This window comes from Panthera pardus, unplaced genomic scaffold (genome assembly GCF_024362965.1).
Source record: "Panthera pardus isolate Hobbes unplaced genomic scaffold, ASM2436296v1 HiC_scaffold_19, whole genome shotgun sequence".
Lineage (NCBI taxonomy): Eukaryota > Metazoa > Chordata > Mammalia > Carnivora > Felidae > Panthera > Panthera pardus.
The window spans coordinates 11,037,442-11,325,799 of NW_026526754.1; the positions used below are offsets into that span (position 1 = coordinate 11,037,442).

Here is a 288,358-nt window from a genome sequence, read left to right on the forward strand (position 1 = left end):
CTCTTTAACAAATGGTGCTGGGAGAACTGGACAGCAACATGCAGAAGAATGAAACTAGACCACTTTCCTACACCATTCACAAAAACAAACTCAAAATGGATAAAGGACCTGAATGTGAGACAGGAAACCATCAAAACCCTAGAGGAGAAAGCAGGAAAAGACCTCTCTGACCTCAGCCGTAGCAATTTCTTACTTGACACATCCCCAAAGAAGATGTAATATTCAGGTATTTCAAACCTTGATGATGGCTGGGGTATAGAGAGATGGAAACAGTCAGAAACAAAATGTGTATGACCTAGTCACTGTATGAAAAAAAAACCAGTCTAATTGGGAAAACAAGCCTTTAAACTTACGTACAAGGCTCAATAATAGGAGTTAAATAGCAAAAAGTATATAACAGCATAGTAGAGGGAAAAAAAGAGATCAAGCCCAGAGTTAGTAAGATTTACTGGAAGAGTTAAGATTTAAGATTGGTCTAACATCTCCAAAGGCAAGGGAATTAAAAGCAAAAATGAATTATTGGGACCTCATCAGGATAAAAAGCTTCTGCACTGCAAAGGAAACAATTAACAAAACTAAAAGGCAATCGACAGGATGGGACAGGTATTTGCAAACAACATATCGGATAAAGGGCTAGTATCCAAAATCTGTAAAGAATTCACCAAACTCCACACCCGAAAAACAAATAATCCAGTGAAGAAATGGGCAGAAGGCATGAATAGACACTTTTCCAAAGAAGACATCCAGATGGCCAACAGACACATGAAAAGATGCTCAACGTCACTCCTCATCAGGGAAATACAAATCAAAACCACACTCAGATATCACCTTACACCAGTCAGAGTGGCCAAAATGAACAAATCAGGAGACTATAGACTCTGGCGAGGATGTGGAGAAACGGGTACCCTCTAGCACTGTTGGTGGGAATGCAAACTGGTGCAGGTGCTCTGGAAAACAGTGAGGAGGTTCCTCAAAAAAATTAAAAATAGATCTACCCTATGACGCAGAAATAGCACTTCAAGGAATTTACCCAAGGGATACAGAAATGCTGATGCATAGGGGCACTTGTACCCCAATGTTTATAGCAGCACTTTCAACAATAGCCAAATTATGGAAAGAGCCTAAATGTCCATCAACTGATGAATGGATAAAGAAATTGTGGTTTATATACACAATGGAGTACTACGTGGCAATGAGAAAGAATGAAATATGGCCCTTTGTAGCAACATGGATGGAACTGGAGAGTGTTATGCTAAGTGAAATAAGCCATACAGAGAAAGACAGATACCATATGGTTTCACTCTTATGTGGATCCTGAGAAACTTAACAGAAACCCATGGGTAGGGGAAGGAAAAAAAAGAAAAAAAAGGAGGTTAGAGTGGAAGAGAGCCAAAGCATAAAAGACTCTTAAAAACTGAGAACAAACTGAGGGTTGATGGAGGGTGGGAGGGAGGGGAGGGTGGGTGATGGGTATTGAGGAGGGCACCTTTTGGGATGAGCACTGGGTGTGGTATGGAAACCAATTGGACAATAAATTTCATATTTTAAAAAAAACCTATGAATAAATTTAACCTGTATTCTGAACACCGTAAAATAGTGATGAAAGAAATTGAAGATGACACAAACAGAAAGATATTCCATGCACATATAATGGAAGAACAAATATTGTTAAAATGTCCATACTACCTAAGGCAAACTACAGATTTAATGCAACCTTTATCAAAATACCAATAGCATTTTTCACAGAACTAGAACAAGTAATTCTAAAATTTGTATGGAACCACCAAAGACACCAAATAGCCAAAGCAATCTTGAAAAAGAAGAAAAAAACTACAAGTATTGCAATCCTCAATTTCAAGATATTTTACAAAGCTATATTAACCAAAGGAATATGGTAATAGAACAAAAACAGACATAAAGATTGACAGAACAGAATAGAGAGTCCAGAAATAATCCCACAATTACACTGTCAGTTAATCTTTGAGAAAGGAGGCAAGAATATGCAAGGGGAAAAATAAAGTCTCTTCAACAAACTTGTGCTGGGAAAACTGGACAGCTACATGCAAAAGAATGAAACTGGCCACCTTTCTTCACCATACAACAAAAATAAATTCAACATGGATTAAAAGGCCTCAGTGTGAGTTAAGAAACCATTAAAATCCTAGAAAAGAACACATGCAGTCACTTCTCTGACATATACTAGAGCAATCATTTTCTACATATGTCTCCTGACGCAAGGGAAACAAATGCAAAAATAAACTATTGGAACTTTATCAAAATAAAAAGCTTCTACACAACAAAGGAGCAACAAACCAAAAGAAAACCTACTTAGTGAGAGAAGGTATTTGCAAATTATGTACCTGATAAAGGGTTAGAATCCAAAAACTATAAAGAATTATAAAACTGAACACCCAAAAAACAAATAACTCAGTTAAAAAATGGGCAGAAGACATTAACAGACATTTCTCCAAAGAAGACATCCAGATGGCCAACAGAAATATGAAAATGCTCAACATCACTCATCAACAGGGAAATGCAAATTAAAACCACAATGAGATATCATTTCACACCAGTCAGAATGGCTACAATCAAAAACAGAAACAAGTGTTGGCGAGGTTATGGAAAAAAATGAACCCTTTTGCACTGTTGGTAGGAATGCAAACTGGTGCAGTCAATGTGGAAAAGACAATGGTGGTTCCTCAAAAAATTAAAAATAGAATTACCATATGATTCAGGAATTCCACTACTAGGTATTTACCCAAAGAATAGGAAAACAACACTAATTTGAAAAGTTATATGCGCCTCTATGTTTATTGCAGCATTATTTACAATAGCCGAATTATGGAAGCAGCCCCAGTGCCTATCAATGGATGAATGGATAAAGAAGATGTGGTATACACACACACATGCATACATACACACATGTAATGGAATATTACTCAGCCATAAAAATAGAATCAAATCCTTCCATTTGCAACAACATGGATTGACCTAGAGAGTATAATGCTAACTGGAATACATCAGTCTGAGAAAGACAAATACTATATGATTTCCTCATATCTGGAATTTAAGAAACAAAGAAAAAAGAAACAAAAAAATCCCCAGAGTCTTAAGTATAGAGAACTGATGGCATCAGAGGGGAGGTGGATATGGGTATGGGTAAAATTGGTGGAGGGGGTTAAGAGTACACTTATGATGAGCGCTGAGTAATGTACAGAACTGCTGAATCACTATATTGTATACCTGACACTAATATAACATGAATGTTAATTATACAGGAATTAAAATAAAAATCATAAACATTAAAAAAAATAAAATATCTTAAAACAAAAAGGATATCCTCATACATGCTACAACAAAGAAGAACCTTGAGGACACTATGCTAAATGAAATAAGCCAGTCTCTCTCTCTCTCTCACACACACACACATATACACACACACACACAAACACACTAGCATATGGTTCTACTTATATGAGGTACCTATAGCAGTTAAATTCATGGAGACAGAAAGTAGAATGGTGGTTGCCTGGAGCTTGGGGGAAAGGCAAAGGGGAGCTGTTATTTAATTGGTATAGAATTTCAATATTGCAACATGAAAAGAGTTTCAGGAATTCGGTGCACAACAATGTGAATGTACTTAACAATACTCAAGTACACACTTAAAAAGATGATTAAGATGGTAAGTTTTATGTTATTTTACCACAATTTTTTTAGAAGTCAGTTAACTATTTATCTATTTTTTATTTATTTTTGAGAGACAGCATGAGCGGTGAAGGGGCAGAGAGAGAGGGAGACATAGAACATGAAGCAGGCTCCAGGCTCCGAGCTGTCAGCACAGAGCCCGATGCGGGCCTCAAACTCACGAGCCGTGAGATCATGACCTGAGCTGAAGCCGGACGCTCAACCAACTGAGCTACCCAGGCACCCCCAAAAGAGTCAGTTAACTGTTTACAGCAAAATATATGTTGGAGCTTATAAAAAGTGTAGGTGTAAAATATATAACAAAATAGTACAAAGGATGAGAGGGAAATAAATAGAAGACATCACTGTAAGGTTCTTAAATTGTAAGTTAAGTACTATAATACTATTGCAAGGTAGACTGTGATAATTTAAGTACATATATTTAATTTCTAAAGAAACCAATAAAATAACAACACAAGTATATATGACCAAAAGAGTCAAATGAGGAGATAGAATAGAAACCAAAAAATACTTCATTAATCTAAAAGAACACAGGGGAAGAGGAACAAAGGAACACAGAATACAGGGGACATACAGAAAACAAGTACTGGCAGATTTAAATTCAACCAAATCAATAATTTAATATAAATAAACACACCAATTTAAAAATGTTTTTAGAAAAATATTAGCAAATATTAACAGTCCTATTGGAGAATCCTTTCTAAAAATAAGGTTTTAACAACGAAATTTGCCTATAGATAAGATGCCTCACTCTTCATATAATTTTACCATATGGCATGGTTATGAATAAAGGAAGTCTATATTAATACCTGTTCTATTAGTTACTTATGTTACAGATGTTTAAAAAATGCTTCCAATGAGACATACTACAATAGCACTTCTCTATGACAAAAAGAAGATTGTATAAAATCTAGAAAATTTTTAACAAGTGAGTTGTTTTTAGGGGGTTTTTCTTCTTCCATCAATTTCACCCTTCTCCTTCTAAATCATGTCTCACTGTTTTCTTCAATTGTTTCTATGGTCTGTACCTTTTCAATTGTACGGAAATAGAGAGTAAAAAAAAAAAACTATCTCAATTTCTTAAGTTTCTTATGAAAATTATTTACATATCAAGTCAAGTTCATAGTAGCAAACAGTTTATTTAAATGGAGCTATGGAGGAAGGAATCAGGGAAACTAAAAGATTTCTTATACATATTACTAGATAATCACACTCTTCTCTCTTTTTTTTAATTTTTAATTAAGTTTATTTACTTTTGAGAGAAATAGAGCAGCACGAGCAGAGGAAGGACAGAGAGGGACAGAGAGAATCCCAAGCAGGGTCGGGGCTGCCAGCACAGAGCCCGACGCAGAGCTTCAACTCAAAACTGAGATCATGTCCTGAGCTGAAACCAAGAGTCAGACGCTTAACCGACTGAGCCACCCTGGCGTCCCACACCCCTCTCTTTTACAAACTCACTGGGATAATGAAAAATGTTTTCTTTTATTCCTTCACAAAAATATTGTAATATCATAATTCCTTCTCATCTTGGTGTGGCTGATACAGATTACCTAATCCAGATGGAAAGTAAACAGAAAAACTGTCTAATGGATTTTTTTAGCATAGAAAGAAGGTGCAACTATGCTACTTATTTGCTTCCACCCCAAGATAAAATTCACCTTAAGAAAGAAGCTATACAAAAAATAAAAAATAAGAATAAAAATAAATAAAAGAAAGCAAATATAGTTACCATGCCATTTATGTTTTTGAGCCTTTTCAGGAAAACCTGATATTCCTAGGTACTTGCCATTTTTAGCTGTGACAATTTAGTAATCTTCCACAGTAGTAGAAACATAATAGAATGAAACATTTAAAAGAGTGAAAAAAGAATGGAATTGGCATTAGTTGTCTAATAAACCAATGACAATGATGTAACTCATGGATGACACTGGCAAGTAACTGAGCTGTTAGACATCTGAATCTCCATCTGAGGATTAAAAAGAAATAGCAAATATTCTATTATGCAGATAATAGCCATGGTGTACACCTCTTTCCCCCAGTTAAATGACGCCAATTTTGTGTTAGCATCCACTCTTTAAAAAAGTGACACAACCAAAAACTCAGGGATGAATCTCGATTTTTCTTTTTAACTTTTTATTTAAATTCCAGTTAGTTAACATACAGTATATTATTTTCAGTTGTACAATATAATCATTCCACACTTCTATGAAACATCCAATGCTCCTCACAACAATTGCATGCCTTAATCCCCATCACCTATTTAACAATCCCTCCACCAACCTCCCCTCTGGTAACCATCAGTTTGGTCTCTATAGTTAAGAGTCTTTTTTTGGTTTGCCTCTCTCTCTCTCTCTTTTTCCCCCTTTGTTCATTTGTTTCTTAAATTCCACATGTGCGTGAAATCATACGGTATTTTTCTCTGACTCATTTTGCTTAGCGTAATACTCTCTAGCTCCATCCACTTCAGTGCAAATGGCAAGATTTCATTCTTTATATGGCTGAGTAATATTCCACTGTATACAGATATACCACATCTTCTTTATCCACTTGTCAGTTGATGGACATTTGGGTTCTTTCCCTAATTTGGTTATTGTTGATCATGCTGCTATAAACAGCAGGGTGCATGCACGGCTTTGAATTAGTATTTTTGTATTCTTTGGATAAACACCTAGTTGTACAATTGCTGGATCATAGGGTAGTTCTATTTTAACTTTGTGAGGAACCTCCATATGCTTTTCAAGAGTGGTTGTGCCAGTTTGCATTCCCACCAACAGTGCACAAGGATTCCTTTTTCTCTACATCCTTGTCAATTCCTGCTGTTTCTTATGTTGTCGATTTTAGCCAATCTGATATTAATGTGATCTCTCATTGTAGTTTTGATTTGTATTTCCCTAATGATGATGATAAGCATCTTTTCATGTGTCTATGGGCCATCTGATATCTTCTTTGGAAAAACGTGTATTTCATGTCTTCTGCCCATTTTTTTTTTTAAGTTTATTTATTTTGTGAAAGAGAGAGAGCATGAGCAGGGGAGGAACAGAGTGAAGAGAGAATCCCAAGCAGGCTCTGCACTGTCAGCAGGAAGCCGATATAGGGCTCGATCTCACAACCCATGAGATCAAGACCTAAAGCGAAACCAACAGTTGGATGTTTAACCAAATGAGACACCGAGGCACCCCTTCCCATTTTTTAACTGTGAGGTTTGTTTTTTGGGTGTTCAGTTCTTCCTATCTTTTGGATACTAACCCTTTATCAGATAGGTCATTCACAAATACCTTCTCCCACTCAGTAGGTTGTCTTTTAGTTTGTCTGCTTCCTTTGCTGTGCAGAGCTTTTTATTTTGATGAAGTCACAATAGCTTGCTTTTGCTTTTGTTTCCTTTGCCTCAGGAGACATATATAGTAAGAATGTGTTATGGCTGGTGGCGCCTGAGTGGCTCAGTCAGTTAAGCGTCTGACTTCAGCCTCAGATTATGATCTCAGAGTTCCTGAGTTTTAGTCCTACATCAGGCTCTGTACTGACAGCTCAGAGCCTGGAGCCTGTTTCAGATCCTCTGTCTCCCTCTCTCTCTCTCTGCTGCTCCCCCGCTTGTGCTTGCATGCTCTCTTTCTCAAAATTAAACATTAAAAAAGTTTTAAAAACAAACAAAGAAGTTGCTATGGCTGATGTCAAAGAGATGTCTGTGTTCTCCTCTAGTATTTTGATGGTTTCCTATCTCACATTTATGTCTTTAATCCATTTTTAATTCATTTTTGTGCATGGTGTAAGAAAGTGGTCCAGTTTTCCCAACACCATTTGTTGAAAAGACTGTCTTTCTTCTGCTGGATATTCTTTCTTGCTTTGTGAAATCTTGGCTTCTCTAAGCACACCCCTGGGTAATCCATAATCCCTTTCTCCTCACCTGTGTTCATTTAGGAAGTGAGTATCTAACTCAGTAAATGAATACTGGAGGCAAGTGTGTTAGAAGGTTTCCAAAAAAGATTTTCTTGTTCTTAAAAAGAAACCTATGTGGAGAGATGGTGTTTTCTTTGGCTGGATTAATTGAAGACTAAAACTATAGTGGTCACCTGTGACCCTGAGGAAACCTAGTCTGAAGACAAGGACCAACATTTTGAGGATAGCAGAGTACAATAATGAGATCTGAATTCTCATCATGCCACTGAGCACTTGCAATGACCAATGTGGGAGCTGTCCTTTCTTGAAATTTCCTACTTGAGAGTAATTTTTAAGTAATTTTGAGGCCAAAAATGTTATTGCAATTAAAATTACTCTTAATGTGTTTTTAGTAGGTATCTGGTATTGTGCTAAGTGCTGTAAATCGATTATTTCATTTAATACAATAAACCTATGAGATGGCTATTATAATGCCCATAAACCAAAGAAGAAACTTTGTCTTACAAAATTAAACTACATCCCCCACAGTCACATAACTAATAAATAGCACAGTTGAGAATTCAAAACTTTTGTACTTCAAAGTTAGGCTCTTGGCTACTGACTCAATCTCATTTTATCATTAATTCCACATACCACCCCCCCAACACACACACACCCCAACATATTGTAGGGTGTGTACTGTGCTAATTTCCTGAAAATTGTATTTGGATAAAAAAGTTTTTTAGAGGAAACACTATCTGAGATTGTACATGACAGGAAATATTAAGCCAACTCTAAAAATAGACTTGGGTAATAATATTTTCTATTTAGTAAATAATATCCTCATTAAACAAATAATATGCTTTACTTATTTCAGTAGCTTTAGTTTTAGTGTGGCTTGGAAAGCAGGACACACTGCAGAGATCTGTGTTGTTGGCTAGAGGTATGAATCACTTTTGTCAGGTCAGTATCCAGTGGGATATACTTGAAGGTCACCTTCGAGTAATGGGAATTCTCAAGAGCATAGCAGCAGCCACATGTTCAGGGTGACTGTTAATTCTAATTGCAATTATGATATGCTTAAGGGCCTGCTTAGAAAAGACCAATTACTAAAAGTAAACAAATGTTTACCGTGTTTTTCACGCAAGTAACATAGCGCCATGCTATATATAGGAGACTGAAGAGAAACACGAGCTAAGAAACATTAGCTATCCTGAAGCAACATACACGTTCTTGTTTAGGAATTGAGATTAACATCCATAAAATAACAAAACAAAACCAAATGTAAATAAGTATAATATTAAACACTTATTTTATAATAATGAAAATAAAAAGTTCAGAAAAGAGAAAAAGATCTTCAATTGTCAAATGTTTACCTACATACCACCTTACAAATTTTAAAAAGCTTTCATGTTAACTCATCTAATATTCAAAAAATTGCATAAAGGCAGGAAAGGTAAATGATATTTAATCAATAGTGACAACTACCATTAATGATAATTTCCAATGTATTAGATATTGTGTAAAGCACTTTTCATTATTTCTTATTTTATCTTCATATGAATCCCACGTAGTAGGGAATATTGTTCCCATTTCCAGATGCTGACAGTGAGTTAAATGAACTACTTGAGAACACACAATACTTCCCACAGTTGGTACACAACACTAGCACCAAAGTTGATGCCATTACCCAAGTTGAGAGTTCATCTACTGAATTTTGCCAATACTATGAAAACTCAAAAACCTATAAATACCTCAAGTCTATTAAAAAAAAAAAAAAAAAAAAAAACTTTCCCTTAGTTTGAAGCAGAGCGAAGCCTAACTATGGTGAGTCTAACCTTACTTGAAACATCACCTAATTCACTGTGAAGAAATATTTAAAATATAGCTGTTTAAAAGAGCCAAAACTTAAATCATCACACAAAACCTACATTCGCCTTTGGGGTTATTTAGGTTGGGACCAAATGAAAAGGAAAGTTTCTAATCTCTCTTGATGCTGATTGTTAATGAGAAGATGATGCCAAACAAATACAGAGGTTTGTTGCTGTTGCAGTTTATCCTATCCTATCCTATCCAAAAAGGTAACATTAATTATGTTTTTACAACTATTATTTCAGTAATGTTAAAGGTGTAATTTGAATCCCTTTGCCTGTGGAATACAAATTTACTACTGTTTCCCCTAGTCTTCCAGGTTTACTATGACCTAGATATTCCATATTCTAAACTCTCAGCCTCCTGACCCCAGTTCAGCCAAGCCTAAGCATATCCCAAAAAACTATGCCAGTGTCATCAGATTCTTCTGAGAATAATTTGCATTTGAAAAAATCTCATTAATTTATAAAAGTAATACTAAAATATTAGAATATTCCCGATGGATGGTCACATTTTGTTTTCAAAGGAAAAAAATCTATGCAGAAAACCTAAATAAGATTAGACATTAAGTTAAGAATCAAAACAAAGAAAACCAAAGTTTTCTCATTCATTTGTAAGTTAGAACAAGGAGTCTCAAAAACAATAACCACATTAAGGTCTTATTCCTGTACACATACAACATAAAAGTTAACAACCACATCCAGTATGGTTCAGTGGCATTAAGTACATTCACGATGTTGTATAACCATCATCACTATTTCCAGAATTTTTTCATCATCCCAAAAAGAAATTCTGTACCCATATAGTAATAGCACATGTGCCTCTCCCCCATCTTAACCCTGATAACCTCTAATTAACGTCTTTACAAATCATCTAACTTTTAGAATTATATCACCCTTTTATATATGGATTATGTCACTTAATGTTTTCAAGATCTATCCATTTTGTAGCATGTATCAGAACTTTATTCCTTTTTTTGGCCAAGTAATATTCCATTATATGGACATACTAGATTCTGTTTAATGATATACCAAATTTTGTTTATCAGTTACTTTGTTGATGGACAATTGGGTTGTTTCTACCTTTTAGTAACTGTGAATAATGTTTTGAACACTGGTGTATGAGAATCTGTTTAAGTCCCTGTTTCGGTATACACCTGGGAATGGAGTTACTATATTTAATTTTTTGAGGAACCGCCAAACTGTTTTTTTACAGCAACTATACCATTTCACAGTTCTACCAGCAATGTAAGAGGGTTCAAATTTCTCTACATATTTGCCAACACTTGTTATCTCCTTTTTCTTTTCTTCTACTTCCGCTGCCCTCTCTCCCTCCCTCCCCTTTTTTTCTTCTGGTAACAGCCTTCCTACTGGGTATGAAGAGGTATCTTACTGCGGTTTCAATGTAAATTTCCCTAATGAATAGCAGAGCTGAGCATTGTTTCTATGCTTATTGGCCATTTGTATGTCTTCTTAGAGAAATGTCTATTCAAGCTTTAGCCCATTTAAGAATTTTGTTTTTTAAATTGAGTTGAAGCAATTCTTCATATATTCTGAATATTACACCCCTTTCAGATATATGGTTTGCAAATATTTTTTCCTGTTCTGTGCAATCTCTGTTCATTCTATTGATGGTATTTTTTGAAACATACAGGTTTTAAATTTTGATGCAGTCCAATGTATTTTTTTTTATTGCCTATACTTATGGTGTCATATATAAGAAATCACTGCCAAATCCAAGGTCATGAAAATTGGTCCCTATGTTTTCTTCTAAAAGTTACATTCATTTAGTTCTAAAATTCAGGTCTTTAATCCATTTTGAGTTAATTTTTGTATATTGTATAAGGTAAAGGTCCAATTTTGTCCTTTTCCATGTGGATGTCCAGTTTTCCCAGCACCATTTGCTATAGAGACTGTTCTTCCCCCACCATTGAATGATCTTGCCCCCATTGATGAAAATCATTTGACCATAAATGTGATGACATAATTCCGGGCTCTGAATTATATTTCATTTGCCTATATGTCCACCCTTATGCCAATGCCAAACTTTTAATTTTTGTAGCTTTGTACTAAGTTTTAAAATCAGGAACTTTGTATCCACCAAATTTGTTTTTCTTTTCAAGATTGTTTTGACTATCAAGAGTCCCTTGAAATTCTTTTTGAATTTCAGGAAGGGTTTTTCAGTTTTAATTTAAAAAAAAGAAGGCTATTTTTCATAGGGATTCAATATAAACTCCAGATTGCTTTGGGTAGTATTGTCATCTCAACAATATTAAGTCTCAACCCATGTATATGGAATGTCCTATTTATTTAGGTCTTATTTTTTTCAGCAATCTTTTGTCATTTTTGGCACACTAAAGTCTTATGCCTCCTTAAGTTTATTGCTAAGTAAGTCTGTAGTCATCCAGGGGATGTTTCTCTTCCAGTATCCCCACAAGTCAGGCAGAGACCTAACAGAGTCTATGTAAATGCCTGCATCCAAATGAGAAAAAAGAAAGCATCTCTAAATCTTTTGATAGTAGCCACAGCTGTGGAAGCCACTGCAATCCAAGGGGGCTGAAACAAAAGGAAACACCTTTACTGGTCACTCACAGGATAACCAGACTGATCAAAATGCACCGTCTCCAAAACTTGGATGATGAAGTCAAGACTGCCTGCCCTGGCAGTAGCGAGCTACTCTAGAAATGGTGACTACTATCACCACAATCATGGCAAGGCTGAATAAAGGGGGGTTGGTAGCTGTCATGTCACTTTTACTGAATTTAAAAGCCTCTCCTTTCATTAAGCACTTCTCTGGTTGTTTTACTGCCTGATTGGGTTCCAGAGTTCCAAGATGGTTGACTGTGAGAGGTGTTTTTCCCACTTGAATGGCTATTTTGGTGAGGAGAGTAAGCCATAAAACATCCATAATTTTTCACAACGTCATGCACTTCATAAATTTTCCCTTATTCACTGATTTGACATTAAAATCCATGCAAGATATATAACAAGGTTAATTTCCACAAGAAAACGTTTTCAAAGGAAAGGCAGGCAATGGTCATTGAACAACATTTAAAGAAAAAATATGCTATCTAGACACACAGAACCACGTGTGCCAGGGTTTAAAATTTGAGGGTCTTTGCCATTGCTTGTGGTTTTATTCCTCCAGTTCTTCTCTTGCTATTTATAGCCCAAGAACATTGAAAGAGATCTACTCCTCCACTAGATAAAAGGCTTGTGTTTTATTTTTAAAATGATTTTATTTTGAGTGGGGCTGAAGGAAAGATGGCAGCAGAGTAGGAGGACTCTAGGCTCACCTCATCCCATGAATACAACTAGGTAACTATTAAAACATCAAGGGGTACCTGGGTGGCTCAGTCAGTTGGGCATTCAACTTCAGTTCAGGTCATGATCTCACAGTCCATGAGTTCGAGTCCCACATTGTGCTCTGTGCTGACAGCTCAGAGCCTGGAGCCTGCTTCCGATTGTGTCTCCCTCTCTCTGGCCCACCGCGCTCACACTGCCTCACTCTCTCTCTCAAAAAATAAATAAATACTTTAAAAATTTTTAAAAAAACCAAACATCTGAAGTTCCCCAGAAATGGACCTGAACACTGGCACAACAAACTCCACAACTACAGGTAGAGAAGAGGCTACAGTGAAGAAGGTGGCAAGTGCAGAGACATAGCTTGGGAGATAAATGAAGAGTGGGCATGGTGGTGAGGAGGGAGCCATCATTTCAGAGAAGGGAGAGAGAAAAACTAACATATAGGGGAGTCCACAAAGGTAAAATGAATTCCCATAGCAATTGTCTAGCAAAGCAATAGGGGCCGAATTTCATTAGTTCTTGCAACCAGTGTGAATTAAAGCCTGGAGTTTTAAAAGTCAGCAGGCTTGGTTTGAATAGAGCCTGCAGGACACTGAGGATACCTGTGAAGATAAAGCACGGCCAACAGCCTATGGACGTACATGGTAGACACAGCAATCTCAAGAGTGCCTGGGAGGGTTATTTGCTTTTCTCAGAGTGTGCACCAAAAAGGTGCCATTCATAGATCACTCTGTGAACAAAGGAACTGGCAAGCACCATTTCCCTCTCCTGCCTCTCAGTTTAAGCACAGGGCCACATGCAGGAACCAGTGCAGAGCAGACCCTCGCTATGTAACTTGCTTACATCAAGCCTTGCCCTCCAAACTCTGGGGGATCCCCCTTTCTAGTCAACTTACCTCAGTCCAAGCATGGCAGGCCCTCTCCCCAGAAGACTGGCCCAAACCCCTGCCCACACCATGTTTCCCAATCCAGGAGATTTGAAGGGCCTCGGTTCCAGTGGCAGCAGCAACAGGTCTCATTTCACAAGCAGATCAGGGCACACCTAGTTAAAATTTGTCATATTCAGGCCAGGGACCAAACACTGCCCACAACAAGAAAAGAGAGCCTCTGCAGACAACTGGACTAAAGGATAAAACAGCTAGGACACAACAGCAGAACAAATGCAACACACCTTAAACACACTTGCTGAATTGCCAGGCCCTGAGGAACAGGGAACACTACACAGTAGGGCACTATAGGACCTGTTCTTCATAAGGCCATTACCTGAAAGAACAGGAGACGTAGATGACTTTCCTAACATATAGAAGCAGGCACAGAGATTTAGACAAAATGAGAAGACAGAGGAATTCGTCCCCAACTAAAGAACAGGACAAAGCCCTGGCCAGAAACATAAGTTAAACAGATGTAATTAACATGGCTGTTGGAGTATTCAATGTAATACTTAAAGAGAATCACTGGACTTCATAAAACAATGGAAGGCATGAGTGAGACCCTTAACACAGAGATAAGGAATAATTTATTAGAGATAAAGGGCTCAATAAATGAAATGAGAAACATGCTTGATGGAATGAACAGCAGGCCGGAAAAGCAAAGGAAAAAATTTATTACCTAGCATAGAGAGTAACGGAAAGTCACCCAGCTGAACAAAAGATAGAGAAAAGAATTATGCAAAGTAAGAACAGACTTAGGGAATTCACTGATTCCGTCAAACCTAATAATCTTCATATTATAGGAGTCCCAGAAGAAGAGAGACAAAGGGGGGCAGAAAATTTATTTCAAGAAATAATAGCTGAAAACTTCCCTAATCTGGGGAAGGAAACAGATATCCAGATCCAGGAGGCACAAAGAACTCCCAGTAACAACAAAACCACATCAACAGCATGATATATTTTAACTGGCAAAATATGGTGATAAACATTTTAAAACCAGCAAGACGAAAGAAAATAGTAACATACAAGGGAAACCAAATAAGACTATCAGGGAATTTTTCAGCAGAAACTTACCAAGCAAGAAGGAAGTGGCATGATATGTTCAAAGTGCTGAAAGGAAAATATCTGCAGCTGAGAATACTGTCTCCAGCAAGGCTATCATTCAGAATAGGAGTTTCCCAAACAAAGAGATAAAGAGTTTCCCAAACAAAAACTAAAGTTCATGACCACTAAATCAGCCCTGCAAGAAACATTAAAGGAGACCCTTTGAGGGGTACCCAGGTGGCTCAGTTGATTGAGCATCAGACTTTGGCTCAGATCATGATCTCATGGTTCAAGAGTTCAAGCCTCGCATCAGGCTCTGTGCTGACAACTCAGGGCCTGGAGCCTGCTTCGGATTCTGTGTCTCCCTCTGTCTCTGCCCCTCCCCTGCTCGTGCTCTGTCTCTCTCAGTCTCTCAAAAATAAATAAATATTAAAAAAAAAATTAAAAAAAGGGGGGGGGGGGAACTCTTTGAGTGGAAAGTAAAGACCCAAAGTGATATATCAAGGTAGGAACCATAAAAGCAGTAAAAATGAATGTTTCTGTAAAAAATTCAATCAAAAAACTCACAAAATAAAAGGATCTTAAATATGACACCATATGCCTAAAACAGGGTAAGGGGAAGAAAAAAAGAATGGGTTCAAATTTAAATAACCATTAACTAAATAAAGGCAACTATACACAGATGCTATATACAAACCTAATGGTAACCACAAATCAGAAGCCACTAATAAGCAAAGAGTAAAGAGAAAGAAATCCAAATATATCATTAAAGAAAACAAGTAAACCATGAAAGAAAAACAAGGGTCAGAGAAAATCTTCAGAAACAACCCCCAAACAAGTATTAAAATGACAATAAATACATACCTATAAATAATTACTTTAAATGCAAATAGACTAAATACTCCAATCAAAAGACATAGAGGGTGACAGAATGGATTATAAAAACCAAAACCCATCTATATACTGCTTACAAGACTCATTTTAGACCTAAAAACACCTGCAGCTTCAAAGTGAGAGGGTGCAGAAACATCTATCATGCAAATGGATGTCAAAAGAAATCCAGAGTAGCAATACTTACATTGAACAAAGAAGACTTTAAAACAAAGACTGTAACAGGAGACAAAGAAGGACACTACATAATCATAAAAAGGACAATCCAACAAGAACATATAACAAGGCATAAATATTTATGCCCCCAACTTGAAGCACCTAAATATGTAAAACAGTTAAAAAGAAATATCAAGGAACTGATCGATAGTAATACAGTAACAGTAGGGGAATTTAACACCCTGCTTACATCAAGGAACAGATCATCTAAACAGAAAATCAACAAGGAAACAATGGTTTCAAATGGCACAGTGTACCCAATGTATTTAACAGATATATTCAGAACATTCCATCCTAGAACAGCAGGATACACACTTTTCAAGTGCACATGGGACATTCTCTGGAATAGATAACATATTAGGCCACAAAACAAGTCTCAACAAATTCAAGAAAATTGAAGTCATACCATGCATCTTTTCTGAACACAATACTATGAAACTAGCAGTGAACCACAAGAAAAAGTCTGGAAAGACCACAAATACATGAAGGTTAAATAACACACTACTGAACAATGAATGAGTCAGATAGGAAATAAAAGAAATACAAATTACATGGAAACAAATAAAAATGAAAACACAATGGTCCCAAACCTTTAGGATGCAGCAAAGGCGGTTCTAAAAGGGCAGTTTCTAGCAATATGGGCGTACCTCAAGAACAAAGAAAAACCTAAAATAAATAACCTAAAAAGCTAAAAAAAACAGCAAACAAAACCTAAAACCAGCAGAAGGAAATAATACATATAGAGTAGCAAATGATATAGAAACTAAAAATTAAAAAAAAACTTAAAACCCCACAACAGAACAGAAATCAATGAAACCAGGAGCTGGTTATATGGGAAAAAAAAAAAAAAAACTAATAAAATTGATAAATCTCTAGTCAGGCTTGACAAGAAGAGAAAGTACCCAAATAAATAAAATCACAAATGCGAAAGGAGAAATAACAACCAAAACCACAGCAATACAATTACAAGGGAATATTATGGAAGACTCTACGCTGAAAAATTGGACAACTGAAAAGAAATGGATAAATTCCTAGAAATATATAAACTACTAAAACTAAAACAGGAATAGGAAATTTGAACAAACTGTTAGTCAGCAATGAAATAGAATCAGTAATCAAACAACTCCCAACCAACAAAAGACCAGATGAACTCTACTAAAAAATGGAAAAAGAAAAAAATAGAGGCCAACATTACCCTGATACCAAAACTGGATAAAGACACCATAAAAAAAGAGAACTAAAGGCCAGTAACTCTGAAGAACACAGATGCGAGCATCTTCAACAAAATACTAGCAAACTAAATCCAACAACACATTAAAAAAATCATTCACCCTGGAGGTGCCTGGGTGGCTCAGTTGCTTAAGTGTCTAACTTTGGCTCAGGTCATGATCTCACAGTTCATGGGTTTAAGCCCCACATCAGGCTCTGCAATGACACTGCAGAGCCTGCTTGGGATTCTCTCTCTCTCTCTCTCTCTTTGCCCCTCACTTGCCCATGTGCTCGCGCACGTGTACACACACACTCTCTCTCTCTCAAATAAACTTAAAAAGAATTCACCATGATCAAGTGGGAATTATTCCTGGGTTGCAAGGGTGGCTCAATATTTGTACATCAATCAATGTGATATATCACATCATTAAGAGAAAGGATAAAAACCATATGATCGTTTCAATACACGCAGAAAAAGCATTTGACAAAGTACAACATGCATTCATGATAAAAACCCTCGACAAAGTAGGTTTAGAGGGAACATACCTCAACAATAATAAAGGCCATATATTAAAGTCTCACAGCAAACATTATACTTAATGGGAAAACAAAGCTTTTTCTCTAAGGTCAGGAACAAGACAAGAATGTCTACCCACACTACTTTAATCAACATAGTACTGGAAGTCCTAGCCACAGCAATCAGGCAACAAAAATAAATAAAAGGCATCCAAATCAGTAAGGAAGAAATAAAACATTCACTATTTGCAGATGACCAAATACTATATAAAGAAAGCCTGAAAGACTTCACCAAGAAACTGCTAAAACTAAAAAACAAATTCCATATAGTGCCAGGATACAACATCAATGTACAGAAATCTGTTGCACATCTATATACCAACACTGAGGAAGAAGAAAGAAAAATTAAGTAAATAAACCCATTTATAATTACACCAAAAATAGTAAAGTACCTAGGAATAAACCTAGCCAAAAATATGAAAGCCTTGTACTCTGAAAATTATAAAACCGTGATGAAAGAAATTGAAGATGACACCAAGAAATGGAAAATCATTCCATTGCTCATGGACTGGAAGAATATTTTTAGTGTCTATAATATCCAAAGCAATCTACACATTTAAGGCAATCCTATCAAAATACCAATAGACTTTTTCACCAAACTATAACAATCCCAAAATTTGTATGGAACCACCAAAGACCCTGAATAGCCAAAACAATCTTGAAAAAGAACAAAACTAGAGTTAACACAATTCCAGACTTCAAGTTATACTGCAAAGCCGCAGTAATCAAAACAGTATGCTACTGGCACAAAAACAGAAACATAGATCAACAGAACAGAAAATCCAAAAATACACCTACAATTATATGGTCAATTTATTCTCATATATGCTTCGCTAATAAAGGCAAGAATATGCAATGGGTAAAAGCCTCTTCAGGGGTGACTGGGTGGCTCAGTTGGTTAAGTGTCTGACTTTGGCTCAGGTTATGAGCCTACCTTGGATTCTGTGTCTCCCCCTCTCTCTCTCTCTCTGCCTCTCTCTTAAAAATAAATATTTTAAAAAAATTAACTCTTTAACAAAATATGCTGGGAAAACTGGACAGAAATAATGCAAAAGAATGAAACTGGACCACTTTCTTACATCATACACAAAAATAAATTCAAAATGGATTAAAGATCTAAATGTGAGACCTATAACCATAAAAATCCTAGAAGAAAATACAGGCAGTAACTTCTCTGACATGAGCTGTAGCAACTTTTTCTAGGTATTATCTCCCAATGGAAGGGAAACAAAAGCAAAAATAAACTCTTAGGACATCAAAATAAAACTTTTCTGCACAGTGAAGGAAACAATCAACCAAACTAAAAGGCAAACTACAGAATGGAAGAATATATCCGCAAATTACATATCGAACAAAAGGTTAGTATCCGAAATAAATAACTTATAAAACTCAACACCCGAAATATAAATAATCCGATTAAAAAAGTGGGAGAATACATGAATAGACATTTTTCGAAAGAAGACTTAGAGATGGCCAAAAGACACATGAAAAATGCTCACCATCACTTATCGTGAAGGAAATGCAAATCAAAACTACAATGAGGTATCACATCAGTCAGAATGACTATAATCAACAACAAAAGGAACAAGTGTTGGCAAGGATATGGAGAAAAAGGAATGCTTGTGCACTGTTGGTGTGAATGCAAATTGGTGCAGCCAAAGTGGAAAACAGTATGGAGTTCCTCCACAAGTTAAAAATAGAACTACCCTGCAATCCATCAATCACACTACTGGGTATTTACCCAAAGAATACAAGAACACTAAGTCAGAGATATATGTGCACCCCTATGTTTATAGCAGCATTATTTACAATAGCCAAATTACAGAAGCAGCCCAAGTATCCACTGACTGATGAATGGATACAGATGTTGTACATACACACACACACACACACACACACAGGAATATTATTCAGCCATAAAAAAGAATGAAATCTTGCCATTTGCAACGGCATGGATGGAGCTAGAGTATAAGACCAAGCAAAAGAAGTCAGAGAGAGACAAATACCCTATGATTTCACTCATGTAGAATTTAAGAAACAAATGAGCCAAGGGAGAAAAAAAAGACACAAGCAACAGACTCTTAATTACAGAGAATCTGATGATTACCAAAGGGCAGTTGTGTGGGGGGAATGAGTTAAATAGGTGATGGGGATTAAGGAGTACACTTTTTGTGATGAGCACTGGGAGATGTAATGGAATTGTTGAATCACAATATTGTACATGTGAAACTAAGAGAATGCTGTATTTTAACTGGAATTAAAATAAAAACTTAAAAACTGTATTTCTTTTTGATACAATTTACGTGTAAATTTTATTAATAAAATTTATCTCAAGTAGTTACAAGTATTATTCCATTTATGTAACATTCTCAAAGTGACAACACTGTAAACATGTAGACCAGATTAGTGGTTGCTAGGGCATAGTAACTGGGATCTAGGTGGAAAGGCTGTGGCTATCAAAAATGTAGCATAAGAAATCCTGTGGTGAAAATAGTTTTGTACCTTGACTATAATGGTGGTTACACTAATCTACACACAGATAACTGCATAGAATAAATGCACACACGCACACCAATTAGTGTATGTAAACTGGTAAAATCTCAGTAAGGTCATTAGGTAACAATTTCTTGGTTGTGATGTTATACTATAGTTACATAAGATATCATTACCATTGGGGGAAACTGGGTGAAGATGTACAAGGAACCTCTCTGTACTATTACTAGCAACCACACATGAATCTAAAATTTCAAAATATAAAGTTAAAAAAATAACCTTTGTGACTTAGATGACAGATATTGTATGATGGGTAAAAGCACTGGCCTGGGAGTGAGAAGACTTTGCTTCTTTTTGACTCTAAGTTACTCAAACTTTCTCTCATCTGAAAAGGGACTATCTCACAAAACTGTTGAAAAGACTATATGAAGAATGTATTTCAAAGCTCTATGCAACTGAGATAAATAAGTGATATTACTTTTAGATTTTTGACATAACAATACCATTTGCCATTTACTGAGTGTTTTTATGTGCTACGCATTATTACAAGACCCTCTGATTAACTCCCCGTTTTCTAATAACATAATATTCTTGTTAACTCTACCTTGTTCTATGAATGTCCTTAACTATATAACTATTACCATTTGACAGAGAACACTTAAAAATTCAGAGCAATTAGTAACTTGCAAAAGGTCATTCAATTAATAAAAGAGTCACCATTATTTAATTCTTACTATATGGCAAGAACATATTTAACATTCTATCACTTCATTTAATGCTATGAAGTATTAGAAATTTCCATTTCATTTAACATAATCTTATTTTTAAATATTTTATTTATTTTTGAGAGACAGCGCACAAGCAGGGGAGGGGCATAGAGAGAGAGAGAGAGGGAGACACAAAATTCGAAGCAGGCTCCAGCCTCTGAGCTGTCAGCACAGAGCCCAAAGCAGGGCTCGAACTCACGAACTGTGAGATCTTGATCTGAGCCAAAGTTGGATGCCTAAATGAGCCACCCAGGCGCCCCTATTTAACAGGATCTTAATCAAGGTTGTACACACATCTACAAGAGGCAGACTTGAGTTTTGAATACAGACCTCTTATATAAACTATTATACTAATTATGTACTTATGGATAGCTTGTAAGATTGGCATATAAGATATAATGTTTTAAAACCATTGTCTTGGTAAGTCTACAAAGGCTATCACTTGAAAATTTTTCTTCTTTAAAGTCTATATTAAAATAAAACTCTATTCCAGAAACTTTTATTCTTCTGTTTTACTTCTTAAAAAGGGAACTTCTAATTAGGCTTATTATTCATTTCCTTTACTATCCAGGAAAGACCTAAAAAAAAAAAAAAAAAAAAAAAAAACCCAGGTTTTGCTAATGAAGCATGTTTACTCTTTAGTATTACTGTGATCCTTTTATCTTTTTACCTCCATTGATCCTGGTCTTAAAAATTATTTTCTACTATACAAAAAATGGACATCTCTAACAGATTATAAGTATCTTCCTGTGCTACCTTCTTCATATAATGACAATCTCTCATTTTTTCCTCCAGTTTTATTGATATAATTGGTACACATCACTGTACAAGTTCAAGGTATACAGCATAATTGTTTGACTTACATATACTATGAAATTGCCACAGTGTTTAGTTACCATCATATAGATAAAACAAGCCAGAGAGACAAAGTTCTTCCTTATGATGAGAAGTCTTAGGATTTACCCTCTTAACTTTCATATGTATCACACAGCAGTGCAAACTATTGTCATCATAATGCACATTACATCCCTAGTACTTATCTCATAATTAGAAGTTTGTATTTCCCCTACCCCCTGCCTCCAGTAACCTAAAATCTGACCTCTTCTGACTTTTGTTTTCAGATTTCACATATGAGATCATACAATATTAACTTACTTCATATGAGAAAATGCCCTCAAGGTCCATCCCTTTTGTCAGAATGGCACGATTTCCTTGTTTTGTTTTTTATGGCTAACTTATAATTCACTGTATCATATATATAGCATAGCCTTTTTTTTTTTTTAATCCATTAACTCAATGATGGACACTTAGGTTGTTTCCCTGTTTGGTTATTATAAATAATGCTGCTATGAACATGGGGGTGCAGATACTTATTCTCTTCACATGGTAAGTTATGCTTAATAATCCCTAGCTTAGATTTTCTTGCCATCTATTTTTCAACTCACAGCAACCACACAGTTCTGCAAAACTCCTATTAAAGGGTACCAAATAGATGTCAATCTCAGAGGTCTCTCCATGTTCACCCTACAACCCTTGTAGTTCTCATTCACACTAGATGATGTACACATTCTTTACTTAAAACTCTTGGTTTTGGTTTTTTCCAACTTTTCTCCCACCTTCTCTTTCACATGTTGCCTCCTTCATTTCAAAATCTCTCAAAGGAGAAATAATCCCCCCAATTTTCCCCATGACTTTCTTCTTTTTCCTTTATCTCTCTTAGGAATCTTTCCTTTATCTCTCTTGGGAATCTTTATCACAAAGGATCCCAATTTTTTCGTTGCCCTCTACCTCTCTCCCAGGCTCTTAAAGCCCATTTCTTCTTACTTGCCAAAGAGCTTTCATGGATGAACTTTATTTCTCTCTAAACCAAAAACTGATTAATGGCTAATCCTGTTACTCACGATTTAACCTTTAGAACTATTTTTCAATCTTTCCTCTTACTCACAATGGTCAACAGATCACTGTGTTCTTAAACTGAGGTCTTAAATTAGATAAAATAATCTAAATCAAAATCATGTGGAAGGATTGTTAAAAAAATGCACATTCCTGTGCTTTACCCTGGACTAACTGAAAAAAAAATTCATACAAGAGTGTGGCAATCTGCTTTTTAAATAAATACCCCATATAAGTCTTAGGCACACTATGTTTGGGAACTACTGCATTATATCAAGTTTCATCTAATTCTGTAGATTCTACCTTTTCAAAATTTCTTGTTTCTCTCCTTTCCTATGGCCTTTGCCCTAGTTAAGGGTGGTTTAATCTCTTAGTTGGACATCTGTAATAGGACTTCTTTGCCTCTAGGATATTTTCCACTCTAATTTATCCTTATTAATTTTACTAAGTCACAGCTCTGCTCATTTAATGTGATAAGAATTTGAGAGCATACTATATCCTAGGTGTTCTGGGGCAGGAGGTTCCAAAAAGGGCTGATAACCAAAGTCATTAAGTGAGAGAAGCCTCTTCAAAATAGATTCTCTACCACCCCTCCAATCCTATTAAATTAGAATCGCTAGAAATAGAGTTGAGAAACTTATCTTTAAAAAGTTCCCCAGGCAACTCTTGAAACTTTTGGACAATACCAGACTGGAACATATAAAGACTAAGACATTCTTGTGTATTTCAGAGTGCATTGGGAGAGGTGTGAACATACGCAAGTAGGTACCATGTAATACACTGATTAATGCTATATTAGAAGTACCAGGTGCCCTAGGAAAGATTAATTCTAACTGCACTAAATACCTTTAGTAACACACCCTGCTGGAAAAAAGCTTTTCCTCCTCTAATTTCCCACAGCACATCTATTATTTTCTTATCGTCTCACTTTTATCTTGCACTATAATTATTTTTGTATATATCTCATGTCCTCTACAATTGTACTTCAGGGCAAAGGCTTGACCTTTTGAGGGCAAATAATCTGACCAGGAATTCTGAGTTCTATTTACAGGATACAGCTGTACCAAAAAAAAAAAAATCCCCAAATTATGCATAGTTATGCATTCAATTACCTCGAAAATAGGATGTCCCTGTAACTCTTGGATATAAGGCCAAATTTATGGATTTTAATCACAGTAAAGCATTCGGCAAAGTTCCTTCCACATGGGTATTCCACATAAAGTTATGTGTGAACCAATGGGACCTGGGGAAAATGCCTTTGGATATGCAAAAACATACTTAATATGTCCAGTATCTACCATAAAAGGTTATAGATTCCAAATGAAATCATATGATGGTGGTTTTGGCAAACCAATGCCTTGTAAGCCAAAACCAGTCAGCCTGTTTGTTTTGTGTGGATAGCCCAAACAAATCTGAGGTGTGTTTTATTTACAAATTTTAATTTAGGGGCTCCTGGTGGCTCAGGCGGTTAAACGTCCAACTCTTGATGTCAGCTCAGGTTATGACGTCATGTTTGAGCACTGTGAACACTGTGTCAGGCTCCACACTGTCAGTATGGAGCCTGGTTGGGATTCTCTCTCTCCCTCTGTCCCTCCCTTGCTTGCTCGCACGTGCACTCTCAAAATAACAAAAAAAAAAAAAAAAAACACAAATATTAATTTAAATGTCTTGCTTAGGCAAATATTCTCTGATATACCACAGGCTCTACTACTCCCTATTATCTTACACTAATCTGAGTTTACACATTTAAGTTTATATACTTCTAAGAGACTTCTAAGGGTGACAGAACTGCTCCCAACCACTTCTGCTTTTTGAGTGTTGGCTATTATAATGGGCTGAATTGCGTGCAACCCCCACATTCCTATGTCGAAGTCTTACCCTCAGCACCTCAGAATGCAGCTCTATTTGAAAATAAGATCTTTAAAGAGGTAATTAAGATAAAATAAGGTCTTTAGGAAAGACCCTAATCCAGTATGAATGGTGTCCTTTTAAGAAATTTGGGCATAGTTTATGTGCACATACAAAAAAACCATGCAAAGGCAAAGGCAGAACATGGCCATCTACATAAGCCAAAAAGAGAAGTTAACAACTTGATCTTGGACTTTCTACTCTCTAGAATCATAAAGAAATAAAATTCTGTTGTTTAAGCCACCAAGTCTGTAGTATTATGTTAAGGCTGCCTTAGCAAACTAATACAGCTACCAGTTATATTTAACATTAACTCTAACTTAGGCTTTTTTATACCAACATCATGTTTAACATGTTCAAGTCATTCTTCCAGGTACACTGGTGAATACCATTCTAAGCAGCTTAGAATCTAGTAAAGCAGGCAAATTATACAGAAGATACGATTAACAACATAAAAAAGAAACAGTACAGTCCCTAAAGCAAAAATGCCAAAAAAAGACAACATTATAATTCTATAGGTTCTCTGGAGTCAGAGTTGTCTATGGACTACATCTCAAAAGATTCAGAATTTGACCTAGGTCTTAAAAATTAAGATGCAACTAAGCAGAGGGGGAAGAACATGCAGGTAAGAAAAAGTGTACAAAGTCAAATATGTCTATTAGAGAAAACTTTTTTTCCAAGTACAGGTACATCTAACAAGTATCTTTTCTCAACTCTAAAGCCACTATGTATTTTTAAATTAATGACTACGTCCTCATAAAATTTAGGCATCTTTTTTCCTGCCAGATAAATAACATTCCAACTGGCTTTGTTCAGTATAATACTGACATCCAAAGAATGTGGTTCATCTCTAAGGTCTCTTGGGCTTCTGCTGAGATTCAGTTTTATTTTCAAATGGTCTGTGAAGGCAGTTAAGCAGCTCATGGAACATTCTCTTTTGAAATTCTGGCCATTTTTTGATCTCTTGCCTATATATCAAATCTCATCACATTATATGGCTTCACGATGCAGGTAGCCTGTGTTTTCTTAAGTGCCTCCTCTTCTGAAGAACTTATTACACAGTTCATTAATGTTTCATACCTAAGCATTCTAATGTATTTAATTTTTTATTTAATGAAATTTCTAACCTAGAGGCTGAGGAAGTTATTCAAAATGTTTCATCCAAGCTGCTGGAAAAGTGCTCATTAGCAGGTAGTTTTGAAGATGGAATATGAAGAAAGAGGTTGGCAGGAACCTAAACACATACAGATCTAAGCTTTCATTAATGCTTCTGTGCCTTAAGTCTAGAGGAATAAATTCCTGCTGATAAGCAGGTAAGTTTTGCTGAAGTTTTCTTTTAGATTTTGGTGACTGGAATTTAACAATGACTTGTGTGATTTGTTAAAAGATGTGTTTTACAATAGAATACTACTTGGCAATGAGAAAGCATGAAATATGGCCTTTTGTAGCAACGTGGATGGAACTGGAGAGTGTTATGCTAAGTGAAATAAATCACACAGAAAGACAGATACAGTATGTTTTCACTCTTGTGTGGATCCTGAGAAACTAAACAGAAGACCATGGGGGAGGGGAAGGAAGAACAACAAAAAAAAAAAAGTTTGAGAGGGAGGGAGCCAAACCATAAGAGACTCTTAAAAACTGAGAATAACCTGAGGGTTGATGGGAGGGGGGGGGGGAGGGTGGGTGATGGGCATTGAGGACGGCACCTGTTGAGATGAGCACTGGGTGTTGTATGGAAACCAATCTGACAATAAATGTCATATTAAAAAAAAAAAAAGATGTGTTTTAAAGCCACAAGTTTTTTTTTAAAAAATTATCTGTCTGTAGAAAGCCTTCTCTTCTATCATTTCAATGTTTACTTTTATAAGACTTATGTGAGACCAACATCATCAAATGAGACACACGTTGAACCAAAGGCACCATATTTAGCACCTGGTTTCAATTATTTTAGGTTACAATGACTCTCTTAAAGAAAGGAGACTCAGCTGAATTAGTTTGATTCTTGGAATGGTTTAGGCTCAAAGCAACTGTCCATTTTACCCTCTGCCTTCAGATTTATGGGAGATTAAGAATTTAAGGCAGGGGGCGCCTGGGGGGCTAAGTGAGTGAAGCCTTGGCTTGGGCCCAGGTCATGACCTCCAGGTTTGGGAGTTGGAGACACCACTGGGCTCTCTGTCATCAGCACAAAGCGTGGGATCCTCTGTACCACCAACCGCCCTCTCAAATATAAACAAACATTAAAAAAAAAAAAAAAAAAAGAACTTAAGTCAGACAAGCTTTGAGACTGCTACAGAGAACATGAAAATTCTGGTCTTTGTCCATTACTCGGGTAGATGGAATTCTGCAGTCAGGAAGAACCAAAATTTAACTCGAACTGCACTCAGTGTTTTAAAACTACAAAACGCATACAATGTAGTAAAAAATTCGCACTGTAAGAAGTTACTGAATTTTCACTTTTTTCTTTTTTGAGTACCTGTTCCTTGTGTGACACAGTGGACTAGAGTTTCCGTAACCCATTTAACGAGGAGATAGGATTACCCCACGCTTACCTTAGGGAAACAACTTGCACTTTGTAACTGGGCAGGAATATCGTTTGGTTAGAGAGAAGGGTAAAGGAAACGAAGGCCGGTGGTGTGACCCCAGCAGAGGCCCGCCGTTACTCTTGAGGAAACTGCCTCACCCTGACAGCTCCTCGTCCACCTAGCGGGGCAGCTTTTCCCGCGGAGTCTCGTCTTCCGGCCAGAAGTCACCTCGGCCCGCCCACCCGGAAGCCGTCGTCTTAGCAACTCAGTAACCTCCCTCCTGCATGCCTTCGCCACGCCCACCGATTTGGGCATCTGGAGCCGGTCTGGCTTTGATTGGCCCGTCTCTCCTTCACTCTAGGAGACGTTTGGGGCGGCGAGATTCCATACCTCACACTTGAATTTGTGGCGCGTAGAGTCCCTGAGGTGCACAATTGAGCTGGGCGTCTTACTGGAGACAGCAAGCTGTGGTGAGCGACACTGAAGGGAAAATGACAAAAAGGGCGGTCGGAGGTGGAGGGACACTGAGTCAAAGAGGCCGTTTCGATCTGGAGGACTTCAGTCGGGTTGCTTCACTCGCCTGAGGCGGGACCTCTGTTCGCGGACTCTTCAGTCTCTAGGTTCTGACCTGGCGTCGTTTTTCTCTCGATTCAGAGACTGCACGGCTGCCCCCGTTCAGTCGCCCCTTAAGGAAGGCTCCTCCTAAGGCCATCTTCTCTCTTATTTTAGTGCCTCTCCCAGAAACCACTCTCCAGCTCTGACGTGCTTACAACTACCACCAACTACACTTTATTCCCCACTGATGTCTTCCACAGTTCTATCCTCGTCTCCCTCACCAGCAGTATCATAAAGAAACATTACATCTTCCTTTGTCTCTGGAAAAAATGCCTCGGCAGAGATCGGTGAGCGTCCCGCACCTCACAAACTGAATCTAAAACTTTCCTCATCGAGAAAGAGGATGCTGCTGTGCTAATTATCCTAAGTGGGAATGTAGTGAAGGTCACGTGGAGAGCGCACGTGACAGCGCTCTATAAAGCACCACAGAAATGTAAGTTAACTATTGTTGCAGTTGCTGACTCTGAATGATGATGGATTCATATCAAAAACACGGTTATTTTCTTGGTCGGACCCATCGATACATGCATTTCATATATGTGTTGGAGTACAGTTAGACTCTGAGGCTTGATCTCAAACAAAAGCAACCACTGGTTAAAACCTCTTCAGTAAATTTTACCTTCTTTGTCTGGAATGACATGATTTCCCCCCACTCCCCAATGTATTTAATGTCAAAGGGAGATTCGGGACCATTTCAGGAGTTTTATGGTGTAAATGGACAGCTTTCCTTAACATCTCCTGTCTATGACTATGAAAATCCTCGATTTCTAATTTGAAAATTTAACTTGTCGAGTGCCTAGCCTCTAGAACGGAGGTTCTTAACTTTGGTGGGAAGGAGGACGTAGTCCCCTCTAAGAACCAAGAAAAACCTTGGAGGTTTTGTATAGAATATGATTGATGCCCACACAAATTTTATAGCAATGTCAGGGAATTTTAGAGTCCACTTGGAAGTGTGGATGTCGATAGGACTCCAGTTCTAAAAGTTTATTTCTATTTTTTAGTTAAGTAGCAAAAATACATAAGTGTTTTATTTAAAAAAAAAAAGGCATTTAGCTTCTGAGTTGTTTTGAGACTTAAGTTCTGAAGGAAGTGGGAATTGAGAAGTCTGAAGCAGTTGCATTAGTAGCAACACTTTTAAATGAGCATTGGTTTAAGAATTTTAGAGAAGTCACTGAAATGCTTTTTAAAGTGTTAGGAAAGCCCTCCACAGGTGAGGCTAGTATGTGGGTACACAGGTATATGAGAAATAAGTTGACAAGATTTTGATTGTATCCAGAGTCTTGAATTAACGTAAAAAGTAGAAAAATTCTTAACACTTAGAGTTAAAGTAATTTATGTGCCTTAATTTTTTGGATGTTTTATATTGAGATGATTTTTAATGTGAAATTCCACCAACATGTCCATCGTACATTGTCTTCTAAACTATTTCCAGCATTATTTTTTCACATTAGAAGTTTAGTTCACCTGAAAATTAGTTTTGTGTATGATGTAAAGAATGGCTTTAACTAATTTTTTTTTTTACTTCATCGTGAAACTTTATTTTTTTTATTTTTTTTAATATATGAAATTTATTGTCAAATTGGTTTCCATACAACACCCAGTGCTCATCCCAAAAGATGCCCTCTTCAATGCCCATCACCAACCCTCCCCTCTCTCCCACCCCCCATCAACCCTCAGTTCTCAGGTTTTTTTTTGTTTTTGTTTTTTTTAATTTTTTTTTTCAACATTTTTTATTTATTTTTGGGACAGAGAGAGACAGAGCATGAACGGGGGAGGGTCAGAGAGAGAGGGAGACACAGAATCGGAAACAGGCTCCAGGCTCCGAGCCATCAGCCCAGAGCCGGACGCGGGGCTCGAACTCACGGACCGCAAGATCGTGACCTGGCTGAAGTCGGACGCTTAACCGACTGCGCCACCCAGGCGCCCCCAGTTCTCAGTTTTTAAGAGTCTCTTATGCTTTGGCTCTCTCCCTCTCTAACCTCTTTTTTTTGTTTTTCCTTCCCCTCCCCCATGGGTTTCTGTTAAGTTTCTCAGGATCCACATAAGAGTGAAAACACATGGTATCGGTCTTTCTCTGAATGGCTTATTTCACTTAGCATCACACTCTTCCAGTTCTGTGCACGTTGATACAAAAGGCCATATTTCATTCTTTCTCATTGCCACGTAGTACTCCATTGTGTATATAAACCACAATTTCTTTACCCATTCATGAGTTGATGGACATTTAGGCTGTTTCCACAATTTGGCTATTGTTGAGAGTGCTGCTATAAACATTGGGGTACAAGTGCCCCTATGCATCAGTACTCCTGTATCCCTTGGGTAAATTCCTAGCAGTGCTACTGCTGGGTCATAAGGTAGGTCTATTTTTAATTTTGTGAGGAACCTCCACACTGTTTTCCAGAGCGGCTGCACCAATTTGCATTCCCACCAACAGTGCAAGAGGGTTCCCCTTTCTCCACATCCTCTCCAGCATCTATAGTCTCCTGATTTGTTCATTTTGGCCACTCTGACTGGTGTGAGGTGGTATCACAGTGTGGTTCTGATTTGTATTTCCCTGATGTGGAGAGATGTTGAGCCTCTTTTCATGTGCCTGTTGGCCATCCGGATGTCTTCTTTAGAGAAGTGTATATTCATGTTTTCTGCCCATTTCTTCACTGGATTATTTGTTTTTTGGGTGTTGAGTTTGGTGAGCTCTTTATAGATTTTGGAGACTAGCCCTTTGTCCGATATGTCATTTGCAAATATCTTTTCCCATTCCGTGAGTTGCCTTTTAGTTTTGTTGGTTGTTTCCTTTGCTGTGCAGAAGCTTTTTATCTTCATAAGGTCCCAGTAGTTCATTTTTGCTTTTAATTCCCTTGCCTTTGGGGATGTGTCAAGTAAGAAATTGCTGTGGCTGAGGTCAGAGAGGTCTTTTCCTGCTTTCTCCTCTAGGGTTTTGATGGTTTCCGGTCTCACATTCAGGTCCTTTATCTATTTTAAGTTTGTTTTTGTGAATGGTGTAAGAAAGTGGTCTAGTTTCATTCTTCTGCATGTTGCTGTCCAGTTCTCCCAGCACCATTTGTTAAAGAGACTGTCTTTTTTCCATTGGATATTCTTTCCTGCTTTGTCAAAGATTAGTTGGCCATACTTTTGTGGGTCTAGTTCTGGGGTTTCTATTCTATTCCATTGGTCTATGTGTCTGTTTTTTTGGCAATATCATGCTGTCTTGATGATGACAGCTTTGTAGTAGTGACTAAAGTCTGGGATTGTGATGCCTCCTGCTTTGGTCTTCTTCTTCAAAATTACTTTGGCTATTCGGGGCCTTTTGTGGTTCCATATGAATTTTAGGATTGCTTGTTCTAGCTTCGAGAAGAATGCTGGTGCAATTTTGATTGGGATTGCATTGAATGTGTGGATAGCTTTGGGTAATATTGACATTTTAACAATATTTATTCTTCCAACCCATGAGCACAGAATGTTTTTCCATTTCTTTATATCTTCTTCAATTTCCTTCATGAGCTTTCTATAGTTTTCAGCATACAGATCTTTTACATCTTTGGTTAGATTTATTCCTAGGTATTTTATGCTTGTTGGTGCAATTGTGAATGGGATCAGTTTCTTTGTCTTTCTGTTGCTTCATTATTAGTGTATAAGAATGCAACTGATTTCTGTACGTTGATTTTGTACCCTGTGACTTTGCTGAATTCATGTATCAGTTCTAGCAGACTTTTGGTGGAGTCTATTGGATTTTCCATGTATAATATCATGTCATCTGCAAAAAGTGAAAGCTTGACATCATCTTTGCACATTTTGTTGCCTTTGATTTCCTTTTGTTGTCTGATTACTGATGTTAGAACTTCCAACACTATGTTAAACAACAGCGGTGAGAGTGGACATCCCTGTCATGTTCCTGATCTCAGGAGGAAAGCTCTCAGTTTTTCCCCATTGAGGATGATATTAGCTATGGGCTTTTCATAAATGGCTTTATGATATTTATGTATGTTCCTTCTATCCCGACTTTCTCGAGGGTTTTTATTTTGAAAGGATGCTGAATTTTGTCAAATGTTTTTTCTGCATCAATTGACAGGATCATGTGGTTCTTATCTTTTCTTTTATTAATGTGATGTATCACATTGATTGATTTGTGAATGTTGAACCAGCCCTTCAGCCCAGGAATGAATCCCACTTGATCATTGTGAATAATTCTTTTTATAAGCTGTTGAATTCGATTTGCTAGTATCTTATTGAGAATTTTTGCATCCATATTCATCAGGGATATTGGCCTGTAGTTCTCTTTTTTTACTGGGTCTCTGTCTGGTTTACGAATCAAAGTCATACTGGCTTCATAGAATGAGTCTGGAAGTTTTCCTTCCCTTTCTATTTCTTGGAAGAGCTTGAGAAGGATAGGTATTATCTCTGCTTTAAATGTCTGGTAGAATTCCCTAGGGAAGCCATCTGGTCCTGGACTCTTATTTGTTGGGAGATTTTTGATAACCGATTCAATTTCTTCGCTGGTTATGGGTCTGTTCAAGCTTTCTGTTTCCTCCTGATTGAGTTTTGGAAGAGTGTGGGTGTTTAGGAATTTGTCCATTTCTTCCAGGTTGTCCAGTTTGTTGGCATATAATTTTTCATAGTATTCCCTGATAATTGCTTGTATCTCTGAGGGATTGGTTGTAATCATTCCATTTTCATTCATGATTTTATCTATTTGGGTCATCTCCCTTTTCTTTTTGAGAAGCCTGGCTAGAGGTTTATCAATTTTGTTTATTTTTTTAAAAAAACAACTCTTGGTTTCATTGATCTGGTCTACAGTTTTTTTAGATTCTATATTGTTTATTTCCGCTCTGATCTTTATTATTTCTCTTCTTCTGCTGGGTTTGGGGTGTCTTTGCTGCTCTGCTTCTATTTCCTTTAGGTGTGCTGTTAGATTTTGTCTTTGGGATTTTTCTTGTTTCTTGAGATAGGCCTGGATTGCAATGTATTTTCCTCTCAGGACTGCTTTTGCTGCATCCCAAAGCGTTTGGATTGTTGTATTTTCATTTTCCTTTGTTTCCATATATTTTTCAATTTCTTCTCTAATTGCCTGGTTGACCCATTCATTCTTTAGTAGGGTATTCTTTAACCTCCATGCATTTGGAGGTTTTCCAGACTTTTTCCTGTAGGTGATTTCAAGCTTCATAGCATTGTGGTCCGAAAGTATGCATGGTATGATCTCAATTCTTGTATACTTATGAAGGGCTGTTTTGTGACCCAGTATGTGATCTATCTTGGAGAATGTTCCATGTGCACTCGAGAAGAAAGTATATTCTGTTGCTTTGGGATGCAGGGTTCTAAATATATCTGTCAAGTCCATCTGATCCAATGTATCATTCAGGGCCCTTGTTTCTGTATTGACCATGTGTCTAGATGATCTATCCATTGTTATGAGTGGGGTATTAAGTCCCCTGCAATTACCACATTCTTGTCAATAAGGTTTCTTATATTTGTGAGTAATTGTTTTATATATTTGGGGGCTCCTGTATTTGGTGCATAGACATTTATAATTGTTCTTCTTGATGGATAGACCCTGTGATTATTATATAATGCCCTCCTTTATCTCTTGTTACAGCCTTTAATTTAAAGTGTAGTTTGTCTGATATAAGTATGGCTACTCCAGCTTTCTTCTGACTTCCAGTAGCATAATAAATAGTTCTCCATCCCCTCACTTTCAATCTGAAAGTGTCCTCAGATCTAAAATGAGTCTCTTGTAGACAGCAAATAGATGGGTCTTGTTTTTTTATCCATTCTTATATCCTATGTCTTTTGGTTGGTGCATTTAGTCCATTTACATTCAGTGTTATTATAGAAAGATACAGGTTTAGAGTCATTGTGATGTCTGTAGGTTTCATGCTTGTAGCAATGTCTCTGGTACTTTGTTTCACAGGATCCCCCTTAGGATCTCTTGTAGGGCTGGTTTAGTGGTGATGAATTCCTTCAGTTTTTATTTGTTTGGGAAGACCTTTATCTCTTCTTCTATTCTAAATGACAGATTTGCTGGATAAAGGATTCTCAGCTGCGTATTTTTGCTGTTCATCACATTGAAGATTTCCTGCCATTCCTTTCTGGCCTGCCAAATTTCAGTAGAGATGCATCACGAGTCTTATCGGTCTCCCTTTACATGTTAGAGCACGTTTATCCCTAGCTGCTTTCAGAATTTTCTCTTTATCCTTGTATTTTGCCAGTTTCACTATGATGTGTCGTGCCGAAGATCGATTCAAGGTACGTCTGAAGGGAGTTCTCTATGCCTCTTGGATTTCAGTGCAGTTTTCCTTCCACAGATCAGGGAAGTTCTCAGCTATTATTTCTTCAAGTACACCTTCAGCACCTCTCCCTCTCTCTTCCTCCTCTGGAATACCAATTATATGTAGATTATTTCTCTTTAGTGCATCACTTAGTTCTCTCATTTTCCCCTCATATTCCTGGATTTTTTTAATCTCTCTTTCTCTCAGCTTCTTCTTTTTCCATAATTTTATCTTCTAGTTCACCTATTCTCTCCTCTGCCTCTTCAATCCGAGCTGTGGTCGTCTCCATTTTATTTTGTAGCTCATTAATAGCATTTTTTAGCTCCTCCTGGCTGTTCCTTAGGCCCTTGATCTCTGTAGCAATAGATTCTGCTGTCCTTTATACTGTTTTCAAGCCCAGCGATTAATTTTATGACTATTATTCTAAATTCACTTTCTGTTATATTATTTAAATCGTTTTTGATCAGTTTGTTAGCTGTCGTTATTTCCTGGATGTTTTTTTGAGGGGAATTCTTCCGTTTTGTCATTTTGGATAGTCCCTGGAGTGGTGCAGAACTGCACGGCACTTCCCCTGTGCTGTCTTGAATAACTTGTGTTGGTGGGCAGGGCTGCAGTCAGAACTGATGTCTGCCCCAGCCCACTGCTGGGGCCACAGCCAGACTGGTGTGTACCTTGTCTTCCCCTCTCCTAGGGGCGGGATTCACCGTGGGGTGGTGTGGCCCTCTGGGCTACTTGCACATTGCCAGGCTTGTGGTGCTGGGGATCTGGTGTTTTAGCTGGGGTGGATCGGCAAGGTGCACAGGGGCGGGAGAGGCAGGCTCAGCTCGCTTTTCTTTTGGTGATCTGCTTCCGGAGGGGCCCTGCGGCACCAGGAGGGAGTCAGACCGCCGCAGGAGGTGTGGATCGCCAGAAGCACAGCGTTGGGTGTTTGCGTGGTGCAAGCAAGTTCCCTGGTAGGAACTGGTATCCTTTGGGATTTTGGCTGGGGGATGGGCGAGGGAGATGGCGCTGGTGAGTGCCTTTGTTCCCCGCCAAACTGAGCTCTGTTGTCCTGGGGCTCAGCAACTCACCCTCCTGTTGTCCTCCAGCCTTCCCACTCTCTGAGCAGAGCTGTTAACTTATAACCTTCCAGATGTTAAATCCCACTCGCTGTCCGAACACACTCCGCCTGGCCCCTCTGCTTTTGCAAGCCAGACTCGGGGTCTCTGCTTGCCTCGCGGGCCGCCCCTCCGCCCCGGCTCCCTCTCGCCAGTCCGTGTAGCGCGCACCGCCTTGCCGTCCTTCCTACCCTCTTCCGTGGGCCTCTCGTCTGCCCTTGGCTCCGGAGACTCTGTTCTGCTAGTCTTGTGGTGGTTTTCTGGGTTATTTAGGCAGGTGGAGGTGGAATCTAAGTGATCAGCAGGACGCGGTGAGCCCAGCGTTCTCCTTCACTGCCATCTTCAAGTCAAATTACTGTTAATAAAAACTCAGGTGTTGTGGTAGGAAATAAGTCTCATATTACCTAACACAAAAAGAAAATTTTAGGAATTTAAGATTATAATTAAATTTATAATTAAAATGAGATCCTATGGAAGAAAAAATATATCTCAAAATAGCGTAAATCCCAAGTTTTTATTTTTCAGAAAATTTTCATATTTCTTGTTCCTGCATTATGGAAGAAAAGATAACCTAAAATGCTCTCGCTTCCGGGGCGCCTGGGTGGCGCAGTCGGTTAAGCGTCCGACTTCAGCCAGGTCACGATCTCGCGGTCCGCGAGTTCGAGCCCCGCGTCGGGCTCTGGGCTGACGGCTCAGAGCCTGGAGCCTGCTTCCGATTCTGTGTCTCCCTCTCTCTCTGCCCCTCCCCCGTTCATGCTCTGTCTCTCTCTGTCCCAAAAATAAATAAAAAACGTTGAAAAAAAAAAATTTTAAATGCTCTCGCTTCCAAAAAAAAAAAAGTGTGTATGCCATATAAATGGGAAATGTCTAGTGTCCAGAAGCAATTAAGGGGGGTGGGGAGCAGTAAGACCATAGGCTTTATCCATTCACCTACTGTAGGACATCTTGGTTGTTTCCAAATATGGGCAATTATGAATAAAGCTGCAATAAGCATCCGTCTGTAGGTTTTTGTGTGGACCTGATTTTTCAACTCTTTTGGGTAAATACCAAGGAGCATGATTGCTGGATTATATAATAAGGGTATATTTAGTTTTGTAAAAAACCACCAAACTCTCTTCTAAAATGGTTGTATCATTTTGCATTTCTGAGCAATGAAGGAGAGTTCCTCTTGTTCCACAGCCTCACCAGCATTTGGTATTGTCAGTGTTTTCAATTTTTGGTATTCTAATAAGCATGTAGTGGTGTCTCATTGTTTTAATTTGCAATTCCCTAATGCATTATATGATGAGTGGCTAAATGTCATCAACATATAATGTATCATGGCTTATAGCCATGAAATTTAAATGAAGAATTACTATTTAAATAGTAATTAATATGCTCTTCTACCTGAAAGTTTTTGATTTCTGTAATGGCTTTTGATAGAATAGATACATTTGTTTATTTCCCCTAGGTGTTTTAAAAGAAATGTAATATTTAAGACTACTCTCAGCTTTTCATTGGATTTCCTCAGTGTGTAGCAGGGACTTTTCATTTTTTATTACTAGATTTTTTTTTCTCTCTGTCTTGTTGTTGTTGTTTATGGAGTATTATGGGGCAGAAGAAAGGAGGATTGATTTGTGAATGACAGATTGACTTAGCTAGACAAGCCATGTTCAGGTCAAATTGTTTGAGGGTGACCTGATAACATTGTGCAAAGATTTCATTATACTTTCATTTTATTGTGTTTAATTATTCTTGTAGGACAAATGGAAGGTGTAACTGCACTTGGTTTTGTGGCATTTCAATGTGAAGGGCATTAAATATAGTAAGTTCCTATACTGTTAAACATGAGGGAGAAGATTTTTAAATATGTCTACCTTCCATCTATGAATTTTACACAAAAGTACAATGTAGTTAATCACTTAAACCTCTAGATCCATTTTGCCCTACTGTATCTGATTGAGTTATATTTGAGATCCAAAATTAGAATGACAATTTGCTTTTGCTGAAGGATATACTGTAAGTTCCAAAATATGTTTCATAGTTGTAGATTTATATAAATGAAACTGGGGTAATGGGTGGCAGATTGGTATTTGAATAGCTCTTTTCCATTGGTGTTAGGCTTATTGTATTAGCAACTGTGTTAATAGGCAGGATGTAATAAGATGCAGGCCAATCAACTTTTCCAAAGGATAAACTCTTATATGAAACCTAGAGTTTTTTGGTTATTGTCTTTGTTTTTTTAACTATCAATGTTTGATGCAGATTATGTACTAACTTTGTAGCTCTAGGACAAGTGTTGGTTGCTGGTGGCTACATTTAGAAAGCATTACAGGAAGGAAGAGCTTGGAGAGGAACTGTCATTTTTTAAAAACAGGTAATTTAAAGGTAATTAAATTTAAAGGTAATTAAAAGGTAATTTAAAAGGACAATAATTTTGAGAAATGTAATTGTTTTTTAATCTACCTTCTAAAAAAATCAATAAAGGCTTTGAATGACAAATGCCAATTAAACTTTTAGCAAGGTTCAAATCAAGGCCTTGACCTTTACACCCATTGATAAAACCTCAAAATTAAGATGTCACAGAGTGAAGTTCAATTATTGGAGGAATGGTATCTATTCAATTTCTTTCAATTAAACAGAATCTTAGGGAAAAGTCTCTGCCTCTCCATCCTTGATAGGGCGTTCATAATTAAAAAGAAAGATAGAAACTATGGGTCATGAAAAAAGATACCTAAAAACCTAAGCATGTCTAGAAAAGAACTGTGGCTCCTAGACTAGGGACCTGGTTAAAATAAAATAAATAAGCCAAGCAACTTTTTGAGAGAATGTTAAATTTTCGCTTACTAGGTGCATCACAGTTTTCCAAAATGGTTGTACCAGTTTGCCCTCGAACAATAGTGTATTGGTTGATATGGTTGATCAATCAGTCTAATAGTACTTAATCTTGTAACAGTTTAGTAGTAGTTTAATTGACCTTTCCTTGGTATCTAATGGGACTGAATATATTACCTTATGTTTTCAGGCTTTTATTTACTTATTTTTTGAGAGAGAGCATTCCCGTGAGCAGGAGGAAGAGAAAGAAAGTCAGAGAGAGAGAATCTTAAGTGGGCTCCATGCCCAGTGCGGAGCCCAATGTAGGGCTCTGTCTCACAACCCTGAGCCTAAATCAAGAGCCCAATGCTTAAATGACTGAGCCACTCAGGTGCCCTGGAATTGTTTTTTTAATGAAGGGTCTGTTCATAACTGTTCTTGTTGCTTTGGTTGTTTGACATCTAGTGAAGAGTGTCAAGTGCACTAATCTTTAGTGTATAGTTCAGGAAAAAAAAATTTATGGTTTTCTATATAAATATATACATCCAGATCAAGATACAGAACATTCTCAGCATTCTATATTTTCCTGTGTATTCCCAGTCATTACCACCCATCTTCCCAGAGATAACCACAATTCTCATTATCAGCATCAATGAGGTTTTATTCAAAATTTTTTTGTGTAAAATATACATATACACATACATATCCAGAAGTGGAATTTCTGGATTATATGGAAGTTCTATTTTTAATTTTTTGAGGAGCTACCATACTGTTTTCCATAGTTGCTGTACCATTTTACATTTCCACCAACAGTTTTGAGAGTTCTGATTTCTCCACTTCCTCACCAACACTTGTTATTTTCTGGATTTTTCCACCTTGTTCGTTTGTTTTTTGATAGTTGTGCTTTTAATGGGTGTGAGTTGGTATTCTCATAGCTTTGACTTGCATTTCCCTAGTGGTTAGTGATGTTGAGCATCTTTTCATGTGCTTATTGGCCATTTGTGTATCTTCTCTGGAGAAAGGTCTGTTTAAGTCCTTTGCCCATTCTTGAATTGGGTTGTTCTTTGTTGTTGAATTTCAGAAATTCTCTTCACATTCTGAATTTTAATTCCTTATCAGATAAATGGTTTGCAAATATTCCATTCTATGGGTTGCCTTTTTACTTTGTGGATAGTGTCTTTTGTTGCACAAATTTTATAATTTTCATAAAGTTTAATTTGTATGTCTTTTCTTTTGTTACCTGTTTCTTTGGTGTCCTATACAAGAAATCATTGCCCAGTCCAACGTTATGAAGTTTGTGCTCTGTTTTCTTCTAAGTTTTATGTTTTAGGTCTTACATTTAGATCTTTGATCCATTTTGAGTTAATTTTTGTGTATGATTAGGTAAGGATCCAGTTTTATTCTTTTACATGGGGATATCCAATTTTCCCAGCACCATTTATTGAAAGGGCTGTCCTTTCCCCATTGTATGGTCTTGTTACTCTTGTCAGAAGTCATTTGACTAAAGTTATCTGATTTGTTATTATATAATTCTCTATAGTAATATATTAGTGTACTATGTATTTCTGTGGTTACCTGTTGTATTGTTTTCTCTTCCATTTGTCAATTTGGGTTTTGAGTCTTCTCTTTTTTTTTTTTTTTCTTAATGTAGTTAAAGCGTTACCTATTTTGATTATTTCTTTGGAAAAACTGGCCAATACTTTCAATATTATGTTATCATTTATTCTGGTACCTATTTTTCTTTGTTATTTCCTTCCACTACTAAATATCAGCCAAGTTTCTTTTTTTTCCTAGTTCCTTGTGCTATAATGTTGTTTATTTGAACTTTTTTTTTTTTTGACAGAGCAAGAGAATCCCAAGCAGGCTGTGTTCTCTGTGTGGAGCCTGATGTGGGGCTCCATCTCATAAACTGTGAGGTCATGACCTAAGCCTAAATCAAGAGTCAGATGCCACCAGACACCCCTAAACTTTTTTCTTCTTTTTAACAAATTTTTTAATGTTTATTTTACTTTTTGAGAGGGGGAGGGAGAGAGAGACTGAGCACAAGCAGTGAAGGGGTAGAGAGAGAGAGACACCCATAATCTGAATCAGGCTCCAGGCTCTGAGCTGTCTGCTCAGAGCCCCACACAAGGCCCCCCACTCGTGAACTGCGAGATCATGACCTGAGCCAAAGTCAGACGTTTAACCATCTGAACATCCCAGGTGCCCTCAAACTTTTTTAAAAATACAATCATTTTTAGCATAAATTTCATTCTAACATCCGCTTTTGCTGAATTCCATAGTTTTGGGGTGTTGTGTTTTATTTTTCTTTTGTTTTGAGACATTTTGATTTCACATTTGCTTTCTTATTTGGCCCATTGCTTGTGTGGTGGTGTGTTTAATATTTACAAAAAAATAAAAAATAAATTTAAAACAATCATTTGACCATACATACATGTCTGGATTTATTTCTGGGCCCTCTATTCAGTTCCATTGGCCTGTACGTCTGTCTTTATACCATTACCACTCTGTTTTGATTACTGTAGCTTTGTAGTAAGTTTGAAATCAGGAAGTATGAGCCCTCCAGATTTGTTCTCCTTTTTCAAGATTGTTTTGGGTATTTGATGTCTCTTGATAGTCCATATAAATTTTAGGATGAGGTTTTCTCTTTCTGCAAAAAGCATCATTGGAATTTTGATAGGGATTGCACTGAATCTGTACCTCACTTTGGGTAGTATTGACATCGCAACAGTATTAAGTCTTTCAATTCATGAGCATGAGATGTGTTTTCATTTATTTTTATTTTCTTTAATTTCTTTCAGCAATGTTTGTAGTTTTCATTGTACAAGTATTTCACCTTCTTGGTTAATTCCTAAATGTTTTGTTCTTTTTTTGCTATTATAAATGAAATTGTTTTCGTAATTCCCTTTTTAGATTGTTCATTGTTTGTGTGTAGATGTAACTAACTTTTGTGTGTTGACTTTGTATCCAACTTCTTGGCTGAATTCATTTATTCTAAAAATTTTTTGTGGGATCTGTAAGGTTTTCTACGTAAAAGATCACATCAACTGTGAACAGAGATAATTTTATTTATTTTACAATTGGGATGTCTTTTATTTCTGTTTCTTGCCTAAATTCTCTGGCTGACATCAAGTAGTTTTACTTGATTTTGAACTTCATTTAAAAGTATGTGCTATTTTGCAGAGGAAACAATCAATAAAACTAAAAGGCAACCGATGAAATGGGAAAAGATACTTGCAAATGACATATCAGATAAAGGGCTAGTATCCAAAATCTATAAAGAACTTGCCAAACTCAACACCCAAAAAACAAATAATCCAGTGAAGAAACCGGCAGAAGACATGAATAGACACTTTTCCAAAGAAGACATCCAGATGGCCGACAGACACATGAAAAGATGCTCAACGTCACTCCTCATCAAGGAAATACAAATCAAAGCCACACTGAGATACTACGTCACACCTGTCAGCGGGCTAAAATGAACAAATCAGGAAACTACAGATGCTGGTGAGGATGTGGAGAAAGGGGAACCCACTTGCACTGTTGGTGGGCATGCAAACTGGTGCAGTTGCTCTGGAAAACAGTGTGGAGATTCCTCAAAAAATTAAAAATAGATCTACTCTATGATGCAGCAATAGCACTGCTAGGAATTTACCCAAGGGATACAGGAGTACTGATGCATAGGGGCACTTGGACCCCAATGTTTATAGCAGTGCTTTCAACCATAGCCAAATTATGGGAAGAGCCTAAATGTCCATCAACTGACGAATGGATAAAGAAGGTGTGGTTTATATGTATAACGGAATACTAGTTAGCAATGACAAAGAATGAAATCATGCCATTTGCAGCAATGTGGATGGAACTGGAAGGTATTATGCTAAGTGAAATAAGTCATACAGAGAAAGAACTTGAGAACTTGAGAAACTTCACAGAAGGCCATGGGGGAAGGAAAGGGGAAAAAATAGTTACAGAGAGGGAGGGAGGAAAACTACAAGAGACTCTTAAATACAAAGAACAAACTGAGGGTGCATGGAGAGGGTGGGGGAAAGGGGAAAACAGATGCTGGGCATTGAGGAGGGCAGTTGTTGGGATGAGCACTGGGTGTTGTATGTAAGCCAATTTGACGACAAATTATTTAAAAAAAACTATGATTAATAAAAAAATTCTTCAAAAAGTATGTGCTGTTTTGTGTCTAGTTTCTTTTACTTAAAATAACACATGATGTCATTTATGTTTTTCATTGTGTGCATGATTGCACTGTGTGAATATACTATAATAGTTTTCTTGTTTATACACATTGAGTTTGGCTATCAAGCTATAAATATTCCTATACATGTCATTTTAGAGACATATACACTTAGTCTTTTTTATGTGTATATATGTACATATATCTGTATGTGTCTGTCAGTCTGTCTAGGAGAAGAATTGCTGGGTCATACAGCGGGGATCTGTTTAAGTTTAGTAAAGATAGCCAAAGAGTTTTCTAAAGTAGTTGTACCAATTTACAGTTCCCTCTGTATTGTATAAGTTTCAGTTGCTCTACATCTCTTCCCACATTTGGTATTGTCTTCAATTTTTACAGTTTTGTTTAGTGTGTCAAGTTACCTTTCCCCTTTCATTGAGGATTTACTTTGCTGGATAGTTCTAAAACTACCATGTGAAAAGCACTTTTGATTTTGTTTTAATTTTCTACCTCTATGATTGGAGAATACTGCTTATGTTGTTTCTACTTTATGGAACATATTGAAAGTTTCTTTGAGACTTAGAATATTTGGTCAATGTGAATGTTTCATGTACACTTGAAAAGGAAATTATTTGTTATGGGAGTTTAAAGATGTAGATATTGATACAGTTTTGTTTAGTTCATGTCTTCCACGTATTTTTAAAAAATATTTTTTGTTCATTGGTCTTATACTGAGTTTAGGTATATTGATGTCTTCTGTTGGTTTCTCTCTTGCACTTTTATTTTTCCTTGATTCGTGTTATCAAAGTAGTTGCTGTGTTATTTAGCATGTAGATAGTCGTAACTATTATATTTATTTTGAATGTGGCTTTAGGTCATAAAATGTTTTTTTGTTGTTTTTTTTTAAATTTTTTTTTAACGTTTTATTTATTTTTGAGACAGAGAGAGACAAAGCATGAACGGGGAAGGGTCAGAGAGAGGGAGACACAGAATCTGAAACAGGCTCCAGGCTCTGAGCTGTCAGCACAGAGTCCGACGTGGGGCTCGAACTCACGGACCGTGAGATCATGACCTGAGCCGAAGTTGGCCGCTTAACCGACTGAGCCACCCAGGCGCCCCAAATGTTGTTTTTGGCCTTTGTTCTGCCATGTCTAATATCAGAATTACAACACTGACTTTCTTATTCTTTTCATTTGTCTTGAACAAGGAGCTTTGTCTATCCCTTATATTTTTGCTTTTTGAATCACATTATTTTAGATGAGTTTCTGCAATACATTGAAGAGTTGAATTTTGCTCTGTAAATCAATTTGAAAGTATCTTATTTAAAAATAGGTAAGATAAGTCTTTATGTGCTGTTTTTATACTGAAATTGTGTATATATATTTATCATATGTATTACATCTTGTCTCTTATGTAGTATATATTTTACTTCATCCTCTTTTTGTTTTTTCTTTGATATTCTAGAAGGTTTATATTTTTGTTCTAGTGGTTATTTTTATGGTAGTACTTATAATGCCATTAATTTTTTTATCCTCTTTTTGCTTACTTACAATTTCATTGTTTGGTTTGTCAGTTTAAATAGCATATCTTGATTCCTACTCTCCTATCACCTTTCTTTGTATGTTGCTGCTGAGTAGTCTGATACCAGTTTGATTTTGCTTCCTGTGTAAATGATCTCAGAGTTTTTTTCTTACTCTGTAACTAAACCAGATGAGAGTTTATCCACCCAGTGAGCAGCAATCCAGTAAAAACTGACACTGAGTTTTTACAGCAAAGAAAGATGGGCTCTTTATCTTTTAGGACAACAGGGAACTAATTTGAAAAATCTTGAACTTCCTGATGAATTACAAACAGAAGTATTTAAAAGTTGAAAAATCAGGGTAATGGTCTCAGGGCCTTGGATCATGCTGATGGACTAGGTCCTATAATATTTCCTTTCTTGATCATCTTGTTCCTTCTGTCATCTCCCTATCTGGTTTTAATGTGATTGTTATAGTGAGGTTGTCATTCTGCATCAGGAGACTAGTCATTCTGCTTAGAGTCCCGGAACTACAAAATACTCTCTGCGGTTTGCATTAGTAATGTATCTCTAGAGTACTAAGGCAGATGTTCTATATCCTGTAACTATTACTAAGCTGCAAAATATTACTACTTTTCTTGCAAACATGGAACATTATATTTGTTATCTCGAGCAGAACAGCATGCTACAGACTTTTGAGGAGACAATTTTATGTTATTTACTAAGGCGGTTTTACAGGTTTCTTTAATATTAACAATGGGCTATGTGACTCTAGTCAGAAGTAGCTAGGAGTCATATGTCTCAATTGTGGGGGGTGTGGGGATTTGCATCCCCAGTTGCACCTTTCAGATCTAATTATGTATTGCATACATCCCAGAATTCAGTGTTTGTGTCAATTGCCCAGGTTTTTCATAGGCCTTTTTAATGTATAGATTCATGCCTTCTCTTATTTCTAGTTCTTTTTTTGTATTCAAGTTTTAAATACTAGCTCCACAATTTTATGTGTGTTGGATCCTCTTTCTTTTTCTTGTATATTAACACTTTCTCCCTGATTCTTATTACAGTGTTTCTTCATTTTGTTCTTTTGCTGTTTTCATCTAATGTCCCTTACTATATTTTCATTCAAGCCTATTCTCTGTTGAGTAATTTATAATTTATTCTTCATTTCTAAAATGATTTTTGTCTTTTTCTTCTCACTTTCTTTTATAGACCAGTTACCTCTCATTTCACATCTTCCTGATGTGAAGATTTGAGACCCATTTCGGTTCTGAATTATTAAATGTTTTATTTGAAGGTTTTCCCCAATATTTGTAAATACTGTTTAATAACATAAATCAGGTTGAGATATTTTAATAGTTATCTCTACCTTATGACTGCCTTTCTTTTTTTCTTTTTCTTTTTTTTTCTGTTTTAGAGAGAGAGAAGAAGAGGAGACAAGAGGAGAGGGGCAGAGGGAGAGTGAGAGAGTATCCCAAGCATGCTCCACACTCAGTGTGGAACCCAACACAGGGCTCAATCCCGTGACTCTATGATCATGACTTAGCCAACATCAAGAGTCAGATACTCAACCAACTGAGCCACCCAGGCGTGTGTCTGTCTTGTCTTGTCTTGTCTTGTCCTTTCCTTCCTTTCTTGCTTTCTTTCAAGATGTGTTTATCAGCTGAAGAGTTTTCTTTCATTCTTATGTTCCGTATTCTTTTATAAGTCTTTTTACAGTTGTTGCCAGCTGTTTTATGATCAGTTATAAAATCTAATTTTTTCTTTACCAGCAATAATAGTTTATATAGAAAATGGCTAGAGCATTTACCAGGCTTCTTAGTTGAAAAGCACTCTATTCTGTTAGTATAATGAAGTGCGGTATCTTGAATCTACGGTGCATTTGTTTAGGAGGGTGACAGGGTTTGACCTATCTCTAATTTTGTGCTTTTTTTTTTATATCTGTAGGACCATTATTGTTCTTTCTCTTTACCACCAAGCATCCAAGAAGTAGTACTTCTAAGTCTCCCCCAGAAGTGATGCTTCCCCAAGACTGTCACTGCTGTTTCTTGTGATTGCAAACCTCTTCTTTTTGATTCCACAGTATCTAGTACTTGATCTAACAGGTCTTAGACATGCTCTAAGGACTTCCCCATTTCCTGGTGCTTATTTTATCTGTATTTTGACACCTTCTCTTCTCTTATACATAATTTTCATTTATCTCTCTTTTTAAAGCATGGTTCCAGAAATGGTTGCTGGAACCATTTCTCTACTTATGTGTATTTGATGTTTATGCTAGTCTTTGTCTCTTGGTTATGGTGTAGATGTGGATTTTTAGGGGGTTTTTTTCACTCCCTTTTTATTTTTACAGTTTTGTTAAAGTTATGTGGAGATCTTGGATTTAGGTGGTAGTTCTTATTTTATAGGAAACTGGGGTCCTCTTCTATTTCTTTGAACATATTAAAGATATTTTTGAGTCTGGGATATACAGGTACTGTTAATTCCAGGTGGAATATCAGTACTGGAATTATCAGTACCTGTATATTCTGTAATCTTATTCTTTTAAGTTTTAGTGTGGTTTTGTCTATTGATAGGCTTAGTAATGGTCAATGGAATATCAGACATTGCTTGTGATATTTAAAAACATTTTTTTAGTGTTTATTTTTGAGAGAGAGAGAGACAGAGAGAAAGAGAAACAGCAGGTGAGAAGGGGAGGGACAGAGAGGGAGACACAGAATCTAAAGCAGGCTCCAGGTTCTGAGCTTTCAACACAGAGTCCTTTGCAGGCTTGAACTCTTGAACTGTGAGATCATGACCTGAGCCGAAGTCAGCCGCTTAACCAACTGACCCACCCAAGTGGCCCTTTGACATTGATTGTGATATTTTGAAGATCTGAATGATAACAACTTTTCCCAAGGAGGTTTTTTGTTTGTTTTTGTTTTTGTTTTGTTTCTGATAGGTAGTTAGAGACAGTTATATGTAATATAATCTGAGATTGAGCTGGTATATAGCTGGGTTTCATTCTTCTAATACATTTCTGGTTTACCACTAGCAGTACCCAATCTCAGAAATTACCCCCTTCCACACAAACCGTCTCCCCACACTGCCGTCTGTGAGTGCTAACAATTCTACTTAGCTTCTCAGCCTCCTGACTGAGAATTGGCAAATGACTTAAGAAAACTGATCCTCAAAGTTGAGCTTCTTTCTATGTACTTCTCTTTTGTATCTCTTGGCTGCTTTTGGTAGCTCCCCTGTGCCTTTGCTTAGTCGTTTTCCATATTTTACTTAGTTTTTCTAGTTCTTTTTATTGGGAAAGTTAGTTTCTTTTGAGGTAATCTGTCTTATCCTCTGTACTGAGTTTTAAATTTTAATTATTATGTATTTAATTTGTATATGCATCTTTTGAACATTCTAGGTCATTTATTTTTTTCTGTGCTGTGAAATATGTTTACACTTTAAAATTTTTTTTACATCTATTAAATGTGTATAATCTCCCAAGAAATGAAATCCTCATAGGTTCATTTTTGCTGGTTCTCTTTCATGGCGCCTTGTTTACTTATGTATTTAAGAGTCCGATAACATTTGTGTTTGCTGCAGTTTGGCTCCTGGGGATACTATCAGTTGTGCACCACTTTATGTTTACTTATTTATTTATTTTGGGGCCCATTCTGGTGATATGAATTTAGCATATATATTTACATGAGTGCTGGGTTGTGTCTACAACTCCTTGTGGTTTTATGTTTTCCTTGCTTTCCTCATTGCCAAGACAACTTTCCTTGCTGTCCCTTAGGCCCAGATTCCTGATCGTCTATACATTGAGTGGAGTAACCCTTTGAGTTCCCAGCTTAATGGGAGGAGAGTCTCCAGTTAGACTCTTAGGCGCTGTTCATGTTTGTTTTCTAATCCTCATCCCAAATAAGATTTATAAATTTTAACTTTGGTCAAAATTGTTGACCAAATTTTCTCAAAAGCAAAAGCAGATTCAGTACTTAGCATTTCTGAGTTGCGCTTTCGCTAACTTTGAGTTGATTGCTTCTTACTATTTTTATCAAGTAGGATGCTTTTAAGAAGGCATTTTTGTATATTACCCTGCAGTTTTAATTGTTTTCAGTAATGGAGTTGTTGTAAATACTCTGATTCTCCATATTGCCTGAAACAAAACTTTTTGTTTGACTACAGAATTTAGAAAGCCATTAATAAGAACTTCCCTTTATTTGTCACTGGTTTTCCCCCCCGCTGTGCTACCACACACACATCCATACACTCATAGTTTTAAAAGGAGACAGTTTCTAAACTTTGCTTTTATGCAAAAGGTTTTGAAATGCATCTGGCATTGCCTGTAAAGTTGAGTTTTACTTTTTGGTGCAGGATTGTAAGTATTACTGCTAACATTCTTTAGATTCTATGAAGCCCTTAAATAATTTTCCAAAGGTCAGGATTTATGCTACAATCAATTTATCTGGGATAGTTCTGTAATTCCAAGAATTTACTTGTACCTAAGTCATATTTGCTTTAATAGCGAAAAGTAAGTAAAGGTTTAACATGAAAAGCAGGAATAGTCCCCCTTTCTATTTTTGTACAACTCCTTACCTCTCCATTTCCTGGGTGATTAAAAATTTGGTAAATTGGTGGAAGTTTTTCATGATTTTGTATACTCGTGTTTAAATTTTCTAAATACTTTCAGAATTTATTTTCTTCCTCTAAGCAATAATAGGCTGAAGCGAAGGACTTGTTTCAAGATGATTTTTTTTAAAGTCAGCTTCACACCCAGCACGGAGCCCCATGTGGGGCCCAAACTCAGGACTGTGAGATCAAGACCTGTGCTAAGATCAAGAGCAGGGACACTTAACCAACTGAACCACCCAGGCACCCCAACATGATTTTTAGTTTCCTTTTACGAAAGATTACCTAATCGCTATTAGTTGATGAAAAGGGATATTTTGTGGTAGAGTAATATATAACTTTAACATTCCTTTAGTGTTTGGCTTTGTAAATAAATATGAAAACTGATTGTCTCATAACATTTTTTTAATTGACTTTCTTCTTTCCCCAGAAAGTAGCAAAGTAAATATAACCATCATTCTTTTCTAATCTTCATAAATAATTTCTCACTGACCCTGGGTGAGAGACTGGTTTCAAGACCATCCTATAGTATCCACAAAGATAAAGCTTAGACCTTGCAGTTTAGGCCTCTGTGAAAGAGCTTCTAAATTATAGAAGTGAAGAGAGCTTACATTTAATCTTTGGATAATTCCAGTTGGGGACTTGAGAATGAAGCAGTTAGGGGAGAAAAGATTCCTTATTAGAAGCATAAAACCTACTGACTATATCTTGGCCAGTGTTCCCTTTTTTCCAGTAAGCTGTCTGCTATACAGAGGTGTATAACCCTAATGGCTTGTTGTATGCCATTAAAAGGTATTGTACACTCATAAAAGAATGACATTTTGATCAATGCTGTTAAAAGAATTACTGTCTTGACACAGAAAAGCTTTCCTGCTGCAAGTTTAAAAATATGCCTTTAAAAGCTTTTTATTGAATACCTTTGCATCCCTCAGAAATGTGCCATTTTGGCATGAGGTTACTCTGAAGTAGTCCACATTGTAACTTAAATGCAAAACCTCCTATTTACCTTTAGAAGTAGCAAAGCCAACACAGGTATTTCCCTACCAAATGGAACTTAAAGACATGGTAGCATTTTAAACCACTGTATCTGATCTAAAAATAGAATTGATGTAAAGAGGAAGCTGAAAACCAAATTATTCCTTCATGTATTTTTTTTCATGCTGTTTTGTATAAACTATGTGGTTTTAATCTCCCTTTGAATTTAAGAGTCAGGCCTTTTCCTCCAGTTTCAGAGATCTTTTCTCATCACCTGGGAATTGGTTCTTTCAAATTTGAATGTGTTGAATGTTGATTTCCACTTTCTTTTTCTTTTATTATATTTTTGTTTAGGGGTTTATGAAAACCATGTCATAGTAGATACAGTCTTCCAAAGCTGATAGGTTCTTCTGTACACAATCCTCTACAGATTTTCAATGTATCATTGCTATAATTTTAGCTTTATTTCATACTTTGAAAACTTTCTACTATTGCCTAACTTCTGACTTCATACTATATTTTCCTGACTTATGAACTGAGCATTCTAAAGTCCCAAACCCTGGAAACCACAGTTTTCTTAAAAATATCACTACAGAATAACTCTTTACTTGATAGATTTTAATTTGTATTCTTTTTGAATTTGACATTTAATCTCAGTCTTAGGAAGTTTTTATACATTTCAGGGTATGGGCGTATTTTAGGTAACATCAATTTTTATGTAATACATTGGCTTTGTTCGTCTGTTTCACCTATAAAAGCAGGTGTTTTGTTGTTATCAGTAGTAGTGTTCATTGTTTTTATTATTCACTACCCACTAAGTGGCAGCAGATTTATATGTAATACTAATAATACTGAAACTCTTCACTTTTATTATGTGCCATATTCTGTGTTAAAGTACTTCACAGGCTCAAAGAAGTTCTGTAACTTGGACAAACAACAAGTAAGTTGTGGTGTTGGGACTCAAATATAGGTAAGTGTGACTCCCAACTTTTGTTGGGATTGTGTTATATGTACAATTCTAACCCTTTTTATATCTATTTGTTTTGTTCTAGGTGACATTATCCCCATTTTACAAGTGAAGAACCTGAAGCTCAGAGTAAGTACTTTGCCCATTGACACAGCATAAAAGAGTGACAGAGCTGGCATTTGAAACAAGGTCTGTTTGTCTTCAAAGTATATTTTCCACTACATTATACTAGTTATTTTTCCTCGGCTTTCTCATCACACCTCTTAATTATCATTGTGTATTTAAAGATGATTTTTATTAGAAATTTTGGAATAGGAATTTGTTTAATGATATTAACTTATGATTTGGAGAAAAGTATAATGAAAATATAATTAGAGTAGGTAGCGGGAGACCTGATTTATTGTAACGTCTCTGATTCTGGCCATGTGATGTTGGACAGCTCACCTTTTTGGTGTCTTATTTATAACATGAGGGCTTTGGGTTAGATTTTGGTTTCCTCAAACTCTAAAATCTAATTTGACTCTATTTTGATTTAATGTTTATACTTTTTTCTTTTACTATTTCCTTTTTAAAACAAAAATTTTTAATGTTTGTTTATTTTTGAGCGAGAGAGACAGAGACAGAGCATGGTCAGGGAAGGGGCAGAGAGTAAAGGAGAGACAGAATCCAAAGCAGGCTCTAGGCTCTGAGCTGTCAGCACAGATACTGAAACAGGGCTTGAACTCACAAACTATGAGAGCGTGACCTGAGCCAAAGTTGAACACTCAACCAACTGAGCCACCCAGGCGCCCCAACACTTGTTCTTTTTAGCACAGATAAAACTATCATCTGCATTTTAGCCCATTAAATATGGTAGTTTATTAAAGTTAGAGGGCAAGAAGTCCTGATTTTTATTCTTTACTTGCACTATTACATCTGATTTTGAAATTCAATAATGGGAAGAAATTCCATATAAAGAAGTAATTTTATAAAGAGCATTCTTTCTTTTAAACTGCTCAAGATTCTCATAGTTTTTACAGTCAGAAATAATAATTCTGGAAATCTAAATATTATAAAAGGAAATAAATTATTTTTAATAGAAAATGTTTCCACCAAAGAAGACAGGAATAGATGACTGCTACCTTCAAAGCACAGTTCTTAACTGTACAATAATACTATTAGCAACTATAATAGTAATGTTATTGAGAATTAATTTCATGCTACTGTATTGTACTAAGATTTTATATGCATTGCCTCATTTAATACTCAGGAAAATCACTATGAGGTAAGTACTATTATCCCTATGTAATACACTAGGAAATAAAGAATTAAGGTTAAGCATTTTCTCCTAAGGTACATCACTGGTAAGTAATGATGCTGATATTTGGACCTATGGAATGCCACAGAGATTTTCCTCATATTTACAGCATAGAATAATTATAAGAAGTTGTCAATGGTAATGCTTAACTCTATAAATATGATTTAAGCCTGAAACATTTGTGGAAAGAATAGGTCTGATGATTTGTGATGAATGGCAGTTTCCAAGTTCTCAGATTTGATCACTGCCATTTACATAGTTAATTGATGTAGTCATAAAGCAAGTTAAAGTTATTGGATAATTTTATAGCACTACTTATTTTCTGAAGAGTTAGTAAGTTCACTATAGTTTCAGAAAAGCATTCTTGGGAGTTTGAGATGTGGTTGGGTGAGTGTTGATCTATTTATTTATACACATATGTGCACATGCAAGGTGTAGCTGTAGATTAGGGTAATTAATAATCTTAGTTTGCCCAGGCTTTGGTTTCTAAATCATGGAAGTTTCTGTGCTGTGACCAGGAACCTTGCTAAAACAGGTGAAGAGGGGCAAGTGTGTGTGTGTGTGTGTGTGTGTGTGTGTGTGTGTGTGTGTGTGTGTGTATAGTATGGGTATGTGTGTATAGGTAGACGTGTATGTGTCTAAAGTAATGGTAGTAGTTAGACTATAGGGAATTCAGATCTTGCAGAGCATAAAACAGCTCTGAATTCAGTGCCTAGACTGATATTTGTCTGTTTTATTAGCAGAAAGCTCAGTCTCCTGTGTTTTCCCTGTTTCAGATAACCTTTTCTTGTCATCTAAGAAATTAATTTCTTTGTTGGAATCATTGCAAGTAAACCTGATAGCAGGAGTGCTGTTATTGAGGCAGCTTACATAGTGATTTGCTAAGTACAGCCTCTTCATAAAAAGTGAAGCAGAAGTCGATTTATCGATCACCACCAGGATTTCAGTAACCTGTTGAACTACCTGATTTTTTTCCCATTTTCTTAAAACGCACCATTTTTATTTCTTTGTACAATTGCATTTGTTTGTTTGGAAACATTTTTTACATGTATTTGCACATGATGTAAACATTTTTTTGTGTGTATTTGCTTTTTTCTAGAATAGAGTTGGAACTGTGTAAAGAACTATTGTTAGGGTAAGCCACATGAAATTACCATGATTTAACTGTTTTTGACTTAGAATAATGGCAATTTCATATTGCTAATAGTTAATAGTTCATTCAACTTTTGGTTATTTGGAAATAGTAGGCTTCTATTTTAAATCTAGAGAAGATTCCTTTGAAATATTGGTTAATGTTAGAGAGGAACTGATGTGAACTTTGGGCTGATTACTTTGGGCTGCTCATCTACTAAAAATACATTTTAAAAGGTATGACTTTTAAAATGTAAAAATAAGCATTGCACAGACATTAATATTAGACAAGCATAAAATTTTTTATTTTAACTGAAAGGTTAAGACCGAATTTAACCATTTTTCTTTCTCAGAATTTTGACCCAGTATATTCTAAGCTATAGTGGCTTATGTAAATGTTCATTTTGGAAGAAGAATGCTCTGTTACTGGAGTCAGATTTAAAATTGTTGTTGTATTATTAACAGAAGCAAATACTAACCAAAAACATTACTTTCTGTGCCTTTTAGACATTCTCAGTTGAGGTTTGTCTACTTGATAATTTAGGCAAACAAAAAGTAAGTGAATTTTTTTGAAGAAATGAAGGCAGTTACTACTTGCCTCAGCCTCGTATGCTAATTATCAAAATGTTGAGATTTTTGTGATATGTATAAAATTGTACATGTGAAATTTTTTTTTGAGCAAGAGCAAGCACACGCATATGTGTGTGTGCACTTGGGAGGGGCAGAGGCAGAGGGAGACGGAGAATCTTAATCAGGCTCCTCACCCACTGCAGAGCTGGGCTGACTCTGCCCTTGGTCTCCAGACTGTGAGATCATGACCTAAGCCGAAATCAAGAGTTAAGACGCTTAACTGACTGAGCCACCCAGGTGCCCCTGTACATGTGAATTTGAAAGTGTACTTTTTCTTTTTTCTTTTTTTTTTGTTTTGGCTCTTGCCTTTTTAATCCCACAATTGTGTAACCTGTGTCTCATAAAAAGGAAGGGAGGGGCGCATGGGTGGCTCAGCCAGTTAAGCCTCTGACTCTTTATTTCAGCTATACTCATAATCTCACAGTTCATGGGTTCAAGCCCCAGCTCTGTGGTAACAATTCAGAGCCTGCTTAGGATTCTCTTTCTCTCTCTGCCCTTCTCCTGTCCATGCAATGTTCATTCGTTCTCTCTCTCTCTCTCTCTCTCTCAAAGCAAATAAACTTGGGCGGGGGGGGGGGGGGGGAGGGAAGGAAGGGAACCCTCTAAGGTTCCTAGTAGTGGATACAGTAGACTAAGCTGATGCTGAGCTATCATTCCACCTTACAGAAATAGCAAGCTTATACAGAATTTTGAATAACTATAGCTTTAAGACTTTTGCATCTCTTAGACTTTAAGAGAGGTATATCATCTAATAGTATCTTACAAAGTTGGAATTCATATATGAGTCTCAGTCTTTTTCCCATTATGGTCTTTCATAATTAGTTCCAGCAGTGTTTTAGTATATCTTTTGATTTGCCTTTGCTATCAACAGCACATATTTTGAGTGCCCTCTACCAATGAAATATTGTACTCAATATTCTGTATTTTTCACAAACTACTTTGTGACTATTAAAGAGTAATGTTCATGAATTATGGTTTAGTAGGTCTTTCCAGAGATAAAATATCTTAATTTTCAGGACTATTTAAAAAATAGTTTTGAAAAAAAACAAAAAATAAAAATATAAAATAAAAAAAAAGTTTTGTAGGTCTTTAAAAAAGAAATAATTGTCTTTGTTATAAACTATGTTATGAGAGACCCAAATGTTTTGTTCCATTGCTCTAATGTGTCTAACTTGAGTCTCCCTTGAATAGTTGAGCTTGAAAAGCTGAAAAACAAGTATGTGTGAAGCTGAGATGATCTTGATCAAATGGGAATTTGATACTATAGCTTTTTGGAGAGACTGAATTCATGGGGCAGTTGACTGGAGGACATGATGTGTCTTTGATCACAAAGTTTCTTTGATCACAAAGATTCACATATTGCAAGTGTACACCTCAATGAATTTTTATAACTTAATAATACCTGTGTAATTAGCACCTTGATCAAGAAATAAAACATAACCTGCACCTTGGAATCCTTCTTAGTGTTAATGCCTCACTGAACATCAGGCTCTATCTCCCCAGCTAAATTTTAGTTGAGTATTAAGTAGTTATCTAGATTTAAAAAATGTATGGAGAGTAGGATTACTTAATGTTTGCACAAATTATCCAGATAGTTACATTATTTTTGTTTTGGGCACACTGGCTGGACATATTAATATTCAATTCAATTCTACAGAATTTTAAATGTCTGGAGTCTCCTTAGTTGTCTTTGTGATTGCTGAATAAGGACATAAACAATTTCTGAGTGTGATCCTGATTTTTCTGATTAATTACATTGCTTGGACAGTCACTGACATTCAAAACTGATTGGATAGGCCCTTTAAGTTTCTCTGTTTTGAGCTGCTGAGATTACAAAACTCATTCTTATGCAGAGAATTTGCCATTCAGACTGACAGTTCTGTCAGGTCAGGTGGTAGGATTTTCATGCATGATGCAGGTACATTGCTTTTCCTAGTTTCGTTTCGTTTTGTTTTTTTTCTTTTTTTCCTTGGAATCTAGGTGGAAGCTCTGGTATGTGAAGGTGAAAAGCTAGAACATCAGACTGCTGTCTCCACTTAGCTTTAGTTTTTCTACTATGTTTCCATCCATGTGTGCTGGGCTTTTCCAGTCACAGCCCCAAGCTCAGAGTTTTTCACTAATGTTTGGTCAAAGAAAGATCTGTCGTCTTTGGAAAGACTGAAATGAGTAATAGTCTTTCGACACTATTGGCAAGTGGCTTTCACGGTCCATAGCAGATGTAATGAGCTACATCTGCCTGCTTGGAAAATTCTGCTTTTGATTGTCTGAAAGGATCTCTGGAATATGGGCTTGAGTGTCTGTGTGCAGTAAAACAACAACAATCATACAATCTTAACAAACGTATTGCAGTTTCAACTTCAACACTTTTTGCAGAAACCTGACAAAAAAATATATAAACTATTTGACAAAGCTTGTTTTATATCAGGAACTGAATTTATGGCATGTTGGTTCTACAAAGTCAGTTCATTCATGTTTAAAAGCAAGGAAATTACGTACACTCTACATTGTAGATTGTATATATTGCTCTTCTCAGACCAAAAGTAAGCCATTTTGTGTAAACTCTTATGAGGGAAGTATTCTGTCTCAGGATAATGGCTCTACCATTATGGGCTGGGATAATGGTATTTTATTAATTTAACTGAACAGCTTTAATGTATCAGTTTCAGGAAAGTGTTTTCTTTGAAATAGTTTGATCACTTTTTCAAAGAGGACATTGGGAATAATTTAGTTGATTATTTTCATATTACCTGCAAGCAAGCTCCAAGCAAAACTTGCCCAACCTTCTAATTTGTAAGCATAACTGTGTAGTGACCTCTGACAGTCAGTTTTGACTCTTCTTTGCTGTTTGGATAAAGGAAGTATTGTTGCTTTTGAGAAATACGATGTAAGTAAGAAGAAATGCAGAGAGGTCATTCAGTAGCATTGTACAGATCAGTGGAATTACTATCGGCCATTGTAATAGTTATAACTATATAACAGAGCAAATGGAGGATGTGTATTAAAGTGTGAACTTTCCACATTTACACCACACCAAAAATTCTTTGAATTTAATAGAGTCTTGATAGAAGGCGGCATAAGTCTCACATAGGCTGTTGTGGCACATGGAATGATATTTCGGGCATACAGAGAATCGTCAGCACACAACCCAGAATGAGGGTGACAAAACATAAGCATCTAAAACAGAATCAAGATGAGAATGTCTCCTTTATCCATTGGGAGTTAACGCCAGACTCACCTTCTAGATTACTTATAATTTATGAAATAAGCTTGTTATATATGTTGTATGTGTATATTGATTAGTAAAATAAAAACCAAAAGAGGAAAGGAAAAGGATGGGAAGTTGTGACTTTTCTGAGAACACCATGTATACAAAACTAGAGTAAAGAACAAGGAGGGGGGCACCTGGGTGGCTTAGTCGGTTGAGTGTCCTACTCTTGATTCACCTCAGGTCATGATCTCAAGGTTTGTGAGTTCAAGCCCCATGTCAAGCTCTGCGCTGACAGTGCAGGGCCAGCTTGGAATTCTCTCTCTCCCTCCCTCTATACTCCTACTCTGTTCTCTCTGTCTCTCTGTCTCTCTCTCTCTCAAAATCTAAAATTTTTAAAAATACTTAAAAACAAAGGACAAGGATGAAAGGAGTAGATATTAAGGAAGGATCTTCATTAAATTGGATAAGACCCTCCCTTCCCATTTAATCCTAGTGTTTAATCAGATCCTCCTCTTATTGTCTTCTCTTTGTGATCCAAGTGTGTTTTTGTTAACAACTTTATTAAAATATAATTCACATACTATACAATTTACCCATTTTAAATGTACAATGTAGGGTGCCTGGGTGGCTCAGTTGGTTAAGCATACCACTTCGGCTCAGGTCATGATCTCATGGTTTGTGGGTTTGAGCCCCACATCGGGCTCTGTGCTGACAGCTCAGAGCCTAGAGCCTGCTTCAGATTATGTCTCCCTCTCTCTCTGCCCCTCCCCCACTCATACTCTGTCTCTCTCTCTTTCTCAAAAATAAATAAACATTAAAAAAATGTTAATGTATAATGCAGTGATTTTTGTTATTCTCAGAGTTGAGCAGCCATTGCCATAGTCAATTTCAGAAAAATTTTTATTTCCCAGAAGGAAACCCCACACTTACTAGCAATCTCTGCCTATTCTTCCCCAATACCTCAGCCCTAGGCAACCATTAATCTGTGTGATCCAGGTTTTAAAAGTTGTTGATTTGAAATTCCCAGTATAAGAGTTTCAGTTAAAGAAGAAGAAAACATTCTGGAGGTAGTTGGTGGTGATGGTTGCACAACAATGTGAATGTATTTAATGCAATAGAACCATATACTTTAAATGATTAATATGTTATATGTATTTTATGACAACTAAAAATATCAGTAAGTTTTATAAGTCAGGATCAGAGAACTAAGGACAATTTATACGTGGCCTGCTCTCCCCCCACCAAAATAATAAAAAGCAGAGAAATTTTTTAAAACTGAAATTCCCATTATAATCAGAAAAATGTGACTATTCTCTTATAAATCAAAAGGACTGATATAAAACTGCATTTTTAGGTATATCTAATTATAGTTTCTTTTTTCTTTTTTTATTTTTTAATTTACATCCAAGTTAGTTAGCATATAGTGCAACGATGATTTCATAACTAGATTCCTTAGTTCCCCTTACCCATTTAGCCCATCTCCCCTCCCACAACCCCTCTAGCAATCCTGTTTGTTTTCTGTATTTAAGTCTCTTATGTTTTTCTCCCTCCCTGTTGTTATATTATTTTTGCTTCCCTTCCCTTGTGTTCATCTGTTTTGTATCTTAAAGTCCTCATATGAGTGAAGTCATATGATATTTGTCTTTCTCTGACTAATTTTGCTTAGCGTAACACCCTCCAGTTCCATCCATGTAGTTGCAAATGGCAAGGTTTCATTCTTTTTGATTGTTGAGCAATACTCCATTGTATATATATATATACCACATCTTCTTTGTCCCTTCATCCATCGATGGCGCTTTCCATACTTGGAGTATTGTCAATAGATCTGATATAAACATTGGGGTGCATGTGTCCCTTCAAAACAGCACACCTGTATCCCTTAGATAAATACCTAGTAGTGCCTTGCTAGGTCATAGGGTAGTTCTATTTTTAATTTTTTGAGGAACCTCTGTATTGTTTTCCAGAGTGGCTGCATCAGTTTGCATTCCCACCAGCAATGCAAAGGGATCCTCATTCTCCACATCCTTGCCAACATCTGTTGTTGCCTGACTTGTTAATGTTAGACATTCTGACAAGTGTCAGGTGGTATCTCATTGTGGTTTTGATTTGTATTTCACTGATGATGAGTGATGTTGAGCATTTTTTCATGTGTCAGTTGGCCATCTGGGTATCTTCTTTGGAGAAGTGTCTATTCATGTCTTTTGCCCATTTCTTCACTGGGTTATTTGTTTTTAGGGTGTTGAGTTTTTGGTAAATTCTCTATGGATTTTGGATGCTAACCCTTTATCTGATATGTCATTTGCAAATATCTTCTCCCATTCTGTCAGTTGCCTTTTAGTTTTGCTGATTGTTTCCTTCGCTGTGCAGAAGCTTTTTATTTTGATGAGGTCCCAATAGTTCATTTTTGCTTTTGTGTCCCTTGCCTCGGGAGGTGTGTTGAGTAAGAACTTGCTGCTGCTGAGGTCAAAGAGGTTGTTGCCTGCTTTCTTCTCTAGGATTTTGATGGCTTCCTGTCTTAGTTTAGGTCTTTCATCTATTTTGTTTATTTTTGTGTATGGTGTAAGAAAGTGGTCCAGGTTCATTCTTCTGCATGTCACTGTCCAGTTTTCCCAGCACCATTTGCTGAAGAGACTGTCTTTATTCCATTGGATATTCTTTCCTACTTTGTCAAAGATGAGTTGGCCATACGTTTGTGGGTCCATTTCTGGGTTCTCTATTCTGTTCTATTGATCTGAGTATCTGTTTTTGTGCCAATACCATACTGTGTTGATGATTAAAGCTTTGTAGTATAGCTTGAAGTCTGGGATTGTGATGCTTCCAGCTTTGGTTTTCTTCTTCAAGATCGCTTTGTCTATTTGGGGTCTTTTCTGGTTCTATACAAATTTTAGGATTATTTGTTCTAGCTATGTGAAGAATGCTGGTGCTATTTGATAGGGATTGCTTTCTTGCTTTCTTTTTTAATGTTTATTTTGAGAGAGAGCACAAGTAGGAAAGGGTCATAGAGAGAGGGAGAGAGGGAATCCCAAACAAGCTCTGCACTGTCAGTCCAGAGCCTGATGTGGGGCTCAATCCCATGAACTATGAGATCATGACCTGAGCCGAAATCAAGAGCTGGTCACTTAACCGACTATGCCACCCAGGCATCCCTATATATAATTTCTTAAACATGATTTTCAAAAGGTTGTTTTTATCATCAGTATGGACCTATTAAATATGCCCCCCCTTCCCATTCTCATCCTTAACTTGAAGATTCAGAATACTTATTTTCTCTGAATCCTAGAGTTTTCGGACTAAGAGATTCTGACTCATTTTGACAGCACTTATGAGACACTAATGTGTAACTCAGAAAATAAATTTTTCAATATAATGTAAAATATATTTGCCTAGGGGATTGGACACTGTGTCCTCTGAAGAGTACATTCTCTTCCTATAAGTTACAGGGCAAGCCAAAATATCAGTAAAATGCCTTATACATGTGGGATCAGAACAAGGAAGCTGATTTTGTGGTTCAGACATTGAGTTACACCACTCTCGTGGTCAAATTGGTAGGCAGAATAACCCCCTACCCCCCTACCCCCCCCCCCCCCCCCCCACACACACACACACCGTCCCAACAATGTCTGGGCTCTAATCTGCAGTCCCTGTTACTTTGCACAGCAAAGGATACTTTTCACATGTGATTAAGTTAAGTTCCTTGGATAAAGAGATTTATGGTGAATTTTCTGGTTGGTCCAATATAATCACAGGTTTCCCTATAATCAAAAAAACTCTTTGTGGTAAAAGGTAAATGGGATTATCCAAGAACTAGAGAGACTACAGCACATGGACTCAACCCACCATTGCTGCCTTTGAGGATCATGGCAGGGGACTATGAGCCAAGGAATGCTGGTGGCTTCCAGCAGCTAGAACAGTCAAGGAAGTAGATTCTTCTCTCAAGCCTTTAGAAGGGAATGCAGCCCTGGTGACACCTTGATCTGTACTTTGAGTCTCCCAGTGAGACTCATGTCAGACTTCTGGTATATGAAAGTACATGATAATAAATCTGTGTTGTTTTAAACCACTAAATTTGTGATAATTGGTTACCAGCATTAGAAAACTAATACACAGATGTAAGTTTTTTAATGTGTGGATCTAGATATTGAGCCTTGGATGGCTAGCACATTCTCTCTTAGAACAGTACCTGAGTGGGACTGCCTATGTTTGTCTCACTGACTCTTGTTTGTATCTCAGGTACTTCCCTTAAAACCCTTTCTTGAATAAATTATCTATTAAAATACATTTAATAAGAACATAGACTTGAGGATTCAATGGGTCTGGTTTTGAATTCTGGCTTTGCCCATTATACTAGTTGGAAACCCTTGGACAGGTGACTTAATATTCTAACCCTTGGTTTTGATGAACAAAGTGAGAATAATCATAATACCTGTACTTTGGGGATGTTTGGAGGATAAAAACGGATAATATGTGTAAAATGGCAAAATGTTTGTTATATAGTGAGCCCCTAATAAATGATAGCTATTATTTTTGTTACCATCTCTTAAAGGCTATAAGGCATTTGCCGATAGAATGCTTTCCAATACTTCCTCAGATATAAATGTATTACAAACTATATGTACTACGGTACAGCTCTTGTGTTTAGGTGACTATTCCACAAAGTTCTCTCCACAGCCCCTTCTTCCTGATATTGAGCCTCTATCCAAAAGCTTACTTTTGGATGTTTTAACTGGTTAAAAGATGTTAAAACATCTTTTGGATGTTTTAATTGGTAAGTTAAAACTTTGGCTTCTAGTGTAATATGTAACACCATTTAATATTTATTTTCATCTAAGAGCTAATGTGAAATAGAATGCATTAAGGAAAACCTGGGGTTTTTTTTCCTACAATTAATAAAAATTCCTGACTGGAATTATGTCTTTAATATTTTTAATCCCTAATGTCTATCAAATGGCTGACGCATAATAGGTGGCAATAAATGTTAGTTGAACTGAACTAAACTGAGTTCTAAGCAGTTATTTCACAAGCTCTTCTGAATGTGTCCCTTTTGTTACTACTCTAATTTAAGTCTGTAATTTTTTGTACCCCACCTATGACAGTGGTTTTCAAACTGCTCTTTTTGCTACTTATCTTTTCCCTCTTTAAAAGACCTTCCACAGTACCACCAAACCAGGCAACGACTTTGGTACATTACATCCTCCCTATTTAGTCTTCTTTACCTTCGTCCCATTGCATATTGCCTAATAACCATATTCTTAAACAATCACTTCCCAACTTTTTATGTCATTTTTATGACACTTAGAGTTGATGATATTTCTGTGGCACACTAGGGTAGAAGGGAAATGACCTTATGGCTGAAGGGTTTGGACTCCAAGAGCTAAGCGTATTAACATCTCAGTGTACCTGTCACCCAGTTAGGGCACACAGAGCTAGGAAGCTCTATTTAATCTAGCTTTTCAGACTGGATACAATTGGAATGTATCCCTTTACATAGCTATTTAATAAACACCTTAGCCTGTGTGCATGCTAAGCTATGTGGGAAAGGAATTGGGAGCACCAGATCAACTATTTCCTATAGAAACCCTCAGTTCCAGGTAGACAAATCTGTTTATCAGTCTCAAAATGAGACTGCTGTATTTCTTATACTTTTGCTCATGTCTTTTAGTGTTTTGAATGACCTGTTTTTTCTTCTTTGTCTGAATCTTTGTACTATCTTCTCCATGGTGCTGTCCCTAATACAGTTAAAATATGCAGTTTTATATGTTGTATTGTTTTTCATTACATCACTAACTCATTCAGTTTAGTGCCCTCTGTAAAGTTTGGATTAATTCTTAATTCTTATTCAGTTATTTCCTATCATATTTGTCAATTTTTTCCTGTTATGCATGTTCCTATGGTTTTTAACATGTTTATGACTATTCACCAAAATATTTACCCTACTCCCTTTCCCTACAACTTTATATCGTATAAATTCTGAGAAATATTTAATACTATTACAATAAACATAAAATAATAGTCATTTACAGATATATTTGTTGGATAATAGCAAAAATTTTTTGAGCTCATATTTGGACCAGGTATTCTAATAGCTTTCCATGTATTTAATATATTTAATCTTTTTTTTTTTTATTTTTTTTTTAAATTTTTTTTTTCAACGTCTTATATTTATTTTTGGGACAGAGAGAGACAGAGCACGAACGGGGGAGGGGCAGAGAGAGAGGGAGACACAGAATCGGAAACAGGCTCCAGGCTCCGAGCCATCAGCCCAGAGCCTGACGCGGGGCTCGAACTCACAGGACCGCGAGATCGTGACCTGAGCTGAAGTCGGACGCTTAACCGACTGCGCCACCCAGGCGCCCCTTAATATATTTAATCTTAACAGCAGCCCTATAAATATAAAATCTGTTTGGTTCCCCATTTTACAAATGAGGAAATTGAGGCACAGATAAGTAACCTGCCAAAAGTTTTGCAGCTATTAAGTATCAATGCCAGGATTAAAATTTAATCAGCTAATGTAGGCACTCTTGATATAAAAGCCCATACTGATAACCATATATAATACTGTGCTGAAAAAAAGACAATTTGTAAATGTATGAGCAGACCAGTAGGTCCTGAGACTTAATACTAAGCTTTTCCACTAAGGTGAGTTAGGCTACATTATAGTTAAAAAGAGAAATAGTTACAAGGAATATAGAATCTGTAGAGTATGGTGAGTGGTCAGTTTTATAAAATTTGTGAGTGCTCAGTATTATAAAAAGCTAAAGTTTTAAAGATTATTTATGGAGCACCTACTCTGTGTGCCATGAAATGAACTGGGTACTTTACATATATTGTCTCATATATTGTCTCTTTGTGCTGTGCTGCTTCTCTGATGATAGGGTGTTCTGGCAGAAGAGCAGAGCATAGGCAAGCAAGCTATTGCTAGGTTGTAATTAGAGCTGGGCTTAAATTTGGAAAATAGTGCTATGATGATGCTACTTTTCCCTTCAAATTAAAATTTGAGGAAGGAATATGTCAATATTCTGGAATAAACCCAGTAAAGGCAATATTTGTTGTTGCTAAACTATTACCTTGTGATCTTGGCTAAGTTTCTTTCCCTTTTTGTGCTTCAGCTTTATCTTCTGCAACCTATATGAGGTTAATAGGCATCTATTTATATCCAGAGATGTTTTATGATGTTAGGAGTAGTGTTTAGACTCTGGAAGTTAGTACTACATAAATACCATTTTTTAGTTCTTAGTCTGAAACACTGACATTTGACACCACCATGTTTTTCCTTTATAGCATCACACTTTCCTCTTTTTTTTTTTTCTCCTGACACTAACAAAGAGATTTGTTCATAGAGAACTGAGTCTGAAGATGACAACTTTTCGTTGTGTCTCAATGGCTTCAGCTCCACATGCGGTTTCTTCTCTGTCTTTAATTAAACTTGTTTTTTTCCAGAGTTGTAGCTGAGAGCACTGTGTTGACACAACTCACTCTTGTACAGAGCAGATTAAAATGTCAGTGTTCTAATGTTCTCATCTGTGGGAAAAAGAAAATATTTGGGGTATTTTATTTATAACTTTTAGAAGGCTTCTCTGTGGAGAAAGATTACTTGTAAGATGGAAAACCATTTGACAGTTAAAGGGGCAGAACTCTAATAGTGGTCTAACAAAAAAAAGAAGGAGAAAAAGCATGAACACCTAATGACACTCTTTTCTAGGATTTAAAACACGTCTATTTCCTTCTTAATTTTCACTTAATTGTATTTAATTCCCTAGTGTCCTGCTTAATCTTTCCAGATGCTGTATATGCAGAATATTGACAGTTTCCGCAAAAGGCAGTTGGTCAGTCATTACAGGAAACATATTTTATGTGGAAGGGGACTACTAGTCAAGGGAAATGGACTTGGTGTGTTGAGCCTTTAACCTTCACATCATAAGTCTGCATGTATCTATTTTTACAATGGAGTCGTTAATATTTGCTAGTTATTTATTGGTGAATAGACCAACAAATTGATCATGCTTCAGCTTGAGACCCTTGTCTGCCTATCAGACATTCACAGGGTTTAAATGACATCAGTTAATTCTGGGTGCCATGCAAATTTTGGAAGCTGTAGTAAAGAGATGTATTTGATGTAAATGTATACAGTAGGGACCTAATAAGGGACATAAGGTATGAGCCAAGACTTAATGAACCCTTGCAGTGTATCTGAAATATTTGTGTTTATATGTATCGATGTATTGACTAATCTTCACAGCTCTATGAATAGATAATTTCATCTTGATTTCACAGATGGGAAACTGAGGTCTGTAAATGTAAAATAACTTGCCCCAAGCAACACAGGAAATAGAGAAGCTGAATTTGAATCCAGGGGATCTGATTCTATAGCCTCGTCTATTAGAGAGTTTCTGAAAGTAATGAAAGTCTCTGAAACTTTTGATACTGCAGTTTGGAAACTTTTACTCTGGCAGTGTTGTTAACTGACATGCAATATTGAGTAGATGAAGAAGATAAGTATTTAAATGACAAGGCACATTTCTTATGTTCATGTGATAGGGGTGGCAAGGCAAACTTTGGGTTTATCTTAATTGGCATAGGAATTATGAATTGTTGTGGTTTGCCCATATAAAGGCAAAAGGTAGCTTTCCAGAAAGGCAGACATTTAGCATTCCAAGTGCCCGCTCCATACTCCTGGTTTTGGAAGTTAGCTGCCCTCTAGCAGAGCATCTGCCTTTCAGACCTTATTTAGAGATTTGCCTGATTTGAGTTGTCCCCTGGGTTAACAGCTGCGGAATCTGTATTTCTTTGGCATTGCTCCCTTCTATGTAAATTACAGATGTTCTGTAATGCCCTTTTGGGCTGCATTTGGAAGAAGAGGAAAGATTGCAAGTTTTTTTTTTTTTCTTTTTAAAGTGACCTATCCTAGGTTCTCAGTAGGAGGAAATACATTTACTGAGTTTTTTTTCAAACCGTTTATGTTTCCATTCAATTGTTGAACTACTGTCTATAGCCCTGGTGCAGTGGGATCAATTTGTTGGCAAGGGTTATTCAAACATGAGCAGAATTTGTGTCCTCTTTGGATTAAAGTGCTAAAGCCAACAATAACAATTTTCATGTGGGAACTGGTGCTGGATACCCAAGTCAGATTGTACTTGGTGGTCTGTAATTTACTCTAAAAAACATGTATTAGAGGGGAAGGAGGGTTCCCCCCCACCCAGGTTTTTGTTTGTTTTCATTTTCAGTCTTTTGTTATTTTTTAAAAATATCTATTGTTTTTAAACAGACATTAGAGGTCCCTTGCATTAAGTCTCTTGATTTGGAGGTGGGAGTGTAGGGTAAATGAAATGAGACATATAATAGAGTTATTTTTTTAATTAACACTATATTAAGATACAATTTATATTTTAGTAAATAAATCTGAAGTGTACATCTTGATGAATTTTTGTACTGATTTCTTCTCCCGCCTACATTTTATTTAACTTTTACTCTTTTAGGCTCTATGGTTGGAGGGAAAAATGATAGAATCTTGAAGACTGCTATTCTTAGTTTAGATTTTTGGATTTCAACCTCATTTGGACCCTCTTGTATCACATGGCACTTTTGCTCTGTGTTTCTAGTTCAGCTTTCCTCTTCCATTCTTTCAACAGTTACTTTAAGTCTGCCACTATCCTCAGGGCTTCTTTCTTACTATTTCCATATTACTTTTTAGCATGTGACCTTACCTCTTACTTCACCAAGAAAGTGAAGGCAGTCAGGAGAGAATTCCCTTATCTCCTATTAACCCCTCCTTTCTCCCCTGCATTTTAGAAACCATATCCTCATCTATCCTTCATGTCTGAAACTGTGCTTTCATCCCCTCCAATCTTTTCGGTGATTGCCTTTATCAGTTTGTCCCCATTTTCCCCTTAGCATCTCTATCGACTTCTTTTTCTAAGTATATATGCATAATTCAGAATTCTCAATTTAAAAAAAATTTTTTTCAACATTTTTAATTTATTTTTGGGACAGAGAGAGACAGAGCATGAACGGGGGAGGGTCAGAGAGAGAGGGAGACACAGAATCGGAAACAGGCTCCAGGCTCCGAGCCATCAGCCCAGAGCCTGACGCGGGGCTCGAACTCACGGACCGCGAGATCGTGACCTGGCTGAAGTCGGACACTTAACCGACTGCGCCACCCAGGCGCCCCAGAATTCTCAATTTTAAAAAAAAGGTAATATAAAGTTTAGCTTTGACCCTGTACCATCCTCTAGTTACTATCCAACCTTTATCCTTCCCATCTGTTTCCATTTCCTCCTCTCTCATTTGTTCTTCTTCAACTGCAGGATGGTTTTTCCTGAAACCAGTAATGCCAAAACTAGCAAATACCTTTTGCCAAATCTAGTAAATACATTTTTGTCCCTTTTGAAATTCCTTTCTGTTGGTTCACAAACTCTGGAGCTTTCTGGGTATGATCTGAAACTGGCCACCTTAAGAGAAGGGCAGGAAGAGACCAAAGAAGTAGGAAGACCACACCAGATTGGTAGGTGGCAGTTTTAATAAGCAAGGAAATTTACTCATGGGCCTCTTCTTGAGCAGCCACAAGATGGGTAGACCTTCACACCTACCCACCAGAGACTTAAAATTATATAGAGGCCATAACTGGGTTCAGACACAGTTCAGTCCAGATGGTCTCATCACCTTTCCCTTGGAAGGCTATGTCCTTGGAACAGTTCCCACTACAAGAATGGTAGGCAGTTCATACATTCCAAGGACTGGGAAGGAGGTGATGACCATCTGATTGCCCAGGTCCAACCAGAGGGTCAGCCCGTAGTCACAACCTCTTGATTATCTCCTCTGACACTTTCTTGATGTCATTTTTGCGATATTTCCTTCTTCCTCTCTAATCCCTCCTCAGACTCCTTTTGTGAACTCCAGTTACTCTGCCCCTTCCTAAATGTACATTTCCAAGATTCTGTTTTTTTAATTTTATTTTTTATTTTTTAAAATTTACATCCAAATTAGTTAGCATATAGTGCGACAGTAATTTTAGGAGTAGATTCCTTAATGCCCCTTACCCATTTAGCCCATCCCCGCTCCCACAACGCCTCCAGCAACCCTCAGTTTGTTCCTCATATTTATGAGTCTCTTTTGTTTTGTCCCCCTCCCTGTTTTTATATATTTTTGTTTCCCTTCCCTTATGTTCATCTGTTTTGTGTCTTAAAGTCCTCACATGAGTGAAGTCATATGATTTTTGTCTTTCTCTGACTAATTTCACTTAGCATAATACCCTCCAGTTCCATCCATCCACGTAGTTGCAAATGGCAAGATTTCATTCTTTCTGATTGCCGAGTAATATAACATTGTGTGTATATATATATATATATTGGGCTCTTTCCATACTTTGGCTATTGTCAATGGTGCTGCTATAAACATAGGGGTGCATGTGTCCCTTCGAAACAGCACACCTGTATCCCATGGGTAAATGCCTAGTAGTGCAATTGCTGGGTCGTAAGGTAGTTCTATTTTTAGTTTTTTGAGGAACCTCCATACTGTTTTCCAGAGTGGCTGCCCCAGCTTGCATTGCCACCAACAATGCAAAAGAGATCTCTTTCTCCACATCCTCGCCAACATCTGTTGTTGCCTGACTTGTTAATGTTAGACATTCTGACAGGTGTCAGGTGGTATCTCATTGTGGTTTTGATTTGTATTTCACTGATGATGTGTGATTTTGAGCATTTTTTCATGTGTCATTTGGCCATCTGGATATCTTCTTTGGAGAAGTGTCTATTCATGTCTTTTGCCCATTTCTTCACTGGGTTATTTGTTTTTAGAGTGTTGAGTTTGGTAAATTCTCTATGGATTTTGGATGCTAACCCTTTATCTGATATGTCATTTGCAAATATCTTCTCCCATTCTGTCAGTTGCCTTTTAGTTTTGTTGATTGTTTTCTTCGCTGTGCAGAAGCTTTTTATTTTGATGAGGTCCCAATAGTTCATTTTTGCTTTTGTGTCCCTTGCCTCGGGAGATGTGTTGAGTAAGAACTTGCTGCTGCTGAGGTCAAAGAGGTTGTTGCCTGCTTTCTTCTCTAGGATTTTGATGGCTTCCTGTCTTACATTGAGGTCTTTCATCCATTTTGAGTTTATTTTTGCGTATGGCGTAAGAAAGTGGTCCAGGTTCATTCTTCTGCATGTCACTGTCCAGTTTTCCCAGCACCATTTGCTGAAGAGACTGTCTTTATTCCATTGGATATTCTTTCCTGCTTTGTCAAAGGTGAGTTGGCCATACGTTTGTGGGTCCATTTCTGAGTTCTGTATTCTGTTCTATTGATCTGAGTGTCTGTTTTTGTGCCAATACCATACTGTCTTGATGATTAAAGCTTTGTAGTATAGCTTGAAGTCTGGGATTGTGATGCCTCCTGCTTTGGTTTTCTTTCTCAAGATCGCTTTGGCTATTTGGGGTCTTTTCTGGTTCCATACAAATTTTAGGATTATTTGTTCTAGCTCTGTGAAGAATGCTGGTGTTATTTTGATAGGGATTGCATTGAATATGTAGATTGCTTTGGGTAGTGTCGACATTTTAACAATATTTGTTCTTTCTATCCAGGAGCATGGAATCTTTTTCCATTTTTTTGTGTCCTCTTCAATTTCTTTCATAAGCTTTCTATAGTTTTCAGCGTATAGATTTTTCACCTCTTTGGTTAGATTTATTCCTAGGTATTTTATGGTTTTTGGTGCAACTGTAAATGGGATCGATTCCTTGATTTCTCTTTCTGTCGCTTCACTGTTGGTGTATAGGAATGCAATCGATTTCTGTGCGTTGATTTTATATCCCGCAACTTTGCTGAATTCATGAATCAATTGTAGCAGTTTTTTGGTGGAATCTTTGGGGTTTTCCGTATAGAGTATCAAGTCATCTGTGAAGAGTGAAAGTTTGACCTCCTCCTGGCCGATTTGGATGCCTTTTATTTGTGTTGTCTGATTGCAGAGGTTGAGACTTCCAATACTATGTTGAATAACATTGACGAGAGTGGACATCCCTGTCTTGTTCCTGACCTTAGGGGAAAAGCTCTCAGTTTTTCCCCATTGAGGATGATACTAGCGTTGAGTCGTTGTTTTGTTTTTGTTTTTGTTTTTGTTTTTTTTTTTGCGTTGAGTCGTTTATATATGACTTTTATGATCTTGAGGTATGCTCCTTCTATCCCTACTCTTGAGGGTTTTTATCAAGAAAGGATGCTGAATTTTGTCAAATGCTTTCTCTGCATCTATTGAGAGGATCAAATGTTCTTGTCCTTTCTTTTATTGATGTGATGAATCACGTTAATTTTTTTGTGGATATTGAACCAGCCCTGCATCCCAGGTATAAGTCCCACTTGGTCGTGGTGAATAATGTTTTTAATGTATTGTTGGAGCCGGTTGGCTAATATCTTGTTGAAGATTTTTGCATCCATGTTTATCAGGGAAATTGGTCTATAATCTCCTTTTTAGTGGGGTCTCTGGTTTTGGAATCAAGGTAATGCTGGCTTCATAGAAAGAGTTTGGAAGTTTTCCTTCCATTTCTATTTTTTGGAACAGTTTCAAGAGGATAGGTGTTAACTCTTCCTTAAATGTTTGGTAGAATTCCCCTGGAAAGTCATCTGGCCCTGGACTCTTGTTTTTTGGCAGATTTTTTTATATTACTAATTCGATTTCCTTACTGGTTATAGGTCTGTTCAAGTTTTCTGTTTATTCCTGTTTCGGTTTTCGTAGTGTATATGTTTCTAGCAATTAGTCCATTTCTTCCAGATTGCCCATTTTATTGGCATATAATTTCAGATAATATTCTCTTATTATTTCTGCTGTGTTGGTTGTGATCTCTCCTCTTTCATTCTTGATTTTATTTATTTGGGTCCTTTTCTTTTTGATCAAACTGGCTAGTGGTTTATCAATTTTGTTAATTCTTTCCAAGAACCAGCTTCTGGTTTCATTGATCTGTTCTAGTTTGTTTTTGGTTTCGATAGCATTAATTTCTGCTCTAATCTTTATTAATTGCTGTCGTCTGCTGGTTTGGGGTTTTATTTGCTGTTCTTTTTCCAGCTCCTTAAGGCATAAAGTTAGGTTGTGTATCTGACGACATTCTTCCTTCTTTAGGAAGGCCTGGATTGCTATATACTTTTCTCTTATGACCACCTTTGCTGCGTCCCAGAGGTTTTGGGTTGTGGTGTTATCATTTTCATTGACTTCCATACACTTTTAAATTTCCTCTTTAACTTCTTGGTTAGCCCATTCATTCTTTAGTAGGATGTTCTTCAGTCTCCAAGTAGTTGTTACCTTTCCAAATTTTTCTTGTGGTTGATTTCGAGTTTCATAGCGTTGTGGTCTGAAAATATGCACAGTATGATCTCGATCTTTTTGGACTTACTTAGGGCTGATTTATGTCCCAGAATATGGTCTATTCTGCAGAATAGACTGCACTGGAGAAGAATGTATACTCTGCTGCTTTAGGATGAAATGTTCTGAATATATCTGTTAAGTCCATCCGGTCCAGTGTGTCATTCAAAGCCATTGTTTCCTTGTTCAAGATTCTGTTTTTATCTGGCTCTTCAATTTTATGACAGTCTGGCCCATGTGTACAAGAGTTTAGTTATTGCCTGTGCTTTTTATGTCCTGATACTTACTAACGCTATTCCAAGTCCCTGTCTTGATCTACAACTTTCTGCCCGACAATTGTATTTGGTTGTGTCATAGACACATAGGAAAAACTGACATTATTATCTTACCCCAACATGGCCCTTTCCTAAACTAAGCCTACTTTCCTTCTCATAGTCTCTATCCTAGTTGGTGGCACCTTCTGCATTCATTCTTTAATTCAAGAGCTTTTTTTCTTTTCTTTCTTTCTTTCTTTTTTCTTTTTTTTTTTTTTTTTTTTTTTTTTCCTTTTTAATGTTCTGGGCAGGTCCTAAGTTCTGGAGTATAGAACTACAAGGACATTATCAGGTCCTTGCCCTTAATTACAGGGACTAATTAAAGAGACAGACACAGGAACAGAAAATTACATTATAACGTAGTGAATATAGCAGTAGAAGTGTGTCATATGCATTTGTAATGTAATACAGAAAGGGACATACTATGCAAATTGTAGATTTAGGAAAAGCTTCTTGGAGAAAGTGATGCTAGAGTGGAGTTCTCAGAAGTAGGAGCTTACCACGACTTCTCCCTTTGCCTTTTCCTTTCTCCATTATTAGCTAAGCCTAATAATTCTAGACTCTTAGTATCTCCCAAATGTATCCCCTCTTTATCACCCCTGCTACTGCCCTTGTTTTCAGGCATTATCCATTCCAGTGGATTATAGCAGCAGTCTCCTAATGATCTTCCTTTCTCCATTCTCAATATTCTCCCTAACCCCATCAATTATCCACATTGATACTATAGTAAATCTTCATAAAAAACAAAACGAAACAAAACAGAAAACAAATGCACAATACAATCGTGCCCTTCACAAGAATATATATCAAGTAACATATCATTGCGTGTATCACATTTTATTTATCCATCAGTTCATGGGCATTTGGGTGTTTTTCTATTTTTTGGCTATTAATAATTTGCTATGAACATTCATGTAGAAGGTTTAGTGTGGACATATTTTTTTCATTTCTCTTGGATTTATACTTAGGAGTGCAATTGCTGAGTCATACATCCTTTTAGGCACTGCCAGACTATTTTCCAAAGCAACTGCTGCATTTTATATTCCCACCAGCAATGTATAGGTGTTCTAGTTACCCACATTCTTGCCAGAATTTATTTTCCTTTTTTTTATGGATACCAGCCAATGATACTAATAGTAATGGATGTGAAGTGCTATCTCATGGTGTTTTTGATTTGCATTTCTTTGATGGCTAAGAATGTTGAGCATCTTTTTATGTGTTTGCTAGCCATTTGTATATCTTCTTTGGAAAAATGTCTACTGAGATCTCATTTTTAAAGTTGAGGTATTTATCTTTTTATTATTGAGTTATAAGAATTTTTTTAATATATTCTGCTTGTAAGTCTTTTATCAGATATTTGGCTTGCAAGTATTTTCCCCTTTTCTGTGGAATTGTGTTTTCATTTTCTTGATAGCGACTTTTGAAGCATAAAATTTATAAATTTTGAAGAATCTCAAAATACTTTTTTTTTTTTTGGTCCTATGTACTTTTAGTGTCATATCTAAGAAACCATTGCTCAACCCAAGATCACAGAGTTTTATCCCCAAATTTTTTTTCTAGGAGTTTTAGACTTCTTGTATTTAGAACTATGACCTATCTGTAAGTAGTTTTGAATATGGTGTGATAAAGGGGTCCAACTGCACTCTTCTGGATATCTAGTTGTTTTAGCACTCTTTGCTGAAAAGACTGTTTTACCCCCCCATTGAATTGTCTTGGCACTTTTGTAAAAAAAAAAAAATCTATTGACCGTAAATATAAAGATTGATTTATGGACACTTAAATTTTTTCAATAAATCTATACATCTATCCTTATGACAGTACCGCATTATCTTTATTACTGTAGCTTTGTGTTAGGTTGTGAATTTGGAGGTATGAATCCTCCAATTTTGTTCTTTTTAAAGATATTTTTGGCTATTCTACATCTTTTGCATTTCCTTGTGAGTTTTTGGGTTAGCTTTCCATTTTATGGGAAAAAGCAGCCAATATTTTGATACACATTGAGTTGAACCTGCAGACCTATTTGGGAAGAATTGTCATCTTCACGTTGAGTTCTTCACTCCACTAATGTGGGATGTGTTTCCATTTATTTAGGACTTCTCTATTTTTTTTTGACAGTGTTTTATGCTTTCACTGTATGTTTTAAATTCTTTATTTCAAAGTATTTTATTCTTTTTGCTGATATTATAAATGGAATCATATTAATTTCATTTTTGGATTTTTCATTTTACATTTATTAGAATTGTATATATTATATAATAGATTTTTGTATATTTATCTCACTGAACTGGTTTTTAAGATCTAATAGATTTTCTTATCTTAGAATTTTCGATATACAAGATTATGTCCTCTACAAATAGGGATAGATTTACCTTTTTGCTTTCAGTCTGGGTGCTTCTTCTTTTCCTGATTAATTACCCTGGCTGGAGCTTCTAGTAGTGTTAAATGCAAGTAGTTAGAGTGGACATCCTTGTTTTATTAGGGAGAATGCATTCAGTCACTCATACCATTATGTATGATGTTAACTGTGCATTTTTCTTGGATTCTTTTTATCAGGATGAGTAAGTTCCCTTCTATTCATAGTTTGTTGAATGTTTTCTTTTTAATCATGAAAGGATGTTGGCTTTTAACAAATGCTTTTTCTCTTTCTATTTAGACAATTGTGTGATTTTCCCCCTTCTCTTGATACTGTGCAATTTGTGTATTACATAAATTGATTTTGGGATATTGAGCCATTCCTACATTGATATGATATAATATGACCTATATATATATATATATATATATATATATATATATATATATATACATACACACATATGGTATATATGTGATAAATATATAAATAAACTGGGCATCATATGTAATCCTTCCTATGTAGTGCTGGATTCAGTTTTCTAGTTTCCTCTTCTTTTTTATAGTATTTCTAGTATTTTAATATAGAAAGTTGATCTGTTGATTTAAGATCTTTTTTAATAGAGGCATTCATTATAGCTATAAACTTTTTTTATTGAAGTATAACTGACATATAATGTTATATTAGTTTCTGGTGTACAACATAGTGATTTGAGAATTCTATGCACTATTGGGCTTACTATGATAAGTGTGATTACCATCTGCCACCATACAAAGTCATTAGTGTTATTGACTATATTCCCTTTGCTGTATTCTCATCCTCCTGGCTTACTTACTCACTTTACAACTGAAGTTTGTATCTCTCGATTCTCTTCACCTATTTCCCATCCCCTAACTGATGGCAACGATCAGTTTTCCATATTTATAAATCTATTTTGATTTTGTTTCTTGGTTCATTTATTTGTTTTTTATATTCCACTTGTAAATGAAATCATATGGTATTTGTATTCCTCTGTCTTACTTATTTTGCTTAGCATCATACCCTCCAGGTCCATCTAAGTTGTTACATGCTTTAATGACAAGATTTCATTCTTTTTTATGGCTAATATTCCATTGTGTATATATATACTTCATCATCTTTATCCATTCATCTATTGATGGACACTTAGGTTGTTTTCATATCATGGTATAGCTGTAAATTTCTTTGTTAGCATTGCTTTAGCTGCACCCCATAATTTTCCCATATTTTTTTCTTTTTTTTGTTTTCATTATCATTCATCTAAAAGTATTTTCTAATCTCGTTTGTTATTTCATCTTTGATTAATTGACTATTTAACTGTGTTGTTATTTTTTGCATATTTGTGAATTACACAAAATTTCCTTCCATTACTGGTTTCTAATTTCAATCCACTCTGTATGATTCAGTCATTTTAAATTCATTGAGTTACTTTATGCTCTAATGTATGGGCCTGTACTAGAGCATGTTCCATGTGTACTTGAGAAGAATATGTATACTCTGTTGTTGGATGGAATGTCTTATAGATGTCTGTTAGGCCGTGTTAGTTGGTAGTGTTATCCAGGTCTTATATTTCCTTGTCATTGTTTATGTAGGTGTTCTCTCTCTTACTGAAAATGGGGTATTGAAGTCTCCAAACACTCTTTTTTAATTGTCTATTTCTCCCATCAGTTCTGTCAGTTTTTTTACTCACAAACTTTGTGGCTTTGTTGTTAGGAGCATGTATGTTTATAATTATTAAATGTTCCCAATGGATTGACATTTCTACCATTATTAAATGTTTTTATTCATCTCTAGTAATATTTTGGCTTTAAAACCTACTTTGTCTACTATTAATATAGCAGCTCCAGATGTCTTATGGCTTCTGTGTGAATAATATATCTTTTTCTATCCTTTTACTTTCAATCTGTTTAAAGGGTATTTCCTGTAGAGAGGTATAACTGATTTTTTTTAATCCAGCCTGACATCTGTGCATTGTCATTATAATAATACAGCTGTGCAGTAAATTGTTGGTTGTGTTTCATTGCCTAAGTAAATCCCCCAAATATAATGTTGCTCATGGAGGCTTAATATGGAGTACTTTCTGAATTTATTCTTTTTCCTGTCCCTCTTCTAGCATTTTGAATGCTGCCATTGTTAGAAACTAAAGCCAGTGTGCCTCATATCATGTAGGTTGTCTGACTAGTAAAAATGTGAGAAAACTAGGGTGTTCAGTGTTAGCCATTGTTGGATTACATTGAGTCAGTAAAATGTAACATATGTATTATGCAGGACTTTTTTTTTTCTTTACCAGAATTCTCTCTTTTCTAAACCTAACAACGTAACAGTTAGAATTTTGGCTTTGGAGTTGCCAGGAATAACTTTGTTTTACATGTATAATTAGCCAGATTGAGTAACAGGGCAAAAGAACAGAATTTATTTCCACACTGTGGTAATAATAAAACTGTTACTAATTTTGGAACTCCACATTATTTCCATAGTTGGATATGTCTTAATAAGGGAGTGGCTTCCTTTCTGTAACTTAAGGTCACACTAAAAAACCTGCTTTTGCATGAAGCGGGTTTAACTTATTTTCTAAACAAAATAATTTTTTCAGCACAGGATGCTTAGGTACTTATTTTTCTTCAGGGTACAATCTAGAATCTGTTAGTAGGAAGGTAAAGTTCAGAGTTCCTGCTTTTGTTGATTCAGTGCTTTACAACCTGAAATGTTCCTTGGGGCAAACTGTTTCTCAATTGCATTTTCCTACCTATGCTCTGAAAATGATAATTATACACCATAGCTGTGAGGTAAATTCAGTGTTATATCCTGCTTATTTAAAACCAAGGATTTTGGGGGTGAGGGGAAGGTACTGGGAAAGAAGTACAAAAATATAATTTAAGCATTTTATAATCCAGACTTTTATGTAGTAACATTTAAAAATAGAACTATAAAGTGGTTTCTGGGTGATATTTTTAGATTTCTGTTTAATTTTTGGTTGAGAATATCAATATTCCATCAGTTTCTTTGCATTTCTTAAATAAAGGCCCCAAAGAGTTCAAATTTTAACACTTTTGAGAGTATTTGTTGCTTAATTATGTATTACCCTCAAACTTTTTTGGTCTGTGTTCACTGAAATTTTAAAGCAAAATTAAAAGAGCACCAAATGCTAAATACTTTATCTAGCAGTACCTGATATTTTTTATGTTGAAAAGCTATGTAGCTTAAACTTGATGGCTGACCACTTTCCCAACAGCCAGGCAACAAGTCCTTCATCTAAGGGGAATCTGTAATGTACCTGACATGGTCTCTCACATCGTGGTTAAAGAAATTCAAGAGCTGCTTGGAAACACAGACTTTTTTCTTCATGTCTGTAAGGAAGAAACCAGAATTAGAAGAAGGAGTAATTGATAGTAGTTAAATACTAGAAAATTTATCATTACATATACTTACTTAAAACTTACTCTAATAATATCTTTCAATATAGTTTATGGTTTATTTAAGAAATATTTGAGGGTCTGTTTAAATGGAGACATTTATCTTCATTTTGGTCTCCTAGAAGGTGAACCTTTTTCTTATATTTGGGGACTCCTCTGTATAAGGCCAAGTTCACCTGCCACTGTAGAAGCTGAATATGCTTATATTCTCAACCTTCTTACAAGGAGTGCAGGCCTATAACCTAAGCTCTGCTAAACAGAAAGAATTTTGGATCAGATCTGCCTGGTGAAGGTCTAGAATTTTTTTTAATGATGGGTTATGGCAGCAGAAGCAGTGAGTAAAGCAACATCTACTTTCCAGGCATAGCAACCCTTATGTCACTAAACTCCATTTTGGTGGTATCAGCTGCATCCAGAGCAGACATCCAGAGCCAAAGATGGCAGTTTTCTCACCAGACTGGTTCTGCAGCATGCTTCTTTGGGCTTTGTTTCTGACTGGGTAGCCTATCTGTTTAATTAAATGGGTTGATGTCTATTGCTTGCCCTCAAAATCCCTGTCTAATATAGCCCACCCTCTACCAAATGTTCTAGGCATTAGGGTTATTATGGTGAAAAGAAAGACAAAGTCTAGTGGGGAGAGACTAACAGTGAGTAAAAATACAGACAATACACCTGGATGGCTCAGTCGGTTGAGCCGCCAACTTCGGCTCAGATCATGATCTCCCCGTCCGTGGGTTCAAGCCCCGTGTCAGGCTGTGCTGACAGCTCAGAGCCTGGAACCTGTTTCAGATTCTGTGTGTGTGTGTGTGTGTGTCTCTCTCTGCCCCTCCCCTGCTTGTGCTCTGTCTCTCCCTCTCCAAAATAAAATAAACCTTTAAAAAGAAATACAGACAATACAATTTAGTGGCAGGAAGGAAATAAACAGGGATAGATACGGGAGGAGGAGATTGGAGATGGGAGGCAAGGGATCCTTAAAAAGGCTAAGAAAGTGGGGTACCTGTGTGGCTCAGTTGGTTAAGCATCCGACTCTTGATTTCAGCTCAGGTCTTGATCTCATGGTTTGTGGGTTCAAGCCCTGCATCGGGCTCTGTGCTAACAGTGCAGAGCCTGCTTGGGATTCTCTCTGTCCCACTTTGTCCCTCCCCTTCTTGTGCTCTGTCTGTCTCTCTCTCAAAATAAGTTAAAAACAAAAAAGAAAAATGAAAGTAAGATGATTGCCCTGAGACTAGTAGGCTGAGAGGAAGAGTGAGCTGAGTGAAAAGGAAAGGGATATGATGAAAAAGGATTTGCAGCCAGAGACAACCACATTTGCAAAGCAGGTGAGAATGAACTTGACTTAATTATTAAACAAATCAAAAGGAGTATTGTGGCTGTCAGTTATGTTTGTTTAGCTTTTATTAATAGAATTTCTCTTTTTAAAGAAAAATTCATTTGATATGGAAATTTATGCTATAATCGATGTCTCTATTAATTCTCATGTAACACTTTTTAGACCCAAAAGCTACCTTAGTATCACCAGGGAAGCTTTCTGTAAATACACATTTCAGCATTCACCCAAGGAGAATCTAATCAGTCAAGTTTGTTAATCAGTAGTAGTAGGCTATAATGTTATATGGGGTAATACTGGCTGCACAGCAGTAACTTACTTTAGGTTTGGGTAAATCACAAGGGAGTAACAGCTCTGGTTACTACAAATGGTGTGCATAACTCATGCATTTAAGATTGGTATATACCACTTTACTTGACAGACCTAAGGCTTTTACTTGACTAGAAATAAAATGAGAAAGTAGCCTTTCTTTCATTAAATTTTGCCTTTTTATGTAGAGGTCTATGCTAGTTGTCTTCTGCAAAGTGTAAGGTTATTGCTGATAAAAAATCACAGGTGGGGTTGTTTTTTTTTTTGTCTTTTTTTTATTATTATGTAGGACCCACTTTTTCTCCAGAGTCTCCAGGGATACTGTGGAGTAGCTTCAGGCTTAGTTAATTTGAAGGAAACCCCAGTCCATCTTTTAATTAATACATATAATATTAAATATACCCTACAAAAGGGTCAACCTAACTAAAGAACTCTGAGCAAAAGGTGTGCTGTGTTTTAATTATGAGGCCGTATGTGACTTAGAGTTCTAAGTCAGAACCAATGCATGCAAGTAGGAGCCATGTTATGCTTATTCTGATCACAGTCAGAAATTAGATAATTTTTCTACTGGAGTATAAAATTTTACCAGAAAATCTTTTGCCAAAAATCCAACATCATATTCAAATGTGAGAAAATTGTTTTCTCAGATCCTTTGTTTGTCATGCTGGTGTCTAGTACATTTTACCACACTTTACTCCCCCGAGCTGGGAATAAACATGGCACTTCTTTCTGAAACAATACTTTCCCTTGATGCTCGTGATATAAATCTAATTTTCATATGGAAACAAATATAGGTGTTTCTGGACTAGGGAAAATATTATTTTTATAAAAATGTGTTGTAAATATGTAATGACTTATTAATTGTTTTAAAATACTTAAGCAAATGCTCCAAAATGTTCCTAGTTTTAATTTCCATTATTGTACATATTAATTGTTGTAACACATAAACAAATTCTTTGGAGCCTCAATAATTTTAAGAGCATAAAGGAAGTCATGAGACCATATAGTCTGAACCACTGGACTAAGTGAAAGACTACTTTGTCCTAACTAAGCTGGCATTTATTTGTAACAATCTTGTCCATGAAAGATATTTATAACTGTTTATTTCAGTTTGACTTTTACTTCTTATTTTCTTTAAATTTTGCAGAGTTCATATAAAGTAAAGACCTGGGCTGAGAATAGAAAGTGAGTAAGGATGCAGGTATGTTCCTATGATAAGAAAATAATTGAAAGTATTAAGAAGTGCCAAAAACTATCTTTTGTTTCTCTGATAGAAATTAGTAATATTTGATACATTATAAGCTTCTTTAAAGAAGTATATTTTGAATATATCAATGTTTTATTTTTCTTTAAAAACATTAAGTTAATTTTTAAGGAAACTGTTTTAAAATAATTTTTAATGGTAACACATTTCTAGTTTTTAGAAGTCATGGGGAGAATGATTGTATTTATATTTGTTTTACTTCTAAGCCTGTAGGAAATGGTTCTGTATATACTTCAAAAGTGATGAGTTGATCATTCATGTTAAACCTTTTTTTTAACTTTCTGATATTAAAAAAAAATAAAACATTACTTTTTAGAAAGATTTCCCACTTCTTTTTTTTCTGAAAGAACTTTAAAAATATAATTGTCAGTTGCAAGAATAAATGTCTCACCAAAACTCATAGGAATATAGACTTTTGAGAATTATTTCACCATTAATTGAAAAATGTCTGTGGAAACACTTGTTAGCATTTCAAGGGGATGAATATTTTTATAGTTTAAGCAGGCATCCTATTCATGAATATTAGGCCTAAGGCTTGAGAACATTTGGGAACTAGTTAAATTTTGAATAAAGTCAAATTCTTCTTTTCCAAAAGCAGTAGCTTTAGTGACCATATGTTGAGAGTCACTACCAAGAAATGACAGGAAGCGTCAATGGTACTGCTTGAGAGAACAACAAATTTCAAAAAACTGTAAGAGGGTAAAGAAGAAAAAGTGAGAGGTGTTTGTGGTGGAGTCCTTTGGTAGTATCTGGTGAAAATATTCTAAATAATTCAGGGCCATTTTATGTTTTAAGAACTAACCAACAAATAGGGCCAGCAAATCTCTACTTTGCTTAGCTGGTTAGCTGGTTAGTCCCCTAGGTCATTATCAATATCATTGATCCTCTGAGTGCGTGGGTGAGGTTGAAAGAGGAGGATGAAGAAATACTTGTTGATCACACCAGCTACATATCAGATGTTCATTTAAGTGCTTTGATATCTTTTTTTAATTTTGGAATAAGTTTAGATTTATATGAAAGCTGTGTATCTGTTACTACATTTCACTTTCTCATGTTATCATCTTATCTGCTTGCTTGCTTTTAATTCTCGCAACCAATCCTTGAAAGAAGCTACTGTTATTTTGTTTTCCATAAGAAGAAACTTGGGCCGCATTGTGAAGAATAACTTACCTATTAATTCAACAAATTTTGAGGGCATACTGTGTGATAGACATTATTTTAGGGTAGCCATGGGTATATAAGTCTAAGATGTTATGCCTGCCTTCATGGGGCTATAATATTTATATTATTCTTTGTAATACCATATCAAACTAATTTCCTTTTTGTGCCTCTAGGAAGTCCTTGTAAGAAAAGCACTTAAGGGTGAAATAATATTGAGTATCTCCCTACCACCCCACATTTCCTCAAAAACATCTGTATACTTAACCACCTTCACAAACTACTCTGTAATGTTAATGTATGCCACTTAGGATTTCTGTTCATCTGTTATTGATATATGTTGTCATCCTCTAAACATTCTTTGTTATAGCCTAACTATATTGGCTCTTTGGTAGTATAGGTTATATGAAAATATAATTCTTAGCATCTTAAGGTTAGATTTTCAGTGAAGGAATACAACCTCAACTCCTGTTAACTGTAATGGGAATCCCGTGACTACCTTACCACACCCCTCACTGAAAAAAGCTACTATTCCTGAGGGGGTCACTGACCTTTACATCCATTATAGAAGTATGAGAGGAGCGGGGAGGGAGAAGTACGTTAAGTGATAGGTTAGCCACAGAGAGACAAAAGAATAATCAGAAGACTTAGGAGCTGGGGGAAGCTTATGAAAGAATGGGGAAGTGAGATTCTTGTAACAGGGATCCCCGCTGTCCTCTGTTTTCAGTGTAGCAAAGCAAACCAGGCCCCTGTGGACGCTAGTACTAAAGAATGAATTATGGACCTGAATAGTAATGTGTTGGTGCTAATGATTTCATCAGTGACCATGGCCCTTGTCATTCCTTTGTGTGTGTGTGTGTGTGTGTGTGTGTGTGTGTGTGTGTGTGTGTGTCTGGGGTGATTTCTTTTATTAAACAACCTATTTGGCTTAAAAAATGTAGTTTTTCCAGAGTCATTTGGTCGTCATGAATTTGGCAATGTGAAAAATGCACTTTACATATTTTTCTGCAGTCATACTCAGTAAAAAAAAAAAAAAAAAAGGTTACATCATTAATTTTTGTGTTTAGTCCCATGCACATACAGCTTTTAGCCTAGCCCTTTTTCTTTCAGTCTTTTAGACCTTCCTTCAAATTATTATATCAAAAACTGAATTTTTCACTTTTCTCTCTAAACTTTTTTTTCCACACTGCTCCTATAATCATTTAATTCATTCTCATACATCAGTTTTTATAACCTTATGTAGGCAATCAGATTTCCTTTTGTTCATATTTACATTTTTTGCAGAAAGCAAGATTTTAATCTTGATACTTTTGAGTAATACCTTTTGTGGCAGTTACGATTTATAATAGACTCCTACTTATCACGAGAGATGTTCTACCACTATTAAGGCTAAAAGCAACAATGAATAATTTTTTGTAGGCCTGTTACTTGTTGTTACTCTGACCAATATCTAAGATTTAATCCAAACTTCAGTTTCATTTTAGAAGAATATATGCTTTTCATTCTCTCTCTTTCCCAACTGCATCTTTATGTCATGAATGTTTTTCCAGAATCTCATGGTCTTCTCAAAACTTATTCTGATTTCATACTACTAACTTCAAAGTTTTCTAAGATTCTCTCTTGGGATCCTTTAAGGAGTTGGTTGGAATGGAGGCAACCAAGAATTATTATTCAGTCTGTTCATCAGTATGTGACATTGGCCAGCATCTTACTGAAGACAAATTATCTCTTAGTTTTAAGTTAAAAATCACCTAATTCTCTTGATACTCCACTAAATTCCAACCTATGAACAGTGGGGATGGAGATACAATGCTATGCTATGCTTTACTATGCTAAAGTACACTACAGTAAATGAAAAGTGCAAGAATGGGCTAGTGTCCTCAATTTGCGTGAAGATGTGTGTGAGAAAAGTGTACCTGGAAGATGTGGCTATCCTCCAAAGAATATCTTTTGTCCCCAAGAGTATCCCTTGGCACTAACAATAAAGAGCAACTTTGAGCTGGTAGTATGCAGTGGAAGATGAAGTGCAGAATTAATAATTATCTGTAAGTCTGGATGGTCAACTGGATTCATCTGGGACATCAATCTGTTTTTTTATTCTTCTACCACTAGAGCATGACCTTTATGCAAGTGATAGAATTTGCATTTCTGTTAAGCTTAAGACTTCTAAGAAATCCCCTTTCTTTTCTACACAGGATCTCTCACTGAGACTTCTCACATTGTCTTATATACTGAATACTGCTTGCTAAGTTTAGATTGCCAATATCTATCTACTGGTTTTATCTTATAGAAATTGCATAAGCAAATAATTCTGTTGCCATTTTCCTTAAGGTGTGTATATGCTTTTCAAATACTTGGTTGGAAACAGAAGACTGTTCCTGTCTTGCTCATATGGGTAAAACTCATTTACTGTTTTTCCTTTTAAACTGTTAGCTCAAGTGACCTTACACACGAGTCCCAGCTGTGCATTAGCATTGCTTGGGGATGTGTTTGTATCTTTTGTCTAAAAATACCCAGCCGGTAGGATTCATGATCCATGAAAGCTAATTGAAACAATTTCTCTTCAAGTTTTGGCAAGTGAAGCATGCATTATAAGCATTAATATCTATAAATTGAATTGTTAATGAATCTAGACACTAATAATGAATGCAATTTTGCAAGCTTAACTAGAAACACTAAAATTATCAGGATCTGGAGCAGAATTTTCAATCATTTTTGCTTATTAAATAGCAAAGCTATGCTTTTAATAAGCTAATCATTTTTATTTGACCCCATAGGAGTAGCTCAGTTGATTAGAAACAGGTCTCTAAAAGCAAAACAATGTTGTTTTTCTCTTACTGTTTTAACCACCAAAGCACTGAAATTTTAAGATGGATATCTGATCTCACAGTCTGTGTCTTCTAATCACATTTGTACATATATTCAATGCTTTATGAAATATTTATTTCATTTCTCCTATGTTATACTGTATGTCAGATATAGCTATTGATATAGGTAGAGATCTCTTCAGTTTTTAAACCAGTGTCACACTCAGTTTAAACCAGTGGTTTCATTTCACATGCAAATATCTAAGATTTCATTATCAAGATGATACATTGTTGAGCTTCATGGTTGCCTGATAGTTTTATTGTTTTCTGAGACTTAGTAACTCCTTTGATATATATTTCCATTTGAGTATCAACTCCTATAACTGCAGAGACCCAGTTAAAAAAGCAGCAAAATTTAGTAGGTAATGTTAAACAACAATGAAGTGTTTCCTTCCTAGTGCTTGAGTGACTTGAGATAGTTAAGTCATGCACTTAGGGGCATACTTAGTGCCTTTCAGTAGCTGTACATCATAGAGTTCCCAAGTGGCTTGAAAGAGTTAATGCGCCTTTCTGTGTTCTTTCAGTTACTACTCAGGAATGACTTAAGCACAAGGGGTAGTGAAACAGTACTAACTCGGAATTTGTGACATCTCTTGTGTATATTCTCATAGAGGTGACTGAAATCGGGACTTAAATTACCTTTTCCAGTGGCTTCCTACATCTACAGATTTAAGGATATTGGCCATTCTTTAGCTTTAAACTATGAAAAACTAAGAAGCTGAAGTGTAGAAGTTGAGTCTGATAGTAAATATGGAGTTCTGCTTCAGAGGCTATGGATTGGAACTTTTATGGAAACAGAGGAGCAGGGTTGTTAGGTTTCTTCAGTATTGGTTTTTTTCTTCATCATTACATATTCCTCTGACTACCAAATTTGAGAAACTACACATTAGGAGAATGAAATGTATGACAAATATGTATCATATGGAACTTCTGAGGAATATGGTATGTATTGCATTACAATTAATGAAATTGTTTTCAGGATTTGTCATCCAGCATAGGTATGACAATTATGGCATGCAGGGTTTTTTTTCCCCCAGTAGCTATTCACTTCACTTAATGAAAGCTCATACCTGGATTTTCTTAAAAATGGCTTAATCAAAATGGCACTTGAATAGTCTTACTTAGAGCATTTGTACTGTTCTTCCAAAATGGTGATAAGTTTGTGTATGTGACTGAATCAGCCCAGGAAAAACTTCGTAACCACAAAGCTCAGGAAGAAAAACAAACAGCAAAACAAAAATCTTCCCCAACAAACTGTTCAAAGAACACTCATTTCGTAGTTAATAAACTTTTACTATTTTCTGGGATTTTTAATCAAGATTTTAAAGTGTTTTGTATTGAATTTAGTCTTTCTTTACCTGTAAGAGATAAAATCTGGGTTGCCTATATTTTTTTATACCACTAAGTTTTTATTAAATGATTCCCTGGATTGCAGTCCTGCCTGGATTGGACTACCTAGTTTTATTAACTTCTTAGAACATCTAATGTTTTTAATGTTCTTTTTTTTTTTTTTAAAGGTTTTTTAAATGTTTATTTTTGAGAGAGAGAGAGAGAGAGGGAGAGGGAGAGGGAGCGTGAGTGGGGGAGGGACAGAGAGAGAGAGAGAGGGAGACATAGAATCTGAAGCAGGCTCCAGGCTCATCAGCACAGAGCCCGACGTGGGTCTCGAACTCACAAACTGCAAGATCATGACCTGAGCCGAGGTCGGACGCTTAACCTGTAGAACATCTAATTTTCAACTGTATAAAAATCTTCTGCAGAATTGTCAGATGGTAACCTTTTGACATGGCTACTTGCAGCAGAGAAATAATCTGTGCTCCTGGATAAGCAAGTTTTTTGCTTATTCAAAACTTTCTGCCATTATTTGGTCAGTTTCATGGAAATTAATTCTGCAGACAAGTCTTAATAGTTAAGATCAACCTGTTATAAGTAAGTATACTTTAAATTTTTTTTTTCAATGTTTTTTATTTATTTTTGGGACAGAGAGAGACAGAGCATGAACGGGGGAGGGGCAGAGAGAGAGGGAGACACAGAATCGGAAACAGGCTCCAGGCTCCGAGCCATCAGCCCAGAGCCTGACGCGGGGCTCGAACTCACGGACCGCGAGATCGTGACCTGGCTGAAGTCGGACGCTTAACCGACTGCGCCACCCAGAGTAGCACAGGAATCCTACTTTTCTTTCTTATCCAAATATTTGAAAATTTTTTTCTACATCAGTTCAGTGTTTTGAAGTTTTTGCAATATTCTGTCCATGTGATAGTCTGATTTAGAAAGATGACTCAATATCTTCGTAATAAAATTTATTTCTATTTTTAGTTAGAAGGAAATGTGCTGCATTATCACTGCAATATTTGATTTCACACTAGCTCTGTTTCTCAAAAATGTTTCTTTTTCTATCTGTAGTGTTATATATAGAAGGGCCAAAATATATGTTACACTGAATGACATATTCCATTCCAAGGCAGAGTATAGTTGAAAGGATGTCTCTAAGTGTTTTCTTTTCTTATAAGTGCTTTAGGAATATAGCATCCTATAAAAGAAATTAAAAGCAGTAAATGAAACATGAACATAAGAATAATTCATATTGTGAGCTTAATTCTTAAAATATATTTTTCATAAAATATAATATTACCATCTTCTTAAAATAGCCCTTTGTAGTTAAAATAGTAGAACTTGAGTGTTTGTAATTTTTAAGTCTATTTATTGATGCATACTTTAAAATTACAGTATTAATAATTTTATATTAAATCCTGAACTATACCTAAAGGTTATGGTTAAACATGACCAAGAACTAGAATTCTCTTTAGATCCTCTCCTCTGTGCTTTTCACAGTCTCTTCCTATGACTTATATACGATAAAAAATCAGTGGGGAATACTTTCACATTACTTATATGAGGATCCCAGAAATCCAAACATATATCAAAATGGATAATTATGATACTTGGAAGTTATGATTACTTGTTAATAGTGTTCTGAGAAGTTAACTTAAAAGTGCCTTAATGACATTATGTTCCTTATGACATCATTTACTTTCATCATGACCACCTGTTTGCCTCCTTTGCATTATAGTACAGACTTTAAGTACATTGCAAGACTATATCAATTATAATTTTATCTAAAAAAAAAAAAGCAAAATAACTTTATCTAAACTACCATAGATTAAGCCAGTATTTTCTCATAAAATAAGTAGCCCAGGTGTAGACAGTTCTGAGCTGTTCACCTACTTGAGGAAGTCATCAAGGACCTAGATTCTTTCTGGCAACTTCCTATTCTTTCATCTTTAGTTTACAGCTTTGTTTTTTTGTATTTGTTTTTGTTTTGTTTTGTTTTTAGTCAAAATGCAGGCATTATATCTACATTCCAGGTAAGAAAAAGGGAGAGATAGCTAAGGAAAAAATTCATCTTGCTAGACTTGTGTTTATCAGGGAAGAGAAGCCCTCTTCAGGAACTTATAAGTCTTATTGCTAGGACTGTCATTTGATCACTACTAGCTGTGAGGGGAATCTGGAAAGGTGAGAATTTTTTTAAATTATATTTTCCTTTTTTTTTTTTTTAAATATCCAATACATTCTCAAAATGTCAAAGTGTAAATCTATAAATCTGTGAAAACCTCCCTTTCCTATCACATCTCCATTCTTCCACTTAAATGCCTTTCTACCCCACTACCACAAAATAGGGAACAGCTGATGTTAGTCTCTTTTTTCTTCTTCTAAAAATTTTAAAAATGTATACTCAAACTGATTCACATATGTATTCTCCTCCCTTTTTTAATTAATTAATTTATTTTTTAAATGTTTATTTATTTATTTTTGAGGGAGAGGAAGAGGGAGAGACTCCCAAGCAGGTACCACATTGTCAGTGCAGAACCTGATGTGGTGCTCAATCCCATGAACCATTAGATAATAACCTGAGCTGAAAACAAGACTAAAATACTTAACCAACTGAGCCATCCAGGCACCTCTCCCCCACATTTTAAAAAACACAACTGGTGTATGAGGTAAGGATCTTTAATTTTCACATAGCTCCCCCCATCAAACTAAACCAAACAAATAAATGCAGGATTCTTTTAATTCAAAGACTAATAACATCTGCCATGGATTTAGTTATTTTTTGTCTGCATGGAGTCCAGTAGTATCCAGATAGCAGTGAAACTTTTGATTCTTTTTAGCAACTCGTAAAGGCATAAATGTTTTTCAGAACAGATACCTGAATTGTGTGTGTAGCAGTGCTTTGTACAGAGAAGTTGATCAATAAATGTACAACTCAATTAACAAAACTACTATTTGGTAAATTGCTCAAACCAGAAACAAGGGGTCATCCTTGATTCCTCTCTCATGATCCTCCAGATGCCTCTCTTTCTCTTATATATCACATCTATTCAGTAAATCCTACTGGCTTTATCCTCAAAAGATATCCCAAATACCTCACCCATTCTGCCACTACCTCTCCCCTGGGCCTGATGACCATACTCATCTCCCTGCTTCCCTTCTTGCCCCTTTAAAGACCTTAAAAATAAATTATTTCCCTGCATAAACCTTTCCAAAGGCTTTCAGCTATAATTAGAATGAAATCCAAAGACTATACAGAGCCAGTGAAGCCTTTGGGATCAGGTGTTTGTCTACTTCTTATCTCCTATCACTCTAAACTTTGTTTCTGTTGAAATTTGTTGGACGGAAATATTGCTCCTGCCTCAGTGTCTTTGCATTTTCAGTTCCCTTTGCCTAGAATGGTCTTCTCTTAGATGCATGCAGAACTCTTTAGTCAGCACTCAGCTTACATGACACCTCCTCTTGGCAACTTTTTTATCATCTATTCTGCTCTTCCTATTTATACTCCAATATTTTCTATTCCGTTCCTCTATTTTCCTCATGACACTCATACTATCTAAATATTATGGTTTGTATACTTGTTAACTGTTTTTTTCCCCACTAAAATGTAAGGTCCTGAGTTCGGGGACTTTGTCTTATTTACTTATTCATTCTGCATTGTGCCAGATCCTATTTTTTTGTGCTCAGATAATAACAATAAACAGAATGTACAAAAATTATTTCCTTCATGGAGATTTTATTTGTATATGTGTGTGTACATGTGTGTGTATGTAGGAGGATAGATAAAACACAAAGAAGTAAAATATATAGTACTTAAAGTCCTATGAAGAAAAATAAGAAAAGGAGATGAGGATCACCTGGATGTTGACAGTTTTCAGTTTCTATTTGCTATGTTCACAGTAATGTGTATAAGAAACCACCTAAAAATTAGTGAGTCACAACACCAGACTTTATCTGTGGGTTTTCCACTGTTCAAATGATCCTGGCTAGATTTGGTTGCACTTTATGGCTGAGTTTCAGGTATGTTTCATGTGTCTCGCATTTTTCTGGCATCAGTGGAATACCAGATGATGTTATATTCAATGCCAAAAAGTATGAGTACGTGAGACCAGGCCTGGAAGTGCAAGCCATTTTAAGTCTGCTTGAACCGTGTCTCTTAACTTCGCAATAACCTAGACAAATCATCTGGTCAGGCCTAATATCTAGGGGCAGAGGAGTACATCCTGGCAACTATGAGGTCAGAGTGTGGATATGTAATACTGTTGGAGAAGAGTGAAAGATTGAGACTGAGAACGTAACCTAATGTAAGGCCAAAGAAGTCTTTGGTGTCAATTGAGTCAAGTGAGAAGTGAAGGAGGGAATCATCTGGATATTTGGGGAAAGAATGGTCCAGGCAGACAGAACACTAAACACAAAGTTTTTAAGGTGGGAATATGACTCTCCTGTAAAGAGGAACAGCAAGAATCAGGTCAGTGTATGGAATGGAGTGAGTGAAAGTAACAGACAGAAGGTCAGAGAGACTGTGGAGGATGGAGGGAAGGTGAGCTTGTAGATCAACTAAAAACGTGAGCTTTTCTCAGAATGAGATGAGAAGCCTTAAGAAGGTTTTGAGCAGAAACGTATGATCTGACCAGGACAGAGCCTGGTATAGGGTAATTTCCCAGTATTTATTTGTTGAATGAATGCATGATGAAAATCCTGTGACTTCAGTAAACCTTCCCAAAATAATGAAAGAAAAATACTTAGAGTGCAAATGGAGCAAAATAACCAAAGCCTGAGAAATAATAGTTATTAACAATAAAATAGAAATGACACATAATAAGGAGAGATTCTAGTGAGAAAGCAGTAAGGTATTGCTTGCCAAGTGACAGCCTTTGGTGAAATCTTTGAGTGGAACCCAAAGAAAGACCCATTGTGTTTGAAATTGAACTCCTCGTCTAGACAGTGCAAGAGTGAGCTTGGTGGCCATCCTTTAGGAATCTAAAGGGGTTGGAGGGCTTGTAAAATGATGGGAAGGAGGTGATTTTAGATAAGAACATTTCACTGTAAATTGTTAAAGACCTGCACATATAGGAAGCACTTAAATACTTATAGACCTAAGAATATAATTGAATTGCATAGTTTTCGACCCTGACCCAAAGAAATCAGGCAAGACTTAAATCATGTGCTACGGCTCCTGTTACCATATGCAATTAAAAGAAATTTGTCAACTTCACCAACCCATGATTTTAGTTCCCTTCCTGGCCTAATGGGCCAGCTGTTTCCAAAACAACAATTTTATTCTTTTGTCCATCTCTCTTGTGTTTTGCAGCATTTCTATCAGAAGAAGATTCTTTTTTTTTTTTTTTTTTTTTTTTTTTTTAGCACAAGCAGGGGGTAGGGGCAGAGGGAGACAGAGAGAGAATCTTAAGCAGGCTCCATGCTCAGCTCAGAGCCCGACATGGGGCTGGATCCCATGACCCTGGGATCATGACCTGAGACCAAATGAAGAGTCAGATGCTCAACTAGCTAAGCCACCAGGCGCCCCACTACCAGAAGATTTTTAGAGATAGAAATAGTTTTTGCAAGACACTTACTTTCTGGTTGGTTATCTAAACTAGCCATGAAAAATTTTCCTCAGCAATATGAAGATTATTTTTCTGAGTATCTTTTGCTTAAGATTTTTAACAAAAGTTAAACTGGTCTGAAAATCTCAGTTCTCCTTTCAGCCCTTGTTTTGCACTTTTCTTGTTCATCTTTTAAAGATAACAGTTGATCAACAAAGACAATATAAATCACATTTCTTTGATGTCATAAGTGTTCTTTAATCAAGTTATACTTTAGTTTCAGAGAGAACTTTGGTTCATATTCAGACTTAGTCTGGTATTAGAGTTTACACTCTGTACACTGTACTGTCACATCACACAAGTTTTTAAACACACAGATTCTTATAATGATTTTATAATCAGTAATTATCTGTAATCACTAACATATCACATTAATATCCTTGCTCATTTTGGCTTTGTTCACTGTTTCCTCTTGGGTTTGATGTTCTTCTTATTAGAGTACATCTTTAATATTGCTTCCAACAAAGGCTGTGGATAGTAAAATTTTCATTTCTATATGTCTGAAAATACTTTCTCCTCACCCTCTTACTTATATGATGAAATTTAAGTTTGCATTTATTCTGTGCTCCACATTTTAGTAATATTTGTTATTAATGAGACATCTGTTAATCTGATAGTACTTTTTTTTTGTAGATAATGTATTTTCTGGAAAGTAGCTCTTGTTTTTCTCTTTTTTCCTTAATGCTCTATGGTTTCATTACAATGTGGGTCAGAGTGTGATTTTTTTTTTTAACTCCTACATGATGCTCGGTAGGAGTTTATACTCTGGCAATTAGTATTTTTCTGTGTTTGGAACATTCTCAGCTATTATCTGTTCATATGCTGCTACTTGAGTTTTCTGTACTTTTTTCCTGGTGCTTCTTATTATGTTAGAACTCTGTATTTTATCTTCCATTTCTACTGACTTCTCATTCATATACTCCATCTTTTTATTTCTCTTATTGCCCTTTGGGAGATTTCTTTACCCTAATTTTGGAATTCACTAATTCTCTCCTTAGCTTTGTCTAGTGAACTATTTACTCATATAAATGGATTAAAATTACAACAGCCATTTTTCATGCCCAGTTCATTTTAATATTTTTCTATTTTATGATCTCTTTATTATTTTATTAGTTCTCTTTCTTCCCATTGGCTCTTTGGACATTCATAAATTTAAATCCCCTCTTAAATGTTCTGCTACCACTATCTTCCAGGGCGAATGAAATGTCTTTGAGTTGCCTTTATTGACATCAGACTTTTTTTTTTAAGTAGTTGTTAAAATAATCAAATATTTTGTTCATATAAAAGAGAATAAAACATGGATATGTGGCTATAAGAGTAATAGAAAAACATCCACATACATACATACTACCCAATTTAGGAAATAGGACATACCAGGGGCACCTGGGTGGCTCAGTTGGTTGAGCATATGACTTTGGCTCAGGTCATGATCTCCCGATTCATGGGTTTGAGACCCGCATGGGGCTCTCTTCTCTCAGCACAGAGTCCACTTTGAATCCTCTGTCTCCCTCTCTCTCTCTGCTCCTCACCGCCCCCCCCCCAAATAAATATAAAAAAAAAGAAAGAAAAGAAAAAGGACATACCAGTATTTTAAAAGCACCTTTGTGTCAGTCCCCTGTTATATCACCTTTGTTTCCTCGGAGTTAACCTACCATCCTGAATTTTGTTGGAATGAGTCTATTGCTTTCCTTTAGAAGTTATCTATGTATGGATACAGTCTTCAGTTTTGCTTGATTTTGAACTTGATATGTTCAGAAGCATCTTGTATGTATCCCATGCTGCTTTAAGTATACAATTATGTTTGTAAATTTCACTCATGATGAATGTAGCTACAGTTTCCTTTTCATTTCCACTGCTGTATAACATTTATCCATTTCATTATTGGTGGAAAATGAGGCTTTTTTATGGTTTATGCTTTTACAAACAATGCTGCTAAGAAAATTTTTATATAGGTAAATGATGTACACATTCATCTAGGCTGTATTTTCTAGGCTGTGTTCACCTAGGAATGGAATTACTGAGTCAGAGAATAATAAGTGCTTGTTCAGCTTTATTAGAAACACCAAACTTATTTTCCAAAGTTCCTATACTGGCTTTTGCTTTCACTAGCAGTATGCATGAATTCCTCTTGTTTCACATTCTGGCAGAACTTAGATTTGTTAGGATTTTTTATTATTGTCATTATTTAATGAGTCTTACAAGTCTGAAATGGTATCTTTTGGTTTTAATTTGCAGTTAACTCATAATATTGTCATATGTCTACCAGCCATTTGTGTTTTCTCTGAAGAGCTCTTCTCTTTTGCTAACTTTTCTGTGTGTTTGTCATTTTGTGTTGATTTGGGGAATTATTTATATATTTTAGATGTAAATCCTTTACTATTAGATTTATACATATTGCAAACATTTTCTTATGTTGTGTGGGTTATCTTTAAAAGTTTTTTACTATGCTTTGTTTTACAAATTTTCTTAATTTTAATATGATCCAGTTATCAATCTTTGTTTTTTATTTCATTTTATTTTATTTTATTTATTTATTTATTTATTTATTTATTTATTTATTTTTGAGATAGTGAGAGACAGAGCATGAGCAGGGGAGGGGCAGAGAGAGAGGGAGACACAGAATATGAAGCAGACTCCAGGCTCTGAGCTGTCAGCACAGAGCCCGACGTGGGGCTTGAACTCATGACCTGAGCCGAAGTCGAATGCTCAACCGACTGAGCCACCCAGGCACCCCTTTGTTTTTTATTTTTAATAGTGCTTTTGGTCTTTTGTTGAAGAAATCCTTCCCTGCTTTAATATTATAAAATTTTTGTTACGAATTGTCTTCTAAAGCTTTTGTAGTTTGTCTCTCACTTTTATGACTGTAATCTGCCTGGAAGTGATTCACTGTATAGTGAGAAATAGGGAACCAGTTTCATTTTTCTCCATATTGAAACCCAACTGCCCCACCATGGGACTGGTTAGTCTAATAACCTTTCCTTATTTATCATCAGTGCCAGCTGTGTTATAAATGAAGTTTTCATAATAGATGAGTCTGTTTCTGTGTTCTTTTTCTCATTGATCCCTGTGCTACTGCCATTGTGTCTTTATCTTGGCTGTAATAAGTGTTGGTATTAGAAAAAGATTTTTAGTAAAACAGTTCCCCAACTTGTTCTTCTTCATGAGTGTATTGACCATTTTTTGCTTTTTGTTTTTTCATATATATTTTATAATCACCTGTCAAATTCAAGGAAAAATCTATTAAAATTTTTTAATTTATAGATTAATTTGGGGGAGAACTGCTGTCTTTAAAATACAGAATCTTTCTATCCATAGACATGTTTTATTATCTCTCCATTTATTTATATCTTTCTTACTGTCTTTTAATAAAGTTTTACAATTTTTTCATAAATCTTTTGCATGTTTTTGCTGTATTGGTAGCATATATGTTTTTGTTGCTATTATAAATGGTATTTATTATGACATATTTTGAATATACAGATAAGAATGGAGAAAAATATAATGAACACCTATGGACTTAATCTCAGCTTTGTGAAATATTAGCACTATACCTGATTTCCTGCTGTTGCTCTTTCTCCTCCAATTAAGCATTGTGAATACAATTACTCTTCCCACTGTGTTCCTCTCCTATCTCATTCTCTTCCTTTCCTCCTTCTTTACTGTTTTACAAATCCAGTGTTTTCATTCTAATATATGTTTTTATATTTCCGCCATGTTTATGTATCTGTGAGCAATATTAAGTATTGCTATATGTGGTTTATAATGTGAATAGATCAATGCTTTTTATTAAAGCAGTAGGGTTTTTTTGTTTTGTTTTTTTGTATTAGTAGCAAGTTGTCTCTAAAGAAGGTCTTTCTACATATAGTATTGACAGTTCTTCTTTTTCTCCTCGGTTCTTACTAAAACATTCTATCTTTGGAACCCATACTATTTTTCTCTATGAGAAAGTTCTAGAGAGAGAAAGGTATAAACTTTTCAAATGAAGGAGATTTGATCTTAATCATGTACATTTCCTCACTGACATTTTCATGTCATATGAGAAATAATTGAGTTAATTATTTTAACTAGGTTAAATGGAATTTGCTACCATTGACATTGGGAATTTTGCTACCATGACATTGGGTATATGAATTGGGCATTTTGCCTCATTTACCCATAGCCCCACTTCTCATATACTTGAGCAAAATGAATAAATGATAAGCAATTGACAACCTAAATTACATATAGTGTATTACAAACTCCTTAAACCAAGATAAGGCTGGATTTACACAAAAATTTTCTCTTTAGCTTTGACACTGAAGATAAAGAAGAAAGGCAAAAGTCACTTTTTTGCTTGGTTAGTTGCTATTGTCTAGAAGTAAACTGAAGGATTTTCTTCATTGAATTAGAAGTCTGGTTTAGCTTTCTCTGGTTGTGGATTTATCCTTTCCCAAATTTAAACTAATTCAAGTGATGTTTTTCCTTCTTTGAGCTAAATATCAACCCATTTGCATGTTTCAAGGAGTGATGCATGGATGCATATCTACTTTTGCTCTCTACTACTGTAACGCTTATGTACATGTCTAAAGGAACTAATTACTGCTTTGCCCGAAAAGAGTATAATAGTTTTACCCATGGGTAAAGGAAATCAATGGACATTTAAATGGAGCACTTCATGAAATACCTTAGAATTCATAAGATAAATTCCAAATACTGACTTCAGTCACATCACTTTTTCTATATTAATGGCACTGTTAGAACAAATAAATCAAACCAGGATTATTTGTTTTGTGGGTCATTTTAATAAGACAAGTTAGGTGCTTTATACAAAGATCTATTTAAATAGTAACTCAGTGTTTATAGTCTTTTATAAAATATGCTGAACCAAGACTGATAAAATTTATTAAAATAGAAATTTAAACCACACACACACCCCTAAAATTACCTTGTTTTAGAAGAAAGTAATAAAATCAGAGAGGGAAACTTATTCTAGAAGATAGAATAGAAACTGGCTGTTTAAAGAGCTGTACATAAAGTCACACTGTCCCCATAGTTCTAAACATAGAGGGTAACTTTAATTTTAAAATCTGAGAATTCAAATATTTTATCCAATGAATAGTAAATATTTTTATTTCCCTTCCTGAAAACTGTCTTTACCAGGGTTCTGGACATAGGGAAACACTACAGTAGCAATTTCTGACTGCTAGCTTTGTGACTACCCTGTGTATGTATGTATGTGGTCATGAAGCAATTACTGCAACATTTCTTTTTGTCTTCATCAGAGATAGAGAGCAAAGGATACACGGTTGCTTAGATGGAATCTGCAGGCTCAAAAAACGATGCCTGAGTTTGGGCTACTTTAGTAGTAAATGGGGATTCCTGTGAGCTTGTCCATCTGTACCTTTTTAATCCCTTTAGGTATATAGCAAAGGCTTCCTGCCATGTTTGCTTTAGACACAACTGTAAGGGTAAAGAGAAAAAGACCACAGAAACTCTTTGTTTCTTCGTTGTCCTATCTAGATAAACAAGGGCTTGCTGTCTCAAAGGAGACTGCATATATAGAAAGCCAAGCTGTCTATATAACCTACCAAGGACCTCTGACTCCAGTCCTTTTTGTTTTATTATACCTATTTATTACCTTTATTTTTTGTGGTTAAAATATTTTTTAAATAGGGAATGTTTAGACAGTATTAAGTTTGAAAGGGAAAAATAGTATTCATGGAAATGTAATACTACCTTTATATGTAAACCACACAGGCCTCTTCTCCAGAAGCAACCACTAGCACCAGTTTCTGGTGTGTTTTTCCACAGATGTTATATGTATATGTAAATATATAAAAATACATAACACACACATACATTCCTGCTTAGGATTCTGTCTCCCTTCTCACTCTCTCTCTCAAAATAAATAAACGTTAAAAAAAATTTTTTTTAGGGGAGCCTGGGTGGCTCAGTTGGTTAAGCGTCCGACTTCGGCTCAGGTCATGATCTCGCGGTTCTTGAGTTCAAGCCCCGCGTCGGGCTCTGTCCTGACAGCTCAGAGCCTGAAGCCTGCTTCAGATTCTGTGTCTCCCTCTCTCTCTGACCCTCCCCCGTTCATGCTCTGTCGCTCTCTGTCTCAAAAATAAATAAACGTTAAAAAAAATTTTTTTAAATACATAACACACACACATACATTCTTTAAAAAGCACACACCTGCACTTATGATAGTATCCTTTATATATTGTTGTACACTTTGCTTTTATAACTTAACAAGACATTTCAGTTCATGCCATGTTAGTACCTGTAAAGCTGCCATATTTTAAAGAAAACACATCATGCTATTATGTAGACTTTATGTAACCAGATCCTTCATTTCTAACATTTAAGTTATTTGTAGTTTTTTTTAATTAATTCTGTTTTGATAGAGATCATTATATGATGGTGATTTTGTGTATGTATGTCTAGTAATTGCTATGTTAAAATGTATGTGTATCTTACTGTTTTTCTCTATTAGTGCTCTGTTTTTCTAATTGAGTGATTTCCAGTCATATAGCCATTATTTCCTACTCTCTGCTTTTCTTGGTTTAAATTTGTGGGGTTTTGGGTGTTTTTTGTTTTTTACTTTTTAAAAAAATTATTCTGTTTTATTTATTTTTATCATGTAAGCTCTACAGCCAACGTGGGCCTTGAACTCACAACCCTCAGATAAAGAGTCACATGCTGTACTGACTGAGCCAGCTGGGCACCCTGAGTTTTTCTTATTTATTTGTTGTTTTTACTCTAGAAGCTTAGATAATTGATTTTAAACCTTTTCTTTTTCTAATGAAAGCTTTTAGAGCTATAAATTTCCCTTCAAACACTACTTTAGCTGCATTCTAAATCTTTCAAATATTGTGTTCTTGTTATTCTTCATTTCAAAACATTTTGTGATTTTCCTGGGGTTTCTTATTTGACCTATGCGTTATTTAGAAGTATGTTGTTTTAATGGCAAACACTTGGAGATTTTCTAGATACCTTTTTGTAAGTGATTTCTAATTTAATTCTGTTTTGGTAACAAGTATACAATTCAAATGAAAAATATTGTACAATTTCAGTCTATTTAAATTTTACTGTAATTTGTAAGTATTCACTGAGATACAGCATATGAACTGGTGAATGTACCTTTTGAACTTGAAAAAAATGTATATTCTGCAGCTTAAAGATTTTCTCTTCTATAACAGTTAATTTGGTCAAAATGGTTGTTGAAGTTTTCTTTTCTCTACTTTTCTTAAAATTTTTAATTCCAGTGTAGTTAACATACAGTGCTATATTAGTTTCAGGTGTAAGATAAAGTGATTCAACAATTCCATATGTCACCCAATGCTATTTATAACTAGTGCCCTCCTTAATACCCATCACCTATTTCACCTATCCCCCCACCCAACTCTTGTAACATCAGTTCTCTATAGTTAACAGTCTATTTCTTGGTTCCTCTCTCCCTCTCTCCCTCCCTCTCCCTCCCTCCCTCCCTCCCTCCCTCCCTCCCTCTCATTCTCTCTCCTTCCCTCTCCCTCTCTTTCCCTCTCCCTCTCTCTCCCTCTGGCCCTCTCCCTGTCCCGCTCCCTCTCTTTCTCCTATGTTCATTTGTTTTGTTCCTTAAATTCCACATGAATGAAATCATATGGTATTCGTCTTTCTCTAACTTATTTCACTTAACATTTTACTTTCTAGCTCTATCCATGTTGTTGTAAATGGCAAGATTTCATTTTTTATGGTTGACTCATCCATTGTGTGTGTACATATATCACACCTTCTTTATCCATTAATCTTTCATGGACAGTTAGGCTGCTCCCATAATTCGGCTATTGTAAATAATGCTGTTGTAACATAGGGGTACATGTATCCCTTGGAACTAGTGTTCTTATATTTTTGTAGAAAATACCCAGTAGTGCAATTACTGGATCATAGGGCAGTTCTATTTTTAACTTTTTGAGGAAACCCCCCATACTGTTTTCCATAGTGACTGAGCCACTTTGCACTCCCACCAACAGTGTTCCTTTTTCTCCACATCTTCACCAACACTTGTTATTTCTTATGGTTTTGATTTTAGCCATTATGACCGGTGTGAGGTGATATCTCATTGTAGTTTTGATTTGTATGTCCCTGATGATGAGTGATGTTGAGAATGTTTTCATGTGTCTGTTGACCATCTGTATGTCATCTTTGAAGAAATGTCTGTTCATGTTTTCTGTCCATTTTTAATTAGGTTGTTTGTTTGTTGAGTGTTGAGTTTTATAAATTCTTTGTTTTGGATGCTAACACTTTATCAGATACATCAATTGCAAATATCTTCTCCCATTCTATAGATTGAGTTATAATTTTGTTGATTGTTTCCTTCATTGTGCAGAATAAGTTTTTTATTTGATGTAGTCCCAATAGTTTATTTTTCCTTTTGTTTCCCTTGCCTCAGGAGACATATCTGGAACAAAGTTGCTACAGACAATGTCAGAGAAGTTACTGCCTGTGCTGTTTTCTAGGATTTTTTTGGTTTCAGGTCTCTCATTTAGGTCTTTAATCCATTTGGAGGTGACTTTTGCATGTGGCGAAAGAAAATCATCCAGTTGCATTCTGTTTTGTATATAGCTGTCTAGTTTTCCCAACCCCATTTTTTGAAGGGACTGTCTTTTTCCATTGGACATTCTTGCCTACTTTGTTCTGGATTAATTGACCATAAAATTTTTAGTTTATCTCTAGGTTTTGTGTTCTGTTCCATTGATCTATATATCTATTTTTGTACCAGTACCATACTGTTTTCATTGCTACACATGTGTGATATAACTTGAAGTCAGGAATTGTAGTACCTCCAGTTCTGTTTTTCTTTTTCAAGATTGCTTTGGTTCTTTGGGGTCTTTTGTGGTTTCATACAAATTTTAGGATTGTGTGTTCTAGTTCTTCTATTCTCTACCTTTTTTGTCTAATTTTCATAACTTACTGAGAAGGGGATATTAAAATTTCTAATTATGATTATGGAATTGTCTATCTTATTCCTGTCAGTATTTTGAAATGTATTTTGAAGCTTTGCTGTGAGGTGGATACATATTTACTATTGTTGTGTCATCTTGATGAATTGACCTTTTATCATGAAGAGATGTCTTTCCTTATCTTTGATAATATTCCTTGTCCTGAAGTTGATTTTGTCTTATCTGAATATAGCCAATTTAGCTTTTTTATGCTCAATGTTTGCATGGTATTTTTTTATTCTTTTACTTTTAACCTGTCTGCACTTTTATATTTAATGTGTGCCCCTTATAAATATTTGTTCTTGTTTTTTATTGTGTCACAATTTCTGACTTTTAGTGAGAATGTTTTGTCACTTACATGTAACCTTTAATATGCTTTGGGTTAAGCCTACCATCTTGTTATTTGTGTTCTAATTGTCTTTTCTTTGTTCTTTTTGCTTTCTTTCTTGCCTCCTTTTGAATTAATTGATAATTTTTAATATATAAAAACTGGCTTATTAGTTGTCTTTTGTATTGCATGTTTAGTGTTTACTCTGGAGTTTACAATGTTCATCTTTAGATTATCACAGTCTGCCATCAAATGATACTATGCTACATCACATATAATTTTACTTCCCCCACAATTCTTTGTGTTTTTGGTTTCATAATTTAAATTTTATTTATATTATAAACCAACTGTACAATGTTTAAAGAAATTGAGATATGGAAGAAAAATACATTTTGTGTTTACCCACACATTTTTCATCTCCAGTGCTCTTCATTCTTTGTGTAGATTTGGTATTTCCTTCAGCCTGAAAAACTTCTTTGAACATTTCTTGCAAGGCAGGTCTTCTGACAACAAATTCTCAGAGCTTTTCTTTGTCTGGAATATCAAATGCTGTATTAGAAAAACATCTTAAACTACAGATTTTAGATAACACTGTTGATGGTTCTAGATAAACTACCTGATTTCCTTGCTTTCCTTACCCCTCTTTATTCCTAGCTCCCCTTGAAGCCAAGTGCTTCATTTCCAAATTACAAAATGCCTTTAATCATTAACCAGTTTGGAAAATGAGAATTTATTAACCCTTTCCAGACTACTTAACTTCACAGCTTTGTTCCTCTTTTGTCCCAGTTTTTAAGGAATGCCAGTGTGTCAAATTCAATGTAGGTGATCTGCTTAGAAGGACTCTAGTTTCGTCTGCTTTGAAGATTTGGTAGGGTGGGCTCAGTTATGTCATTGCACTACAGGTCTTTTTAGGAAGAGGTAACACGAGGGCATGACAAGGCACTCTGTAAGACTAAGGCTATCTTTTGTTTGTAACATTCTCTGTAGTGATTAATAGTTCTATTGTTGGACATGAGCAGTCGAGACCATAAAAGGAATTGAGGGGTTTTCAAGTTAGACAATATTTATTTCCCTAATTTACAGTTTAACATCTTTTATATCTTGATGTCAAGATAAATAACCTTAGTAGAAGTGTATAGTAACCAAGCTTATCTCCATCAACTTTAGGAGACTGTTCTCCAACTGCCAGTCTTCTCTCATTCTACATGGAGTCCATCAACAAAACTTGTCAGGTCCACCTCCAAAATATATCCCAAATGTGACTACTTTTCTTTACCTGTTGTGCTCCCGCTTAGGCCAAGATACTTTGTTCTCATATCTACACCTCTCTAATAAGCCTCTTACCTATCTCCTTGCTTTCATTCTTACCTCCTGAAAATCTGTTCTCAACACAATAGCTAGAATCATCCTTTTAAAATGAGTCAGATCATATCACTTCTCTGCTCAAAACCGTCTAATGGTTTGCCTTTGCACTTAGAACAGCTTCCCGTCTCTCGCATGGCATATAATGCCCTTCATAGTCTGGTCCCACCTCTCAATGCCCTCCATTTTACCCGTCACTGATTCTGCTCCAGGCACACTGGCCTCCTTGCTTTTCCTTGAATACCAAGTATGTTCCATTTTCTGGGCTTTATGCTTACTGTTTCCTCTGCCTGAATGAATGTTCTCTCAAATAGTCTCAGAGTTCACATCATCTATTTACACAAGCCTTTGCTCAAATTTATATCACAGAACACTTCTAAAGTAGGAACTCTCCCACTTTGCCCCCTTGCTAGTGTTGCTCTTTATCCCTAATAAATGAAGTGTAATATCAAGAATATAACTCAGGCTAAGTAAGGATTTTTAGCAGAAGTTTTTTCTGGTCATGTATGAAGCATATGTATACATTTTTAGTGTGCATTGTATACTTCTTAAGCAACTGGTTTACTACCTATTGTACATTATTAATTATATAACTGGCAAAGTTACTGGAAAACTTAGGCAGTGACAAAAACAGTTATTAGCAAACTTTGTAACCTACCAATAGTAAATGTGTATCCCTACATTATAAATTCATTATTTATGATTTCATTCTGTTTCCACCTTGTTTTTCCATCTTTTGTTTCACTTTCAATTTATTTTCTAGTATTACGTAGTGTTTTTTTTAAACTGTCTTAAATTCTTTCTGGAACAAGGCAGGATATAAATAAATACATCTAGAAGTTACAACATTGTGACAGAAGTGTAGGTGGATAGAAATGCCAAACAAAATTGGATAAGTTCTGTCTTTCATATGGCCAGCAGAAAAAAATGCATAGTGACATTAACAAATTTTAATATATAAACTTACGGAAGAGATTTAACTTTTTAGAGTAGAGAACACCTATGGGATAGTGTGTCCAGTGTATCTTTTCTAGAACTTTGTCTTTCCATTCTAATGTTTAACATATCTCTTGGTCCTAGATGTGCACTTCAGGAATAGCCAGCTATTTGTTAAGTTGGACACAGGTTCCCACCTACCTAGGCATACTTAATATGCCCAGGAACAGATAAATAGCTCATTAGTTGGGCCAGTGAAAATCTTTGCTAAGAATTTTGGATTTGGGCCTGAAAGACGAAGATTAAAGCTGTGAAATGTTTACTTCCTAGCTCTAGACAGCCATATTTTTCTTTATGTGGGAAAAGTCAGACTGCAGTGATATAGGGGATTAAGCTGGCCTGTGGAGATAGATGGGATCTGAGAAAGAATGTGTATAGATTCTAACTGTGCCTTGTCCTTCATTTTATATAATTCTTTCTCACACTCGATAAAGACACCCCAGTATTATTTTAGTAAATTCCTCATTTTGCTAAGCCAATTTGAGATAGTTTTGGTTATTTCTAACCAGAAGAGTCCCAACTGATTTAGGTAGTTATAGTTAAGGTGAGTAATATGAAATACATGTGGGTATAGAATCCATATCTTTCCCGACCTGAAACTGAGAGTCTGCCCAAAAATACAAAGCTCTTATTTCTAGAATTAAATTATGAAGATATACAAATTGGTGAGTAGTTAAGAATATGTAACAGTTTTCATTAAAGCAGTTTTCTTCAGGTTTAGACTATTTCAGATTTTTTGTTTAATATTCTTATTTCAAAATCTGATGCCTATTCTTTTGTAGGAGGCAATGAAGTCAGAACTAATAATAATATGAGGTTATATTTGGATTAAGAAGCCCTTGTAATAAAATGAACTTTCGTGTAATATACATCATTTCATGTGACTAAATGTTTGCCATGTCCCTAGGGACAAAGATTTTATCACTGGCAGAGTGTAGCAGCAAGAGCTTTCCTCTTCTCTTGCAATCAGCACTTTGTTTAATGTTTAAAAATATTTGGCAAACACAACAGAAGAAAGGTTGTAGGTGTTACCTTTAATTGGACTTTAAAAATTAATATGGTGAAACAGTATGCTTGGGTTTGCCCTTTTGCCATTGACCAGATAAAGAGAAGCCTGAGTACATATATGAGCTCTTATTTTGTTCTTAATGAAGGTAGAAATTATTTGTTCTAAATGGTACTGTGACTAGTTACATTTTTAAGTTGTGTGTGTGTATGTACACAATCTATGTTCAATAAAATATAATGACTTAATGTATAACAGAGGAATTAAATAAAAACAGGTGATCACAGACCACATATTTCTACTAATAATCTCAAAATTTTTCCCCCAACAAAGATGCTAGATGCAGGAAAACTGATTAATTTTGTTTGTATCTCCTAAGCCCATGGCAACTTCTAATGGATGTACAAATGAGACAGCAAAACAGAGAATACAAAGTAGTCATGATAACACACAAAGTGAAATTTTAATTTTTGACTTTTTCAATTAACTAAAAAGTCAAAGCACATATTTCTTGTAGCTTCAGAATTAGTTTGATGCGACAAGGTAAATGAGGGTCTTTCTTGATGAGAACTATGACTCTTGACTTCTCTCTGGAATTAATGTTCCAAGCCACCAGTTTATGTCACAGCCAGCTCCATTAAGAAAGCTCTTCTACTCTTTAGGTACTGTTATGATTTCTATCAAGACAGAAAAAGTCTGGGTAATGAACTACTTTTTTCTAGTATATTGGGACTTGGATTCCTTTAGTGGGATCCAACATAATCCATGCAAAGATTGTTATCTGCTCATCAGGGCTTTTCACCTAACTGAGGAATTGTTTATAATTCCTACTAAATTTGCATCTGGAAGCATGAGCGTCCATTGGGCCTAATGATAAAAGTATAGAGTCAGAATTCCAGCAGAACTGAGTACAAATCATTACTCCTTCTGTTAATAGTTGTACATCCCTGAGAAAATTATTTAGCTTCTCAGTCTTGCTTTTCTTATCTACCACAAAAGGTTGTAATAAGATATTGTATCCAAGCTATTTTATACAATACCAGGCATTTTTAGTATCCCTAATATTGCTTAATTCCACCGTGTTCCATATCTCTATCTTCCTTGATTATGAATCCAAATACTAGCCCCTGTTGTAGTCCTTTTTTTTATCTTAAACTTTCATCCAAGTAATGCTCTGTGCTTGGTCTCATGATCTTTGAATGCTTTTCCTCCTCCACAACCTTTCCATTGTGCCCTGTGGAACTTGTCGTATGAGAAAAAATTACCTTAGTTCTTCAGCCTTTTTATAAAGTTATTCTTGCACTGGTTTCACATTGGGAGCTACCTTAAGAATTTGATTACCCCTGGATCCCTCTTGAGTGGAAACTACTTTGTCTTCCTTGTTGTACATTCACATTTCTGGGATGTTGGTTGCTCAGTATTGTTCAGTTTCCTTTTTTCTGCTTATAATCCACCACTCCTCTATCTTCTGTAAAAAATGATCCCATGACTACAACTGTCTTTCAACAATCTGACTATCTTGCTTTCTTGTGGTCAACTACCAATCTCCAAATTACTTTTCTATTTTAAATAAGGGCTTAGGGGCGCCTGGGTGGCTCAGTCGGTTGAGCGGCCGACTTTGGCTCAGGTCGTGATCTCTCGGTCCGTGAGTTCAAGCCCCGCGTCGGGCTCTGTGCTGACAGCTCAGAGCCTGGAGCCTGTTTCAGATTCTGTGTCTCCCTCTCTCTGACCCTCCCCCATTCATGCTCTGTCTCTCTCTGTCTCAAAAATAAATAAACGTTAAAAATAAATAAATAAATAAATAAGGGCTTATACCAGGTTGAGGGTCTTTTTCCCTATTTTTGTATTATTTTGTTGTTCTAGATGCCATCGATATACTCATTGGAGATGTCTTATTTGATAACATAATCACATAGTTTCCTGACATCCTTAACTTCAGTTACCTTCTGTGTCTTGATGATTCCATCCCTGAAATCTCATCTGCTATTGTACAGTGTATGGAGATATTGTACAAATCAGCCAGTGAATTATTTCCTACATGTATTCCATCTCAGTCCACCCACATGAAAGCCGTTATACTGCTATAGCATGCCAAAAATCACTATTAATTTTGTCCTTTTTGACAGCCAGTTGTGAGTGAATCAACCCCAGAATCTCACCCTCAGATGTACTTTCGGGGACCACTTCTGTCACCACTTCTCTGAGGTGAGAAGAGAAGCACCTCAAGAAAGCAGAGCTTAAGAAAGATTTGTGTGCAGTGACTTTTTAAGAGAGTACTCTTCAAAAGAAAGGAAAGCAGGAAAGGGCAGAGGAAGAAGATAGGCAAAGATGTGATCTCAAAAGAAGTCTAGCCTTAGCTTGATCCCATAGGGAGATCTGGGATGTGAATGGTACCACAGAATTATTCCTTTTATGGGACAGTCCCTCTGCGAGACCAAAATGGAATGGCTTGGCTTTTGTAACCTTGTATTTGTTACTTAACTGTGTGGGCCTCCCAAGTTGGTTGATTCTTATAACCCAGATATTACTGGGCAAAGAGACTCACTGACAGGAGTTCCAATTTTAATTAGGTTCCTAGTGTTCCATTGTAGGATTGCACTTGTATTGGTTTCCAATTTTTTTCTATGGTAAACCAAATGTTTACAATATAAATCATTCTTTAAATAATGGAGCACATGTAATTTTTTTTTAAAGCAATAACAGTTGGCAAATATGAAAAAACCCTAGATCATCAGCTTTTTACTGTGTAATGCCTCTACAGTTAAGGATGATTGAGTTAAACTTTGGTTTAAAAGAAAGAAGTCTGTTGAAGTTGTGTGGATCTAGAGATGAGAAATAGATATTAAGATGGAATCAAATATGTAAGGAAAATCTTGATAACTAAGAAAGTAGAAGTTTAAATTTGTTAGAGAATAAATATAGTTCTTATGTTTAGGTAGCCACATGAATTTTCTAATCCCTTAATTAATATATTGAAATGTAAGGCTTGGCTAAAAAGTAGGTTGAGGGATCCTCTTATTGGTTCAAGTATGTGAAATCAGACCTATATGCCACAATTAGGCCATAATAAGTAATATAAGAATGTGTATATACTCATAAATGAAAAAGAGGCAGCACAAAAGAAAAAAAATACTCTCCAAAAATAATTAAGTTAAGGGAGATGGTTTATAAAAAGAAGAAAAGAAAGTTGTATGTAAAGCTAACACTATGGAAAATTGAAATAAAAATTGTATGCTTTCTTCCAAGATTATTGAGGACGTATCATAAGGTATCTCTGTGGAAAAGTGAAATACTTAGAAAAAAGTATTTTGAAAAACAATACCTCTTACCTATATGGATGTATATATGATTATATAAACAGAAAAGATCATCTCTTTCCATAAAATTCATAGAAGCTCTTATCCCTAAGGGAGAGAAAAAAAAAGCTGTATTTAAGGAGCTATTAACATTACTGGTAGTGACTTTTTTTAAATCTGGGTAGTGGGTTGTGTATGTTATTTCTAATATTATGTTTTCAGAACACACCTTTAGAAGTCTAATGTGTTTCCACATAAAGATATAATTAAAAAATAGGTTTCAATACAACAAAATAATTTTAAATAACCAATAAATTAAAAAGAAATCATAGTTATAAATGTAAAGGAGGAACAAAATAGTGTTGCCCAGCTTATCTGAACCATGAACTGGTTCAGCTTACCAATTCCAAAATATTTAAAATAGAAGCATTCTAAGTTAATTTATAATTTAATATAACAGGCTATTGTCTGGTAAATCAGCATCTAAAATTTAAACTCATTGCACAACAGAATTTGGAATAAGAAATATTTGATAATTTTATATTACGGACATGAGAAAATCATACTGAGGCTTCCATGATGTTCGACCACATTTAGGAAATGTAGAAATGGTGGAAGGGAGAAAAGTGGTTGCAAAAGCATTGTCAATCTTGAGATAAATTGTCATAAAGGTATTTAGCATTAATATTAAAAAAAAAAAGCATTGACCCTGAGCATGATTCTGTTAGTCCACCATCAACCACTCCTAAAATAATGAAATAAATACCAAGTGGCAAAAAAGTGGTATATTCTTAAGACTATAGCAAGACTATAAACATTAAGCTGCGTTAGAGTTTTAAAAAATGAACAAATCATTGTAGAAGAACTTCATTAATGATTTATAAGAGAGGATACACATCACGTTAATTAAATTCACAGATGATACTAAATTGAATAGTGTTGACAAAACCAGTGAGGACAGATAAAAGGGACCTAAAGTGGTTAGAAATATGGGCAGGAAATGAAATGTGATTCAACCTGGAAAAATGTAGCTGATACATCTGGGAAAAAATAATCAGAAACACAGCCATTCAATTGGCAGGATATATAGGACTTGGAAAGCAGTAATACCCAGAGACTTTGAGATGATAGTGGGTCGCAAATTATATATGATCTTGTAATGGAATATGAGCGTAAAATCAGTCAATGAGATTTTAGTCTGTATATGCAAAAGCTTCATGTCATATGGCTGGAAGATAAAAGTTACTTAAATTGTACTGCTGAGATCACAACACGAATACCAGTTTAAGTCATAAATGCCTCAATATGTAAATTGAGTAGTACTCAAACTAGAAAATAAATGCATAATGGGATTTGGACTCCAAATTAAATTTGAAGGAAAGATTAAAATAACAAAAAATATATTTGTCCATCTCTAAGTCCAGTTATGATAACATTTGAAAAATCTTTGAATAATGTAAACATCATGGAATCCAAGTCATTTTTAAGGGTAGAATAAGGAGTGTATAGTCAAGTAATGGGATGAAATTAAGTAACAGAAACTTAAGACTGAATCTGGGAATTGTTTCCTGACAGTGAAATCTATTAGTCTCTGGAATGGATTCCCTAGAGGAGTGAGGGGAAGTTCCATTGCTCTAGTCATTGGACTAGATCAAGGCTTGGACAACACGTTATTTTTAGAAAAAGAAAAAAAAAAGGTAAAAACTAATTTGACCATTCTGCATTGGCAGGGATGCACACAGTAGCATTGCTGGGTCTCATCTAATTGTCGTAGATGGTCTCAGACTTTCCGGACATATCCTGTAATTTTTTAATGAATGATTTCTAAAAGACCAAATTTATATTTTCCAGCTCATGGACTTCAGTTTCCTGGATTATTTTTTCTTCCAAGTCCTAGGAATGCTAGAAAGAAAATACCCCTCCTTTTCCCTGTTGATGAGATATGGCCTTAAATATTCCAAGCCTTTTGGATCAAATCAGATGAGGTAGCTGAAGTCTCACTTACACCAGTGCATTGAAAACATATTTTTACTGCAGTTTTGCAACCACAACTATGCAATATATAAAAATTCATTCACTTCCTTTTCTGGGTTAATCCACAGAGAGATTTTTACCAGATGGTGTCCTGGAGGTACTATTTACTTTTAGCAAAGCAATATAACTGAGTTTGAAAAATATAAAGTATGCATTTCATCCCAACATTAAAACATTCTGTCAATTGTACTCTTAAATTATCTAGGCTAAAGTTTGTCTGTAACTTTATTCTGTGTCATAGCTGACTGAAATGAATGCGGAAGAATACTTGTAAATGACAATTGATTTTAACCCAAAGCGTGATTCTTCCAAGCAAGACAAATTAAAATTAGATTTTGTGCCAGACTTTAAGAGGTAAATTTTACATACATGTATACTTGTTTTAAGGTATATTACACACGCACACACACATGCACACGTGTGCTCACGCATACACCACACTATATTTCACAACATTAGTCCTTATTATTTCTGTAGAAAAAAGTAAAGAAAATAGGGGCTCCTGTTCTCAAAGTGCTTAACAGCCTAGCTGGAAAGAAATATTTGAAAAGCAAATATAGGCAGTGCAGATATATGTAAGTTATTTAATACAAGCATTTAGATGGAATTGTACAAATTATGTAGAAAATGACAGATTTTATTCTATGGATTAGAGAATCTGTTGAGTTCTAATAAGAAATAAGCTGGTGAAATGAGACTAAAGTTGTAATAGAGAGTGTATTAGAGTTCTCTAGAGAAACAGAATCAGTAGGATGGAGATTTGTTAGGTAGATAGATCAATAGATAGATCGATAGACTGATCGATAGGTATAAATCAGTCTATGTTTATTGTGATGATAGAGGTTGGCAAGTCTAAAATCTACAGGGCTGTTGTTCCAATTCAAAGGCTTTCAAGCAGAAAGGCCCAGTATTACTACAGATTGAAGGCCATCAGGCAGGAGAATTCTGTTTTCCTTTGGGGGAGAATCAGCCTTCTATTCCATCCAGACCTTCAACTGATTAGATGAGGGTCACCCATTTTGGAGTGCAGTTTGCTGTACTCTGTGTACTGATTTAAATGTTAATCTCATCTAAAAACATCTCATAGAAACACCCAGAAACATGGGTACCACATGGTCCAGTCAAGTTGACATGTAAAATTAACTGTCACAGAGAGTGAGAGGAATTTGAGTTTTAGAGAACAATTGTAAGTCTTTGAATAGGAAAATAACATGATAGAAATAGCACTTGAGAACTATTCTAATAGCACTAAATAGAAAAGACGAGAGAAGCCGACTTGATTCTAGAGAAGTTGGTAGCTTTGGATAAAGAAAGGAAGGAGAAGATCCAAAAGACATTTCTAAAGGGGAAAGGATCACACCTTGTTCATGAACTATGAATGTAAAGGGAATCTACTAATTCGTACTTAAAGATATCAATCTGGTGATTTAGAATTAAGTAGAAATGGGGACATTGAAAAGATTATTTATGCTTTATTTCATTACCAAAAAAGATTTCTTTTGTACACTCCTGAAAAAACAATTTTGAAAACCACAATTTTGTTCCTCTTCACCCTTAAATATATAAAAAAGTATTTTTTGAGAAAAATAAATGATCACATCTGATTTTGGTATAATTAAAGTGTAATGTAATATGTCATATACAATTAAATAATATAATAGATTTTAGGTGTTAATAAGCCATCCAAGTAGAAGCAACATAAATTACATAAGTACATGAGAGTCCAACACTGCACTTTTTTTCTTAAGTAAGTAGTATTGCTCCAGGAATGCAGCAATCACTTTCTACTATCACAGAACTAGGGCACCTGCTTTTTAGTTTGGGGATATTTACATTTTTTTGTTTTTGTTACAAACAAAATTCGAAAGTCCCTAATCCAAATAGGTAAGAAAAAAAAACACATAAATTAGAGGTAAATCTTGACTTTAGAATCATGCACACTTTTAAACAACATGCCCTTAATCTCCGATCCAAAACTCATATTTGCTAAATAGATATCGTATGTTTGTATGTTACTAACATAAAATACTTCTGAGTTATTATTACAGGCTAATAGCCTGTCGGGTAGCAAACACTTCAACTCGCAGAGTTTTTACTTTGTTGTATGTATTCAATTATTTGTGCTGCTTTTTGCAGGAACTTGTAAATTCTTCTTCCCCAAACCCTGTACGTTCCTTAGATGCCAATACTGAAGAAAGTGCAGGAATCTGAGTGGTAGAGGTCTGAATCTCCACTCGGCTTCAACCAGACCAGATTATTTTTGTTGTATTGAGTTTCTAAAAAAAAAAAAAATTCTTTTGTCCATTCCTGAAAAAACAATTTGAAAATCACAATTTTATTTCATTTTACTCTTAAATATATTAGAAGTATTTCTATATTTGACAGAAATATTTGTCAAAGAATATGCATAAAGGTAAAGCTATATTCTAGATATTTTATAACCTGTATATAGCTCTTGGGAATAGACCCCTTTTAATAACATAAAACCATGATTCCACTTTTTTAAACAGAATTATTGAAATAACATTCTCACACCATTCAATTCACCCATTTAAGGTGTACAGTTCCATGGTTTTGATTATAATCACAGTTATGGAATTATCACCATAATCAATCTTAGGACATTTACATCACCCCAGAAAAAAATCCACTCCCCATTTACCCCTAACTCTGCCAGCCAACTTAGCCCTAATCTACTTTTTGTCTCTATGGATTTATCTATTCTGGACATTTCATATAAAAGGAATCATATAATATGTAGTCTTTTGTGACTGGCTTCTTTCACAAAACATCATGTTTTTGTGGTTCATCCATGTTGTACCATGTATCAGTACTCCATTCCTTTTTATTATTGAATAATATTCCATTGTGTGTATATTACCACATTTTATTTTTATGACATAATTTTCACACATTAAACTTGCATTCCAGGTTTTAGAAACACATGTATGAGGGCAGATTACATGTAAACCATGTAAAATTTTCAGTTGATTCAGAAATGATATGCTAAACATTGTAAGAAAGGCCGAAAGAAAGTTAAATGATCACTATCTTAAGAATACTGTTTTATGGTTTACTAAGCTCCTTCCCATATTTTCTAATATTCTAACTTTAGTATTCCTTGGATAAGCCTCCTGTTGTTAATCCCAAAAAATTAGGACTTTATGCAAGTTATATAACCTTTCTGGGACTCAATTTACTTATCTGAAAAATGAGAATGATAAAAATAGAAAAGTATAAATGAAATAATATGTACAGAGTGTTTAAATGATACCTGAAACATAGTTATTTCTCAATTTAGTACTCTAAGGTCAGAAAACTAATTTATTGCCCTCAGGAACATGCTTTATAATATAGCCACTAGCCACATTTTAGATGCTCAGTAGCCACAAGTGACTAGTGTCTATTGTATTGGACAGCACAGATAATATTTGTGTCATCATAGAAAGTTCTATTTAACAACACTGCTATAGGAACTTAAAATGCAGAATTATGGATAGGACATGTACATTGCTACCAAACAAGGAAGAAAATTTCAAGGGAATGATTTTGACAGTATCACATATCCTCACAGTGGGTTGGGATGTCTTCCTTCTGTAACAGACAAAGCCTGTGGAGAAGATGCTACTTGAGCCAGACCTTGAAGTATAGGAACACAGAAAGGAAGGGGATTATTTAGTAGTATCAGATTCATTGCGTATATATACCAAAGCATGAGGCATTTAAATGAAGAAAAGGATTAATGGGAGAGTAATGAAAATAGTATTAAGGAATTAAAGAAGGATTATATTATAGAAGATTTTTTCCTTGTGTAAAGTGTTTTGTGCTTTCTGTCAACACTGGAAGTCATCAGATTTTGAGAAGGGAAAGGATGTTAAGTTCTATATGACAAAATGGTTAGGGTGGATCACAGTCCAGAAGAATTATTGAGATGTTGCTACAGGCCAATTTCGGACAGTCAGCAGCCTGAATTATAATAATGACACAAGAACACAAAGGAAGGTTTGAAAGAATACAAAAGAAGAACAATCATTGGTTGGAGTGGGGGACACTTGATGAATGACTGGGTTTAGAGAATGAGGAACCAAGAAACTAGAAAGATCTGAAGTGTGGAGCCTATAAGAACAAGAAAAAAGATGCCACTTTATTTTTTTTTTTAATTTTTTTTAGAGCATGAGAGTTGGGGAGAGGGGCAGAGGGAGAGAGAATCTTAAGCAGGCTCCATGCTCAGCATGGAGTCCAAGTGGGATTTGATTCCGCGACTCTGGGATCATGAGCTGAGCTGTAATCAAGAGCCAGACGCTCAACCAACTGAGTCACCCAGGTGCCCCAAGATGGGCACTTTCAAGTAAAATATGTTAATTTCAATTTTAGACCAAAAAGGAAAAATTTAGACCTGGGAATAATTTGTTTCTGTCTCAAAGATTAAACTAACTCATTTTCAAAGATGATGGTCTAGTTTTAAAAGAACTAGTATTATTTGAATGCCTTTTATGTAGCAGGCACCATATGGAGTGGTAATATACTTTATCCTTTTTAACACTAACTTATAACAGGGGCACCTGCGTGGCTCAGTTGGTTGAGCATCCGACTTCAACTCAGGTCATGATCTCGCAGTTCGTGGGTTCGAGCCCGCATTGGGCTCTGTGCTGACAGCTCGGAGCCTGGAGCCTGCTTCGGATTCTGTGTCTCCCTGTCTCTGACCTTCCCTCCCTCTCTCTCTCTCTCAAACAAAACAAAACAAAACAAAACAAAAAACAAAACTTTAACACTCACATATAACTGTTTAAGGTAGGAGTATAGTAATTATCCATATTTTATAGAAGAGAACATTGACATTGAGAGAGGTTAGTGGGTAGGAACCCACTACTTGTTAGAATCTTCCTATTATTTTTTTGTTAGTGCAATTCTAATTGTTAAAAATTCTTGTTGAAATTTGTTTCTCTGTAACTTTACAATCAGGCTCTGCTTGGGTTCTGTGAAGTAACCAAACAGTGCCATATCCTCTTCCCTCTTCTAAGCCCTCCCTCCCATTCCTTTGCCCCAGCCCAGAAAGGTCTTCACATATTTTAGGACCTTTATGTCTTTTCTTTCATCATATCTTTTTTTTTAATGTTTGTTTATTTTTGAGAGAGAGAGAGAGAGAGCGCGCGCGCTCACACACACACATAGACACACACACACACACACACACACACACACACACACACACACACACACACACACACGGGGGAGGGGCAGAGAGAGATGGAGACACAGAATTCAAAGCAGACTCCATTCTCCGAGCTGTAAGCCCAGAGCCCGAAATGGGGCTTAAACCCATGAACAATGAGATCATGAACTGAGCCACCCAGGTGCCCCAATCTTTCATTATATCTTCTGATGACTAAGCATCCTAACTTCAACATTTCTTCTTAAAATCTAGGTCTTGTACCATTCATCTTTCTTATTCCCTTCTTTGGATTCACTCTTGTTGGTCACTGCCTCTCCTGAAAATGGGCCCTGAATAAGTCATGGTATTCCTGGTATGGTTTGATCAATGTAAAATTCAGGACAACTATTTCTACTACATATACAGGCATTTAATGTGTTGATGTGTTGGTGACTAAGGGGCGTGTCAAATGAAATTTTGAACCAGAATCAGAAATTTAGCATTGGTACTCTTTTGCTCACTAAGTATTTATTTCATACCTACCATATGGCAGATACTTTTTAGGTGCTCAGAACTAAAGATAGAATTTTAGTGGTAATTGACCTTAGAGAGAGATAAAAATTGACTATATATGCATATATCTTTATATATCTTTAAGGGAAAATAGTACACCAGGGACACAGATTGTTTTTCAATGACTTTCTCTGATAAGAGGGAGCTAGGGAAAAGGAGTGAGAGAAGGATGCTGAGTATCTAAATGAAGCAAAGAAAGAAGAGAATTTCAAGAAGGGGTAAATGGTTAACAGTGTCTGGAACTTCATAAAGGCAAGGGAAATCTGAGAAAATAAAGAGATTCTTGATTACTTTTTGTTTAATGAGAGTGATTCAAGCTTTTAAGAGATTAAAGTTTTAGTGTTAAGAAGAGGGAAGTAGAAATCTTATGAACAGAAAAAGAGAGTAGGCTAAAGAAGATAGTAAGAGACGCATACAGATATTTTTTAGGTAATTTTTAGAATTATCCAAGTTTACTCTGTTGTTTACTTGAAAAATCAAACAAGTGATAATCCAGAAAATTCTTTAAAAGTAGCAGGATGAGGAGAGACTGTCCCCCTCAAATGTTAAACATAGTATAAAGGTAAGTTGATTTAAATAGTGTGGTAAGAACACATGAAACAGTAGAGCAATTGATTAAATAGAAAGTACAGAAGTGGACACAAATACATAGGAAATTTAACATAAAATAAAAAGGTGGTATTTTGAATTAGTGTGAGAAAACTGGATTATTCAATAATAAATGATGTGACAACAGGGTAGCCATTTGTATACATACAAAATGTTGGATTCTTACCTCACACCTCACACCTCACACCTTACAACAAAATTTTCAAATGGTGCCAAGATTTAATCTTGAAAAATGAAAACATAAAAGTACTAGAAAAAACCTGGGATTTTTTTTTAATTACAGAGGTAAAAAGGACACAAACCTCAAAGTCATAATGAAAAGATTAATTAATTAATTTATTTATTTTATTTTATTTTTTTTTTTTTTTTTAATTTTTTAATATATGAAATTTACTGTCAAATTGGTTTCCATACAACACCCAGTGCTCATCCCAAAAGGTGCCCTCCTCAATACCCATCACCCACCCTGCCCTCCCTCCCACCCCCCATCAACCCTCAGTTTGTTCTCAGTTTTTAACAGTCTCTTATGCTTTGGCTCTCTCCCACTCTAACCTCTTTTTTTTTTTTTTTTTTTTTCCTTCCCCTCCCCCATGGGTTTCTGTTATGTTTCTCAGGATCCACATAAGAGTGAAACCATATGGTATCTGTCTTTCTCTGTATGGCTTATTTCACTTAGCATCACACTCTCCAGTTCCATCCATGTTGCTACAAAAGGCCATATTTCATTTTTTCTCATTGCCACGTAGTATTCCATTGTGTATATAAACCACAATTTCTTTATCCATTCATCAGTTGATGGACATTTAGGCTCTTTCCATAATTTGGCTATTGTTGAGAGTGCCGCTATAAACATTGGGGTACAGGTGCCCCTATGCATCCGTACTCCTGTATCCCTTGGATAAATTCCTAGCAGTGCTATTGCTGGGTCATAGGGTAGGTCTATTTTTAATTTTCTGAGGAACCTCCACACTGCTTTCCAGAGCGGCTGCACCAATTTGCATTCCCACCAACAGTGCAAGAGGGTTCCTGTTTCTCCACATCCTCTCCAGCATCTATAGTCTCCTGATTTCTTCATTTTGAACACTCTGACTGGCGTGAGGTGGTATCTGAGTGTGGTTTTGATTTGTATTTCCCTGATAAGGAGCGACGTTGAACATCTTTTCATGTGCCTGTTGGCCATCCGGATGTCTTCTTTAGAGAAGTGTCTATTCATGTTTTCTGCCCATTTCTTCACTGGGTTATTTGTTTTTCGGGTGTGGAGTTTGATGAGCTCTTTATAGATTTTGGATACTAGCCCTTTGTCCGATGTGTCATTTGCAAATATCTTTTCCCATTCCGTTGGTTGCCTTTTAGTTTTGTTGGTTGTTTCCTTTGCTGTGCAGAAGCTTTTTATCTTCATAAGGTCCCAGTAATTCACTTTTGCTTTTAATTCCCTTGCCTTTGGGGATGTGCCGAGTAAGAGATTGCTACGGCTGAGGTCAGAGAGGTCTTTTCCTGCTTTCTCCTCTAAGGTTTTGATGGTTTCCTGTCTCACATTCAGGTCCTTTATCCATTTTGAGTTTATTTTTGTGAATGGTGTGAGAAAGTGGTCTAGTTTCAACCTTCTGCATGTTGCTGTCCAGTTCTCCCAGCACCATTTGTTAAAGAGACTGTCTTTTTTCCATTGGATGTTCTTTCCTGCTTTGTCAAAGATGAGTTGGCCATACGTTTGTGGGTCTAGTTCTGGGGTTTCTATTCTATTCCATTGGTCTATGTGTCTGTTTTTATGCCAATACCATGCTGTCTTGATGATGACAGCTTTGTAGTAGAGGCTAAAGTCTGGGATTGTGATGCCTCCTGCTTTGGTCTTCTTCTTCAAAATTACTTTGGCTATTCGGGGCCTTTTGTGGTTCCATGTGAATTTTCGGATTGCTTGTTCTACCTTTGAGAAGAATGCTGGTGCAATTTTGATTGGGATTGCATTGAATGTGTAGATAGCTTTGGGTAGTATTGACATTTTGACAATATTTATTCTTCCAATCCATGAGCAGGGAATGTCTTTCCATTTCTTTATATCTTCTTCAATTACCTGCATAAGCTTTCTATAGTTTTCAGCATACAGATCTTTTACATCTTTGGTTAGATTTATTCCTAGGTATTTTATGCTTCTTGGTGCAATTGTGGATGGGATCAGTTTCTTCATTTGTCTTTCTGTTGCTTCATTGTTAGTGTATAAGAATGCAACTGATTTCTGCACATTGATTTTGTATCCTGCAACTTTGCTGAATTCATGTATCAGTTCTAGCAGACTTTTGGTGGAGTCTATCGGATTTTCCATGTATAATATCATGTCATCTGCAAAAAGCGAAAGCTTGACTTCATCTTTGCCAATTTTGATGCCTTTGATTTCCTTTTGTTGTCTGATTGCTGATGCTAGAACTTCCAGCACTATATTAAACAGCAGCGGTGACAGTGGGCATCCCTGTCGTGTTCCTGATCTCAGGGAAAAAGCTCTCAGTTTTTCCCCGTTGAGGATGATGTTAGCTGTGGGCTTTTCATAAATGGCCTTTATGATCTTTAAGTATGTTCCTTCTATCCCGACTTTCTCAAGGGTTTTTATTAAGAAAGGGTGCTGGATTTTGTCAAAGGCCTTTTCTGCATCGATTGACAGGATCATATGGTTCTTCTCTTTTTTTTTGTTAATGTGATGTATCACGTTGATCGATTTGCGAATGTTGAACCAGCCCTGCATCCCAGGAATGAATCCCACTTGATCATGGTGAATAATTCTTTTTATATGCTGTTGAATTCGATTTGCTAGTATCTTATTAAGAATTTTTGCATCCATATTCATCAGGGATATTGGCCTGTAGTTCTCTTTTTTTACTGGGTCTCTGTCTGGTTTAGGAATCAAAGTAATACTGGCTTCATAGAATGAGTCTGGAAGTTTTCCTTCCCTTTCTATTTCTTGGAATAGCTTGAGAAGGATAGGTATTATCTCTGCTTTAAATGTCTGGTAGAACTCCCCTGGGAAGCCATCTGGTCCTGGACTCTTATTTGTTGGGAGATTTTTGATAACCGATTCAATTTCTTCGCTGGTTATGGGTCTGTTCAAGCTTTAAGATTAATTAATTTAATTAAACAAAAAATAAAAGAGGGGTGCCTGGGTGGCTCAGTCAGTTAAGCATCTGACTTTGGTTCAGGTCATGATCTCATGGCTTGTGGATTTGAGCCCTGCATCAGTCTCTGTGCTGACATTGTGGAGCCTGCTTTGGATTCTCTTTCTCTCTCTCTCTCTCTCTCCCCCTCTCCCCCTCTCCCCCTCTCCCCCACTCCCCCACTCCCCCACTCCCCCACTCCCCCACTCATGCCCACACTCACTCTCTCTCTCTCAAAAATAAATAAATAAACTTAAAAAAAATAAAAGACAAAATTTCATGATTAAGAACACCATAAGCAGAGTAAAAAGACCAACTATAAACTGGGGAAATGTATTTATAATTTTATATTACAGATAAAAAATAATGTTAATATGGAAGAAGCTCTTATAATCAATAAGAGAAATACCAACCATCTGAAGAATATAAATAAATGCTGAGAAAGGAAATACAGTGACTCCTAAAATCCTGAACTGATGCTCAGTTTTTCTTAGAAGAGAATTTTGAAATAAAACTACACTGAGATACCATATCTCACTTATTAGATAGGCAATGGTAAAAGTATTGATAGCATTGACAGGTGGTGAGGAGGAAAGGCATTCTCATAAATGGAAGTCAAAGTGGGTAAAACATCAAGAAAGCAACTTGTTAGTAATTCTCCAAACTGTACATGTGCTTGCTGACCCAGGAATTCTACTTTCAGGAATTTATCCCAAAGACAGACATACCCACACATGAAAGGTTCTAAGAAGCATCCTAGCAGCATTGCCTGTAAATACCAAGAGTGTAAATAAGATAAGTGTCCACCAGGAGAAGACTGTTTAAAGACACTCTGATTAAAGTCTGTGTATAGTTTATAACTAAGGAAGTATATTTATCATTATAAAAGAGAAGTCATGGTGATTCCAGTGTGATTTTCCCTAGCATGTTAATGCTTTGCACCAAGTAACAGTGGCTCCAAGTGCTTTTTTTGTGCTGTGCTTCCTAGTCTATTGATAATGACTTCAGCTTGAACATTTCCTCTAACCAGCTCTGATTGTTGAGGGGCCTACAGGCTGGAAACTGGGAAGAAGAATGTCTTAGTTTAGGTTCCCCAGAAAAGACTCTCAGATAAGGATCTAGGTACTTTGTTTTGGAGGTGATCCCAAGAAACACTGCTAGATGGTGCTGAAAGAAAAGAACAGGTCACTAGTCAATAAAGGATGCAATATCAAGTTAGGAGTCCTGTGTATAAATTCTGTCTAACAGGGGAATATAGATGCTTGAGTTATCCTACTCAGATACAGGGTAGATTCGCACTGAATCCAGTCAGTCTTTGGTTGACAGCTTGTACTTGTTTTTGTTTTTAATCCCCCTGCCCCTCCAGCCTGCTGCACACAAGGGCAGAGTGGCTTAGGAGAAAGTCCTTAGGCTGTACTAAGCCCCCTGTTACAAGCAAGGAGAGGAGTTGTGTGTGGGGAGGAAGGGGCAGGAAGGCAAGAAAGAGGGATAATATCCACTCTGTAGGCTGCAAGATGGGATGAAATCTGCTACTATAGGCTGCGAGAGATAACCAAGGCTAAAAGGACATGGACGGGGAGTTTGCTTAGTCTCCAAGTCTGCAAGCTCTCTTTCTTCAGGATAATTTTCCAACAATATTTTTCTCAGCAGCCTGATTTTGCAGAAACACAGGTATTTCAGAACTGTTGGGGCAGAAATACCTGTATTTGTTGTAGTCATGCTGCTTAAATGAAAGATGGGACTGCCTAGTTCAGGCAGAAGTGCCTGTGCAGTGCAGCTGTTTAAAAGGTTTTTAGATGGATCAGCCCTGTATCAACTATTGGAAACATTTCTGAGATAAATGAAGCACACACATACCATGGAATAAAATAGTGTGAAGAATGTGTTTAAAAGACAGCTACTCTCCAAAAATCTGTGCTACCCTTTGTAAATTTGGGTAGGTGCCAAGCCAGGGACTATATTTCCCAGCCTCCCTTGCATCTAAAAGGACCATGGGACTGTTATTTCCAGGGGAATATGTGCAGAGTGACCTGCTGACTTACGGGCAAGGTAGTTGAAAAACAGGTCTTCTCTCTTATTTTTCCTCATTTGCTGCTGAAGTAAAGACTGAAGCCCTGGGCTATGGCAGAACTTGGGCTCTTGAAGCACACATGGAAGGCTGCCTGCCCAGTGAATGTAGGACTGTCATGTGTATACAAATCAACCTTTGGTTTTGCTAAATCACTGAGATTTCAGGGTTTAATTATTACAGTAGCTAACATTACCTTATCTAAACAGTATATTGATACTTGAATGTTCTATAAAATTGAATATATAAATATATGCTTCCATATGTACAGAATGTGATTGAAAGAATACCTAAGAAACTAGGACTGGTGGTTCATTCTGGGGGTGAATGATGTTTAAGTTCAGCGTATGAAGGAGAGTTACTTTTCATATTCTACCCTTTATATCATATTGTTTATATGGAGTATCTTGCCAAAAAATAAGGATAAATATTTGAACTTAGGAGAGAATGGTGAGAATATTAAGGATACTGGAGGAATAGGGAGGTTTTGAAGAAATAAGTTCCTAGATGTATAAAGTAGAAAACTGAGTCAAAGGTGTATAAGTTGACAGCTTGGAAAAACTTGTAAATGTGTAAGTCATTAATAATTACTCATCATCTGATGTGGGAAATAGCAAAAATAGCAGTTTATGTTTCTAATAACAAAAATACAAGTGAAAACTATACTGACACACAATTTCTCGCCTATCAGATGGACAAAAAAACAAAAGTTTGATAACTCTTTCATTTGGCAAGGCTGTGGGGAAACAAGTATTCTCATGTATCAATCATGAGAGGAAGAAGAATCTGGTAAAATGTTCCCAGCATAACCTTTGATCCAGCAATTCCCCTTCTGATAATCTGTCCTACAGGTAAACCTGCAGAGGTACAAACTGGCAAAATATACAAGGTTATTTTTTGTAGCATTGTTGGAGGAATACCAAACTGGAAATGACTCAATGGTCCAATAATAAGAGATTAGTTGAATAAACAATGCAGCACACACACATGAAAATAAAGTTCTATATGCCAGTATGGAGATATCTCCATGACCTATTAAGATGGCAGTGGGGGGAAAGGGAGGGACAAAGTATAGACGAATGTGTATTACATGTTCCTTTTTGTAGGAAGAGTGGAGAAACAATTTATACATTCATATTTGTATTTCCTTAAATTTTTGAGAAGAAACTAGAAAGATAATCAACTAATAATCAGATGGTTTCCTATAAGGGATGACTTGACAAGAAATGTGGAAATATGAACAGTGAGAATGATATTTCTCTGTTAATATTTTTATATAGGATTGACTATTTAAAATTTTTCATCACAGACATTATAGACAAGAGAAAGTAGAATAATGAACCTTCATACTTATCACCCAACTCCAATATTTATAGATAGCCCATCTTATTTCACTTATAACCCCATATTCCTATCCCTTCACTAGGTTATTTTAAAGTCAGTGTCAGACATATTTAATTTGTAAATATGCATATATATTTCAGTGTGTATCTTTAACATATAGGAAATATTTAAAAAAAATTGTTACACTAAAAATTACAATTCCTTATATCTAAAGGAAATTGAAAGAACAACTAGAGTACATTTTTATAAACATTACCTTATATTCCAGCTGCCCTATTTTATTCTCTGCCTACTGAATCTGAATTTATTGTCGGGCTTTGTAGTATAATTTGTTGATAAATTTCCATTTAGAAATAATTTTAATCTCAGAGTAGAGCTGTAAAAATATTACAAAGAGTTTCTATATTCTGTTCATCCATATAACCAAATTGTTAACATTTTACTGCTTCTGCTTTGCATCATTCCCTTTCTCTATATGAATTATGTGCATCTATTTATGTATATGTAAGTTTTTTGAACCATGTGAGAGTATGCAGATATAATGTCTCTACCCCCAAAATACCTCAGTTTGTATTTCCTAGAATATCTTGATACAAAGACACAGGGGAAACTAACAATGCATAATAAATATAATTATTATTTAATCTACAAACCTGATTCTTATTATGCCTATTTTTCCTTGTAATAGCCTTTATAGCAGATAAAATAATATTTTTTTCTGAATCAGGATTCAATTCAGGATCATAAAGTGCAATTTTTGTCCTCTTAGTCTCATTTAATTTGGAATTGTTTCTCTGTCATGTGTTTGACATTTTTTAATGAGTATAGGCAGGATATTTTAAAGGATAGCCCTCAATTGGGTTTGTCTGGTGTTTTCTCATGATTAGATTCAGGTTATGAATTTTTGGCAAAGATATTACAAAAGTGAGGTACCTTTCTCAGTGCCTTGTCTTGGGAGGCATTTGATGTCTTTTCATCTCATTACTGTTAATGTTATCTTTGATTATTTGGTTTAGGTGGTAGTTGGTAGATTTCTCCACTGTAAAGTTACTGTTTTCTCCCATGTAATTAATGAGAATTTGTGGGGAGATGTTTTGAGACCAGAGAGATCTCCTTTCCTCATCAACTTTCACTTACACATACTGATGATTTTTGCCTGAATCTCTTATTGCTGTGCTATTTGCCAAATAGTGACATTCTAACTCTCTTATTCCTTCTACATTTATTAGTTGGTGTTCTATTCTAAGGAAAAACTTATCTCCAACATAAGAATAAATTTATATCAATTAATATGGACTTGGATTTCTCATTATTAGAACCTCTTCAGGCTGGCTTTTGCGTCTCTTTCAGTATCTGTAGCATTTTTTTTTTCAACGTTTTTTTTTATTTATTTTTGGGACAGAGAGAGACAGAGCATGAACGGGGGAGGGGCAGAGAGAGAGGGAGACACAGAATCGGAAACAGGCTCCAGGCTCCGAGCCATCAGCCCGGAGCCTGACGCGGGGCTCGAACTCACTGACCGCGAGATCGTGACCTGGCTGAAGTTGGACGCTTAACCGACTGCGCCACCCAGGCGCCCCTGTAGCATTTTTTTTTTAAATCACTTCCTTGCTTGCTGATATAACAAGACATTCCAGGCTCATCTTATATATTTCTTCCCTCAGTCTTAAAATAAGCCATTCTCCAAGGAAACGGTTTCTTTTAATACTTAAAATCAAGATCTGCAGACTAAGCATGTTAATTATTTCAAGATTTTCGATTCTTCTGGGCCCAATGTTGACTTTTGAATCATGTAAGTGTATTATCTTTTTAAAAATTATAATTTAAAAATTTAGACCTCAAATACACCTGAAATCACAAATTGATTGTAATATACCATTAGGAAGAGTATTTATTTTTTTTTAACTTTTTAAACTATAATTTTATTTTTTTTTCAATGTATGAAGTTTATTGTCAAATGGGTTTCCATACAACACCCAGTGCTCATCCCAAAAGGTGCCCTCCTCAAACCCATCACCCACTCTCGCCTCCCTCCCACCCCCCATCAACCCTCAGTTTGTTCTCAGGTTTTAAGAGTCTCTTATGCTTTGGCTCTCTTCCACTCTAACCTCTTTTTTTTCCCCCTTCCCCTCCCCCATGGGTTTCTGTTAAGTTTCTCAGGATCCACATAAGAGTGAAACCATATGGTATCTTTCTTTCTCTGTATGGCTTATTTCACTTAGCATAACACTCTCCAGTTCCATCCACGTTGCTACAAAGGGCCATATTTCATTCTTTCTCATTGCCACATAGTACTCCATTGTGTATATAAACCACAATTTCTTTATCCATTCATCAGTTGATGGACATTTAGGCTCTTTCCATAATTTGGCTACTGTTGAGAGTGCTGCTATAAACATTGGGGTACAAGTGCCCCTATGCATCAGGACTTCTGTATCCCTTGGGTAAATTCCTAGCAGTGCCATTGCTGGGTCATAGGGTAGGTCTATTTTTAATTTTGTGAGGAACCTCCACACTGTTTTCCAGAGTGGCTGCACCAATTTGCATTCCCACCAACAGTGCAAGAGGGTTCCCATTTCTCCACATCCTCTCCAGCATCTATAGTCTCCTGATTTGTTCATTTTGGCCACTCTGACTGGTGTGAGGTGATATCTGAGTGTGGTTTTGATTTGTATTTCCCTGATGAGGAGCGACGTTGAGCATCTTTTCATGTGCCTGTTGGCCATCCGGATGTCTTCTTTAGAGAAGTGTCTATTCATGTTTTTTGCCCATTTCTTCACTGGGTTATTTGTTTTTCGGGTGTGGAGTTTGGTGAGCTCTTTATAGATTTTGGATACTAGCCCTTTGTCCGATATGTCATTTGCAAATATCTTTTCCCATCCCATTGGTTGTCTAAATTTTAGTTTTGTTGGTTGTTTCCTTTGCTGTGCAGAAGCTTTTTATCTTCATAAGGTCCCAGTAGTTCATTTTTGCTTTTAATTCCCTTGCCTTTGGGGATGTGTCAAGTAAGAAATTGCTGTGGCTGAGGTCAGAGAGGTCTTTTCTTGCTTTCTCCTCTAGGGTTTTGATGGTTTCCTGTCTGACATTCAGGTCCTTTATCCATTTTGAGTTTGTTTTTGTGAATGGTGTGAGAAAGTGGTCTAGTTTCAATCTTCTGCATGTTGCTGTCCAGTTCTCCCAGCACCATTTGTTAAAAAGACTGTCTTTTTTCCATTGAATATTCTTTCCTGCTTTGTCAAAGATTAGTTGGCCATACTTTTGTGGGTCTAGGTCTGGGGTTTCTGTTCTATTCCATTGGTCTATGTGTCTGTTTTTGTGCCAATACCATGCTGTCTTGATTATAGCTTTGTAGTAGAGGCTAGTCTGGGATTGTGATGCCTCCTGCTTTGGTCTTCTTCAAAATTGCTTTGGCTATTCGGGGCCTTTTGTGGTTCCATATGAATTTTAGGATTGCTTGTTCTAGTTTCAAGAAGAATGCTGGTGCAATTTTGATTGGGATTGCATTGAATGTGTAGATAGCTTTGGGTAGTATTGACATTTTGACAATATTTATTCTTCCAATCCATGAGCAGGGAATGTCTTTCCATTTCTTTAAATCTTCTTCAATTACCTGCATAAGTTTTCTATAGTTTTCAGCATACAGATCTTTTACATCTTTGGTTAGATTTATTCCTAGGTATTTTATGCTTCTTGGTGCAATTGTGAATGGGATCAGTTTCTTTATTTGTCTTTCTGTTGCTTCATTGTTAGTGTATAAGAATGCAACTGATTTCTGTACATTGATTTTGTATCCTGCAACTTTGCTGAATTCATGTATCAGTTCTAGCAGACTTTTGGTGGAGTCTATCGGATTTTCCATGTATAATATCATGTCATCTGCAAAAAGCGAAAGCTTGACTTCATCTTTGCCAATTTTGATGCCTTTGATTTCCTTTTGTTGTCTGATTGCTGATGCTAGAACTTCCAGCACTATATTAAACAACAGCGGTGAGAGTGGGCATCCCTGTCGTGTTCCTGATCTCAGGGAAAAAGCTCTCAGTTTTTCCCCATTGAGGATGATGTTAGCTGTGGGCTTTTCATAAATGGCCTTTATGATCTTTAAGTATGTTCCTTCTATCCCGACTTTCTCAAGGGTTTTTATTAAGAAAGGGTGCTGGATTTTGTCAAAGGCCTTTTCTGCATCAATTGACAGGATCATATGGTTCTTCTCTTTTTTTTGGTTAATGTGATGTATCACGTTGATTGATTTGCGAATGTTGAACCAGCCCTGCATCCCAGGAATGAATCCCACTTGATCATGGTGAATAATTCTTTTTATATGCCGTTGAATTCGATTTGCTAGTATCTTGTTGAGAATTTTTGCATCCATAATCATCAGGGATATTGGCCTGTAGTTCTCTTTTTTTACTGGGTCTCTGTCTGGTTTAGGAATCAAAGTCATACTGGCTTCATAGAATGAGTCTGGAAGTTTTTCTTCCCTTTCTATTTCTTGGAATAGCTTGAGAAGGATAGGTATTATCTCTGCTTTAAACGTCTGGTAAAACTCCCCTGGGAAGCCATCTGGTCCTGGACTCTTATTTGTTGGGAGATTTTTGATGACTGATTCAATTTCTTCGCTGGTTATGGGTCTGTTCAAGCTTTCTATTTCCTCCTGATTGAGTTTTGGAAGCGTGTGGGTGTTTAGGAATTTGTCCATTTCTTCTAGGTTGTCCAATTTGTTGGCGTATAATTTTTCATAGTATTCCCTGATAATTGCTTGTATTTCTGAGGGATTGGTTGTAATCATTCCATTTTCATTCATGATTTTACCTATTTGGGTCATCTCCCTTTTCTTTTTGAGAAGCCTGGCTAGAGGTTTATCAATTTTGTTTATGTTTTCAAAAAACCAACTCTTGGTTTCGTTGATCTGCTCTACAGTTTTTTTAGATTCTATATTGTTTATTTCTGCTCTGATCTTTATTATTTCTCTTCTTCTGCTGGATTTAGGCTGTCTTTGTTGTTCTGCTTCTATTTCCTTTAGGTGTGCTGTTAGATTTTGTATTTGGGATTTTTCTTGTTTCTTGAGATAGGCCTGGATTGCAATGTATTTTCCTCTCAGGACTGCTTTCGCTGCATCCCAAAGCGTTTGGATTGTTGTATTTTCATTTTCCTTTGTTTCCATATATTTTTTAATTTCTTCTCTAATTGCCTGGTTGACCCATTCATTCTTTAGTAGGGTGTTCTTTAACCTCCACCCTTTTGGAGGTTTTCCAGACTTTTTCCTGTGGTTGATTTCAAGCTTCATAGCATTGTGGTCTGAAAGTATGCATGGTATGATTTCAATTCTTGTATACTTATGAAGGGCTGTTTTGTGACCCAGTATATGATCTATCTTGGAGAATGTTCCATGTGCACTCAAGAAGAAAGTATATTCTATTGCTTTGGGATGCAGAGTTCTAAATATATCTGTCAAGTCCATCTGATCCAATGTATCATTCAGGGCCCTTGTTTCTATATTGACCGTGTGTCTAGATGATCTATCCATTTCTGTAGGTGGAGTGTTAAAGTCCCCTGCAATGACCACATTCTTATCAATAAGGTTGCTTATGTTTGTGAGTAATTGTTTTATATATTTGGGGGCTCCTGTATTCGGCGCATAGACATTTATAATTGTTAGCTCTTCCTGATGGATACACCCTGTAATTATTATATAATGCCCTTCTTCATCTCTTGTTACAGCCTTTAATTTAAAGTCTAGTTTGTCTGATACAAGTATGGCTACTCCAGCTTTCTTTTGACTTCCAGTGGCATGATAAATAGTTCTCCATCCCCTCACTCTCAATCTAAAGGTGTCCTCAGGTCTAAAATGAGTCTCTTGTAGACAGCAAATAGATGGGTCTTGTTTTTTTATCCATTCTGATACCCTATGTCTTTTGGTTGACGCATTTAGTCCATTTACATTGTGTTATTATAGAAAGATATGGGTTTAGAGTCGTTGTGATATCCGTAGGTTTCACGCTTGTAGCGATGTCTCTGGTACTTTGTCTCACAGGATCCCCCTTAGGATCTCTTATAGGGCTGGTTTCGTGGTGGTGAATTCCTTCAGTTTTTGTTTGTTTGGGAAGACCTTTATCTCTCCTTCTATTCTGAATGACAGACTTGCTGGATAAAGGATTCTCAGCTGCATATTTTTTTCTGTTCATCACATTGAAGGTCTCCTGCTATTCCTTTCTGGCCTGCCAAGTTTCAGTAGAGAGATCGGTCACGAGTCTTATAGGTCTTCCTTTATATGTTAGAGCACGTTTATCTCTAGCTGCTTTCAGAATTTTCTCTTTATCCTTGTATTTTGCCAGTTTCACTATGATATGTCGTGCAGAAGATCGATTCAAGTTACATCTGAAGGGAGTTCTCTGTGCCTCTTGGATTTCAATGCCTTTTTCCTTCCCCTGATCCGGGAAGTTCTCAGCTATTATTTCTTCAAGTACACCTTCAGCACCTTTCCCTCTCTCTTCCTCCTCTGGAATACCAATTATGTGTATATTCTCTTTAGTGCATCACTTAGTTCTCTAATTTTCCCCTCATACTCCTGGATTTTTTTATCTCTCTTTTTCTCAGCTTCTTCTTTTTCCATAATTTTATCTTCTAGTTCACCTATTCTCTCCTCTGCCTCTTCAATCTGAGCCGTAGTTGCCTCCATTTTATTTTGCAGCTCGTTGATAGCCTTTTTTAGCTCTTCCTGGCTGTTCCTTAGTCCCTTGATCTCTGTAGCAAGAGATTCTCTGCTGTCCTTTATACTGTTTTCAAGCCCAGCGATTAATTTTATGACTATTATTCTAAATTCACTTTCTGTTATATTGTTTAAATCATTTTTGATCAGTTCGTTAGCTGTTGTTATTTCCTGACGTTTTTTTGAGGGGAATTCTTCCGTTTCGTCATTTTGGATAGCCCCTGGAGTGGTGCAGGACTGCAGGGCACTTCACCTGTGCTGTCTTGAATAACTTGCGTTGGTGGACTGGCCGCAGTCAGACCTGATGTCTGCCCCCAGCCCACCGCTGGGGCCACAGTCAGTCTGGTGTGTGCCTTCTCTTCCCCTCTCCTAGGGGCGGAGAGGAGTGTGGGGTGGGGATGGCCTGTCTGAGCTACTTGCACACTGCCCGGCTTGTGGTGCTGGGGATCTGGCGTATTAGCCGAGGTGGATCGGCAAGGTGCATGGGGGCGGGAGGGGCAGGCTCAGCTCGCTTTTCCTTTGGAGATCCGCTTCGGGAGGGGCCCCTCTTCCGTGGGCCTCTCGTCTGCGCTTGGCTCTGGAGACTCCGTTCTGCTAGTTTTCTGGCGGTTTTCTGGGTTATTTAGGCAGGTGTAGGTGGAATTTTGGCCACACAATTTTCAGTCTTCATAGCAGTGCTTGCTAGACATACTGTTTCTTGGTTTAAGCAGAGTCTGGCACAGCTGTTGTAAGTCTGTATAAGTGAATTCTTCTCTGGTATTATCTTCCTAGGGGGTTCACCATTATTACAGTCTTCTCTCTCTGAGGAATTCTCCTCTCGTGGGCCTTATCCGAAACCCTGACACCGAGAAGGCCCTGCCAGCAGCCTCACGGAGTAGGAAGAGTATTTAATACAACATTTGAGGATGTAGACTTTTCAGTTGGATAACTCTGGGTTCAAATGTACCACTTACTAGTTTTGTAATTTTATTTCATTTACCTGCCAGTTGGAGATGAACATATATACTTCATTAGGTTGTTGTAAGGATTTAATGAGATGTAAAATGCTCATAATATAAATTTAACATAATATACATTTGAACATAGCTGTTGGTTTATGAACACTTATATTAATACTTAGCACACTATTGAACATTGTATTTAAGAATTATTTCTTGAGTTGAATTATAATTTTTTTCTCCCTTAACTATAAGATAGACTTGTAGATTCATTAGTGGTGGAATGTTCCTGAACATTCCTCAAGACCATGAAAAAATATGGAGTCAAATAACTTATAGTCATGGGGACAAAAAACAAATTGGAGTTGCTCTTCAGCTCTAGGATGTTCTGAGTTGATGGAAACTTGGGTTAACAATGCTTAGATCAGACTTGTTAGATAAAGACAGAAATAGTTTATGAAAGCTATTTATTCTAGCTTAAACCTATATCTGCCTTATTACTAAATTTCAAGTCTACTATTAAAGTATTTTATACTTTGTCATTTTAGGAGTAGAGAATGAATGTGAGAAACAGGAAGAATAGCAGAATATTGGATTTAATATAATAATAGAACTCATGCAGTTTAGCAGAGAGAGGAATAAAAAGAATGTTAGCAGAGAGAGGAATAAAAAGAATGAGAGGAATAAAAAGAATCTAATTGTAAATTAGATTTTCAGCTGGTTCACACTTGTCATACAATGTAGAAGTGTTCACATAGATTCCTAAGTTCAGGAAGATGGCAAGCTGACTGCTTTTGCACTCACAACTGTTATATTTTCTTACACTCCAATAGTTATGAACCATTTTATATTAAAAATACAGAAGTGGCCACTGATGGAACTACTATTACTGTTACTAGTATTCACTCCTACCCTGTCACATCAAAAGTGTGTTCAGTGTTTTGGGCGAAGAAAAACAGGGCAAGCCAGTGCAACATGGTGGTAGTTAGGCACATATACTGTGCAGAGAAGAGGGCTGGGGAAAGACCTTTTCATTCAGCATAAGTCTATATTTCACAACCTTTTCTTATTGTTTGAACCGAGGGGAAAGAAAAGAACAATCCTAATTTTTAAAACAATTGGCAACATGAACCAGATGTTTCTCCTACTTCTCTTTAACATGGTTTACCTTAAAGGAATGTATGTTCTTGGGGTTCTTGGAGTCCCTCTCCCTCTTTTCCTCCCTCCTTCCCCCTCTCTCCCCTCCCTTTCCTTCTTCCCTGACAGGTGTGCACTCTCTCTGTCTAAAATAAAAAATAAATTAAAATTAAATTAAAAATAAGTAAGCTAAGATATTCTTGTATTCTATACACATTATATTTAGATTTATTTTCTGAGCAATATAGTAACAATTAATGAATACTTGTATGACAGTTAAATGATAGTGAATAGTTACTGCTACCGTAAAAAAACAATGCATTATGACACAAACTTGTGGCAATATGTGCAGCTGTTCTCAGAAGACATTCTTGAGTAGTATAGGGTTGTTACTGCTCTAAACTTATCAGTGATGACTAGTGAATATTTCAACTTGAGTATATAAATCCATACATTAGATTGCATTATCTCAGCACACAAAAAAAAATTTGTTAGGGAAATGTTCAGGTTTTCAATTTTCATTGGTTTTTAGAATTTAAAGGTCACTTTGATACTACTGTTTCTTACAGTATAGAACAAAGATTGAGATGAAGGCCTTTATCTTTTATTGCCCCTTATACTGACCCCGACTCTGTTTTTTAAAAACTGTTTTAAATGTTTTTATTTATTTTTGAGAGACAGACACAGAGCACCAGTGGGGGAGGGGCAGAGAGAGAGGGAGACACAGAATCCAAAGCAGGCTCCAGCTCTGAGCTGTCAGCACAGAGCTGGATGCAGGGCTCGAACTCATGAACCTCAAGATCGTGACCTGAGCCGAAGTCAGATGCTTACCCGACTGAGCCACCCAGGTGCCCTGACTCTAATAGTTTTAATAAGCTATGATTCATATATGTGAACTTAAATCACACTTCACTACCACCATTTTTCTGCTGTACCGTTACAGAAATAACTTTTAGCGTTCCAAATAGACCATACTCTTTTACTTCTTCATACTGTTCACTCTACTGGAGATACCTGACTCCCAGGAGCTTCCTTGTTTTACTCCAGGTCTTACTTCCTTGACTAACTTCAAGATAGCTTGCAAACCACCTCTACTAGAAAGATTTTCTTAACCACCTGCCACCATCTGTGGGCTTTCTCCCCATTACCACTGTGGTTGGGGAGTTGCCTTGACTTTTGTTCCCATAGCACTTTGCACTTTCTGGTGTCATTCTTCAAAGCATATTGAATAACAAATTTTTGGATAATAGACTACATTTCACCATTTTTTAATTTTTTTTATTTTTCTAGCTTTATCAAGATATAATTGACATATGTTACTTTAAATGGAAAAAAAGTATAACCACTATATAACAATCCACTGAGAATATGTGCAAAACATAAAGCCTTTAAAAACTACTTTCTAAAAGCATACATAATGAACTCAGGGAGCATGTTTGTATGCAGTATGAGATGATAAATGCACAGTATCAGATGTAAATTTCATTATCTTTCTGAATTGCAAAGAACGTATGTTAAAATGTAAACAAACATGAAATAATACATTTAAGGTAAATAATACAAAGCACTTTTGAAATAGCAAAGTAAGGACCTCCAAAAATCTCCTCCATTAAATTAATATTCTGGCAAAAATTGTCGAGATCAACTTTTCAAGACCTTTGAAGTTTAACCCAAAGTTTGCCACAATCTGAGTAGCGCTAAAGAAAAATGAGTGAATTTTGGTAGGAACAATAAGCCTTGTGATGTTTTAACTTGTCTTATTCCTATAATCCTCTTCCAAGTTCCACAAGAGCCTTGAAAAACAACACCGTCAGAACCATAGAAGCTGTGAAAACCAGCAGTGTAACAGCTACTAGAAGAAGCAGAATGGGTTTGGAGCTCTCCAGGAAGTTCCATCCCAAAGTATTGTCACTATTTGACCTGACAGATCTCTGGAAAAGCCCTGTTCACAGGGCTTCTCTTGGTTTGTCCTGACTCAGAGCTCACTCAGTAAGGAAATCTTCATTGTTGCGGAACTCACTGAATACAGTTAGAAGGAATTCTTTAATATTACGGCTACCTAAGGCAGTGACACAAGTTGAAGTCAACAAAAGACTGACCAGAATACATAAATGGAAAATCTGAGGAATGATGTCTATAGGAGACTTTGAAAATCTTGAATATATTCCTGTAAATCTAAAAGGCAATCTACACGTACAGACTTTTTGTAGGCCCCAGAAATACCTGAGCAGGTCTTAATATTTTGTCTGTTTGGACTTGATGCTTTGTACCAGCAGGAATTAAAGAAGACAATAATAGAGAAATAAGGAACAAAAGAACTATGTGACCTAGTGAAAGCAAATGGGCAAATGGTGAATGTAAATCCTATCTTATTGGTAATTACATTAAATATAAGTAAATTAAACACTCCAATCAACAGAGATTTTCAGAATGGATAAACAAGCATAATCTCACCATACAATACCTACAGGAGATTTATTTTATTTTATTTTTGGCTTCCACAATAGAAATTCATTTTTTCACCGTTCTTGAAGCTGAACATTTGAGATCAAAGTTTTTTCAGATTTGGTTTCTTCTGAGATAATCTCTTCTTATACCTGGCCATCTTCATGTCCACATGTTCTGTGCCTGTCTATATCCTAATATCCTGTTATAAAGACACTAGTCACATTGATTAGTGTCCAAACATATGACGTTGCTTTACCTTCATTACCTCTTTAAAGCCCCTATCTTACAGGAGACCTACTTTAGATTCAAAGACGCAGATAGGTTAAAAGTAAAGAATGGAACTTTATATTTTGATGTAGTCTCAGAATTTTAATTTTGCTTTTGTTTCCTTTGCCAGAGGAAACTAGAAAAAAATGTTTCTGTAGCTAATGTTGAGGAAATTACTGCCTATGTTTTCTTTTAAGAGTTTTATGATTTGGGGTTACTCAGGTGGCTCAGTCAGTTGAGTGTGTCGGCCTCTTGACTTCAGCTCAGGTCATGATTCCAGGGAAATGGGATCAAACCCCATATGGGCCTCTGCCTTGAGCATGGAGCCTGCTTGGGTTTCTTTCTCTATCTCTCTCTCTCTCTCAAATAAAAATTAAAAATTAAAAAAAAATGTTTTGTGGTTTCAGGTATTACATTTAGGTCTTTAATCTATTTCAAGTTTATTTTGTGTATTGTGTAAGAAAATGGTCCAGTTCCATTCTTTTGAATGTAACAGTTTTCATAAAATTATCTGTTAAAGAGACTATCTTTTTCCCATTTCTTATTCTTGCCTCCTTTGTCGAGATTAATTGACCATATAATCATAGTTTTTATTTCTGGGCTCTCTATTCTGTTCCATTGATCTATGTCTGTTTTTGTGCCACTACAATACTGTTTTGATTACTACAGCTTCGTAATATAACTTTAAGTCTGGAATTGTGATACCTCCAGTTTTGTTCTTTTTCAAGATTGCTTTGGCTCTTTGAGGTATTTTGTGGTTCCATACAAGTTTTAGGATTATTTGTTATCATTCTGTGAAAAATCTTGTGAGTTTTTGGTTGGTACTACACCAAAGTAAGAAGGTTCTACACAGTGAAGGAAACCATAGACAAAATAAAAATAGCCTACTGAATGGTAGAAGATATTTACAAATGATATATTTGATAAGGGGTTAATATCCAAAATACATACAGAATTTATACAACTCAACACCAAAAAACCCAAATAATCTAGTTTTTAAAATGGGCAGAAGAGGGGTACCTGGGTGGCTGAGTCAGTACAGCATGCAGCTCTTGATCTCTGGGTCGTGAGTTCAAGCCCCATGTTGGGTGCAGAGATTACTAAAAACATAAAATAAACTTCAAAAAAAAATGGGCAGAAGCCATGGACAGACATTTTTCCAAAGAAGACATACAGATGGCCAAGAGACACATGAAAAGATACTCAACATCACTAACCATCAAGGATGTGCAAATTAAAACCACAATGAAATATCACCTTACACCTGTCAGAATGGCTAAATAAAAAACAAGAAATAACAAGTGTTGGCACGAATGTGGAAGAAAAGGAACTCTCTTGCACTGTTGATGAGAATGCAAATTGGTCAACTAATTTGGAAAATTGTATGGGAATTCCTTAAAAAATTAGAAATACCATATGATCCAGTAAATTCCACCACTAGGTATTTATCCAAAGAAAACAAAAACACTAATTTGAAAAGATATATGCACCCATATGTTTATTGTACCATTATTTACGATAGCCAAAATATGAAAGCAACCCATGATTCTGTCCATCAATAGATGAATGGGTAAAGATGTGGTATATTTGTACTATAAAGTATTAGCCATAAAAAAGAATGAGATTTTGCCATTTGCAACAACATGGAAGGAGGATATGATGCTAAGTGAAATAAGAGAAAGACAAATACCATACGATTTCTCTCATGTGGAATTTAAGAAACCAAACAATGAACAAACAAAGAAAAAAGAGACAAACAAAAACAGACTCTAAAATAAGAAACAAACTGGTGGTTGCCAGAGGGGAAGTTGGTAGGAGAGTGGGTGAAATAAAAGGAAAAAAAGGTGGAAAAATATGTATCATGGAAACAGTAACAAAACAAAGCTGAGGAGGCTATATTAATAACAAAATAGACTTTAAGACAAAAATTGTTACTAGAGTCAAAGCAGAACAGTTTATAATAAAATGTCAATCCATTAAGAAGAAAAATTATAAACATATGCACTAATAACCAATCCCAAATACACACAGCAACTGACAAAATTGGAAAAAAAAAGACAATTCAAAAATAATGGACTTCATACCCCAGTCTCATTACCTGATAGAACAACTAGGAAGAACCTCAACAAGGAAATGGAAGGGCTAGGGACATTACTAAATAATAAGAACTGACATCTATAATCATTCCACTCAACAACAGCCAAATATGCATTCTTCTCAAGTGTGTAAGGAAAATTTTCCAGAGTAGGCCATATACTATGCCACAAAACAAATCTCAATAAATTTAAATAATTGAAACCATACAAAGTATGTATTCCAGCACATTGGAATGAAATTACAAACAAGTAAAGGAAATTTGAGAAATCCAGAAATACATGAGTAATAAACAACACACTCTTAAGTAACCAATGAATTGAAAAGAAAAAAAAAAGAAATTATAAAATTTCCTTGAGATAGGCAAGGGAATTAAAAGCAAAATGAACTACTGGGACCTTATGAAGATAAAAAGCTTCTGCAAACCAAAGAAACAACCAACAAAACTAAAAGACAACCAACGGAATGGGAAAAGATATTTGCAAATGACATATCGGACAAAGGGCTAGTATCCAAAATCTATAAAGAGCTCACCAAACTCCACACCCGAAAAACAAATAACCCAGTGAAGAAATGGGCAAAAAACATGAATAGACACTTCTCTAAAGAAGACATCCGGATGGCCAACAGGCACATGAAAAGATGCTCAACGTCGCTCCTCATCAGGGAAATACAAATCAAAACCACACTCAGATATCACCTCACACCAGTCAGAGTGGCCAAAATGAACAAATCAGGAGACTATAGATGCTGGAGAGGATGTGGAGAAATGGGAACCCTCTTGCACTGTTGGTGGGAATGCAAATTGGTGCAGCCACTCTGGAAAACAGTGTGGAGGTTCCTCACAAAATTAAAAATAGACCTACCCTATGACCCAGCAATAGCACTGCTAGGAATTTACCCAAGGGATACAGGAGTACTGATGCATAGGGGCACTTGTACCCCAATGTTTATAGCAGCACTCTCAACAATAGCCAAATTATGGAAAGAGCCTAAATGTCCATCAACTGATGAATGGATAAAGAAATTGTGGTTTATATACACAATGGAGTACTATGTGGCAATGAGAAAGAATGAAATATGGCCTTTTGTAGCAACGTGGATGGAACTGGAGAGTGTTATGCTAAGTGAAATAAGCCATACAGAGAAAGACAGATACCATATGATTTCACTCTTATGTGGATCCTGAGAAACTTAACAGAAACCCATGGGGGAGGGGAAGGAGAAAAAAAAAAAGAGGTTAGAGTGGAAGAGAGCCAAAGCATAAGAGACTCTTAAAACCTGAGAACAAACTGAGGGTTGATGGGGGGTGGGAGGGAGGCGAGGGTGGGTGATGGGTATTGAGGAGGGCACCTTTTGGGATGAGCACTGGGTGTTGTATGGAAACCCATTTGACAATAAACTTCATATATTGAAAAAAAAATAAAATAAAATTTCTTTGAGATGAATAAAAATGAAAACAAAACATAGCTAAATTTATGAGATGTAGCTAAAGCAGTGCTTACAATGGAAACTTATATTGCCTATATTAAAAAAGAAGAAGGAATAGCACCTGGTTGGCTTAGTTGTTAGAGAATGTGACGCTCGATCTCGAGGTCCTGAGTTCAAGCCCCATGTTGGGCATAGAGTTTACTTACCAAAAAAAAAAAAAAAAAAAAAAAACTGGAATAACCTAATGATAAGAAATGATAAAAAGAAGAATAACACAACGAAGCAGAAGAACAAACAAAATAAAGCCTAAAGCAGAAATAAATAAAAATACAGAACAGAAAAACAATAGAGGCAATCAACAAAACCAAAATTTTAGTTAACAAATTATTAGTTAACCAAATTAACAGGGGCGCCTGGGTGGCTCACTTGGTTGGGCGGCCGACTTCGGCTCAGGTCATGATCTCACGGTCCGTGAGTTCGAGCCCCGCGTCAGCCTCTGTGCTGACCGTGCAGAGCCTGGAGCCTGTTTCGGATTCTGTGTCTCCCTCTCTCTCTGACCCTCCCCCATTCATGCTCTGTCTCTCTCTGTCTCAAAAATAAATAAACGTAAAAAAAAAAAATTAACAAAAGATTATCTGGACTAACAAAAGAAGACTCAAATTACTGAAATGAATTGAAGAGGAAACAACACTAATTAACTTACAGAAATGAAATCAAAAGGTAACCTAAGGTAACACTATAAAAAACTGTATACCAATGCATTAGACAACTAAGATGAAATGGAAAAAGTCTGAGAAAACTAAAAACTTCCAGAAGATGAAAAATCTCAGTAGGCCTGTATAATAAATTAAAGAAATTGCATTAGTGGGAGTTAAGAAGGTGGAGTAGAAAGGGGACCAGGATTTTCCTCATCCCTCAAACACGGCTGTATTGAGGTAAGATCCCTTGAAACATCCAGGAAATCAATCTGCAGAGTGGCAGAAGGATCTCCACAGTTGGAGGGAGGCATCTTGGCAGGGTTGAGGTGTATGTATGTGAATTGGGGAAAGTAAAAACGGCATAGGCATGGAGGGGAGGCTACCCTATCTGTGTAGAGACAAAAGGAAGAGAAAGAAAAAGAGTTTCTACAAGTCTGTATCTAATTAGCATAAGAGGAAAATCTCTCTGGACCAATGACTGAGAAATAAGAAATAGAAGAGTGACAGTTTCTATTTTGCAAACAGCTTTAGGAGCCGAAACTCAGAGGTTTCAGAAATACTCACCTTTCTCCAGAGGGAAGCTGGGAGCTGTGTTCGCATTCCTAGGGAGGAGGGAGCTGGCCCCAGAGCAAATAGCATGGTGTAGTGATCTCAGGGGCACACTAGAAGAGAAGAGTGCCCTTCCTCAAGTACTGTGGGAAGAGGGTTCATTGCCTTCCCAAGGACAAAAGACCCTGCAGGTGCCAGCCAAAAGCCTTTTATCAGTAGAATGGCACTACTCCAGAACAGCGTTCCTGCAGTGTGGGGTGGGGGGGGCAGTGCAGGAGTCCTTTAAAACATTGGGTTTTGAATGCCAGCTGAGTGCCTAGGAGGCACAGGAGAACTGTAGAGCCGGGCAAGCTGACCACCCTTGCTATTCTGTGAGGGTTGCCAGAACAGCATTGTTTGAGACCCAGTCAGGGGAGGGGAGATTGGGGTGTTCACAATTTTTCTCCCCCTCACCAACACAGTGGGGCTTCAAGGAGTGGCACAGCAGCCCCCTGTAGAGGTGGGACTTGCTCACACCAAACCCCACCTCTGCATGCCTGGCAACTGCTTATCTACTGGAGTGGGACTGACACTGAGTGAACCAGATGACCTCTTCTCCAGACCAGCACAGTCACCAGTCCCAGGCACCAACAAACAACTGATTTTTCTTTCCTCTCCTCCCTCCTCCCTCCTCCCTCCTCCCTCCTCCCTCCTCCCTCCTCCCTCCTCTCCTTTTGGAATCAGGCTTTTTTTCTTTCCTCTCCCTCCTCCCTCCCTCCTCTCTTTTTGGAATCATGCTTCTAGTTTCTGATTTGTTTTTGATTGTTATTATTTTGGTTAATATATTATTAATATATATTAAAAATATATATATATGCTATATAAAATATTTTTTCCAGTTTGTTTAATCACCCATTTTTCCTCTACCCTTTTTACACCTTTTCTATATTTTCTTTTTTATTTTCCTTTCTCTTTCTCTGGATTTATTTAGCCTTAGAGTTTTTTGATTCTCTGTTTGGTATTCTTTTCTCCCCTTTGATTTTTCTCTTTTTATAGGATCAGGTTTCCACCCCTTTTCCTCTTTTTCCAAGGTTATCTCAACAAACACATTCAAAATACACCTGTTTAAAGTCTAAACACTCCACCACTACCAACAAGGAGGAGCCTTACAGAGGACTGACCAGTGGGATAGAGCAGCCAAAACACTACAGTGGAGTGCCTGCACCATAAACCAAAAACACTTCCTGAAGCGCCAGACCCTGAATGGTGTATGACCCCTTTTTAATATAGTAGTACTTGCAGGTTCAGGGAGCATAACAAGGTTTAAAAACACACAAAAGACAAACACAGCCAAAATGACAAAATGGAGGAATTCTCCCCAAAAGAAAATTCAGGAAGGAGTGACAGCCAAAGGATTGCTCAAAACAGATACAAACAATATATCTGAACAAGGATTTAGAATAACAGTCATATGACTAATAGCTGGGCTTGAAAAAAAGCATAGAAGACACCAGAGAATCTGTTGCTGCAGAGATCAAAGACCTAAGAACTAGTCACAATGAATTAAAAAATGTTGTAACTAAGATGCAAAATAAACTAGATACAGTGACAGCCAGGATGGAAGAAGCAGAGAACAGGTGAAAAGAAGATAAAATTATGGAAAATAATGAAGCTGAAAAAAGAGGGAAAGGAAATTATTAGATCATGAGGGGAGAATTAGAGAACTAAGTGATTCCATGAAATTAAACAATATCCGTATCATAGGTCCATAAGAAAACGAGAGAAAGGGGCAGATTTATTTGAGTAAATTATAGCTGTGAACTTCGCTAATTGGGGGAAGGAAGCAGGCATCCAAGTCCAAGAAGCACAGAAAACTCCCTTTAAAATCCACAAAAACAGGTCAACACCATGACATATCATAGTGAAACTGACAAAATACAAAGAATTATGAAAGCATCTAGGGACAAATGGTACATAACCTACAAGGGTAGACATGTCCACTGAAACTTTGCAGTCCAGAAGGGAGTGGCAGGAAATATTCAATGTGTTCCATAGGAAAAATAGGAAAAATGTTCAGGCAAACATCCTTTATCCAGCAAGTCTGTCATTCAGAATAAGAGAGATAAAGACTCCTAGACATACAAAAACTAAAGGAGTTCATGACCACTAAACCAGCCCTGCAAGAGATTTTAAGGGGGACTCTGTGTGTGGAAGGCAGCAAAGACTACAAAGAACCAGAGACATCACAACAAACATGAAATTACAGATAACACAATGGCATTAAATTAATATCTTTCAATAAATTCACTATGAATATAGATGGACTAAATGCCCCAATCAAAAGACCTAGGGTATCAGAATGGATTTAAAAAACAAGATCCATCTATATGCTGCCTACAAGAGAGTCATTTTAGACCAGAGGACACTTGCAGATTGATAATGAGGGGATGGAGAACCATATATCATTCTAATGGATGTCAAAAGGAAGCCAGAGTAGCCATACTTATATCAGAATAGATTTTAAAACAAAGACTGTAACAAGAGGTGAAGAAGGGCATTATATCATAATTAAGGGGTCTATCCATCAAGAAGAGCTAACAATTGTTAATATTTATGTCCCCAACAAGAGAGCACCCAAGTATATGAATCAATTAATCACAAACATAAGAAAACTTTTGGCTAATGAAACTGTATAATTGTAGGAGACTTTAATATTCCACTTACAGCAATGGACAGATCATCTAGGCAGAAAATCAATAAGGAAACAATGGTTCTGAATGACACACTGGACCGGATGGACTTAACAGATATATTCAGAACATTCCATCCTAAAGCAGGAGAATACACATTCTTTTCAAGGGCACATGGAACATTCTCAAAAATAGATCATATTTTGGGTCACAAAACAGCCCTCAACAGGCAAAAAGATTGAGATCATACCATGCATATTTTCAGATCACAATGCTATGAAACTTGAAATCATCCACAAGAAAAAAACTGGAAAGCCCCTAAATACATGGAGGTTAAAGAACATCCTACTAAGGAATGAATGGGTTAAACAGGCAATTAAAGAAGAAAGTAAAAAATACATGGAAACCAAAATGAAACCAAATACATGGAAACCAAAATGAAACCAAATACATGGAAACCAAAATGAAAACACGACAGTCCAAACCCTTTGGGATGCAGCAAAGGCAGTCTTATGAGGAAAATACATTACAATTCAGGCCTATCTCAAGAAGCAAGAAAAGTCTCAAATACTCAACCTAACCTTACACCTAAAGGATCTAGAAAAGGAGCAGCAAATAAAGTCCAAAGCCAGCTGAAGAAGGGAAATAATAAAGACCAGAGCAGAAATAAATGATGTAGTCAAAAAAAAAAAAAAATGTAGAACAGATCAATGTAACTAAGAGCTGGTTTTTTGAAAGAATAAACAAAATTGATAACCACCTAGCCAGACTTCTCAAAATGAAAAGAGAGAGGACCCAAATAGATAAAATCACAAATGAGAAAGGAGAGAACACAACCAACACCACAGAAATACATTTATAAGAGAATACTATGAAAAATTATATGCCAACAAACTGGACAATCTGAAAGAAATGGACACATTCCTAGACACACACTATCAAAACTCAAATCAGAATAAATAGAAAATTTGAACAGACCCATAACCAGCAAAGAAATTGAATCAGTTATCAAAAATCTACCAACAAATAAGAGTCCTGGGACAGATGTCTTCCCAGGAGAATTCTACCAGACATTTAAAACAGAGTTAATACCTCTTCTTCTCAAACTGTTCCAAAAAATAGAAAGGGAAAGAAAGCTTCCAAACTCATGCTATGAAGTCACCATTACCTTGATTCCAAAACAGGGCAAAGACCCCACTAAAAAGGAGAATTACAGGCCAATATCCCTGAATAACCTGGATGCAAAAATTCTCAACATGATACTAGCAAATCAAATTCAATAGTACGTTAAAATAATTATTCACCATGATCAAGTGGGATTCATTCTTGGTTTACAGGGCTGGTTCAGTATTCACAAATCAATCATCGTAATACACCACATTTATAGAAGAAAGGATAAGAACCACATGATCCTGTCAATAGATGCGGAAAAAGCACTTGACAAAATACAGCATCTTTTCTTGATAAAAACCCTCAAGAAAGTAGGGATAGAAGGAACATAACATTATAAAAGCTGTATCTGAAAGGCCCACAACTAATATCATCATCAGTGGGAAAAACTGAGAGCTTTCCCCTCTAAGATCAGGAACACAACAGGGATGTCCACTCTCACCAGTTGTTGGAAGTCCTAGCCTCAGCAATCAGACAACAAAACAAAATAAAAGGAATCCAAATTGGGAAAGAAGTCAAATTTTCATTCTTTGCAGATAAGATGATACTCTACCTGGAAAACCTGAAAGACTCCACCAAAAAACTGCTAGAGCTGATACATGAATTCAGCAAAGTCATAGGATATAAAATCCGTGTACAGAAATCAGTTGCATTTCAATACACCAATATTGAAGCAACAGAAAGAGATATCAAGGTATCGATCCCATTTATAATTGCACTAAAAAACATAAAATACCTAAGAATAAACCTAACCAAAGAAGTAAAAAATATGTATGCTGAAAACTATAGAATACTTATGAAAGAAATGGGAGAAGACACACAGAAATGGAAAAACATCCATATTCATGGATTAGAAAAATAAATATTGTTAAAATGTTAATACTACCCAAAGCAATCTACACATTCAATGCAATCCCTATCAAATAACACCATCATTCTTAACAGAGCTACAACAAACCATCCTAAAATTTGTATGGAACCAGAAAAGACCCCAAATAGCCAACGCAGTCTTGAAAAAGAAAACCAAAGCTGGAGGAGGCATCACAATCCCAGACTTTAACCTGTATTACAAAGCTGTAATCATCAAGACAATCCTATATTGGCACACACACACACAAAAAAAACCACATAGATCATTGGAACAGAATAGAGCACCCAGAAATGGACCTACGAATATATGGCCAAATAATCTTTGACAAAGCAGGACAGAGTGTCCAGTGGGGGGGGACCAGTCTCATTAGCAAATAGTACTGGGAGAACTGGACAGTGACATGCAGAATGAAACTGGATCACTTTTTACACCATACACAAAAATAAGTTCAAATGGATAAAAAACCTAAATGTGAGATGGGAAATCAACAAAATCCTAGAGGAGAAAACAGTCAGCAACCTCTTTAACCTAGGCCACAGCAACTTCATACTTGACATGTCTCCACAGGCAAGGGAAATAAAAGCAAAAGTGAACTATTGGGAATTCATCAAGATAAAAAGCTTTTGCACAGCAAAGGAAAGAATCAACAAAACTAAAAAGCAACCTACAGAATCGGAGAAGATATTTGCAATGACATATTGGATAAAGGGTTAGTATCCAAATCTATAAAGAACTTATCAAACTTAATTCCCAAAAAAACAAATAAACCAGTGAGGAAATGAGCACGGGACATGAATAGACACTTTTCCAAAGAAGACTTCAAGATGTCCAACAGACAGATGAAAAGATGCTCAATATCACTCATCATCAGGGAAATACAAATCAGAACCACAATGAGATGCCACCTCAACGAGTCAGAATGGCTAAAATTAACAACTCAAGAAACAACAGATGCTGGCCAGGATGTGGTGTAGCCACTCTAGAAAACAGTATGGAGTTTAAAAATTAAAACAGAGCTACCCTACAATCCAGCAATTTTACTACTAGGAATTTATCCAAAAGGATACAAAAATGCTGATTCGTAGGGGCACATGCACCCCAATGCTTATAGCAGCACTATCAACAATGGCCAAATTATGGAAAGAGCCCAAATGTCCATCAACTGATGAATGGATAAAGAAGATGTGGTGTGTATGCGTGTACACACACACAATGAAATACTATTTAGCCATGAAAACAAATGAGATTTCGCCATTTGCAACAATGTGGATAGAATTAAAGGGTATTATGTAAGCAAAATACGTCAGTCAAAGACATATCATATGATTTCACTCATTTGGAATTTGAAAAACTCAACAGATGAACATAGTGGAAAGGAAGGAAACTAAGAAAAAAAGAGAAAGGGAGGCAAACCATAAGAGACTCTTAAATACAGAGAAAAAACTGAGGGTTGCTAGATGGGAGGTGGGGGTGGGTTACACGGGTGACAGGCATTAAAGAGGGGACTTTCTGGAATGAGCACTCTGTGTCATGTAAGAGATGAATCACTGGGTTCTACTCCTGAAGCCAAGAGTACACTGTATCTTAACTAACTTGAAAATAAATTAATTTAAAAAATCTATAAAAATAAGAGATTGCATTAGTAACTTTAAAACTCCTCACAAGCCCAGGCACAGGTAGCTTAGTAGGTAAAAAAAATTTTTTTAAGTTTATTTATTTGTTTGGAGAGAGACAGCGCTAGTGGGGGAGGGGCAGAGGCAGAGAGAGAGAATCCCAAGTAGGGCCCTTGCTGCCCATGTAGAGCCCAACATGTGGCTTGAACCCACAAAACCGAGAGATCATGCCCCAAGCCAAAAGAGTTGGTCAATCGACTGAGACACCCCTTAATTGACAAAATTTACTAAATGTTTAAAGAATAATTAACACCAGTCTTTCACAAATGCTTATTACAAAAAAAATACCTGAGAAAATACACTTCTTAACTCATTCTGTCAGACTAGTATTGTCCTGATACCAAAACTCAGCAAACGTGAGCAAACATATTGACCAGTGTTTCTCACAAATATAGATGCAAAAATCTTCGATACAATGCTACCAAATGAAATCCAGCAATATATATTTTTTAAATCACATGCTATGATCAAGTGGGATTTTATCCTAGGAAGGCAAGTTTGGTTTCACATTTGAAAATCAGTTAATATAATATATGAAATTAATAAAGCAAAGAAAAACATGATTATTTCAATAGATTCAGAATAAGCTTTTGGCAAAATTCGACATCCGTTCATAAAAACACTTACCCAGCTAGAAATAGAAAGGAAATCCCTTAATCCAATAAAAATCATCTATGAAAAACCCACAGCTAACATTATACTTAATGGTGAAAGACTAAATACTTTGCATCCAAGATCAGGAACAACAAGAGGTTGTCCACTCTCAACATTCCTATTTAACCTTGTACTGGAAATTCTAGCAAGGAAAGAAAAAAAAAGGCATCCATATTGGAAAATGAAAAGATGTGAAACTCTTTTGCAAACAGCATAATATTCTATATAGATAATCCTAAAGAATCTGCAAAAAAAAAAAAACCCATTAGATCTATTAAATGAGTTTATCAAGGTTACAGGATAAAAGATCAATATACAAAAATAAATTGTGTTACTATACACTTGTTCACACAGTGTGGGCCAAATTCCAGAACTCACTACAGAGCTACGGTAATCAAGACTCTGTGGTACTGACAAGGATATACAAAAAATGAATAGTGTTGAAATCCCAGAAACAAACTCTGGCATTTATCATTATTGATTCACCTTGACGAAAACAATTCAGTGGGGGAAGAGAAGACTGTTTTCAACAAATTGTGCTAACAGAAATTTGGAAAAAGAATGAAATTTGACCCCTACCTCAAACCATACATAAAAAAATAACTCAAAATAGATTGTGTGCTTAAATGTCAAGAGCTAGAACTCTTGGCAAAAAACATAGGAGTAAAATTGATGACCTTGGGTTAGGTGTTAGTATCTTAGTCCCCAGAAGCATAGTGATGAAGAAAAAATAGAGAAAATGGACTTGATCAAAACTAAAAACTTCTCTGCTATAAAGGTTTGTGTCAAGAAAGTGAAAAGACATCCCACAGAATGGGAGAAATTATTTGCAAATCCCATAAGGGACGTGTATATTTAAAAAAAAACAAACAAAAAAAATCCCACCTCTTCTATCACAATAAAGAGTACCAAATTCTTCCATCTAAAAATCTGCAAAAGATTTGAAGTTTTTAAAAGAATATATACAAATGATCTATGAAAAGATACTCAATATTATCAGTCATTAGGAAAATCCAAATTGAAACCACAATAAGACACAACTTCATTCCTACTATAAAAAATAAAACGGTAACAAGTGTTGTCAAGGATGGAACCCTCATGTATACTAGTGGGAATGTAAATAGCACAGCCATTTTGGAAAGCAGTTTAATAAAATATTACATAAAATTATCATATTGCCCAGCAATTCTACTCCTAGGAATATATCCAAGAGAATTGAAAATGTGTCCACGTAAAATGCCACGTTATTACGAGCATTTTTAATAGTGTCAAAAAGTGAAAATATGCTCAGGGAGAAATAGAAAATAACCTGAGTAGACTTTGAAAATGTGTCAAAACTGTCTTCCTAGGAACTGGCAGAATTAGCCATTATTTCTGGGTGTATTCTGGACAACTTATATTGCATTGGGTGCTAAGGGGATCCAGCTTCTGCCAGTAGTAAGGCCCAGTATGAATGGTGTTTTTCTGGACTATGATTTGGATGAGCTTTCCTTTTACAATATGAATAATGGGTCTCTTCTCTCTACTTCTAATAATTACTTTGCAGAAGCTGTTTGGCCCTATTTATGTACTGGAACCTATTCTGAACCTCTTAAAAATCTCTTAAGTAACAGATTATGAAAGATGAAATACCTGGGGAATTATTCTGTTTTAGTTTTTAGGGTTGACTTTGTAAATTTAGTCTCAGCAATCCTGGATTCTTTTTAGGTTTTACCACTGGAAATCAGAATAGATTTTTCTTCTTCATTTCCAACAATAATAAAATATGATAGTAATGCCAGTTACATAGATGATACAGGTATCAATTATCAAGTGCTTTGAAATTATAAGATAAAATATTTGAGAATTATGTTACTTAATACCTCCAATAAAATATTTTATTTTTTTAATAAAAAAGCCCCCAGAGGTCCATGAACTGATGAATGAAAAAATAAGCTGCGATATATCCATACAATGAAACATTATTTGATCATAAAAAGGAATGAAGTAGTGAAAGCATTATGCTAAGTGAAAGATGACAGTCACAAAACTGTCTGATTCCCTTTATATGTAGTAATGTTTTTCTTAAAGCATTCAGCCCTTTTGGATAACAGATGACTTAGTGTTAAATATCATACTTGCTTCATTTATATCTTTGGTAAGTAGAATAATGGCAAACAGAATTACTTCTTTTGAATAGCTATAAAAGGTCGAAAGTGAAGAGTTCCAATTTATTTAGCTGTCATATGCATTGCTGATAAAAAGGAAAACAAAGAATTTCGTTTGGTGCAGTGCAGTGTGAAAGTTCATAAGGTTAGAAGTAATTTTCATCTTGACTTAAACTCATAGGTAATTTTCAAAAAAGATTTAATTACAGTTGTCATTTTTGATTTCTACTCAGGAAACAGTAGGGAGAATACCCCACTGAATGTTCTCTCTCATTCTTGAATAATTGTTAAATTTTTTGAAACAATGACCTTGTCAGATGACACTTAATAGGAAGGCCGGAGAGCGTCTGATTTTCAAAGTGTTTGAATTCATGCATAGTAATTTCACCTTTTTTAAAAATTTAACATTTTGACTAAATGAGTCCTTTGACTTTTAGTGATACTTTACTGCTGCTCAAGTAAGTAATATTTGCCCTCAGTATAGTGATTGAAAAACAGAAAACTCCTTTGAGGAAATTTACTGCTTAGGGAAACTTAAAATTTATGGGATCATGCCATTTTTGTGTGTGTTAAAACGCATTTTAAACCTACTGAAAAAAAGACACTAATATAAGCAATACCTATATGCCTATTTTATAGGTTAATAAGTTCTTATAATTTTGTATGACTGCTGCAGAATTATTAAATAATAATAACACATTATAAATACAATTCATGTATCCTAAATCCCATTATCTTCCTTCTCAGAAGTAATTCATTCTTTGAAATTAGGTTTTATTCCTAAGAATTTTAGCATGATTATTATATAATTCTATATCCCAAAGTGGCATGTGATGTCATGTATTGTGTTTTTGACCTATAAGTGGTATCACACTATGTTTGTTATTCTGCAGTTTCCTTTTCCCTCACCATCCTATTTTTGACATTTAATTCCATTGATATATTTTGTACAATATTATATTTTGTAAGAATATGCCCCAGTTTATCCATTCATCTCCTCATGAACATTTGGATAGTTTCTATTTTTTTAACTATTAAACAATGCTACAATGAACATTCTTGGGCCCGCCTCCTTGTGCTCACATGCAAGATTTTTTGCCTTGTTACATACTTAAGAGTAGAATTACTGGGTACATGTGTATATTTAGCCTTATTAGATGTTGTTACCAAATTGTTCTTGAAAATGGCTGTACCAGGGTAGCTGGTTGGCTCAGTTGGTTAAGAGTCCATCTGTTGGTTTTGGCTCAGGTCATGATCTCGGTTGTTGGATCAGGCTCCGCACTGAGTGTGCAGCCTGCTTAAGATTCTCTCTTCTTCTGCCTCTCTCCCTCCCTCTCTCATGCGCTCTCACTCGCTCGCTCTCTCTCTCTCACATGCACACACACACACCGGCTCACTTTAGAAAATGGGTGTACCAGTTTATACGTCAGCCCTATCTGCAGCCATTTTGCAAACTTTTTATTGAGATATAATTATATGCTATAAAGTTCACCAATTTAAAGCATACTTTCAGTGGCTGTTCTGAGTAATGTTTTTATGAACATTTATTTACAAGTTTTGTGTTGTGTGAATATATGTTTTCATTTATCTTGTTTGTATTCCTTCCTAGCAGTGGAATTGTTGGGCTGGATCATACTGAAATCTCTTATGTTTGACATTTTGAAGAACTACCAAAGTAGGCTGCAATATTGTGGACTCTCAGTAGCAATGTACAAGGGTTCCAATTGTTCGACATATTTACTAATACTTGTTTTCTGTATTTTTATTATAATTATCCTAGTAGGTATGAAATAGCATCTCATCATGGTTTGGGTTTGCATTTTCTTAATGACTAATGAGCATCTTTTCACATGATTATTGGCATTTCTGTATGTTCTTTGGAGGAATTTTTATTTAAATCTTTTACCTATTTTTTAAATTGGGCTTTTTAGGGTTTTTATTATTGAGTTTTATGTGTTTCTTTTTACATATTTGAATATATATTCCGTATAAGATATGTGATTTGCAAATGCTTTCTTCCTTTCTATAGCTTGTCTTCTCACTTTCTTGATGGTGGACCTTTGAAGTACAGAAGTTTTTATATTTGATGAAGTCCAATTTATCAAACTTCTATTGCTTGTGCATTTATTGGATTATCTAAAAAATCACTGCTGAAACCAAAGTCAAGGATATTTACTCTTAAGTTTTCTTCTAAGAGTTTTAAAGTTTTTTATAGTTTTATAGTTAGCTCCTATATTTAAGTGTTTGATCTACTTTAAATTAATTTTTATATATGGTGTGAGTTAGGGACTCTCTTCATTCTTTTGCATGTGAATCTCTGTCATAGCAAAATTTGTTGGAAAGGGTTCTTTTCCCATTGATTTATTTTGGCACTGTTGTTGAAAATCAACTGATTATAAACATACAGTTTCATTTCTGGGATCTTAATTCTATTTTATTGATCTATATGTCTGTCTTTATGCCAGTACCATGTAGTCTTAATTATTGTAGCTTTGTAAGAAGTTTCGAAATCAAAGTGTGAGTTGTAGAATTTTCTATTTCTTCCTCAAGATTGTTCTAGTTATTCAGTTATTCTTTAATTCCCATATGAATTTTAGGATCAGCTTGTCAGTTTCTGCAAAACAACACCTGGGGTTTTGTTAGGCATTGTGATGAACCTGCAGATCAATTTGGGTAGTATTGCCATTTTAGCAACATTAAATCTTCTAATCCATGGCCACTAGATGTATTTCCACTTATTTAGCTCTTTAAAAACTTTTTCAATAATCTTTTATAAGTTTTAGTCTGCATTCTTTTGAAACATTATTCCTAAATATTTTATTCTTGTTGATTCTATTGTAGGTGGAATTGTTTACTTAATTTTATTTTCAAACTGTTCTCTATACATTGGTAGATAAAACTGATTTTTATATTTTTTATATATTGGTCTCATTTCCTACAAACTTGATAAACTCACTAAAATATCTAATAGCTTTTTGTTGTTGATTCCTTAGGATTTTCTATACAAGATCCAGTCTAGAATTTATACATGCTATTGGATTTTTAATTTCGGTAATACTATTTTCACTTCTAATTTTTTTCCATGTCTACCTGTTCTTATTTTATTCCTGCCTCTTTGATTTTATAATTTATTTTTTCTGAAAATTATTTATACCTTCAAACATTCTGAATGTTTTAATACTTATTTTGAAGTCTTTTCAGACTGTGTCAGTAGAAATGATTTTATGTTGAGTGAATTTATTTTCAGACTTTATTTGTTGGATACCTTTGTTAAAATTAGATTTCTGTGAATTTTGGTTTGCAGGCCTTATGGTTTTTTGAGTGTTTTTGTTCTTTTTATTTGATTCTCTTCATTCCTCCTTCTGATGATTTTTCAATTACTTACATCTAGCTCCCCAAAGCTCCTGTCCAGACATAGATCTTACAATGACAGTTTGGTGTTCAGTCCAGAGTGATATTAGGAGTTACACAGATTGAGACACTGAACCACCTTTCATGGGAAAGGGAACCCCACAACATCCACCAATGTCAAACCATAAATCTTTGTATTCCTTGTTTCTGTGAAACGTGTGTACCCTATAGGAGCCTAACTCCTTGCTACCACTGTTTGTCTCCAGAGTCCAACAAGCCAGTACCCTCAGCACTACACACTGTTTTGCATTTCCTTTTCCTTTCTTGTCCATAGCTTATAAGCTTATTTATGTCTTTTGCTTTTATTTATCCATATTTGTATTTTTCTGCCATGTTTTCTATTTTGAGCAGAGGGCATATGTCATATTTCACATCAAATTATGAAGTCACTACATCTTCATTACTGAACTCCCAACAATATTTATTCTTTTTTTTTTAATTTATTTATTGATTTTGAAAGAGAGGAAGGAGCAGAGAGAGAATCCCAAGCAGGCTCCACACTTTCAGCTCAGAGCCAAATGCAGGGCTCAAATCAAGAGTGGAACACTTACTTAACTGAGCCACCCGGGATCCCTGCAATAATGTTTATTCTTTAGGTTAATTTTAAATTGTCAAAAGGTTTAAACATATATTTGCTCTCTCATATGGAATGTTATCTTGTTATTATAAAACAGTTCATATAAAATGAGTATTATGTTTACATTAACAGATAGGTCCCCCCCTTACAGGAAAATCTTTTCAGTAATAACTATCACTTAAATATTTATTTGCTCTATGACAAGCCCTTTACTGTTTTACCTATAGCATTCAATCACAGCAACCCTACAAGTTGACATTGTCATTATTATAGAATAATAAGGTGAATTTTAGACTGTTCAGGAACTTGTAGGAAGTCCATAGAACCAATATTCATGTCCAGGTTTGTCTGATTTGAAAGCTTGTACTTTAAATCACTTTTTTATGTGTTTATATTTTAATTGTTGACATGTTCACATTCTCTTCTCCCTTTTGACCACTTAGAACAATTTGAATGATGTTTTGGTACAGAAAATTAAGAAACTTTCTCTGAGAAGGGAACAGGCTAGATGTTTTCAGCATTTGGCCAGAGCTTTAGCTATTTGCTGCAGTTAGAATTTCAGAATATATTTGAGTGGCATTCCCTAAACTGGTGGGATCTTCCTTGATATATTACCATTTTTATTATTATTTAAACTGATTGTGAGATGCCAGTCAGATGCCCGGCTAAAATGAACAAATCCGAAGACTATAGATGCTGTAGAGGATGTGGAGAAATGGGAACCCTCTTGCACTGTTGGTGGGAATGCAAACTGGTACAGCCGCTCTGGAAAAGTGTGGAGGGTCCTCAAAAAATTAAAAATAGATTTACCCCATGACCCAGCAATTGCACTGCTAGGAATTTACCCAAGGGATACAGAAGTGCTGATGCATAGGGGCACTTGGACCCCAATGTTTATAGCAGCACTGTCAACAATAGCCAAATTATGGAAAGAGCCTAAATGTCCATCAATTGATGAATGGATAAAGAAATTGTGGCTTATGTACACAATGGAATACTACTTGGCAATGAGAAAGAATGAAATATGGCCTTTTGCAGCAACGTGGATGGAACTGGAGGGTATTATGCTAAGTGAAATAAGTCAGGCAGAGAAAGACATACTATATGTTTTCACTCATATGTGGATCCTAAGAAACTTTATGGAAGACCATGGGGGAGGGGAAGGGGGAAAAAAGTTACAGAGAGGGAGGGAGGCAAACCATAAGAGACTCTTAAATACTGAGAACAAACTGAGGGGTGTTGGGGGGGGAGAGGAGGAAGTGGGTGATGGGCATTGAGGAGGACAATGAGCTGTTGGGATGAGCACTGGGTGTTGTATGGAAACCAATTTGACAATAAATTATATTTAATATAAAAAATGATTGTGAGAGAGTTTTTTTTCCATCTTCCCATTTTCATTACTTCTTTTTTTGTCATTAAGATAGGGGTTTTTTTGTTTCTTTGTTTTTTGTTTTTACTTTTTTAATATAATTTGTCAAGTTGACTGACATACAGTGCATACAGTGTCCTCTTGGTTTTGGAGGTAGAGTCCCACGATTCATCACTTATATACAACACCCAGTCCTCATCCCAGCAAGTGCCCTCCTCAATATCCATCACCCATTTTTCCCTCTCCCCCGCCACCCATCAACCCTCAGTTTGTTCTCTGTATTTAAGAGTCTCTTATGGTTTGCCTCCTCCCTCTCTGTTTGAAACTGTTTTTCCCCTCCCTTCCCCCATGGTCTTCTGTGAAGTTTCTCAAGTTCCACATATGAGTGAAAACATATGATATCTGTCTTTCTCTGCCTGACTTATTTCACTTAGCATAATACTCTCCAGTTCCATCCATGTTGCTGCAAATGGCAGGATTCCATTCTTTCTCATTGCCAAGTAGTATTCCATGATATATAAACCCTATCTTCTTTACCCATTCATCATTTAATGGAAATTTAGGCTCTTTCCATGATTAACAACTCAGGAAACAACAGATGCCAGGATGTGAGAAAGGGGAACCCTCTTGCACTGTTGGTGGGAATGCAAACTGGTGCAGCCACTCTGGAAAACATTGTGGAAGTTCCTCAAAACATTAAAGATAGTACTACCCTATGATCCAACAATAGCACTACTAGGAATTTATCCAGAGGATACAGGAGTGCTGATTCATAGGGGCACATGTACCCCAATGTTTATAGCAGCACTTTCAACATTTTCATTACTGCTGTATTTTAAGATCACTAAATACTTATGGGGGGATACTTAGGATCATGTGTCTTAGTAACTTTATTTTTTGGCATAGGGTTAATTATTTTTTAATGTTTATTTATTTATGTTGAGAGAGAGAGAGAGAGTGAGGGGCAGAGAGAGGAGAAAGAGAATCCCAAGCAGGCTCCATGCTATCAGTGCAGAGTCCGATGCAGGGCTCGACCTCAGGAATCCTGAGATCATGACCTGAGCCTAAATCAAAAGTTGGACACTTAACCTACTGAGCCACCCAGATTCCCCAATTCTTTTTTTTTTAAAGTTTATTTACTTTGAGAGAGAGTGAGATAGTTGGGGAAGAAGAGAGAGAAGGAGAGAGAGAACCCCAAGAGCCTGACACAGGGCTCATTTTCAAAAACCATGAGACTGTGACCTGAGCAGATACCAAGAGTCTGATGCGTAACCAACTGAGCCACCCAGATGCCTTATAATTTTATATTCTATGGGAAGTACAGAGAAATCTGAGACAAACCTAATTACAGAAGGCCAAAAGTAAGGCAGAGTTGGCAATAATGAATTCAGTGATGTTTTTGGAAGTTTTTAGCAACAGGTCTGTAGTAGGAATCTATAGATGAAGAATTAAAGTTAAATATCATATCCTTCCAGCATTTATTAACTAACTGAAATATGCAGGTATTTCCAGGAAGAGAAAAATCACTCTATACTGGATAATTGAACTTAAGGATAAAGAACAATAATGACTGGACAAGAGTAGTGTTGTGAAAGATTTTAATTTGTAAGAAACCAAGAATTAAGGTAGCAGGTATCAGAATCAAGTGACTAAGAAGGACACATGTGTATGCCACTGCTCTGCTAGGCTTAATGAGTTTTAGTTCTAGTTTGGAGTAGAGCATTGGAAGGACATGATTTTAGTTAGATTTTTAGTGATGAAGTAATTCTTAATAGATGGAAATTACTTTTCTAATGTATGCGTTATGCCTCTTGGCTTTTATGAAAGAGTTAAATTAGTACCTGTTTTTGCTGACTGAGAGAAATCTGAAGAGGATGTTTGCTTTTATGAAAAAGGAATAAAACAAAAATGGCGTTCAGCAGCTGTTTTGCAACCATCAGGCACCCCTAAGCAGCAAGAGTGGCACCACCAAACTCCTTCCCCGGGAACTACATTCAACATCTCAGCATTAAGCCATCATAGCTTTGAACTGCATCTGTAAGCATGTGTGCTTTATCTTGATTTATTTTGTGCATCTGTTAGCAAGATGTGTCCTAAGTATCAGAATAATCTAAGAAAGGTTATTTTTTTGGCTCTGGGAATGCTCAAAAATTTTTCCATGTAAATTAATGGTAATTGTTTCTTCACTTTATGCCATTTTGGATTACAAAAGTTTCCATAGGAGTGTTCTACTTTCCAATAGCAGGGGAAACCTGTATCTGCTGAAATGAATTTCCTCCGTGCCTTTCTTCTAGTTGTGGGAGATGGTTTATTGGAAATCTCAAGTTTGAAGTACTCAGACTCTGTATCCCATCCCTCTAGGGCCAGCTCAGCCCTTCATCCTGTCAAAGCAGATAAAACAGAACAGCCTGTAATTTGCTATAAAGGGGTCCTTGGGATGAAGCATTTTAATGTCCATAAAGAGGAGACGATACCTTCATTTTTAAAGACTCCCATGGAACATTTCAAACCGCATGGATTTGTCTTGGTGCCCTTTGCCAAAATTAATAGATTTGGGCTGCAGACTTAGAGGAAAGCTAAGTGTTCAGGCCAACTTATCACCCTTTGATATTTTACTATATTTATCTTATTTTAGCCAAGATGCCTTAAAACTGACAACATAATACTTAAATAATACTTAAATAAGGAAGGCTACTAATTTTTAGACCTATATCAATTAAATATAGGAGATATACAGAGTTACAGCAGTATTATTTTAGAAATTAAAAATCAAGTGCAATGATCTAGAGAACAGATCGAATTGATCCAACTTAATCATTGTTTTTGAATTTTTTGCCTCTTTTTATCAGTCTTGGGTTGAACTGTGTTTCAGACTCCAAAAAGGTATTCCAACCAAGAGCATTCTGATGAGAATGGCACAGAGGGCCTGGAGTGTAATAAAATACCAAGTGTGTTATTTTGAATTCTTCTCATGCTCTGAGAACAGGAATATCTTAAGCTTTGATAGAATGGTGCAATTTTATATTTTCCATTTGACTACTCTAAAAGGTTCATTGTCTTTTAATTAAACTACAGGGGGGAAGAGCAGAGATTAAAAGATGTAGTACTATAAAGGGGATGGCTTTTAGCTACTAGTACATGAGTGAAGATACCACAATAAAGCAAGATGGAGTACAGCAACAAGTTTTGTGCCTTGAAGCCTCCTCTTGTCTGACTGTGGTAGTAATTTGGAGTTAATTTGTGCAGCTTCTCAATAAAAGATTTTGTGTTTTTTATTCTTTGATACTTTCTAGCATCTTTTCCCTGCTGATCTTTTTTTTGGGGGGGGGGGGGCAACATGCTAGTTCCCTTTATTTATTAGTACTGAGATAATTTTTATTTCTCAAATGAAACCTTATCTAAAACAGATATTTTTTAAAGTTGTATTCTAGTTGCTTTGGAGATGCATCTAAAGTATCCATCATGTATCTTAACCATCACTCCATGATGTGTTCTTGAAGCACAGTATTAGAGCTTTCCCTCCTGTTCTTTTATCTTCCCTTTCATGAGGTTCAATGCAGCTTATACAACTAGATATGATAATTAGGTAAACCAGTTTAGGTGAGAAGGTTGGACCAGGTTCAGTGCATAGATATTTCCTATTCACTACCTGCTTTTTACTTGAGGTAGTAGCACCTTCCTCGAATCTCCCACTTTCTGTGGTTACTGACAAGTGGAAGTCCACTTTCACCTCTAGTGATTTGTATTTTTAGCATGGGGTGAATGTTTGGGTTTCTTCATTTGGGAGTATTACTGCCTGGTAGTTGGCTTATTTTCCTTTGTCTGCATGAAGATTTTTTTTTTCTTTGTGTCTGTTTTTCTCCCTTTGCTTTCTACTCCCCCACATGTCCCCAAGTCCTTCAAGCCAATGAGGCTGTGGTGACACCTTCTGGGCAGTGATGGGAGTGAATTACAGCCATAAGTTGCATGGTGGTGTTAAACATACCAAAGATTAGGTGTATGCTACTAAATTTAGTGTGCTTCGTCAAATAAACCCATACAGAATTCTGCTTCTTCTCAGAGTTTCTAACAGTTGTTAAATATTGATACCGTTTCTTGCTAATGAACAGAGATTTGTAGTTAGCTAAATAAAAAGCCAGTGGACCTGCCTCCTTAATCAATATAAAGGATATGGTACTTGGTTGGCCTGAAAATGAATGTCAGCAGAGGAAAAAATTAATGATTGCATGTTATTAGAATATCAGCACTGTACACTATAGTTTTTGCCATGCTCTGGTACAACTGTATCCGGTTACATGTCAGTGCTTCACAGCAGTAGGAAAATGTCCTATAAGAAAAATATCAGCAGAAACAATGTCTTCTATCATGACAATCCACCATTGGAACCATGGAGGGTGAATGTTTATCCAGAGCCATTCTTGTCCACCCGTACCTTTCATCAGTTTTAAGAAACATGAAAGGAGTCTTCCCGGTAGAGGTTCCTTCCTCTATAGGAACCTTGCTTTTTTCTGATGAGACTTCATTCCTTCCACTTCTACTTCAAAGCTAATTTAACTCTTATGTTAAAAGATTTTAAATACAGCTTTTTCATATACAGCATGACTATAATAAGAATTTACTATTACTAATGCACTTTTTTTTTCTGACAGTGAACATGATACAGCTGTAGTTCTAGGAAGGCTTATGAAGTTTGTTATTAAATAATTTCAGAGATCTCAGGAGTCTTTACAATCTTCAGTAACTGAATAGCAAATGTATTGGGCAACAAAGGTATAACTGGCTGTCAGAGTCGCTGTGAAACTCCCCGTGTCTATAACATTACCTTTGGGCAGTGTTGAATGGGAAAGCACAAGACACTAAATTTAAGGGCGAAGACAACTGCTGCAGTTGGATATATAGCCTTTAAAATGGCACTGGATGGCTTATCTTAGGGCTTTGCATCATTCTGTGGCCAAATATTGCTTACTCAGTATATAATATATGCATTTATATTTGGTACAGAGCCCAATATTTCTATTACTACTATATAATAAAATCAAGGCAAGGACACATTGCCTTCTAATTTTGATTTGCAAACAGATGGTAGATGTCTGGAAAATAGGCAGGAGCTATTAAAAAAAACTGGGGAAATGCTTTCATGAAATTAAAATAAAGCTAGCTTAAAATACTCAAAGTGTGAATGAGTAACAAAATACCATGTAGTAACTGTGGAGATGATGGTTTTATTTGAAGTGGGGGGAGGGAGGAAAAACTAGAAGGAGGCAAAAACACAATTTGGCCTAAAATTGAATTTCTCTGATAAGGCATTTCAGAAGCGGCTTGTCTTATTCACTCAGCAGCAAAATAATCATATGCGCTTTAATAATCTTTATTTTACAGGAGTGCGTTGCCAGGGTAACGGAATGTAAGCAGGGGAACAGCACCTTGCAGATCACAAAGGCAAATCTGCGGAAAGAAATTTCACTGAGTTTCCTCACCAGTGTAATAACGACTCTTATTTTTCCTACACTATTTAATAATCTCACATAAACGTTTTTCGTTTTCCCTTTTCTATATCTCTTTAAACATAGACAATAGCATATATCTGGAACTGCCAAGATCAGTGGGCTAAGCAAAAAAACAGATGTTCTATCTTTAGCATTTTTATATAATTACTTTTTATTGCTGTCTTACCCCTATCTCCATCCCTCTCAACCTTATTGTTATTTCCTGCTCTCTGTAAACCTGATGATAGTATTCCAACCAAAGGGGGCTTGAGGTGGGAGTTGATATTTGGCTACATTAATCAAAATTTATTAGCTAAGCTTGCCTGTATGAAGATTCTAAAGAGGCAGGAATTCCAACTGAAACATCTATCTTTGCATAAGTGGATAAATTGAATTATAGCAAATAGAATGACGAGCAAAGCTGCAAAAATAATGTATTCTCTACACTCATGCACACATGCAAACATGTATACACACAAATACCTGTACAAGGGAGGAAAGAAGAAGGAAAGAAAGCAGTGTTAGATTCCTTGAGCTTTCCATTGGGCCCTGAAACCTCAATTCATTCTAGGAAATTGGCTGATTTGAAATTAATAAAATCAAAGTTTCCCGTGCATTTCCAAAAGAGACAGAAAGATAGAAGTAAGAAGTAAGAATGTACCTACTGATCATTTGATTGGATCAAATTTATGACTCTTAGTTTTAACTCTTAGTTGTAACCTGCCTACTATGCACCCAAGCTGTATTTTTCACAATTGTTTCTCTAGGTCTAAAGAACAATCAGTAACCAAAAACAGGTGCTCAAAAACTAGTTTCTGGATGGATTGCCTTTGAAATTATATTCTGTCTTGGTTTTGGTGCAGTTTACTAAAATGTAATTTTAATTATCATTTTTAGTATTTTCCTAGAGATTGTTCTTTTATCCTGGCTAGATTTGCACAGCTACTTAAAATTCAAACTAATTAAAGCTAACTTAAAAAAGATAATGGTAAAAGACCAAGTAAAATTTGAAAAGGCCAAACAAAGACTTATTAAAATGGCAAATTGTGGGGAAAACATTCCATCAAGGTCTGGCTAGTGTACCTCAGAAGTTGAGAAAAATGGGAAGGGGTCATGTTGAAATAAGAAGATTTCTGATGTTCCAGAAAGAACTTAAAACCCAAATGCCACAGTTGTCAAAAGCTTCATTCTCATCAAGTACCACTGAAAATTATTAAAAATTTTAAACTCAACAGAGTTTATTTGAAATTGTTTCTCGTTATTATGAACTTGTTGACTTAAACTCAGCTCCTAATTATTCATTCTATATAGAGTCAATTCTTCTGGAGCTTTCCTATAGTTAATGTCTTCTTTGCTATAAAATCTCAATTTGGCCTCTTTAATGTTAATTGTTTTTTAAGAAATAATAAGTTTCCTAAGCTAACACAGCCAAGAGAGAAGACATGTTTCTCTCCTTGGGCTCTCGTTTATGTCTTAGATGGAATGTTCTATGGAAATAATGTTAGCAGTTTTGCAAACAGAGCAGCATGTCTATTTTCTTAGGATTTGAGCCATAATTTATTCTTGGTGCATGAAAATCACTAGTAAGTCTACATTTTTATTTAATTGTTATGATGATGAGCATACGGCTGGCAAATGAAAACATGGTGGTAAGTAAATACTGTTCCTTTGGTAATCTTACTTCAGCTGTAAACATTTTCAAACCATCTGGTGGCATTTGCTATTCTTTATTTGATGAAAAATAATTCTTTCTCCTCAACTATTAAACTTGGTACACTTTTGGAACCATGTATAACAGGATCCTAAAATGGGGTTCTCCCTTTGGGTGCCTGGGTGGCTCAGTCAGTTGAGCGTCAGACTTCGGCTCAGGTCATGAGCTCACATTCCCAGTCTGTGGGTTCGAGACCCGTGTCGTGCTCTGTGCTGACAGCTCAGGGCCTGGATCCTGCTTCGGATTCTGTGTCTCCCTCTCTCTGCCTCTCCTCTGCTCATGCTCCGTCTCTTCCAAAAATAAATACAAATGTAAAAAAAAAAATTTTAATGGGGCTCTCCCTGTTTGTCTTAGCTGGAGCCCTAAGAGAAAAGATTTCAAAGTAATAAATGACAACACCCTCTAGTTTATACATCAATAGGAGAGAGAAAACCAGTTATGTGATTCTAAGGTACTTAACCATGTCAAGGATATAAATGAATCGGAAAGCTGGAAATTCAGAAAAGGGAGATTTTGGAGAGAGTTGATTTGCTGAGTGTCCCATCACACCTCCAAAGGAAGGAGTAAGGATGCATCTCCCTTCATTAAGAGAGAGACAGGCTTGAAGGATATGACTTGGAAAGCTTAATAACTGACCCCTGCCACTTAAGAACTGCTGTCTCACTTATGACTGAAAAATCTAGAGCTTGAGACGATTGGCCAGCTGCTTTGAAAGTATTGTAATGAAGAGGTGGTGTGTTAGGTGACCTACATTCTCAGAGTTTTTTGTAGCAAATTTTGCTTAAGTTTAGGTCATGAATCAGAGGTAGGCCATATGCACAAGAGAGATGATGTAAGGTTGTGTTAGACTCAGACTTCCTAGAGGAGCCCGGTGTTCTGAATGGTGAAGTGAACTACCATCTTTTCAAGAGCAGTAAGCAGAAAGAGAGCTCCACCTAGATCAAAGGATCTGCAAGTGAGAGTTAAGACACCCTCTTTCCCACTGCAAGTGGCCAGCTTATAGCAGGAATAAATTGGAAAACAAAAGTAACCATAACTTTGATATTTAAAGTTTTTATTACTAGATGAGATGTAATTAATTACTAGATGGGATGTTGAGAAGTTTGAGTGCTTGTAAATGCACAGAAACATGAAATCTGCCCTAAATTTCATGCATGAGAATGGGAAGCCCCTAGAATAAATTAAGTATCATACTGACAGACAACAAAAAAATTTATATTTTATACTTAGTCAACTTAATGATATTACATTGTGTGTGTGTGTGTGTGTGGTCCAAAATGGTGATCTTGAAAAAGAAGAGTTGCATTTTGGGAAATCTTATTACCCATTTATTTTGATCCCTAGCTTATTATTTCTGTCTTTGTAGACAATATTGGTACCCGTTCTACGTGGTTCTATCCATACTTCAATAGACGGTACCAAGCCAGGCAAATAAGATTTCTGACAGATTGTTTTATCTATTTTATTTTATCTCTTTTCAAAACCCTTTTACTTGATTTAATACTTTGCTATGTCTTTCTTTCTATCTCCAGAGCTCAAGTTAGGGGTATTAAAATCAAGGAACCCTGATTAACCTACAAATTGAATCACACATTACTAAACATCTGAAAGTTAATGGTAGTATTTTTAGGAAGATATGCTCAGGTTCCTAATACAATGGATTAAATAATAAAAAACAGATACCGTAAGTTAATGCAATGTTTTCTCAAGGCTATTAGTCTAATTTTTAATAAAATTTAAGTAAGAAAAATCATTAAAACATTGTCCAAGTATATATTATCATTGCTTCCAGTTTAGTTTCTGGGGGACGCATTGGCATCTGAGCATTAGCATCTGGGTTATAGCTATACTTACACCTTTTATTGAATTACTCGGTAATGTTGGAATTATTTAGAATGTAAGAGAGATAATCACAGGGAAGAATGGAGATGGATGGAGAGCGAGATAGTAGTAGACAAATGTTAGGAGAAAATAGTATTAAAGCGAAAACAACATTGAACTCTTTGGAAAACATATGGTACAAAAACTGAAAGTTGGGGCGTTTGGATGGCTTAGTCATTTAAGTGTCTAACTCTTGGTTTTAGCTCAGGTCATGATCTCACACTTTGTGTGATCAAGCCCCGCTTTGGGCTCTGACAGTGAGGAACTAACAGTGGGGAACTTGCTTGGTACTCTCTTCTCTCTGTGCCACTCCCCTGCTTGCAGTCTCTCTCTCTCCCTCTCCCAAAATAAATAAATGAACTTTTTTTTTTTGAAGAAAAACTGGAAATCAATGCTGATGATGTGGGCATGAACAAAAGGAAAAATGATGTGAATTATCTATCTTCATAAGGTCTCCTCAAAGCCCTTTAGGGTGATCCCGTAATGCCCTCTACAAAAATATTCTTCTCCCTTGACCTTAACAGGAATTATGTATCTTTTTTTTTAACGTTATTTATTTATTTTTGAGAGGGAGGGAGGGAGAGAGGGAGAGAGAGAGAGAGAGAGAGAGAGAGAGAGAGAGAGAGAGAGAGAAAGAGAGAGAATCCCAAGCAGGTTCTGCACTATCAGTGTGGAACCTGATGCAGGTCTTGAACTCACTAACCATGAGATCGTGACTTGAGCCAGAATCAAGAGTTGATGCTTAACCGACTGAGCCACCCAAGCACCCCAGGAATTATGTATCTTAATCCAAACAAAGAAATCATATTTTCTAAAGTCTGTCTTTCTCACACACATATACACATAGAAACACACAGACTTAAGGGGCAAAATCCAATTTTTAAAAGTAATTGGTCTCAATGCTCTTTTACTAAATAATTATTATTATTTGAATGAGATTTTATCATTTACAAAGTGGCTGATATTACAATCTTTGTAAATATCAGCGTTCTTTTTCCTGAAGTTTATCTGTTATATACAAGTGTATGTGTATACAAATATTTGTATTTACTATGAAATGTAGTTGGTGCAGATATTGCTAAAAGTTTTCACTAAAATATACACTTAAGGAAATTGACTAAATCTTTATTGAACATTGCTAGCTGTGCTTATAATGTCGTAACAGTAAAGCATACTGAAAAGGATGTCTGACTAGTTCTAGTCTTAGCTCTACCACTTAATCTCTGAGGGTTTGGGGCAGTCACTTACCTTTCTGAGTGTCTTCTGGATCTCACCTGTAAAACGGAAATAATAATTCTTCCCCTGCTTAAATGATAGAGTTATTGAAAAGATCAAGATAAGGAAATATATAGAGTAGTATATCTATGTAGATATTTCTTTATCATTATGATATTCTTTTTCATTATTGTAATTTTAAATGCCAAAAGTATCTAGTTGTGCTTCCTTCTTCCCATTGCTGAAAATTGCTTATTGAGTGTAGATATATTTTCAGTCAGTAAGAGGATTTATCAGGTACCACAATTAAAGGCAAGTCATGAATTTAAAGGGAAAATAGGAATTTCAGTAGTTTTCACTCATTCTGGAGAATTGAGTCAAAGCTGTTATAATAGGGATATAGGGAAGAAGGAATCTTATTTAGAAGAATACTGAAATAACTATAAAGAGCTTTCCTGAATAGTCTATGTAACTGGTGTTTTGGCTTTTGGATAACAGACCTTACTATCTCAGTAGGAGCATAAATTAAAATCCTTTTAAAAACAAAAACAAATGTACTATGCTTTTTTTTTATGGAGCCCACACACATCCATAGAAGTCTGTTAAAATAAGGAGGATATAGTGTCTCTGACTAGAAGCGAGTATAATGTAATTCATCACAGAAAAAATATGTAAACTCTTCAAAAGCAAGTTTTGGGCTAGGGCTAAGCTTGAAACTTAGTTCTTTTAATCAACAATGGTAATAATTTTTAGAAATAGCATAACATATTAACCCTGAGAATCCCTCCAGCCCTCCCCCTACCACACCCCCTGAATCACAAGTAGTTGAATATATTGGACATATTTGAATGTTTTGATGTTAGTGAACTGATGGGCAAGTTATCCTCTTGGTCACAGTTTCAGCACAGTGTAATGTGTGATAGCCAAAATATGTTAAACCTTCCACATAACACACAAATCAGAAGTAGGGATAGGTGTCTTCTTGAGACAACAATAAACATCTGTCCCGTTCCCAATTTTAAGAATCATAAAATAAGAATTTTGGTGTGAAGTTAGAAAGTAAGAGAAGTACCTTTTGATATCTTATGTTTAGTTCATGAATAAATTTGTTTAATTTTTATTAAACATATAAAGCATTATATATTTTTATTTCTTTAGCATGTACCCTGTTTATAATGCCTATTCCCTTACTGGAAAACAATACAGGCTTATAGGACTTTTTCCCCCCACAAATTAACTTAGGGCATGTGTGTACAGGTCAGTGAGAAAAACCTGATAAACATTCCTCTTCAGATTTTAAAAACTATTTCATCATTAAATTAATTAGTACTTTACAGTGTCTTCTTTGTGAATTACTTAAGAAGTATTTTCCAAAGGATAAGACAAGTATATTCCATGAACAACAAGAATTTGCACCTTGGAAAATTATTTCAATGTCTTATTTGGATAAGAGAAACTCCCTTTGTTTAATGTCAAGTTGAATTCATAGCTCTCTAACTTGATTTATTTTGTTAGAAGCTATATCGTGGGCTGAGAGAAAAGAAAGTTTTTACTTTGTTAATACAACTGCATTATCCTTCATGATATAAAGCATCTACTCATTTTAGAGGTGATTAACTGAGATAGTAATATGATTGTAACTGGAAGTCTGGGTTGCAGTTCAGATCTCTGGTCCTCAACATACCAGGCCACATACATAGGTAATTGTGGTGCACTTTGAGGGTGAATTTTGGCATGACCTACTTCAATATAATTCCTATTAGTAACTCCATTGAAGTGTTAAATGATAAATCCTTTGAAATTTTTTCTTAGGGTAATCCAACTTAACTATATTATGAAAATAGAAATAGCTCTCTAAGGAGGCAAGAGGGGTATGTGTATGTATCTGTATGTATGTGTTAGCCTTTCGTCCTCTAAAGAGCAGATAATTTGGGCTTCCTTTTGTCTCTAGGAATGTTATTTAAAGCTGTAATCGACATTTTCTTATATAAAGCAAGGATTTGTGAGAATGCATTTTCATTTCAGGGCATGTATATAAAATTCACATATCACAAGACTTAAATGATCCAGTTTTTTACTCTAAAGCAGAGTAATAACACATCTTTATTCTACCACAAAGTGTCATGAAAAGGGTGATATACTCCAATTGTGATAAATCATGTCAGAAATAAAATAATTTGTCTCTAAATTTTGAATGTATTTACACCTAAATTTTGAGACAGTGGGACTCGTTTGTAAATATCATAAGTGATCAGCTAACATGTTCCCCCATTGAAAGCAGAAATAACCATAGCTAATTATAGACCACCAAACCTAGGGAAGTTTCATAGATTGTTACAACTGAGAAGGAATTTAAAGAAGAAACTGACAAAATTGCACAAAGGAAAGGGAATCCCATCATTATAACCAACTGTTTGTTACTATCTGCCTTCTCTTCTCCACCTCCTTTTTTCCCTGCATATGTTCCCATATCAGGTGAAAGAGTGAAAATTTTTATGATTTTTTTTCTCTAATCAAGCTCCATTCTCTCTTAAATGAACAGTGAGGTGACAACATCATTGTACTAATGTAGTCTTACATGGTAGAAAGACTCCTTAGCTGTCATGACTATAGAGGGTCTGCTGCTTCTTCTTTTTTTAAAATCTCTTTTAGCTGGGAAAGAATTAACTAATAATGTACCCTAATTTTCAAAAGGAAAGGTAAAAGTTGTTTTTATTTAAGTGAGCCATCATATTTTCAATAGCTTAAATTACATGATTTACTTTTTGCCATCATGGTAACCCAGATTCTTCCACCTTTTGAAATAGAAACTGTCCTAACCCCATAACCTCAGCATCACTACGAGTAAAACTCTTTCTAATTATATGACTGTGTACTGTGCACATTAGCATTGCTAATCAGCTTACTGTGGTGGATTTGTATCTTCAGTACTGATGTTCATAGACTGTCCGTTGATATAATTGCAGCTCTGTACCAGTGCCTAGATGCTAGTATATTTAAAACTACAAGTTTGAAATTCATAGTGCATACCACAGTATATGGAAATTTTTTAAGCTGTGTATAATTTTAGGTCACTAGCTTGAGTTTCCATAGAGTTTTATTTGCCCAAACCTAATGCTATATTACACTGGATCTTTAGCTTAAAACAAAAATTTTTTTTTAATTAAAAAAGACTTGATCTCATTTATTTTGCTATATTTTTGTTTGAAAGGTAATCATCCTTTTAGAAAAAAGCTTCTTAATCTACATAAAAGAATACCTGATGATTTCTAGAATTCATTTTCAGAAAGCCTGAGTGAGATCTTATTTGTCACAAATGAATACTTATTAAATGTCCGCTGGGTTCTTTACCTTTTACTAGGTTTTGCAAAGATTCCACTGAAGATAGATCATAGTATGTGACTTTCAGGGATGGGCTATAGGGTAAAAGGGAAAGGATTCTTGTGAATATAATTTTGTACATATATAAATGTGAAGAAAATTATTACGTAATTGGATTGTATGTGTATATTTTAGCAAATATATAGTATACTCTACTACTGAATGTGAACAGTCAGAAACATAATAAAAGATGTATATGAAGCAATTTCTGTATTTACTTCTGGAAACTGAAACAAATCCTTAGATAAAATCTTCCTCAAGTTAATGAGTTACCAAGAATAAAGCAGAATGTAATAACAGTAAATGATTAAGAATCATATTATGTGCTACTCACATTTGACACTATTTAGTAGAAAATTTAGTTAAGTATAACTGCTGAGAGAAGAAAAGAATTTAAGATGTTAAAAATGATAAAAATAAGATTTTTCGGAAGTCCATCGGCCACAAAATGACATAAGAAGAGTTTCGTTTTAAAAAGATGACTGGCAAATCCATGTGAGGCAAACAGAAGGAGAAAGAAGCTGAGGGAAAGATTATCATGACTACTGTAGTAACCAATGTGAGAAAATTATAGAGACCTAAATGGAGTCCATAAAACATGAAATCACAAATTTATAATGAGAGATTTCAGAAATAAACGTTTAAGAAAATGAATTAATGAAAGAAAGGAATGCTGATAAAATACAATCAGTCATTCGTTCAAGCAGTCACTCCACACATTTATTATGTACTGCTCTTTTCCAGACACTGTGCTAGGGGTTATGTGAAGAATAAAAAGACGTATAAGAGAATTCCTGGATGGGCAACCTAGAACTGACTTGAAAACTCTCCCACTACTAAACATCCAGAAATGGTAAATAAAATGCAGCACCTTTCCTTTTGAATGTGTAGCTATGCTTGTGAAAAAGTAAGGAAGATCCTTAAGACCTAAAAATGGAGAGGGTTTAAAAAATAGAGTGGTAAGCATGAGGAGTAATATGGGCTACCCTGGGGATGGGGGTGGGGAAATGTCCTGGCCCAAGGATAAGGATTTAATAGCCACTCAAGATCAGGAGACAAGACTTGGGGCCTACACAGTGAAGGGAGTTAGAACTGAGACATCAGTTTGCAGGAACCTTAGGAGTTTTATCAAAGAACAAGATATTTAAAAAAAAATCTTGGGGCGCCTGGGTGGCTCATTCAGTTAAGCATCTGACTCTTGGTTTCAGCTCAGGTCATGCTCTCACAGTTCGTGAGTTTGAATCCTGCTCCACACTGTCAGTGTGGAGCCTGCTTGGGATTCTCTGTCTCCCTCTTTTTCTGCCCCTCCCCTGCTCTCTCTCTAACTCTATCAAAATAAATAAACATTTAAAATAAAATAAATCTCTCTAGTATAGGCAGATCACCGAAAGATTTTTTTTCAAGTCCATTGGCTTGGGCTCTGTGTCTGAATGGATAAAAAAAAGCTTCTCTGAGAATTTTTAACCATAGGTATACTATTTTTTAGGTTTGAGATTTAAATTTACACTCCTTACACTCCATATGCTGAGAAAGCAACATGAAAGTAGTAACTTAAAATGAATGTCAAGGTGTCTTATAAGAAACTAAAATAGAAGCCATTCTAGAATCATGCACCCCCAAACTAGGCGATACTGTATTTCCTCAAAAAAAATGAACTATTAACATAGACTCATTATCCAAAAGCTACAAAATATGCAAGAACACAGCCAATGTGAACAAGAGTCAGGAGACCCAAAATACACCAGAATTAGCCTTTATCAACTTCAGATAATTGAATAGAGAATGTATGTAGAAAAATATAAAATATTTTCAACAAAACACTAAAACATAAAAGCAGAATATATAAAAATGAAAAATTTGGCCAGTGAAGAGAGAATTAACAATTAGAAGATAGATCTGAGGAAGTTACCTTAGAAGCAGTACACAATTATAGAGACACAAACTGTGGAGTTTCATAGACATGGCAAATAAAGTGAGAAGATCCAACATACATGTAATAGGAATCCAGATGGAAACCACGGAAGAATGAAGGCGAGATCATATTTGATGAAGAAGTGATTAATACTTTTCCCAACAGGTTTGTAAGCACCTAAGTTTCTGTATGAAATACTTATAACCTTTAAGTATTTGAAATGTTTTGTTCTTTTTTTGACCCATGATTGATACATAATCTCACTTAAGCTCTTATTGAAGAAAGGGAGCATAACAAGGCCATTTTAAAAACAAACAAGAAGTGAAACATTTCGCTCACTTATAGACTCTCTGAAAGAATTACCAAAGAATACTTCAAGTAATAGAAAAATGAGCCTAGAAGGAAGAAAGGCATTATTCTGAGTGAAAAAAAAAAAAGCCAACTCAAAAGGTCATATAAGATGTGATTCCATTTATACAACATCTTCAAAATTGCAAGATTATAGAGAAGGAGAGCATATTCATGGTTGCCAGGAGTTAAGAATGGCGATGGGGAGTGGCAGAAAGGAGTGAGATGATTATAAAGCATGAGAGAGAACTCTGTGGTGATGGAACATTCTGTATCTTAGTTATGGTTATCTGAGCCTGCACATGATAAAAGGACATAGAACTGGTATATACATATTGTATCAATGTAAATTTTCTGGTTTTGGTGTTTTGCAGTAGTTATTTTAAGATATAACTATTGTGGGGGAACTGAATGAAGGGAACATGGAACCTCCCTGTATTATCCTTGCACTTCCTTAAAACTATAGTCATTTTTTAATTTTTTTAATTTTTTTCTTTTTTAAAATTTACATCCAAAATAGCATCTAGTGCAACAATGGTTTCAGGAGTAGATTCCTTAGTGCCCCTCACCCACTTAGCCCATCCCCCCTCCCACAACCCCTCCAGTAACCCTCAGTTTGTTCTACATATTTGTGAGTCTCTTCTGTTTTGTCCCCCTCCGTTTTTATATTTTTGCTTCCCTTCCTGTATGTTCATCTGTTTTGTCTCTTAAAGTCCTCTTATGAGTGAAGTCATATGATTTCTGTCTTTCTCTAATTTCACTTAGCATAATACCCTCCAGTGCCATCCACATAGTTGCAACATTTCATTCTTTTTGATTGCTGAGTAATACTCCATTGTATATATATATACCACATCTTCTCTATCCATTCATCTATCGATGGACATTTGGGCTCTTTCCATACTTTGGCTATTGTTGATAGTGCTGCTCTAAACATGGGGGTGCCTGTGTCCCTTCGAAACAGCACACCTGTATCCCGTGGATAAATGCCTAGTAGTGCAGTTGCTGGGTCATAGGGTAGTTCTGTTTTTAGTTTTTTGAGGAACCTCCATACTGTTTTCCAGAGTGGCTGCACCAGCTTGCATTGCCACCAACAATGCAAAAGAGATCCTCTTTCTCCACATCCACATCCAGCATCTATTGTTGCCTGAGTTGTTAATGTTAGCCATTCTGACAGGTGTCAGGTGGTATCTCATTGTAGTTTTGATTTGTATTTCCCTGATGATGAGTGATGTTGAGCATTTTTTCATGTGTCAGTTGGCCATCTGGATGTCTTCTTTGGAGAAGTGTCTATTCATGTCTTTTGCCCATTTCTTCACTGGGTTATTTGTTTTTTGGGTGTTGAGTTTGATAAGTCTTTATAGATTTTGGATACTAACCCTTTATCTGATATGTCATTTGCCAATATCTTCTCCCATTCTGTCGGTTGCCTTTTAGTTTTGCTGATTGTTTCCTTTGCTGTGCAGTAGCTTATTATTTTGATGAGGTCCCACTAGTTCATTGTTGCTTTTGTGTCCCTTGCCTCCAGAGATGTTTTGAGTAAGAAGTTGCTGAGGCCAAGATCAAAGAGGTTTTTGCCTGCTTTCTCCTCGAGGATTTTGATGGCTTCCTGTCTTACATTGAGGTCTTTCATCCATTTTGAGTTTATTTTTGTGTATGGTGTAAGAAGGTGGTCCAGGTTCATTCTTCTGCATGTCGCTGTCCAGTTTTCCCAGCACCACTTGCTGAAGAGACTGTCTTTATTCCATTGGATATTCTTTCCTGCTTTGTCAAAGATTAGCTGGCCATTTGTTTGTGGGTCCATTTCTGGTTTCTCTATTCTGTTCTATTAATCTGAGTGTCTGTTCTTGTGCCAATACCATACTGTCTTGCTGATTATAGCTTTGTAGCATAGCTTAAAGTCTGGGATTGTGATGCCTCCTGCTTTGGTTTTCTTTCTCAAGATCGCTTTGGCTATTTGGGGTCTTTTCTGGTTCCATACAAATTTTAGGATTATTTGTTCTAGCTCTGTGAAGAATGCTTGTGTTATTTTGATAGGGATTGCATTGAATATGTAGATGGCTTTGGGTAGTGTCGACATTTTAACAATATTTGTTCTTCCTATCCAGGAGCATGGAATCTTTTTCCATTTTTTTTGTGTCTTCTTCAATTTCTTTCATAAGCTTTCTATAGTTTTCAGCATATAGGTTTTTCACCTCTTTGGTTAGATTTATTCCTAGGTATTTTATGGTTTTTGGTGCAACTGTAAATGGGATCGATTCCTTGATTTCTCTTTCTGTCGCTTCACTGTTGGTGTATAGGAATGCAATCGATTTCTGTGCATTGATTTTATATCCCGCAACTTTGCTGAATTCATGAATCAATTGTAGCAGTTTTTTGGTGGAATCTTTGGGGTTTTCCATATAGAGTATCAAGTCATCTGTGAAGAGTGAAAGTTTGACCTCCTTCTAGCCGATTTGGATGCCTTTTATTTCTTTGTGTTGTCTGATTGCAGAGGTTAAGACTTCCAATACTATGTTGAATAACATTGATGAGAGTGGACATCCCTGTCTTGTTCCTGACCTTAGGGGGAAAGCTCTGTTTTTCCCCATTGAGGATGATACTAGCGTTGGGTCATTCATATATGGCTTTTATGATCTCGAGGTATGTTCCTTCTATCCCTACTTTCTTGAAGGTATTTATCAAGGTTTTTATCAAGGTTCCTTCTATCCCTACTTTCTTGAAGGTTTTTATTGTATGTTGTCAAATGGTTTCTCTGCATCTATTGAGAGGATCATATGGTTCTTGTCCTTTCTTTTATTGATGTGATGAATCACATTGATTGTTTGTGGATATTGAACCAGCCCTGCATCCCAGGTCTAAATCCCACTTGGTCGTGGTGAATAATTTTTTTAATGTATCGTTGGAGCCAGTTGGCTAATATCTTGTTGAAGATTTTTGCATCCATGTTCATCAGGGAAATTGGTCTATACTCTCCTTTTTAGTGGGGTCTCTGTCTGGTTTTGGAATCAAGGTAATGCTGGCTTCATAGAAAGAGTTTGGAAGTTTTCCTTCCATTTCTATTTTTTGGAACAGTTTCAAGAGGATAAGTGTTAACTCTTCCTTAAATGTTTGGTAGAATTCCCCTGGAAAAAAACTATAGCCATTTTTAAAATATTTTTTAATGTTTTATTTATCTTTGAGATAGAGAGAGAGACAAAGCATGAGTGGGGGAGGGACAGAGAGAGGGAGGGAGACACAGAATCCATAGCAGGCTCCAGTCCCTGAGCTGTCAGCACAGAGCCTGACACAGGGCCCGATCCCACGAATTGCAAGATCATGATCTCAGCCAAAGTCAGACGCTTAACTGAGTGAGCCACTCAGGTGCCCCAAAACTATAATTATTTGTTTAAACAGCTTTTTAAAAGGAAAATTAAGAGTGGAACTGAAATACTGAACAATAATGTCATGTAAGAAGGAAGAGAATTTTGCCTTAGAGTGCTGAATGCCTTGTATTATTTGTGAAGAAGATAGAAAAATTTTTTGAGAAGTTAAATTGATTGCTTTTAGATTTAAAGTAAGTTTTCTATGGTAAAAGCTTAGATGTATCCATTAAAAATGTAAAATTGCAATGTGTTATTTCCAAACATGAAAGGAAAAGAGGCAGAGTAAAGAAAATTTAGATGAATTTTATTTGTAGCAATATGGTTAACTAAGTACGAACACCACCTTCCCACTAAAAAACAATTAAAAATGCTGAATAAAACTTAAACAATTTAACTCTATCAATGAGTTGGTAAGAAAGTAAGGGAAACTGAAGCCTAAAACTAAATGAAACAAGAACCTCAGTAAAGTAAGCAGTTCACTTTCACCTTAAAGGCATTCACAGAATTGAGTTGAACCTTTGGTTTTTATGAGTTTCCAAGGTAGAAAGAACAGTAGTCAAAATTCAGGAACTGCCCAAGTAAATATCTCCTTAAAGCTGAGAACACAGACTAGAACTATAAGGAGGATACAAAGTGATTGGAGTTAAAAGTTAAGGTCTCTCTAATCTTCAGAAAGAAAGATTGGATATTTAGATATTTATTATATTTAGGCTGTGGTAAAGTAGGTATGTATGCAAGAGTTTATGTGGAATTACTAAAAGAAAGGTAATGGTAGGTAATATAAATATTTTTTAAAGTTTGAAGGACTCTATAAATGGCATGTAGACTTTAAGGGCAAAGTTGTAATAGAGATAAAGATAGCTACTACATAAGTATAAAATCTTCAGCTCAGTAGAAAGATACATTTCTAAGTGCACATAATAAGAGGGTGTAAAAGTAAATAAAGCAAAAATTGACAGACCTATAAAGAGAAATAAATAAATTCACCAACTTATTTCAGAAGTGTTTAACACATCTCTCAGTTTTCGCAAGATCTAATATTAATCAGTTGATTACTATATCCACACGTTAAAATCAAGAGCTAGTCATACCTTATGCATATTTTATAGTATCCATTTTTATTCCCTCAGTACTTAATATAAACTATTTTTTAATTAAAAAAAACTTTGTCAAGTTAACAGAAGGCAGGAAAAGACAAGGAAGTTCTAAGAGAGAGCAAATAAAAATATTAAATACAAAATATTATGATAGAGATATACTCAAATATTAGTTTTCAGATACAGCAATCTTACCAGATCAGAAAACCAGGTTGTCAGATTTTTTTTAATTCACCTGCATTTTACTTATAAGAGGCATACTTGACAGGTTAAGACACAGATTAGATGTATGAGGCAAACACTATTAAAAAGAAAGCTAATATAATACATTAATATCAGATCCAATGTTCTTTAAGGCATAAGCTTTGTTATACCACAAATTATAAAATGAAAATTCCAAGTATGTATAAAAAAGTTGGTATGTACCTATTTACACAGCCACAAATATATACAGAAAAAATTGACAGTTACAAGAATAAAATGACAAATCTGTAGTTGTGATGGGAGACATAATACCCTTTTCTAAATAAATGATCAACATACAAATTATTAGTAAGGCTAGAAAGAATTTGAAGAAAGCTGTTAACAGTGTAATCTCTAATCCAGATCTGCACAATGATTCTAATATTCATGTATATACTTTCCAGATAAGTAATATTTGGAAAAACTTGCCATATACGAGGACACAAAGCAAGTCTTAACAAAAGCTTTAAAAAATCAGTGTCACACTAATTGTATTCTCTAACCCACAAAAGTAGAAATTAAAAAATATTTCAAAACATACCTTAGCTTTGGAAATTTAAAAATAAACTTCTAAACTCATAGGTCAGAAATTAAAATTGCAATAGAAATTTGAAAATATTTAGAATATCACAATAATACAAATATACCATTCCAAAGCTTGTGAGATGAGGCTAAGGAGGTACTTAGGGGAAAAGTTATAACTAAATGTTCAACTTGAAAAAAAGAGAATAAACCAAAAGAAAGTAAAAGAAAGGAAATAAAGAGCAAAAATTGAAGAATTAGAAAATATAGAATTAAAAGATCATTCTTTGAATAGACGAATATTATTGATAAACCTGAAATGAAACTAATTAGGAAGAAATCTACAAATAATCAGTATTAGGAATGAAGAGAGAGTCCATAACTGCAGGTACATTAATATTTAAACAAATAAGGGAGTACAATTGTGAGTCAAGAGTTACCTAGCTCTGTTCCCCTAGAGTTGCAAATAATAATTGCAGCTGACTTATGGAATGTGAGATATGTTTGTTTATACCAGGCACCTTTGCTTATGTGAAAAGTGACATTTGATGAGTAAATCACATGGGCCTGGGAAGGCTGTAAATAAGAAATTAGGAAACCATAGCTCTAAACTTACCTGAGTGTGTAATGACTTTGTGCTATACCTGTAGAATTATGAAAGGAAATGTTAATGACTCACGGCACCCATCCAGTGTGATTATGTTCCTTCATGTCTGATATTAGCTTCTCTTTGGATTAGTGGCCTATTGTGATGACTACTCTTACTGAAGAAAAATGGCTGACATTGCCCTGCCAATATGCTCTCTATCCTGATCTGTACTCTGCTAAAAGAATTTATGTCAAGAATGGCCTATAATAGTTACGTGAATCTAATTGTTAGTTAAGCTCAAGAAACTTCCCCTGGTGGGCATAAATTATGCCAATAAATTTGAAAACTTAGCTGAAATGGACCATTTCCCAGAAAAATAAAACTTTCCCAAATTGACTCAAGAGCAATTAGGAAACACAAATAGAACTATAAGTCTGTAAGAAATTAATATACCTATAACTTTTTAAGAAATTAAATTTTTGGTTCACTGATATAAATAACTGAAAATATAATCCAGAGACAGGGAAATAATTTTGATAACTTGTAATAAAGATAGAAATGTTCATAACCCCACGGTAGAGCTAATGCACTTATAGGTACTCCTCTAAGGAAATGCTCATATGTACACACAGAGACTTGTATAATGTTCATTGTATCACCGTAAGAGTGAATAATTGGAAACAAACTATCCATCAAAAAGAGAATAAATAAATTCATGAAGGATCAAAAGAAATCCCACAGCCAGTTAATGAATGAACTATAGTTGTTTGCATCAATATGAGCAAATATGGTAAACAGTGTAGGACAAAGTAAGCCCAAATATACTATGTACGTTGGGATCATTAAAGTTTTAATATGCAGAGATAGTTATACATGTAATACAAGTATAAAGGCATGCATGGGAATTTAGGATAATGGCTACCTCTATTGGAGCAAGGATTAGATAAAGAGACCTGTACAGAGTGCTTTAGTTTTATCTCTAATGTTTTATTTCTTCAGGTGCATGCTAGTTAAATTTATCTAAACTTTTTGGGAAGCATTAAATATTTTATTAAAGATATGTAAGTTGAAATACCAATTTTAACCTACTTATATTACAACAGGGACTCTAAGATTATAACAAATCATATTGAAAGGCATTACATAATCACCATAAGAATAATAAAAAGAACAGGTATTGTAAGATTTTAGGTAAATGGACAATGCCTTTTCCATTATTGTAATAAAGTTTCATGGAGAGGGAGGCATTTCATCTGGATAGAATTCTGATAGAATTGTTTTTAGGGTTCTATTTTGTCCTTTTCCTTTCATTATATATTTAACAAAATCTCTGTAGCATATCTACAGAAAGATTTAGTTGACAAAATATGGGGTGTGTTTTAAGGCAAGGTAAGTAGATTAATTTAAGAAAGGCAATGGATTTGTGAAGCAAATAGTGGACAATAAGGACATATAGGAGTAAGTTTGTTATAGGTCTTGAATGTCTAGTATAGACATCTAGACCTTACTCTTCAGTCTGTTGTTTTTTCCATTTGTTCTATTTAGCCGTGATGCACAGGATACATTTATGTTGTGACAAAACAGATGACTAGGAAAAAGGTTTATTACAAGATTATGCACTGTTTGAAAACCCTGTTCTAAGTAAATGGCAATGTGATGAAATGCAAACAAAAACAAAACAAACATGTATTCGACCATAGTTTGCAGTCTATTTTAAAGTGAAACGATTGTGGATTTAGGGAGACCAGATACAAAGCTGTTGCATTTGGCTAGACATAATGGTCTTATTATTTGAAAATCAGATATGAATATCGTGAAAGAAGAATTAGCAGACCTTAACAACATTTAGAGTCCATATAAGACTTTATTACCAAGGGTGTTAGAAGCTTTAACAAAAATGGAAGAATAAGGCACCTGGTCTTTGTCCTGAGGTATTTGAATTCTCATGACATATTGTAGAGGGACAGATTTTGACCCACATTTGAGGTTGATGGTCTGACTTAATGTTAAAGAAAATGCAAATAATTGAAGAACAGTAGTGAAGGTATGAGGGCTTTTACTAAGGTATTTGGGGTCCTAATGTAAAGTTAAAGTTAGAAACAAGTAATTTGGCAAATGGTGGCATCATGGATGTGGATATTGAAAACTAGCAAGGTTAAACAAACTGTGTGTAGACACTTGTTGGACATAGATTAAGGACAAGTAAAGCAATAAATGTAAACTGGATGGGAATTGGATTATGGTATTAAAGTAGGCTGCACTTCAGAGTAAAATTCAGAAAAAAAGATATGAAGCATTTTTCTAACTCAATAGGAAAATAAGAGTTAAAAACAATTGGTGAAAGAAAAGAGAGAACAACCATGGGGTCAATTATAGAACTGAGTCTGAAGCGGTTTACTGGAGGGAAATTTTATAGCATCAGCCTGCTGATGATTTTGTTTCTTAATATTGTAGAAGAATAGAAAAGAATAAAAACAAGAAAGCGATGTTACCTTTTAACACCAAAGCTGTTTCATTTGTAAGAAATAGGATAAAACACTTGTCAGATGGGAAACTGTAATTTTAAATTGACTACATTTTATTTTGGGGTACATTGGAATCTTTAAGATGATGGTTCTAAGTTGATTTTTGTTGGGGCGTGTGGGTGGCTCAGTCAGTTAAGCGTGCAACTTCAGCTCAGGTCATGATTTCACAGTTCGTGAGTTCGAGCCCTGCGTCGGGCTCTGTGCTGACAGCTCAGAGCCTGGAACCTGCTTTGGATTCTGTGTCTCCCTCTCTTTCTGCCCCTCTCCCGCTTATGCTCTGTTTCTCTCTGTCTCTCAAAAATAAAAATTAAAAAAATTTAATAACTTGACTTTAGTTTTTTACTTCTTTCTACCCAAGCTGATCAACTTTTTAAGTTATTTTTTTTTATTTTGAGATACTCATAGATTCACAGTCATTGCAAAAAATAATATAAAGAGATCCCATGTACCCTTTCTTCAGTTTCCCCCAGTGGTCATATCTTGCATATCTATAGTTCCATATCAAATCCAGGATGCTGACATTGATACAGTCAACATACAGAACATTTCCATCACCACAAGGAGCCCTCGTGTTGCCTTGTATAGTTAGACATACTTCCCTCCTGCCTCCAACTCTCCTTAACACCTGGAACTTCTGGTGGTAATGAAAATAGTTCAACTACTTTGGGAAACAGTTTGCAGTTTCTTAGAAACACACACCCATATCATATGACCAAGACATTTCATCCTCAGATCCTATGAACATTTGTGTATAAATCTTTGTATAGACTACCTAAGAGAAAAAGAAATATATGGCTATACAAAGATACATGTTCATAGTATTTGTAATAGGTGAATTCAGTAGGTGAATGGATAAATTATGGTATATCCATACAGTAAAATACTACTTGACAATAAAAGAAATAAACTGATTGCACAGCAGCATAGATAAATCTCAGAATAATTATGATGAGTGAAAGAAGTCAGACAAAAAAGAATATATCAAGTATTGTTTCATTCATAAAATAGTCTAGAAAGTCCAAACCAATCTACAGTGACAGAAAAGAGATCTGAGGTTGCCTGGAGAAGAGAGGGCAGGGAAGGGAAGGAGGGAGGGATTACAAACCAGCACAAGAAACTCGTGTTTTCTGGGTGATGCAGATATTCATTATCTTTATTGTGATGATGGTTTCACAGGTACAATCATAGGTCATAACTTACAAATTATACACTTTGAATATGTGAAGTTTACTTGAATAAAGCTGTTACCACAAAAGAAATAACAAGTGCGTTCAAAAATTGGAGAATGACTTAATTATGTTATATAAAAGTAAATTTTTGAACACTGTGTAGCTTTTAGAAATCATGTTTTTGAAGAGTAGTTAATGTCATCAGAAAATGCTCATAATATTCAGAGACAAGTGCAGCTCTGATTTATAACAATCCATTAGTATTTGTTGAATGTTAAGTGAATGTTGTAGTGTTAAATGAAAAAAGCAAGTTTAAAAAAAATGTTATATAAGTGAAATTGGCAGTATGTAATCTTTGGGATTGTTTTTTTCCCCCCACTCAGCATAATTCCCTGGGGATTCATCCAGGTTTTTGCATGTATCAATAGTTTTTTTCATTTTATTGCTGAGTGATACTCATTGGTATGGATGTACCACGGTTTAACTATTTACCCTTTGAAGAATATGAGTTGTTTCATTTTGAGCTATTTATGAATAAAGCTGTTTATATTTGTTTCCAGTGGCTGCCACAACAAATTACCACAAATTTGGGCTTAAAACAATAGAAATTTATTCTCATACAGTTCTCTGAGGTTTGGAGGCTGAAATTTGTCACTACTCCATTGCCTCTGAGTGCTCTGGAGGAGAATCCATTCTTTGCCTCTTCCAGCTTTGTTGGCTTCCTCATCCTATAGCCAGTCTTTGATTTTGTCTTCACATTGCCTTCCTCTCTTTGTATGTCAAATATCTCCTAGTGTCTCTTGTAAGGACACTTGTGTTTGGATCTAGAACCCACCCGGATAATCGATAGTGATCTCTTCATGTCAGCATTTTTGACTATGTCTGCAAAACTCCTCTTTCCAAACACACAAACATTCATAGGTTCCAGGAATCAGGACATGGACATATCTTTTGGGGAGCCATTATTCAACCCACTACACTGTTCTAAACACCCATGTATCCATTTTTGTTTGAAATTAGGTCTTTGTTTTGTTGTGATACATGACCTAGAATGTGAACGCTGGGTTGTATAGTAACTGCATTTTTACATTTTGGGGGGCTTTTTTGTTTTGTTTTTTAAGAAAATGACAGTCTGTTTTCTAGAATTACCCTGCCATTTTACATTCCCACTAGCATTGTATGAGCAATCCTGTGTCTCTGCATCCTGAGCAACATTTGATGATGTTGCTATTTTTTATCTTAGTCATCCTGATAGGTGTACAGTGATATTTTTGTGGTTTTAATTTCGGTTTCCTTAATGCCTACGAGCCAATGATGCTGAATATATATTTGTGTGCTTATTTGCCATCTGTATATATTGGACAAATATCTCTTCACATCTTTTGCCCATGTTCTAATTGGATACTTTGCTTTCTTTATGGTTGACTTTTAAGAGTTATTTATATAGTCTAGATACTAATCCTTTGTCAGGTATTTTTCCCTCTCTGTATCTTGCCCTTCTCTGCTCAACAAGGTATTTTGTAAAGGAAATGTTTTTAATTTTGATGAGATTCATGTGAGTAATGTTTCTTTTCATGAATCTTGTTTTTGTTTTCAAGTCTAAGAACTCTTTTCTCAGCCCTAGATCTGGGCTTTTCCTCTATGTATTTTTCTAAAAAGTTTTTGTGATTGGGGTGCCTGGGTGGCTCAGTCAGTTAAGCGTCCAACTTCGGCTCAGATCATGATCCCAGGGCTTGTGAGTTTGAGCCCCACGTTGGGGGCTCAGAGCCTGGAGCCTGCTTATGGAAAGAGAGTGTCTCCCTCTCTTTCTGCCCCTTTCCCACTCGTGCTCTGTTTCTCTCTCTCTCTCTCAAAAAATAAACATCAAAAAAAAACCCCAAAAAGTTTTTGTAGTTTTGCATTTATATTTAAGGCTGTGATATATTTTGAATTTTTATGTAAGGTATTTATGAGACGTAGATTGTGGTTCATTTTTTTGCCTATGGATGTCCAACTGCTCCAATACCATTTGTTGAAAGGCTGTCTTTCCTACATTTGGCGATTAAAAAAATCATTTGGACATTATTGTGTGGGTCTATTTCTGGGTTCTTTGTTCTCTTCTATTGATTGATATGTTTATCTTTCCATGAATACTGCACAACTGTATACTGTAAGCTGTGTCTTGAAAACAGGTAGATTAATTCCTTACAGTTTGTTTCTTTTGAGAGTTGTTTTAGCTCTAAGTTCTTTGCCTTTCCACATGAATTTTAGAATAACCTTTTCTATATAAAAACTCTTTGTGGGATTTTTATAGTTAAACCTGTATATTAACGTGGGGAGAACCAGCAACTTTACTATGTTAAATCTTCCAATCCATAAACACAATGTTTCTACATTTATTTTTATCTTCTTTGATTCCTTTTATTGTTGTGTAGTTTTCAGCATACAAGTCCTGTATACATTTTCTTACATTTACTCTTAAGTATTTAACTTTTTTAACTCATTGTAAATGGTACTGATTTTTTTGAGGGGGAGATACCTTGTGTTCCTTACTTGTACATAGAAGTACAATTGATTCTTGTATGTTTATCTTGTATCTTGCCAAACTCAATAGTTAGGAGTTTTTAGTTGTTTTTTGTAGGAGTTTTTGGTGTATAATCCTTTTTGTGTGTTGCTGAATTGTATTTACTAATCTTTTATTAAGCACTTTTATATCTGTGTTAGTAAGGGATATTGGTCTGTAGTTTTCTTTTTTGCTACCTGCTTAAAACTTCTTCCTTTCCAATGTATATGTCATTTATTTCCTTTTCTTGTCTTCTTGTGTGGACCTTCAAGCACTATGTTAAGTAAGACCAATGAGAGCAGACTCCTTGTCTTGTTCCCAGTCTTAGAAGGAATACATTCCATCTTGACTACTCAGTATGATATTAGCTGTCCGTTTTTTATAGGTGCTCTTTATCAAGTAGAGGAAGTATCCCTCTATTCCTTTCATTCTGAGCATTTTATCATGAATGGGTATTAAAATTTGTCAAATGCTGGGAGGTTTTTTGCATCTATTGATATGATCATGTGATCTGGCCTCTTGAATTTTGAATATTAACCAACCTTGCATCCCTGTAATAAACGTCACTTGGTTTTAGTGTAATATCCTTTTTGTTTGTTGCTAAATTATATTTACTAATCTTTTGTTAAGCACTTTTGCCTCTATGTTAATAAGGGATGTTGGTCTGTAGTTTTCTTTCCTACCTGCTTAAGACATGCAAAGGCATGCATGGGAATTATGGACATCAAATTCAGAGTGCAGTTTACATCTAGGGAGGCAAGAGAGAGAGGGAAATGACATGAGGATGCATTCTCACCAAGGTTTAAACTGTAACTATGATGTTCTATTTCTTTTTTAAAAAATTAAGCAAAAAGAAATGTGTTAGGTTTGACAACTAGATAGTGGTTATACAGGTATTTAGTGCCATTATTCCTTTTACTTCTTTGTATGCTTGGGATGTTTGATATGTTGTTGTTTGTTTTCGTTTGTTTGTTTGTTTGTTTGTTTGTTTGTTTGTTTTTAAAGAAAATAAAAACACAGGGCACCTGGGTGACTCAGTCAGTCAAGCATCTGACTTGGGGCTCAGATCATGATCTGACTGTTGGTGGGTTCGAGTCCTGCGTTGGGCTCTGTGCTAACAGCCCAGAGCCTGGAGCCTGTTTCAGATTCTGTGTGTCCCTGTCCCTCTTTGTCTCTGTCTCTCTCTCTCTCTCTCTGCTCCTCCCCCATTTGTGCTCTCTCTCTCTCAAAAATAAATAAGTAAACGTTAAAAAAGAAAAGAAAAGAAAAAGAAAAATATTTTGTTAATAGTCTCAGGTCCACATACAGCTTATTTGAAGAATAGAAATCCCCACAGAAAAAGGGTTAGTAAAAATTAACAAAGACCTCTGTGAAAGGAGAATGACGCAGTGTATGTAAAGTTAATCAGTTTGTACCTTTGTAGCTGGCTAATAAATGTTCACTTTAAACCTCTGTATTTTAGGTACTGAGTACCTATGGAGTCCACAGGCTGAGCCTCATGTTACAACTATTTCTTCTCTTTTGCTGTTTCTCTCTCTTTATGTGTGTTCCAATGTCTTTTTTTCCTCTGTTCCTAGATGTGATGCTAGTCTAATGTTTTGTTCTTTCATCTGTTGATGAGAAGCAGGAAACATTTCTTTATTTCAATTGATCCCTTTTCTAAGTCAAAGGGCACACACACGAGAGACTTAAACCAAGTCGCTATGCCTATAAAAATCCTCAAAGAGGTTTTTTTCAAAAAGTGGGAGGTAACATTTTCAGGATCCTCCTGTAGAAGCCAGTTCTCTTTTCCTTTTTATCTCTAGCCTTCCTTACATAGAAAGCTCTCTTTGTTGAAGTTCACTACCAGGACAGGTATGTGTGTCAAGAGTTTGTTATCTATTAAAAGAGCTGCTAATTTGATAATATATAATTCTTAACCATGCACACATAAAATCCTTTGTTAATTCCTATAAGAAAATATCAGACCCATTTAATGTAAATATTACATAGAATCTGATTCTATGAGGATTCTGCCTAATTCATCTTAAAAATTGAAGGACTTTATTAATACATGCCATGGATTTCTAAGCCAGCGTAATAGGTAATAGGACAAATTTTCAGTGAGCAATCATATTTAGTTTAGCCCTATAGATTCTGTTATCACCAATAGACAAATCTAGGTTATTTATGTTAGGTGGTGATAAGTGCTATGGAGAAAAATAAATTAAGGCAAAATAGATAGAGAGTGCCAAGGGCTGGGAATGATTGCTCTTTTATATGGATGATCAGGGACAATACCTGAAATAAGTAAGAAAGGGAGGCATGTGATTCTGAGGAAAGAATGTTTCAGCTAGAGGGAGCAACAGTTATAGCGCTCTGAAAGTGAGAATGTACTTGACACATCAGGAACAAGGAGACCAATGGAAGCGGGAATAGAGTGAATAAAGGAGATGAAAAATAGTAGGAAATGAGGTCACAGGGGTGGGATGGAGGTGGTCAAATCAGGTAGGACCTAGTAAGTCGAGGTAAGAACTTTGACTTTGACTTTGAATGTTAGAGAAAGTCACTGAAAGATTTTAATCAAAGGAAGGACCTGATACAACTTAAATTTTTAAAAGGATCACTTTGGCTGTGGAGAAGAGAAGATGCCTATTAAATTCTTCCTTTATAATTTAGGGAATTTTAGGGGCACAGTCAGTTGAGCATCCAACTTCAGCTCAGGTCATGTTCTCACGGTTCGTGAGTTCAAGCCCCGCATCAGGCTGTGTGCTGACAGCTCAGAGCCTGGAGACTGCTTTGGATTCTGTGTCTCCCTCTCTCTATGCCCCTCCCCTGCTCACACTCAGTCTCTCTCTCTCTCTCTCTCTCTGTCTCAAAAATAAATAAACATTAGGGGCGCCTGGGTGGTTCAGCTGGTTGAGCATCTGACTTCTGCTCAGGTCATGATCTCACAGTTTGTGGGTTTGAGCCCCGTATCAGGCTCTGTGCTGACAGCTCAGAGCCTGGAGCCTGATTCAGATTCTGTGTCTCCCTCTCTCTCTGCCCCTCCCCCACTCATGCTTTGTCTCACTCTGTTTCTCAAAAATAAATAAATGTAAAAAAAAAATTTTAAGTAAATAAACATTAAAAACATTTTTAAAAATTAGTATAGGGAATTTCAGTGAAATAATACTGGAACATTTATGTGCTAATAAATATTATATTTTTCAAATGTTCTGTTATTTAATCATTACAACACTATGAAATAGGGTCATAATTATCTCCCATTTTACTCATGAGGAAAGTGAAACAAAGAGGTTTAGTAAATCACCCAAATCCACACAGCCACCAAGTGACAGAGCTCAGGTTCCAACTCAGGCAGTCTAACTTCACTGCTTCCACTCTTAATTAACAAAAGTGCTAAACTGTCTCCTGTACGTACGTCATAGTCGTATTATGAAGAATGTGTGGGTGTATATATCTTTAAAATGTTAAAATCCACCAAGTATATACAACCAATGAAGTAGTGGAAAGAATAGGATTATTACAATTCTATAAATTCTATAAACATTCAAATAAATTCTATAAGTAGATTTAAGGGCAGGGGATAAAACTTGTGGTAGATAGTTTTTATTGAAGGAAGAACATTTCTTTAAATATGTAATTAAAAGGCTAGCTTAAAGGACAGGAAGGGATTGTAATCTAAGTTGCAATATTTAGTCTAGATGAGAACTGATTGTTGGATAAAATTAAATTTGATAAGATCAGCAAGTATCACAAAAAAAACTAAAGAACTAAAAGTTTTTGTCATCTTATGCTTCCGATATGCCACAACATGTTCTGAAAGTACCTACTTCAAAAATTCTTTATCTGTTTGCTGGATTGAACTGGGTTTCAAGATCAGTTCCATTTCGAAGGAAAATGTTTCTAGTGGTGGTTTAAACCCTTTTTTCCTGTTTGGAATTTGAACTGAGTGTCACATTTTCCACCTTTCATTCTCGAGAGGCAGGAATCAGGAGAAACACAAGTGATGAACATTAGTGGCAGAGTGTGTGGTTGCAAGAATCAATGAACCACAGGATGCTTCAGATTCTGAAACAGTGAAAAAAGGTGAGGCTACTACGGGGAGTCCACTGAAAGTGTAATTGTCTAAACCTGGTGATATTCAGAGTGAGAGGACCCAGCCCATAATTACAGCTTCCCTGTCTCATTATAACTCCCTTTACATAGACATCCTGAGAGAACCCATAACCTTGACCATATCTGAATGTTTTATGAAATTAATGTTTTACAAAGTAACAATGCAATTTAGTAAAGGAATACACAAATACTGTTTAGTTTGTAAATTGTTACTGCTACGATGTTAAACAATCTTGCATGCAGATTGAAGAGAACCTCCAAGCTCAGATTTTAAGACCTTAAACCAGTTCATCTAATCTCTCCAGTCTCTTGTGATGTGATGACCTAAAGCATCACAACCTCAAAAAACTGTTTAGGATTTACATTTTGTATTTTTATTAAAATTCTTTCTTGCCCTGCCCTGATTTTTCAACTTCATTTTAATTTCTTCCATATTTAATTGCATAATTCAGACTGATAAACTTTTATTGCCAGCTCTTTAATTGATCCTTTAATGGAACAGATATAGGCTGTACTCTGTGAATTCTAGATTACCCAAACAAAAGAGAAAACTAGGAAAGCCCTGACAATGCTTCCAGTTTTAACATGTCACTTGTCTTCATTTCTTCAATTCCGGCTTTTATCCACTTAAATCGAGTGGTGTTAGCTTAGATAGAGACTTCATAATAGAAGTAGGCTTTTAGAAATGAATTTTAAAAGCAGAGGACTTTTTCATTGTTTCAGCAATGAAACAAAATATGACAGTAGACAGGAGACAGTAGGAATGAAGATAAACTAATGGTTTAAAAAGACACAGTCTTCAGGATTAAAGAGAAGAGGGATGTTGATGGGGGCAAATTGAAGGTCTTTCAATATGAAAACAATAAATATAGCCACTCCTTGTGCACATTTAAAATTAGCAGCCCTTTAGCTTGCCTGTGTAAAGCCAACATTCACTGAGCACCCACTATGTGCCCAACAGTACTTGTCTTTATTTACTTTATTTAATCCTCACAACAACCATATAAGGTCATTCCCTTTATTTCTCCCATTTTATGTGTAAGTGAGGCATGAAGAAGATAATTAACTTCAAGATTATATACCTTGTGAGTGTTGATGTCAGGTTTCAAACTCAGACAGTCTAGCCCTGCAGCCTGTGCCTTAACCACTAGGCTAAATCAACTCTTAAGATTGCAGTTCTCATTTAAGAAACAAAATAGGTGAACACAGGGGAAGGGAAGGAAAACTAAGGTAAAAACAGGGGAGCAAACTGTAAGAGACTCTTAAATACAGAGAACCAACTGAGGGCTGCTGGAGGGGTGTTGGGTGGGGGGATAGGCTACATGGGTAATGGCATTAAGGAGGGCACACGTGATGAGCACTGGGTGTTATATGTAAGTGATGAATCACTAAATTCTATTCCTGAAACCCATCTTACACTATATGTTAACTAACTTGGATTTAAATAAAATTTTAAAAAAGATTGCAGTCCTGTACTCTTTGTACAATGTTCTACATCAAATTTAAAAGAATTTTTGCACAACTCTTAATTTGTTGTGTGTCAGAAATGAGGATAGTTTAAAGATAGAAATGTGCCAAGATATAGGACCTACCAAGCATGTAATAGAAGCTTTCTGAGTTGAGAGCCTTGGTGTAGTATCATATCTGATTGAGGAAAAAGGAATTTCATTTCATACATTCAAAAGGTTCCTAAACTCTATACTTTTTTTGTGTTGATAAAAACTATAGAAGCCCTTTTCTAAGTTTACCTTTAAAAAATGAATAGGTATATACAGATGAAAAAATAGGAAGTACCAACTATGGAGGTGCCTATTAGAAATAAAATATGAGAATGAACACACTGAAGATGATCTAATTTACAACAAAATTTAAAAGTTAGTAATGGTTGTGTTTGTGAGTGTGTCTCAGTGATTTTGCACCTTCTTTCCGCTCTCCTTGAGTTCCCATTTTTCTTTCACCAACTTCTTCCTCCTTTATAATAGAAATCATTTTTTAAAAGCTTCATAAGTTTGAATGAAGAAATTTAATTAGAGATGATTCCATAATTGATTTGTAATTTTTTTAATGGACTGATATAACTTACTGCATTACAAACTCATGGAGGGCAGAGAATATATGGTCTACTTCTTATAACTGCACACAGTATTCTGACAGATAGTATTGGTCTAATACGAAATCATTAACAAGCAAAACAAAACAAAACCCTTACAAAAGCCTGAGGGAGAATTCACCAGAGGGAGAAGTAAAATAAAATTTAGAAAATGTAGCATCTTTAAAAGCCTGTATAGGCTTTTGTGTAAAAGAAACAGGTACTGAGGAGTCATGAGTTGTGAAAATAAGGAAACTGAAAGCAGAGTAAGAAAAACCCATAAGCACCACAGCTCCCTATGCCATTATTATAAAAGTATAGAAGCTTCAGTTTCTTCCAAAATTTTCTCTTTGCCAAAGGTAACTGTTGTGATTTCACCAGAGACTTTCTTAAAATGTAAGGGAGGTGACATCAAAATCAAAAAAGATTACTACAAGAAAAGAAAATTACAAAATGAAATTTCTCATGAATATAGATAGAAAAGCCCTTAAAAATATGCTGGCAAATTGAACCCAGGAATATATAGAAATTATTATAGATTATCACCACATGGAATTTATTCCAGGAATACATGGGTGCTTTAACATTTTTAAATCAATCAATGTAATTCACCATATTAACAAAAACAGAGAATCATATGATCATCTCTGTAATTTTTTTTGTCTTTGATAAACTTTATAATAAAAACTAGGGGTTGAAAGGAAGGAACTTCCTTAACCTAATTAAGAAGATCTACAAAAATCCAGAGCAGAATACAAAACAAGACAAAGATGCCTCCTACAATAACTTCTATTCAATATTGTACTAGAGGTTCTAACTATACAATAAGACAAGAAACCAAAATCAGAAAAGAAAGAAAATTGTCATTATTCATAAATGATATTAGTATACATGAAAAACCCAAATGAATTTACAATCTTCATGTATTGGGATAGTCCACATTTCTTAAACAGGTCACAGAGTGCTAACTACAAAGAAAAACTGAGTTCATTGAGCTACATGAAAATTAGGAATTTCTGTTTATCAGAAGATAGCCTTTAAAAGAACAAAAAGGTGCACCACAACCTAGATGATAATTACAAAAGATAAGCTGACAAAAGACTTATATCTTTAATATACCAAGAACTCCTACAAGTCCATAAGAAAAAGGATAACCCTGTAGAAAAATAGACAAAAAGACTTAACTAGGTGCCTCACAAAAGAAAATACCTAAATGGCAATAAACATATGAAAAACTGCTCTTAGCCATATTAGACATAAGGGAAATGCATACTAAAACAGTAAGAATAGCTAAAATACCAACAGTCAGCAAAAAAAAAAGCAATTGGAATTCTCATGCATTGTTCGTGGAAGTATAAATTGACAAAAAGTACTATGGCAACAACTACAAAACAACATATACATTATCTATACCCAGCAGTTCCACTCCTAGGCATGTTCTAGAATGTCTATAGCATATATTTATAATAGCCCAATACCAGAAACACCCCAAATGTTCTTTAACAATAGAATAGATGAATATGTGGTAATCACACAGTGGAACACTTTACAGCAGAAGTCAACAAACTTTTTCTTTAAAGAGCCAGATAGTAAATATTTCAGATTTTGTATGCCAAAGTTCTACCCCAAGTACTCCATTCTGTCATTGTAGCATGAAAGCAGCCATAGACAATACTTAAACAGAAGAGCATGGCTATATTTTTTTAATAAAACACTTTATTTATGGACAATGAAATTTGAATTTCATTTTCACATGTCATGAACATTATCTTTCTTTTGATTTTTTAAGCCAATTAAATATGTAAAAATCTTCTTTAGCTCACAGGCCATACAAAAACAGGCAACAAGGCCACATTGGCCCACTGGCCATAGTTTGCCAAACCCTGCTCTACAGCAATCAGAATGAATGAACCACAAATACATATGGTAATGTGAATTAATCTCATGTAATTTTGAGTAAAAATTTAGATGCAAGATACTGGAGGTACATACTGGATGATTCCATTTATATGAAGTTCAAAAGTATGCAGAATTAATTATGACATTAGAAGTCAGGATAGAGACTACTTTCGGGGTAGTTGATAGTGACTGCGTAAGGACTTCTGGGACATTAGTAAAGTGTTCTGTTTTTTGGTCTGGATGCTGGTTAAACAAGTGGGTACACTTAGTGAAAATTCATAGATTACAATTTTGATTTAAGCCCTTTTCGGTATGTAGGTTACTTGAATAAAAACCTTATTGAAATGGGAGACTGTTAGTTATGTGGAATTGGAGAGGGGGGAAAAGAGGTATATTCAACAGTAGTTTCCTACTAGGAAAAAAAAAAATACACACAACAGAAAAGACATAGCAATCAATGACAGATATTTTTTAAAAGGATCACTGAAAAAGTTAAATAATTATATCAGCGATGCACAAATTCCAAAACAAAAAAGAGCTGGTGAACATAAAATGAAATATAAAATGGTTGAAGTTTTAAGTCCTCATTAAACGCTGTTTTAAAATGTTTCTCTATTTCTTAAGGAAAATGATATAGATGGACCTCATTGCTGAGGAATCTCCAAAAGAAAAAAAAATTGGGATTATTTGACATTTCATTAAACCTCTAGCCTTTTCAAGCATCTCTGAATATGGACTGATTAGTTCCCTTCTGATGTCTTTGGATCCTGCTAGTACTCTAGTTATAAGTAGGTCATACTAAAGTCCCAGCCATGCAGCCTTGAGAAAATATAGCCTTTTCATTTTATGCTCTAGATCCAAAATTTAATTATCAGTTTTTATACCTAAAGATTTTTAAAATTTTTATCCAAAAAGACATACTATATATTTAAACTTACAGTGATTTAAGTTCCCACAGGTTGATTCCATTGTTTCAGTAGTACATGCAGGAGATTTAAGAACTTGTCTGGGGTTTGCTGTGGCAGCCAAGGGACAGCTTTAGCCACAATTTCATGGAATTTTAAAATAATTGTTTAAACTAAGAATGTATGGAGGGAAGAGCAAGGTGTCACATTAGAAACTGATAAAAGAATTTTTGGGGCGCCTGGGTGGTTCAGTCGGTTAAGTGGCCGACTTTGGCTCAGGTCATGATCTTACGGTCCGTGGGTTCGAGCCCCGTGTCGGGCTCTGTGCTGACAGCTCAGAGCCTGAAGCTTATTTCAGATTCTGTGTCTCCCTCTCTCTGACCCTCCCCTGTTCATGCTCTGGCTCTCCCTGTCTCAAAAATAAATAAAATGTTAAAAAAATTTTTTTAAATAAAAAAATTAAAAAAAGAATTTTTACTTTTAATCTGTCATTGAGATTTGGAATAAGATGAACATGGTTTTTGTTAAGCTAGAATACTATATACTTACTGAACACTCTACAACTCCTTGGAGTATTTGCATAATGTAACATTAACTTATTTTCCATTGCTTTTGCAATTCACCTTCTTTGTAATGTTACTGAGATTTTTTAACCATATATATATATATATAATCCTCTTGAATTGTCATCTTCATTTACAGACCAGCACATACAAACCATTCCAGCATGATTTCTAGAATTTTTTTTATAGTTAAAAAAACCCCTGCTGCTTATGGCTGTGATACCTGGTATTATTTATGGGTTTTCATAAAAAAGAGGGGGGTGAGAAGAAAAAATACAGTACTCTCTGGCCTCTCTCTACCTTCTCCTCCTTCTCTATTCCCCCTCTCCACAGAGGAGTTTAATTTTAAATGATAAATGTGGAAATTAGAGACCATCGAGAAAATCCAATTTGGTGAGGAGTTTTAAAAATCCCATAATAAACGCAGAGTGAAATGTATGATTTAATGCAGGGCGCCAATGGCTGCTATTATGGGCTATTAGCAAATCGGGGCTGAGAGTGAATCTTTATCACTTGGTGAGTGCGGGTTGGTCCTGCCTTTCCCTCTGCTATTGATTTGTAGCCGCTTGTCATAATGACACCGGGAAGCAATGAATGGAAGATGTGCTTTTGATAGGATTCAGGGGGGTCTTGGAGGGGGGGAGAGAAAATTCAGCAAGTTTTCTATCTCTTCTGCCTGATTAGATTTTTTTCTTCTTTTAAGAGCTTTCACATTCCAATAAAAATGCTAAATCAGCTCTGTACCAGAATTGTTAGGGTGTAAATAGCTAGTCACATTTAAAGGAGGAAAAGATATAGAAATAACAACCACACTATGTAATGTTAGATGAATTTGACTTTGTAGAAATGGAGTTGTGCGTGTGTGTGTCTGTGCATGCATGTGTGTGTCTGAACACATCAAGAGCAGCGTGAAGGAGTGTCAAGGCACAATGCTATCGGTATACTTACATAAAGTGTATACAAGGGTACACCTGTATTTTTGTAAGGATGTGATGTTTTCCATTCCATATATGATAGAAGGTGGTCTTGCTTTATGTGAATGTCCATTTTGTGAAGAAGATACATTGTATGTGTCTGTGTGTGTGTGTGTGTGTGTGTGTGTGTGTGTTTAACTCCATAACACACAGAAAGATGTGTACTTGTACTGATGATTAAGGAAATTAAACCCCTTAAATCTAACTGGTCACAGCGGAACTTTACACAAAATTTTCAGCATAGGAAAAGCATACTGTTTGAAAACAAAGGCGCTCATAGGGCGAGCTAATGGGGGGAAAAAGATTTCTCTATAGAAAATCTACACAAAATTGTCTTTAGAATGAGTTAGCAATGGTTATATGGAAATGGTTGGTTGCAGTCTCAGTGCATTGTATTCTCCCTTTTTAAGAGGAAACAATTGCTTTCCTTTCAGGTTCTTTTATTCCAAGATGATGCAAGGCATTAGAGTCTCTGTCCTGTATGCACAAGTACATGCATGCAGGCAGTATGATAAAGCAATGGATATAGCAGATGCGAGCATGGAGGGAGGAGTGCATTCAAGGGACGTATTAGACCATTTTGTGAGTTGTATCATGGGGTAAAACCCACTTTCCCACCTGTTTCATTTCTGAGGCAAGTCTAGATGAGACTTGTAGTGAGAAGAGCACAAATTTTCAGCCTACTATAAGAATACTGACTGTTAGATACTTGTTAAATGTTTGTGGTTAAAATCTAGCCCTTTATCTTTACTGGTTGAGCAAGAATAAAAAGTATTAAGTTACACAGTTTGAACTTAAGCAAAGACAAGGTATGGAAAATAAATACCATCTGGATTCTTACAGACAAACTTAGTTTTTCTAGTCTATTGAAATATATGTGAAAAAATTAAATAAGCCTGGTTTATGGAATTTAATGTCAGAGCCCAAAAAGTAGCTCTGAAAAGAAAATCAGAACTATTAATATAAATGTATTTCTCACATTTGTGAAGTAAAAAGGGCTGTGCCCTACTCTAGGTATTAATTTCACTAAAACTGTGTGTGTGTGTGTGTGTGTGTGTGTGTGTGTGTGTGTGTGTGTGTGTGATTTAAAATCAATAGTAAATGATATGGTTGTTTATAGAGATGTAGACCAAGAACAGACAATTTATCTGCCGTTAGAACTTGTGCTCTACAGGGACTTCTTCCTGTTAGCCATACCAACTACCTAAAAGAACCTTATGAGAGCTTGTATCTTTTCAAACTTTGAGAACAATACCCTTTAACAGAAAAGGCTTCACAGAATTATGTAAACAGCTGTCAGAGTTCATACAATTCTACCCCCTATTCAAGGACTATCCCTAAACTTTGATAAATTAGAATCTTGCCATTTATTATGTATCATTTATTAAAAACTAATTAGGGACAGAAAGAGGCATTTCTCCATTTTTCAGTGGGGTTTTTATTTATCGTATATAAGAAGTGATTATTGTTCGGTCTATATATGACTTTCATACTACAATGAATTACCTGTATTAAAATAATAATACTGTACGTTCACAGGGCCTTTGTTCTGAAGTAAAAGCATAATTAATCATTCTAAGAGCACAATAAGGTAGTCATTTCCATATTTTATAGATATTAAGTGATTTCTACTTTTATCCAACCAAAGCAAGAGAGTTGCAAATAGAAGTGTGAAGCATTTTTTTAACCTAAGTTTCTATAAAATATAAATGTAAGATATCTCATTCTATAAATTGGGGTAAATACAAATTTTGTAACTTAGAATTTTTTCTGAAATATCTGTACTATTATTTGCTAGGAAGTGTATGCAAAATTATAATAAGGTTTATTTTTGGTATAATATGTCCAGTAGTTGTTTCCTTTTTCAAAGTGACAGGGTAAACATTTTTCTACTATTGAACGTTTTACCTGCTTGAGGCTTACAAGTAAGGTATATAAACTATCAACAATTTTTCTGATTGAGATCAATTTGAATAAATACATGAAATGAGATTATAGTTTGTTTACAAAACATTTCACATATATTAGGTGCTAGTATCATTGTTATGGTTGCTTTTATTATAATTGAACAACATAGGGTTAAGTCATAAAAGAAAAATAGCCATGGTTTTACATATATAAATAGAGTGAGTGAAAGGAGAAAGTCACGGCAAAAGTAAATCATTATTTTGTGTAAATAGGAGCCTAAAAATAAGGCAAATAAGATGGAAGGAGAATTAAAAATTGCTGGACATAAAAATAGTAACAGATAACAGGTAATAGAAACAGCACATTGATGAAAATGTCAGGATAAATGGAAATGAAGATGCTAAGCAGAATTTAACCTAATGTTTTATACATCCATTATCTTCTTAAGATTTTGAACCTTTTGTGGGATAGCAAAAGAGCAAGAGCTTTTCCAAAAGTGTTTACAGCACAGTAAAATTTCCATAAGCTCTGTGCATTATTACACTAATCCTCCCCATTATCAACACTCCTATGCGGTTTCTGGCAAGAGTTACTGCCCCTGTTTGATGGAGAAGCTGAATCACAGTGGAGATCACTGACTTTGTCAAGGTCAATGGTGAGTCAGAGACAGAAATAGAACTCACAGTTTTTTACTCCCAAGTATTGTGGCCCTTTTATACCCCTTTCTCTCTACTGTGGCCATCGATTTGCTAGAGCCCTAAACTTATGTTTAGATAACACAAGTACTTGAAGGCCCTCTTTGAAGAATATTCCATCTCTAAACGATGTCTTATTCTAGAAACCATAGAACATGCTGCCTTCTATTTGTGCATCTTCTATTTTTAGATTGGCATTATTTAACATTTTGTTTAATTGCTTTTTCATACATTGTGCACATTTAAACTTATTTAATGTCCACAGTGCAGAATAACATACCCCCCCCAAAACAAACTAAACAAAAAGTGGAAGAAAACTAAAAGATCTATCAATACTACTTCTTTCAGTGTTGTTAATTTCTTCGTTTGTCAGAACACTGTTTCAGAGATCTTACATTTACACATGTTCTGGGCCAAACGTCTGATCGATCCTCACTTTATTAAACAGAATGACAGCAATACATGTAAACATGTATACATACACAGACCTACCACCCACATATACATGCCTTAACATTCTTAATGGTGGTTTTGAGTATTTAGCTTTTTCTCATATTTCTCAAACTCTGGCTTTAATTCATTGTACATAGCCTCTTTTAAAAGGGAAAAAAAAAATTATGCCCAAAGTAAAGGGGTAGTTTATGGAGTTATACCAGTCTCATGTTTTAAATTCACTGGTGTGTATAAAACACTGGTTTCCTTCACTTCTTTAAATTTCTTTGTACTAGTAGCAAAACCGTTTAAATGAATATTTTACCATTATTTAATGCTGCCTTTTGGAATATCTTATGTTTTCTTTTTCCTGGAATTTAAAGATACACTTGCCATATAGTCAGGTAATTTGTTCTTCTACATTCTCCCTTCTGGATTTTGATTAAGCATGAACAAAATTTTTACTATATGTCACCAGAAATAAAAGTTTAATTCAGATAGGTTTTAAAATTTTTTCTTAGGATACCATCAGTCTAAGTAGGTAAGTTTCCAGAGATTGAAAGGTTGAGAGAAGCAATTGCTATCAATGCTAACTTTTTTTTATTGACAATACTTCTGGTTTTTAGATACTGTGAAGCAGACTAAAATTTTTGCAAATTATTTTCTTTAAAAACTTATCCTTCAACAAAAAGCATGTTATGTTAAAAACAGATGTGCCTCAGGGGCACCTAGGTAGTTCAGTCAGTTAAGCATCTGACTTGGGCTCAGTTCATGATCTCACGGTTTGTGAGTTTGAGCCCCACGTCGGGTTCTGTGCTGATGGCTTGGAGCCTGGAGCCTGCTTCAGATTCTGTGTCTACCTCTCCCTCAGCCTGTACCCCACTTGTGCTCTGTCTCTCTCTCTCTCTCAAAAATAAATAAAATATTTTAAAAAACCAAATTGTGTTAAAAATAGATGTGCCTCATTTCATAGAAGTTAAAAAAAAAAAAAAATCCAAACCCTCTCACCCTTTAATTTATTGTGGTAGTCTTGGCTAGAAATACAATCCAGAAAATTTTTCTAAAGCATCATTTATCTTTCTCTTTTGACTAACATTTCAAAGAAAACCTAAGGTCCAGTATAACCAGAACAATTCATAAAAAAAATTATGAGCACATTTCATTTGCAAGAGAGCACTAGAGGGCGCTCTTCAGCAGGTTGCAAGATAAGGCCTTTCCTACTGGTAAGGGAGCCTGACTTGGTAATGAAGGTTTGAGGAGCTAGGAGGAAGAAGGGGGGCTAAGAAAGGCATTTAACCTTTTAGAAGATCTCCTCTTTCTAAAAGACTAGAAAATCACAATCATTGCCAATAATACAATACTATATCTCTTAAACCATATTCTTAGAATTTTCCATGAAGCATTCATGTCTTAGAAATTGGTAATCTCAACTATGTCCAAGTGTCTCTCCTTTCTACATGAATCAAAAGTGACATTTCATATTTTTAATTAACTATCATAAAAACTATCATATCATATATCCCCCATGTTTCTGTTTATGTCAATATTCTCTTTCTATAGTAGGTGAATAGAAAAAAACTACTATTGGTATTCATTTCTAAAAAAAAAAAAAGAAAAAAAGAAATGTCTTTTTTCTCCTCTTAATTTAAAACAGCTGAAATTAAACCCAAAGTAACATTTTTAATCCTTTCTGACAAACCTTTTTCTTTTTTCCTTTAGAGTTTGCTTTGAAAAAACTTGTACATGTATTCTGATCCCCATTTTTATTTTATTCTAGTCCACAAAAGGGATATGATCTCTAAATCTCTTATAATCCTTTTTTTCTTCCCCCCCTTTCTTCCCTACATTTTCATTTTCTTTTTTTTAATATACCATGTTATAAGGCTATAGGAATGAGAGTAGTATCTAGAGGTCATTAACTTAATTTTTCTAATAAGAATTCTAAATCTTTGTCAACAATTGCATTTAGATCTCTACATACAGTAGAGATACAGATGATAGATTATCAGTATTAAGTGGTTATGGTTAGGAGGTGGCAAAGCATAGCAATTAAGAGATTGGGCTTTGGACTTAGATCAACTTGAGTTCCTACCAGCTGTGAGTGTGAGCAGATTATTTAACACTATAGGCATTAGTTTCTCTCTGTATAAAAGGGCAATAATAGTAATACTTTAAGAGGTAGTACTGAAGGAGGTAAACGTGTATCACATGATAAGCACTAAAAAATTGTTACAAGTTATTGATATTTAGATGTGATCTCTAATTATTAATACCCTACTTATCTAATTTTTATGCAATATCTGTTTGTTATAAAATCTGAAAATTATTTACTTAATTTTTGTTAACTGTTGAACAACAACAACAAAACAGTATGAAACCAGAGATTGCATTGCCTTGATTCCTAAAAGACTTTGGGAATAAAACAGTGCCAGGGCCAGGGTGGCAATAACAAGGTGACTATGTAGTAAATTTAAGGAAGTACTTGCTCTTAGGTGCCAACCCTGTACTTGCATGATGCTGAGACTGAGTGCCTCCTTAAATTTTGAACCCTAGGCATTTTCCTTGCCTCATTGTAGCCTGGCTCTGATAAATTTTCACTTTGGCTTTTGCTTTAAGTTCATGGAATCAGTACTTACCAAAAAAGATAATTTACATATGGCTTAGTCTACATGCAGGACCTGGGCATAGAAAAGTTTTAAAAACCTTATTTTTCCAAGACCTTTCAATCTATGGACTGACTTGAAGATTCAAAGTCTCTTTGTCATTCAGATGAGTATTTAACTCATAATAACAAAATGCCTTAAATATCTTGAATACTAGGGGCGCCTGGATGGCTCAGTCAGTTAAGCGGCTGACCGTTGCTCAGGACACGATCTCGTGGTCTGTGAGTTCGAGCCCCGCGTCAGGCTCTGTGCTGACTGCTCGGAGCCTGGAGCCTGTTTCGGATTCTGTGTCTCCCTCTCTCTCTGACCCTCCCCCGTTCATGCTCTGTCTCTCTCTGTCTCAAAAATAAATAAACGTTAAAAAAATATCTTGAATACTAAATATGATATAATAACCATATTTGTTTATGTCAGGTATATTATGACCTAAAAATCCAACTTTCGCCATTAAATCGTTTGGGGGATTAAATTTGTCTTTGACACAGCATCTTTTAGAGCATCCTAGTAAGGTTACCAATCATTCTTATTGCACACAAGTCATTTCAGTTGAAAAATGACTAAAGTAAAATAAGAATCACCAGTGTTATATCCAGAAGCTAAAATTACATGCAGGTTTAGACTGTAAATAGCTGCATTGCAATTTAGTAAAGTGACAATGCTAGTGTTTGTTTTGGTCATCATTGAGAGATATACATCTATAAGGGAAGAAAGATTACCTTCTTGTGTTTTCTTGCCACGCTAAAAATTTATATCTGATCGGCAAACCAGTATTCCTGCTCAGCAGAGACATTATGTCCTCCACATTGCACTCAGTCCCAAAGCATTCCTTATACTAATAGTGGAAACACTTCTTCTGTTTGTTACTTTAGTTTTAAATCTAACTCTGAAACTTGTGTATTTTTTTGACCCCATTCTCATACTTTTGGAACCTCAGTATGTGAACAATTGCAAAGATAAAAGTGTATGTGTAAAAAAGACTATAAGCATAAAATAAGATTTCTCCATTAGGTGATAATACCAAAAGCCATCTACCTAGAACTCTTTCCTAGATCCTCTTTGTTTACAAGCTCTTGTCACTTAGTAGGCTTTTCTTCTTCTCTGGCTATGATCTTTGTTGGGTCTAGTAAACTGAGTTAGATTTTCATATAGCCCAAGAAAAGTAAGTCTTTTAAAATTGATGACTTTTTAGGAAGTGTTCCTTCCTGTAAGTCAAAACTGTTCCTAAACAGAGTTGCTATTAGATAAGATATTGCTATAGATGATTTTTTCATAATTATATAACATGAAGCAATTTAAGGTAACTGAGCAAGACACCAATTTCTATGTCATTTGAACAAACCAGTAAACTCATTTGATATTCTTAAAATCTTTGTTCTCCTTATAGTTTGTATCAGAGTAAAGCTGTCATCATTTGTTCCTACATCATTACTATAAATATACAATGTTTACTCTACACAATAAGTCTTCAAAGGATGTTGACTGCTATAGTTGATACTGTTTCTGAAAGGGATGTTTAATGTAAGGTGTACTGAGAAAATAATCCTATAGAATGATTAGAAAAGCAGCCCAACATTTGAACTCTGGCTCTTGAATAAGTTAAATTCATCTCAAAATCCTAGTTTGTTCATATGTAGCATGAGAATAATGTAGCGCCTATCCCATAAAGTGATTATAATAGAGTTAAGATAAAACATTAAAGTGCTAATTATTGTTTGACACAGGAAAGCTCGTGAGAATTTGGTACAGTATATGTTTCTTTTTTTCCAAAAGGTATTAAAATTACTTTGTTTTTAAATTTTTATTTTAAATATTTAGAGAATATTCTGTCTTTTAGGACATCTCACCCACACCCTGGCTTCAAATTATCTGCCTATAATTTTTTTTGATTCTTAAATTTCTCTCTCTCATCTAGGTTTTTGTTCTACTTGACATCTCTAAACATGGCCCAAAATCAATATGTCCAGAACTGCACTCATGACCTTCAAACCCCTGACCTTGAAAAATAAAAACAAAAATCTGTTCTTTTGTGTTGCATTCCTTACCTTCTGTAAATGACTTCACTACCTATCCAATTGCAGAAACATAAGAATCACTTTTTTACCTCCCTCCCCATGTCCAGTTTACATTCCAAATATCTTTTAAATTGAGCCACTTCTAAAAAATAAAAAATAAATAATAATAATAAGTAAATAAATTGAGCCACTTCTGTCCATTTCCACTGCTACCATCCTAAGCCAAGTTACTATCACCTTCAGCTGGCCCACTGTAGGAGCCTCCTGGTTTTCCCACATCCATTCTTGCTTCTGACAGTCACTTCTGCATATCACAACAAGGGTAATCTTTTTTAAAAACACAACTCTGATTATTTCTCTCCTGTTTATGAAATTCTTCAAAGGCTTCTCATTTCTCCCAAGATGAAGACTTGACATCCCTGATATGGCATTTCAAGGTAAGCACGATCTAGACTTTTCCTGACTCTCCAACTTCATTATATCACACTCTTCCCTTTCCTTTGTATTTCAGTCACATACCCATTAAATAGGATCTTTGCCCAAGTCTTTCCTTTTGTCATCATTGAGCTTTTTCTCCCATCTCCATTTTCCCTAGGTAACTCCTACTAATCCTTCTTAAGATCCTAGTTAGCATTGAATTCCTCACATCTTCTCATACTGTCATTCCTTCCCCACCAAACTGAATCATTTCCCTCTCTTCTATGCTTTCATAGATCCCTGTGCTGTTTTTACACCACTTATATAATTTTTGACAATATACTTGTATAATTATTTGATTCCATACGGGAGTGGAATCTATGTCTGGTTTTGCTCTCACCTGTACCTACAAAGATGGCTAGAATATAATAAATATTGTCACAGAGAGAAGGAAAGTAATCACACCTGACAAAGGATTGGCTATATTCTAGATCTTTAGATATAAAGAAACCTTACAGCCACGCCACTGGTGTGGGTGACAAGAAACTCTTCCTTAGGATTCAAGCAAAGATTTGCTGGTGAAGGGGTAGACAGGAAAGCCATCACACTCTGTAGGATAAGAACTGTCATTATGGAGGAGTTGAGTGAATGTAATCAGTAGTTGAAAACAAATATTTTTTTATCTCAGTCTTTAATACACACAATGTTCAGGATTCAATTTAAAAAATTACAAGACATGCAACTTAAGGAGAAACAATTTCAAAGAAGGAAAGCTATTAACAGAACTAGACTCTGATGATGCAGATGTTGGAAAGCTTATGCAAGGACTCTGCAATAACCTTGATTAGGAAGTTTAAGGATCTAGTGGAAAGGGAAGATGACACTCATGAACATGTAGGTAATTTCAGGAGAGATGAAAAATATAAAAAAATATTCAGTGATATGCTAGGAATACAATACCACAGATGAAGAATTCCTTTGATGGCTTATCAACAGATAATATACACCTAAGGAAACAATCAGTGAACCTTAAGATAGATCATTAGAAATTATCCAGAGTGGAAAACAATACCAAAAAGAAAAAAGGCACAAGAAAACAACAACAACAACAACAACATGGTAGGCTAAAACAGTGAGGTGGTATCAAACCATCCAATTTATGTGTAATTGTGGAGTCCCAGAAAGAGGAGAAAGAAAACTAGAGAGAGGAAAAATGTAAAGATCTAAAACTGAGTATTTTCCAAAATTAAGAAAAGGCTAAATAGCACAAACTCAAGAGGACAAGTAAGATAAAACAGTAATACATGTCCAAAAGGACATCATATTTAAACTGCTAAAAAACAAAGATATAATCTTGAAGGCAGCCAGAGGAAAAAGGAATATTATAGAGAAACAAAGATCAAAATTACAGCAGACTTCTCATCAAAAATTGTCCAAGTTTGAATACAGTGTACCAACACCTTTAAAGTGCTGAAATAAACTATCTTCCCAGAATTCTATATCTAGGGAAATTTAAGGAGGCATAAAGATGTTTCAGTGAACAAAGTTGAGAGAATTCTTTACCAGCAGACTAGTGCTACAAAAATATTAGAGGAAGTTGATCAAGCAGAGGCAGTCTGATACCCAATGGAAATTTGGGTCTACCCAAAGAAATAAAGAGTAGCAGATATGGGAAATGTTGGTAACTATAAAGAAACTTTTTTTCCTTATTTTTAATCTGTTATGTAAAATGGCTGTGCAAAGCAAGGATCAGCAAACTACAGTCCATGGACCAAATTTGATCCATGACAGTTTTATGTGCAGCCTGTGAATGAAGAATTTTTTTCCACGTTTTCAAAAGATTATAAAAAGAAAAAAAATTAATGACAGAAACCATATGTGGCCTCAAAAGCCTAAAATATTTACTGTTCTATCAATAGCAAAAAGAATGGGGAGAATGGAATGGGAGTCTACTGTCAAGTTTGAACATTGTACATGAAGTGATACAGTGTTTTGAAGGAAGACTATGATAAGCTGAGTACATGTGTATGCTATAAACCCTACAGCAATAACTACATTTTTTAAAAGAGGCACAGCTATTAAGCCCGTAGTGGAAACAAAATGGAACCATAAATGAATACTCAGTTAAATAGAAAACATGATGTGGAGGGTGGGATAGAGAAGAAACTAACAACTGCAAAATGATAGATATAAACCAAACAAGGTGTTTGTCTATGTAGAAAATCCCAAAGAATCTACAAACTGAGTGCATTCAACAAGTTCATGGGATACAAAGCCAATATTGCAAAAACCAGTTATATTTATAAATTTCTATAGTAGTAGTAAAAATTTGGAAATTGACATTTCTAACATACCATCTACAGTAGCACCAAAAAGCATGAAATAAGAGGGATAAATTTAACAAAATGTGTGCAAGTTTTTTATAATGAAAATATAAGATGCTGCTGAAGGAAATTAAAGACTAAACTAAATATAGAGATATACCATATTTATTGATTGGAATTTTCAATCTTGTTAAGATGCTGGATCTCCCCAGATTTACCTATAGATTTAGTGCAATTCTGGTAAGAATTCTGGCAGAATTTTTAAACATAGAAATTGTCAAATTTATGTGGAAAGCAAGGGAACATAGAACAAAGTTGGAGGACTTACCCTGGTTTATTTCAAGACTCACTAATTTAGTAATCAAGACAGTGTGGTATTTGCATACAGTTAGACCTACAGAGGAATGGAATAAATTAGAGTAAAAAAATAGACTCACATAAATAGAGTCAATTGATAATTGACAGAGGTGTCAAGTTAAGTCAAATAGGGGAACCGTAGCCGTCAATGAATGATGCTACAACAATGAGGCATCCATATGCAAAAATAAAGGGAGGGAGGGCAGAAAAACTTAAACCTTGACTCATACCTTGTACCTTGTACATATACAAAAATTTCCGCAAATGGATTAAGAGCTAACTATGAAATCTATAGAGGAATATAGAAGAAAATCTTTGTGACATTGTATTAGGCAAGGATTTCCTTAAAAAGAAAGAACCATCAAAGAAAAACATTGATGAATTGGGTTTCATCAGAATTTTTCAAAACTTGTTCTTCATAGTGTTAAAACGAAAAAGCTACAGACTGAGAGAAAATCATTTCAATACACATAGATGATGAAGGACTTCTCTAAAGCCTATATAAACTCTTACAACTCAATGAAAAAAAGACAAAAAGGAAATTTTAAAATGAAAGAGTGATTTGAACAAACATTGCCTTAAAGTAGTCAGTTGGAAAATAAGCATAGAAAAATGCTTAACATTATTAGTCCTTAGGGAATTGTCAGTTAAAATCTGCAATGAGGAGTGCCTGGGTAGCTCAGTCAGTTAAGCATCTGACTCTTGATCTCAGCTCAGGTCATAATCTCACGATTCGTGAGTTTGAGCCCTGTGTCGGGTTGTCACTGACAGTGTAGAGCCTGCTTGGGATTCTCTCTCTCCCCCCTCTCTTTCAGGCCCTCCCCCAAAATAAATAAATGTGAAGAAAAAAAACCTGCAGTGAGAAACCACTACTACATTAATAAAATGTTTGAAATATTTTTCAAATCATAACAGTTCTAACTTCTGGGAGGATATAGAACAACTGGAACTGCCATACATTGCTGATGGAATGGTACATCCATCTTCAATAACAATTTGGTAATTATAAAGTCAAGCATTCATTTTAAGAGATGACCTAGAAATCCCACTTCTCAGTATACATAGAAGATGTGAAAACCCAGAAAAGGCAGAACTGTGTAGGGATAGAACTCAGGTCAATGGTAGCCAGAAGCTGGACATGGGAGAAGAAGATTGTATTAGGGGACATGAGAACTTAAAGGGTGATAAGAATATTCTATACCTTCATTGTGGTGGTGGAATTACAACTCACTATATTTGTCAAAACTTGTGGAACTGTATACTTAAGAAGGGTGAATTTTATTTGACCTAAGAAAGACACATGCTGCCATTTTTGATAACATGGATGAATCTGGACGACATCATATTAAGTGAAATAAGCCAGATATAAAAAGATAAATATCACATGATCCCACTTACATATGGAATCTTTAAAAAAAAAAAAAAGTCAAAATCATGGTAGCAAAGAGTATCAGGGAGTAGATTGGTGGTTACCAGAAGCTAGGGGGTTGGAGGAGAAGGAGAAAATATGCACCCTTGATGAAAGGATACAAACTTTCATTTCAAGGAAACAAACTTTCGGTTTTAAGATGAGTAAGCTATATATATAACTAATATATAGCAATCTGACTGAAGTTCATAATAATGAATCACATGCTTAAAATTTGTGAAAAGAGTAGATAGATATCAAGTGTTCTCACCACAAACACACACACCCTACATACACATACCAGCAGTAATTATGGTTGGTTATAAATATGTTAGTTTGATTGTGGTAATCATTTCATAATGTCTGTGGATATCAAAATATGTTTTACACCTTAAATAATTTTTATTTGTCAAAAATAAATATTGGAAAAATAGATGAATTTATAGTATATAAACTATGTCTCTTAAAGCTGATTTTTAAAAGTAGAATAGACAATATAATAAGATTGTAACATTGGCTAAAGACTTTATATAAAAAAAAATTGTCTTGAAATTTTGAGTGTCATCATCAGAGTAGGAAACTATGCTGCATAATCTCTAATATAACTTTGAGTACTGTTGTTCAACTCTGGCTTCTAAGCTTCAGTCCTATCACCTCAAATATTATAAAAGTATCATATATAGATTTTGCTTCTATAATTTTGTATAGTCTGTATTATGTTTGGAGATATCTCTATTAGTGATACTGCTGTTTCCAACTCCAAATGTGGTACAGTTTCTCTTTTGATAGAATTTTATCCCTAAATCACTGTAACCAGAGGCTCCTATTACATCTATTTAGGTAATGGGGGTTTCTATCCCATTTTAGATGTTTAATAGCTATAATTATATTTATAACACAATAATATTTTTGAGCACTTTTGTGTTTTACGCACTTTTTTATTCTTCTATATTGTTGCTGACCTTCAATCTGCTGTTGAATCTACATGTAAGAGTATGGAAATAAATTTATATTTGGAGATTTGTCTCCTTTTTTCCTTTCAGGCCTATAGATTTTTTGGTTCTGTATTTTGAAGCTCTGTTATTAGTTACATACATATATTTAGGATTTGTATGTCTTCTTGATAAATTTATCCTTTTATCATTGTGAAATGGCCCTCTTTGTCTCTGATAATATTCTTTATCCTGATGTCATTTTGTCTGATGGTTAATATAGCCATGCCAGTTTTCTCATGATTTGTTTATGAACATTATATATTTTCCCATCCTTTTACTTTTAATCTGTGTCTTTGTACTTAAATTAGATTTGTTGTAGACAGCATATGGTTAGGTTTTGTTTTTTATTCATTATAACAGTCTCTGAATTTTTTTTAGTTTGTTTATTGAGAGAGAGAGAGAGAAACAAGGGAGAAACAGAGGCGGGGGCGGGGGGGGAGCTGCAGACAGAAGATCCAAAGAGGGCCCTGCACTGACAGTAGGGAACCTGATGCAGGACTTGAACTCATGAACCATGAGATCATGACCTGAGCCAAAGTCGAACTCTTAACTGACTGAGCCACCCTGGCATCCTTAACAATCTCTTTTAATTGTTTAAACTTTTGCATTTAATTTTACATTACATTCATTTTATATTATCAATATAGATGGTTTAAATCATCTATTTTGTAATTTAATTTCTCTTTGTCTCATCTTTCTTTTTTTTCTGCTTCATTTTGAATTACTTAAATATTTGTATTTTACCTCCTTTGTTGGCTCATTAGCCATACCTATATGTTTAATATTTTTAGTGATTGCTCTAGGGTTACAATATACATTTTAATTTCTTACAATCTACTGTGAAATAATGGTTTGCCACTTCTGTATAACAGAACTATTTTACAATAATGTACTTTTGTTTCCCCTTCCTAACCTTTGTGCTACTGTTATCAAACATTTACTTCTATATAGTTACAAACCCCACAATACAATTATATTTACTTTAAACTAGAAGCCAGCAAGCTTTTTCTATAAGGGTCCATATGGTAAGCCATATGGTTGCTACTCCTCAACTCAGCCATCAGCAATACACAGTACTTAAAGAAAGAGTGAGCTTGGCTATTTTCCAGTGAAACTTTATATTCCAAAACAGAAACCATTCTGGTTCTGGGGCCATAGTTTGCTGACCATTGCTCTAAACAATTATTTACCTCTAAAGAGGTAAAAAGTAAAAAAACAGAATTTTTGTATTTACTTGCATTTTAAACTTTCCTTTACTCTCCATTTTCTTCCAGAGATCCATGTTCCCATCTGCTATCATTTTTCTTCTCCAGAAGAACTTGGTTTAACATTTTTTTTTTTTAGTTTACATCTTCTGGGAATTGAATTCCTTAGCTTTTGTTTATCTGTAAATGTTTTTATTTCATTTTCGTATGTAAAGGTTATTTTTGCTCGATGTAGAATTCCAAGTTCACAGTTTTCTACACCTACTCCCACCCTCAAAGCGCCTTAAAGACACTATATTTTTTGTGGCTTCATTGATTTTGAAGAGAAATCAGGACTTAACTGTTTTCTCTGTCTACTTGTCTGTAATATATCTTCTTTTTCCTCTAGTTACTTTTAAGATTTTCTTACTGCTATTTTCAACAACTTGATTATGTTTTCCCTTGGTATGGTTTCCTTTGGGTTAATCTTGCTTAAATTTATTGAGCCTTTTACATGGGTGGCTTTGCACTTTTCATCAAGTATGGAAAATCTTCAACCAGTACTCCAGCAAACATATTTTTATGCCTTTCCTTATTTTCCAGGGATTCTAATTGTACATATGTTAGATCAGTTGCTATTGTCCCATGTGTCATACAGGCTCAGTTCATTTTTTCTCACTTTTTTCTTTTTGTGCATCGGTTTGGTTGTTTTCAACTGCTGTATCTTTAGTCATTCTCCTTTTAACCTCATCTAGTGATTTTTTTCATTTTGAATATTGTATCCTTCAACTATAGAATTTTTATTTGGTTATTTTTTATATCTTCCATTTCTTTCCTCATTATGTTCATGTTTTTTAGTCTTTGTACACATCAATAATAGCTATTTTAAAGTTCATGTATTGACATCATCTGTGTTGTTTCTAGGTCTTATATTTACTGATTTTTCTCTAGGTGTTCAGTCCCATTTACTTACTTCTTTACATATCTAGTGAGGGTTTTTTTTAATTGAATGAGTATTATGCTATTAAGTATAGATTGTGTTGTCTTCTGTTAAATTGTGTTAAACATGTATTATCAGGCAGCTAAATTACTTATAGATCAGTTTGATGCTTTTGAGGTTTGATTTTAAAAGCTGTTTTTGTCAGGGTACCTGGGTGGCTAAATCAGTAGAGCATCTGGCTTCAGCTCAGGTCGTGATCTTGTGGTTCCTGAGTTCAAGCCTGGAGCCTGTTTCAGATTCTGTGTCTTCCTCTCTCTCTCTGCCCCTCCCCCACTCATGCAGTCTCTCTCTCTCTCTCTCTCTCTCTCTCTCTCTCTCTCTCTCTCTCAAAAATAAACAAACATTAAAATAATAAATAAATAAATAAATAAATAAATTTTTAAAGAGCTGTTTTGGTCATTCTAAAGTAGTCTTCACTTAAGAGTTAAGTTAGCCCTACTGCTACCTCAGGCATGATCCTTGTGAGGGCTTTACTGAATGTTCTGCATGGTCAACAAGTTTCTCTGTGCTAACTGGTCAGAATTTTGATATCTTCCAGTCTTGTGTGAGCTCTGAGAATTGTTGAGTTTATAGTTTCCTGGTAGTTCTTTTCCTGGTCCTATGGAGTTTCACCCTATGCATTACCAGTTTAGTATTTGGCCAAAGACTCTAGGGGAAAAAGTGCCAGAGCCCTCTGGGAGTCTTTAAGATCTTTCAGGAATCTGTAAGTTTAAAACTACTGTAAAATTATACCAGGGCCCATAAGTTCAAAACTAATTTTATAATTATACTAAGATATTTACCTTTCTACTCTGACTAGGTAGTATATAGTAGTGTTTTCCAGAGGTTACGTGATATGTAATACTGCAATAGATTGAACTTAGGAGCAGATATGGCTTCTCTGAATCTGAAGTCAGAAAATAAAGAGAATTTAAAAAAAAAAAAAGTAAAACAATGCTACTATTCTTGTCCTGTTTTTTGTTTTTACAAATTCTAGTTATTTTTCATAGAAATATGTTATATATGGCTTTTGTATCTACATGAATTGATAAATATAAATATTTTAGAAATTTACATTTTAATGTTTTGTTTTTATTTTAACTTATTTATCTTGAGAGAGAAACAGAGTGCACAAGCAGGGGAGGGGCAGAGAGAGAGAGGGAGAGAGAGAATCCCAAACAGGCTCTGCACTGTCAGTGCAGAGCCCGATGCAGGGCTCAATCCCATGAACTCTGAGATCATGACCTGAGCCAAAGTTAAGAGTTGGACGCTTAACCGACTGAGCCACTCAGGCACCCCACATTTTAATTTCTAATAAACTAAGTATTGATAGATATAATACATATAAGTAAACTCTCTTTGAGGTCCTTAATTTTTAAGACACTTAAAGGGGTTCTGAGACTGAAAAGTTTGAGACTCTAGGGAATGATTAGGCAACTTTTTGGATTTCTTTCTCATTGGGTCACTCTCTTCTTGGGTACTCTGCAAAAATTCCAGGCACTTTGGCTTCCCTAAACTTTTTGCTCTGTTTCCTAAACTTCATGAAACTGTCTGGCTTTGTTTGGTGTCTTCTCCCAGGGCTCTGGTGTGGAAAGTGCCTCCAACTAGAAAGTTGGGATGATTTGGGGCTTGCTTTATTTGTTTCCCTCTCTTAAGAATAATAATTCTTTGCTGCCTTTTATCCAGGGTCTGTAATGAGTTGTTTCCTATATTTTGTCCAGTTTTTCCACAATCACCCCAGTTTTCTCTCTGGAGGCACTTTCCGGACCATAACCTAGGGAGGAGGAATGAAGCAGAATATGGGCAAAAGGCAGATCTGATACCAGTTACTCATTGGTCATCCAAAGAAGTTAAATGCTTTTATTTTTTTTTAATTTTTTTTTAATGTTTATTTATTGAGACAGAGCATGAATGGGGGAGGGTCAGAGAGAGAGGGAGACACAGAATCTGAAACAGGCTCCAGGCTCTGAGCTGTCAGCACAGAGCCCGATGCGGGGCTTGAACTCACGGACCGCGAGATCATGACCTGAGCCGAAGTCAGACGCTTAACCAACTGAGCCATCCAGGCGCCCCATAAATGCTTTTAAATGAACCATCTAATTTAATTCTCACAAGAACACTACAGGTGAGAATCATAATTTTTTTCCCATTTTAATAGAACAGAAATGGAAATTTTGTGAAAGCAGGCTGTGCTTCAACCAGATCCTGAGCCCTGTCAGTCAAATTTCAAAGACTTAAACTCTATACCGTGAGCGCCTTCCATTGATTAAACTAGTAAAAAAAAATTTTTAATGAAATAACATAGAGTCTGAAGGAAAGGCTTCACTGAGATGATGATGTTGAAGGAGGTGATGAGTAAATCATAAAAACATCTAGTGGTATACCAAGAAGAGGACACGGCATTGGCAAAGCTTTGAGGTAGGAGTCTGAGGCAAGTTTAAAAAAAAAATTTTTTTTTTAACGTTTATTTATTTTTGAGACAGAGAGAGACAGAGCATGAACAGGGGAGGGGCAGAGAGAGAGGGAGACACAGAATCTGAAACAGGCTCCAGGCTCTGAGCAGTCAGCACAGAGCCCGACGCGGGGCTCGAACTCAGGGACCACGAGATCATGACCTGAGCTGAAGTCGGCCGCTTAACCGACCGAGCCACCCAGGCGCCCCTCTGAGGCAAGTTTAAGGAGGCCACCATGAGGAGTAGAGCATCGCAGGGAGAGAGCAGTCATAGGTGAGATCTTTGAGGAGGTGGAGGACCCGGTTGTATAGAGCTCTGTAAAATCTGTGTTTCTCACTGAGTGAGATGAGACCTCTCTAGAGGTTTTTTTTTTTTTTTTTTTTAATATTTTTTTAACGTTTATTTATTTTTGAGACAGAGAGAGACAGAGCATGAACGGGGGAGGGGCAGAGAGAGGGAGACACAGAATCTGAAACAAGCTCCAGGCTCTGAGCCATCAGCCCAGAGCCCGACGCGGGGCTCGAACTCACGGACCGGGAGATCGTGACCTGAGCTGAAGTCGGATGCTTAACCGACTGAGCCACCCAGGCGCCCCTCTCTAGAGGTTTTTAAGCAGAGGAGTGACACGAAAAGACGATTATGGCTATTATGCTAAAAAAATATACTATTACAAATTTGATGTATTTAAAAATAAATGGTCATGCACACATGCGCATAAACACACACCAGAGTTTAGTTACACTGTCATCTACAGTTAATCATATGCTGGTGCTCACTTTACACACAGGCCATTTTGGCTGATCCACTCACCTCTTGGAATCTTTTGTTTGCAAACATTGCCTGAGGATCCGTATCTTTCTCTGAGGATTAACTCTATAGAACACAGCTTGTCCCTTCTTACCATGTGTACATGGGAATTATCTGCCTTAAAGCTACAGCTTTCCCTGAGACCTACTGGGAATGAGACAGTGCCTTCTGTTTCAGTTTACAGAGAGAAACCTGACATTCATGGTCATTCTTTAGAGACGATAGCTTTATCCTGATACTTAATTTTTCCTAGGGACAAACAAGGAAAAGGAAGTACAGCCTTTCTTTAAAGGGCAAAATGAAAAAAAGAAACAAAAAACAAAACAAAACAAAACAAAAACACAGAAAAAATCTATGATCTTCAGTTGTCTGTGGACATTTGGCTTATATAGTTGTTAACAATTGGCTTTGGGAATTACAGATTTAGTTTGTGCTGTTTATTTTCACAGAAGTGAATTTAACTTTATCAGATTGAGTTGAAAACCCTTAAGACACAAGAAATTGATTCTCAAACCTACTAATTTACTATCTTCATTAACACATCTCCTTTATAATAGATCTTTATACCTTGGGTCCAAGATAGTAAAAGCTGGTTGTCAGTCCTGTTACTCATCTTGGGTTTATTTTTCGATACTACACACAAATGAGTATTAGTTGCCCTTTGGAACTCTGGTTCTCAAGTGTGCAAATACAGAAACTGAGTCTTAATAAATGCCTTCAGAACAGTACCAAATAGCAAAAACTTATAGCTGTTATTTTCTGCAATAGAATTTTGATCTATAAGATTATTGGAAGAGATCTTAACATTGTGGTGTATTATCGTTTGAGTCACAAAGTAGGACTCTCGTACTCTTTGACTTTGACTTTTTAAAAGCTGTTAGATTTTGCTCTGTTAAATTTTGCATTGATTAAATTCACTTAGGCATACTTACTTTTCCCCCACTGAAAATTAAAGAATACTATAAATAACACCTATGCCAACACAAAATTGCCATATTGAAAATATCCTAGGAGTCTGACTCCTCACAACAGAAGGATTAAAGAATGCACTGTGGCTATGTTGTCATTCCAGAAAACATCCCAGTTTCCCTTTAATACCTATACACTTAATATCCATTTATTTGTTTAAATTGCTTTAAAACTTTTTTTTTCTTGAAGCAGCATTTGCTGAAACGTTACTATGTTATGTCAAGTAATCAATCCACTGTTTGATTTCATTTCGTCATGGGTGTTCTAGGTTTACCACTTCTAAACTTCAAGAGATACCCCTAATTATAGGATTTGGTAAATCAGCTTTCATCCTATTGAGAACGTTTATTATCCTCATTTCTCCAGACCAAAGCATCCTCATCATTTCCAGTGTGTCTCCCAGTTCATTAGCCCCATTGACTTTAGTGACATTTAATGTTGTATTTTTTAGGTACCAGATCTATGCATAGACTATCAAGCATGGGGACACCATAGTTTGATGTAAGAAGTTACTTACAAGGGGACTCATTCTCATTTACCATGCCTTCTCAATGGTTCCAGCATTTTATTTTTAATTACAGTTTTGGTTGCTGCAACACACTGAGCCAAACTCTTCAGGGAACACTTAGTAACCACTTAAGAAGAAAAGCACTCATTAACATAATGGATTATTTTTTAGCTTCTAAAGTTTGAATCACCTTAATTAGTTAATGTTTTTGTCAGTTTGTTTCTGATATTCATTTTTTGTCTCTTTAGCCTGTAGATTCATTTCTGACAGAAATGAACTTTGAATTTTTACATTTTATTTTAACCAATTGAGCTACTTTTTTGATAAGACATTTAAAATAGTATTATAACTCTATATGCACTCATCCATACCTAATATACACAAAGTAAATTGAATTTCCTTGATACCTCCCATGTTAGGAAAACTTTAGAAGGGAAAATTTCACATTAAAAAAAATTTTTTTAATAAAAAAATGGGGCACTTATGTGACTCAGTCAGTTAAGCATCCGACTTCTACTCAGGTCATGATCTTGCTTGCGAGTTCGAGCCCTGTGTCAGGCTCTGTTCTAACAGCTCAGAGCCTGGAGACTGCTTTGGATTCTGTGTCTTCCTCTCTCTCTGACCCTCCCCCACTTGCACTCTGTCTCTCTCTCTCAAAAATAAATAAACATTAAAAAAAAACATTTAAAGAAGGGAAAATTTCAGAGAACAGTGGCTTTTGTTATTTAATAGAGTGATTTGCCTTAAAATATGGTATCTTTATTTCTACTTGAAAGATAAAGTTATTCCCAACTATTAGCCAATCAATATTGTCTTCAGTTACATTCAATTACAATACCAACTCAGTGTTCACTTTATCCTCTATATCATCCATTTTTATTATACTGGCAGTGCTGAATTTTGAGATACAAGCAGCTTTTCTCTATTGATGAGAATTGGGGGAATGAGGAAATTTACACACCAAAAATAGTTAAGTTATTCTTTCTCACAAAGAAGCCTTTGAATCATGTTCTAGAAAGTATCTGAATGTAATCAAATAGATTTTCTCTCTGTGATATAATCTTATAGAAACTACCTAGGAATTGTTATACATAAAAAATGGTGAGGTTATGGGCAGGAGCATCAGTGGTTCAGTTTTTACAAACAAACTGCCTAGTGCTTTCTCTTCTGAATAGGCACAAAGGATTTGAGCTGTAATTTTATTTGACTTACAATGTGTATGTTGTTCAATTTACAGACAGCAAGTGGAACTTCAAACTCAATTATGTAGAAACCAAATGATTGTTTAAATTTGAAGGCAGAGAACAGAAAGGAATAGAATTCCAAATTAGTGTATCCAGAGCACATAGATGCTGTGACTTTCACAAAGTCAAGAAGAGATGACTTCCTCTGACATTTAAAATTATGAACACTTTTAGGATCTCGACCAGTCATTCTCATAAAGGATGAAAAAGAACCCATCCTCCCAGCTAGTTAGTGCATGAAAAAAAAGGTATATCATCAATTTATCCAAGAAAGAGCCAACATTTCACTAATAGCATCCTATTATGTCTAACTCTAGAATGACTTTGGATAGGCAGATTATATTCTCCACTTCTCGCAGAGAATATATAGACTCAAGTTTTATCCACTTAAAGCTTTTTTCTCTCTTCACAATACCATTATCCAAACTGGATTGAAATACAATTTTATGAGGAAAAAAAAATTCACAATTTCTAACTGAGGGATGATTTTGTGGACAAAAAAAGTTCAGGATTCTAATTTTAAAAAGAGATTGGGGAAAGAAGGTGATTGTATGGAACGAATATTGATCTAGGAAATAGGAGGCCCAAGTTTTAATCCTTATTCTGTTGTTAATTAACTGTGTGAACATGAATGAATCACTTACCCACCTTCAGCTCAATTGCCTCTTTTCTGATCTAAAGGGATTAGATTAGGTGATCTGATCTCTAATATATATAATTCTGTAAGGAAGGGATAGATATCTTTCTTCAAAATCCCATAGCCTTATTTATCTAGTAAGAAAAGAAAAGAAAATGAGGTAAGTTATGTGGGTATCTAGTTCTAACATCTATTAGTTTCGAACTGTATCCATAAAGTCCTTGCATAAAAGTTCTGCGTGCTTTGCAGTCCTTTCCCCTGTATTAGTGGTGGAAGGATCAAAGCAGAAGTAAACATTTTGTTCACTGAAGGCCTTTAGCAAATACAACAGCCTGAGTTGGTGTGACATTGCTGGCTACCGTGTCCTGTTTTGCTAGTCTGGAAATTTGTAGCTAACTTAGGGATTTTATAAAGCATTTGCACTCCCCATTCTTTATCAATCACTGACAGACTCATTGTTTTATAATGTACTTCTCAGCAAGCTGTTTGCGACTCATCGCCTGCCTTGCTTTATAGTCTATAAATATTTAATTCTTTAATAAACTGCTTATATGTAATATAAAATGACTGATGCTATTCTCCCTTCCCTCTTTTAATAGTGCTACTATTTGCAAAACAATTCTTATTTTTTTTCTGAACAGCAATATGTTTCATAAATGTTTGACTTTCCTTTTTCTAAGTAGCAATTTATTCTGGGAGGTTGGTCGAATGACAGGCAGAAAAACAGCCCCTTGCTCCTGAGAGTCCAGCATAACTCTTCCCTTACCCTCACCCCTACCAAGCTGCAAATTGATGAGGTAAAGAAGATGGACTTTGGAATTGTAACAGAGAGCAATCGCTTGTCTCTCTATAGACCCAATGTGCAAAACAGCCTTTAAATCTGTAGACTAAATGTATGCTTACAATGAGCAAACATGGTTCTCTCTTTGCTTTGACATCCTTTGTCTAGGGGAATCATAAAAGATAGTCAAAGATAATATACCAACACCTTAGTGTTCTTGTTCTCTTTATAACTGTGTACTTTATTTTTGAATGTTGGCTGATTTGCTTTCTGTGCCATGAAATGATTTTCAATATTTAATGACTCATTTTTTAAATCGGATAAGTCAGACATGTATTGAGTGCTTATTGTGTGCCCTGCGCAGCTGTTAGGATGTTTTCAAGCAAGCTACTATTGTTTTTCCTTGATATTTAATATAATTTATGAACCCCTAAAATGGTGAACTCCTTTGGGGGAGGACATAGAGGATGAATTGGACAATGCTTGAACAAATAATGTTTCTTCAGTGCCTACTACTAATCAGATACATGTATTATCCTATGGCAGTAACTCTTTTCTGCATTTTTTAGCATGCTACCTTCACTTAGTGTATATTCTGAATTTTCTACTAGAACCTAGTATATTTAATCTGGAAAAGGCATGAGGAGATTGGAGGTAGAACATTTGTTTACAACTTAAAAAATCTTGTTTGTATCTACTTCTGCCATGTACTAGCTATTTTAGATTTTCACCAGTCTTTCATATCTGTAATATGAGCATAATAAAAATATATAGTTTATATGAACACCTATATAATGGACCTTCAAATAATGTTAATTCTCTACCTAAATGTTCTCAAGAAGAACATCAAGACAAAATCAAAATGAGCAAGTGTTATTAATGCAAAGAAGTCATTAATTTTATGTAAATAGGACATATAATTTCAGTTGTTTAATAATAATTATGGGTTACTTTAAGCAATAAATACTTTAAATTGAGGCTCCTTGTTTAATTGAGAGCACACATTTGTGAGGAGACTCATTAGGGTCTTTTACTCTGGAACAGGTTTTTTTATGCAAAACTTGTTTGCAGGTCAAGCTTTTATCCTTGTTCTCATAATCAGTATGATAAATCTAAGATAATTTTCTTATACATGTCACATCATTCCAGCCTCATGTTCCATGCACTCTGCCCCATTTTATCTACTATTCCTTATTTCACAAATACTGTCCATTTTTTTTCTTTCATTCAACATTGACATCCCACATGTACTTCCATTTTACTCTTCCTAAGACAAAATTACCTGTGGTGCTATTGGTATAGCTTTCTACCCTATTGAAACATTGTAAATTCAAACCTGTGTGCATGTCATGCCAGATTCCTTAATGAGTTCCATTTCCCTTGGTTGTACTATCTAATTTGCTTCTGAAACAGATTTTTACTTCTACTTCTCTTCCTGACTTCATCTATATCAGACCAGTCATTGTCTCATATCTAATCACTTCCTTTGCATATTTTTATTGAAATGTGATAATGTCAGTGAGAAAATGTAGATAATTTTAATAATAGTAGCTAGTATTATTATCATTATTAACGATTGAGTTCCTACTGTATGCTAGGTCTTGCTTTAGGATATATAAATGTTTTCCCTTAATCTTATTTTACTAGGTTAGAATTTCAAGTTCACAGGTGAGGAAAATAAAGCATATATAAGTTAAGTAACTTGCTCAAGGACGCACAGCTAGTAAGTAAATAAAACTAGGATTCTAACAGAGGTCTTAATGACTCTAAAGCCTGTGGTTGGCCATATGGCCTTTTGAGAAGCTCAGCATAACAAGGGCTGTTTTATATTATAAAAATTATATGGGGCGCCTGGGTGGCTCCGTCGATTAGGCACCCGACTTTGCCTCAGGTCATGATCTCATGGTTTGTTAGTTCGAACCCACATCAGGCTCTGTGCTGACAGCTCAGAGCCTGGAGCCTGCTTCAGCTTCTGTGTCTCCCTCTCTCTCTGCCCCTCCCCCTCTCGCACTCTGTCTCTCTCAAAAATAAAACATTAAAAAAAATTTATATTATAAAAATTACAGGCATAGTGTCTTTTCCCATTTTAAGAGCATCATTATTCATAGAACGAAATGCCTTAGAAGGTGATGCCTTTCTTTTCAAAGAAACCATATGTATCAAGGTACTTTGTACATTGTAAAGTTCTAGATAAATATAAGGTATAATTATAATTGTAGTAATGAATTTGAAGCACCTTTATTATAACCTTGTCAATAAATATGGCGTTCTTATACCAAATAAAGGTGTATCTTACTCTTTGTAACAAAAGTTTTTCTGAAAAATTATAAATAATTAAAAAAATTTTTAAAACATAATACCATTTTCAGTGTATAAAAGAGCTTATTATTTCTGGGTGAATCCTATAACAAAGTAAAGAATTAGTTTGTAATATGACAAATTGCCTAATTATCTGCTTTCAATGTTGAATTTTTTAGCATGAAATTTTTTAAAGCAAGATTCTCTTAAATAATGTCTACTGACATGTAGAATCTCTTGAAATAATTGCCACAAGACACCATGGAAAAGCTGCTAACATATTTTTGAGGTCATAAACCATCATAATTAGAGCTACACATTACAGAATCCTAGCTTTATGTTAATCCATAATCTGAACTATTATGTCTGCACATCGATGTACACTAAAATATCGACAACCAGACATGTTTCATTAGAAAAAAAATATTAAGTCCTTGTCTATATTTCATTAGGAAAAAAGTTAAGTACCTGTCTATAAATCAGTTCAAGTATTTTATGTATGCTGTGAACACATATACAAGCACAATACTTAGACTATTATGAGAGGCCAGGTGATTTCTGTATTATCTCTCATTCATCTTCAAAAAACATAACATCTAATTCTATTAAAATAGTATTTTTCAATTTTATTCTAAAAACCCAATAAAAACTTTTATATCTTTTTTGTTAATTAATTCTCAATATAGGACACCCATCACTTTATAAATTCCTTATGCTGCATTCATTAAATTAGCCATTTATTTTAATCTTCTGAATAACACTATTCCTGTTTCATGCAAAGTTATGAAATATATGTATTATATATGTATCTATCTGGACATGTAAACAAACAAAGGCATTGTGCTAATGAATTAAAAGTCATGTTGTTAATCCCTAATATCTTCATTATCACAAACTGCACTCCTTACTTTTGTTATAGCATTCATTAATAACTATTATGACAATAGGGGGCAGAATTTGAGTGGAAACATGGTAGAAAACATTTGGGTAAGCATAAAAAGAGATGTCAGAAATAAGCATAAAATTAGGTATTGCTTAGGGCAGACATTCTACAATTTCTTTGGCCAAGTAAAGATAATATATCTAGCAATCCTGGTTCAGATCCTTTAAAAAGTGCAAACTTATGATATAATGATCATATAGAGTCAACTGTTCGATTGCATGCCCAAAGTCTCATTATACTGAAAGTAGAATTTCTGATAGATTCATGGTTTGCCTTGCTAATAATTTGCATCCTCAGTAGATGGGAGAAATGATAGGAAGACTAATTATGTGAACTTAATTTTGATCAACAAGTGAGAACTTCTCAGAGAGGTAAAAAAAAAAAAAAAAAAAAGAAATAATAACCCTGGAAGAAAGTAGTCATTTAATCTTAGAGCTTAAAATATCCAAGAATGATGAATATTGGACATAATCAGACATATGCCCTACAGCTACCTGTCCAATAAGTTAGCTCCTTTGATTAAAATTAAATGAAACTAAAGATTCAGTTTTCAGTTGTTACTAGCCAGTGGCTACCCTATTAGACATCACAATTCCATCATTGCAGAAAGTTCTTTTGGGCAATGTTATCCTGGACTTCAGGAAGACAGATTTTTAAATATTTAGATTAAGGATACATAGAACTTTAGGGACATCATCTCTAAAAAGGTAACTCAAGAGTGGCTGCACCAATTTGCATTCCCACCAACAGTGCAAGAGAGTCTTAAAAACTGAGAACAAACTGAGGGTTGATGGGGGGTGGAAGGGAGGGGAGGGTGGGTGATGGGTATTGAGGAGGGCACCTTTTGGGATGAGCACTGGGTGTTGTATGGAAACCAATTTGACAATAAATTTCATATATTGAAAAATTTAAAAATAAAAATAAATAAATAAATAAATAAATAAAAAGGTAACTCAAGAAAAATAGGAGGACCTACAAACACTAAAATTGCACCTGACACCTATCACATTATATTGTAATTGGCTTATTGCCTATATTGCATACCAGTCTTTAAGTCAGGATTATGTCTTTTTGTTTAACTGAGTCTGAGACATACTAAGTACATTAGTAAGAACTTAGTAATTGATTAATAAAATTTAAAAATCATCAGGGAAAAGGCTAAGGGGATAAAGGAGCGCAATGTGATTTCATAGGGATCTATTTGATTATTTTAGATAATAAATGAATATAAAAGATAGAAGAATGGGCATATAAAGGAGAGAATTTGGGAGTTTTTAGGGAAAAGTAAAAGGGAGACTTTCAGGATTTTGACATTCTATTAAGGAATTACTAAAAGAGATAATAGGAGGGATTGAGAGAGAGAAAATGAATTATTCTTTATTTTTTTCTCTGTAAATAAGAATGAACTTTAGATAGGAAAGGACAAGAATAAGAAGATATATTACTTTCAAAGGTACTATGATTTTGCAGCTGAGCTTGTGTAACTTTATCTGCAGTTGGGCTTGAGGAATTACACATTTTTGAGAAAATAGGCAGATTGGGAGAGGTGCCAATAGCCTGAATAAAAGGAAAAAAAATCGTTCCTAATTTTCAAAAATGTTGAGTTTCATTGTGAAATCAGTTATTTAAAAGTTATTTTGTAAACACTTGGAAAAGGGAATTTTGATCACTAGGAGTAAATTCAAGTTCACAAAGAACAAAGACCCTCACTTCCTTTTTTGATAGCATTATTTCAAAAGAATTCTGTAATACAGTATATTTCAAACTTTCAGTTTTCCTTGTTTAAGATAAGATGCTAAGAAGCAGATCAGAAAGTTACTGAGAGCTAAATAGAGCTTTCAGCATTCTTAAAGTGCTAGGAAGACAAAAATTGGAGTTCAAGAGCTGTCAAGGAAATGTGATCTAGGAGATAAGGTGAACCAGATGTACACTTTACAAAGACAACAGTCTAACTTTAAATCAACTTATTCACTTACTGGATTGAGGTGATCTGCCCTTGCTTTGCCTTTCTGCTTTAGATGATACGGTACATTTTCTTCAGAGGAAGATAGCATCATCCAGAGCCTCTAAAACTTTCACACACACAATATTTGGCATTCATTTAATAATTTCCAGAAATATCAAGAAACGGGAACAAAAGAGGGGGTAAACAAAAAGCAAACAGTAGAAACAGACCCGTACAGTAAACCAGATACTGGAGTTTTGAGAAATAGCTATTTACCCCTAAAATGATACTTTGGAGAACAAAAGAACTGCATCTCACGAAAAAAATCAAACAAATTCTGGAACTGAAAAACATAATAACTGAAATTAAGGCACCTATAACTAGGTTTAACAGCAGATTGGAAACAGATGAAGACAGGATTATTATATGATCAGTTAAAAAAATTCAAGCCAAAGCATAAAGAGATAAAAATATGGAAAATAAACACCATAAAATACATGAGACATATTAAAAATGTCTAACACAGTTGTAATTGGAATCCTACAAGGAAAAGAGAGATTGTAATAAAAACAGTATTTAAACTGATAAGAACAACAGTTTCCAAAAGGGAGGAAAAAATAGCAAGCCACAGATAACCCAGGCACAATATATACAAAGAAAAGCATATCCACCTAGGCACATCTGTAAAACTGCTGAAAGTGAAAAATGAAGAGAAAACCTTAAATGAATGTAAAGACGTATTATTTCACAGAAGCAACAATACGACTGACTGCTGACTTCTCAACAGAAATGATGGGGACCCAAAGCAAATGGAATGACATCTTTAAAATACTGAAAGAAAAGAACTGCCAATCTAGAATTCTATACTCAGTGAAACTATCCTTCAGAACTGAAGATGAATTAATTTTTTAGACAAACAAGAACTGAGAGAACTTATGAGCAGCAGACTTGTCCTAAAATACCAAAGTGAGTTCTTCAGATAGAAGAAAAGCATTCCCAGAAGGGAACATGGAAATGAAGGAAGGAACAAAGCATGATGCACAAGGCATATATGTTGGTGAGTTTAAATGAATTTTAACTGCACAGTAAAATAACTAAAATATCTTGTGAGATTTAAAATACATTAACAATTAAAATGCATGTTAGCAGTAAACATAAAAGGTGGGAGGGAGTCAACAAAATGAGACTAAAGTTGTAATATTGTCTGGGAAGTGGTAAAAGCAGTAATTTATAATAAATAGACTATAGTAAGTCAGGGATGCATGTTGTAATGTTTAGGGTAACAATTAATAGCAAAATAATGTATTACTAATAAGCTAACAGAAGAAAATGGAATAAGAAAAATTTTTTTATTAATGTCAAGGAATACAAAAAAGGAGTGGAAGAACATAAATCAGGTATAACAAGTAGGAAACAAATAATGTGATATGTATATAATTTAAAGTATATCAGTAATTACATTAAACATAAATGGACTCAATTCTGTTAAAAGACAAAATTGTTAGATTGGACTAAAGCATAATGTATCAAGAAAAACAACAAAAAAGGAGGTAAAATCCAACTAAAAAAAAAGTTGAAGGTAACAAGATTTTAAAAATCCAACTATACCAAAATATAACTAGAAGAGTTATATTACCATTAGACAAAGTAGATTTTAAGATAAGATATAAAGGTGTATATGGCATAATTATTAAAGGGTCAGTTAAACAGAATATTCTTAATTTGTGTGCATTTAATAACATAGTCACAAAATATATGAACCAAAAATTGGCAAAACTAAAAAAAATGTACACAGATTCACATTTTGGTGTAAGACTTTAACACATCTTTCTTGTCATAACCAATAAAACAAATATAGAGCAAACAAAAAAATCAGTAAGAATATAGGTAAACTAAACAACATAATTATCCAACATAACTTAGTTATATGTGGAATACTGCATCTAACAATGGCAGGATTCATTTATTTCAAGTAGACATTTGCCCAAATTGACCATAAAACAAGTCTGAAAAACAGTCAAAAGGTTTAAATCATTCAAAGTAGACTATCATGACAGAAATCTGGAAAGCAAGAATAAGAAACTAAAAATCAATTAATAGTAAGATAACTAAAAATTTTGTGAATCCTCAGAGGCATGGAATTTAAGCCATAAACTTCTGAATAACACATAGGCTGAACAGGAAATTATGGTGTAAATTGGGAAATACTTTGAACCAAGGGAAAATGATAATTTGACATGTGAAAACCTGATAATTACATCTAAAACTATGCTTAGAGGGAACAGTATAGCCTTTAAACAAACGTTTAAAAAGAAAAATAGGCTGAAAGTCAATGATATAAATACCTCCTCAGAAAATCAGAAATAGAATAGAAAGGAAACCTAAAGAAAGTAGAAGAAAAAAGATAAGAACAGAAGATAATAGAAATCAACTGTATAATCAAGGAAATCAATAGCAGAATATCTTCTCAAGTACACATGAAATTTCAAAAAGATAGACTATATATTGGTCCATAAAACAAGCCTTAAATTGAAATTTACAGAATATATCCCCTGAATGCAGTGGTATTAAATTAGAAATCCACAGTAATAAGATGCCTATAAAATAACCAGATATTTGGAAATAAGCAACATACTTCCAAATAGCATAAGTGCCCAAGGAGAAATTGCAAGAGAAATTGTGTTTTTAATCTCAAATAAATGATAATGAATATACATCTTATTAAAGCATGTGGGGTGCAACTAAAGCAATCCTTAGAGGGAGGTATATAGTTCTACATATCTATGTTAGAAAAAAAAAAGTGTAAAATTTATTATCAAAGATTCAACATTGTGAATCTAAAGAGAAAGAAATTAAACCCAAAGTAAGCAGAAGAAAGGAAGTTATAAAATTAGGAGTAGACATCAAAGAAAAATCAACAGACAGAAGTTGATTCTTTGAAAAGATTAATAAAAGTGATTTATAAAAGACCAAGAAAAAAGGGAAGAAAACAGAAATCACCAATACACATGAAAAGGGACATTACTAAAATTGTGACAGGCAAATGTAGGGTAATACCAGGACATTATGAACACCTTTGTTCTGATCAATCTGATAATTAAGATGAAACGGATAAATTGCTTAAAAAACAAAACTTGTAAAAATTGACATAAGAAACTGAAAATCTGAAGATCTAAATCATTTTCTTAAAAATCAAATCTATGATTGGAAAATTGCCCCACAATCTGCAGCCCCAGTAGTTTCACTGGTATATCTATCCAACATTCAACAATAAAATGATAGCAATCTTACACCAACTCTTTCAGGGTATAGAGGAGGACACTTTCCAACTAATTCCATAAAGCCAACATGACCCTAATAACAATACCAAACAAAGTCATTTCAAGGAAAGAAAATTATAGACCAATATCTCTCATGAGCATGGATTCAAAAAATCCTTAACAAAAAAATATTAGCAGGTCAAATATGCAATGTACTTATATACATATATATATGATTGATAGTTTGGTCCCTCAATCAATCAATCATGACCAAGTAGTGTTTGTCCCAGGATTGCAAGGTTGGTTTAACATAAAAATCAGTCACTGCAGTTCACCATGCCAGTAACTTTAAGCTGTTAATTTGTTTCAACAGAGGCAGAAAAGATATTTGACACAATTTAACAACCATTCATGATTTTAGAACAGTTCTTAGCAAGTTAGCAAGAAGGAAACCTTTTTCACTTGATAAAGATATCTGTCTGAATGATGAAAGACTGCATTTTTTCTCCCCTAAGTTCAGGAACAAGGCAATGATGTCCCTTAAGGTTGGAAGCACGGCAAAAATGTGCATTGCCCCCACATACCACTTCTATTCAGCATGGTGATAGATGTCCTCACCAATAAAATAAGGCAAGCTAAAGACAAAATTAATGGACATGGTTACTGGAAATGAAGACATTAAGCAATCTATTCACAGATGAAATTATTGCATTTTTTTAAAATTCTAAGTTACCTTTCAAAAACTGCATTGTGTATACAAAAACATGGGAGGGAAAATATATTAATATCTTATTAATATCTGGGTATACCATAGTATACCTGGAAGGAAAAACAAGAGACCAATAAAAGTATTACCAATTGGGGGTGAGGTTAGAAACTCATGTCTAGAGGAGGGACTGGAGAGAGAATTTCTCCTTTCTACATTACTTAAATTATTAATATTTTAAAAATAATATTTTACCTATTCAAAGAATCACTTTTTTTGAAAAACACTAAAAGTTGGCATTGTCCTGTAAACATGGTAAATAATGAGCATCTCTCGGTTATTATAGCCATCCTCTCAGTTCCCATACACCAACCATTATAGAACTCTTATCAGATTATAGATCCCATGCAACGTAATCATCATTTCAGAATTACACATACAATTTTTAAGAAAACTTTTCAAGAATCTATTATGAACTGCATTAATATAAGCTATAGTTTAACTTTTGATTGCTGATAAGTTGCGGTCTATCCACCATGGAAACATATTAAATGCTTTCTCATTAAACTTTTATATGCATCACTATTTAGTAAAGACTGAATGTTATTTCCCTCCTTATTTCTCTCAAATACCAACCAATACACTTGAAATAACAGTAACATAGCAACAATAAAATACAGTATTTAGTGCTTACGTGCAAACACAATGCTAAATTCTTTACATGCATTGTTTCAATATTTAACAGACATAATTCTGTCAACAAAGATGGAAAAGATAAGAGGTTAAAGGCCTGGCTCAGATTCAGATTAAATAGCCATTCTCCACATAATCATTAAGTCCTTGTACTCTAGTTTGTTATGCTGTACCTCTTGAGAATCGTATCACAGAATTTGTGTGTGTGTGTTATAAAGAATACTCATAAATGGAGGTTTTGGAGATGAATGGATGAAGAGCAGCAAAATTTAGAACATGCTTACATGCTCATATATAAATAGAGACCGGTTCCAGGCTAACATTATGCATTCAAAGTAGAAATTTGTACAGATACACAGACTAGAGCAAAACTGTCTTTGTCTTTAGGTAATTTAAACAGAAGTATAAAATTGTTTTAACCTGAATTATCAAAGTAATTTGAACTATGTCCACCTGAGCAAGGAAGTGATGAATTCTCTTTATTTCTGACTGTGACTTCTTGCTTTGGTTTTCTTTATTAATCCTTTAAGGCTGTTAGTAATATTTGTAATACTTTATCAGTTCTGAATCAAACCAATAGGCCCTTTCACTATTTGTTCATTTCTATGCATTGTAAACATGCACTAATCCACACTAGTAATTTCAGCATTCTGAAACTGTTAGCAAACCACAGTAATCATTACCCTGATAATTAACCGGCATGAACAGTATCAGGCCTGCTTAAGCACCCAGATGATTCCATCTACTCTTTAGCAATGTATACTATGATAGCACCAAGAATTCCCCTCTGTCACAAATACCTGGACCAGGAGGCACTCTACTGCATCCCCAAATTAGGAGTAGCTGTGCTTTTGGCTTCCGAGCTCTTGACAGCTTGGTGGGGGACAGGCACCAAGTTGCCGCTGCTTTCCTCAGCCTCAGACCTAGAAGGGCCTGTCTCGGTGCTCATCTTGGTAAACCCTGATAGCTCCCTGCAACAGGAGCCCCCATCTGAGACTAACAAAGTAAGGATGGTTTCTGAAAACCTCCTGTACTATAAAACATTATGCTGTGGCTCTGAATATACTCCTCTTCGTATATTCTCTCTTCTCTCCCTTCCACATCCGTGCCCTTGTTTAGTTCCAGTTTCCATTAGAAATGCTATTTGGGCAGCAAATTTCACAGATTGGATCCATCTCGAAGCTGCCATGCAAAGAAAACACATCTGTCTGACTCTTCATTTAAAATAAGGAAAAAATTGAAATAGCAAAATGCTGTAGTCGCTCTGAGCTATTTCCTAATGAACCAGTTTGTCCCATGAGCTGTACTGAGGAGCTTCTTCTCCTCGGTGAGAACTCTTTATGCATATTAATATTATGCATGTTTTCCATGTGACTCCTTCTGACTTGCCCTCACCCCATCCTTTGAATTCATTTAAATAAAAATAATTTATGTGGACATTCCTTCAGTCAGGATTTTTTCTCCCCTTTTCTTAAAGACATTCATAATATTTCGTTGATGCTTTGCATCCAAACCGAGTCGTTATGCTTTTGCATATCATTAGGGCTTATAAAGAACAACAGCGACATCTGCATGTGCCGCAGCGCCAAGGAGATAGGAAAAATACCGAAAACAAACTCCGTATTGGCTTGGAGGCTGTCTGGCTCTCTGTCTCCCCAGCAGCCCCTGCCACCACTATGGATAGGAGTAATTGTACAGTGTAATCACATCATGCCTCATCTGAATATTCATAGCAGAGACAAAGCTTTGGAGGATAAGGGAGGAGTGGGGTAATTTAAATATAAAACAGCATCTCATTTCCAAATCAAGTTGTGCCAGTTAAACTGTGCACCAGGATTCAATATTAAACCAACATTGTTTTACAGTTTGGAAATTGGAAGTGAAGAAGATGATGGAGGAGAGAAAAGACTTGATAAAGAAGAGATGACATGATATTCTCATTCTTGACCATGGCAAAACAAAACAACACAACAACAACAGTGACAGAATAAAAATACTTAAAGTGATATTTGAAGAGTCACCAACAGTGGCTAACCAGCTGCTGTTTTACCAGGAATGAAACAGCCTATTGAGCAAGCTTTAAAAGCTCCCAATTAATATGTTGTGCATGTATTAGATCTACAAAGAACTCACTGTATTCCTCTCTCCCCACAAATCCCCCCAATACACATATATTCCCTAACCACCACCTTTCTTTCCTGTCGGGTGCAGGAGAAAAAGATCAGAGCTACAAAATAATTGACTAATTGCTTCAAAAGTGACAACATCCCCCTTAAAAGAAAGAACAAAAACAAACACATACAAAAAGGTGACTGTTCATTAAGGAAGGGATAAATTACCGATGGCTTCTTCATTCTCTTTAGTTCATTACCCCCCACAAGAAACAAATATAATCCACATGTTAATATTTCTTGTCTTCGTTGTCTTTTGTTTTAATATGATGCTCTTTATTGTTTTTTTTTTAACTGTTGGTATTTGTAGAAGCCTCTGCCACTGCATTCCCCAAAGAGCTACTAGTTTCAACCCACTGGAGTTTATATTCCTTTAATTGTCTAGTGCAGGAACATTTCTGCTGTTTTTAAAAATATACCGCTCTGCAGGAATTAGAAGAATCCAAGGTTGTATCCAACTTCAAAGGCTTCCAAGTCATAATGATTTTAGCAAAAGTAGAAGACAGATCATGGAACAAGTCCCTGTTTGAAGATAAGCATCATAGGGACCTTTTTTTCTTCCCTCTCTCCCCAACTTTGTACTTCTCCTGGCTCTGAATGCCCCTCGCTAACACGGTTTAATGATATGCAAATGAAATATGCATAAAACCATTCTACTGTATGATGATTAAACACTGGAGACATTAACAGCGGAGGCTTCACTCTTTGTAATAATCCTTCCCGACCATCCACTTTGATTGCGGAGTTATGGAAACCCATAGCAGTTGGCAGAGTGAAAGAACAAGAAGGAAGGAAAGACGCAGGGACACATCACCCATCTCGGTGCTTCTCCCACTCCAGGAGAGGTCCCCCCCTTTGTACTGCATTCCTATTGCTGTCTTTTGTAATCCATCCATGCAGTCGCACCAGAGCGATTAACGGAAAAAAACCTCTTTTCTCTTAATGTTTCAAAGCTCATTAGCCAAACGATTATTCCTCATTAACAGCGAAAGCTCATTCATTAAAAGGAAGAATATGCCCAAAAGATGCCAGCGCGGTTAATCCTGAGTCCCGTACTGGGCTGTAAATCCCATACTACTTGTATATTCCATGCGAAAGGGACACGCGCCAATCCACATTTAAAAAAAGAAAGAAAGAAAAAGAAAACAGTTTGTGTGTTTTGTAAAATCCACAAGAGCAGCAATTAATATTCCCATAGAATGACTTTATTTTTTTATTTTTTTTTTTTTTTTTGTCTCTCCCTTTTGTTTCCAGCGCCTGCCCCTGGCTCAGCGCCTGGTGCCAACAGAACACCTTTCAGGATCCACAGCAACGCAGACAACGTAAGTACCAGCTGTTTCCTGAAACCCTTTCTCAGATTTTTTTTTTAAACGACCACCTAAAACATAGAGAGAAACAAGCCTCTTTCCCCTTCTTTCCCCTTCTTCTCCCCTGCGTTATGCCACCAGGGTTTCCTAAGTAGCACCTTCCAAATCCCTCTGCCTTCAAGTTTGTGCATGTCTGTGTGGCATCCCTCCTCCTCCTTCACTCCCATAGTGGATCTTGTAAAAGGGCTTCAGATCGGCCCCATTCATCTCCCTGGTGATAGCAGTGAATGTAGATAAATCTGACTGCCTGCTTGCTGCTCGAGTATGATTTTTATTTTGTCTTCTGTGTATACCTGGGTCAAAAAGTGGGATTGTATGCACACACATACATGCACATACACACGTTTCCTTCTCTCTCCTTCTCTGTCCTCTCCTTTTTTCTCACACATGCATACATCCCACATATGTGTATATATGCATAAACATACATACCTATATACACACCCATACCTATAACAAAAATATATACATATCTAAATGTTTAATTTGTCTGAAAATAATGTGCATTTACATACACATACAGCCTTACAACTGTGTCTATATGCAATCGATAGGTGCCTATCTTTTAATTTATACCCATCTATATCTCCATTTAAATATCCCCTCTCTTCTCCCAGCAGAAGCTGTGTGCAATTGCAATCCAGGATTGTACAAGCCGTATTCTTTCCTTATGATTTCTCTTTGTAGACCTTTATGCTCCCTTCTCTGCCTTCTTCCGAGCTGTAGAATTGGCATCTTTCCCTGAGGTTTTCCGAATGGCAAGTGGCACCGGCTGTGGCATGCATTCACGCCGCTTCCTATGGCATTTCTCTTCCGATGTCTGCTTTTTCTCTTTGTTTGTTGTTGACTAGGCTGAATGGTGGGGTTTTTTTTAAGTTAATTATAAACGAAGTTGAATAGCAAACAAACCAACAGCTTGCCCAAAAAGAAAAAAACAGCCCGACACAAGCGCCTTCTGCTGCAACAGATGCCCAGATCACCCCTGGCATGGGCAAATGGGCACACGATTTTGGTGGTTGTTAATTTTTTCTGTTTGTTGCTGTATTTGTTGTTTGTTTTCCTTGTTTCCTTTTGATTTTTCAAGGAGTCCAAGATCCCGGCCTCTGCTTGGAACGGAACAGTGTCATGGCGGAGACGACGGCCTTTGTCTTGCTGGGTGTGAAAGCATCCGCTGTGCTGGCTCCACTGCGGCAGAATCAAGTTTAAAGGAAGAAAGTGATTAAAGTCAGCTTTGTGCCTCTTTGGTGTGGAAGACCCCCAAACCCCAAGTAGCCGAGTCCCTGGGTCCGAGGAAGGGCTCATAGTTGGAGCAGCCTAGGCTGTAATCCTGGCACTTGCGCCTTCGGTTGCTGCTTGCTGTTCGCTCCTGGGGGTCTGGATAATCTCCCTTGGCTTTACCGCACTGTCTGGCCCGCATACAGGGCCCTCGTAACATATACCCGCTGCTGCTATCACACGAAACTGTGGCGTTGCCCCTGAATGGATGGCACTGTGCCAACTCTTCTGCCATCCGCCCTTGCAGCTTTTTTCTTTCCTCCCTCCCTCCCCTTCTTCTCCTCCTCCTCCCGTCGACTTGACGTTAATTAACACACGGGTTAATTGATTTTAAAAGCCGAAGAATTACAGTTAACTTTTCCCACAGGGTACAGACGCCAGCCGCTTGGCACACTCTGCCTTTCACACTGGTGCAGGGGGGCAGGGAAAGCCCGCAGCAGAACTGGCAACTGCTGAGGGAACGTTGCCTGCTTATTGGAGTAGAGCCGATAGAAGTCGACGTGGTGCTGCCTCATCCTTACAGTATATATAGCCATTCGATATTTTGTTAAATAATCAAGCACACCCTTTCTTCTCCCTTCGTCTTCCAAAACAGGAAACCCCTTCAGAAGTTCTCATGGGGGAAAAATCCCTTCCCCTAGACCATTTATCTCATCTATAATATGTTTTTTTCCCAATAATAAGAAAATGCCGGGGGACTTTTTTTTTAAGTTACAAGGAGGAAGGCTACCCCTTCCCTAAATATCACATGTAAAGAAGCTATTTTTTTAAGGAAAAAGTTCCATAAAGTTTCTTTCTCTGTTATCCCAGTGTTTTGTTTTGTTCCCATTCCTCTTGACTCCGATGGGTGATTTATGGTGAAGGATTTCACTAAGAGAGTAGGTACATTGTAATTAAGAACAAAATTCGTATGAAGGCTCTTTTTGTTTGTAGGTTTGTAGATTTTGCTTTGTGTCCCCTTTACCCCTTATCCTGTAGAAAATGAAAGCAATTGATGCTGTAGTTGGGAAGGAGACAGGCAAAGCTGGAAACTTGATGCTTCCACCTTTTCATGCTTTCATTTTATTTCATTTTGTTTTTTAAAAGCATGCAGCAAGTGAAGCGACAAGAGGAATCCATTATGCAAATCATGTCACTTTGCATAATGTCTCATGACTGGAATATGCAAATGAGCTGTATAATTTATGAGTGCCAGTGTCTGTCTAAAAGTGTTTCACATAATTTACAAAGTAAGTCTGAGAGACATGGGGAAGGCAGCTCTTCCACCACCATTGCCAAGGAAGCTCTGTACGTTTTCCTACAAGTGCTCCCTGGTAATATTATCAAGTGCTATTTTTAAAGAAATTAAGGTTCCAAATATTCATGAAAGACGAAGATTTTCCTCTCACTCTCTTCACCCAAATTCTTTGCCTGAAAATTTACAAGAAACTAATAGATTGTAAAGCATTAATTTTTGGATTCAATTTGGGGGGTGGGGGAGGGAGTTGAGCCAAACTTTTGCGATTTGTATATGGATTTTCCTTTCAAAAGCAAGGAATGTCTTAGAGAAACAGACACCTTATCCATTTATCAGGATCTTTGAAGGCAATAAAGTGGAATTTCTCATTTTGGTTCGTTTTGTGTGTGCCCTGCTATGTGCAGCATTTTATAAATTATATTTTCTTGGATGTGTTAGGCATGTAATATGGAAACCAGATGCATTTAACATTCTTCTGAAGTTATAATTCTGCTTTCAGAGATGTCTTCACAAGAGAAATGCTAGTCATTAAAAACCAGGCTTAAATTAATTAAATCAGCTTAGTTGGCTGCTGTATGTCTCATTTGGGTAACTTTTTTGAGTTGATGATTCTGAACCTTTCGAGAAGTCATAGCATCTCTGATAATCTCAACTAATCTGCCCTTATATTTTTCATTTCAGTCATAGTAAGTTCTGTGAAAGAAAGATACAGGGTGCCATGAAAATGTGCACGAGGAGGACCTGATCTTTGTAGAGCATGTCAGAAAAGGCTTTCTGAAGGTGAATTCAAGGTGAATGCTGAAAGTTGAAGAGGGATTAGACAAAAAGAGGGAGAACATATTTTCCATGTAGAGAGTATGTTCAGTAAATCCTGAGACAAGAGATCATGGCTGCTTGGAAGAACTAAAATAAAACAGGTGTGGCTAGAGAATTATGAACAGTGGGTCATTGGATCATACTGGGAACAGATTAGAATGTAAGCATGTGAAGAGGTCACTTATTCATTATCTGCATTTATTTGCTGGTATGTGGTCTCTTATGTCACTATTAATTGTATATACATGTACTTGGTTAACTTCACATTGAAACCTATCATTCTAGTATTTTTTTATATAAAATATAATTTTTGATTTTTCAGATGCATTGAAGTATCAGATTTCTGAATCCTGCCTTATGTGACCTATTCCTTCTCTTTGTGAAGTTTTATTTTCAAGAATTTAATAGCCATTTAAGAAAATATAAGAGGAACACTTCACCCAACAAGAGCAGAATACAGATTCTCTTCAGGTATACTTGAATTTCACAGAAGCAGACCAGTTTCTGGTCTTAAGAAAAAAAATTAAAAGCATCGAAGTCAGACAAAATATATTATGTGACCACAAACAAAGTGAGCTAGAAATCAATAACAAAAATTTCAAAAATCCCAAATTTTGGAAATTAAGTAAATTTCTAAATAACACATGGCTCAAAGAAGCAGTCACAGGGAAATTGGGAAATATTTTGAATCGAATGACAATGAAAATGCACTACATGATATGTAAGATACAGCTAAGGAAGTACCTACAGAGAAATCAGATTTAATGCCTTATTTTAGAAGCCAAAAGTTTTTAATCAATAATCTGTCTTAAGGAAAAAAAAAAAAAAAGCTCGAAAAGAAGAAGTAAGGAAATAATAAAGATAAGAGCTTAAACCAATAAAATCGAAAACAGTGGGGAAAATTAATATGCCCAAAATTTGGTTCTTTGCAAAGCATACAAAAATTGATAAGCATCTAGCCTGACTGAGCAAGACAAAAAGTAAGAAGACAAAAATTATCACAACCAAGAATGAAAGAAGGGAGTTTACTGAATATCTGACAGATACTATCTGGATAATAAGGGATAAATAAATTTGTCAATAATTTTGATAACCTAAATGAAATGAAAAAGTTCTTTGAGCAACAAACTACCAAAATGCCGTCAAGAGTAAATAACCTGCATAATTTTATGTCTATTAAAGAAGTTGAATGTATAGTTAAAATACCTCCCTATAAAGAAAACACCCAGTCTAGACGGCATCATTGGCACATTCTTCTAGCACTTAAGGAAGAAACATGACAGTCCTAAACAATCTCCTTTAGGAAATAGAAAATGAAGGAAGACTTTTCCACTCATTTTATGAAGTTGGAATTACTTTGATGCCAAAATCAGACAAAGGCATTATAATAGCAGAGAACTACAAACCAATAACTCTCATAAATATATGTATATATATATATCCTTAACAAAATATTAGCAAATTGTGATAATTTGTAAAAAGAATGATTCATCATAATCAAGTCAGATTTACTCCAAGAATCAAAGGTTGGTTCAACATTCTAAAGTCAATTTGATTCACCGTATCACTGTATTTTTTTAATCATCACTTCATTGGACGTAGGGAAAAGCCACAGGATCAAAACAGTGTGATAATGGTGTAAGGATAGACTTAAGGATTAGTGGAACAGAATAGAAAACCCAAAAATAAGCACAATTTTTTGACACAGGGTCAAAGACAATCCTATGGAGAAAGAATAGTCTTTGCAATACATGGTGCTGGAACCAAGTAAATAAATAAGTGCCTTTACCCATTTTTGCTATATACCAATATTTTAAATTGGTATTAAAACAAAATACAAACCTAGCACTCTACAAGTTCTTGAAGAAAATATAAAATCTTCATGACCTTGGGCTAAGCAAAAGAGTTTATAGATGGGAGAAAGAAACCTGAACCATAATTGAAAAAGATAAGTTGGACTTCAGCAAAATTGACTTTTGCTATTTGAAAGACATTGTTAAATGAGTGAACAAATAAGCTACAGACGGGGACAAAATATTTGCCACCCAGAATTAGAAGAAAAATTAATATAAACAGAAGATAGAAAATAGAAATGGTAGATGAAGACAGCCAGCACAAGTGGATTTCATATATTCACTGAGTTAGAAGAAATCAGGAAAATATTAAATAGAAAGATTTTTTTAAAAATCTCTAATTGAACTTGTAGTGACTAAAAGTACCATGTCTAGGATGAAGAATATCATGTCAGGAAGGGATTCACAGATTAGGTATTTCAGAAGAAAAGATTAGTCACATTCCAGACTTATAAAGAGTTTCTATCCAAAGTGTCACAGAAAGAAAAATAACAGTAAATAATGACCAAAGCATCTGTAAGCTGTCAGATAACTTTCTGTGGCCTGATATATGTGTAATTGAAGCCTATGAAGAATAGATAGAACGAGTACAAAAAAACATATTCCAAGAAATAGCTGACATTTTTCCAAATTTGGTGAAAACTATAAACCAATAGGTACAACTATATCAACAAACCCCAAGCACAAGAAACATGAAGAAAACTACACAAAGCACACACTCAAATTGCTTAAGTCAATACAAAGAAGAACAATCTAAAAGTATCTGGAGAAAAGAAGACGCATTATGTATACAGAAACAAAGATAAAAATGACAGCAGATTTCTCATTGGAGTCAATGCAAGCCAGAAGACAGTGGAGAAACATCTTTAGAGTATTGAAAGAAGAAAGTAAAACTGAAATTCTATAAACAGCAAAAATACATTTCAAAAGAAAAGTGAAATACAGATTTTTTCAGATATACAAAAGCTGAAAGAATTTATTAGCAGACCTACACAACAAAAAATGTTAAAGGAAATTTCAGACAAATGGAAAATTATACCACATAATGAAAAGCCTTGAAAAGGTAATTATGTTGGTAAAATTTTTAAACTTTTTTATTAAATATATTTAAAGGTAATTGTTTATTTGAAGCACATATAATACCAATATATTGTTTTTATAACACATAAAGTAAAATCCATGACAACAGTAGCATAAAAGCTATTGAAGAAAATGGGAAAGGGGCGCCTGGGTGGCTCAGTCGGTTAAGCGTCCGACTTCGGCTCAGGTCACGATCTCGCAGTCTGTGAGTTCGAGCCCCGTGTCAGGCTCTGGGCTGATGGCTCAGAGTCTGGAGCCTGCTTCCAGTTCTGTGTCTCCCTCTCTCTCTGCCCCTCCCCCGTTCATGCTCTGTCTCTCTCTGTCCCAAAAATGAATAAACGTTAAAAAAAAAAAAAAAAAAAGAAGAAAATGGGAAAATCAAAGAATTCTATTATAAAGTTCTTATACTGCACATGAAGTGGTATAATATCACTAAAAGCTAGACTGAGAAACTAAAGTTGTAGACTATAAAATCTTTTAAAATCAAGCTAAAATGGGGGCACCTAGATGGCTCAGTAGGTTAAGTGCCTGACTCTTGATTTCAGCTCAAGTCATGGTCTCATGGGTTCATGAAACTGAGCCCTGTGTTTGGTTCTGCACTGATGGAACAGAGCCTGTTTAAGATTTTCTCCCTCTCTCTCTGCCTTTCTCCTGCACACTTGTGCATGCTTTCTCTCTCTTTATCAAAAAAAAAAGAACTTTAAAAAAAATCCAAAATGACATTTTAAAAGAGCTGTAGTTAATAAGATAACAAAAGAGAAAGTGAAGTTATCAAAAATGCTCAATTAATTGAAAACATATAGCAAGATAATAGACTTGAATGTCATCTTCACTAATCACATTAAATGTAAATGACCTAAGTACCCTAATTAAAGGACAGGGATTGCCAGATTGTGTGAAAAACAGCAAGATCCAAATATCTGCCTACAACAAGTGTACTTCAAATATAAATATTCAAATAGTTTAGAAGTTAAAAGATGAGAATAGATATACTATATTATCACCAATCAAATAAAAGTTGGAGTGTATATACTCTGTGGCAACAAGTAGACCCCAGCTTCTCTTTCAATTGATGGATTCTGGATCTGAGGACTGGCTCTGATCTGGAAACAGAGATTATGACTTTCCACTGAAGTGACTGACTTCATCATTCTGCTCATTCAGTCTCAATCTCTTTTGAATATATGTCGTATATATAAAGCACCTTTATTGGCTGACCATTTCTAGTAACATCAAGTTCTGTGAGCCATGTCCATAAATCTCTCTGGATCAGGTACCCACTGGTTGCCATTTGAAACTTGCTGCCTGTTATAGTACTAATTTCCACCATTCTCCTGATAATTAAATGCTGCCACCTAACTTCTATTTCTGGATCATATCATCCACAATTATAGAAGGTGTTCTTCTTTAACACTGTCACCTTCAAAGACCCCACCTACAGAGGACAGTCACTGCTAAGCTATTCAGCAATGTTGGTAAATGAAGCAAATCCTTCCAGGAAACACAGTAAACTGGGATTTCATCTTATGTATCATGTTCACTCAGGCATATCCACTTCTCTGTGGTTTTTATTACTTTTTGAATAGTTTATAACACCAGTTATCATATCCCTATTTAATATGGGTCATCAGTCTTCATGTTTCCAAAAACCACCTCATCAGTGTATTAACTGATTCCAAGGGTCCTTCTCAGGGGATTAGGTCTGAGTCATGGAAAAGAGCTGCCATTAAGTCTATTATTATATTTCACTTCCCTGGTCCAGCACCATCAGGATTTACTTCCAGGCATATTCTGCCAGTTCCTACAGTATTTACTAGCTGGGTGCTTCCATTCTTTGTTGACATTAAATCTCTCTCCTCCCTTAGCATGCCCAAAAATTTCTCCAGTGGGGCCTTTTTGAGATTTGACACTCCTTCTAGTGCCTAGGAAGTGAAATGAAGTCAGGTTCTGAGAAGGAAAGCATTATAAGGCACCAGCACCTCCTTCATTTGAAACCTCTGTGTGGTCATCAAGTAAGAGAGTCCCTATCCTCTAACACGTGGAAGTGGCTCTCTTTCACAGTCCCTAGGGATTGAGGGTAATCTGGTATTCAAAATTCTCAGATGCATCAACTCTCATGTCCCCACCTCAGGGCTTGGGGTCCCACTTCTCCAACAGGGCCCTGACATTAGCATAGAAGACTTGACTGAGATGAGAAATCAGCCTTCTCCTTAGCTCTGCCACTCTTATAATTAAGTCACATAGCTAATCTTTTTAATTTTTTTTATTGTTTATTTTGAAACAGAGAGCCTGAACACAAGTAAGGGAGGGGCAGAGAGGGACAGAGAATTTCAAGCAGGCTCCCTGCTTTCAGTGCAAAACGTGATGCAGGGCTCAATCTCATGAACCATGAGATCATGATCTGAGCTGAAATCATGAGTCAGATGCTTAACCAATTTAGCCATCCATGCACCCCACATTGCTAATCTTAAATCATATTTGTTCTCTGGTTTTTTTCTTTGCTTTCAGTTGGTATTTAATTGGGGCACCTGGGTGGTTCAATCAGTTCAGCATCCAACTCTTGGTTTCAGCCCAGATCATATGATCTCACAGTTCATGGGTTTAAGATCCACATTGGGCTCCACTCTGGCAGTGTGGAGCCTGCTTGGGATTCTGTCTCTCTCTCTCTTTCTCTCTGCCCCTGCCCTGCTCACTACCCCTCTCCTCCCTCCCTCCCCCCTCTCAAAAATAATAAATAAATGTTAAATAAATAAATAAATTGGTACTTAATTGACCTAAGTCTGTCATTCTCTTCAGTAAATCACTGGTGCTCACCAATAACCACCCAGTTCCACAGTCCTAATACTTAACTCTCTTCCTCATTGGTCTGAAATGCCAGAGAAATTACATAGGGTGGTACATTTCTTTTCACCTTTATCACATCACATTCACCATGGGTGAAAGTCTTAACTCCTGCATTACTACAACCTGCTAGACCCTAGGACCTTTCCTAGACTATGCTTCTAACTATCAGTCCTGGTAGCAACTGTCCTAGATAGAGTTCTCAAAAGGCAGAGCCTTTATTGGGCAGAGCCCTCATAACCTGTACAATAGCCCAGTGGGCTATAAATATATAAAAGTGTGTCTATGTTCATTAGGTCTGAAAATTAAAATCCAATGAGATGTCACATGTTTCACATGCATTTGAAAAAAAATGTGTATTCTGCGGTTGTTAGGTATAAGTTTCTAATAGGTCCAGTTGATATTCACATCTATATCCTTTCTCACTTGCTTTTTGCTAATTCTATCAATTACTGAGAAAGGAGTGTCAAAATCCTCAATTATGATTTGGTACTTTTTTATTTCTCTTTATTTCTGTCATTTTTGTTTCATATAATTCGAAGTTTTATTATTAGATGCATACATATTTAAGATTATAATGTAGGGGCGCTTGGGTGGTTCAGGTGGTTAAGCATCTGACTCTTGGTTTCAGCTCAGGTCATGATCTCACTGTTAGTGAGTTGGAGCCCTGCATTGGGATTCTCTTTCTCCCTCTCTCTCTCTCTGCCCCTCCCTTGCTCACTCTCTTAAAATAAATAAATGAAAACTTAAAAAAATGTATTTAAAAAAAAAAGATTGCAATGCATTTTTAGTGAATTGAACCTTTTATCATTATGAAATGTTTTTCTTTGGCAATATTCATTGTCTCAAAATTTACTTTGTGTGATATTAATTGATTAGTCATGTTTCCGTAATATACCTTGTTTCATTAAAGCATAGGTTTCAGTAATGCATATTTAGGTGATAAATTTATTAGGAGAAGCAGGTAACTTGGTAACTGAAAACTTAAGGCATTAGCTTTACTTGGGAGAGGTGGGGTGTTAAGCAAGGGTGACAAATTGGAACATAGCACTTAGGATGTTTTTCTGTCACTAGAAGATTCTATTTTTTTCTCCTGGGTAGTGCTAACACAGGTATCTGCTTTATAATAATTCACTAAGCATGTAACTATGGGGTGCCTGGGTGGCTCAGTTGGTTAAGCATCTGACTCTTGATCTCTGCTCAGGTCATGATCTCACAGTTTGTGAGTTCAAGCCCTGCATCAGGCTCTGTGCTGAGAGTGTGGAGCCTGCTTCAGATTCTCTCTCCCTCCCTCTCTGCTCCTCCCCTGCTCTTTCTGTCTCTCTCTCTGTCTCTCTCTCTCTCAAAATAAATAAACTTAAAATAACAATAATAATTCACTAAGCATATAATTATAAATGGTACATTTCTATATGCTTTATAATTCACAATGAAAAAATCAAAAGCAAAAAAGAATGTTACGTCATGCATACAAAGAATATTTAAAAAAATTAGCCACATGCTTTGTTACAAAGGAAATTTCAATAAATATCAAAACTGATATTATTCAGATTGTGTTTTCTTACCAACACACAATCATATTCAAAATCAACCATAAAAAGTAATTTTTAAGAACCCACGTGAATAGAACGTATAATTCAAGTAATGGATTACAAACCATAGCATTAAATAAATCTCTTTGAAGCTACACTGTTATAAAAAAATTTAATAATCTGGGGCAAAAGGGCAACTCTTCGTCATAGTAAAATTCCAATAAATAAATGTAGAAAGAATCATGGTAACAGAAAATCACTCTTTGGCAAATACTCAAATAATTTTTGCAGGCAATAATTATCCATCCATGGATGCTAAAATTGCTGGATAGAAGTATGACAAGAAAGAGACTATCCTTTACTTATTTCTCTATCCCATCTCAAATTATTCCTTCTGTAAGATATGAAGTAATTACAAAGGGGAAAATATAACTTTATTGTGGGGAGTCCTGGCATATCCCACCTTAAGGACTTGTGTTTGTTTGCCTGTTAATACCCAAATTATTTTCCGGGGTATATTTCTCATTTAACTTGTTTTCTTTAGTGTTATTAAGGATGTTGGAGGACAAACCTATTTAATCTGCCGATACTTACGTGCATTGTTGGAACATGGTTTGTATTAAGACTGAATTTAGCCATCCAAAATTTCTTTTTTTGTACTAAACTGAATAATGATATGTTGCCTGCCTAAAACTAAGTAATAATTTATTGTCCTCTTAAAATACAGATAACGTTTACCTAAAACAGATCTTAAATCCATTTGCATTTCCAAAGCATTTTGAGAATTCCGTTTGGCAGCAAAGTTTAAATCAAGGAATAAATATACACGGCTTTTTCTGAATATAGTAAATCACTTTTAACCTCTTCCTTCAGTGATGTGGGATATTGCAGTAAAATGCTGAGATCACCTCGGTGTGTTCCCCAAATACCCAGCTTCCTGGCCAGGCACACTGCCTGAGGGTTCAATAAGTAGGTTAATTCTTCCTTCAGGGTTGGCCTGAGGGTTAAAGTTCCTGATGAACCAAGTAGACCGTGCATACAGAAAGAAGGTGGGTAGATAAAGTGTATGAGAATGCTTGGGGAGAAAACCACTCATGTGCAGCTGAGGTCACAAGATGATCTTTATTCTATTTCACCTATTTCATCTATTTCTGTTTCTTGTTCACTCTTTGTTTTTGGCTTCTTTTACAGCCCTATTAGAACCAAGTTCTTTCCACATCTGACAAATGATTGTTATGAAAACATCTTCCAGTATCTTCACACAGCTGTTACAGTGTAAGTTTTAGATCCTATTCTTTTTGCATTTTCATTTATCCAAATCTGTTTCCTATTTTACATTTTTATCAATTATGAATAAGATGAATTAAGAAGAGAAAATAATGATGTGAAAAGTTTAGTTTTACTTGATTAATTTTTTCTATGACATTTCTAATAGTAATAGTAATGATGGTCTCCTTATATGCCGGTATTTTATGTACTTTTTTGTGTTAGCCATTTCCCCCATTTTGAACAGACTTTACATTTTCCTAGAGGAAAAAAAGCAGACTCCCTGAATTTAAGTAATTTGCCAAAAGTCATGCAGCCAGTAATCCGCAGAGTAAGAGTTAACAGCTACAAAATAGTTTCAACTGAAGTCTCTCTGGCTGCTAAGCCAAAACTTTTTTTCCCCCCCATTCCAATATTTCAGTCTGGGAATCCTAAAAGGTTGGAGTGTCCCCAGATGTCAGCTTATGACAAATGTTTCATTCTTTCAGCACATTGACTGAGTGCTTCTGTGTGGGATGCTATTCTAGGTGTTTGAAATACATTATGGAGGAAGAAAACTGTTGTGGCCCTAATGAGCTTACATTCTCATAGGGACAGAGGATATAGACAATGAACAAAGAAGTAAAATATATATGTTAGAAGGTAAAAGTGCTATGAAAAAAAAAAGAAAATTATGACAGTTTTGAATTGTGCTTTCATCTTACTGATTATAAATATTTAATGTAATAATATCATGAATAATCTTAGTGACCTCCTATAACAAAATATTCAGTAATTTCAGAGCAGTTATTTAGATTTGTGTTTTCTCTCACATTTTTGGCTAGTGAATGCAAAGAAATGTCATGGTGCAATTCAAAAGTGAGGTTGTCATAATGGTTCAAAAAGGGTGGACTCATAACATAACATGACAGTAAAGGCACCATGAATCCAAAAGAACATGCATTGCAGCAGTGGGTTCCATATTGAATTTGTATCACTGTTGTTTGACACAGTCCCTATCTGTGTACCTCCTTGAAATAATTCTAGGGTGTTCAATACCTTGTTCTAAATCCCGTCAGATTACTTGTGTAGGTTTAAATTACATGACTATTTAAATGTATTCTCGAATAAAAGATTACAGTGTTAGCAGCTACACCTTACTAAGATAGGCACTCAAAGATTTTTATAAACAAGAGTTTTTAAAGTATAAATCTGATCATACTGTACTATCAAACAAAGCCTTTAAATTGTGAGGAAAATTGGGGCTTCTGGGTGGCTCAGTTGGTTAAGCGTCTGACTTCGGCTCAGGTAATGATCTCAAGGCTTTGAGTTGGACGGGCTCTGTGCTGGCAGCTCTGTGCCTGGAGCCTGCTTTGGAGTCAGTGTCTCCCTCCTTCTGCCTCTTCCCCAGCACTCACACTCACTCACTCACTCTCTCTCTCTCAAAAATAAACATTAAAAAAAAATTTTAATTGTGAAAAAAATTAAGGTTTAGCTTATATATGGTAAAGTACAGATATATTTGGTGTGAGACTCAGTGAGTATTAGGGCCATTTTATACAGCATACTTATGTGAAAAGGCAGTGTCCACATTAGTAACATTAAAATTTAAAAATACAGGGGCGCCTGGGTGGCTCAGTCGGTTAAGCTCAGCTCAGGTTGATCTCGTGGTCTGTGAGTTCGAGCCCCGCATCGGGCTCTGGGCTGATGGCTCAGAGCCTGGAGCCTGCTTTCAATTCTGTGTCTCCCTCTCTTTCTGCCCCTCCCCCTTTCATGCTCTGTCTCTCTCTGTCTCAAAAATAAATAAATGTTAAGAAATAAAAAATTTTAAAAATTTAAAAATACAGAAACACATTAAATATAGAACCAGACCTGAAGAAACATCACCCTATATTAAACCCCAAATTAACAACTTAGTTTTAATGAAACAAAATTATTGTCAAATTGTGTTTGAATAGTATTGGTTTTTTAATTGTTTTTAATTTATAAATTTTAGTTTTATAGTTATAGGAGCTTAAGAAAATGCATTATATCTAATTTTATGATATTATGTTTGTACATATTTAAGTAATATAACCTTAAGATTCTGTGATATTTTATTTTAAAAGGTTTGCACATTTCTTCATTTGAGAAACACTGCACTATGCAGCATTCTCTTAAATAGAACTATTTGATAAACAGTGAGTCTATTTGAGCACCTTTCATGCACCAGCCAAACTCTGTTTCCTTGACTGTGAAGTTACCATATAATAGGGTGTTATCCTCTATAAAAAATATAATCTATATCCCTCTAGTTCCCATTTGTAATGCTGTCAGCAAGTAGTGGTCATTCAGGTTTGGGATCATATTCAAACTATGTTGTCATTTCAAAAATTACAGTTTGGTTGGGAAATTTTTACATGTAGTAACTCTTCCTATATATATCTTTATAGAAATTCTAATCATTCTATCCTTCACTATGTTTTCATGTTAACATTTTTATAATTCTAAATTCCTGAATTTCTGAATTTAGATTATTAAGAGACTTGATTGAAGTAGAATTAACTTTGTAATCATAAATTATACTCAATAAGTAATCCATGTTTCCCAGGCCAGTTTGAGGGAATATTTGGGGCAGTGAGTTAGACCACATGTTTATATCATGGCAACTTCAATTCAGTATTAGATATGCCTATTAAGAATGTCTTATGCCACTCTACTGTGAATATAATTAAAGCCATTGAAATATATGCTTTAAATGGGTGAGTTGTATGTGAATTAAATCTCAACAAAGCTGTTAAAAAAAAATTACAACCTTTCAACAGTCTATTTTCACTTACCATCTTTTCCTGTGTAATATTATTTTCATATGTAGTACATCTATATGCATTAACCCAACATTGCATTATTATGTTTACCTTAGTCATATTATTTTAAATATTAAGAAAAGGAAAATGCATTCCCCTTTATATTAACCCAGGTATTTACTACTTCTGGCTCTTATAATTTCTTCCTATAGATATGTTACCATCTAAGTTTCCTTAACCTGAAGAATTTCCTTTAGAATGTTTTTTTTAAGTTTATTTATTTTAAGAGAGAGAAAGTTTGTGTGTGTGTGTGTGTGTGTGTGTGTGTGCGCGCGCGCGCGCGCGCGCACGTGAGCAGGGGACGGGCAGAGAGAGAGGGAGAGAATCCCAAGTAGGCTCCACCCTGTCAGCTCACAACCTGACACAGGGCTGTATCTCATGAACCGAGAGGTCATGACTTGAGCCAAAATCCAGAGTCAGCCACCCAGACGTCCCTACAATTTCTTATAGTGCTGCTCTGCTGACAAGAGATTCTCTCAATTTTTGTTTTTCTGAAAAATGTATTTATTTTGCTTTTATTTTTTAAGAAAAATTTTCCCAGATACAGAATTCTAATTTGACAGTTCCCACTCTCTCAGCACTTTAAAGATGTTGTTCCATTCTCTCCTACCTCCCATCATTTCTGATGAGAATTCAGTTGTAATTTATATCATTTCCTCCTTGTTTGTAATGGGTTTTCCCCCACTGGCTGCTTTTCTCTTTTTGTGTTTTCTATCATTTGATGAATATGTGGCTAAGCATGGTTTTCTAAGTATTTATCTTAACAGGTATTCATTGATCTTCTTGGATCTGTAAGTTTACATTTATTTAGCAGTTTAGGGAAAATCTATCCATTATTTTATGAAAGGTATCTTCTGACTCATTTTCTCTCTCTGAGAATACAGCTGAATATAACTTCAATCACTTAAATATGGTCCCACATATCACCGAGCTTTTGTTCTATTTTTTCAAATATATTTTTCTCATCTTCAGATTGAATATTTTCTATGATCTATCTTCAAATTTACCGTTTTCTTTATTTGACTATCTGTGATCTGTTGTTCTTATCCAGTAAATTTTTAATTTTTGATATTATGTTTCATTTCTAAAATTTCTACTTGTTTCTTTTTTTTGATGGTTTGTATTTTTCTATTGAGATTCTCCAACTATTCATTAATTGTAACCATATTTTTCCTTTAATCCCTTAAACATCTACTTTTTAAATTTTTTTCCTCTTTTTTTCTTAATTTAAATCCACATTACTTAATATACGGTATAATAATGTTTTTAGGAATAGGATTTAGTGATTCATCACTTACATATAACACCCAGTACTCATTCCAGTAAGTGCCCTACTTAATGCCCATCACCCATTTAGCCTACCACCCCCAACACCCCTCCAGCAACCTTCAGCTATCTGTATTTAAGAGTATTTTATGGTTCCCTCCATCTCTCTTTTTATCTTATTTTTCCTTCCCTTCCCCTATGTTCATCTGTTTTATTTCTTAAACTCCACTTATGAGTGAAATTGTAAGGTAATTATCTTTCTCTGATTGACTTATTTCACTTAGCATAATACATTCTAGTTTCATCCATGTTGTTGGAAATGGCAAGATTTCATTCTTTTTGATTGCTGAGTAATATTCCATTGCGTATATATATATATATATATATATATATATATATATACACACACATATATATATATATGTATATACATATATATATATATCCCATCTTCTTTATCCAGTTGATAGACATTTGGACTCTTACCATAATTTGGCTATTGTTGATAGTGCGGCTGTAAACATTGTGTTGCATGTGCCCCTTTGAATCAGCATTGTTGTATCCTTTGGATAAATACCTAGTAGTGCAATTGCTGGGTCATAGGGTAGTTCTATTTTTAATTTTTTGAGGAACCTCCATACCATTCCAGAGTGACTGCACCAGTTTGCATTCCCACCAGCAGTGCAAAAGTGTTCCCTTTTCCCCACATCCTTGCCAACATCTGTTGTTTTCTGAGTTGTTAATTTTAGCCATACTGACAGTTGTGAAGTGGTATTTCATTGTGGTTTTGATTTGTATTTTCCTGATGATGTGTGATGTTGAGCATCTTTTCATGTGTCTGTTAGCCATCTGAATATCTTCTTTGGAAAAGTGTCTGTTCCTGTCTTCTGCCCATTTTTTCCCTAGATTATTTGTTTTTTGGGAGTTAAGTTGGTTTGTTCTTTATAGATTTGAGTACTAACCCTTTATCCAATATGTCATTTGCAAATATCGTCTCCAATTCTATTGGTTACCTCTTATTTTTGTTGATGGTTTCCTTCTCTGTGCAAAAGCTTGTTATCTTAATGAGGCCCTTTGCTTTTGTTTCCCTTGCCTCCTGAGACATGTCTAGTAAGAAGTTGCTACAACTGAGGTCAGAGAGGTTGTTGCCTGTTTTCTCCTCTAGGATTTCTCCTCTAGGATTTTGAGGTCAAAGAGGTTGTTGCCTGTTTTCTCCTCTTGTCTTATGTTTAAGTCATTCATCTATTTTGAGTTTATTTTTGTGTATGGTATAAGAAAGTGGTCCAAGTTCATTATTGTGCACGTAGCTGTCCAGTTTTCCCAGCACCATTTGCTGAAGAGACCGTCTTTTTTCCAATGGGTATTCTTTCCTGCTTTGTCAAAGATTAGTTGTCCATATATTTGTGGGTCCATTTCTGGATTCTCTGTTCTGTTACATTGATCTATGTGTCTGTTTTTGTGCCAATACCATACTGTCTTGATGATTACAGCTTTGTAATACAGCTTGAAGTCCAGAATTGTGATGCCTCCAGCTTGGGTTTCTTTTTCACCATTACTTTGGCTATTTGGGGTCTTTTCTGGTTTCATACAAATTTTAGAATTGTTTTTTCTAGCTCTGTCAAGATTGCTGGGGTTATTTTGCGAAGGATTGCATTTAAATGTGTAGATTGCTTTGGGAAGTATAGACATTTTAACAATATTTTTTCTTCCAATCCATGAACGTGGAATGTTTTGCCATTTCTTTGTGTCTCCCTCCATTTCTTTCATAAGGTTTCTGTAGTTTTCAGCATACGTATCTTTCACCTCTTTGGTTAGGTTTATTCCTAAGTGTTTTATGATTTTTGGTGCAATTATAAATGGGATCAATTCCTTGATTTTCCTTTCTGCTGCTTCATTACTGGTATATATAAGTGCAATGAACTCCTGTACATTGATTTTATATCCTGCAACTTTGCTGAATTCATGGATCAGTTCTAGCAGTTTTTTGGTGGAGTCTTTCAGGTTTGCCACATAAGGTATCATGTCATCTATGAAGAGTGAAAGTTTGACTTCTTCCTTGCTAATTTAGATGCCTTTTATTTCTTTTTGTTTTCTGATTGCTGAGCCTAGGACTTCCAATACTATGTTGAATAGCAGTGGTGGGAGTGGACATCCCTGTCATTTTCCTGACTTTAGAGGGGAAAGCTCTCACTTTTTCACCATTGAGGATATTAATTGTAGGTCTTTCATATATGGCCTTTATGGTGTTGAGGTATGTTCCTTCTATCCCCACTTTCCTGAATATTTTTATCATAAACGGTGCTATATTTTGCCAAATGCTTTTTCTGCATCTATTGAGAGGATCAAGAGGTTCATAGCCTTTCTTTTATTAATGTGGTGTATCATGTTGATTGATTTGCGAATATTGAACCACCCCTGCAGCCCAGGAATAAATCCCACTTGATAGTGGTGAATAATTCTTTTGACGTATTGTTGGATTTGATTTGCTAGTATCTTGTTGAGAATTTTTGTATCCATGTTCATCAGGGAAATTGGTCTGAAATTCTCCTTTTTTGTGGTGTCTTTGTCTGGTTTTGGAATCAAGGTAATTCTGGCCTTGTAGAATGAGTTTTGAAGTTTTCCTTTCATTTCTATCTTTTGGAAAAGCTTCAAAAGAATAGCATTACCTCTTCTTTCAATGTCTAGTGGAATTCCCCTGGGAAGCTATCCAGCCCTGGACTCTCATTTGTTGGAGATTTTTGATAACAGATTTCAACTTCTTGACTGGTTATGGGTCTATTCAAATTTTCTGTTTCTTCCTGTTTCAGTTTTGTTGAACGCATTTAGATAAGCGGTTTAAAAATTCTTCTAATTCTATCCTCTGGATCATTTTAGTATCAGTTTTTCTTAACTGTTTTTCTCTTGAGAGTGGGCCACATTTTCCTGTGTCTTTATGTTTAGTAGTTTTTTATTGTACCCTTGTAGAGACTAGGGATAGCTTCATCTAAATAGTGTTGATCATGTTCTAGCAAGCAATTCAAGTGGCTGAGCTCAAACTTTAAATCTTCACTTCTTTCCACCTTCCAGCCATTGCTTTCTGCCTGGCCCTCTGCACATACGTTAATCAAGATCATCCAAGGATTTGAAGGAGTTTATATGTGGATTTTTCTCCTCCAGCTCCTTAGCTTCCTTTTTTTTCTGAGATTTGTCATTTATTTTCTAGCCATGCCAGTAGTCCCAAACTCTTCCCTCTCAATCCTCAAGTCACTTAGGACTGCAGTTTTCTGTTTGAGTTTCAGCTACTCCATGCAGTGCAAACTGAGAAGTGCTATTCCCTTCTTTTGTGTGTCAACTCCCTTCCAGTTTCTGCCTGCCTTCAGTTGCTCTAAAGTGCATTCAAACAACTGTTTTTATATTTTTCCCATTATTGTTATCTGCTGGCAAGGTTAAGAAGGTTAACTTAATAACAGGTACTGCACCATTATTAATAGTGTAATTTCTGTATCATATTGAAATTTAAAGAATAACTATACCCAGAGAATGCTCCTTTTTAATAGCATCTTGTCTCACGAATGCAATCAAGATGTTTTCTTAATTCACTGAGAATATTCATTATAGGTCTTACAAGGTTATGTTTTCCATCCTATTCTCTTTTCCCCCAAACTTCTTTCTTTTTCTTGTTTGGCTTTACATTGTGTCAAAAGAGGACATTTGTTCAAATATCTGGCTCTTGACTTTCCATTCCTATTTGAGTGCAAGATATTAAAAAGATGATTGAAAGTTCCCTGTACATAAATGTGGGTTGCTTTCTTTTGGAGTCACAAAGTTACTTTCATTTGTTGGTGACTACTTCGTTTCATTGACCAATGACTGGCCATTTTATGATGGACCTCTAAAGCTGAGTATGGTTTTTCAAAGATAATATTTCCAAACTCTTGTCTTTAGAATATGAGTTTGTCCTCCAGCATTCTTGGAGTCAGGTTTGGGAAAGAAGCTAGTATGGTCCCCACTTAGTACATAGAGTTTCAATAATTCACCTTTTTTCAACATGAAAACACAGTTGTCAGCCCAACTATTTGTTCCACTTCAAAGTCCCACTGGTTGTACCTCCTCAAAGAGTAAATCTCTGGTCTTCTTCATAGATGAGGGAGGGCAAGTTGCTCAGATATACAGTTGGCAAAGGCTATATGTAAATCCAGCTGCTTCTTATACAAACTTTTACCCAGTTCACATCATGTTATGTGTTAGTTGTACCCCCACCTTCAGACCTATAATTTCTGTGTGTATGAGTGGTAAGAATTTACTTGCTGCTGAGCTCCCTCCCCTACTGATTTAAGTTTCTGTTTTCAAAAATTTGTTGAGCCAGTTTGTCTTTATCCACCTGCTTTCTGGCTTCTAAAATTTTAATGTTTTTTTCTCCTCTTCTGTTACCTTTGGACTTGTGGGTTTATTCCTTTTTTTATCATTCTATCATTTTAGTGGAGTTTTCAAAGTGAGAAATGTAACTTTATATGGGCAAGCTACTATCTTTAACTGTAAGTTGGTCTTCTTTATCCTTGGGACTATTACAATAACTTATTATGTAATCTACTTGTCACTATTCTCCTTATTATAAATTCATTTTGACATTAATTTGCCCCCCCCCCCACTTTAAGCTTCCAGTGGACAAAGATCCAGACTTGGGTGACTTAGGTTACAGTAGAATTTTTTTGTATAAATAACTATAACTATAACTATAGCTATAAGTATAAATACTTTGTCATTAGTCAAATATCACATGAGTTTTCTACTCTTATCCCCCCACAGAATATCAGTTGACAGTCAACCACAGATCAACTTTATGGGAGTCCAGGAGTCCAGCAGGGAAGTTCTAGCACACTGTCTGAGCAAAAAAATCTAAGAATAAATGTAGTGAATAAGGTAAGAACAGTTTCATTTTACTTATGTCACCTTGCCCCCAAAGCAGCACAACTCAGCACCAAGAGACACCCCCTTGGCCAGTGATTTCTCTCAGAAAAAAAAATCTTAACAAGTTTAATAAGAATGAAATCATAGCAATCTTTTCTCCCCACAGTGGTATGAAACTGGAAATAAACAACAGGAGGAAAGCTGTATAATTCACAAATATGTAAAAATTTTACAACACTTTTAAACAACAAATGGGTCATAGAAGAAATCAAAAGGGAGATACAAAATATCCTAAAACAAATGAAAATATAAACACAACATACCAAAACTAATGGGATGAAGCAAAACAGTTCTAAGAGGCAGGTTTAATAGCAATAAAAGACTACACTAAGGAAAAAGAAAGATCTCAAAAAAGCAACTTAACTTTACACTTTAGGAACTAGAGAAAGAAGAACAAACAAAGTTCAAAGTTATAGAAGGGGGAAAATAAAGATTACAGCAAAAATAAATGAAATAGACAATAGAAAAACAGACAAAATCAATGAAACTAAAAGCTAGTTTTTTGAAAAGATAAAATAAACAAACCATTAGCTAGACTAAGAATAGAAAACATTTAAATAAATGAAGTCAGAAGTGAAAGAAGAGACATTAAACATACCACAGAAATACAAATGATCATAAGATATTGTTATGACAATGATATGGTAACAAATTGGAGAACCTAGAAGAAATGGACAAATTCCTAGAAAACATGGTCTTTTAAGACTGAATCGTGAAGAAATAGGAAATTTAAACAAGCTAATTAATAATAAGGAGATTGAATCTGTAATCAAAAACTTCCCAATAAAGGAAAGCCCAGGATCAGGTGACTTCACTGGTGAATTCTTCCAAACATTTGAAGAATTAATGCCAATCCTTTTCAAATTCTTCCAAAACACTGGAGAGGAGGGAACACGTCCAAACTCATTTTATAAGCCAGCATTGTTCTAATACCAAAGCCAGTCAAGGACACTGCAAGAAAAGAAAATTATAAGCCAGTATTACTGATGAACATGCTAACTTTTCAGCAAAATCTAGCAGACCAAATTCGAGAGCATGTTAAAATAATCATATAGCATGATCCAGTCAGACTTATCACTGGGATGCAAGGATTCTTCATCATATGCAAGTCAATAAATGTGCTACATCACTTTAACAGAGTATAAAGTATAAAATCATATGATCATCTTAGTAGATACAGAAAAAGCATTTGGAAAAATGTAATATCCTCTCATGATAAAAACTCAATAAATTAGGTATAGAAAGAATGGACCTCAATATAATAAAGGCTATATCCAAAAACCCCACAGCTAACGTACTCAATGAAGAAAAACTGAAAGCTTTTCCTCTAAGATCAGGAACAAGACAAGGATGCTCACTCTTGCCTCTTCTACTCACCACAGTAGTGGAAACCGTAACCTGAGCAATTAGGCAAGAAAAAGAAATAAAAGATACAAAATTGGAAAGGAAGAAGTAAAATAGTCTCTCTTTGCCGATGACATGATCTTAAAAATAGAAAATCCTAAAGGCCCCAGCTAAATATTAAAACTAATAAATGTAGTAAAGTTGCAGGATAGAAAAACAGCTTACAAAAATCAGTTCTGTTTCTATACACTAACAAACTATCTGAAAGAAAGAAAACAATCCCATTTAAAATAGCATCAAGGAGTGCCTGAGTGGCTCAGTCAGTTGAGCGTCCATCTTCAGCTTGGGTCATAATCTCCTGGTTCGTGAGTTCTAGCCTCACATCAGGCTCTGTGCTGACAGCTCAGAGCCTGGAGCCTGCTTTGGAATCTGTGTCTCCCTCTCTGTCTCTCTTCCCCTCCCCGGCTCACACACTGTCTCTGTCTCAAAAATAAATAAAAACATTTTTTTAAAAATTTTAATAAAATAGCATCAGAAAGAATACAATACTTAGGAATAAATTTAGCCAGGAGGTGAAAGACCTATACCCTGAAAAATGTAAGACATTGGTGCAAAAAGTTGAAGAAGCCAAAAATGAAAGGAAAGATAACTCATGTTCAAAAATTGGAAAAATTAATTTGTTACAATGTACATACTACCCAAAGCAATCTACAGATTCAATGCAATCCCTATCAAAATTCCATTGGAATTTTTCACAGAAGTGTAAAAGACGGTCATAGTTTGTAGAGAAGCACAGAAGACACAGAAGACAGAATAGCCTAAGAGAGCTTGAGAAAGGACAAAGTCTGGAGGAATCAGACTTCTTGATTTCAAACTATATTATAAAGCTATAATTTTAAAAGTATAGTACTGGCTTAAACACACACACACAGATCACTGGAACAGAATGTAGAATACAGAAATACCTTCAACTAATCTCTGTCAAGGGTACCAAGAACACAAGAGGGGAAGGGATAGTGTCTTCAATAACTATTGTTGGGAAAACTAGATAACACGTACAAAATAATGAAATTGGACCCTATCTTACACCATACACAAAAAATTAATGGAAAATGGATTAAAGACTTAAACATAAGACTAGAAAACATAAAACTCCTAGAAGAAAACAGGAAAAAGTCTCCTTGATACTGGTGTTGGCAATAATTGTTTGTCTATGACACCAAAACCACAGACAACAATAGCAAAAATAAACAAGTGGGAATACACCCAGCTAAAAACCTTCTGCACAGCAAAGGAAGTGATTAACAAAATGAAAATGCAACCTATGAAATGGAAGAAAATATTTGCAAAGAAAGGGTGCCTGGGTGGCTTAGTCGGTTAAACGTCCAATTTCAGCTCAGGTCATGATCTCACAGTTGGTGAGTTTAAGCTCCACGTCAGGCTCTGTGCTGACAGCTTGGAGCCTAGAGCCTGCTTCGGATTCTATGTCTTCCTCTCTCTTCCCCTCCCCTGCTCATTCATTCTCTCTCTCTCTCCCTCCCTCCCTCCCTCTCTCTCTCTCTCCCTCCCTCCCTCTCTCTCTCTCTCTCTCTCTCAAAAATAAATGTTTAAAAAAATTTTAAGAAAATATTTGCATACATCTGATAAAGGGTTAATATCTAAGACACATAAGGAACTCCTACAACTGAATAGCAAACACATAACCTGATTAAATAATTGGTAAAATACCTAAACAGATAGTTTTCAAAAAAAAAACTCACAAATGGCCAACAAGTACATGAAAAGATGCTCAACATCACTAATCAGGGAACTGCAAATCAACATCACAATGAGCTCTCACCTCACACCTGTTAAAAGGATTATTATCAAAAAGATGAGAAATAAGAGTTAGCAGGGATGTGAGGTAAAGTGAACCCTTGTACACTGTTGGTAGGAATATAAATTGGTACAACCATTATGGGGATGAGCATGGAAATTTCTCAAAATATTAAAAATAGAACTATGTGATCTAGCAGCCCACTTCTGTATTTAAATTCAAAGGAACAAAATCAGAATGTTTACGAGATATCTGCAGTCCTATGTGCCTTGCAGCATTATTCACAATAGCCAAGGGATAGAAACAACTTAAGTGTCTGTTGAAAGAAGATAAATGGATAAAGAAAATGTGATACACCCAAACCACACACACACACACACACACACACACACACACGCGCGCGCACGCGCAATTGAATAATATTCAGCCATAAAAAAAGTAAATCCTGCCATTTGCTACAACACGGATGAACATGAAGGACATTATATTGGATGAAATGAGCCAGATAGACACTTTGTCTCGCTCATATGTAGAATCTACAAAACAACAAGAACAACAAAACCTTGAACTCAGAAACAGAGTAGAATGGTGGTTTCCAGGGGCTGAGGAGTAGGGGACATGAGAGATGTTGGTCAAAGGGTACAAACTTTCAGTTATGAGTAAGTTCTAAGGATCTAATGGACAGCATGGTGACTGTAATAATGCTGTATTGTATACTTGGAAGTTATTGAACAGTAGGTGTTAAATGATCTCACTACAAACAAAAAATGACAACTATGTGAGGTGATGGATGTGTTAACTTGAATGTGGTAATCATTTCACAATGTTTTTTTTTAAGTTTATTTATTTATTTTGAGGGAGAGAGAGGGAGAGTGCGGGGGGAGGGGCAGAGAGAAAGGAGGACAGACTATCTGAAATGGGCTCTGTGCTGACAGCAGAGAGGCTGTTGCAGGGCTCAAACTGACAAATCATGAGATCATGACCTGAGCTGAAGTCAGTCCCTCAACAGACCAAGCCCCCTGGCACCACATCACAATGTATATTTATTTCAAATTTATCACCTTGCATACCTTAAACATATATAAATTTGTCAGTTAAACCTCAGTAAAGCTGGAAAAAATATTTTGTGATTCGTAATGAGGAATTGAATTTCAGATACGAAGAATGTCATGAGCTGAAAAATGCTTAGAGTCAGAAAGTAAAATGTATGTTCTAGGAGCAGCAAGCAGCTAGTTCTGTTAGATATAGAGGACTTGGTTTTAAAAAAAAATGGCAACGTGTGATGGGGCAAAATAAAGACCTTTAATACCTAGCTGAAGAGGAACAGATGTGTTAATGAAGCTGTTTGTGAATTATACCTTCAGAGACAACTACTAAACTAGAAAAGGAGTTCTGTTTGGATTTGATTCAACTTTTCTTATTTTCTCACACTTTTCTCCAGCATATTCCATGTCGGTTTAAGTAGTCACAACCAATGACAGCCTAGAAAAAAATATTTGATTGTCTTCAGCCTTTTTAGTGGAGCTGGGCAAAGGCTCTTTGAGATTAAGGACTTGGTCAACCAAACAGTATGTCTAAAAGTATCTATCACAGTAAAGACTGAGCAAATAAGAGAAAAGAAATTGATTGCCTGAACCCTAACACTAGCTGGATAGGAAGGTTTTTCTTTAAAAGCTTTGTTATTTATCCTGGGACAGAACATGAGAGTGGTCTTGGCAAACAAGACAGTATACTCCTTTTGCTCTTAACGCTGATATGCAAAAAACCAACGGAAGAGAGTGTTGTATTAGTCACTCTGGTAGCTGAGTGTGGAAATCTCTTCAAATTCATCTACTCGGGTATTACTAGCAGCCTTACAGAAAAAAACTGCATATGTGCCAGCCTCAAAGATCTGAGGCTCATCTATTAGTATGTGAAGACCTGGCTGTGAGCCAAAGCCCCAAAAGCAAAGTGGTTAAGCACAGCTGAGCCCCTTCCGTGCCTTGGGGGGTTCTCACAGGCTCATAAGCTAAGCAGACTTTCTCTGGGCAGAGTGACCAGGTTTTCAGCAGAAAGCTATGTCCAATTTATTGTGGCTCATCCAGTACTAAACACAGAGTATGGTAACAGAATATTTTAATAGTTTTACAGTAAAGACTGTGTTGGGCCTACTGAGTTGTCTTTGTTTCAACAGGTGTATCTTGTGCCAGTGACATTGGTAACAGCTGGAAAGAATTTATTTCCTTGATTGACTAAGTAGAAGATGGTTCCCAGAACTGATCTTTAAGTCTAAATAAGCATCCCCAGAGGTGTTGGAGTTTTCAACAAAGTGAGTATCCTGAGGAGAAAATAAAGGGATAGAGACATTTAATTTGAAAATTAAAGGGGATATGACATTATTTTGTGTCTTAGGCTGATGATAAGAAGTGTATATATAGACATATAACAAACTGAAAAGCATGTACCCAAAAGTATTTACTATAATAATACTATATCAACAACTGCATACAGAAAAATTTTAAATAAAGAGCACAGATACTGAGTATATTTTGTCCATGTACAGTCATCCAGGAAAGATTCCTGAAGTTAAATTTTGAACTGGATTTTGAAGAGGATGAAGCCTATGAATCTCAAAAGATGAAAGAAGGTAGTAGTATAAAGTTAAAATCTAGGCTACCAAGGCAGGAAAAAAATTCAGTTGAATTCCTTTTTTGATTGCAGAACAAATGATCATCTGCAGAAGTTTTTCCCTTCCTTTTGATGATCTCCCACTCTCATCACACTAATGAAGGTGTTCTTTTGGCAGTATTATACCTGTGGCAGACCTCAAAGCATGGAAGGTAAGAAAAGTCAAACTTGGGCATAGCAAGAGTCGCACAGTAGTTGAAACAGCATGTCTTTTGTGGAAGTAAAATTGTGGTTTATAAAATTGTAGTTCCAATCATGATATATCTTTAGTGTTGGACTTACTAATTAAAATTCTATAAAATAAGGAATAGGCAGCCACTGTGGACACTTGAACTGAAGAACAAAATATTGTACGAATATTCTCAAAGGTTTGTTGTTGTGGGAAAAGTCAAATGATGAGGGGAATTCCTAATAAACCATTGTGATAATCCATAACATGAGTTAGTTAAGGGCAGCTGGGAAGTAGAGGAATGGGGAAGTGAGGTTAGGAAGTGATGCGATTATAACGCTGACAAAAAGTGAAGCCCAAAATTATTACAGAGAAAAGACTAGTAAAATCTATAATTGTTGGTTAAAATGGGGGAGTGGGAGGAAGACACCAAAGGTTATCAGCCTGGAAACACTGAAGGTGTTGTGGATAATTATGGGGAAATGTGCAAAGATAGGTCTCAGGGGTAGGGGAAATGAACTTGTTTTTCTTTTTCTTTTTTTTTTTCTTTTTTTCTTTTTTCTTTTTTCTTTTTTAATATATGAAATTTACTGTCAAATTGGTTTCCATACAACACCCAGTGCTCATCCCAAAAGGTGCCCTCCTCAATACCCATCACCCACCCTCCACTCCCTCCCACCCCCCATCAACCCTCAGTTTGTTCTCAGTTTTTAACAGTCTCTTATGCTTTGGCTCTCTCCCACTCTAACCTCTTTTTTTTTTTCCTTCCCCTCCCCCATGGGTCTCTGTTACGTTTCTCAGGATCCACATAAGAGTGAAACCATATGGTACCTGTCTTTCTCTGTATGGCTTATTTCACTTAGCATCACACTCTCCAGGTCCATCAACGTTGCTACAAAAGGCCATATTTCATTTTTTCTCCTTGCCACATAGTATTCCATTGTGTATATAAACCACAATTTCTTTATCCATTCATCAGTTGATGGACATTTAGTCTCTTTCCATAATTTGGCTACTGTTGAGAGTGCTGCTATAAACATTGGGGTACAAATGCCCCTATGCATCAGTACTCCTGTATCCCTTGGATAAATTCCTAGCAGTGCTATTGCTGGGTCATAGGGTATGTCTATTTTTAATTTTCTGAGGAACCTCCACACTGGTTTCCAGAGCAGCTGCACCAATTTGCATTCCCACCAACAGTGCAAGAGGGTTCCCGTTTCTCCACATCCTCTCCAGCATCTATAGTCTCCTGATTTCTTCATTTTGGCCACTCTGACTGGCGTGAGGTGATATCTGAGTGTGGTTTTGATTTGTATTTCCCTGATGAGGAGCGACGTTGAACATCTTTTCATGTGCCTGTTGGCCATCCGGATGTCTTCTTTAGAGAAGTGTCTATTCATGTTTTCTGCCCATGTCTTCACTGGATTATTTGTTTTTCGGGTGTGGAGTATTGTTATGGACTGCATGTTTTTGTCTCCACACTGCCCCCCTTGAAAATTCATATGTTGGGGGCACCTGGGTGGCTCAGTTGGTTAAGCGTCAGACTTTGGCTCAGGTCATGATCTCACGTTTGGTGAGCTCAAGCTCTGCATCGGGCTCTGTGCTGACAGCTCAGAACCTGGAGCCTGTTTTGGATTCTGTGTCTCCCTCTCTCTCTGCCCCTCCCCCATTCGTGCTCTGTCTCCCTCTGTCTCAAAAATAAATAAACATTAAAAAATTTTAAAGAAAGTTCATATGTTGAAACCCTAGTTCCCAATAGAATGGTGACAGGATTAGTGAGTATCCTTCTCAGAAAAAGAAGAGAGCTAGACATCCTGTTCTCAGTCATGTGAGGATACCAGAAGATGGCCATCTCCAAACTAGGAAAGACACTTTCACCATACACCAGCACCTTGATCTTGGACTTTGCAGCCTCTAGAACTGGAGAAATAAATATTTGTTGTTTTAGCCACCCAGTGTATGATAATTTGTTATAGCAATGTGAACTGAATAGGGCAAGTATGAACTCATAGACATTTACTTTATTCTACATGTTGTAGTCCAACACTGTCATCATTTATTTTGATATGCAAATTGTCCCAGATTTGTCAAGTTAGAGTCCTTTTTTTTAATATTTATTTTTTGTGAGAGTGCTAGCAAGGGAGAATCAGAGCGACACAGGTTCTAAAGCGGGCTCTGCGCTGACAGGCTGACAGCAGCAAGCCCCGTGGTGGGGCTCCAACTCATGAATGGTGAGATCATGACCTGAGCCAAAGTTGGATGCTCAGCCAACTGAACTGCCCAGATGCCCCTCAAGTAGGAGTCCTTTTAAACAGTCCTGCCTCTTTTTTTTTTTTTAATGTCCTCACCATTGTTTTTAATGTTTATTTATTTTTGAGAGAGAGAGAGAGTGTGTGTGTGTGAGCCAGGGAGGGTCAGAGAGAGAGGGAGACACAGAATCTGAAGCAGGCTCCAGGCTCTGAGCTGTCAGCCCAGAGCCTGATGTGGGGCTCAAACTCACAAACTGGGAGATCATGATGCCCAACCAACTGAGCCACCCAGGCGCCCCAATGTCCTCACCATTCTTTGAGCATTTCCTTGCTTTCTGGAACAAAACAGTCCAGGCTCATCTTGTACTTCCCTACTCCAGTCCAAAATTTGGCCTTTTTCCTGTGGAGCCTAATTGCCTTCAATGGACAACAGAATTTTTTAAATATTTATTTATTTATTTTGAGAAAGTGAGAGAGAAAGAGAGCATATGAGCTGGGGAGGGGCATAGAGAGGGAGACAGAATCCCAAGCAGGGTGCAAATAGTTAGCAGAGCCCAGTGTGGGGCTCAGTCCACAAACTGTGAGATCATGACTTGAGCTGAAATGAAGAGTTGAATGCTTAATCACCCAGGTGCCCCAACAGTAGAATTTTGAAACCAAGCTCTGTGCACTAAATGTGCTCATTGATGTTAGTGTATCATTGCCTCTAGCCTCTCAAAACTGATTGAGCTAGGAACTATGTTTTAATATTTCTAAAACATACATATATTTTTATATACATATATGTGTGTGTATATATATATATACCCCTACATCAGTATTTTTCTGTCAAAAAGTGTGTTTATCCTCATAAGAGGATTGAGGATCATAACTCCAATTTCAATTTAACACCATATGTTATATTTTAGTACTCCCCCTTTCCATATTTGTAATCCCCTTCTATAACAGTGAGAAATTAGGCTTCCATTATCCTCAACGTATTTGCTCATTTGCTCTAGCCTAGAATTCAAAGAAGTTACTTTCAAATTGGTAACAGATATCATTGCAAAAGTAAGCATACTAACTGGAATTTAATATCTTATAGTTCTTTTTTTAGCTAAAATTCACATATAGTGAAATGTACATGTCTAAAGCATACTATTCAGTTTTTCACTTGTTAATTTTACCTTTTATATGTACAGAGAGAGACAGAAAAAGAGACAGACAGAGTATGTATAGTCTCTAGATTATATAGTTGTTATCTATAGGAAGTTTTTTCTGATATCATTTACACCATTATTGCCTGAAGTAAAGACCTCATGTTATTGTTTTATACAGCAGTGTTGATTTAAATATACCCATATCTAATGTGCCCCTGTCTAAAGTGTTTTTCGTTGTCATTTCTTATTGTACCACATGACTTTCTTGATCAGTTACCTTCTTCCTAAGGAATAGCCCTGAAGAATTCCTCAGTGAGGGTTAGTTGCTCAAAACTCTCAGTTTTTGTCTGAAATGTTTTTTTTTATGCTCATCCTTTAAAGATGACTTCCTCAGGATACAGGCTTAGGTTGCAAATTATTTTCTCTCAGTAATTTAAATATATCCATGTTTTCTAGTTTCCATTGTTGCAGTTGAGAAATCCGATATTAGTGTTTTTTCTTTTATGATAAATTGTCATTCTCTTTGCTTTTAAGATATTTTCATGTTTTGTGTTTTGCAGATTCACTTTGATGAGTTAAATGTATGTGAAGGTTTCTTTATATTTATCCTGCTCGGGATCATTATGCTTCTAGATTCTAAATATTCATGTATTCCAACTTTCTGAATAATTCTCAGTAATTATCTCCTTGAATATCTTTTTAAATTTTCTTTACTTTCATACTTAAAAACTATGAATAGATGGTTTTTAGACCTTTAAGTTCTACTCCACATATCATAATTTCTTTTATCATATTTTCCACCTCTATGTCAGTGCTTTACTTTAGCTAAGTTCTTTAGTTTTATCTTCTAGTTCACCAATTCTTTCTTCATCAATATCAAATCTGATGTTTTACCTGTCCATTGTTATTTCAATTTTTATTATTTTTACCATAAATAATAAAGTGGAGTCTTTTTCAAAAATATGTTTATATTCTCTTATATCTGACTTATATTTCTATTCTCTCCTTTATTTCTTTATACATAAACATACTTATATTATGAATTATGTAATTCCAGCATTTGAAGTACAGTATTTCTTCACCAGGTTTTTCTCTCTGTTATTTCTGTTGGTTCATACTATCTTGTTTCCTCATGGGTTTTGTGATTTTTTTATGTATTTTCCATTATGAAATCATGCAAACTGGGACTCTTTCTGAGCAACTTCTCTGAGGTCAGGGTTAAGGATAAACACTCCTAGAATGGATTTGCATTTTTTTTGTCTTAGGTGCTTGGAAAGAACTATTGACCAAGTATTACTTTAATTTTTCAGCTTGGATATTTTTCATCACATATAAGTAGTATGATTTCAATCCAGTACCCAGGATTGACATGACAACTAACCTGTGGTTCTGAATTAGGGTGTTCATACATCCAAATTTTCCCAGTTAAAGTGCCCTTTATTTTGGTATAATTATTAATAATGCCTTCTTCCACTTTCACAAGATTTTCCATTTGGATTATAAATTATATGCTACCCTTGTATAAGAATACAGGAGAAACTTTTTGTCCCTTCCAACCTTAGCAAAGACCGAAAAGATATGTTATTATTTCTTATTTGCAGGGCAGAATTTCTAGTTCACCCTTTCACTGAAAGTGTATCTCCCAGAATCCTGATTTTAAGTTGGGGTTTCCATTCCAGCTTCTCAAATAAGAAGCTCTAGGTTTGTGGGGATTGGCAGATGCCCTCAGGGCAGCTTCTGGCTTTAGCATGTTTACCTGTTTGGATTCATGCTTCTCCTTAGTTCTTTGCCTCTAAGGATTTTCCTTACTTTATTGTGAGCTCAGCTATATATTTAAGAGGATGTTGTAAATCTTTTATTCAGAATATTTAGTTGTTTAGTTGCAGGAAGTTATCCCCCCCAGAAAAAGTCCCTGGGCTCCTCATAAATACTGCTTTAACTGTGTGTGGTTTTGGAAGAGCCATTTTTTCTGGTATTGAGGTAGCCCAGAAACTTCAAAGGGCAGGTTTCCTACTTGAGAGCTTTCACTTGTCCCACTTTGTCGAAAATACGAGGACAATTTACCTGAAGAAAAAGTGTCAAAAATTTATCTTTTAATGTTCTATGTTCTCCAGATACAAACTAAGAGCATAAAGTAAAATCACTTTTATTTTTCTAACAAAAGAAGTAGACAAGTACCAGCCTGTAAGATAAAATATACTATTATTATATTCACTTTATAGATGAAGAAAGTGAGGCACAAGGAAGCTAAATAACTTACCCATGGCCCACTATTCATAAGAGCTTATATTAGAACCCATAGCCAGCTGTCTATAATATGCATGCCCTTAACCACTAGCTCATATGCTCCTTGGCCCAAATATATGCATTTTCCTATTTCATCATCATAAAATGTATACTAATGAGGGAAAGTATTGCTACATTGATACCATTCAGTAACAGATACAAAAGGATGAAGAAAAAAAGAATACAAGCTTTGTTACAGATTATAAGAATTATGAGGAAACAGAGTTTTTAATCCTAAATCATAAATGCTTTCCATTTCTCCATCCCTTCTCTTCTTCCATTCTGTCTCTCTGGAAGTTTCTTTCCTGTTTGCTTACCTGAAAATTTCTTGCTTTTTTTTTTTTAATACAATTTATTGTCAGGTTACCTAATATACAGTGTAAACAGTGTGCTTTTGCTTTCAGGGGTAGATTCCCGTGATTCATGACTTGTATACAATACCCAGTGCTCATCCCAACACGTACCCTCCTCAATGCCCATCACCCATTTCTCCTCTCCCGCCCTCACATCAACCCTGTTTGTTCTCTGTATTTAAGAGTCTCTTATGAGCTTGCCTCCCTCTCTGTTTGAAACTATTTTCCGGGCACCTGGGTGGCTTAGTCGGTTAAGCGTCTGACTTCAGCTCAGGTCATGATCTCGCGGTCTGTGAGTTCAAGCCCCGCATCAGGCTCTGTGCTGACAGCTCAGAGCCTGGAGCCTGTTTCAGATTTTGTGTTTCCCTCTCTCTCTGACCCTCCCCCGTTCATGCTCTGTCTCTCTCTGTCTCAAAAATAAATAAATGTTAAAAAATAAAAAAGAAACTATTTTCCCCCTTCTCTTCCCCCATGGTCTTGTTAAGTTTCTCAAGTTCCACATATGAGTGAAAACATATGATAGCTGTCTTTCTCTGCCTGACTTATTTCACTTAGCATAACACCCTCTAGTTCCATCCACGTTGTTGCAAATGGCCAGATTTCATTCTTTCTCATTGCCAAGTAGTATTCCATTGTATATATAAACCACATCTTCTTTATCTATTTATCCGTTGATGGACATTTGGGTCTTTCCATGATGTGGCTATTGTTGAAAGTGCTACTATAAACATTGGGATACAAGTGCCCCTGTGTATCAGCACTCCTGTATCCCTTGGATAAATTCCTAGTAGTACTAGTGCTAGGTTGTAGGGTAGTTATATTTTTAATTTTTTGAGGAGCCTCCATACTGTTTTCCACAGTGGCTGTACCAGTTTGCATTCCAGTTTGCATTTTAATACAATTTAAATATCTCCATTAAAAAAAAAAAAACCAAAGCTATCATGAATACAATTGTCCCCATAGGCTTTCTCAGAGAAAATTAATGATTTCCTCATCTTTTTTCTCATAGCATTTTTACATATCTTTATGATAGCACTTAGCAGTTGTAGTATGCTGAACCACATTAAATCATTGTTTTTACAAGTCAGGAATGATTGAATGTCAACAACATATGGTTCAACCTTATTTATTGTATATATGTATACTCCACTAGATTTAGAAGTAGAGACCATGCGTCATTTGCCATTTTTTTAAGGCCTGAGCATGTGCTCAAAATATGATTGTTGAGTTGGTTGGATGCTAATACTCTGGGAAGAATATTCAAAAATATTAATCACTGACATATATTGGTCATTGACCAACCAGAAACGATACTGGTATTAAACAGCTGCTAAAACTGTGCCCATTTTTTAGCTGCACATTAGCCCAGCCTGTGCCAAGGATACATGCAGAATAAGACTTTTGGGGTTGTAGTGAACCCCCAAATGTGGCTCTAACCAGCTACATTCAATGCTTGAAACTTCTCTATAATAGTGTCAGCAAATCTCACTTCAACATCTAGTAACAGACAACTAAGAAATTTTGTTGTAACCAGTTCTATCTTTGAGCATCTCTCACCCCTAGGAAATTCTTTCTCCCATTAGACACTACAGTCTGTCTTCCTTTAACTTCCATTCATAGGGCTTAATTATATCTCTAAGGGCTTCAGCACTAGTCTCATTCCCCTTCTACATGACAGCTCTTAAGATATTTGAATATGGCCATATCTGCCTCTAATTCATTTCATCTAAAAACAAAGTATCCTTGGTTTCTTAAACCAGTTGCTATTTTACATGGCTCATATTTCCCAATAATAGTATTATTCCTTGACTTTTTTTGTCTACCTATGATGCCCAGAACTGAGCCTTGTATTTTGATTGAGATACACCCAGAACAGAGGACAGCAGAACTACTCCATCCTGTAACCCATTTAGCACATGGTTTGATAGACCATGGCATATAACAGTGTGATACACCAAGGCATTTCCTGTGATATAAAACAAGAGTATAGCCCCGTCCTGGGGAGCCATGTTATAGGAAGGACAGGCTAGATAACTGAACTAGATCTGTGGTTCTTCATCCTGGCTGTGCGTCACAACTGTCTGTGAGCTTTTAAACAACAAAGATGCCTGAGCACCATGCCAGATTTACTGAATATAGCAATCTCGATGTGGAATCTTTGGAAAGGGTATACAAGGCAGTATAAAGTGGTCGAGAATGCATGCTCTGGAGCAAGACTGCCTGGATTCAAATCTGGACTCATGTAAATTAATTTACTTCTGTAAATTGCTTTAATTCTCTGTGCTTTCTCATCTCTAAAAAGAAGTGTAGACTCAAAGAACTGTTGTGAGGATTAAATGAGTTACTATAAGTAAAGAATCAAGAACAGGCCCTCTCACTTAGTATGTGCTAAGTGAATATTGTCCATTATTATGATCTGAGTATGTGTAAATCTGTGCTGCTGGTTTTCGTGCACACGCTGAGAAAGCGCTGGTATAGGATACAATCTGACATGATAGGCATCTCTGTGAGGAGAGGTGATCCTCCTATGTTTCTCAAGCAAGAATGGCTAATTTTTAATTCCCTCCTTTCTGGTGAACTTTATCACCACAGTGACCCAACTGAAACTTTAGCTTGCACATTATCACCAGGACATAACTTCTGCTGCTGAAACAGTGCCTCTCCCTTCCCTTCATGACCTTGAATACTCTGCATCGTGGTCCACACACAGTTGGATCTTACAGTAGACTTTAAAAAGTAGGAACATGGATTTGCCAACCTTTTATATTACCAAGCAAGAACATTCAAAGATTATAATTACATCTACCGTTGTAATAAAAGAAAAGACATTGAAACCCTAAAGAACTAGGAAGTTGTAATCTCAGGATAAATTGATAAGGCTACCATAATTAAGTTAAACCTACGACCTGTCTATGACTGCAGTTTGTTTAATTGCGTATCTTTATTACAGATGGCGAAAATTTATCATTAGTAAACATCATCGCTTTCTTTACCTAAACCCTCACTTTCAATTATAATTATAGCATATGCAGTAAAAGTCTTTAAATTTGGTAAATGCTGCCTGAATAGAAAAGAGACATGCCATTTTGATTTACATCTAACTTTTGGCATATTTATGTTTCTGTGGCTTTTATTTACTAAATTGGGTTTGTTTTGATAATCTATTTTAGTAGAATATTTATGTAGCTGTATTTTAGAATAAGAAATAACATATATTTTCCTATACAAGTTTTTCTCATTTTAGCTAATGAAAATTCTGCCGATTAGGCCCTGGGAAAGTGTCTGCCAGTAGTTAATGCTAATAGAGACACCAGAGCATTCTTTCCACTATTAATCTGTGGATAATGGAAGGCCCATTTCTTAAGTACACACAGAAGAAAGAATAGGAAAAATACTGGCTATGACACCTAATGAATTGCCTTCCTCCCACACTACTGTGCCCTTGTAACCTAGGGCATGTAGAGCAGGCTGGCAGCCATCGCATTACAAATTTAAAAGTGCTAGAATCTCTTGGTTCTGTAGCATGTTGCCTGATGGATTGGTGAGTAATGTACTTGAAGAGTGCATTACTGAGCACTAGACTAATGGCCACCTCTTGCCCATGGCCTTTATGGTAGATCATTCATTGTGCTGCCTCATCAGCTTCCTGCCAGCCTGTATCTGGCATAAGCATTGGCTGTTCCAAAGCTGATTAATCCCCCTAGGAATTAGTCTCACTGCAGCTCTCCGTGTGGATTACACAAAAATGGGAATGCTCTGGTGCTATGGAGACAACACAACTTTTCTTTAAATTCATATACTCACTCTAGAAGATGAAATTTCCTCACCAATGTATGTATTGACATATATGGCAAATCTTATACAATTTTAAGAAATTTCCCATAAAATTAATGCAATGATTGATAATTTCAAGGTTTTGAATTTTATAGGAAGAAAAAATTTTAAAGGGGATATCTACGATGTAAACTTTAACATGTCAATCTAAGGAGACATCACATCACAACGTAACTGTATATTGCATTTTTATTTCATTTTTCTCAGATGTTTTACTGATTCCAGAATTTTTTTTTTTAACGTTTATTTATTATTGAGACAGAGAGAGAGCATGAATGGGGGAGGGTCAGAGAGAGGGAGACACAGAATCTGAAACAGGCTCCAGGCTCTGAGCTATCAGCACAGAGCCCGACGCGGGGCTTGAACTCACAGACCGTGAGATCATGACCTGAGCCGAAGTCGGCCACTTAACCGACTGAGCCACCCAGGCACCCCAAGATTCCAGAATTTTTTTAAAGTTGCAAGTTCTGTACTCTCTACTTATAAAGTAACATAAAATTTCCTCTGAAAGACTTACAATATAACATTTACTATAGAGAGTTACAAATGGAATTTGATGGTAGAATTTTATTCAATGGAAATGCATGGCATAACATTTGCTTTTGATTTAGTACAGAAAATTATCTTGATTTTTAACAGAAAAAAATCTTAATTTTTGTATTGTCACAGTTGAGGTCTACACAAATTATTGATTTTCTATGTGGTTATTAATTATAATTAGCACATTAAAGGAATAAAAACACATATTAAATATCTTAGGTCTTTTTGGTGCTTTATTCAGCACAAGGATATCATATGTCTTCAAATTCAGTTTCCTAAAATTGAGAATGTGAAATAAGACAAAAGAAACAAAACCAAATAATAGAAAACCATGCATAAGCCAAGACTAAGTACAGACTATTATTCTAGGAGAATTTGGAGGAAAGGGAAGTCAATGATGACTGGAGAAATAAGAAAATCATGGAAGAGATGAAGGTTAAGCTGACTCTTAAAAACTAGAATTAGGGTAGACAATGTGGAGGCCAGGTATTTTGAGTCAGTAAAATCACATTAGCAAAAGTACAGAAGTATTAACATGATATATTAATAGGTTAGAACGAAGAGGGGTGCCTGGGTGGCTCAGTCATTTAAGTCTGACTCTTGATTTTAGTTCAGGTCATGATCTCACAGTTTGTGGGTTTGAGCCCCACATTGGGCTCTGTGCTGATAGCTTGGAGCCTGCTTGGGATTCTCTCTCTCCCTCTCACTCTACCTCTTTCTCTCTTTCTCTCTCTCTCTCTCAAAAATAAATAAACCTTTTAAAAAATAGACTAGAAAGAAGAAAATCCTGACCAGAGTGGAGGGTATGGGTTTTGAAGTAGTAGAAAATAAAGTACAGTGTGAAAGGACTTCTCATTCTGCCAGTAGGTAGACTAGACCACCTGGAAACTCTCTTGCTATAATCATCTGGAAATCTAAATAAAATAGAATGAATTTCCTTTGGAAATTCAGAAATGAACTAGAACTTATAACCAGAGTGGTAAACATGTGCACTGAGGCTGTGACTTCCCTAAGAAATTGAATCTGGTGGGAGATGAAGTTTTTTGGTCTTGGAAATCTAGAAGCTTGAATAAACAATCCTGAGTCAATTGAAGGTGAGGCCCTGAGCCCACATAATCCAAAGGGCTAGAACTAAAATATCACTTGCTTCACACTTCCTCCTTTAAAAATCAGCATTCTGAAGTCCTTAAATAATACATAATTTTTCAAAGGATAGAATAGGGGGTAAATGTACCTACTGAACAGGGAAATAATAAGGAAGCTTATCAGTCCTGGGCTGGACTGAATGTAAAAAAAATAAAATAAACAATAATTTTTATTAATAATAGCAATGACCTGCATATATGAGTCTAGAGACTCATATATGTACCTGCATGGTACTTATAGTACCTGCATGGTTTGGTAACTACCAAAGCCAGGAATTAACATAGAAATTTGCTCTGGAACAGTAAAACCCCCAGAAAGAACTAACATAAAACTCTGTGGAAGTACCTTTTACAGATAAAAGCCTTTGAGACTAGATGTCGATTCAATGTTATGTAACACCAAGCTGTCGATTTAATGTTATATAACACCAAAATAAACTCTATGTAGTAAGTGACAGTCATTAAACACAATAAATAGCAGAATTAAGCTCCCCAAGCTGTCAATAAGTTGTTTAGGGAGAAGGAGAATCAGATTAATAAATATACAGAACAAACTGATGGTTGCCAGAGGGAAAGGGAAGAGGAGGATGGACAAAATAAGTAAAGGGGAGTAGGAGATATAGGTTTCTAGTTATGGAATGAATAAATCACAGGAATAAAAGGCACAGCACAGGGAATATAGTCAATGAAATTGTAATAGCATACTTCGGTGACAGATGGTAAGTACACCTGTGAACATAGCATAGTGCGTAGAGACATTGAATCACTATGTGGTGCATCAGAAACTAATGTGGCATTGTGTGCCAACTATACTGAAATAAAAAAATATATTTTAAACAAAACAAGTTTGAAGGTGATATGAGAACCAATGGAGAGAGGCACTAATTAAAAAAGATAATGACTGGGAATTTTCTAGAACAGATGAAAGGCATGAGTCTTTAGATTCAAGGAGCATGACAAAATCTAATCTTGGTAAACCATTTCAAGAAATTCTTTAGTGAAACTTCAGAATACAAAAAGCAAAGAGAAAAAATTTTAATCCTTTAGAGAATCCTTTTTAATCTTTTAGAGAATAAAAAAGGTCATTGAAAATAGAAAAATAATAATAGCTACAGCAGACTTCTCACTAGTAACAAAAGACAATAGAAGGCAATGGAGTAATTTTTTTAAGTGTATTTATTTATTTTGAGAGAAAGAAAGAGCAGGAGAGGGCCAGAGATAGAGGGTGAGAGAGAATCCCAAGCACTGAGAGTGCAGAGCCCGAGGCGGGGCTCAAACTCATGAACCATGAGATATGACCTGAACCAAAATCAAGAGTTGGATGCTCAACTGACAGCAACCCAGGTGCCCCTGGAGTAATATTTCTTAATGCTGCAGGGAAAACAACTCCCAGTCTGGAATTCTATACCCTGATAAGTTTTCATTCAAGAGTGACAATTTAAAAAATGACATTTTCAATCAAATGAAAACTTTTAGAGGTTATCATTGACATGCTTTCACTGGAAAAAATACTTTAAAATGTTCTTCACAAGGAAGGAAGTTGAACCCAGAAACAAGGTGGAGAAGGGACAAAGCAGTGCTGAACAAAAAAATGACAAATATGTAGGTATATCTAAATCATCATTAACTATAAGACAATAAAAAAAAAATAACATGTATTTTGGAGTGGTACAAAAAAGAGGAACTGAAATACTAAAAAGCAATAACATGAAAAAAAGGAGGCTTAGTTCTTTTATTTTTGTTTTTTACACTAAGATATAATTAACATATTAGTTTCAAGATGCAGACTCCATTTATAGTTACAATTAGTTACCCACTATTAATTCATATGTGTGTGTTCAAAAATAAGACAAGCAAACAAGTGAAGGATATGGATTAGAAATAAAAAAGTGAATGATATAATTGTTTACATAGAGGGGCACCTACTTGAGTGGCTTAGTTGGTTAAGCATCTGACTTCAGATCAAGTCATGATCTCATGGCTGGTGAGTCTGAGCCCCACATTAAGCTCTCTGCTCTCAGCACAGAGCCTACTTGGATACTCTGTCCCTTCTCTCTCTCTCTGTCCTTCCCCAGTTCATTCTCTCCCTCTCAAAATAAATAAACGTCAAAAAAAAATAATTGTTTACATAGAAACGCAAGAAAATCTAACAAAGCATTAAAGCTAACAAAAGAATGCAGTCAGATTACTGGATACACATTTAATAAACAAAATGTCATTTACATTCTACACATCAGCAACAAGCCATATAAAATGTAGTTTTAGAAAAATGTCAATTTACAATAGCAAAAATTGTAGACACCTAGGAATAAATCTAACAAAATATTTAGAGAAACTTCAGGGAGAACATTGTAAAACCTTATTGAAAAAACATTTTTTAAAAAAGATTTAAATGATGCATAGGTATATACCATGTTTTTAAATGGAAAGGATTAATATTGTAAATATTTAGATTCTCCTCAAATTAACCTATAAATTCAGTCCAATTCAATTAAAAACCCAAATCATGGAAGTAGGCAAACATCATTGTAGTAGGCTTTAATACCTATAAGAGTAATCCTCTCATAGTTTTTCACTTTCAGTGTTTTCAGAGCTATTCTTACATGTTTCTTTCCTATGTGAAATTTAGTATCAACTTGTCTGTCTCCACAAAGTAGCTTCGTGATATTTTATTATAATTGTATTTAATTTATAAATTAGGGAAAACTGAGATCTTTATCATGTCAAGTTGTGCTCTCCAAGAACACGTGATGTCTTTCCAATGGATAGTCTACTTTGGGGGCTTTAAGGGTGTTAGTAATATTTTTCCCATAAAAATTGACACATTTATTGTTGAACTTATTTATAGGTGTTTACATTTTTTGATACCATAAATTTGATTTTCTCTACTATTATTTATTTGTGTATATAAAGGCTTATGATTTTTATATATTAATTTCAGATCTTACTATCTCACTGAATTATTGTTTCATTTAGTCTTATCATCTGTTTTTCTGGAATTATGCAGGTTTACTATCATATTTTTAAATAGAGGCAGTTTTACTTCTTGATCTATTCCTGTGCCTGTAATTGATTTTTCTTGTCTAATTGCATTGGTTAATACCTCTAGTACAATGTCAAATAGTGGTGAAGATAGTGGCCATCTTACTTTGTTTCTAATATTAGTGGAAATGTCTCTAGTGTTTCCCATTATAAGAAACTGACTGTAAGATTAGGTATAAAAATTTTATTATGGTAACAAAGTATTCCACAGTTTCTATTTTCTTACACATTTTTGTCATGAATTGATAATGAATTTTGTCAAAGACTTTTTCAGTATTTATAGAGGTATTAATATGATTCTTTCCTTACATTTATTAATATGGTGTATGATATTGATGGATTTTAAAATATTGGACCAAACTTGCATTCCTGAAATAAATTCCACTTGGTCATAGTGTATTATTTTTTAATGTAGTATTGGATTCTTTTAGATATTATTTAGTTTAGAATTTTTGCATCATTATTCATTGGATGTAGACATAGAACCATAATTCTCTTCTTTTGAATTATGTTTATCTAGTTTAGCTATCAATGTTATATTTCTTTCACAAGAGAGATTAGAAGGGTTTTTTTCTCAGTACTGTGGAATCATTTACAGAGCATTGGGACTATCTGGTCTTTGGAAGATTTGTTGAATTTCTTTGTGAAAACAACTAAGCCTGCTGCATTTTTGTACGGTAGTTTCTTAATAACTCACACCATTTCTTCTACAGTACTTGATCTGTTTAAGAGGTTGATTTTCTTTTTTTAAGTTTTATTTATTTAAGTAATTTCTGTACCCTATGTGGGGCTCAAACAACCCCAAGATCGAGTTGCATGCTCCTCCTACTGAGCCAGCCAGCAGCCCCTGTTTAAGAGTTCTAATGCTACTGGAATTAATTTTGGCAATCTGTATCTGAGAATTTATCCACTTGATATATGTTTTCAAATTTGTTTGTATAAAGGTCTGCAAAATGGTCACTTGAGTTTTAAATTTCTTCTGTTTTAATGGTCATTTACTCCTGTCATTTGATTTTGCGTACTTGTGCTTTCTCTCTTTTTTTTTCCTTTGATGAGTTAGCTAGTGATCTTCTCAGTATTGTCGGTTTTTTCAAAAAAATACAAAATTTTTATTAATTAATTCATTATACTGTTTTTAATTCAATTCTTCATTAATTTCTGCTTTTGTCTTTATTATTTCCTTCCAGGTATTTTTATTTTGCTTGACTCTGTTCTTTATTTTCTAATTTTGCTGAGTGGTGAACTTGATTAATTTTTATGTTTTCATTTTTTAGATTGTTTTTAAAGTTTGTTTAATGAGAGAGAGAGAGAGAGAGAGGGAGAGAGAAAGAGAGAGCAAGCAGGGAAGGGGAAGAGACAGAGGGAGAGAGAAAGAATCCCAAACATGTTTTGCACTGTCAGCTCAGAGCCAGACTCACAAACTGTGAGATCGTAACCCAAGCTGAAATCAAGACTCGGATGATTAACTGACTGAGACACCCAGGCACCCCCATTTTTTTTTAGATTTTGAAATAGTTTTAAAAGTATTACTGCCATTCTTGTAGTAACATTTTTCTAGATATGTTTCCTTGAGGGAAGGGAAATAAAAGCAGAAATAAATTACTGGGACTTCATCAAATAAAAAACTTATGCACAGTGAAGGAAACAACCAACAAAACTAAAAGGCAACCTACTAAATGGGAGAAGATATTTGCAAATGACATATCTAATAAAGGGTTAATATCCAAAACATTTAAAGTAATTATACAACCCAACACCCAAAAAACAAATAATATGATTAAAAATGGGCAGAAGACGGGGCGCCTGGGTGGCGCAGTCGGTTAAGCGTCCGACTTCAGCCAGGTCACGATCTCGCGGTCCGTGAGTTCGAGCCCCGCGTCAGGCTCTGGGCTGATGGCTCGGAGCCTGGAGCCTGTTTCCGATTCTGTGTCTCCCTCTCTCTCTCTGCCCCTCCCCCGTTCATGCTCTGTCTCTCTCTGTCCCAAAAATAAATTAAAAAAAAAAAAAAAAAAATGGGCAGAAGACATGTATAGACGTGTCTCCAAAGAAGACATACAGATGGCCAACAGACACACAAAAACATGCTCAGCATTACTCATCATCAGGGAAATGCAAATCAATGACAATGCGATGGCACCTCACACCTGTTGGAATTTCTAAAATAAAAAACACAAGAAACAACAAATGTTGATGAGGATATGGAGAACAAAGAGCTTCATACACTCTTGGTGGGATTGCAAACTGGTACATCCACTGGGGGAAAAGTATGGGGGTTCTTCAAAATTAAAAATAGAACTACCCTACAATCCAGTAATTGTATTACTGGGTTTTTACCCAAAAAATACAAAAGCACTAATTCAGAGGGATACATGCACCCCTGTGTTTATTGCAGCATTATTTACAATAGCCAAATTATGGAAGCAGCCCAAGTGTCTATTGTTAGATGAATGGATAAAGAAAGCATAGGATATATATATACGTATACATATATATGTGTGTGTGTATACACATACATAAATGTATGTATATGTGTATAGTATATGTATACATATACATAGTGGAGTGTTTAGCAATAAATTTGATAATTTCGATAAAATTCTATTTATAATTTTTTTTCTCTTATGGTTTATGATTTTTGTGTCTTATGAAGATACCTGTGCCTAGCCCAAGAATACAAATAGTTTTTCTCCTTCTTTCTTTCACAAATTTTAGTGTGCTAGAATTTACATTTCATTCTATAATGTTTTATAGATTATGGAATGTATATTGAAGTTAATTTGTATTGAAGTTCACGTGAAGTGCATTTCCAGTCCTAGCATTATTTGTTAAAGAAGACTAGACTTTCTCTATCAGACTGCATTCATACCTTTGTTGAAAATCAGTAGTCCATATAAATGTAGATCTATTTCTGGTCTCTCTATCCTGTTCCTTTGATTTACTTGACTTTATCAAGAACAATACTATACCATCTTAATTACTATAGCTTTATTATGTGTCTTGAAACCATGCAGTTTAGTCTTCCACGTTTGTTCTTTTTCAAAGTTCTTTTCTATCCAAAAGTTTGACTTCTGTCCAAAATAAAATATCTTCTGGGATTTTGAGTGAGGTTGCATTCATTGATTCTTTTAATTGATTTGGAAGGAATTGACATGTTAACAATGTTGAGTCTTCTGATCTATAAAAATGTCATATCTTTCCATTTATTTAGGCCTTCTTTAACTTCTCAGCAATGTTTTGTAGTTTCCACTGTACAGGTTTTGTACATGTTTTGTCAGATTCAGTACTCTCGTAGGCAGTTGTATTTTTAATTTCAAATCTGACTGTTGCTTGTACATAACACAGAATGAGTTGAAAGTATTCTCTTCAGTTTTATGGGTATTTTATATAGAGTTGATATTTATTCCTTAAATGTTTGACAGAATTCTCTCATGAAGTACTTTGAGCCTAGAGTTTCCTTTGTGGGAAGATTTTAAAATCAGATGAAATTCTTTAATAAATATAGGGCTTTTGAGTTCTCTTTCTTCCTTAGTGAACTTTGCTAGTTTGTATTTTTCAAGGATTTTTTTACACTTGTTGAATTAATTGTTACAAAGCTTTAAAAATAAAGTTCCTTAATATTCCTTTAATATATGTAGAATGTGTAGTACCATCACCTTTTAATTCTTCGTTTTGGTAGTTTGGGTGTTTTTTCCTTTCTTCCTGATCAGGATGACTGCAGGTTTATTAATTTTATTGATCTCTCCAAAGAACCAGCTTTTGGTCTTTTTAATATTTTTCTATTCTTTTTCTTTTTTCTATTTTATTGAATTGTGCTCTGACTCTTATTAGCCCTTTACTATTCAATGTGTTGGGTCACATTTACTGTTCTTTTCTTATTTCTTAATACAGAGTCTAAGATCCTTGGCCTGAGCCATTTATTCTTTTCTAAAACAGGCATTTCATATTCTCTCCTCCTCAGCAATACATTAGAGATATTTGACAAATTTTGATATGTTGTGTTTTCATTTTCATTAAGCTCAAAATAATTTCAAATTTCCTTTTGGATTTCTTCTTTAACCTGTGGTAGTTGTTGTTGTTACTGTTTTATAAGCGTGCTGGTTTCCGAATATTTGTCGATTTTCTAGTATCTTTGTGATATGAATTTCTTAATTTAAATCCATTGTGATCATAGAGCATACCTTGGATCACTTGAATCCTCTTAAATTTATTGAGACTTGTTTTATGTCTAATAGTACAGTCTATTGGTAAATGTTCTGTGTATACATGTAAAGAATGTGTATTCTGCTGCTGTTGGGTCGTTTGTTCTCTAAGTGCCAGTTAGATCAAGTTGGTTAAAAGTGTTCACATCTTCTACATCCTTACTAATTTATTGTTTACATGTTCTATCCATCATTGAGAAAAGGATATTTAAATTTCTGACTATAATTGTGAATTTGTCTATTGCAGTTCAATCAGTTTTTGCCTCCTGTATTTTGAATTAGTTTAATGCATTTTAAAACTCTGTTATTACGTGCATAAATGCGTAGGATTATTATATTCTCTTGATGATTTGACCCTTTATCACTATGAAATGACCTTATTTATCCCTGGTAATCTTATTGTCTCTGAAATGTACTTTGTCTGATATATTAGATATAGTTACTCCAACTTTTTTTTGCTTAGTGTTAGCATGGTATATATTTTTGTATTCTTTTTGTGAAACTACTTTGCACCTTTACATATAAAGTGACTTTCTGTAGGCAGCAAGTAGTTGGGCTTATTTTTTATCCAACATGACAATCATTGCCATTTAATTAGGGTGCTGAGCCATTTAAATTTTGTGTAATTGGGGTGCCTGTGTGACTCGGTTGAGCGCCCAACTCTTGATTTCTGCTCAGGTCATAATCCAGTGTCATGGGATCAAAGCCCCATGTTGGACTCCACAGTGAGCATGGAGCCTGCTTGGAATTCTCTCTCTCTGCTCCTCTCCCCCGCTCACACTCTCTCTCTTTCTCAAATTAAAAGAAAAAAATCATGTGATTGTTGATGCCTAACTTATTTCATACAACCAATTTTTTTGAAGTATAGTTGACACACAATGCTACATTAGTTTCAAGTGTACAACATAGGGATTCAACAACACTCTATGTTATGCTATGCTCACCTTGGTGCCTATTTTTTTTTTCATATAAAATGTTTTAACGTTTATTTATTTTTGAGAGAGAGAGAGAGCCAGAGTGTGAGAGGTAGCAGGGCAGAGAGAGATGGAGACACAGAATCTGAAGCAGGCTCCAGGCTCTGAGCTGTCAACACAGAGCCCAAAGCAGGGCTCGAACTTATGAACTGTGAGATTATGACCTGAGACGAAGTCAAATGCTTAACCGACTGAGTCACTCAGGTGCCCTACATTGGTGCCCAGTTTAAATCTATCATCATTCTATTTGTTTCATTTTTTCAAGCTGTTCTTTGTTACTTTATTCCTCCTTTTTTTTTTACCTTCTTTTAAATTGAATATTTTTATTATTCCATTTTATCTCTTTCCTTAGTTAACTAGTTATATTTCTTTGTTTTTTATATTAATGAGATTTTTAAGGACTTATAGTATACATCTTTAACTTATCATGGACTACATTCAAGTGATACTGTACTGCTTTGTGTATACTATAAGAACCTTCAATGGAATACTTCCATTTCTCCCTTTATAGCCTTTATGATATCATCATATATTTTCCTTTTATTTATCTTTTAAATACCACACCACATTATAATTATTTTTACTTAAACAGTCCACTATAGTTGTGAATTTATTTTATATCATTTGAGGGATGTGGAATTTGGAGTTGATTACTTTATAGTCTTCAAATACCTGGATATCCACCATAATATGTCTTAATAAAATGGCAATATTTTGGAAAGATAAACATACTTAATCTCTTTAAGGTAAGATTGTTTACAATGTGCTAGAAAGTAACTTTATATTGAAAGATACTCATTTTATAGAAAACATTTTGAAAATACTTTAAAATATTCATTTCATGATATGATTTTGTAGCTATACAATCAGTAAATATAAACTGGAATGATGTCAGTATAGTACAGAAGGTATGTTAGTTATAAGTGATTGTTCCCACAATGTAAATATTTTATGCCACCAACTAAAAGCAGCTAAATGCAATGTATCTAACACAATTGAACATAACATGCTTCAATATTGAACATGGTGTCCATTCATTCCATGTTTTTCTCCTTGGTTCAGTTTGACGTAAGCTCTTGTAAACATAACTCATAACCTGAATGGGGGATGAAAACAAGAAAAATGTATCTTAGGAGACACATATACAATTACTTACAGTTCATTGTAGTAAGCACCAAAATTGACATAAAATTCTAAGGGATCATCATACACAAAACAACACCTGTCTGGAAAATTCAGAAAAGTTTCAAACTAGAGGTATTAGTCTTAAATGCTGAAAAGGAATTTTCCAGAGCATAGAGATGTATAATAAATCATGCCATGCAGAGGAAATAGCAGGTATAAAAGCAAGTTTCAGAATGAGTAGGTCAAGCGGTAAAACTAGAAGGAATTGATGGGAATAGTGTGCAGTGTAATTTGGGGGGAATGGCTATAAAAGAAGCCAAATAGATAGGCTAGGTCAAAAGTGAAAAAAATATTTGCTGTCATGAAAAGGAATTTTCACTTCATTTTTAAGGGCAGAGATTCTTACTCTGATACCCAGTGCCACCACCTGCCCCACAGTTTTCATAGATGGACTTTAGGGAAATAAGCAAATGCAGAAATTGAATGGGAAAAAATTGTATGTTCTGTTCACAGAATTTGTTAGTCTGTTTTGTTGAATTTATTTGCATAAAGTTGTTAGTGATATTTCCTTTTTATTCTTTAATATCTTAGAATCTATAGTGATGTTCCTTTTTTCATTACTGACATTGGTAATTTATGTTTTCTCTCTTTTTTTTTTATTTTTGTTAGGGATTTTGAAACTTTTTCAAGTAACCAACTTTCTTGGCTTTGTTGATTTTCTCTATTGTTTGTCCCTTTTCTATTTCATTGATTTTCACTCTTTATAATTTTATTCTACTTACTTTGCACTTCTTTTCTTTGCTTCTTGTGGTGGAAGCTTGGATCATTGATTTTAAGTCTTCCTCTTTTCTAAAATAAGCGTTAAATCAATTATTTTTTTTCCAAGCATTGCTTAACTCTCTCCCACTACTCTTGATGTTTTGTTTTATATTATTATTCACTTCAAAATATCTCATAATTCTCTTGTGATTTCTTCTCTGACCCATGTGTTATTTAGAAGTTGGTCATTTAAGTTCTACATATCCAGGAGATTTTTCTATATAGTTTTTATTATTGATTTCTAATTTATATCTGTAATCATAGAATTATAGAATACTCTGTATGATTTAATCTTTTGACATCTACTGAGATTCATGTAATGCTCTACCATATGATATATGTAGTCAAATATTCCATGTGCCCCCAAAAAGTATGTGTATATTTAAAATCTCTATTATTATTCTCTCTTTAGTATTGCCAATTTTTCCTTCATATACTTTAATGTTCTGTTATTAGGCATATACATACTTAACACTGTTATGTATTCTTTGTTAATTGACCTTTTTTTTTAATTTTTGTTTTAATGTTTTTATTTATTTTTGAGACAGAGACAGAGCATGAGCAGGGAAGGGGCAGAGAGAGAGGGAGACACAGAATCTGAAGCAGGCTCCAGGCTCTGAGTTGTCAGCACAGAGCCTGATGCGGGGCTCAAACTCACGGACCGTGAGATCATGACCTGAGCTGAAGTCGGACACCCAACTGACTGAGCCACCCAGGCGCCCCAGACCATTTTATTATTTTAAAATGTCCTTCTCGGGGTGCCTGGCTGGTGGCTTAGTGGGTTGGGCATCTGATTTCAGCTCAGGTCATGATCTCCCAGTTTGTGGGTTCGAGCCCCACTTTGGGCTCTGTGCTGACAGCTCAGAGCCTGGAGCCTGCTTTGGATTCTGTGTCTCATTCTCTTTCTGCCCCTCCCCAACTTGTGCTCTGTCTCTCTATGCCTCTCAAAAATAAATAAATGTAAAAAAATTTTTTTAACAAAAATAAAAAATGAATAAAGTGTCCTTCTCTACCTATGACAATATTACTTGTTTTGAAGTCTACTTTGTCTGATATTAATATAGTCACATTAGCTTTCTTATGATTAATTTTTGCATGACATTTTCTTTTCCATTCTCCTATCTTCAGCATATCAGTGTCCTTATATTTGTGTACATTTCTTGTAAATACTGTATAGGTGTATCTTTTATAAAAATTTCATTCTTACCATCTCTTCCTTTTAACTAGAACATTTATGCCATTTACATTTAATGTGAATATTGATATGGTTGAGTTTATGTCTGTCATCTTGCTATTGGTTTTGTATTTATCTGTTATTTGTTCCTTGGATCCTCCTTTCCTGAATTACTTTAGATTGAGTATGTTTAGGTATACTGTTTTATCTTTTAAACTATATCACTTCTTTTATTTTTTAAGTAAAATATGTTTTTATTGAGATTTTGGTGTTTTTCTTCCAAATTTTTATTTAAATTCTAGTTAACATATAATGTAATGTTGGTTTCAGAACTAGAATTTAGTGACTCATCACTTACACAAGAACACCCAGTGCTCATCATATCAGGTACCTTCCTTCATACCCATCACCCATTTAACCTGTCACCCATCCATGTCCCTCCATTAACCCTCAATTTGTTCTCTATCATTAAGAGTCTTTTAAGGTTTGCTTCCATCTCTTTTTTGTTTTCCCTTCCCATATGTTCATCTGTTTTGTTTCCTAAGTTCCTCATATGAGTGAAATTATATGGTGTTTGTCTTTGTCCAACTGACTTATTTTGCTTAGCATAATACACTCTAGCTCCATCCACATCATTGCAAATGGGAAGATTCCATTCTTTTTGATGGCTGAGTAATATTCCATTGTGTATATATGCCACATTTTCTTTCTCCATTAATCAGTGGATAGGCACAGGCTTTTTCCATAGTTTGGCTATTATTGATAATGCTTCTGTAAACATTGGGATGCATGTATGCCTTCAAATCTATATTTTTGTATCCTTTGAATAAATACCCAACAGTGCAGTTGTTAGATCATAGGGTAGTTCTGTTTTTAACTTTTTGACAAAACTCCATACTATTTTTCACAGTGGCTTTACCAGTTTGCATTCCTACCAATAGAGTAAGTGGGTTCCCCTTCTCTGCATCCTTGCCAACACTTGTTTCCTGCGTTGTTAATTTTAGCCATTCTGACAGATTTGACGTGATATCTCATCATAGTATGAATTTTTGTTAATATCGCTTTATCATATATGTCATTTGCAAATATCTTCTCCCATTCCATAGGCTGCATTTTTGTTTCGTTGATTGTTTCCTTTGCTGTGCAGAAGGTTTATCTTGATGAAGTCCTAATAGTTCATGTTTCCATTTGTTTCCCTTGCCTACAGCAACATGTCTAGAAAGAAGTTGCTGCAGCCAAGGTCAAAGAGGTTGCTGCCTGTGTTCTCCTCTAGGATTGTGATGTCTCCTGTCTCACATTTAGGTCTTTCATCCATTTTGAATTTATTTTTGTGTATGGTGTAAGAAATTGGTCCAGTTTCATTCTTCTATATGTTGCTGTTCAGTTTTCCCAACACCATTTGTTGAAGAGGCTGTCTTTCGCCATTGGGTATTCTTTCCTGCTTTGTCAAAGATTAGGTGACCATATAGTTGTCACTCCATTTCTAAGTTTTCTATTGTATTCCATTGATCTCTGTGTCTGTTTTTGTACCAGTACCATACTGTCTTGATGACTACAGCTTTGTAATTTAACACTTCTTTTCCCCCCAATGGTTACATTAAGGACTACAGTATGCATTCTTAATTTACCATAGTCTATCTTGACTTATTATATTCACTCACATATAAACTAAGAACCATCAACATTATAATTCCATTTATCCCCTTCTATACTTTGTGCTATTTTGTCACATATTTTACTATTACATATTTTATAAACTCTTCATTAAATATTGTTAATTTTGTTTTCAACAATCATCAAAGGAATTAGAAAAAAATTTATTTATCTACTCTTTCTTTTTAAGATCTATTTCCAGTGCTCTTTATTTCCTCCTACAGAGTGGAGTTTCTATAACAGATTATCTAAGTTTTTGTATATCTGAAAATATCTTTATTTTGCCTCCATTTTGAGAGATAATTTCACTAGTTGTAGAATTTTAGATTGTTAATTTTCTTTATTCATCACTTTAAAAATGTCATTCAATTATCTCCTGATTTCCATTTTTTTTTTTTTTTTATGAGAAGTCAGCCATAATTCTTACCATTGTTTCCCTTCTGGGACTTCACTTACATATGTGTTAGACTACTTGATATTGTTGCATGAATCACTGCTACTCTGTTCAATATTTTTTCAATCCTTTGTGTCTCAGTTCACATCATTTCTTTTGATTTGTTTTCATATTTCCTTAGCCTTTCCTTTGCATTTAGTCCTCTTTTAAGGTTTTAATTTCTCACATGAAATTATCCTTCTGTTCACCAATTATGTTCATCTTATTCTGTAAGTTTTTGAACATATTTACATTAGTTTAAAAGTCCTGGTCTGCTAATGCACTATCTGGAGCATCTGTGGACCTGCTTATTATTGTTTTTTTCTCTTGATTAGGCATCATATTTTCTTGCTTCTTTACTTGTATTATAATATTTTCTTATATGCCAGACATTGTGTATAGAAGGATATAGACTGTAATATATTTTTGTTTTTGTTTTATTTGTTTTTTTTCTGCAATAGAATTTATTCTTTCTATGTCTGACTTCTAAGATGAAGAGGTGATAATTCAAACTTCACTAGAGGTCAGTTTAATCTGTGGCTGAACTACAGTTTTAATAAAGATTAATCTCATCTTGAATAGCCCAATATTCAGTCTCCCAGGTGCCTCTATTGAGAAATTAATCCCTTTTATTTTATTAGTATTGGACTTAGAAGGTCCTGCATTTTCAGCTAATTTTCATTCATCTTTGTATTTAGCTACACTAGGGTCCTAGGTTCCAGGCACCTGAAGAATGTAAAATATTAATCAAATTCTTTATTCTTTTAAGCCCTACTTTCACTGTTGCTCTCTCAGCAAAATTCATAGTGGAGGAAGAATTATTATGCCAAGTAAAGTAGTGGTGGGTGTGGAGCTCCTCCAGACTCCAATCTGCCCTCATCACTATTTCTAGTAACTTGATTGATTTCCTCATCAGCCCACAAAATCTCTCCTTTTTTCATATACTTTTTTTTTTTTTTTTGCTGCTGCTGCTGCTGCTGCTTACCTTTGAGATGAGTTTATCACTATGACCTTATATCCACCACTCTTTTAAAAAATTTTTTTTAATGTTTTATTTATTTTTGACAGAGAGAGAGAGAGAGAGAGAGAGAGAGACAGAGCATGAGTGGGGGAGGGGCAGAGAGAGAGGGAGACACAGAATCCGAAGCAGGCTCCAGGCTCTGAGCTGTCAGCACACAGCCCGTTTTTTTAAAATTTTTTTAATGTTTATTTAATTTTGAGAGACAGACAGAGCATAAATGGGGGAGGAGCAGAGTGAGAGGGAGACACAGAATCCAAAGCAGGCGTGAGCTGTTAGCACAGAGTCCAACGTAGGACTCCAACCCATGAACCGTGAGATCATGACCTGAGCCGAAGACGGACACTTAAGCGACTGAGCCGAAGACGGACACTTAAGCGACTGAGCCACCCAGGCACCCCTATCCACCACTCTTTACTAGCCTTCTACACGTATTTTTATTGTATGTTATTTTTTTCTTCTTACCATGGGGAAAAACAGAACAAGTTTGATTTTAGAAAATTTTCTATCATTTATATGGCTCTTGAATTAAAGTGGTAAGTGAATGGAGACTGTGAAGCTTGTTATAAGGTGATTGTCATAGTCTGGACTAAAGACAATACCCTAAACCAAATCTATTATAGAGAAATGTAGAACAGTGAACTGCTCTAAGAAATCAGGGCCTGTAACTATGGCAATGTGGGAATTGTTCTAGAATGGAAATTAATAATGAGAAATAAGATTATAAGATTGTCTAGGGCCAATTTCTGAACCTAAGAGGATTTTTAATATTTAGCAAGTCTCAAGGATTTTTGAGCAAAGAAGTTTAGAGAGTAGTGTTTTTAAAATATTAGTCTAGAAAGGGCAAGGAAAATAGATTGGAGAGGAAAATTAAGAAAAAGTCATATGGAAAGGATATTGGTATAATATGCAAGACTTACTAAGGTTTTAAACTAGGGTCGTATAGCAGGAATGGTGATGGAAGAATAATAATGATAAGTAATAATAATCTTAATAAGTTTATTATTTCCATATTTTGAAGGGATACATCATTACCACTCAAAAGACTAATTCAAATCTATGTCATTTCATCATATTCAAAGCCACTATGAACTTCCAGGATTTGATACCATATTATTAAGTGAGTACTCAATGTGCAATTGGAGAATAAGAGAAAAATAAACCAATTTAAATGATTAAAACTTTGGTAACATCTGGCTACAATTAGAATCCAAGCTCATAAATGAAGCCTCATAAATTCTAAAGAATGTTCCCTATAAAATATATTTTAAATAGGAACAGAATAATGGTTTCAATAATGTAAGAGAATAGTGCAGTTAAATACATGATTATCAAAGGTAGGGTAATCCTGATTTTCAACTACTATCATGAGAATATTTTTCTAGATATAGTCAAACTTTCTATATACAAAGGCTTTATCTAGTCTGACTAGATAAATAGATTCTGGACTATCCAGAAAAAGAAAACAAAGAGGCCTTTTCATCTTCCCTCTAAAGCAAAGTTTTTCTGTAAAGACACAGATAATAAAAGTTTCAGGCTTTATGCTATAAGTCTCTGTCACTAGTACTCAGCCCTGTCATTGTAGCATGAAAGTAACCATGGGAGATTTAAAAGAATGAATATGGCTGAATTCCATTACACTTTGATTTACAAAAGTAGGCAGTGGTCCACATTTGGCTCATGGGTCATAGTTTGTCAGCCCCTGCTCTACAGAGTCTGTGTGTATGGGAACATCCTAAAGACTTTACTCTCCCAGTATTGTCCAGAGCAGTACTCTCTAAAAGAAATGTAATGGTAGCCACATATAAATGCTTAATTTTCTAATAGCTATATTAAAAAAGCAAAGAGGTGAAATTAATTTTAACAATGTTTTATTTAACCCAATATACCCAGAATTTTGTCATTTTAACATGCTACCGTCATTAGAAATTGGTTAATGAGATATCTTACTTTCTTTTTATCCTACTAAGTCTTCAAAACCTGGCCCATATCTTTGGATTACAGTACATCTTAATTTGGAGTAGCCACATTTCAAGTGTGGCTGTCAGCTACTCTATCAGTGCATATCTAGAGACTTCATAGTTATCTAAGATCTAACTGCTTCGCTTCCAGCCTGGAAATTACCCACTGGTAAGACCATTTCTCATTCAGAAAGATGTTCCCAGTACTCTCCTTCTTCCCCAGCCTCAACTTTATCCATCTCATCACTAGAAACAACCTCAAGCAATGCATCTCAAACTTTAATATACATAAAAGACCCACCTGGGAATATTGTTAAGTTGTAGATTCTGATTCAGTAGGTATGGGACAGACTGAGAGTTTGCATTTCTTTTTCTTTCTTTTCTTTTCTTTTTTTTTTTCTTTCTTTCTTGTTTTTTGAGAGACAGAGAAAGAGAGGGCTGGGCAGAGGGAAAGAATCTTAAGCAGGCTCTACGCCCAGCAGGGCTTGCTGTCGTGACATGAAATCATGACCTGAGCTAAAGATCAAGAATTGGACACTTAACTGACTGAGCCACCCAGGTGCCCTGAGATTTTGCATTTCTAGCAAGCTCCCAGGTGGTACCAGTGCTGCTGGTCCAAGGACCATACTCTGAGTAGCAAAAACAGAAAAGACCACTCCCAAAGGGATAGCCATAACAAACTGATTGCCTACTTTCCCTTAAAAAGCTAATCAGACCTAATCCCAGCATGCCTAACATCCTTCTTCAGGTCATCACCAGAAATGAAAGGTTCTAAAATAGCACCATCTAACAGGAATGTAATTTGAGTTATATATGTAATTTTAGATATTTTTTTAGTGGCCAAATTTGTTTTTAAAAATTGAAATTATTTTAATAACATATTTTTAACCTGTTATGTCCAAAAGATTACGTTAATGTTTAATCAGTATGAAATATTTGATACTTTTTTTATGTTTATTTATTTTTGAGAGAAAGAAAGAAACAAAGCGTGAGTGGGGGAGGGGCAAAGAGAGGGAGACACAGAATCTGAAGCAGGCTCCAGGCTCTGAGCTATCAGCACCTGAGGGCTGAGGGCTCAAACTCACGAACTGCAGGGTCATGACCCAAGCCAAAGTCAGCTGCTTAACTGACTGAGCCACCCAAGCGCCCCAAAATAGATATTTTAAATTCTTTGTGAGTGTCTGCACACACACGCACCCTAAGTCTTCAAAATCCAGTATGTGTTTTACACATACATCATATCTTAATTCTGAACAGGCACATTTCAAGTTCTCACTAGACACCTAAGGTGAGTGGTTACTGCATTTGAATAGTGCAGCTCAAAGGTCATCATCATGACTTGTATGCTTATCCCTATGTGGCTCTGTATATCCCCAAGCCTGATCCAATTTCCTATACCTTCCTATTCCCACCAAACCCTCCAACTAGATTTTCTGGAACTCATGGCCTGTCATCAGAAAAAAAAAATTCCCTGTGTTATTAACTTCACATCAAAAATGTTTCTTTCAATTTCTCAAACTAAAACCTGGTTATCCCTTAGGGCTCTGCTTTTCCTCCTGCCCTGTCAAGTGGTGGCTGCTTTTCTTCACATATCCTCAGAGACTTGAGGGGGGATAGACATCCTCCTTCCTCCTCATTGCTCCATTTAGGTCCTTCCACTTCCTCCTCTCAAAAACCAGTCTTTTGAGTCAAATGCCAATAGATTATATTACCTCCTATCTTTCCTTTTTGTGGTCATTTGCTTAATTTCCTGCCAATTTATGTAGTCAGCATCTGGCTCAGTATATTCCTCTGCACCATCACACATGTCAACATTTTTGGTGATTTCACCAACCACATCTTTGATTTCCTGATTTCTACTACTCTTTTCCTCTATCCATTTTCACATACCCACCACACCACTTCCAAAACCTAAATTTAAGAATTCCATTTTAAAATATGTTTGTAGCTCACTCTACCAACACTTCTTCAACCCATTATATTTACATGTCAACTGATTCAGCCTCACATTCACTCTCATACCATCAGTTGTCACATCATCAATATTATATTCCACGGTCCATTATTGTAATCATTCTGCTGTACACCTTCTTCCCCCTCTTTCCCTTCTTATGCTTGTTGCTAAACCCAATGTTGGTAAATCTAACACACCACCTATTTTCACCTTTATCTAAACAGCTAAAGGTGGTTGGGAGAAAACAGTCATGCTGACTTGTCTCATTTAAAATTTTTTACTACAAATCTCAAATCATCCGTTGTATTACTCTCAGTTGATAATTTCATGTCTTGTTTCATTGAGAAATTAGAAACTATCAGAACAGAACTGGTTTATCTCACTACCAAATCTAACACCTGTAACCTCTACTTTCCCTCCTATTATAATGAATGTCCTGTCCCTGCTCCGGTCTAAGGCCAGTGACTTGACTTGGGAATTGGATCCCATCCCTTCTTTAGTCAAAGCCATTGTTCTTGTCATTATATGCTCTCTTACACATCATTCTTGTCCTTTTCTGTTAAGATCATTCTTGATGGTGTACAAACATGCTGTAGTTGTGCCCAACTTAAAACCTTACTTCATCCCAGTTTAACTCCAGATACCACTTAATTTCTCTGCTCCCCTTTCTGAGAAAACTCAGAAGTAGAGTCTACTCTTGCTGGCTCGTGTTTTTAAGCACCATACTCCATTTTGTCTTTAATTCACTTCAGTCAAGTTTTTGTACTTATCACTCCTATCACTTATGGAACTATTTGTCAAGGTGACCAATGACTTCATCTCACCCTCAAGTAACCATCAAATACCAATACTCAGATCTCATTTACTTAAACTCTTGGTGGCATTTTATACAGTTGATTACTCCCTCTTTCTTCACGTGTCTTTTTTGGTTTTTGTGGTGGTTATTCTCGTGTAACCCTGGTTACTCCTTTTCAGTCTCCTTTGATGCGTCTTTTTCTCTTCCTGACCTTCATTTTTTAGAATACCCCAAAGCCATCTTTGGGCCTTTTAAAAACCAATACTCACTCCTACAATAGTTTCATCCATCCTGAAATAATTTTTTAAGTTTGCAATTACAAATACATATCTGTCTTATTTCTAGACTCCTCCTATGAGCTCTACCATACCTACTATTGTAAAACTATCAGTCACCTCAAATTTAACCTGGCCAAAATGAAGCTTTTTAATTCTATCTTTAATCTGTTCCCACTTCAGTCTTCTGGACTCAGTTAAAGCTGTCACCGTTCACTCACTCATCCATCTCCTTAACAATAGCTCTATCTTCAAAATATACCCTGAATCTTCACCCCTCACCACCTCCACTGTTACCACCTTAAGTCCAAGATACCATAATAATTTCTTGTTTAGACTTCTGGTATAATCTCCTATCTGGTTTCCTTGCTTTTATTCTGCTCTCCTGTCCCCACTCTTGAGCATGTTTTCCCCCCAAAACCATGGGAGTTAACTCAAGGCATAAATATGTACTCACTGATTGCTTTCATCATGGTCAGGATAAAATTTAGATTCGTTATTATGGTCTTTAAGTGTCTACTTCTCCTGACTACTGCCTATTTCTCCTATCACTTTCTTCCCCATTATTCCACTCCAGCCACATTGGCTATATTTACATTTTTAAGATGCTAAGCTTATTTTAGTCTCAAGGCCTTTATATTCTGTCTGGAATACTCATCTCTGAGATCTTCATAGGACGTGCTCTTTTGCATCATTAATGCCCCAGCTTGAATGTCAGCTTCTAAGTAATAGATCACCCTGTTTCAAATAATTCACCTTAACACTCTCTATTCCTCTATGTGGCTTCATTTTCCCTCATACTGCTTATAGCTACCTAAAGTTATATTTTTGTCTCCTTAGTTTCTATTTTTTCACTCCTTCACTAGAAAGTAAATTCTGCAAATGAAGGGATATTGTCCTACCCCCTGTTGTATCTCCTGCATCTAGAACAGTACATGACAAACAGTGAATACTGAGTAAATGAGTCTGAAAGATTTCAGGAGATAGGTCAGGTGTCTGACCAAATCAGAATTAGTTGCTTGGGTTGTCTTCTAATGCTGACCTAGCCTATATTAAACTCTCTTGTCTTCTAAGAATAAAAGGTTCTAGTATAGTATCATTGTTATAACCTTTTCCATACCAGGGAGCTTGTTAGTAGTCGTATACAGAAATTCTCACTGATCCCTGCTAATCAGCTAATTTGCCTGTTTCTATCAATAGTTACTAGCTATTAGTTTCTCCTGCCCAGTCTCCACCTAACTCGCCATACAAGAGCTTGCTTTTAAACCAGGAATTTTCTTTGCTTGCTTTGCCATCTCTTTGCTTGGCTTTTCTTTCTTTAACAAGCACAACAGCATGCTGCAGCATCTTCAAAGAGTAAATTAATTCCGTCCGCAAAAGGGTCAAGTGCTAGAAAGTGCATAGCCATGCAGTTTGCATGGCAGGATACAGAAGATATGATGCTAATAAGATTCTAAGATGAGAACAGCAGACTGTCTCTGGGGATTCAGATGAAGGGGTCTGTAAATTTTAAAAGAAATGGTCTCCGAAAACTAATGATGTCTGCTTTCCAATTCATTAATAATGTGGAGTGGGGAGATGGGAGTGAGATCCAGGCCATGCTTTGAAATATCAAAATGTAACGAGGAAGAAAACAGTAAGAGTGATCTCAATGGGGTCATAAAGCTGGGAGAAGGAGGCAAACTTTAAGAAGATGTGGTGGTGCTGTATGTAGGGGAGGGAATCAATCCACCCCATGTGTGTATATTTATGTGCATATAGTACCTTTATCTATACATGAGTAGAGAAAAAGTTCTTCTGCTAGGAAAAAAACCCCTGCAACATTGATAAGGCTTTTGCCATTTTCATATTTAAGGTGACTCAGAGAGAATATTTCAAGTATTGTAAAAACATGTCTAAGCTGTCTGCCTTTCCATATTTACAAACCCTGCCCTTCACCTCTTTGCATTGCATATACGGGACTGAGTAACAAGAACCTCAACCTTGTTTGTAGTTAATAGTGGAAGAAAAAAAACCCTCAGGCAAAGCCTAATGAACCAAGAGCAATTCTGAGCTCTCCTCTGTAATATCTGCCGAGGTAGTGTCTTTCCAAGGGCTGCCTGGACATATCGTGTGACCTTGCTGCTTTACATCATTAAAATTTCCCATTACTGGAATGGTGTTTGCATGGAGGGGCCGTTGTGCAGATATTATGGCTGAGTTTCTCCCTGCTGCATTCAGAGTTTGTGCTAATAGAAAATGCCTCTCTGCTTGAACAGTTCCCTCAAGCTGGGAGGTGGACAGCAGCGGGAGAGTTTAGCTTTGGCTTTTATTTTGACAAAGCTATTACATTTTGCAGATTGAGGTTATGGTCTTTCCTCCTATCTCAGTATTTTATCTGCATGATATTTTCTGATCTCCCTTTTAAACCCCCATTAGTTACGATTGAGGCTCTGGGGTGGCAGCCTGCCTTGGAGCCGTGATATCGTCAGCTTTTCTTACAAGCTACTAAATAGACTGACTGATTCAGTAGTGTTCAGTCATGTGGAACCTTTCCACAGGGGCTAGCATTAGAAAGAAGACCCTTGTGTGTGTGTGTGTGTGTGTGTGTGTGTGTGTGTGTGTGTACACCGCAGCCTATAACAGACCAACAATCTCAAACACGAAAGTGCAGCCTCATTTTCCTGTTGGCCACATCCTCCTTTAGTGCTTTCTTCTTCCGCAGGTGGCCGGTTGCACCAGGAAGCTGTGAAAGTTGACAGCATTGGTGGCATTTCCAAACCCCAGGCCTACCTGCAGCCCGTTTTACTACCATCCTTAAAAGCTACTGTCTGGCTATGCCGTTCTAAACATTGTTTCATCCATAGTCACCCTGTCACATGTTCATGGAACTCTAATCTTGGGATTTCAGCAGCAAGTTTCACAGTAATGAACGTTTTTACCTAGAGGGAATGGAAATATTTCAAAGTACTGGTTATATAGCCATAACTGTTTAGAACCAACTGAAAAATGAGAAATTGCTTGGCTAGTCCTTCCAAGTCTAAGTAAACCACAGCTGATTGAGAAATTTTGGACCCAAAGTTGGTGCTCTAATTTCTAAAGCAAGATAGTGTGACATTTTTTTCTCAGTGGCTTTCCTAATTTTAAGTAAGTACAGTGAATTCTTCCTGATAAACCCTTCTGAAGCTGGGAGTGTCACATAGCCACGAGCCTCAAGCACTTTGCTTTGTCCACCTTCTCTTGAATGTGTGGGACGCGTCAGTCTAGAGGAGGGAGTGTCACAGAAGGGGGGTGTAGAGGTGAGGAATTTATTTCCCCAGGAAATCTCATTAGTGATGCAGCGCCTGTTTTTCATTGAGGTTTCTGCTCCT

General features: G+C 35.7%; 2 long non-coding RNA genes across 2 annotated transcripts; both read left to right on the forward strand.

The window, feature by feature from the left end:
• Window positions 1-27,530: 27,530 nt before the first annotated feature.
• On the forward strand, window positions 27,531-229,847 carry LOC109270685 (uncharacterized). Its single transcript, XR_002081638.2, has 4 exons — window positions 27,531-28,250; window positions 50,296-50,399; window positions 226,993-227,060; window positions 228,190-229,847. It is a non-coding gene; the product is annotated as an uncharacterized LOC109270685 (long non-coding RNA).
• Window positions 229,848-238,930: 9,083 nt separating this feature from the next.
• LOC109270995 (uncharacterized) lies at window positions 238,931-253,611 on the forward strand. Its single transcript, XR_002081783.2, has 3 exons — window positions 238,931-239,014; window positions 247,882-247,995; window positions 253,377-253,611. It is a non-coding gene; the product is annotated as an uncharacterized LOC109270995 (long non-coding RNA).
• The last annotated feature ends 34,747 nt before the right edge of the window (window positions 253,612-288,358 follow it).